Source organism: Mchenga conophoros, linkage group LG1 (assembly GCF_057382185.1).
Source record: "Mchenga conophoros isolate Kocher_MC1m ecotype Shallow Benthic linkage group LG1, M_conophoros_male_GT1.1, whole genome shotgun sequence".
Classification (NCBI taxonomy): domain Eukaryota; kingdom Metazoa; phylum Chordata; class Actinopteri; order Cichliformes; family Cichlidae; genus Mchenga; species Mchenga conophoros.
The window spans coordinates 23694938-23983295 of NC_140526.1; the positions used below are offsets into that span (position 1 = coordinate 23694938).

Here is a 288358-nt window from a genome sequence, read left to right on the forward strand (position 1 = left end):
GGATTCTGAGACTGTCTTAGCCTTCAACACTGTGAAACACATACATTCTTCAGTCTGCTACACATGGAGCCACAGACCAACTTATCTCTCTCCTCACACTGAAAGGTAATGGTCACAGGGCCAAGATTACATCTCTCTGCCAGAGAAGGTCAAAAAACAAAAGCTACAATTAAAAAAAAAGCTATTCTTTCAGTCTTCATATATTTAGCCTTGTCTCTTTTGATTATGCCCCTCACAACGGTGGCAGCTGTGGAAAGAAAGCTTTCAAGTCGTTTTATCCGTGTCTCTTGAAAGTTGTGGAAGCATGAATGTTCACTTTGACTGAGGACACTCTTGCATTACAGGTGGCGCTAATGCAGTTTTTGGAAGTGATGTCTGTGTTGCCACAATACTGTTAGTGACAGATCCTGGACACAAAATTTTAATATCTGACTTATCTCTTTAAAAATATCTTTTCAGCATCAGAATGTTTGATATGTGACTTAAGGAAAATGTGTGCATTATATATGGCAGGACACCAAGGACCTGCTGTTAGTATGCTACAGCTATCTACTTGACAGTCAATGTATAGAGTCCAAGTCTTTAATAACATCATCACCTTACCATATATTTACTGTTATCTGAAGATACCGTTTCCATGGTAATGGAGAGTTTGCAGTAATAGATAACAGTAATTTTTAATTAGTGCTCCTGTCTATCAGTCTCTCCTGCACTCGGTAATAAACACCAAGTGATGAACTTCAACGAGTATTTTGTGCATTTACCTGCAATCACCCATCATGAAACTGCTCACACTCAGTCTCAAAAATAAACCGTCCATGAAAGTCCATGAAAACAGCAGATCTGAAATGATGAAAACTCACACTGTCTGAAGCATAAATTATAGGTTTATGAATGACTGCAAAATAACAAAGCAGAATATCGTTTTCTCTTATGTGAAACAACAAATACACAACAGCTGGTTACCATCAGATCAGGGGATTTTGTTCCAATCTTCTTTTGTCCCATTTTGGTGAGCCCTTTTGAAACTGTATCTTCAGTTTCCTGTTCTTATATAAAAGTGGCACATGATGTGGCCTTGTGCTCCTGTAGCCCTTCTGCTTCAAGGTTTGAGAGGTTCTGCATACCTCGGTTGTTACAAGTGCTTATTTGTGCTAATGTTGCATTCCTTTCAGCTCGAAGCAGCCTGGCTATTCTCCTCTGACCTCTGGGATCAACAATACTCAGACCAACCATTTGGGCACCAACAACTATGACACATTCAAACTCACTTAAATCACCTATCTTCTCCATTCTGATGCTCGGCTTGAACTTCAGCAGGTTGCTATTCCATGTGATTGGCTGGTTGGATATTTGCATTAATGAACATTTACATATATTTGCATGCTGCTAACGACCCCGCAAACTGCTAGTGAGTCCAGATCTTTCATGCTCCACACTTAAATGATGTGTTTTCCCTTTTTTTCAAAACTGCAGCTTTAAAGTCAGTGTTAAATGTTGAGCTACTTATCAGATGAATTAGAAAATATTTCAAGTTCATCTTAATTTTAGTCATGCATCTATTTTCATGACTGCTGTAGCTAGACTACTTGTGGTGAATATGATCCTCCTGTGATCTGCAGATGCAGAGGTAAGGTTACAATATGCTGAAAATAAGAACGCACACAATAACATGGCTTCGTACTGGGTACAGTGATAACAGAAGAAATGACTGCTTTAACCCTTGTATGGTGTTCGGGTCTGTGAGACCCGTGTTCAGTTTTTTTCAAAAGAAAAATTAAACAATTAATTATTTTTTCACGTGTAAATGTGTTGTGTCTTTCCACTCACTCCACTTGATTATAACTGATTTATTTATAACATTTTATATAAAAGAAAAACGAGAAGCACATTAATTCATAAATGTGATCTAACAAAGGTAAAGGGAAAAAATTAACCATGTTTGCTGTTCATATGTCTTGTAATTGGGATGAAGTAAACATCTGTTGAGTAATTTAACATAAAATTGTTTGATAGTGTTAATTTGGAAAGCCAAAACTCTAGCGGGTCCACCAGACCCATGAACACTGGCTGAGTAACAAAAATACGAACACCACACAAGGGTTAAAAGGGCAAGAAAACGTCAGAAAAAGACTACTATTATTACTGTTCAAGGAAAATGTTTACTCAGAAAAAAGTGCATCTCATCTCCCCTATCTGCTGCTTTCTTCATACTTTTGCATTTATATGAACGCTGTCACGTGTCAGTGCGAAATGAAGTCGTGAGTCTAAGTTTCCTACCCGTGTTCACCTCCCGACACACGATCAACAGTTTGATTCAGTAAAGAGTTTTTGGCCATAAAATAGAAACAAAGTATTCACAAGCTCAAATGTTAGGACATGTTCAGTCAGCAGGGATGGTGTTTTGACATCCACTGATGTCAAAAGGGAGGGACAATCAAACTCACGATGCAGCATCATTTCATATTAGATTAAAACAGCATATAATTTTAGACACAGCTGAGTGTTACTTGCGCCATTTAGTTTCCAAGGTAACGAGAAGGGTATATTTAGAGAGCACTAAACTGAGACAGAAGAGGAAAAAAAAGGTGCTAATAATCTTGACGGAGCAATTACAATTAGTCAAAGTCAAATAGTAAAGATCAAAACACCTCATCTGCTTACAGTTGAAGGTGAGAGAATGCTCAAGAACAACCACCCAGCTCATTCAGCACCACTTCTGACACTTGCGTCATTCAGTATTTTGTGGCGTTACTGATTCATGTGGTACAGTAGAGGTCTCACTCAGCCAGGGAGGTTCAGGGAAAATACAGACGTCAATGAGAGAAGGTGGGGTTTTTCTTTTTGTTTGTTTGTTTGTTTTATATGTTGAGCTACTTAGCTACGGTGACTGTTTAACATGCTGTCAAACATGAGCAGTGTAAGAAAGTATATGCTGGATTAAAAAAATTGCCAAAACATAAGACCTTCCTTCACTTCAAACACAGCATGGGATCATTGCAGCACTGGTGGAATGAAAGGAATTGATCAATAAGGACAACAAATACAAAAACAGACAATAACTTTATTTGGGAATAAAACTTCAAAAATGGCCAGCTTCATACAAGTCTGTGCTGACTGTTTCATCTTCTATGTTAAGCACATTGAGTTTGTGTGTAATTAAACATGTTGTTTATGTGCCATTGCTACTGTTGTAGCTTCTGTTTGATCTTGGTAACATGCCTGCACCAAGAAGTATCATTTAATCTTATCCAGGTATAACTTCAAGGTGAACCCCGGGGTTTTTGTATCACTTCTTACAGAGGTATACCAGTGGTAACTTATGCTACAGACCTAACCTGCACAGAGCAGGTTCAGGTATGAAATCATCACCTACTCACCAATAACATCTCTAGAATATGGCGTCACCATTCATGGAAGATTTTGCAGCATTGTTGCTGCAGAACTTATGCATAGGTTTTCAAAATTTACAATTTACATTTGTATTTGAAGTTATGAAAATTATTCATTAAACATGTTTGTGGTTGTTACAGTAAAAAATATAGCTTTCTCTACTAGGATGTTATGTTTTTTGTCTGATTTTAGATCAAATGTGTTAATACAGTATGCATTAAAATGAAAAAATAAAGAAAAATTCAGACATGTGAGGTTGTGCTGAAAAGAATGATATAATATTGTAACTCAGTTACTAACTTAGTTACTTTTTTGAAGCGGTAACTAGTAACTATAACTAATTACTTTTTCAAAGTAACTTTCCCAAAACTGCTGGAACTGTTGTCCATTTTTGTTAACTTCCCTTGCCATCCATCCCCAAAAGTACTCAATTGGATTTATATCAGGGGAACACGCAGGATGGTCCAAAAGAGGGCATTGTGTACTGCAGCATTGTCCTGTTGAAAAACCCAATTGTTACCTTACAGACGAGGGCCTTCAGTCATGATGAGGGATGCTCTCTGCAACATCTGGACATAGCCAGCAGTCGTTTGACGCTCCTGCACCTCCTGAAGCTCCATTGTTCCACTGAAGGAAAAAGCACCCCAGACCATTATGGCGTCCCCTCAGGTGGGATCTGCTTGTCATGCCAGTAACATTGGAAATCAGCACCTTGAGGCAACTGTCGTTGTGATTTGGTGCTGTATCAATAAAATTGAATTGAATTGAGTTCTTTTAACTCTAAGTATCAGTAATGTGGTAACATCTGGACTGAAATGTTTACAGACAGCGTTTTAATCACGAGTTTAAATGCTGTAGGTTGCAGCCATTGCTCTAACACTGTAAAAATGTAACAGGGCTCAGTTGCTGGTTATAATACTCTGAGCTGCTTCAAGCTTTATTTGTGAAGAGCACATAGGCTTACAAAAAAACCTAGCTAGCTTGTACTGTAACGAGGTAACATTTTCATAAGCTAAGATTGTCTTAAAATAACGGGCTACAAGCGGTGATTCTAGCGTTAGCCATGCTAGCACGTTAACTTGAACAGGTGGTCAGGCTGAGTCCCCAGGCCCACACTCGGAGCTTCAGCACTCCGTTTCACTGCAGAGCCCCTTCATTCTTCACATATCCATGTCGGGCAGAGTATAAATCTCGAGGCTGAATGGCCATTGTGCAAGCACCCACACTACTTAGTGGTGCAAAGCTATGAGCACAAACAGCAGTATATAAAATTCCAGGCAGCCAGCCTGTGTCTGTCCAACCAATCAGGGAGCTCCTTACATTGCGCTGTGTGGCTAATTTGCATTGCTTCAGGATTTTGGAAATGAGATAGCTAATCCAATAGCTAATCTGACAGCTAATCCAGTAGTTAATCTCAAAGCTAATTCAACAGTAGAGTTAGGTGGATCAATCCAAATATCGATGCACTGATACCAGCACTAGTATTGGTATCAGATAGATACTAGCACAATTGAATCGATACTTTGTTTTTATCCTGCAAGTTCAGTATGTAGCCCACTGTACTGTGTTAATTATATATTTGGAAAAAACAAACCTCAAACACGCACAATGAAAAATGTTTGAATTTTTTACATTCCTGGACTCCAAAAATCCAGTTTGAAACACATGAAAAGCTGAAAGATGTGTTTTGTTGTGTTAAATAATTATTGTGGAAAGTAACAATCACAGTGATATAGTGGTGTTTAAAATGTGTTCAGGATTTGCAAATTGAATGGATGAATGTTGAAAGTTTTTGTTGAAATGTCCAGGCAAGTATATACATGTTAAATGACAACATATATGTGTTCAAATAGCGTCAATTAACATACAACTTCAGGTTTTTATTCCTATATAACAATTCTTCATAATTAAACAATAAGAATACCCATATGGAAAAGAAATAGAAAAGACTTATAAAAGACTTGCATAAGATTTGGCTTGCTTCATATAGTGAATCATATAAGGCTTATATCACCGGTCCCCAACCCCCGGGCCTCGGACCGGTACTGGTCCGTGAGTCGTTTGGTACCGGGCCGCGAGAGTTGAGGCTCAGGCGTGAAATGTATGGATTTCAGGGTTTTTATCGGTTTTCAGCGTTATTTTGTTATCGTTTTTATCGTTAACTCGGTTTTCCTGGGTCTTTTCACGTGTTATGAATAAATCTTTTTTTTTTCTTGGTACCGGTACTAGTTTTATTTTGTTGTATTTATCTGCGACACGTTAAAGGCCAGTCTGTGAAAATATTGTCGGACATAAACCGAAAACATAAACCAAGCATAAAATGCTGGTATTAGCCTATTCATGGTAGCAAGCTAGCCTGAAGCTAATATTTGCTAAATTTAGGGACACCTGTGTCCCTAAATTTAGTTGGAGGCCGGTGTTTTAGGAGCGGCAGAAGATCTCATCAACAGGCAGTGTTGGGGAGTAATGTAATACGTATTTAAAATACAAAATATGAGTAAATGTATTTGTTACAGTTACCGTTTAATAGGTGATATTTAGAATACAGTTACTTTGCTGAAATAAATCGATTATATGGCGGTATTTTCCTGTTTCATATGTTAGGCTATGGTCTCTCTATTTTTGGTAATTCCACGCCGGTGGAAACCCAAACAAAACACACAATAATGCCTGTATCTTGCAGTGACATGGGCCGCGAGATATAATAATGATAATAATTTTTTAAAAATTATTATACAAAAATTATTTAATATGAAGGCAATAGGCAGAGTGTTACAGGCATAGCCCTAATGCATGTAGCCTTATGGGCAGTGTAGTCCGTGCTGCAGGAAGAATGGACTGCCATACCCGTTATGTGTCTGTGAGCGAGGGAGGGAGAAAAAGGAGAGTGGAAAACTACAAGCTGTCACCGAGCAGAAACGGGAGCTGGAAGCATGTAAATATAATAATAACCACTGCAGCCAAGAAGAGTGCCTGACGAGCCCAGTTGTAAGTAAGCTATTAAGACTCGACTGTACACCGTGTTCGTGTTTTCCTCCGAAACAATAAGTTCCGTTGGAGCAGCCTTTCAACGCCTCTCTCTGTATGTCGCTAGCAAACTTGACCCAGACAACAAAGTAAAGCTAGTTTTCAGCTACGAGCCCGACACGAACCCGACATATTAGCCAGAGGTCCCTTTACTACGGTTTGGAGCTGCGGACCTGTTTTATATACGCGTGGAATAGTTTTCTATACAAGATCGCTGCAAAAAGTGCAGCCTAATGTCCACCCTACTGTTACTCATTTATATTAAGATTTAAACATCTAGTTGGTATTGGTATGGCGAGTAGCCTTCAGTAATAGTAATAGATCACACAGCAATAGTACATTCATGTAGTTGTAAACTATTCAGAATATGTTACTTCTGTAATCTTTAAAAGTAACCTTCCCAACACTGTCAACAGGTTAGCACCTCATACCACAGTGCAGCAAAGCAGTCTCATGAGCGCTAGGAAGGACAAGCCCAGAGCCCAAAACAGACAGTGCAGGAGATGACAAGGTTAGTAATTGTATGGTGAAAATTATACTTTTAGTTATCTTGATTGGCAAAAGAAAATTAAATACAAAATCTGCTTCTCACATATAGGGCATTTCCAAGATTTTTTTCAGACCTTCTTCCCTTTATTTCATTACAACAGTCCTGTGCCAGATGTTCTGTTGACCCACAGTGAGAGACATCATTTCAGAAACACCAGGAAGACTGAAACTCATCGCAGGGATCAAGCAGGGCTTGTGATCTTCACCAGCAGCTCCCTCACAAGAGGGATAAACCCAGCATTTCATGAACACTGATGGAGACCTTTGCTTTGTGTAATGTTAGAAGTACTCAGACAATCCTCAGAGGGTCTGGATTTTTACATAATATAATATCTTTAAGTCCTGTAGAAAGTTAAATATATGTTGTGCTCTCTGGTTACTCTGGTATGAATGACTCTGAATTACTTTATGATAAATAACACACTTTTGACAAAAAACAATGAAAGAATTCCAGATCCAGATTCCAGAAGTTTTTAGTTCAAAATACAAGTAACAACCTTTGACTTTAATCAGGTTTTATTTAATTGTGCTCTTCATGTAGCTGAGTACATTCAGTGGATTATAGATAATCTATATGGATATAATCTATATGGATTATAGACCCAGTTTTGAGATCCCTTCCCAGACGCCTTAACGCCCACTAACATCCTGGGCCATCTGACCTCAGGAAATCACATGACAGGGTGGGGCCAGGTTTCACAATGAGCTCACCCGAAACCCTGGCTGATTGGGACCGACACCCGCTTTCACACCTTGGCTCATGTGATCAGGGGGTCCTTTTTCCCTGTTTGGGGGGAAACTCCCACTGGGTTTAAATCTGGGACTCTCCACCATTTGACCCTTAGAACTGAAGAAGCTTCTCGGATGAGAGGTGAAACGTCTTCAAGCAACTCAAAGAAGTCCAGACGCTTTTCCTTCCAAGCTCCTTAGACTACGATGACCTGGATGACTGAGAACCTTGACACATGAAACTATGAACAACTATGAAACGCAGTGTGAAACTACGACAAAGACTATGAAGACTGTGGTGGCTGTGGTAAGTATAACAGACGACCTGACAATGAAACACAGAAAACAGAGGACTTAAATACACAGCAGGTGATCAGGAGAATTGAGAACACATGGGGAAACAGCTGACTGAAATTAAACAATAACATCACAAGTGAAACTAAACACAGTGACAAAAGAACACATGACTCTTTTAAAATAAAACCGGATAACATGGAAACGTAGACATGATAAACCTATTTTCTGCATATTCCAGGACAAAAAATTGTGTTTACACTCACTCTTTCAAATAGATGCAAATAAAACACAGCAAAAATAAAATAAAATCAAAGATTCAGCAGCACCAAGTCCTGTCGCTCTTAAGTCTATTTTCACCTGTTTGGCAGGAACTTTGCCCGGTGCCACAGCGGTCAGGTTTCTCTTTTAATTTCACATTCCCAAGGCAGCGTGCCAGGCGCTTGCTCAGATGTGAAGTTTAATTTATATGCTGGAATATGCAGAAAACAAATTTCTTCTAGAGAATGTTGCATAAAGTTAAAAGACTAAAACTAATAAAAACAATTTTTAAAAAGAGACTTTTTCATTTGACTCAATTTTATATGATGGATTACGCAGAAAAAAAATAGAATTGGGCTGAAAGGTCTATTTCTTTATAATGCATTCAGGTTGTGCATCATGGTTTAAAAAAAAAAAAACACTAAGTAACTAATTACTTTTGAAAATAAGTAATCAGTAAGTAATGGGATTACTATATTGGAGAAGTAATCAGTAATTAGTAACTAATTTCTATTTCCAAGTAACTTGACCAACACTGTTTAAGCACAGAATTCTTTATAGCTTACTTACAACTGGACTACACTGCCCATGAGGCTACATTCTTTAGGGCTATGCCTGTAACACTCTGCCTATTGCCTTCATATTAAATAATTTTTTGAACAATAATTTTAAAAAATATTTCGTCACGTCCTTATGCGGGCCGCAAGTAGAGGTGACATAGGCCGCAAGATTGAGACACAGACATTAGAGCCTCTTAATGCGTGTTTTGTTTGAGTTTCCACCAGTGTGGAATTACCAAAAAAAGGACGGGACAGCCTAGCATATGAAACAGGGAAAGACCGCCGTGTAATCCCTTTATTTCAACAAAGTAACTGTATTCTGAATACCACCTTTTTAAACGGTAACTGTAACGGAATACAGTTACTCATATTTTGTATTTTAAATACGTAACGGTGGTACATGTATTACGTTACTCCCCAACACTGCCTGTTGATGAGATCTTCTGCCGCTCCTAAAACACCGGCCTCCAACATGTATTCCGTTACTCCCCAACATTGTGGGTAGTACATGACTCCGGTAAGGCAGACCGAGGTAACAACAGTTGACTAAAATATAAAGGCTAAGCACTTATCAAGTTCCCTCCACACGGTTTAAAAAGCGTCTTATTTTCTGTGACATCAAATGCGAAGATTACAAGATTACTTTTGATTGGATCACTTCCCCTAACTCCTCCCACCTTCCTAACAAGTTAATTAATTCTGATTGGACCTCGTCTCTCCAGAATATTTTCATCCATTTTTATTCATTTACCAAAGTGTTAATTAGGGATGGGTATCGTTTAGGTTTTATCCGATACCGGTGCCAAACCGGTACTTTTGAAATGGTGCCGGTGCTTAAACGGTGCTCAAACCGGTGCCTAAAGAATGAAGAACACACACTTTGTCCAAAAACCTCTCATGTTTAGCTGTTTTCCACTTTTTTTTGGTCATTTTAGCCTTTTTGCCAGGGTGAAGGGAGTATCTGCCATCAAACAGGAAGACAGCCGCATGCAACTACAACGGTGTTTGCTAATTCACCTTACGTTCATTAATTTAATAACATGGTTAGCCTACTCAGCGGAAATTACACACGAACAACATTAAGCTACTGACCCAGAGAAGAACGGCTGCTGCTGCCATCATCATCGGTCATCATTTCTGCTACACTGGCAGGGCTAGGGGCCAGGACTCTCCTCGTTGGGTTTTTGGGGGATGTCGCTAACTCCGGGTCCGATAACAGGCAACCCACCCGCAGTAAATGTGCTCGATGTGAGGTCTCGCAGCAAGCTATCAAATACGGTGCATTTCTCAGCTTTTAAAAAACGCTATGCGTCGCCAGGTGTTTCATCGGATTCGAGGTGTTACCTCCTTTGCACAGTATCACCTTAAAGCACTTGTTGCAGGCTGCTGAGTTTGCATCTTTTGCTGTGAAGTACAGCCAGACTTTTGACCGCTTCGCCTTGGGCATTTTTAATCTGTAGCACTGCTCTAAAAGAACGTACGTACCTGGGCCCGCCTACTACGCTAAGGTAAAATGATTGGTAAAATGATTGGCTGGAATCCAAAGTGTATGACATCTCAGGGAAAAAAAAGCACCGAAATAAAGCACCGAAATGTGCGCTGCTTTTTGGTCTGGTTACTACCGTTTATGTCAGAACCGGTGCCATCATGGCACCGGATACCGGTACCCATCCCTAGTGTCAATACATTTCATCACAGTTTTTGTCCTCGTGCATTAGTTTTTCTTTACTTGTTTTTGTCAGAAAAAAAACAGGTTGTTCACAACAACTAGGAATATGAAAACAACACTGGTAAACATTTCTTCCATTTAATTCAGAATTTTAACTGTAAATTAATTTTTTATGTTCCTTACAAAGCAAATAGGAAACAATACAATCACCTCATGTCTAAAGTCCACTTAGTAGCTTACAGTAACACACTGATCTCCAGAGGTGGGACCAAGTCATTGTTTTGCAAGTCTCAAGTAAGTCTCAAGTCTTTATCCTCAAGTCTCAAGTCAAGTCTCAAGTAATGTCAGGCAAGTCAGAGTCGAGTCTCAAGTCACTGGTGTAAAAGTCCGAGTAAAGTCACAAGTCTGAAATTTTGAATTTCAAGTCCTTTCGAGTCTAAAAAAAAAAAAAAAAAAAAAACGAAAAAATAATGTTGCAGTTATATGCTAAATGTAAATATTAGACCATGTAATTTTTTAAATCTGTGTTTTTCTCAACACATGACAAAATAGTGAACTTAGAAAATATACACAAATTGTGAAATTGCACCTCTTTAAAATGCAGCTCAATTAAACCTAGCTCCAAGAATAATTTTCACCGACAGTTCTGAGATAAGCTGCATGTTATTCTTGGATGCGGTTGTAGGACCGGCTTTAAAATCGCATGACAAAAATATCATACATATTAAAAAAAAACTGCATCACCAACGTAGCCTGGACAACATTTGCTAGTTAGATGAAGTCAGCTATCTCATTGTAGCATATTTATATGCATATTTATAATTATACGGTTCTTGGAGTGAGTGCATACACTCATGAAGTTTAGTAACTTCAGGTCACTGCAACAAGCCCAGGTACAGTTTACCGACGGATGGGTGCAGGACCTTGAAATGCACCGTGTAGAACGAAAGACCATCGTACGAACAAAGGTTAAGTTTACCAGTCTCACAAATCGTCGTCATAAATACACATTCGTTAACCGTTTATTAATAGGACCTTTGAGCTCAACGATAATTAATTAGTAGTGGAAATAATTTCTGGTACGCGTTACAGAAATGTAGCAGTGACAATAATACTGTATGCTGTAATCGTACTGGGCAATTAGTGATACAAAAAACCTGTTTTATCCTGTGAATAAAAGTATATGTTTTTGTCAATGTACCATAATAACAGAGGCGAAACGCAATATTGTGTCAGGATAATTTACTATTTATGCACAATAAACAAAGAAGCATAGCGCGACAATTTCTGTTCAGCGCCAGACTTGCTTGTAACCTATATCACCAATTATGTTATGAAAATGACGTATTAACTACTAAAAAACACTGACCTTCGTGTAAATGCTTGGAGCAGACTAACCTGTGAGCTGGAGTGTTCTGGGACGTTATATTTGATCTTTGAATGGCTGCAATCCAGTCGCGTCTTTGTTACTTCGGAAACATGGCTTGAACAATTTCTCTTCAACGACGTAATCCGATAACAACCGATCTCTTTACCCGTCGGCTTCCCGTGGCTGTCATGCGACCGGCTATTGCAGTTAATAACACAACAGCTTCTTGACATTTTTGTGTTTCTTTTTATCGCTGTGTGACTGATTTCAATTGAAAGCCTGCGTGCGCTAGTACCTCTTGCCACGAGTTCCCAGAATCCTTTGCGGTTTTACCCCTGAATGACGTCACATTTTCAATCTCTATATAATATGCATGTTAAATTTTATATTTGGGGTGAAATATCAAGTCTTTTCAAGTAAACCGGTTCAAGTCCAATTCAAGTCCCAAGTCATTGGTGTAAAAGTCCAAGTCAAGTCACAAGTCTTAGAACATTTTTCAAGTCAAGTCTAAAGTCATAAAATTAATGACTCGAGTCTGACTCGAGTCCAAGTCATGTGACTCGAGTCCACACCTCTGCTGATCTCTGCTGAGCTCCTTTGTTACAAAGTGATACCAAGTCTACTGAGATTTAACCCTGAGTCTTTGTAGAAGTTTAATGTTCAATGTAAAAAGCTCCAACTTTTTTTCTACAACTTCTATTGTCTTATATTTAATGTTCAATAGTTATCGTCTGAGTGCTGCCCTGAGTTTGGAGGAGCGTCCTCGAGGATTCTCCTTAACGTCGTCTTTTTCTGGAGTGATCACTTTTCTTCGCAGAGGAAGCCAATAGACACTTCTGTCACTTTTTTCATGCGATAGGTTTTCCTTCTTGGTACCTTGCTTCCTCTGGCTGAAGTGATCCAGATTAGACAAGTCATCTCCCCGGAGGAAACGTTTGACCAGTCTATCTTCTAGTGAATGAAAGGTGATAACACAGAGACGTCCGCTGGGTTTTAGCAACGTCTGGGCAGCACGCAGGCCAGCGTGAAGTTCATTCAGCTCATCATTCACAAAGATACGCAAGGCCTGGAAAGTCTTAGTGGCCACGTGTGCAGGTCTGTTGAGCCGGTCTTTACGTGCATAGAGAACTGCAGGAGGAAACGATCCTGGAAACAAGAATTGGTCAGAGTTAATCTTACAATTTTAATGGTCCAATAATGATTTATTATAGCATTATTGCATTTTAATTCCAAATAAAAACAGAACAAATTAAACTAATAGTCTTACTAATTTGGTGATAACTTAAAGGTAGAGTTACACTTCTATCCAGTAGAGGTGAGAATCACTATACATCCCACGATACGATATTATCACAATACTTAACGCACGATACGATATTATTGCAATTTTTTTTTTAAATATTTTGCGATATTCAGATTCTGTACATAAAGGTAAACTTTATCAATATTCATTTTATCTAATATCAAAGTCTCACACTCAGTCTTTCTCTCATTTTAGTCAGTTTTATTGTTGACAAACTGAACAGCTTGTATTACAGTTTAGTCCAACTTAACTGAATGCAACCATCTGGTACAATTATAGCTATTCTGAACTATGCAATTTATGAAAACTATGCAGCCCATTTAGCAACTGAAGAACTTGAAAGTAAATTAAAACAAAATATAATTTTACATTAAATAAAAAAGTTTTAAACTTAATTAACATAAAACATGTCTTAAAGTAAAATAAGTAAACTGTCATGTTTATTACTGCCAAAAAAAAGTTAAACACATTTGGACAGTGAAGGAATGTCAGGATTCTTGCTCAGAAAAAGGATCAACATGCTCTGAGCACAAAAACCTTTTTTGTAACAAAATATCGATTTCTGCTGTCCCTGTATCGATACATTATTAGCAAACAAAATATCACGATACTACACAGAATCGATTTTTTCCCCCACCCCTACTATCCAGTCACAAAATTCACACATTTTTATGCAGTTGAGTCAACTCTTTTAGGAAATATTCCTGAAAGGTTATAACAATAAATGTTAAAAAATTTTTTTTTTTTATAATGACCAGTGGCAACCTTCAGAGCCATGCAGAAGTGGAAAACAATGCAGTTCCTCTAGGCCCCAATTGAGGCTACTTAGAGACTTACATGTCAAAATGCCTAATTTTACTGCATAAAGAAAAATCATATTGGTACAGATATAAAGAAAAATCTATATTTTAAAACAAAGGCACCTGCGGTTGCCTTTGACGGTGCAAAACATTTCGTAGACATTGGGGTGTGTGTGGGGGAGAAAACTTACATACAGTACAGCACTTTAGAGTTACACTGCTAGCGATCGAAGATTTATGTAAATTTGACAAGCTGAATGCACTCTGTAGCGTACAGGAGACACTGCACGAGACTGATTGACAATGGTCTTAAGCCAATCAGGAGAAAGGACAGAATGCGCTGTAAGAAAAATAAAAAGCATGCAAAATTGCACCAAAAAAATCTGTGAAACAGCGAGGCGGTGAAACGTGAACGAGGGACCACTGTATAGCGAGGGACCACTGTATTTTATTAGTACACCACTAAGCACCAAAAAAACATGTCTCTATGTGGCACCCATATAGTATATGAATGCAGCTGCTGACCAAGCTAGCTAACATTAGCTGATAATTTGGCAGTACAGGTCAACCGTCTGGACTGACCAGACTGGAGGACATGGTTTTGAAAATTTGTGAATGGTGTTAAACAGACGAGCAAAAAAATGCACATGGCAGCCAGTGCAACCCCACAGCCTCCTGGTTTGAAAATTATAGGCGCTTTGTATTAGTTCTGGTGGATTATGCAACGTAATACATAATCCACCAGAACTGACCATTTATCAGTACATATCCATACAGCGCTGTACACAACGGTAGACTAGTGCGTAATAATCAAGCGAATAACGCAGAAAACAGAGATTTGAGATGGGAAACTGTTCCTTAGTACACTGAGAGAGAGAAAAACGTGTGCAGGAAGTGTGATTGTATTGTGGTGGAAGCAAAACAGTAAAGTAAGCAAGAATTCATGACGATGTTTTTCAAACGTGGAGCATAGTCTTTATGTTCTTTTGCTGCTGTTTCAGTGAATTATGTTCGGAGAGTGACAAAAGCTGCAAAAGTTTAGAATCTGTGAGATGTCGGCTTTCAGCACCGACGGGTGAACGACACTCGCTTTGTGTTTGCATCTTTGTGTGGAATCCGTTTACTTGCTCTCATTTGCTGTTTTAGCTGTTTGGTGGTTGCTGAAATAGTTTTGTGAACTCTAACCTGAGATTCTGGCATTTCTGCCTAAATACATTTATATTTAAAAATAGATTCAGGATTTAATGAGTCGATATTGCGCTATTCAAGCTAAAATCAGTTTGATTTGATATTTTAAACCCACCCTTATTAGTGACCAGTGGTTCTCAGTGGTCTTTAGGCCTGTGTGACTGGGAAGTTGAACAGACAAGAGAAATACTGACAAGTAAAGCAGATCAAGCATAGCATCTTAAAAACAGAGTGGGTTCATGCCATACTACTTATCTGCTAACACATTACCAATCTACACACTGATCGTTGTGACTTCAACAGTCCTAAGGTGTTATCCTTATGAGAATAACACTGGAAATGTTAAAATAACTCCCGGTATCCTCTCTCTTCAGGAAAATAAAAGAAACCCGTTGAATGAAAACATTTCCTAGAATAAAATAAATCAAGCTGCCGTAACATTTCTGCACTCCTGAATAATTTGCACCTGACATTCAGAGGAAGAAATCTTTTTCTTACAAAACTTCTTGTACCCCTTTAATTTATTTGAGCCTGTGGTCAAAATGCATGTGCCATACAGAGCATTGTAAACGGCAGACACTCACCAAATATTTAAAGTTTCCAGAGCAACTGCACTTACCAAACTGTGCACGAGTAACATATACAGGGTGCAGAATGCACAGAGCTAATGTGCAAATCAGTCATGTCAAATCAATCAAATCATGTGGGTATTAAAGCAAAAACTAAAAACTGATTATTTGCTGCATATTAAAGTTTCAAAATCTTTCTTTTTGCATTAAAACAAGTGAAGAGCTTTTAGTGCCTCTAACCAACCAAAACACAGAAGAGACAAGAACAATTAGACACTTACATAGACCAAAAAAGAAACCGCAATAAATAGAGAAGTGAGTGATGTGGCATTTCTCTCCTCCTGCACTGAACAGCCCAAGGTGTGACTCACACTGCAATCAATACAATGCCTGCACAGCAAGGACCAGCCCAGGGCTAGCCTCACCAAGCCATGTGCACCCTCTCTAATTCATCTTTCAAAAGGTCCTGAAGACAGATCCATTGAGAACAGAAGAGATTATGATGTGTACATGAAGGAGAATCAGGTAGTTAAGAGTGAACCAAAGCAATGTTAATGTTTTGGCAGATTTTAAATCAAACAATCAAAATGTGATTTAACTACAAATTATCGATTTTGATTTAAGAGGTTTATTAAAAGTATTGCATTAGGTTAAGAAATTATCATAGCCATTCTTATACACACTTTTATACACAGTGTTTTTTACAGTAAGCTGTTTATACAGTTTTGCAGCATTTGACTGAATCTGACCAGAGAGTGTAGCCCTCTACACACAGTTCATCCTGCCTCCTCTATCAGCAGTCACATTATCACTCGGTTTCATCGGCAGCCACACATGCCCGTGCTATAACATTGACTCCACCACGTTTGACAGATGATGTGATATGTTTCAGATCATGAGCTGCTCCTGTGGGAAACAAAGAGCGGGAGCGATTACGCCCTGTAGCCATGTCGCAGCTCCAATACGACGCAGCCACGCCCCGTTCATTCCCGGGCTTTAAATGTCACTTAATGTTTCTTCTATCAGCTTGTGCTGCTTAATGGCCAATTTATGCTCACCACATTGGTCGCTTTGTGCACTGACGTGATGTCATCACACAACCATATTTATACCTGTCATTACAGGAGCTTTGTCCATTTGCAATATTTTCTGTGAATCCCTGTGCTCTTACATATGTGTGTCATATCAATTCAATTCCATTCAACACAAATTAAATTTTAGATATACAGCACCAAATCACGATAACAGTTTTAGAAAGCATTTTTAAACCTCTGTCGTAAATACAACAACCAATCAACTCTCAATCTAAAATCTAAAAAACAAAAAGCTTGTTGGAAAAATAAGGTTTGTAAATCAATTTATTAGTTAAAATAAATACATTTCTAATTCAAAATTTATAAAGCTGAAAAGATCTTATGGTTCTGTTTGAAAAAGGAGGCACCTTTGTTTTTGATTCTTTGATTCTTTTTGATTCTTTGTTTACCTATTGCTATAAAATTAAAGTAAATTAATGACTGAAAACAAATGAAAGTTAAAAACATTCTGCAGAACTTATTTGTTGTGTCCATGTAAAAAAACAAAAAACAAAAAAAACTTTAAATATATTTGTGTATTGCTGAGTAATGTCCCACATTATCCCTAAAAAAGAAAAGCATAAGCCCCTCGTCATTTATTCTGAAAATGATGCCGAGTATCACTGCCACAACTGGTCAGAGAGCTCCCCCTGGAACTTTCTTAAAAAAACCAGACCTCTTAGATTGTTCCCAATAAACACTGGTGGTAGCTCGCTTTGCTCTTCAAAAAGCATCAAACAGCTGCTCTTACTCACACCTGTTCTCCCAGGGTGACACTGACGCACATACTGCTCTGTGCAATAACTGTTGCAACGACATCTCTCCCATTCAGCATCTCAAATGTGGAGTCATAAGGCTTAAGAGGAAAAAAAAGGAAAAAAAACAATCATCGAAGACAAATAATCCAACCCCGGTTGTATGCAACTCGTGTGTCGTTTGTGAGTGCATGTGGGTGTTTGCATTTGTGTCAGGTGTATGTCTGTATTTGTGAGCAAAGAAAAGACTGGGAAAAAAGAGGGGGAAAGAAAACAAAAAAGGTAGGCAGTGTGGAAGGAGAGAGATGGGCTCCTGCATGTGAGTTAGGCATACATTTTATTCCAGCCATCTACAACTCAGTTTCTGCCTCATCTTTATCTCTCCAAGGATGGTGGAATAAAAACACCCAAAACAGAGGCAGAAGAGAGGATGATGACTGAGATCACAGTTCACATAATTTTCTGAGACACACACATCCCACTGGGAGACAGCCTTAATAACTCCACTCCTTTTTTATTTTCCCTTATAGCCTCCTGAATGCTGCAGGGAATTAATCAGGGTGGTGTCTATTTACCTGCAACCACACTGGCCAACTGCTGTGTCCGGGTGATGGGGCTGACACGGCGTGCCTCCACAATGGCTGAAGCTATTTTCCTGGCGTGTCTTTCTTCCCCATATGCAGTGAGGATGGATGCAAGAGCCTGTTGATCTAAGGTATTCACAACGTCAGCGGCGCAGGGCATGTCGGGGTACCTACGCACAAAAAGAAGCCCAATTAAGTCGCTTGACGTCATGTCCTTGCTGACAGTGGTGAATCCTGACAACTCTGAGCTACAGCTGAAAACCTTTATGACAGTCATGAATAGAATGATTGTGAGGGAAGGAAAAGAGAAAAGCAGCTTTTGCATCAGCTTGTAAAGGAGTTTCTTTGTGGATTATGCTGACATTTTAAAGTGATGCAGAAATGTTTCTGAAAATATTCGGGAAGGAATATGGATATTTCTATAAAATAATATATAAAAACTGACACATTTTAGATCGATAAATGTTAAACATACTTTGTCTGCAATTAGGTTTCAAATCACAATGTAGTACATTTTACTACTTGGGAAATACATACTTTATTGGATAAGACCAAAAGGGAGAAATTGATCTTTTGGTTTGGAAAATACAGTTGTGGTCAAACATTTACATACACTTGTAAAGAATATAATATAATGGCTCTACTGAGTGTCCTGTTATTTCTAAAACTCTGATTTTTCTCAGATAGAGTGATTGGAACAGATACTTCTTTGTCAGAAAAAACATTCATGAAGTTTTGGTTGTTCAATGACTTTATTATGGGTTAACAGAAAAAAGTGATGACATTTGCTGGGTCAAAAATATACATACAGCAACATGAATTAGCAATTTTGGTGACTTAGAAAGTTGTCAGCGAACTGAGCTTCATAGCATAGCCTCTTAACTTCTTGTGAGTGATTATGAGTGACTACAGCTGGTGACTTCTCTTAGACCAGTTAAATAGGGCTCATTGGATACAAACGCCCACAAACGCTACAATGGGAAAGTCAAAGGAGCTCAGCATGGATCTGAAAAAGCGAATTATTGACTTGACAGGTCGTATGGACGTAACAGGTCCTGGAGACAACAATTCACTGAGGAAAAATGGAAACATAAAATAACAGAGCTTTTCACCACTGTAGCCAACACATTTTAACACGTTTTTGTGTGCCTCTGTTCAGTTTCACTACAACTCAGAACGTAGCTACAGTAGTTTGTAAACAAAGTTTCCCATGGATACTAGAGCCAACCATGGTAATCAGTGCATAACCACAGCAATTGCACCATACATCTCATTGGGACAAATTTACCTTGTGACTGCCATCAACCACTCACCAATCAGTCAGGGAACTCAAATGTAGCTAGCCCAGTCGCTAAGTGTGACTGAGGTATTAGTACACTGATGCTGACATCTGTGGAAGAATTGAATGTACTGTGGTTTTTTTTTATGTTAGCCCAATCACAATCTCAGTGAATGAGTTCCTTGCTGAGATTGTGTAACATGGGTATGTTAACGTCTACTAATTACAGTAAATTATCTAAAGGGTATAACTACAAAATTACCAAATTAAATCGCAATGCTAGCTCCCTTCTTACATATACCATCAGTTTACTTTTTGCCCTGTTACTGTGTACAAGTCCCGAGCACATCTAAGATAAACAATATAAAAAGAATAGAACTTTTGTAATGCAAAGTGCTTTCATGCCTGGCACAGCCAGTTTCATTGATCAGATTGGAGGGTTAGTTTTGCTTCACAAACACTCTGCAAATGTTCAATGTAGGAACAGGACAAAAGTTTTTTTGGTGAACGCTTTCTTTAACATAACCACTAGAGGTTGACTGAAAATGGGTTTGTTTTCATTGTTTAAAAAAAACAAACAAACATTTTTTCACGCCTTCAGGTCATCACTTATAGGAGAAACAAATAACATTAATTGGACCCATGCTGTTGGTAACCCATTTTAGGTACGCCTTTTTGTACTATCTGCACTTTCACATTATTACACTGATTAATACCGCACAAGCGCTTCTGATTATCCAGCATATCACAATAAGCCAACCAATGTATGTATCAAATCTTTTACCTGTCTCCATCCATTCTCATATCCAATGGTCCATCTTTGCTCAGGGAGAAGCCTCTTTCTGCCTCATCCATCTGCATGGAGGAACAGCCAGCATCCAACAGGACAGCATCAATGCTGCCTGGCTTAACGTTCATGTTTGACAGCAGGTCTTCAAGCTCACTGAACCGGCCAAGCATTGGTTTCACACAACCACTGAGAAAGAATTAGGGAACGAAATAGTGTATTTAGAGACAAAGACAACTGAAGACATGATGGCTATTAAAAGACTGGAGAATATGTTTCGGTTACATATAAAACATATGTAGTCGAAATCTAGAAAAAAATATTTTATAATGTAATACAAAGAGATTATATTTGTAACCAAAGAAAAAAATCCATAGTAAATTGAAGAAGACCTACCTTCACAAATGCTTATAATGTGGAGACAAATGAGTATTTCTAATACTATTGTGAAATGTGTTCCATATTTTACAAAAAGAAGTTGTATTACATCATTTTATATTCTAAAATGTGTCTATTAACTAGGGCTGCCACGATTAGTCGACTAGTCACGATTACATCGACTATCAAAATCGTCGACGACTGATTTAATAGTCGACGCGTCGTTTGAAGCTTTGTAAGCTCACAAAAGACGCAGGAATAAATAGTAGGATTTAAGAGTGCAATAACGGACTGAAACAGAAGATAGCAGCACTGCATGTACAAGGATGCCAGCTGCCGTTAAACCCCGAAGAAGAAGAAGCTGTGTCCCAGAATTCATAGCGCAGCCCAGCTCAGTTTACAACAATGGCGGCAGCTAGTTAGTTTTAATATTACTCTTATTATTCTTTCTGGGTCACAAAATAAACATTTAACATGTGTTCAGGCGAGAATGTAGCTGTGTAAACCTCAAATATCTGCTCAGTTTATCAAGACACCACATATTTTCAAAAATTTTCGGAGACGTCTGTTACCCACTAGCTCGATAGCTAGCCGGGAGCAAGGCTCACTAGAGCCCGTGAGAACACCGGACTCCCGGCAGATCATTTTCAAACCAACTGCAGTCTTTCGCTACTCAGGTTAAATATATATGTCACTTAGATAACTTCAAAATGTTATTGTTTGGCTTTTTTAGTATTTTATTTGTTCCTGAGTAAATCGGTTTGGCTGAGATTAAAGTTATAGTTTTTACACAGCTGAATAAACATCAAGCAGACAGCTGATTATCAGAAGTGTGAGATGCTCGAGAATATACTCCGGTGTCCTGTTATATTTTAGATAGCAAGGAGTTTATTAAACTTCACCGAAACAATCTGCAAATTTCATTAAAATTTAATAAACTATCATCTTGTCTTTATTTTTAGTTAGCACATACCTTAAACACTTAAAACTGTAAGCTAATGATAGTTATATAAGAGCAGACACATGCTGGTGCAATAAGCTGTACGTTTTACGTCCAATGGATGCATGATCTGATTAGTCGACTAATCGCAAAAATATAGTACAAGTATACTACAAGTATACAGCAACTGTAACCCAAACCCTAAATTTAAACTATCAGCATTTAAAATTTTTGTTTTAATTCAACTGTTTTCCTAAATCTCAGCAAGCAGCGAACAACTAAATTCTTCATTCTGACTCCCATCAAAAACCATTGAAATCTTTTCCCCAAAAGTTCATTACTGCCTTCCAAAACTTAGGATTAAATTAGGTTTAGCACTAGGGTTGTAAATGTTATTTTTCCTTTCTTTTCTGATTTTGTTCGTTTTTGGGAGGTTTTGTCACACCGGTCAGAGGCTAGAGGTTGTACTTACCCTTAGTCTGGGCTACGACCAAAGTAACTGGCACAAACAAACACTGCTCTCTTTTTCTCACTTTATCAGACCTTAATGGCACAACTTCATCTGGTAAGAATGATTAACAAACGAATCTTGCAAATCTTTGGGGCATAAACATGAATACATAAAATCTTAAAACAACCCGCACACACAACATCTGGAGAGTGGTTGTTTTAAGCTGCCGAGTTCAAGAGGAGTATGACATACCAGCGAGTGACTGGCAACACATAAAAGCTTGAGTAGTTTTTTCGTGAACCTTTTAAAAAATGAATCAGTTATTTTTACCCCCTTGGAGGCCGACCGTCTTAGCTAGCCTACTGAGATCCTTCCCCTTGTCTGACAGAGGAGACTCTGTGTACCGACTTCCTCATGCACGAGTGGTAAGATGCTTAAGCCATCTTCATGCATTTTTCATGTGACCTTTTAACATTGTGTGAACAAAGATGATGGCAGAAAAGAGCAACAGGAGTTAGCGTCTATACATTAGGGGCAAAAGGTCGTATGCAGCCTTCGTCAGCTCCCAGATATATGAAAATACATTTCTAGTGAAGTCATTACTCATCAAAAAAGCAACCAAAATGTCAGATTGTCCTTTCCAAATGACAAAAAAACAATTTTGTAGGTTGCAGAGTAACAGCAAAAAGCTAAGCAGCTCAAAATCTGAATTCATATGTTTCATACCACAAAAATGGAACGGCTGCTCCACTTCTCTAAATCTCAACCAATAGTTTAGAATCAACATACTGCAATTGTTGCAACTGCATCTCTCCTTCTTGATTTAATTCCTTTAATGGTTTACACTTCCTCAGTTTTATTTATTTATTACACTTGCCGCAGTTACATAAGCTACCAATGTCCATTTATTAATGTTTGGTTCAGACTACATACTGGAGGGCATCACTTGTAAAACAAATGAAATTATCTGGAAAACTTTGTAGTTACTGAACTTGGTCTGTTTGCCTTTCTCTATTCCTTAAAAGGTATTGAGTATGAGCATCTACTGGAAAAAAAACAAACATTTTGACAACTCAGAAGAGAGAATGTTGGAATTATTGGCCCTTAGCAATCACACTGCAATAATATTTCAGTGTTTCGATGGTTGGGATAGCGTCAATAAGCTACGCTGCCCAGATTCTTTTTTTTTTTTGACAAGCCTTAATGTTAGCTAGTGAAGCAAGCCTCTGCTCTTAAATGCATGCAAAGCACTTTCAAATGCCTTGTTAAATCTGATGTCTCACCCATCTTTGAAAAAAATCAGCAACCTGTGCACAAAGACTGAGTCACTGCTCTCAACACACGAACCTCCATCTGGAGAAGGATGGTTAATTTCAGTCTATGCCTGCCATGTGTAAGCTATACATCACAATAAGTGCTCACAGCTAATCAAAAACAACACGCTATTAATTTTTCCCGTCCCTCCATTTGTAAAGGACACATTTTCAACACGCATTGGTGCACTTAGGTATACATTTTAATCCACATAATAAAAATGCATGCTGATCAAAGCCTTGCAAGAGTGTTTTTTTGTCATTAGCTTCCCAACTGATGCTGCTGCTCTTTGGTTCCCTATAATTTTTATTCCATCCATCCATCCATTCGCTTCCGCTTATCCTTTTCAGGGTCGCGGGGGGCGCTGGAGCCTATCCCAGCTGTCATAGGGCGAAAGGCGAGGTACACCCTGGACAGGTCGCCAGTCTGTCGCAGGGCTAACACATAGGGACAGACAACCATTCACACTCACATTCACTCGCACATTCACACCTAGTGGCAATTTGGATTATCCAATTAACCTATCCCCACAAGCTGCATGTCTTTGGACGGTGGGAGGAAGCCGGAGTACCCGGAGAGAACCCACGCAAACACGGGGAGAACATGCAAACTCCACACAGAAAGACCCTGGCCTGATGGTGGAATTGAACTCAGGACCTTCTTGCTGTGAGGCAACAGTGCTAACCACCGTGCCACCGTGCTGCCCACCGTGCTATAATTTTTATTCATTTTAGTTAATTTGCTTGATGTTTCCGAGACAGTACTCTTACAACACCCATTCATTACCGTTTATAAAAACCAGTTTATTTTTAATGACGATGATTATTATCAAATTGTTAAACAATCAAATCGTTGGACTATTTTCTATACAGGATAATCCGAGAGTGTTGTAAAAGTATGTATCAATAACATTATTCAAAATCTACATTGATGCAGTCGTGGTATTAATGACAATAACAGAAAGTCTATATAAACAAAATGTAATTTGTTTTTGTCGCCAGCTCTGGGTGTGAGATTGTGAGGAGTGTCAATAATAAATCGGATACTGCCGTAATCTGTGTAGTAACTGTTTATGTTTGCATGTATAGTATTGATTGATTGATTGATTGCAGTATTTTCACTACTACTGATTGCTGCCTGTAAGCTAAATTGGCCCTGAGGGGGCAATAAACTCTAGTAAGATAGTTTACTCAATTAGAAACTTGCTCTTTTTAGGTACATTACAGACTCCACCTTCCTCAAGATTAACTAGGGGCATTAAAAGAAGGAACACAAATTGACAGGTCCTCTATTTCAAAACCCACTGAAGACAAAATGGCAAGGGAGCATCTCACCCACACAGTCAGGGCCTTTCTTTGCTTTGCTGTTGTTATTCACTATCCCGCACAGTGATTAATTTGTTGGAAAATCTATAGTAAAGGCTTTGTTGTTTTCCCCCATCACCTGCACAATCCCTTTTTTGTTCTGCCTCTTCAGTAGCACTCTACCCACCATCTCCAATTTCTACTTTTTTTTTTCATTATTTAAAGTTGCAGTGTAAATGATTTGGCAAGAGTTTCAAAACTCTTACAGTTAAGTTCAGTGGAGAACAATGTGGCACTGTTTCAAAGCTATTTGCTAAATTTATCTGCAAAGGCAGCATATTAGGTGGCTATTTTCTCCATATGTTTCTCCATATCTTTGAGTAACTACATTACAAAGTTACTTATCCATCCATCCATCTTTATTATTATTATTGTTACATATTATGTATGAGCAGTGACAAAGAAAGTAGTGGCTTAAAAATATTAATATAAGATCGCAACATTTACCCATGACAACTATATTTGACCTCGAGGTCAACATAAAAAAATAATTTAGGCACATTTTATGTGACTATGTGACATGATTATGTAATTTGCTAATGACATGCAATTGTTTAATTGATCATCAGCAAGTGTGCACAGCTCTATAACAACAGAAGTTTTGGTAGTTTGCAGGTCTGGGGCATTCAGGTGTGTGTCAACACTAGAGCAGGGCGATATGACCAAAAATATTTATCACGATATGCATTTGAAAATTTGCGATAACGATATAACTGACGATATAATTGACACTAGACAAAATACTTTACAACTCCACAACTTTATTAGTGCAAAAAAAAAACCATCAATGTATTTTTACTTAAACAAGCAGCTGTTTTTTATGTGCATTAAAGTTATATAAAAATGTAACAGTGCAAATGCAAATGCCTTGCTGACAGTTTAACCAAAAGGCATTTCCAGTGGAAATTGGCCGACATATCCTCAGCATAACCATGTTTAATATCCACAAAACTTAAAAAGAGGTTATACACACACACAATACGGTAATATTATGTTGAAGCACAGTACGTATCACTCCGCGAGGCTCCTGCCTATGATAGCTGTAATGCTCTGACAATCCATCGAGCGGTGCGGCGTCGTAGGTTAGCAAAGTCGTACTAAAATATTTGACAGATTTTCGAGCGCCGTGTACCAAATAAAATTGTTTCAAGGTCAGTAAACACAACCAGAATTCATACATAAGGCACACGGGATTATAAGGGGCACTGTCGATTTTCAGAAAAATCAAAGGATTGATTTTAAGTGTGCGAATTTTTCCAAAAAAACACGGTAATAACGACGGCCCGCTAGCATGCGCTACCAAAAATAGTGCTTTGTTGTGTATCTGACGGATGAAAGCTAAACCAGTGCCACACCACTGAAATTGCAACATTTTTACAAACCAATTCTGGTTCATCCGTTTCATTCAACAATCCGCTTTCGCCCTTCTCATTCTCCGTCGCCACCGCCATGCTTTTTCTGCCATGTGCGTATGAAAACAAAGGCACTGCGGATGCGCGTTTTACCCATATTCTATTGCGATATTTCATTTTCTTATCGTTGCCCAACATTATACCGGTATTACCGTGAACGGTATGATATGACCCAGCCCTAGTCAACACAATGCCAAAATCTTGCCCAGAGTGGACATCCCAGCAAATTCACACCAAGGCCAGTCAGTGCAGTGTTCAGAGAAAGTGCAAAAATCCAACAGCTACATCTAAGACTCTACAAGCCTTAGTTAGCATGTTAAAGTTCATGTCAGTAGAATTTGAACAACACTGAATAAGTATGGCTAGTTTGCTAGGGCTGCTAGTTTTTACAAAACTTTGACCTGAACAAACCACAAGGCATCTGGAACAATATCCTCACAGATGAGACATATGTAGACATAATGTACAGTGGCACATTTGCTGAAAACCAATCATGGCATATCAGCACCAACCACCATGCAGTCACTGAGTAGACCATGAAACCTTCTATACACCAAACTACATTCTAGACTCAAAATATGAGGCCATTTGAGAGCTTAACAGCGTCAACGCGTTTGCACAGTTAGCTCGTTAATGCGTTAGTGCCGTGCAGGATTTGCACGGGCCAATCCACGTTAACTCGCTAACGGGCATTTGCCGTGTTAATGCGGTTATGGCGTTAACATCGTATTAACGAGATTAATGCTGACAGAAAAAGAAAAGGTTAGGTTTTTTGACTTAAAACCCAAAAGTTAACATAACATAGCATAACCCTAAAAACATTTTTTACCTCTAGGTTTTACCTCCGCATCACATGCTACTCAAGCCATGGCAATACAGAATTTACAACTCACTCTTGGGTGACTACACAATCAAGATTTCTGGCCTATCCCACCAGAGCATTTGAACAAATGTCATGCTAATTCACATTATGGTTACAGTAAGCCAATAAAAACAGTATACTTGCCTACATCTTTACTATAACAGTAGATGTGCCTGTCATCTGTGGTGGTAGACTTCCGCAGGCACAAGCATTCTCCACTGCAACCACTGAACATCCAAGGTATGGACATTGAGGCTGTGGACAGCTACAGGTACCTTGGTGTTCATCTGAACAACAGACTGGACTGGACTCATAACTCAGACGCCCTCTACAGGAAAGGGCAGAGCAGGCTGTACCTGCTGCGGAGACTCAGGTCGTTTGGAGTGGAGGGCCCACTCCTGAAGACCTTCTATGACTCTGTGGTGGCTTCTGCTATCTTTTATGGTGTGGTCTGCTGGGGCGGCAGCATCTCTGCCGGGGACAGGAAGAGACTGAACAGGCTGATCCGAAGGGCCAGCTCTGTTCTAGGATGCCCTCTGGACCCAGTGGAGGTGGTAAGTGACAGGAGAATGGCGGCTAAGCTGTCATCACTGTTGGACAACATCTCCCACCCCATGCAGCAGACTGTGACAGCACTGAGCAGCTCCTTCAGTGGGAGACTGCGGCACCCACGGTGTGGGAGACTGCGGCACCCACGGTGTGGGACGGAGAGATTTCGCAGGTCTTTCCTCCCCACTGCTGTCAGACTCCACAATAAAGACTTTAACTGATCAAACACACACATCCACACATGTGCAATAACACTAAGTGCAATAATCTTTTCTGGCATCGTTGTATTTTTACTCAGTTGTATATAGCATTTGTATTCTATTTTTATCTTATTGTATATTTTATTCTATTCTATTCTACTGTATATAGTATTTTATTTTATTCTATTCTGTACAGTTGTGTACTGTATTTATTCTTATTGTATTATAATTTTTGCTTCATGACTTTTGCACTGTCCACTTCCTGCTGTGACAAAACAAATTTCCCACGTGTGGGACTAATAAAGGTTATCTTATCTTATCTTATCTTATCACACAGTTGAAATTATAGTGAACTTTAACTGTGTAATTCCATCAGTGCAACAACAAAGTTGACTCATATGTTTCCCGGGCTGGCTATTGATTGGCTCTTTAGCTTTCTCTGGGTTTTATTATGTTATAATGTTTTGCACAAAGTATTGAGAGCTGCTGAAAACTGTCTGATGTAAGTGCAGTTATATGTCTCTACCTCCTGCAGCTTCTGCATCCTTTCCAGGTGAGTGGCACTTCATCTTAAGTGACCCATTTACCTTTGTAACAGCTACCATGATTTCAGGTAGAATTCTCTGAAAGATTGTCTTATTTTTGCCTTGCATTTTTTGAGAAGAAGAAGAAGAAGAAGAAGAAGAAGAAGAAGAAGAAGAAGAAGAAGGAGAAGGAGAAGGAGAAGAAGAAGAAGAAAAAATAAATAAATACTGGACTGCTTAATGACTGCATGCCTGTTTGGAAAATTTTCACTTTATTAATTTCACTTTGCAGCTTATGTAACTGCATTAAATTCAGTTATACTGTGAAATAACTTGCATCATCTTGTGCAGCAGCAGTGCTTCCTCTAATCCCTGAGGGGGAAAAGGCATGAACTAGATTAGAAATGTTGCAACTATTACCTAAGATGCATTTAAACCTAAGGTTTAACCTAAGTATGTATTCCCTGCCTCTCTCTATCTGTAAAGCAAAGTTGTGAAGAAGCAAAGCGTAAAGTAAAAGGATGACAGCAATGCTAACCTGCACAGTGATGTGCAACAACGTTCTGCATGATTTGATTAATGAAAAATGTGATTAATGGTTTCATAGAAAATAAAATAAACATGAAGTATTTATTTGGCCAGTAATTAACTCTTCCCACAAGAGTAAACTCAGTTTTTAATTGTTTTCTGTCTTTTATTAGGTTAAACGACTTGGTTATCAAACATAATTTGGTTAGTTAACAAAAATGAGCTATGGCTATATCCAGTGTTGGGGAGTAACGGAATACATGTACCGCCATTACGTATTTAAAATACAAAATATGAGTAACTGTATTCCGTTACAGTTACCATTTAAAAAGGTGGTATTTAGAATACAGTTACTTTGTTGAAATAAATGGAATACACTGCGGTACTTCCCTGTTTCATATTGTCGCGGGTCAGGACTGTTTGGGTTTTGTTTGACAGCTATGTTCTGTTGTTCCAGGCGGCAGCGTTGCGGTTGCCATGGTTACAGGGTGACGCTCTCTCTCTGCGTGTTTCCTGGGTGAGAGAGCGCCTTTTTGTTGTTGTTGTGCTAAGCTAATAGGCAGAATGCAGAATGTAGCATCATGGGCAGTGTAGTCCGTGCTGCAGGGAGAATGGACTGCCATACTCGTTATGTGTCTGTGAGCGCGAAAAGGGAGAAAAAGGGAAAGCACGAGCTGTCATCGAGCAAAAACGGGAGCTGGAAGCATGTAAATATAATAATAACCACTGCAGCCAAGAAGAGTGCCTGACGAGCCCAGTTGTAAGTAAGCTATTAAGACTCGACTGTACACTGTGTTCGTGTTTTCCTCCGAAACAATAAGTTCCGTTGGAGCAGCCTTTCAACGCCTCTCTCTGTCTCTCGTTAGCAAACTTGACCCAGACAACAAAGTAAAGCTATTTTTCGGCTACGAGCCCGACACGGAACCCGTATTAGTCAGAGTTCCCTTTACTACAGTTCGGAGCCGCGGACCTTCAGTAATAGTAATAAATCACACAGCAACAGTACATTCACGTTGTTGTAAAATGCATGATAATATGTTAAGTAATCCAAAGTATTCAGAATACGTTACTCTCATTGAGTAACGTAACGGAATACATTACAAAATACATTTTGGGGCATGTAATCTGTAATCTGTAGTGGAATACATTTTAAAAGTAACCTTCCCAACACTGGCTATATCCTATTCCATTGTATGTGTGTCAAGACAGCAAACTAACTGGAAAACTATGCTTTCTTTAACCCATTTCAATTTTCTGTGTGAGATTAAAAAAAAAAAAAACTACAAAGAAAACTTGACCTATTTAGTCTTGCTCCTTAAATTAGGGCAGAAAGCACAAAAGGTTGCAAATTGACAATAGGTCAAAAAGAGTGACATTCTCTCCCCCGAATGCAAATTCTACAAACGTTGTTCTCTTTTTAGTCCAGCCCCTAACTTTTTTAGACCGCTGCCCCTGCAACCAGGTCCAGGATAAGCAGCATGACATGGATGGATGGCTGGATTTTAAGGTGTCATTTTTTTAAAACTCTGTGTTTTATAATCAGTATACTCTAGGCCCACTAGGAGTGGATCTTTTTCTTTTTTCAAAAGAAGTATTTCAATGCCAGTGTTTCCTTTTAAGTTCAAGGTTTGTTTTCAATGCCAATTTTTAGTTTCTGCACCAAAATTGACCATCACTGTACTGTTGTTCTTTAACGTGTTTTTATAAGCCAATGAAGGATTTAAAAATATGCAAAACAGTTACATAAGATTTCTAAATTATTAACTTCTTTATGTGGCTTAGACAGAGTTGGAGATATAAATGCCTTATGTAAGGTCTTATATTATTAAAGAGGACAAGTTTCAGTGGTGTATGTGCTGAGGTTCAAGTGGGCTCATAATTGCTTAAGAGATCTGAACTATTTATAGCTGTAGCATCGTACAATATTGACATGCCTTTGTTTTTTGTTATTCTGGCATCTCAGTGGATCAAGCTGAACCCATTATGCATCATTTTCAGTTCTATAGTAGTTTTGCATTATTGACAGTTCTAAAATTCTTTATTTATCTTATACATGGTTGTAGTTCATATCTTCTGGTAATTCTTTGCTTGAAACAAGCAGTTTAAGCGCCTCTCCTTTTAATAAGGGAACCATCCCTTTTACATTCTTATGAGTGGCTGCTGATTGTAAGCGAAAGGTTTGAAAAGTAAGTGGATGGGGTTGCTTTGTTCACTGCTAAACGCCTTGTGAAGATACATCCACTCACCGGCCACCTTATAAGCCCCACCTGTTCCAACTCATCGTTTATGTAAATATCTAGTCAGCAGTGTTGGGTAAGTTACTTTAAATTAGTAACTTAGTTACATTACTAGTTACTTCTATCAAAAGTAACTCAGTTGCTTCAAGTTACTCGTTACTTTCATTTATTTTCATTTATTTTTCATTTATTTATTTATTTCACACTTGGTACAACAATTCAAACAAACCAACCACACTTTCTATCAAAAAGCACTACAACCATGTGTGAAAAGGAGCAGGAAGAAGAAAATATTCTTATTAAACCCTGCCCCCTATCTACAATCCAATTTATATTACAAGTGGGCACCAAAAATCAGGGAACAAACTAACATTAACATTTATCTCTGGTCCTAACCCAAACCAAACAACAAATTTACAATCAGAATATACCACTCCACATAGTAACAAGGAGAAAAATAAAATTAAAATAAATAAAACAAAAAATTATAATGGATCCTTTTTCAATGAACTCCAATTTCATTCACATTCTTCATATTGAGTTATCGTTTTAAGCATGTACCACTTTTTAAAACAATGTAAATTTATACAATTCTTTCTTTTCAAAGTAACTAGTTACTAAGGAAAGTAACTTTGGTTTTTCTCAGAATTCTCTTGTTAATGTGTTGCTTCCGTAGCTGGATACCCAGCAAGAGTGCCAGTCTTCTAGCTTGCTTACTTGCCACAAGTGCACTGTGCCACCTACCAGTAGAAAAAAAAAAATAATGTGCACATTTCCACGAGAGAAATCCCACGCCTGGACCGTTGTTGACCGCCGCCATGATTCTAGCCTACGTCACAGCGTCAGGTGCGCTTTTTACATCCAACACAAAAACTGCAGTCGTGGTGCTTTCGATTGTACTCAGAACTCGGAAATTCTGCCTTCCGAATAGGAAGATGTAGGTAACACCAGACTGCAGATGAGCTGCATACAGGGCTGGACTGGGACAAAAAAATCGGCCCAGGCATTTTGACTAGAGACCGGCCCGCCATTATAGGAAAAGTCATAAAGCCTTTGAATGAAAACAAACGCTGTTGTGACAGTGATGTACACTGTTTTGATGGTATATATGTATCAATCTATCAATCGTTTGTTGTAAGATTCAGATAATTATTTTTTAAAAGCTAGATATTTTAAATGAGAATAAGAAAGAAAAGTATTTCCTTGTGCCCCCCTCTGATGCCCTACCTGGCCCCCCTGGCAAAACTTTGCTAGATCCGCCCCTGCACAGTTACCAGCTGTCAGCTACGTAGAAAAAGGATCCTGGTGTTATTTGTCTCTCAGAAACAGTTCATAACTTCCCTTCAACTCATTCATGTGACCTAAAAGATAAACCTGATTCTCCATCACCTGTTCAGCTCTCATGATTCAGTAAGGACATCTCCTGGTTTCATCTTCATGTTTCCCTCTTACCAGATAACCAAACCGACATCATGACCAGAAACTTTTACGGCTGTGGCTCCAGCAAACATCAGCTGATACTAAAAATTTATATTAAATAAATTCTAACAACAGCTGATAAAGCTTAAATGCACTGCTGTTGTTTAGCACGACATCCGCTAGCTTCCTCTTTCTGGCGCAAAGTGGGCGATAAACAAACAAGAGAGAAAAGCTGATCATTGATCAGTTTCAACAGGAGAGGGAGGGGGAAAGAACGAGAGAAGAAGAAGCAGCTGTGCAGCTCCAATTTTGTGTCTTTTTCCATTCTAGCTGAAGTACGGGACAAACTGCGTTCCTTTTCACCTCAATACGAAACGCGTAATATTTTCTCTGAATACGAGATTCTGTTTTTTACGGGACGGTTGGCAACTCTACTAACTAACCTTATGAACAAAATAAAGTTCAACATCAACATTATAGCACCCATCCAGCTGTATAGAAACTCTGTCATGCTAGCTAGTACGCAGTACGGAAAAAGTCAGCATAACGAAAATAAACTCCACCGAAACTTGGCATATATCTGACCCAGATAGACTGCAGGTCATAACTTCTTACCTGAAGTTCAGTTCACCTGACACTCAGACCAGCGGCCGCCTCGGGTCTCTCCTCCTCCTGCCTCCCCTTTCCCTCATCCACCTGCTGGCCTCCACCACTTGCTAATGTTACTGAATCTGTGGAAGCTCCGCGATAGCCACCACACGAAGAAACGAGTAACAGAATGAAGAAGAAAGGTGACTGAAGTGACTCTGAAAATGGCATGGTTGCAAAACAGAGCTTGACAACAGATAACAGATAAACAGATAGTTCATGCCAGATGGCTGGTCTGAGTATTTTAGAAACTGCTGATCTACTGGAATGTTTTTTGCACATTCTACCACACAAACATCTCTAGAGTTCACACAAAATAGTCTGAAAAAAGGAAGGCAGCAGTAACTCAAATAACCACTTGTTACAAGGTATCCAGAAAAGCATCTCTGAATGTGCAAGACTGTGAACTTTGAGGCGGATGGGCTACAGCAGCAGAAGACCGTACTAAGGTTCACTCCAGTCAGTCTAAGCTTTCTGTTCTTAGCTAAGAGTCACTAAGACTCAGCAAAATTTGACAAGAGAAGATTGGAAAATTATTGCATAAACAACATAAAAGCATGGCTCCATCCTCGCTTGTGACAATGGCCGAGGCTGGTGCTGGTTATGTAATGGTGTGGAGGATATTTTCTTGGCACATTTTGAACCAACTAAGCATTGTTTCAACGCCTACCTGAGTATTGTTGCTGACCATGTCCATCTCTTTAGAATCATCCTGCATTAACCAGGACAATGCGTCACTTCCCAAAGCTCAAATCAACTCAAACTGGTAACCAAAACCTAAATGTTGTCCAAAAAATAGTGGCTGGTGATTGCATTTCACCTCCAGTCATACAGTAATAATATAACAAGTCAACTTTAATTAGAGTACAAAGAGTACAAACAAAATATGAATTGTCACTTTGTGTGTGTGTGTGTGTGTGGGGGGGGGGGGCGCGTTTGTTTTTTTGTTTTGTTTTGTTTTGTTTTTTTTGGGGGGGGGGGGGGGGGGGCATTAGAGATGAACGAAGTTCGGCTTGTGCACTATTCCCCTCCAGTATCTCAGCTTTTTTCTTATCTCTCTCATTCTAATGACCGCAATATGAACCATATGGGGTTTTTGTTGAAGCTGAAACCTCATCTTCTATATTTTATCCTGCCAGGTCGCACTGCCCTGAGTGAATTTGCATCTGATCGCGCCTTTTCATTTCACCTTGTATCCATTCACACCATCTCCACGTCTTCCTTGTGTTCTGCCTGAACACAAATGGGTCTAGATTAAATCCCCTTTAAGATCTTTTCATGTTGTGTTTGACAAATATGCACATTTCAGTGAAGAAAACAAAAAAAGTCACGCTATGGTGAAGCTGAATTTGAATTACTTTTAGTTATCCACTTACTACTTTTATAAGCTCTAAAATGTTAGGGGTGATATTAAGAGCACCTTATGAGTGAGTCATTTCCTTTAATTAATTGAAAAAAAATAGGTATACTTTTCTAATATTATATTTAAGTTCTTTCATAAAATACTTTCTCAAAACGCTTTATACTGTATCCATCAAACTGTCAAAATAGGTGGCAATGATATTTTTCTTTCTGCCTTTTCTGAGGTCAGTACTGAATCTTTTTTTTTCAGAAATCATTCCTTCACTAAATATTTAAGGCTACCATTGGTGAGGACATCAGCAGCCTTCACAGTAGCCTCAGTCTGAGCGCATGCTCATTCAGCATCATGCTGCTTCTTCACAAATCAAGCCTGAAATATTCCCTTGTGTTGACCTGCTCAGTTCCTTTACCTGCGTCACTGAAGCCTAAGACAAGATGGTGATTGATTGCTTTCAGCAGGGGACCGGTGATGGAAATATCTACAGTCCAGTGGAGGAAAAAACCGAAGAGGGATACAAACACAGAGAGGCTAGCCTTTAGAAATGACTCTTTTATTTTTAACTAAATTACCCCAGATGACCCAGAGATGGATATAAAAGACTTCTCTCTGACTTATTTATGTACTGTTAAAGCCATGGGAAAATATTGAATCGTGAAGTTTGTCCTGCCCCCCTGTTTCCCCACTTTAATTTCATCATCTTTACTTCCTGGCTGACAAGCTCATTTCTCCATAGTTAGGAAATGCGAACACGACATGAGTTTCTAAACATGGAAATCAGCACTTCCCTCCATGTTGTCTATGATGTACGACTGATTGATTGATTGAGGTTATCGCTCGGTTACAAAGAGAACTGCCGACGTGTGGGCTATACTGAGCAATGCAAACACTATTACACTTAGCTGGGAAGAGCAAAACAAGAGATGACATGGAAGAATGAAGAGAGAAATTAAAAAAGATTTTTTTGGAGCCAATTAACAGCCATTATTATTATTATCATTATTATTATTAGCAGTGATACCAAACATCTTCTTTGGCATGGTTTGCTGATGGAGGTAAAAGTAGGTCTTTGTGGCAGTCACTCCTTGTATATTATAATCTAACTAACATTTCTTATTATAAGTAGCCTGAGAACATTTACATCATTTACATTTTACAAACACTTGACCAAACCGACAGCTTGGGTAGCTTAGAAGGACGTAAATTCAAGTTTGTGCATTTTATGAATTGTGAAGTGTTTTGGTGAGTTGTATGCATTAAATGCATAGCACTGGTCCTTGCACTGTTGTAATGCAGGACTATTCTCCCAGTAAGCTCTGGTTGACTTCACCCATGAAAAAAAGCAACAAAAATGGCAAAATGCCTAGATGAAATCAATGTAGGTCTCCAAGGTGTTGCTATTTTTTTCAGTAATAAAATAAACCAAACAAAAGTCAGCATGTTTTATATTGGTTAAAAATTACACCTACGTGATGCTGTTGTGGGGAGTGGTCTGTGGCGCCGCTGCGGGGAAGCTGACAAAACAGAGCGGCATCAGCAATTACGCCTCACCTGCATTGAGGAATGAACTGGGTTCTATTGTTGTGTACCTGTGGCTGGCAGCTGCAAAGCTTCAGCTGGGTGTTAATCTCGAAATTTCTACTTTATTCCCAAAATGACAGTTAATATTCAAACTCAAACACCGAGCTGACAGCACAACTGAAGCGGCCTCTGCCAAATACAAAATGCTGTGTCTGTTTTTTGGACACTTTTTGTAGTTTTAACGACCAAAAGTAATACTGCCAATCTGTTACAACACTAACAAACAAAAATATCCTGTCTGTGTGTGGGTTTGTTTGTTCATATTCATTAATCCTAATTGAGGCAAAATGTTTCATGAATTGTCATTTTTTTTAACTTAAAGTCATATCACCCAGCCTTAGCTGTAGCTGAAAACATCTGCACCAACCAGTACTGTTGTAACTATTGTTAAAAATGGACGCCTCTTAAATGATTGATTTTAATTTTTCCCCCATTGCATTGAAAATTGTAAGTATTTTCCAGGGTATCTCTACCGTTTGAAATTCTAGTATTGTAAAAACCCTAAAGGAAAGTGCCAAATAATTCATCAACATGTTATTATAGGCTCACCTTTAATTGCAGATCTGACAAATCTCCAATGTAAAATCTTTAAATATAATTTCATTTCATGCAGTGGTCTTCAAACAAACAACAAGAGTAAGAAAGAGTGGAATAAGAGTGGAAAGGAAAAAATAAAAGAAGGATCGACTGAATAACAAAAGCAGAAAAGCGCTACAGCCTTAGAGGAGGGAAACTGTTCTTATGAAAACATTTTAAATAAGCCAAATAAAGACAGAGAGCCAATATGTGCAGGCAAACTCTAAGAAAATGGGCTTCATGTGTCAAAGCATTCAGAGCCTACTACCCATGATGTGACAGGCAACATGGCATTCGGTGTAAATCAACAAAGAGCACAGAGTATGCAAACAGTTCAGATCTCACTTCATATCAGTCAGTTTCACCATATATGTACATGTAAATCCAATGTTTGACTTTTCAATGACGTGCTGTGCCTTTTCAGATTTATAACATGTACTGTGGGCACAACTACTGCAGAGCTTCGAGCGGAGGGAAGTCATAGCAACAAGAAGAATGATGCAGAGAATAGCAAGGCTCAACATGCAGGAGACAAATCCCATTAAGTACACGGGTGAATATTATTCAGGGAAAAGAGATTTACCTTCATAAGCTGACGATTTTGAAATGTTTGGACTTGAAATTGTTCTCTTTGTGCTGTAAAACTGGGTTCAGACTGACACCGAAACTCAACAGTTTGCACTGAGGTTAGACTTTCCTCAAGAAACAGGAGTGCAGAGGAGAGAGAAAATCCTCTAACCCTGTTGTGTGGATGCACTGCGTGGGCTGCCAGGGTCTTTTACTCAGGCATCCAATAATATTGGTTAATTGCTAGATTTCTCTAGCCTCTCTCAACTTGCATCACGAGTAGGCGTGGAAGAGTTTACAGCAGGGGTATATTGCTGCTGACAGAATACAGTGTTCTCATTCACTCTCTCTCTCTCTTAATTGTCATTCCCCGCTCACAGGCACATTTCTCTGGCAGATTCCCTTGAGAGAGGTTTCCCCAGAATCTACGTAAAAGGATTCCTTCCCACGCCATGGTCTTAGGAACATCTTATTTTCATCCACCCGCGCTTTGCTCATGCACACACACACACTCCCTCTCACCCTGGCATTGTGTCCTTGTGTCTCCCTGCTCTCTCTTATATTTTCATTTTCTCTCTCTCTCTCTTGTTTTTTTTGCCTCTCTCTCTCTCTCTCTCTCTCTCTCTCTCTCTCCATTTTTAACCCCCACACCCCCCACCAGTAACTTATAGATCCTCTGTGGGAGGTAGCATCTCCCTCACACAGCAGGCGTGGGCCCTTACTCTGACAAATTACATGCTGGGCCCACCAGCTTTGCGTGGGGGGAGAAAAGCTTTAAGTTAAGAAGGACGAATGGCTCTGATTGGACAGTGGAACTCAGGGGCTGTATCTTGGCAAGCAGTATTTGATCGGGCTCAGGGAAGAAGTGAGAAAGTACAGGGAGAGCTGCAACACCGTATATCAAACCCACAGTATCCTTTAAGAAATGACCACAAACCACACACACTGCTTAAAACTGTCAAGCTGTCAGCTATAACAACAAAAACTGATGGCCAAACATTAGCCATGATAAGGTATAAACATTTGTCTCAACAGTGTGTAGCTTGAAGCTTCAACTTTGGTCTAGTTGATCTTTCTCAATAAATCACTTACAAGTGTTCCTTGGCTAACTGCTGGGCCAGAGAAATTGCTGTGGGATCTCGATCTAAGGCCAGGACCGTGACTTCGGGAACTGTGCTCAGAATTGCTTTGGTATGACCACCACCTCCAAATGTCATGTCCAGCACCACCTACATGTGAGAAAGCACAAGAACAGTTCTCACAACATGACTCCATATACGTGAATCATCTTTTATCATCACAATGTTAGTTCATCATTTAAGTGTTTAACTCACGGTGGTGCACTGACATGTGTCATGCATAGGCACCCACATTTTCACACATTGTCACCTTCCATTTTAGTCTGTGACACCATCTAGATCTGTATGGTAAAAAGTTCTGATTGGGGGAACTCCCCAGCCTCTTTATCAAGTTTAAAGTCTATACCTCAAGAACTATGGTACCAACAACAATAGGTGAAAGAGTGTGTTTATCCACATAACTTTTGAAGCACTTACCTGATTTTTAAAAATGAGGTCCAGGTTTTATATCATCAAACACATTTTAATACTACACAAAGATTACCATGGTAAATACAAAATGCAGTTTTTTTACATGATGATTTTATTAATTAATGGGGAAAAAGGTTAACCCAACCCACCTGGCTCTGTGTGAAAAAAGTAATTGTCCCCAAAACCTAATAATGGGTTGTGCTAACCTCAGAGGCAAGAACTGCAATCAAGGAGTTGTTCATAATGTGCAATGAGTCATTGAGTTTGGCCCCATTATCCTTGCAGAATTGTTTGAATTCTGGGTAGGGGGAGGGTTTTCGATTAGGAATGGGCTGTTTAAATCATGTCAAAACATCACAACTTGATATAAGTCTGGACTTTGACAAGGCCACTCCAAAAGACTTTATTTTGTGTTATTTTTCCATTGAGAGATGACTTGGTGGTATGTTTCCCTTCATTGTTCAGTTGCATAACCCAAGTGTGCTTGAGTTCAGGAAACAAACTGATAGCTGGATATTCAGGATTTTCTGGTAGAAAGCAAAATTCATGGTTCCATTAATTACAATAAATCGTCCAGGTCCTGAAGCAGTAAAGCAGTCCCAGACCACACTACCATGTTTGACTGTTCAAGTTTTGCCTCATTGTTCCCAAGAGTATTTTCCCAAAAGTTTTGGCGATTAACATTTGGTCAGAAGTGGATTTCTACTTGAAATGGTCTCATGAATGCCATTTTTACCCAGTCTCTTTCTTATTGCAGTATTATGAACACTACCTTAACTGAGGCCTTCAGTTTTTGTTGTTCTGGGCTCTTTTATGACCTCCTGAGTCATTGATGCACTCTTGGAGTAATTTGGTTGGCTCCTGGGAAAGTTCACCAGTCAAGTTTTCTCCATTTGTGAATGACTTTGTAACTCTTTCCAGACTGATAGATGTCAGTGACTTTGGTCCTTTTTTAACATCTTTTACCCTTCACTTTGTCAGACAGGTTCTATTTAAGTGATTTCTTGATCCAACAGATCTGGCAGTAAGCAGGCATGGATGTGGCAAGAGAGATTGAACTCCATTTTACAAAAATGTGATTAGTCACAGTTAATTCATAACTACAGGGGTCAATTACGTTTCACATAGGACTAGTTTGGATAATCGTTTTACCTTAATAAATGAAATTATCATTTTAAAAGACTTAACAAAAAACAAGAAAACAGGAAGGGGGAAAATACCTTTTAACAGCACTGTATGAATGCATTATAGCTCAGACCAAGCCTTCAAAAGAATTCATTTGAATTTTTCACATTCAGTTCGGGGCAATCAAATTTAGCAATAAAGACGTTAAAAAGGAAGTGATTTCACGATCATTACAACACACTGAGGGGTGTTGTAATTAATAAAAAGTATTTTTATTTCATGGATTAACAACATTAAAGCTAAAATTTACATAAGCCGTAAGTTCAAGGTAAACATGCTCAGTATATACATATAAAGCTAACATTTATCCAAGGTATCCTGTACCTGGACTTGTTTCAAAGTAAGGTTTGGCGATATGTAAAAGTTTTCCAACCGACAATCGTCAGTCCAATAAATGACGATAAAGGCATGTGCAGGCGCACATGGGTGGAGCAATGTAATCATGCGTGGATTTGCGCATTTAGAATTTATACATTTTGTTTGGAGGGAATATTTTACCTTCTTTTCTTGTTTGTTTCAGTATTAATATAGCTACTTTTCGGATTCTTCATTTATTTATTTATTTAAGAAGGCAGTTGCTGTTTGTTTCCCTCCCCACCATTGTGTTGTTGTTTTTTTATTTAAATAAAATGTTGTTGTTTTTTAACATAGGCTACTGCCTTTCTTTCTTTCTGTTATGAATTTGAGTAAATGAATCGCTGCATTTGGGCGCACTCTGAGGAGGGTGCATTTGTTTGCAGATGGAAGAGGGTGCCATTAAAGAGCCCTATTATTTTTTCCATTGACTGCTTCTCTTAGCTTCAACCAACATTATTAGCAAACATACTCATGGGCAAATAAATAAATCGCTCTTCTAAAAACAATCGGTGAAAGGCTCAGCCTATCGTAGATAGTCGATATATTCGTCCAGTCGCCCAACCCTTATTTTAAAGCCACAATTATAAAGGCCTATAAGTACCAAAGTACCTCCTGATCATAATGAAATAAATGTAATTTCAAAATGTCTCAAACTAAAGGGCAAAAGCTGGCCAAAAACCGAGACAGACTGCCCAATATTTTACCATATCTTAACCTTAATGTCGGCAAATATCTCTCCAAACTATGTCTGAAAAATGTAGCTTATTGAACAGTTCGTCATGTATACATTACAAATAAACAATACAATATTTCCCCCCAAACCTTATTCTGCAACTTTCTTGGCTGTGACAGGGAACCCACACTCAGTGCACCAACAAGCCTGGGAGCGCAACCTAGCCATTCAGCAGGCAAAATTTTTCTTTAGCACAGTCTTTAGCCTGTGGCAATAACGCTGTGTAAACTGGGATTGATTGACAATTTCTGGTAAACTTAGTGGAGCTTTTATTAGAAGTTTAATCATTATGAACGTGGCGGTTAGCACTGTCACCTCACATTAAGAAACTCCTGGGTTTGAATCAAGGCTGGGACCTTTCTGTGTGAAGTCTAGGGGTGGGGGAAAAAATCGATACTATGTAGTATCGTGATATTTTGTTTGCTAATAATGTATCAATACAGGGACAGCAGAAATCGATATTTTGTTACAAAAGAGGTTTTTGTGCTCAGAGCATGTTGATCCTTTTTCTGAACAAGAATCCTGACATTCCTTCACTGTCCAAATGTGTTTAACTTTTTTTTGGCAGCAATAAACATGACAGTTTACTTATTTTAATTTAAGACATGTTTTATTTTAATTAAGTTTAAAACTTTTTTATTTAATGTAAAATTATATTTTGTTTTAATTTACTTTCAAGTTCTTCAGTTGCTGAATGGGCTGCATAGTTTTCATAAATTGCATAGTTCAGAATAGCTATAATTGTACCAGATGGTTGCATTCAGTTAAGTTGGGACTAAACTGTAATACAAACGTTCAGTTTGTCAACAATAAAACTGACTGAAATGAGAGAAAGACTGAGTGTGAGACTTTGATATTAGATAAAATGAATATTCATAAAGTTTACCTTTATGTACAGAATCTGAATATCGCAAAATATTTTAAAATATTGCAATAATATCGTATCGTGCGTTAAGTATTGTGATAATATCGTATCGTGGGATGTATGGTGATTCACACCTCTAGTGAAGTCTGCATGCTCTCACTCCGTCTGCGTGTGTTCACTTTGGGCTCTTGATGTGAATGTGAGCGTGGATGGTTGTCTGTCCTGTGCCAGACTGGTGACCAGTCCAGGGTGTACCCCGCCTCTCACACCATGGCAGCTGACCCAGAAATGGATGGATGGATGGATGCTAATCCAGAAATTCCAGATGAAGATCTGGACTGCATAATGCATACATTTTATATAAATATATAAATATAATATATATGTTAATAAATAAATATAAATGTTACTTAAGTCATATAAGGTGTCTGTTTCACTGAAACCAATAGCTATTCTTTTGCTTTTAGTCCCAAATTCACACAGAATTATCACCTGACTTTGTAGTTTCAATCGGTTTTACAGAGGGCTTTTAGTCCACAGCATCTTTAGTCCACTGTTTTGCTTTGACGGCTCAAAACTTCCCTGAACTTTAGTTCACTCCCCCTGCAGGAAATCAGAGTCATTTTAAACAGCAGGAGGCAGTTGTTTTCAGCAACAAAGCTCTAATAAACTGGATGTGACGATGTGCTAATGCAAATGTATTCATGTTAGCCTTAGAGCCTAAATTATACTGTAAGAACTTTTTTGAGAAGCTTTTTGATACCTGCAGTGACAGAAATGCCTGAAAACAAATATAAACACTTCACCAAATCCCGTAATTCAAGGTAACTGAACCAAAATTAATGGAAGTGCTGTTATTATGTTAATGCACATGACCTTAATCCTCACACAACAGACTCTTTCATCATATAACCGCCTTGATGAAGAGAACACTCCCAAGTCGCTCCCATAGGAATCTTTCTCATCTCTACCAACCTTCTTATCAATCCAATTCAAGAGATTACCTGATTAAATAAAGACCATATATGTACTGTTTATCAGTGGTGAAGCAAACTTGACATGCATGCATCATCATTTCAGAAGCTATAGACACATTCATTCCCCAGTTTCCAGTTAAAAGGGTTACTCACTGTTTTGTCTGTCCTAAAGAGATCTTTACCTCAGCCTTTTTTTTTACTTATAAACCTCTTTGCTTTCTTTTCCCTTGATATTGCAGTGTTCTGCTGATAGACAATAATTGTGTCATACACACGCACACGCACACTAGTGCTCAGCATGCATGTACAAGACACCATCAGACAGGCCCTAATGGATCGTGTCTCATCATCAATTTAGTTGTGAAGTCATGGCCTTAACAGTCAGCTCAATCGCTGTTAGTGTGCTCTTTGTTTCAAGTGCAGCAGGGAAGCACTATAGTAATAAGGCTGCAGGAATCCCTGTAAACCAGAAGAGTCAAACTCAGTTCACGGGCTGCACGCAGGCCGATTCGATCTCCACCACTCCTTTACAGTATGCGCTGTTTTAACAAAATTAGGTGCAGTTTCAACAATATGTGCTATAATGCATCAGCAGGACACAGTGGTTTAACCACCTTTCTTTGGTGTGGTATGAAAAACTTCTTTGTCAGTAGGAAGACTGTAAAAGTGAGGATGATTCAGACCTCTGACTCGGATTAAATTAACAGTTCAGACAACCAATCTCATAATGTCATCCATTCTTAACAACGTATACCCTCCTTTCTGCAATTTTCACACTTTTCAGAGCCAGCCTGGGGACCAGATTGGACCTTTTGGCAGGGCAGAGCTGCTGTGAAGTCAGCATACACTACCTGCAAACTGTTTCATCGACGAACAGTGTCTTTCAGTTCTTGATGTAAAGAAAGACCAAGTCAGAAAGATGAGAAAGTGAAAAAAACTATTGCCTTGATTTCATTGTGATGTTTCTCAGTTTTTTAGCACACAAGTTTCTGTTTGCTCCATAAACCAACTCTTATTCTATTTTACTTTTTTTAAAGCACTGTAAGAGAAGACAAACGAAGGGAAAATGTGTTTGAACGTTTGTTAAAAATATTAATCATCGACTTCAAAATAATCTCATATGTGGATGTCAGTGTTTTTTTTATTTTATTAATCAAGTATTGAGAGCGGGGCAGTCAGGAAATGTTTTACGCAGGATATATGTAACGCTTATCGACCATTCTGCGGGGTCTTTGCTGTTACCAGCTGTAACAACTGAATACCATATGCAAAAAAAAAAGAAAAGTTTTCCTATCCAGACATTTTTCCTTATATATTCTTGACTGAGCCTGCTACAAAAAAAGGAAAAAAAGAAATCACAGCATGTTCAATCAGTCTGAATGGTCTGACACTGTCTGAATAATTCGCTAGATTATCTTTTACTTTTCATCTTCTACATGTCTGCTCCGTGATTTATTATAATGTCAGCAAATGGTCGGGAACAGATGTAAAAGGACACAAAAAGGAAATGCCAGCTATTTCCCACAAAAACATTAAACATGTCGATCGATAGTGACGTTGAAGGTGGGGTGTGTGCGTGCATGTGTGAGGGAAGAAGTGATCAATGGCGGTTCCCTCTCCTTTCCAGCGCACAGCAGCAGATGGGGAGGGGGTGTGGGCTAGTGGGATGAGTCACACGCATAATGAACTTGCCTGTTGTGCTATTCAATACAAAAAAGGAAAACGAAAACAGAAACACAAACAGCAAAAGTAGGCTGGCTTTTATCAAACAGTCGACACAAGCAAACGGGAGACAAACTGGTCCTCTGCTGGAGGGTGAGGCACTTGTCACAACAATCTTTTGTCACATCTTGAGGGAGCTGTGGCCGAAAGAACAAAGGTAACGCTGATCTATTTCACCAGTTCAAATGAGAGACAGACAGCTGATGCTCAATATTCTTAGAGGCAGTTAGCTGGAAATGCAAATGCTGAGTATTAATTCTTGTTTGAATAACTACTGCACCAAGCACAGACACTCCATCTGTACAAGGTTCAGCGAAAGTTTCGCCTCCTTCACACACACGCACAAACACACGCATGCACAAACCAAATAAAGTAACCTAAAAATTGAGTGCATGTCCAAAGGGGAAAAAAAGGAAGCCTTATGTTTACAAGGTCATTTACAAGGTAAACTAAAAATCTGGTTCCTATGCTGGAGGATAACAAGCTTTTTCAAACGACCTGAATGCTGCTGCAAAAAAGAAAGAAGGGAAAAAAAACCTCCTCCCTCCCTTTAAAAAAGAAAAAGAAAAGCAAACCTGCTACTTCTGCCACCAGATGGACACAAGAACTTCTTGAAAAGATTTGGTGATAATAGGTTTGGCGTTTGAAATGATGATTAACACCAAACTTGGGAATGACTCATTCACAATATTTTATACCGAGGGGTTTTCAGCAAGGCTTTCACCTAGGCCATGCCTTTTGCAGAGAATGCGGCAGACTGGAATCAAACCAGAGCAAGACGCAGGTGATTCTCGGTAATGCAATGCAAAGAATGATCTTTAAAACAAAATTACTTACTCCAAGTCTGCGTTTTGTACTTCGTCTGGAGTGTGCAATATCTGCCTTTCCCAGCAGAGGGAACAGGAGAGTTAGGAGTGGCCGAGTGGTGCAGTCCAACAGTGAAGCAGCAAGGTGCTATAATGCAGGACACCTCAGCAGTCATCCCACAGCATTTTTAATGAGCACTTTTTTTCTCAAAGTAAAATGACAAATGCTTCATCAGTTCATATGTCAAATCAAAGAGAGATATTTTACATACATATCTAAAAAATAAAGCTTTTGCATCAAGCAAACAAAAAACAGCTCGTGCACCAGTATATGATATCCTGGCCATGTGGAAAAAATGGGCCTTATCTGGAGCTTTCTTATGGCTGAATTCATTAGGAAAAGACAAACAGGAACCTGAGAGAAGCCTGAGTACTCACCTAAATCCTACTTGTGACTCCCCAGCCCAGGTCAGTTACAGTGGGGGATCTAAAATGTCATTGAGGGGAGTTTTTTCAGATCTTGTTACACTAACACACAGACCATTTGGGAGACAGATACACAGGTACAGGATCGCTTTTCTTGTCGCGTCCGTTGCCATGGCAAGAGTGGAGGTAACCGGTTTGCATTTCTTTCTCTGTCACACAAAGTTCATGGCGAGACACAAGTGTGCCCAGTTTTAGCAGGTTTGCAGGATGAGAGCACAGAATGATTCGTGTGGAAACCCTGATATAATCAGTGGTAATAATGCGGGATTTGGTGGCTGTAGAGAATAGTCCGATAGCTACACATCTGGCCAATGTGAACTTGACTGGACATAAAATCTCACTGCTATGTTCCAACTGTATCTCACGCCCGAACCTCCGCAGCACGGCCTCAAACTGTCTGTTTCATTACTGCTTCCACACACGTTTTGACTTTAACTTCACCAGGTAGGAGGCAAATGTGTCCAACACAGATGGCCAGTGAAAGCAGACATGATATTATCTTGATGGTGATCACTCATGTCTGACACACATACATGACTCACCTACCTAAACTTAAAGTGGACTTAACATATGACAAGTGGACTGAGAGTGAGTAAAAAAAAATATATATATATATTTTTTAAAGTGTGGGTGAATGAGTGAGCGAGTGAGAATGAACAAGTGATAGGGAAGCACAAAACTGTTGACAAAACTCTTTGCCAGAAGTCTCCTGCCTCTGCGTATGTTGAACTAATCTCTCTTTTGTTAAAGGAATGCTGCAAAGTTACAACAAATACTTTAATTCCTCATCTATTCAGCACCGCTTGCCCTCTTTTGGCACAAGTTTAAATAAATGTGCTCGAGGAGGTATTTGAGCTAGTTAAGACAAGACACGTCTATGCACGCAAAAACAGCAGTAGTTCATCTGCCAACAATAACACCCGTCTCAAGTTTGTAGGTCATTTATAGCCTGAGAATGAGCAAATCATGTTAGAGGCACTTAGAAGACATCAAGAAGGCCGGACTTTTTCAGAAGTGCCTATGCAAGGTTAAGTATCCTTTTCAGAAACACAAATTAATGATGGGAATTTTGTAAAGAAAGGAGAAAAAAAAAGTGGCACAGCAGGGGACAAACTTTGTCAAAACTCAGGCAAGGAAATTAACTCATGACGCTATTCCAGTGGCATGAGGTTTCGGTTTTGCTCTTACTTTTAAAGGATTAAAAGCTAAAATATAAACTATTACAGTTCTGTTTGCTCCATTCCCTTGCTTACATCTAGCATCTAAAAATGTGAGAGAAATTGGATCCTTAATGGATGACCTTTATGCACAGCTGTTCAAACCTGGTCTGGTCTAATCTATTGGCCAAACCCTCGGTCTTCCTGTGGTCCACTTCTGCCCAAAGTTAAACGTCAAAATTAATAAACAGATTATCTCCATTAAATCTTGCTGATAGTCCTGAAACAATGAATTCTACTTATCTAAATGTCATCATTTGTAAATGTCTAGATAGTATACAAATAATAGAAAATGACTAACAAGGTGAAGCGCATGTAGAAGTACTAAAGTACTTCTCATTTACATTTAAGAGACATTTAAGAGACATATCTTATTGTGACCATTATGACTATTCTAAATTCCAAAATGACTACATGGTGTGTTTTTAAATACACTGATTTGCTATTTGATTAGATACACCTCTATCTAGGAGAATGGTCAGCCTGCTTTGAGCTGATAGAAAGGCAACGGTAAAGAACTACTTATTACAAACTAGGTATGCAGAAGAACATCTCTGAGTACACAAACATCAAACCCATGGCTACAACAGCAGAAGACCACATCAGGTCCTGCAAGCTAACAACAGAAAATCGATGCTACTGATTTGTCCTGGCTCATCAAAACTGGACAATAGAAGATTGGAAAAAACATTACCTGGTCTGATGAGTCAATTTCTGCAGCCAGATTAAGATGGTAGAATTTAGTGTAAACAACATGACAAGGAAGGTCATTAATATATCCACCTTTGTATCAGTGATTCAGGCTGGTGGTGTAATGGTGTGGGACATATTTTCATGGCACACTTTGGTCCTGTTAATACCGACTGAACATAAAAAATACATCACAGTCCAACTGAGTATTGCTGCTGACTATGTCCATTCCATTAGGACCATAGTGTCTGATTGCTGCTTCTAGCAGGATAGCGCAAAGCTCAAATCATCTCAAGCTGGTTTCCTGTACTCAAATGGCCTCCACAGACATTAGATCTAAGTCCAACAGAGCACCTGTGGGATGTGGTTGAGCAGGAGATTTGCATCAAATCTGTAGCAACTGTGTGATGCTGTCATGTCAATGTGAAGTAAAGTCTCTGAGCAAAGTTTCCCTGTTCAATCTATGCACAAAGAATTAAGGCAGTTCTACAAGAAAAAGAGGGCGCAACCCAGTACTAGTACAGTGTACTTATTGAAGTGGTTGGTGAGCATATTATCTGAATATACTCAATCAATATTATTATTATTGACTCAAATTATAAAACAAACCCATAAATGGGAAAAAAAAGCACTAATAACAAGAATGTTTATTACATTTTCATAACTGTCACCATTCTACTTTTGTTTCCTCAGCACCAATCTGGATCCAATCAATAACAAAATACCGCTGAAAAGATTTGTGCAGAAGTTGCAACATCAACTCAAAGATATTCCCCTGGGACAAATGTTACTGGGAAAAAGAAGAGATGAAGAGTCACACAGTATCAGAGATTAGCATTACCCTGCACTGCACAGACACAGTGCATGTGCTGTAGCATTCAGTGTCAGCCATGTATACTCAAAGTGAAGATAACTGAGTCAAAACCCACTATCAGAGTCTGAAAAAATAGCTTCACATGATAAATGTTGGACTTTTGTCAAATTCTTTCTTTCTTGGGAAAGTTGCCAACTAAGACATTAATAAAACAACATTCTTGGGTTGTTTTTTAAGCCAATTTTTTTTATTTTTTTTTATAGACATCCCTTTTTTGGAATAGCTGCTACAGGGCATGGCTATTGGTCTACAAATGTGTGTAGTTGTTAGTGCTGCACAAGGCAGAGGACATACTGGAAAACTATCTAAACAATTTCAGGAAGCTGGCTAGTCTGTTTGTCATAGTGTCTCCCCTCACCATATATAGCAAATTTTAGGCACAATCTGTCCCTGGATGGTTAAGTGGCTTTATGTTCTTCCTTATGTCACCTTGCTGTAAGGCTGGAAAACTGCCATTAATGTTCATAAAGCCATGACCACACAGCAGCTTATTTACGGAATCTGTAGAGAAAAATGAAATCCATGATACATTGACTCTGGAAAGTATTCACAGCGCTTCACTTATTCCACACTTTGTCATGTTACATTCTTATTCTAAAATGGATTCAATTCATTTTTCACCTCAAGATTATACACCCAATACCACACAGTGGCAAAGTTAATAAGGTTTGCTTGAGATTCTTGCAAATTTATTAAAAATTTAAAAATTAAAAATATAACCTGTACATAAGTGTTTGTACATACATACAGTCTTTGCTCAGTACTGTGTTTGGCTGCAATTACAGCCTCAAGTATTTTTTAAGTATGATGCTACAAGCTTGGCACACCTATTTTTGGGCAGTTTCTCCCATTCTTTTTTGCAGAACCTCTAAAGCTCCATCACATTGGATGGGGAGTGTCAAGCCATTTTCAGATCTCTAGAGATGTTCAATCGGGTTCAAGTCTGGGATCCGGCTGAGCCACTCAAGGATATTCATAGAGTGGTCCCTTTGTTATCTTGCCTGTGTGCTGTTGGAAGATGAACCTTTGCCTCAGTCAGAGGTCCAGAGAACTCTGGAGGAGGTTATCGTGGAGGATGTCTCTTTATGTTGCTGCATCTTTTCTTCAATCCTGACTCCCAGTTTCTGTTGCCAAAAAACCCACAGCACGATGCTGTCACCACCATGCTACACAGGTGATGAGTGGTGCCTGGTTTCCTCAAGACATGACACTTGACATTCAGGCCAAAGAGTTCTGTGTTTCATCAGACCAGAGAGTTTTGGTAACCAAGCCGTCATGTGCTGTTTTCTCATTTTAATGCGTTTGTCTCCTTTCGCTTCTAAAGTACTTCGAATAGCTTGCCTTGCCTTTTACTGAGCACTGGCATCTATCTGGCCACTCTACCATACAGGCCTGATTGCTGGAGTAGTACAGTATTGTTGTTCTTTTGGAAGGTTCTCCTCTCTGCAATGACCAACACCGGAGCTCTGTCAGACTCCCTGACTAAGACCCTTCTATCACAATGGCTCAGATTGGCCAGGCAACCACATCTAGGACGATAACCGGTGGATCCAAACTTTCCAAACTCCCATCTACAAAAGTATGTCTCTACTCTTCTCCATATCCGTACCTCGATACAATCCTGTCATGCACCTGAGCACAATTCTTATGGCAAAGGCCGTGAATTTAATTAACTTTGCAACATGACAAAATGTGGAACAACTGAAGCACTGTGAATACTTTCCAAATGCACTATATTTATCAATATAAAATATTTTGATAAACACAGAATACAATATATTTATTAAGTTTAACATTATTCTTGCAGTTTTTACACTCACATCTTTGAGTTGGACACATAGAGCAACACACTGCACACTGTAATATACAATAAAATGCAGTCAAATACAAAGACGAAGCTGATGTAAACAATAGACCAGTTGCCTCCTAATAGTAATGTATGCTTACTTAAAATGGGATAATCATTCCGAGGAGGAGAGTGAAGCTGGTGGGCTGATAAAGTCAAGAAGAATAACACTGATCTGTACTTCTAGAAAAGTGCCCTCGCAAAAAATCTCTAGACCAATAATACTCTCAAATTTCAAAGTTTACAAACCAACAGAAGCAGCAGTTCTTTAGACATGTAAAGAGAAAAATCACACAATAATCTCAAATTTTCCATCAACTACAGCACAACTGCCAGGAACAGAAAATTCCCATCCAATATAAGACTTCAAAAAATTGAAAGTCTATATGTAATAAAAATTAAATAAAAGTGAATATTTCATTTAATTAACAATTTAATTAGTTCATGGCAGCAGTGTACTCAAAAATTATGGGTGTCCCTGCAGCTTTCCTTCACCAAATAAACCATCTCTACATTTACTGTAACAGATCAATCATCATTAAAGTCAAAGCTAAACACACCAAATGATTATGTGGCTAATTTGCCAGTCAAAAAACAAGTTTGCAGGACAAAATTGAAAAGGAGATAAAATTGTCACAAATCAAATTAGAATTGACAAACTGTCAGAACCTTCTTGGAAAAAAACAGAAAGGGGCAACTCCTGGAAACATCCTGCAAACATCCTGCAAATGTATAACAAAAAAAAAAAAATCAAAAACAAAACAAAAGAATAATTTGTTAGATTTTATAAGACACAAGCAAAACCATGTTTTTTTTTTTGGAAGAAACCACTACATAACGTATGTCTCAGTCACAAAGCCCTAGACCCCCAGCAAATGTGTGCTTCCCAGCCAGTTGGTGAGTGGTTGACATAAGTTACTTGATGTCACCAGGGGAAACAGGTCACAAAGAGGATACCTTCACTGAAAACCTTGCGATGTTTCTGTGGTCACCAGTTATTGGCAAGGAAGACGCTGACTTTCGGCAAATACTTGGCATTTACTCTCCAAGCTGTAGTGAAACTTGAAAAAGTGCAACAGAAACTAACAACACAAATATTTCTGCCTTTGGAAAGGCAGAAATGGAAAGCATTCACCTTCAAAGTAAAATTTGCACTTTCTGAAAAGTGTTGGTAGCAGTGGTAAGGCACACCTTCTGGTTTGTATCACACTCAAGTTTCAGTACCACTTGGCAAGCAGTTGGCAAGTGTTTGCAGACAAGTTCATGTCTTCTATAATGACTCTAATGACTGTGGAAACCTGATAGCGAACAAAGCCATTACAAGGTTTTTGGTGCATTTATCTCTTTGTCACCAAGTTCATTCTAGTGACCACCTCTAGCAACCACTCGCCAGCAGTTCATGGAATACAAACCTTCCTCTAGTGCCTGGTAGTTACCAGGAGGGGTCACTGACTGGTCTCTAGATGTTCACTGTGACATCAAGCTACCATCAACAACCACTCACAACCGGTCAGAGAATGCACACTTTTCCCTGGCAACTGGTGGTTGTCAGATGGTCAACGACAGGTCTGTGTCACTTAAGTATTTGAGAAATTTATTGTCATATTACTGAATAACATTAACTTAATAACATTTATTTTTTAATTCATATGACTTTTAATTTTTTTCCCGTTACGATTCCAATAATGGGACCAGGGTTCATATGATTTTATGTGTCTTGAGTTCCATGATGATAATAAAATAATATTCTGATCAGTTGTGGTAAAGGTTCAGGAGTATTAATTGATCTTTGTGCTTCCTAACCATGTGGATATAATTTTTTTTAAATTTTATTTTACATTGTCTTCATAACTTTGTCATGATCGCTGTCCAAGGTGCTGATCCTGGGACCACCAGGAACGTCCCCTAGTTCAGGTAAACTAAACAGGTGGCAAAAATTGCTGTCAAGAAAGCATAATTTAGTACATTTATAGAAGGCAGGGCTCCGAGAGGCTGAGGATGTATTTGGAAACAGTGTGCAGAATCCTAATTACCCGATGGTGTTATCACCCAAAACTGCACTGCAGCAGGCCATGAGCGCAGAGCTGGGATTAAGCGCGACTATTTAGGGTCACAGTCACTTTGACATCACGTTGCTTCTTTTTTGGATCTCATCTTTTGGGATTAATGGTTTTAACTAGAGTAGTTTTAAAGCTTCGTGTACAGCTGCCGATTTATGGAGGTTCTTGTAGTACTCTACCCACCTCGTCAAACACCATAACATTCCCAAAACCTGTCACAATCTCTTAATCTTCCCACTTTATTTGGTCTTCTTTCCCCCTCACTATTACTTTCACATAATTCATGCAGAGTCTGCCTTTGTTCTGTATGTAAATTTCTTAAAATGTTCAATAAAAACTTGACTGCAAAGAGGAAAACCCCCAGTCCCTGTCCTCCTCTACATAAAGCTCATAAAGCCCATGTCAAGCATCCGCTCACTTCAAGGAGTCCCGAGACTGGCTCTTACACTACAGTTGTGCTGGGTAGCTCTCTGGAGAAATGGGGATAGCAGACACTTGTATCTTCTCTCAAACTATGAGACAATAACTCAATATTTACTGTACGTGGGCAACCCGGTGCAGCGATTAGTCTCTCTGTTGGGTTATATGCTGCTTATGTTTTGAAGAAGTAATCTGAAAGCAATTAAATTTTAAAAATGGCAAATTAATATAGCTTTTTTCCCAGTGTTTTTCAAATCAAAACATAGTTTTATATAAACATGTCTATGTTTATGAAGTAGCAATTTAAACTTTCATCCTGAAGCACAAGGAAATTTATTTATGGATTTTTGAGTCAAATTTTGTTGGCACAACATAAACAACATGTCCAGGATTCACAGGACTATTACGTGTATTTCAGAACAATCATATTATCATGCTACAATCTGTGTAATAAAATGATGTGAGCTGCATTGTTTCTTACCTCAAATGTTCTAGACCTTGCAAATAAAGTACATAAGGCATTGTGAGGATTTGATTTGGAGGCAGTGAGTGACAGCTGTGAAAAAAATGATTGGACACTGAAAAAAGTGGAAAGGGAGGGACCTCTACTGCGTGCATGAGTCATCACTCTCCACCCCCCACCTCACCCCCAGCCAAACTGTCTGTTTTTTGTTTTTTTTTTTCCCTGCAGGTTGGAGATTTACTGAGCAACATTTTCTCAGCTGGTAAGATTCATTTTTACATTAAATTTATGGCAGGTCTTATGCAAATTAGTGAGAACAACATTGTGGGTCAAAACTGAACATAACAAGCTCAAGCTAGTGTTTAAAAAATTACTTCAGTAAAACAGTGCAAAATCATACATAAGGAGATGTGTTTCTATTAGTTAAGTTAACAGAAACTGTTAATTCTCTAGCCAACTACTTATTCTTCTACACACTTAGCAGAGAGGCTCCATACAAAACAGGCTTACAGTCTACACAGACTATGGCCTTACTTCGGTGCCATGTAGCTATGGGAGAGAGTGTTCATAATAATTAAATTAAAGCTTCTCACAGTCTGGCAGGTCAGTTTTGGGTTGAAAAAAAGAGGGGCAAGAGGGTTGTAATGTGTAAAACACATTGTCACAACTCAGCTGTTATCTAAATATCCAAGAGGGCTATATCTCTATATAATTACACAGTTTTATCAACAAATTTTGTTGCTATTCATTTATTTTATGAGTGTGCAAAACTCTTGAGCCACCTCTCACTTCTTTATATTTCGCTAGGAAAATATAATGTTTGTTTGAAAGTTTGAGATCTTTGGATGTCGGCTGCCTTTTGTTCAATTCTCTCTCAATTTGATCCCAAAAAGCTTCAGTAATGAGGTCCAGGCTCTGGGGAGGCTTTAGGAATGACTTACAGCTACTCTTTTACTTTTACAGATGGATCACTTGAAGGTCCAGCTAGGTCTTTTCCAGATTTTTTCCTGCTTCTTAAGATCATGAGTTTCAGATACTCTTCATCTGCTGTAGGTAGTTTTTTAGGTCTACCACTTCTTTGTTTGTCCTCTACTTGTCCACTTTTTTCATTTTTTAAAGGACACACTGCACAACACGCTGAGATATGGCAGGTTTTCAGCTAATAGCTCTTTGGGAATCATCATGTAGGTGTAAAAATACTACATTTTAAGCCTTTCAAACTGATGTATTTGGCATTTTTCCTTGATTCAAATAAGGAAATGGGAACAAATTGGGTTTTTTCCATTTGGTTTTGTTGTTCTTTGTTTTGTTTTTTGAGACAGGTCACCAGCAAGAAAGTGCCTAAAGACACAAATTAAAACTGTTTTGCTAAGTTGTCTGTTATGCGTAGACACAACATTGATTCATCACTTGAGTTAGGCACGTTTTCTATGCTTGAATGATTCACAGGTTAGTGTTAAGTGGCTTAACAAAAAACAACAACAACAACAACAACAACAACAACAAAAACACTCCTCTGAAAATGATAAAACAGAAAGAGTGAAAAGGTAGCCAACGAAAAACTCTGAAAGACCTTCAGAAATCCTGGAGATAAGTTATACCCATATCTATCTGCTGATGACGAACATTTCCCTGTGCTCATAAAAATCAGAATTTAGCATGTGTATTCACTAGGGATGCAACGATACTCATATCGATATTGAACCGTTCGATACAGTGCTTTCGGTTCAGTACGCATATGTATCGAACAATACAAAATTTGTAATTTATTTTATCAACTTTCCTTCTGACGATGCTGTCTGTGTTGAGCGCTCAGTGGATCTCCGCTCGACAGTGCAGCCTAGGCGGAGTAGTCAAACGCAGATTCACTGAGCGCAGGGCAAGCTAGCGAGACAGAAGTTAAGCTCTCCTTGCAACATGGCAAATTGAACCTCCCCCACCCTCAATCAGATGTGGCGTTTGGAATTATTTTGGTTTTCATGTGACGTATGACCCTGAAGGTAAGCGCGTCATGGACTAAAGTAAAACAGTATGTTGGATGTGCCACGCAATGCTCAATTACATTGGTGGGAACTAGTGTGTTAGTGCAGTTAGCTCGTTAACGTGTTGGCCGTCCAGCCCCACGCACGGGGTGATCCGCGATAGCTTGTTAACGGCGATTTGCCGTGTTGTGGCGTTAACGTCATTTCAACGAGATTAACGCTGACAGCACTAGTGGGAACAAAACGAATATGACTGCACATTTACACCGACATCATCCTAGTGCAAAGACAAGTGGAAGCAGACAAAAACAACAAGCACGCATGCTACAAACTTTACCCGAGTCATTTAGACAGCCGTTAGCACATGAGTCTCCTTATGGGGACCTGATATGTTTAATATGCTGCTGAGAATAAAGCCCAGAAGAAGCGTATAGTATAGCTTTTATTTTGGAAAGAGACATTTCTCTGTAATAAACTCTCTTTTCCAAAGATGAGTGATTCCTCAATCATATATATATATATATTTTTTATTACTTTGTTGTTTCAGCAACATTAAATTTAAAAACTGTACTTTTGAGTAAAAATATATATTTATAATTTTAATAAATGACAAATTAAAAAGGCATGAACATTTTTTTTGTATCGAAAAAATATCGAACCGTGACACCAAAGTATCGAACCGAACCGAACCGTGAATTTTGTGTATTGTTGCACCCCTAGTATTTACACATAGGTGTCATCACAACAGATTGAAAATTGAGCCTTGATCCAATACACAGCTTAAACAAAATGTGATTCAAAAACACAAATGCATTGAGAATTCACTCTCAGTGATGCAGGAGACATTTAGGCTACGTCCACATGTACCCGGGTATTTTTGAAAACGCAGATTTTTCTATGCGTTTGCACCTTTCGTCCACACGTAAACGGCGTTTTTGGTCACTGAAAACTGAGATTTTTAAAAACTCCGTCCAGGGTGGATATTTTTGAAAACGGCGTTTTTGCATTTACGTGTGGACGAGAAAAACGGAGAAAACGCAGCGTCAAAGGTGTGCGCATTTTTTGACGTCACACTGCGCCACATTATTGTTTCGGTGAAATGAATTTCTACAATACTGTTACTGTTAATTGTACTCTCTGCAGTGTTTAAATGCTTACATATACACACACAGTTACTGTCCCTCCACACATACGACTCAGTTCTGCTTCTATGCCCCATCCTTGTTTACTATTTCCCACCGAGACTTCTAGACTTCTGATTGGCCAACATTTCTACACGGTTAGGAATATATCGCCACCTGCTGCTTTGGCATGTTACTAGCATCGTTTTCCTTCATTTCTGCGTTTACGTGTGGACGGGATTATTTTTTAAAACGAAAACGGAAAATCTCCGTTTTCAAAATCAGGATCGCCAAATAGTAACTGTAATGGTTTTGTGCACAAAATGGAATAAATAAACCTAATCATGGTATTCATATAGAGATGGGTGAGGGCTACATCCATTTTGTGAACATTGCAATCAGACCAATCCTCTTGCAATAGCAGTTCTTGTGAATTGAGAACAGACATCCTATCATTGCATGAGCTTATAGATCCTTACCTGCATATACTAAAAATATGTAAACCAATTTCATAAAAATCAGACCAGTTTGGACTTCTCCAGTACTAAGAATCTGTGAATGAGATATACCAGCTATACCAAGTCTATATGTAAGATACTGCCATTGTGCTGCACTTTAGACAAGAAATCACAAAGCAGAGTATTGTGTACCTTTAGTATCAGCAGCAAATCTGTTATTGATACTGGAGTAAGCAAAAAATTATCGGCTATTATTAACTAAAAAGCCATGGCAATAGACAGTGCCAATGTTATGGCTAAATTTAGGTACCTACAACATCTATAAATAGGTTGTGGAAAGATAACCATGACAAGTAATATAAATCATCACTGAGTGTGGGCTGAAGAGGAGGGGCAAACCCTGGTCTAAAGTATCGACAGAAACACGCCTCCCTTTGAGTGTGCTCGCCTTGTGTGTCAGTCTATCTGTACATGTGTCACTGAGACTAAACACTGGCAGTCTGAGCTGAAAAAAAAGATGTCTTCTTTTTCTTGTCAGAATCAACTCAACTGAAAATGGAAACAGTTTTCAATCCTACTCTGACAAGCTTCTTTAGAGGTCATTCTCCTAGATTCTGGGGAATGTTGCCCATAAACACTGATTGTTAAGCAGTAAAATGTCTTCTAAGATATACAAACACACATGCACAAACATTCCGGTCAGAGGGCCCGGTGGCGCCTGTATCCGGCAGCCTCGCCTCTGTCAGTGCGCCCCAGGGCAGCTGTGGCTACAATGTAGCTTGCCATCGCCAGTGTGTGAATGTGTGTGCGAATGGGTGAATGACTGAATGTAGTGTAAAGCGCTTTGGGGTCCTATGGACTAGAAAAGCGCTATACAAATGCAGGCCATTTACCATTTACCATTCCAAACATCTTTTTCTGATTAAATTTTAATAATAGCAACGAAGCTATCTGCTAAAGCTGATATATTTACAGTATATGTGATAGGCCAGTATTGGCCCTTAATATTTGTAGACTATATATCAGTCTGATTTAAAATACAAAGAACAGACTGCTAACTTCTGCTGGATGGTAAATACAAAAAACCCTATAAAAAACAGAAACTGTAAATCTGTGTTTTGAAAGGAAATGCGAAATAAGGTCAAATCTGATGCCCTGGATCTATTCAAAATGATTATGTGCTTCATTGGTGCCTGCTCTGAAAGATTTTTCTTAAGTGTGACACCACCGTCAATGCAGTGTGCTAAGGAAACAATGCAAACTGCATAAAGCCCAAGAGTAAACACGAGTGGAACTGAAAAGAGGGGGTGAAATCATCTTAACTATATTCACAAAATGTAAAGAAGCATCAGGAAAGATGGCTATCTCTCCTGAAGGTGAATTTCCTAGCACTAAAGGAAGACAAAAGAAGAACAGGGCCAAGTCCATTAGGGAGTGCAAGGAAGAATTGAGCTAAATGAAGGCTACATGGTGGCAGGCTTGGTAATAGGGAAAAGACATCTAGAGGCGTTTATGAAGATGCTTACTGTAGTTTCAAGACTGGGTTGACAATGTATGAAATAAAAGGAACTAGGTAATAGGGTGGAGGAGGGCAGTGGAGGTAGCTTGATGGAAAGCTTTAGAAGGAAGCTTCATAGTGCAACACACAGATTTTTGATAAAGTTGCCCTGGGCTGTTCCACGACTGCTACTATAATCTGTCCACCAATGTTTGGTACCTTCCGTGCTTATTAAAAAGTGACAACACATTTCAATGCATTACCCTGAAAAAGTGACAACACATTTCAATGCATTACCCTGAAAAAGTGACAACACATGTGACTGGACAATCTGTATTAATTCATTATCAATTCACCATTATTCTGTTTGGGATGGTGCATTAAGCCTAAACGAATAAGTAGCAACAACACGCTCAACAACATGCCGGCTCATTCCGACCTTAGTCTTGTGAACTGGATGAATATGCTCAATAACATGTTGCTGTATTGATCTCATCTCCATTTCTGGTTGTTCTGTGGCGATTTTTAGTGACTGTTTTACAGATTCATCCAAATCAGATATCTGAAACCACTCTATCATGGTAATAACACTTCACGCCTGACAAATTTTAATTATTTTGCTGTCTATACGGTCAAACTGTCTAAGCATATGGATATAAATGGCCAAAGTTCTGGGTGAGCTTTTGCCCTTCTGCCCCATGGGAGGTTACTGTCCTCCCTGAGCTTGCCTTATAATGCATGCATTACAGTTTGACAGGTGTACTGCTGCAGTCAAACTCCCCACCTTTCCGCAGAGCGTGATGTGCCCAGTGGGTGACACCAAAAGCTAGAAGCAGACTGGGGTTCCTGTCCCCACCTCATTGGGTTAGTGAAGAAATAACAAGGTAAAAAGAAAAGAAAGAGAAGGTAGAACAGTGGCGCAGTGGTTAGCACAGTAAGAAAGTCCTGAGTTCAAATCCACTGGCTGACTGGGGCGTGTATGGAGTTTCTTCTCCCAAAGTTAGTCCAGGGTGTATCCCACCTTTGGTTCTGTGACAGCTGGGATACGATCCAGCACCCCCGCAACCCTGAACTGGACAAGCAGTTAAGAAAATGGATGGATGCTTTAAATCTGAGGCATGTAAGTCTTTTGGGGGGTAGTGGTCAGCATCACAAACCATAAGCTGCCCAGAGGGTACGTGTATGCTGCTGCTGATATAGGGTAGAGATGTCACGATACCACTTTTTTATGTCCGATACCAATATCATAAATTTGGATATCTGCCGATACCGATATTAATCCGATATAGTGTGTTTTTTTAATCAATAAAACTAACTAAGTTCACACTCAAGTTTAAAAAAAAATCAAAAAACACTAAAGCTATTCTGTTATACCTGTATGCAAAAAATACACTGCACCCAAAATATTTCATAGTTCAGCAAAACTGATCAATCTAATAAACTTAAACCTACTCCATCCTCCCTATTCTGGTATTTTAAAGAGTAAGCACCCTAACTAATAGGGTTCTAAAACTCCCAGCAAAAAAAATTAATTAAAAAAAATAGGGAACCACCCCCCACCTCATGATGCTTAATTGACGTAATCAACTTTAATTTGATGCAGTGTGAAAAAAATGCACAGAAATCAATTTATTTTGAATAATAATTAAATAGATTCAACATCTTTCTTGTCTGCAATTCAACAGAATTGCAGACTGCACAGATGGTATCTTCCCAAAGGAAAAAGTGCAATAGCTTACTAGGGTATATTAGACTTAACAGTTACTATATACAGTAATGGACTAATATACATGTTACATCAGATTAAAACTTTGGGTGTAAGATTCGGATAATTATTTATTAAAAGCTCGACATTTTAAATGAGAATAAGAAAGAAAAGTATGTCTTTGTGCCCCCTTTTCCCTGTTCATGCCCTATCGGCCCCCCTGGCTAAACTTTGCTAGATCCACCCCTGCACAGTTACCAGCATCAGCTGCGTAGAAAAGGATCCTGGTGTAGAAAGTAATATTAAATAAATTCTAACAACAGATTATCAAGGTTAAACTTGCTGCTGTTGTTCAGCCGCTGGTTTCCTCTTTCCGGCGCAAATAGGGCAATAAACAAACAAGAGAGATGGACTCGCGACAGAAAAGTCGATCAGCTGATCATTAAGCAGTTTCACGATTGAAGTAGCAGCAGGAGAGGGAGGGAGAGAGAAGAGGCAGTCACTCCATATATCGGTTGTTAAGCTTAACGCGGGAATGCTTTACAAACATTCAGAGATGAACTTACACACTTGCTTTACTTCTCTCTGGGATAACTTCATCGGAGCTGAAATGCCGGTTTGCTAGCGAGGCTACAAATACACACAGCCGCTCTATCACGTGACGCATACTGCTGCGACGTGCTACGGTTATGAGCAGAGTTACGCCATGTCGCAAGTTTTGTGAGGTGCTTTTTTGATATTTAATGGATCGGATTACATTTTTTATTTCTCTCCGATATCCGATCCAGTAATTTACGTCAGTATCGGACCGATACCGATACGTAATATCGGATCGGTCCATCTCTAATATAGGGATGCTGCGATTCACTACAACTGGGTGTGGTGCCAGTGTAAATACATTTCCTTCGGGTACACATCAGCAAAAGGTGAGGGGAAAGCATAACTGGCCTCTAAAGCATTAAATTTAGAAGTTGCCCAATGTCAAGAGGACAGGGCGAGACTTGTGGGACTTGATGTTCGAACTGATGCAGTAGTCCTCAGAAATGCCTTCCTACAAATATTTGAAATGTGCTCGCTGTTGTGTTCATTAAGTAGGTATTTTTAAAACTGTGGAGGTAGATGTGGCGGGGAAGTTGTGTGAGCATAAGTGGGAAACCTCTGCTACTGGTTTAGGTCTGTAGTGTCATGTAGTGTCGAGCGGACATGGTCTTCCCTGCCAAATTAGTCAGGGAACAGGGTTTGCGAGGAGTAGGAGCACTCCAGCTGAGAACAACAGCACTTCATCTGGATGCTGTGGGAATATAGATAATGTTAGTTACACAGATAAGGTCACTGCAACTGACTTTTATCAGAAAAGGCACAACAGTAGTTTAATAAAGCTCATTTAAATGCAGGAACACATGCAGAGGAAGATCAGTAAAGGAGTACACAAAGAAAGCTGATTTAAATCATCCTCAGTTTGAATAGGCCACATGACCTAGGCTAATAATACTAACAGAGGGGATTCTACAACTACTGTCTTAACTAGCAGCTTTCAGGTGAAGAGTAGAATTACCCCATTTAGGGTTCAAAATAGTTTGTCCAAATTACAGGAATTATGTCTGCACATTTTGAAGCCCTTACAAAATAAAAACGACGGGAACAACTTCATTTAAGACAGATTCAAAAAAAAAAAATCACAGTCAACAAAGAAAAGATAAATGAGCTAACCAAAGGCAAGCTATAATAATAGATTATAGATTCATGCTGAACATATTTAAAAGAAAGACCATTCAGATAATGTACTTGGACCTCACACAAACACCATATGAAGATGTGTTGCAGGAATGAGTCATCTCAATCCAGCTGTCCACAGGGCATGTATCTGATTTGCATACCCACACTCACACACCAGGAACAAATGTAAATATTGCAATAAAACCTGCTATAATAGCTTCAATTCGACATGAAGGAGAGTTTCCAGTGTATTTTTGCCAAGTTTAACAACATTTGATTCGTGTGAGTTATACAGTGTCAATAATTGTTATTAAAACTATATGCAAATACAACTCAGGAATTGATGTTGTAGCAGAGCACTCCCCTCCGATTTATGCTGCTGTTCTGCGATGTTACATGTGCGTGAGTTGTTGGAAGATTTCTCTCACACACCTTCTGCCTCTCCCCTTTCCCTTCACCCACTTGTATCCACACATACATGCACACGCGCAGTTTAAATTGTCTTACCGTGGTAAAGCCAGTCAAATAATAATAAGGTCCAACAACTAGGAAAATTTTCACTTCGAAGGGAGTGTTCAGATTCAGGAGCATAGTGTGCCAAAAACTGTAAGATAGTTTTGTAAGCGATGCAGCAAAACTGGAAAAAAAAGAGCACTTAGATTTTGGAAGTTGGGAGGGGGAAGGTTTCATTAGTTAAGCTGTAACAGCGAGGCACACTAAAGAGTCTTCTTTATTTGTTTGTTTATTGTTGTTAAAGTGAACTGGCGGCTGAAGAATGTGTAAGATGAAAGGACGAAAACATGTCTACAGGACAGTGCGGTGCGGCACCCACAAAGGGGTTGTCTGCTCAGCAAGGCTGAACGATTTGGCGCTCTGTAGACTGAGGCACCCCATTTGGCTAATGAAGTCCCAGACTGTCTTCACACCACACCCCCACCCACCACTCCACTATGAAATGTTCTACTCATGAAAGTAATGAGGCAGGGAGGGAGAAAGACTCTTCTGGCCACTGATAACCTCAGACTAAACTTGCAACCTTACGAGACAAGGGCCTAATATCTGGCCGTCAATCAGCCCCAGCATCCCTGGCTGGAGTGTTTAATTACGAGGATCAATTATTTACCAGCCTCGTCTTTCACTACTCAGTGCTTCCAAAAAAGGAGTGTAAAGGAGAAAAAAAAGAAAAAAGAACACCAGCATGACCCAGAAGACACTGTGGCAGCAAATTAAGTACAGATAAAATGGTAAGCTGACTTTGTTGATGTTGTTTTTAAATGAATGACTAAATGGGCACAAGTGCTCGCAGATTAATACACACCCAACTATAGAAAGTGATAAGCTAAAAAAAAAAAAAAAAAAAGACAAAACTGCAGGGATACTGATAAAATGAACTTCTGACTAAAGTCAAGCAATGTCTTGAGCTAACTACTAGTCAAAGTCTTTTATAAAATTAATGAACCTTTAATAATATGTTTTGCATGTCCCAACTGTGTTCTAAGGCTAGTTACAAAAACAAAACAAAATTTAAAAAAAAAACCAACATTTTCACCGTCTAACTTGTCTGACTTGGTGTACTTCATATTTATGTTGACTGCAACAGCAACTTCAATGGTTTTAACAAGATCATATTACCCCTTGCTTGTATGCTTGTGTTGACAACAGCAGTTCACCTTGACAATGGACTGGATATACTGGATATATTTAAAAAAGAAATCGAAAGAGAGATTTCATATTAGTTTTAAAGTAAACTGTACTCTCTGTACTGTGGATTTGTCCACATGGGGATTTCTCTTTTTCCCTAAGGAGGTCCAGAATTCATCTGCAAGACTTTAAACTAATTTAGCGAGACAAGATCATATTAGCCTCAACTATGCCCTTCTTTCTAAGTTGGTACACTCAGTACCTAGTAAAAAAAAAAAGGATTGTGATCTATCATTACCTTAAACTACAATAAAGTATATACAGATCAGCCACAGATAATTAAAAAACTACTAACAGGTGAGGTGTATTAATAGTGTTTATCATTATAAGAGTCCTTGCATTTTTGCAGATGTTTGTTTGGGCACATACAATCATGCCACTCCCTGATGGGAACGCCCCCTCCCCCAAGCATACCGCAAAAACTGCACAGGACTTGATTTAAAGAACTCGACAAAGAGCCCAGGATCCAAATTCAGATTGCGATCTGACTTAGCATCCAAGGGATGCTCTAAAACACATTCACTTAATGTGTTTTAGAGCATTCACTGCCAATGTCCCACTGCCAGACACCGCAAGATACCCCAGAGGTGCTGTGTCCATGCCCCAACAGATTGGAGGTGTTTTTGGCAGCAAGACTTGGGACATACACAGTATTAAGCAGGTAGTTATTATTCTTAAGGCTGCTCAGTGCAAATTCTAAATGCCATCTGGTTTAAAAATTATAAATTAAATTAAGTTAAATTAATGCTGTTAAATGTCATTTAACAGCTTGTTTTTAATCACACAGGGGCACGCTATATTTTTTTCTGTGTTCTGTTGTTCTTCAGGGGCGATCGTGGCCCAAGAGTTGGGAGTTTGCCTTGTAATCGGAAGGTTGCCGGTTCGAGCCCCGGCTTGGACAGTCTCAGTCGTTGTGTCCTTGGGCAAGACACTTCACCTGTTGCCTACTGGTGGTGGTCAGAGGGCCCGGTGGCACCAGTGTCCGGCAGCCTCGCCTCTGTCAGGGTGGCTGTGGATACAATGTAGCTGCCATCACCAGTGTGTGAATGTGTGTGTGAATGGGTGGATGACTGGATGTGTAAAGCGCTTTGGGGTCCTTAGGGACTAGTAAAAGCACTATACAAATAAAGGCCATTTACCATTTTACCATTCATAAGAAACAGCTGGCAGTGTTTTGTGGTCACCTTTCCCAGAAAGGATTGCCTCTTCATGTGTCCGAATTCTAGCAAGCTCAATAACCCAAATAACAAAGTGAAAAACGCAGCACTCAACAAAGTCTGCAACGATTCAGCAACTTAACAGCCACAACACCTGTGGTTTGCCTGTTTTGTTGTATTTTTGTGCTACATTTCTATTGTCGTCATGAGTCTAGCCTAATCTGCGCTATTTATGGATCGCAAGCACCACATCGGTGGCCACCTGCTCTCTGCTCTTCTTTACAGTTACCCAGAATGGCTTAATGCACTTCTTTGGGACACTTAATCAAAGTTTTTATATTGATTATTTTTACTTATTGCTGCTGCCTTGGATTTGTAAAGTTGTAGGAGTATTAGTACTACAGCCATGTTACAGCTGAACAGAAACTGTCAATAGGATGATAATTGTGTTAACCTAAACCCACCACCACCTAAATCCCAACACGTTTGATACAGTTTGATATTTGACCCTTGCTATAGATGACAAAAGAATAATGTTATGCGATTTAGAGTTATTTTGTTGTGAAATGGTGCTCAATATTTAATTGATTGCTGAAGGACTGATATTGAGGCAAGGTTAACATGGCCTCGTTAATTCCACAAGGGGGAGTGTGTTGAGGCTGACATCTAAGAGTAGGCAGCTCGTTTCTCCTCCTACAGCAGCTCAGGGTTTTTCTCCTGGACTCTCAGCTGATGGCTCATTAATCTATTCTAGAGGAGGGCCCCTACGCAAACAGATAGCCTGCGCAAGTGTACAACTCCATCCTTTTAAACTTTTTTTTAACCACGTGAAAGCACTGTAACAAAGAAAAGTTTAAAAATGAGTACATTTGTTTTAATTAAATAAAATACAACTCCATCTCTGTCTGCACACAGTGGAGTTGAGTCACTCCAGCTCTCATCGGCGTCTCATGAAAAATCTGAGCAGTCATTCCCAACTCTTAGCTGCCAGAATCTCTATGATTGCAAATTGCCATGATAAACTCACTCAGCGCCGTCTCAGGAACAATACCGCAATCGCAGTTAGGGGTGTTCTTAGTGCCGAATTGTCGAGTCAGTTACACATTTAAAAAAAATAAACAAATCTGTGACTCTAAAGTAGGAAACACTAAGAAAACTGTACAAAAATGAAGTAAATAATTTAGCCTGTGACACCGCTACCTCTCTCTGTCTCTGTAGTCAGAAGATAACAGACTATGCCCCGCCCACTGCATCGGCAACATCAGATTGGTATACGTCCCGCGCAATAGCTTATCAGCAGAAAACAAAGCAACAGAAAAGAAACATATGCAGTAAGCTAACAGAAAAGCGTTTTGAAGGTAAAGATGCACATGGCAAATATAATCCTCCATGCCGAAAGTTGCAATACTGCATTCTTATAACTTTCAGATCTTAGTAAGTACTCCGGAGGGTGCAGTAGGAGGAACAAGAGGAAGCTGAAGGCTAAACTTGAGCAGAAAAGCACGAGGGATGTTTCGAGTGGAAGGAAGAAAATCACTGGCCTCCACATCCCCCCCACCACTGTCAGTGATTTTGCCTTTCTTCTGGGCAGGTTAGGCATCAGCTGCAGAAAGTACATAATGGAAAAGGAGCGAAACCCGATAGTAACAGCACCTAGGTTCAGTTGACCTGTGCAGTTGTCTGTGATCCTGAGTCACATTTACAACCTGAGTCTGAAGTAGAGGAAAGTACAAGTGTTGTAAAATATTTCCTGTCTGGTTCCTGTAGTCCAAACCATCAGAACTTAATGAGCACCAATGATGATCAAGGTGCTGGAGAGACTAGTCTTAGCCCACCTGAGACCACAGGGAGACCCTCTGCAGTTAACAAATCAACATAATCTGGGAGTGGATGATGTAATCATCTACATTCTAGAGAGACTGCACTTCCGTAGATATTAACAGCTGCACTGTGAGAATCATTGTCTTTGAATTTTCACATCCATTTAACATGATCCAGCTGCTGCTTCTCAGGGAGGAAATGGAAAAAGTCAGCAAGCAAGTGAACTTGTCCACCATCTCATGGATTACTGCCTGACAGACAGGTAGGTATGTGACACTGGACAGTGCTCTGTCTGATTTGGTGCTGTGCAGGAGCTCCATAAGGGACTGTGTTGTCTCCTACTAGAGCTGGGCGATATGAGATTTTTTCATATCACGATATGTTTTTTTCATTTCAGGCGATAACGATATCTATCACGATATAAGCCAAATAACTATATTTGTAAGATTTAAATGTGCCGTTGCTCACAAGTAAAATGTGAAATAATCAGCAGCTTGTTTTTAAATATTTATTTCCCATAATAAGTTCAGCAGGGTAGATGTACTTAAGGAACATGAGACTTTTTCAGATAAATAAAGGCAAATATTGCAAACTACACAAAAGGCAGCCGCTAAAGCGTTTAAGTTTCAAAATAGAACAAATGAAACAGACTAAATTGTCAATTCCACTTAGAAACAAAATATTAATTCTAAAAATAAATCTTAGTTTGTTTTACAGAAGAACAGACAAAACTGACTAACTTTTGTCAATATCAAATAAACTGAGAACTAAAAGGAAATTCTCAATCTCTCCTTGTTGTATAGCTTAGCTTTTCAAACAGTTTTAACAGTTACTTTAGTCTGACAAAAGCCGAATGACGAATTAGCGCTTCCAGTCAGAGACTGAGGCTACGTCTACACGTACACGGGTATTTTTTAAAACGGAGATTTTCCGTTTTAAAAAATAATCCCGTCCACACATAAAGGCAGAAATGAAGGAAAACGCTGTTATGAACATGCCAAAGCAGCAGGTGGCGCTAGATTCCTAACCGTGCAGAAATGTTGGCCAATCAGAAGTCTAGAAGCCTCGGTGGGAAAAAGTAAACAAAGCTGCGGCATAGAAGCAGAACCGAGTCGTATGTGTGGAGGGACAGTAACTGTGTGTATATGTAAGCATTTAAACACTGCAGAGAGTAGAATTAACAGTAACAGTATTGTAGAAATTCATTTCACCGAAACAATAACGCGGCGCACAGTGTGACGCATGCACCAGTTTATTGTATTTCCAGACTTGCTTTCGGCACAATTTACAGTGCACGCTACTCTGTTTTTTGTCAGACTTGAAATAGCCGAAATACCTTCACACTACGGAACTTCTATGGCTCTTCCGTTCGACAATCTCTCCGGCATTGGAACCATCGTCTGTTTTCTCTTCGGTCACGCTCGGTCGATTTTTCTAGTCGGCACACTCATTTCCTCCATTACGCGCTGGCTCCATTACCTGCTGGCTGCTTCCCAAACAAACACACGTGCGGCTTGGCACTTGTGCTGTACGTAACAAGTCACGCGACGTGATGCTGCGGCTGTGATTGGTTCAGCTCTGCGCTACTGAATTTGGATCGGCTGACCTTTTTTTTTTTTTTTTTTTTTTTTTAAGAGGACAAGAGCGGCGAGGTCTATCGCGATAGCTTAATTTCTCTATCGAGTAAAAGTTATATCGCGATACATATCGTTATCGTTCTATCGCCCAGCTCTATCTCCTACACCTCAGACTTTCAGTACAACTCCAGGTCATGTCACCTACAGAAACACTCTGATGATTCTGCAGTGGTTGGATGTATTAGTGAAGGGCAGGAGGAGTACAGAGCACTAGTGGGTGAATTTGACAGGATGTTGATGTGGTGGAGGAGTACAAGTACCTGGGCGTCCATGACAACAGGCTAAACTAGAAAACACAAATACAAATTCTGTATACAACAAGGGAATGAGCAGGCTCCAATTCAAATCAACTCAAATATGGGATAAATAAAGTACTTCACATCAGCTGACCATCGTGTCTAATTACGTCAGAAACATTATATGGGAGAAACAAAAACACTCAAAGAATATTGAACACATATATCCCAGCCCTGCACCCCAAAGAGCCAGTTAACAGCCAAATCGGGAAACATACAGTCCCATTTTTTTGTTGCACACACGGTGCATGGTTCAGTGCAAAGGTTTTTCTTAGCTTGCTGCATTCATAATGCAAATTAACATGGCATGGCATTGTTCAAATGTTTTGCTGGGTTGAGCCAATGATGTTGATTGGCGCCACTGGAAGTGATAAATAAAGTCAAGGAACTTGTGCGAATATAAAAACTTTTAAAAGTCAACTTTGGATAAAGTCATTAAACCTTTTAACCAGCTGTTATTAAATCTGACTGGTAGCTCCATATATGTAGTTAAAGTCATGGTCTCTATCTATTCAACTAGGTAGGGCCTTTAAAACATTGACCAAATAACTGACCAAAGCTAATACGAGCTAATAGCTAAGGCTAAGGCTATCGCTATAGCTTGCTGTCAGGCCATCTAGAGTGCCCTACCTAACTTTAAATAAATACATAAAAAAAATACAACTGAAATCTTTAACCTAACAGTTAAAATGTTAACTTACGTTAACCGTTGGCTACATAGCCACAGCTTAACAATCTTGTTTTCCCTGGCCATCACATCCCTCAGATACATCACATACCATATTTCAGATTTCTCTGGTGAAAAAAAAAAAAATCAAATAACAGAATTAACATTTGTTAAAGGCCATTTTAATTTATCCTTAGTGTACACAAATAATCTATCTACTGAGATATTTCAGTCTATATCAAAGTGGAGGCCTGACACACCAATTTAAATATCCCTATAACAAAATAGTTAAAAAGGCAGAGAAAAGAAAATATCACCTTAGGTTTAGTCCTGTCCCAGCAAGCTGTTTCACACAGACCTGCATTAAACCAAGGAAGAAAAGCCATCATATGGGGCTTTGAAGGCAATTCATGGTGAGATAGAGTGTTCTTCATTAAGCAAGGATACAATTTCAGACAAGAAATATGACAAACTATCAATCAAGACCCAACAAGCATGATGGCCATTTGTAAAACTGAGAAAATAGAGCGCAGGCTACCACTGCAAATTAGATACCTGCATACAGATTTACAGCCAGACGTCCTGTGTGGGAGGCAGCAGGGCACTGAAAGCCTCCATTTACACACTTCAGTTTAACTGCAGTATTTGCTCTGACACCCATCATCGTGTAAGTCCTCCATTCATACAAACTCTTCTTCAGCCAACAAGAGCAATTACATATTAGTGATTATTTTTATAAAGCCCATTTAATCTTTAATCGTTTGGACATTTGTCTGCAATTAAGGGCAGGTTTTCCTCCTCAAAGCAACTGATCTGTTACTGACAACACCACACGCCCACTACAAATTTAAGCACTTAAATGGCAGCTCTGTCAGAGCCATGTCAGAATTCACATTTGATTCCCTGACAAGTTATAGTTATATTTTTGTAGTTATGCAGTTATATTTAGCCCTGTAGATATATGAATACGAATGACTATGAGTCAGCACTACGATAAGGTTGTAACATTGCTGTAGATAAAGACCAAGTTCATTTGTAACACTATGTTCTCACATGAAAGAACAAACATCTGCAGTGAAGGAACACTAAAGAAAGACTTCTGAAGGTAATCACACATCATTTCCACAGAACGTCACACCAAGTGAGGTCTACAGCACATACTGTACAAAAAAAAAATAAAATCTATCAAACTGTTTTTAATAGCATCTGATTGGCAAGCTGTCTTGGGACAGTTGGCACATGGGCGGGTAGCGGAGGAGTTTAGAGGTGCTAAAGTTCAGGCAGGAGCGATGCAGCACCCTGTGTCCTGCCAACAGACTTACAGTGGCGCAATTCCTGACTAAGTTGTTGACCCATGGCCCCCACCTGCCTTGACCATCCATTATCTGAGGGGTGGAGGGGGCCATTACTTTTCCCTCCTTTCCTGCCTGCCACGCCAGAAGGCTTTTGACTCATGCCCATCTGTCCTGGTAGTACATACATTAAGTGAAAGCCAAGATACTGCCACCCTGTCCAACTCATGAATGCCTTTATAACAACAAGTTGTTATGTAGTGTGTGAACAGAATTTTACCTTAGCAACAAACACCTTTGTGAAGAGGATGGTTAATCAGGAAACAGGTCATTTCAATCCTCAAATCACAATGAGAAGAGACCTTTTTGTAAACCTCAGTAGCCGACACAATGCACGCAACAGCCTGCCAATAACTTGCTTTCAAAAGCTCTGACACACATAAGAAAATCAAAATTTGGGGACATGAGAAACACCTCTCAGTATGAGTTTGCATGCCTATGCTATTACCACAGCAACCGAGGCAGACCGGATAACAATCCCTGAAAACACAAATATGATCTAATCACTTGCAAATATTGTCGGCAGTCAGTCTGGAGATTCAATTTAGTCCTGCGTCAGATTTGCCTACAGTCTGAGCACATTCCAGGGCCTTTTTAATATGGAAATACACCAGGTAAAAAGGTTCAATTGGAAATAATGTTAATAAACACAAGTAAAAAGTCAACCCACTGCTACCTGAATGCCCGCCTAAAGCCCTCATTTTGTCCGAATGAATATTTGACATATTTCTAAAAGAATGGTTAAACAAACAGACATGAACTTTATTAAGGACACCAAAAATTGTACCTGAGCTGGTTGAATGTCTAAGTATTGAAGTACCTCTTTCAACATGACAGGCATGTGAGGAGGCTTTTCAGCTGAAACAGCAGACGGGTCTTCGGATCTGTCCTCATGACCTGGACCAGAAGATGCACCAACGAAACAGGAGTTCAATCTCGGCCTTAGCCTTCTCCATGCTCTCCGCGCAGCCAGATGTGTTTTTCGCATCATTGGGTAAGAGCGGACAGTCATGTGGAAAATCATGATCGTTATAATGATCTGTGGAGAAGTAAATTAGCAAAGTTACATGATGAGAAGAAAGATGGAAGGTTAAGCTAATCAAGAGGAACTTGGTGTGTAGTACTATTTTAAAGTTGACACTCCATCATCATGAAGCTGTGCTCTGGAGAAGCTTATAGTATACTCCGGGGTTTATCCAGTTTAACAGCTGCACTGAGACCAAACAGGTGGGAACAGGAACAATACAAAACTATGAATTAAAAGCTATCTTACGTTACTTGGAAGAGGAAAACATTACGGTTCTAAATTCAAGGCAGATGCAAAAACTGTTGACTGACTAAACCTTTCCAATAACACACTTCATTTTGAATATATTTAAAGATGTGGCCATGATTCTCAGTTCATGATTGCAGTAATATTGTGAAGCATTCTATACACGTCTATACATACTTTACAGCAGTGGTTCAGACACATGTGAATTCATGTGTGTGAAAAACCTGTATTCCATCTCACAGCAATATTTCTTTTTATTGTCAATTGACGGCGCTTTTTTATCTTGTGGACCTAGGAAAACACCTATTATTGTTATTATTATTATTCTTATTATTATTATTATTATTGCAATGAGCTTCATTAGCAGGTATCTAAACTACATGACACCATGTTAGCACGAGTAAACTCCTCCAGGCAAATGACGTCCCCATTTCAGCTTCAGCCATAAGACATGAAGTTATCTCAATAGTTTCTATTTACAGTTTTTTCCCTTTTTATGTAGGTGGTAGGCCATTTGCTCTGCTGACACTTGCCTGCCGGGACTCTATTCTTCACCTCTCTTGTGCACTTTCTATTGCCTTGATTTGCTGACCCAGGTATTGAAACTCATCTATCTTCACTAACTCTGTCCTTTGCTGCTTCACTGTTACACCTGTTTCCCTCTCATTCACACACGTAATCTGTCTTGCTTCACCTGACTTTCATTCCTCTTTTCTCTAGACCATACCTCCACCTCTCCAGGCTCTCTTCCACCTGTTCCCTACTCTTACCATAGATCACAGCGTCATCTGCAAACATCATAGGCCATGGAGACTACTGCCTGACCTCATCTGTCAATCTGTCCATCACCACTGCAAACAAAAAGGGGCTTAGAGTTGATCCCTGATGTAATCCCACCCCTACCTTGAACCCATCTGTCATTCCTATCACACACCTCACTATTGTCTGTCTGTCCTCAGATGCCTGTGATTATTTTGTATTTTATAGCCTACAACTACAATAAGAGTTGTATTGTAGGGAAAGACTGATGCGGATATTATTGTGTAGTTTAATAAGTAGGTCCTTTTTTCTCATGAACCCCCCCCCCCCCACACACACACACACACACACACACACACACCTACCTCTTCTTGCTGTTTACTAAACGTTAGCTGCTATCCTTCAAGCTAGGAGTAGGAAGGTCGTACTAACTTATCTGTAGGTTGTTAGAGGTTAGCAGTTCCCTTAAACAAACATGTGCCATCATTTATGGTGATATTTAGTAGCAACTCCCCACACAAAAACAGTATTTTGGTGTAAAGGTTAGCTATCTACCTAGCTAAAAACGCCTGAACATGGAGCAGATACAAAAAGGCATGCACGTGTTTGACGTGGCCATGACTGTAAAGCTATTATCTATTAAATTTTGAATGTTTAGCCCACCCTAATGCTCTGTAATACGTGTATACAGGCTATGATATCAGCAGAGGCTGGACATGTTACATCTAAATAAAGCGATGCAGAGGATACCGTTGCTATGCCACCATGTTGGATGACCGCGCTTCATACCTACAGAGACTGTCAATAAAATATACTGAAAAGGACCCGACGGTGTAGTCAGGTCCATTTAATCAAGTTTCACAAATGTTGAGCCAGACAACCGTGCTTATGCACAGAAAGCGGCAGTAGCTTACCGTAGCACACCACGGAGTAGCTCCACCTTCCGCAGCGTGCACTGTGCGTCACCACGGCCCGCCTAGTGACGCGCCCCTCTCGACCTATCAGATGCCACAGAGGAAGACGACAGCTTTTTTGAAAATATTGGCGGCGGTTGTGCTAGCGACAAGGTTAGCGAGTTTATTCACTTAATTCGAGCTACTTTTAAACCGAGCGTTTGATCTGAAAGTGTCGCCTTAGTAGGGATATGGACGATAGTCGTTACTAACAAAAGGTAAGACCGAAGATTGCATCGGAGACGAAGTAATCAATGCCATCTTACTGTTAGTGACTGTACTACAGCTAGCTAGATGGCAGGGGCTGGCCAGTCCTGCTGTATTTACGTTGGCAGGATTGTCATCACATTGTAACGTGTGCTCGACTTCGACTGTTTATTCCATTTAATAGTACTGAGCTAGCTGTACCTGAAAATTGCGTGTTAATACATGTTAGACAGCATTTGATTATATTATGCTGTTATTAAAGTGAATCCCCGGTCCATATATATATATATATATATATATATATATATATATATATATATATATATATATATATATATATATATATATATATATATATAAATAAATAACACCCAGCACGCCCCTGCGGGCGGTTTATCCTTCAAGCTCGGGGTCCTGCGCAGTATCTTAGCTGTTCCCAGGACAGAGACCTCCGATGTTATTCCCGGGATCTGCTGGAGCCACTCGCCTAGCTTGGCAGTCACCGCACCTAGTGCTCCGATTACCACGATATATATGTATGTGTGTGTGTGTATATATAGATATATATCTTTATTTTATTTTAATGTCACTGAAAAATGTCCATGAGTATCAGTCCCTGACCCAAAACGTTTAAAACACAAGTGTAGGTTTTTGTTGTATTATTTTTTTTTATTTAAAGATTATTGTTATTAGTTTTGTGAAAGTTTCAGTATCCTTATGTACAGTTGTGGTCAGAGGTTTAGATAGACTCATCATGTGCATGAATGCCATGGTAATTTCATGTCATGGTAATAAATCCTAAAAACACTGTACCAACCGTCAAGCATGGTAATGGTAGCAACATGCTCTGGGGCTTTTTTCACTCATAGTGATACTGGTACATTACACAAAGTGGAGAGAATAATGAAGAACAAGGACAACCTCCAAACAAATTCTTTAACTTTATCTCAAATAAACAGTTAGATGGTTGAAATATGGTCACAGTTGGGTGTTCCAGCAGGACATTGAGCCCAAGCACACATAAAAACTGCTTTTGGAATGGATAAAGCACTAAACAGTAAGCTTGTGGAATTGCCTACCCAAAGCCATTTCTGCCTAGAAGATTGATCAAATATTGAGCCAAAATTATGCCAGAGGCTTGTTGATGGCTACCAAAATCATCTAAGGTGCAACTTACTAAGGGACATTTTACCAAATATTAGTGTGGGGGTGTATTTATATATTTGAACCTGTTTGTATATGTTTGACCCTGTTTGGATTCAAATAAATCCCAAATAAATTCAAACATGTGCACCCAATTCTTGTTTTTTTTTAAGTAGGTAAAGATGTGTCCTGTACAATCATTTCACTCTAGAAAAAGAACAGTCATGATGAGTGTATGTAGACCTCTGACCACAAGCTTTGCACAGCTTTGACTTGCTCTGATTTCAAATGTTGAAACCTTGCTCTACACAGAGTGCATATTGCTTGTCTGGTAGTTAACAGACAAGAAATATTATAAATTACAGTGAGACCTGACCTTAGTCTGCACTTTGAGACGATGGAACTGGAAGTTCAAAAAAGCTAAAGTGTTTCCAGTTTTTAGGACTCATTCCTGTGGCATTCTGTATGAAAACACTTTTAGGCTGTTCGCTTACCATAAAACAAGTTCAACTCTGCCTTCAAAGTCCTCAGACCATGTTTGAATTTTATCAGCATATTTTCAAGATTGTGAAATCCAGTTAACATTTTATTTGTTTGTTGTCTTGTTTTGTAATGCTTCATTCCTTGCAGGGAAACCAAGATGGCGAGTGATGTGTGCAGCCATGTAAAGGTTGTTGTTCGAGTGAGGCCGGCCAATGACAGTGAAAAGCGTGAAAACTGTCGAAATGTGGTCCAGGTCGTCGATAACCACATGCTCATATTTGACCCCAAAGAAGAGGACTTGTCGTGCTTTGGGTCACAAAGAGTACGAAACAGAAACATCAATAAGAAGGCTAACAAAGACCTGAAGTTTGTTTTTGACCTAGTCTTCGACGAGAATGCTACACAAGTCGACATTTTTGAGAACACCACTAAAGGAGTGCTGGATGGGGTGATGAATGGATTCAACTGTACAGGTGACAAATTAATGAGTACAAGCTGCAGCTACAGTCTGTCTGAATTAGTCATGATGTCTGCCAATTATAAAAAGATGTGGAGCTGATTAACTCGTTCTGTAGTGTGCTAGTTATTTATCTGTCTGCAGCGACAAATTACCCTCACTGCTGTGAAGGGGATAGACCTTCAAAGATACGATTTTATTCCAGGGCTGGATAAATGGAGTGCAGAGTGTTATTCTTTACCATATATTTTGGTGCAATTGACTAAGCCAAAAAAAAAAAAAGAAAGAATTGTATTTATTTCTCTAATGTGAATTTAAAGCTTGAGAAAGTATTACTTTGTATAGTTCTGTACTGTGCATAAGTCTTAAACCACCTCTCATTCCCTTATGCTTTGCTAATATAATGGGAAATATTTGCAGTGATTTATCAAAGCATCTGTAAATATTTATAAAAAAAAACAGTATACCAAGTAAAAGTGGTCTTCAGGAATAGTTCTCCAGGCTTCTCAAAACACATTCTTTAGATGTTGGTAGATCAATCCCCGTCAAGGGGATCCTACACTGCTTTAATAATGTTGAGGTCCAGACTCTGGGGAGGCCAATCCATGACTGATCGTGTTCCATTGTGTGTTCTTAGATCCAGGTATACTTTTACTGAATTGACTGTAGGCTTGAGATTATTGTCATGCTGAAAAATGAAGCTGTTGCCAATGGAATGCTTTCCAGGTGGTTTTGCATAGTAGGTTGAAATTTGATGGTACTTTTCTGCGTTCATAATTCCATCACTTTTAACAAGATCCCCGGCACCACTGGCTGAAATGCAGCCCCAAACCATGAGACAGCCTCCAATGTGTTTTACAGATGGTTGTACATGCTCAGTGTTGTCAAAATGACAAAGTGCCTAAAGATGCCATCTATAACTGTGCAAAGTTCTCTCTTATGTGTTGAGAAAACACTGTTTCATCCCTTGGGTTAGGTGCTCTTTTTATGAATGAGTCATATAATCGGTGTTAAGTGGGTTAACAACAACAACAACAACAAAAAAAACATTCCTTGGAAAATTGTCAGCTGGAAGAACTGGACCAAAAATAAACGAAAAAGCAGTGAATGTCCAGAGAAAAACTGTGTTTGCTCAAGAACATATAAAAAAAACAATTACAAAATTTCTTCCTTGGAAGAAAAATTTTAAACATTGGAGGCTGGCTTGAGACTTTTAAATAGTGTAAGTTCAGTTCTCCTTTTGGATATACTTGATACTTCCATTGCTCACATTCCAAGTTTTTCACATTACATGTTTGGTTATGCTCTTTTCTAAGCAAGCTTTATGTTGAAACTGTTTTTGTAGAGTTTTCTGTAACTCTTAATTACTTTTTCACTTGCAGTGTTTGCCTATGGTGCTACCGGAGCAGGCAAGACACATACCATGTTAGGTTCACAAAATGACCCTGGGGTCATGTACCGCACAATGAAAGAGCTCTTCAAACGCATGGATGACGCCAAGGAGGAGAAGGAGTTTGCAGTTGCATTTTCATATCTTGAAGTGAGTATTGGATTCTTTATTTTTACCTTTATTTTTACTTTGCTTTGTTCTCCTTGTTGTTTATGGAATGTTGTTTCTTACGTTGTTTGTTTGTGCAACATCACTGTGTCAAGTCTGGATAGTCAGACTTGTACAGAAGACTTTAAGTTGTAAAATGTGTTCTCAACCTACACTGCTTGTATGTAAAGGTATCGCAGCAGGTACGCATTCATGATTTCTACACCTTGCAGTATCATTGTGTCTGCAAGCTTTTACCTGACCATACATTTTTGTCTTTGTGTGGTTTCATAGTGTTTTGTTGTATTTGCACGTGTTCACAGGTTTACAATGAACAGATCAGAGATTTGTTGGCTAATGCAGGACCTCTTGCAGTCAGGGAGGACAGTTCTAAAGGAGTGGTTGTACAAGGCCTCACACTGCATAAGGTCAGTACTACCATCTATTATTAAAATAAACACACACAAAAACACTTCCATGCATGCACTTCTGTTGAAAAATGCCCGTCCTTTTAAAAACATTAAAAAACTGCATGAAAGTGAGCAATATTTGGGTAAAAGCAGGTGGTGCTAGCTCATTGTATAATAAGCATGAAACCTGTGTAGCTCATCTTGGGCCAGGACACAGGAGCAGGTTGGAAAAAATAATTGTGTGGATGCTTTAAGCATCCACACTATTGAGTTCCTTCTTGGTGTTTCCGTACACTTTTTGCCGTGGATCTACTTCCACAATTTTTGTGCTATTTTCACCGTTCAAATTTTAAACTATTCTGTTATTTCTGCTAATGATGGCTATATCTTTTGGTATTTTTCACTATTATACTTTTTAAAATATTAAGCTTTTTTCCTTTAATTTGAAATGAATGGGAAACTTCTGCAATTCTGCTAAATTTTCTTGTTTTTGAAACTTAACTACTTCCTCATATTTTCACGTAGAACAACCATTCAAACTTTAAAATGTTCTCAAATTATTGGGCTATTCAGGTATAAATCAGCTTTTTCAAATCTTTTACCGCTTTACTTTTATCCCTCTTAAAGTTTTGAGTTGCAAAATTGTGATTTTTCACAAAATACATGCGTTGTTATGGTTGCTATGCTCTTGGCTTCCAGTGTGCCACTGAAGGTTTTGCAGTCTTCTCTTCATGTCTGAACAACTTCTTGCTACTTGCTCAATTTTCACTCAACTTCCAAAAATTATACATCAAAATGTAGGTATTTGTGCTGGCTTTCAGGAAATGTCACTATCATTGTTGTGGGACTTATAGAATTTTTGCAAATCTCCTCAGACCAACACAAAGTTAGAAAACTCTCCATAGAAAGTCAATGGAGAGTTTGTTCAAAATCACCGCTTGATTTCTGTAATGAGCGGCATATTCGAATCGTCATATCTCTTTAACGAAACAAAGTTAAGACATGAGGCTTGTCCCAGTATATCTTCAGACACTCCTGACGCTCACAATTCAAGAATTTCTTTCTCACCTATTACCGTTCTGAAATGAGTTAGACTTGTTTGAGGGTAGGAAATTCGTCCTTCGCTCAGATTTCTTCAGATTTCAAACTCTGGAAATGAACCACTTTTTTCTCTCGTCATAACTTTTTGTTGGATTTCCACAGAGACCTGAAAATTTCCATGACTGTTCACCAAAGCCTGCTGTCTCTTACGGTGAAAGAATGATATTGATACTCCAAATAGATTTAGAGTTAGAAAGCGTTGTTTGAGGGCAAGTCAAGGCAGTTTTTGCTTCGCCTCTACTCAGTTATGGTGCATTACAAGTCAAATATCTTTAATAATTCATATTTTAATGATAAATTGTCAACACTTGAAGATTACCCCATCTCTTCTGAACAAAACCGTGTAAGAATGACCGTTCTAGCCCCTACGGTTAGGAAATTATGGCCATTTGTTTGAGGGGAGTCCTCACTATGAGAAATAGACTGCAAAAATCCTGTGTCTCTCTGTGCTGCCTGCACCTGTTTTGGCGGGAAAAAGTACACAGCCTCTCTGATTGGTGGATTCAAATTCAGCAGGTCCCAGTCTGCTTGACTGAGCTGGAAACTTACACACACACAGGGAGAGAGATGTGTGTGTGTGTGTGTGTGTGTGTGTGTGAGACAGAGAGAGAGAGAGAGAGAGAGAGAGAGAGAGAGAGCCTTTTAATGGGATGATCTCATTGTGATATTTAGGCTGGTTGACTGAATTGAATTTTGTGTGTGTGTGTGTGTCTCTGTGCATGTGTGTTTCCTTATGTGTACATATTTGTGATTGTGTGGCTGTTATATATATTTTTTGCTGATTTTTTTCATTTAACAAGTATATTTGAGGGACCCTCAGCATGTTCAGCATTTTTTCAGCTGTCCATTTTGCTTTTCCAATTTTTCTGTTTAAGTTATTACTATTGTGCTAAATCATACTATTTCTGCTATTTTATAAGATTTGTGCTAAATATAGTATTTCTGCCAAATATAGTATTTCTGATTAATTATAGTTTTTCTACCAAATCATAGTACAGTATTTCTGCTTTTTATAGGATTTGTGCTTAATATAGTATTTCTGCTAAATTATAGTATTTCTGCTTTTTATAGTATTTGTGCTAAAACATAGTATTTCTACCAAATCATAGTACAGTATTTCTGCTTTTTATAGTATTTGTGCTAAAACATAGTATTTCTACTAAATGTAGTATTTATTCTTAATCATACTATTTCTATATTAGTGATGTGCGGATCGATCCTGAAATATCGATTCCTCCGATACCAGTCATTTATGTTCTAGAATCGATTCTCACATTAAAATATCGATATTTTAGTAATTTAGGGTAAATATCTAGTTTATCATCAACAGGAACACAGTGGAAAGAAACTATAACATTCGGATTATCTACATTTGAAGGAACTACTTCCTCTTCCGCCTTTCATAGTCATGTGCGAAATACGGCTGTATAAATGTCTCGCAGCCCCTTGGCATGCGCACTTGCGCACTCAAAACAATGGCCAAACGCAAGCGAAGTCATGTGTGGACATATTTTACCTCCACAAACAGCCAAGACGCAGTTTGTGATGTATGTGGCAAGACAGTGAGGTGTTGTGGCAACACCTCAGAATTAATCATAACACAGAATATGATGAGGTCATGTCGAGGCGAACCGAGGAGAGGAGAGGGACAGGTGCTGCTAGGGCGAGACAGATGTCTCTCGCGGAGTCCTTTAGTGCTGCAGGCAGGCACTATCCAGGTACAGAGGAGGAAAATGCTGGGTACATAGGCTAGGTCGCATTAAAATATACAGAGTACTTGCAGTAAAACAGGCATTGTAGTCTTTAAAACATAAAAATTCAGTTGAAGATTATTTCATAGATAAGAGAAACGTTTTATAGATACTATTATTATCTATTAGCTTTATTATTATTTTCACTCAGTTTAATTTTTTTGGCTGAGTTATTTGAATATTTTAAAATGCAGGTATTGACAAACTTATTTATTCCTTTAATTATGTATTATACTGACAATTTCATTCACACAGCATTCTATGTAAAACAGCAAGTATATGTAAACTATCAATTCCTTTCCCCTTAGGCTATTTTAACAGACTGCATACATGACTCTAAAAAGATTAAACATTCAGTGCAGTATACCCCATCTTTTGTTTTGCCCTTTGTATTTTATTTTCTTTGTAGATGATTCCCCAAGAGCAGCAACACTCGCAAGATGCCTTGTAGAGATGATTGTGAAGGACCTCCAGCCTCTGTCCATAGTGGAGGACCAGGGTTTCCAGGGATTTGTGAGCGCTCTTGACTCAAAATATAAACTCCCAGGAAGAAAATCACTGACTGAGACTCATCTTGTAAATTTGTTTGATGAATGTAAAGGCAAAGTAAGAGCATCTTTGCGAAATGCTTCCAGTGTTGTTCTCACCACTGATATGTGGACCTCAGTGTCCACAGAGGCATATTTGACTGTAACATGCCATCTCATTGAAAACTGGCAAATGAGAGAATTTGTCCTGGAAACCCACTCTTTCCATGGGCAGCATACAGCAGATAATATCAGCTCAGCACTTAAGCAAATCACAGAAGAATGGGGCATAACTGAGAAGGTGGTTGCAGTTGTCACAGACAATGGTGCAAATATGGTTGCTGCAGTGCACAAAGCTGGATGGAGGCATTTTCCATGTTTTGCACACACACTGAATTTAGTTGTAAAGGACAGTGTAAAAGCTGTCCCAGAAGTGGTGCAGGTGCTGGAAAAATGCCGTGCGATTGTGTCCTTTTTTCACCACAGCACAAAGGCTACTGAGAAGCTTAAGGATATTCAGCAACAATTGAAAGTGGCAGAGCACAAGCTAATTCAGTCAGTAGATACCCACTGGAACTCTGTCTTTTACATGTTGGAGCAGCTCTGTGAGCAAAATGAAGCCGTGACCACAGCCCTCTGCCTTTTAGGGAAGAATCAACTATGCTTAAATGCGGGAGAATTATCCCTGATCAAGGAAACAGTTGTTGCACTACGGCCGTTTGAAGAAGTAACACAGGAAGTTTCATCTGAAAAACATGTTTCAGTCTCCAAAGTTATTCCACTTGTGTCACTCATTCACAGGGCTGTAGCAGCCTGTGAATATCAGGACAGCTCCCTTGCCACACAGCTGGCACAGCAATGCCAGCGCAGATTCAGGGGTATTCAGAGCATTCACTGTCTAGCTGCAAGTACATTTCTGGATGTTAGGTTTAAACACCTTGGGTTTTGTGACAAAGACAATGTTGAAGTATTAAAGAAACATCTCCACACTGAAATGCAAGAAGTCTATCAGACAGGACAGTCTGCTCCCACTCTAACTGTAAGCTCAATGCCTGCTGTTAGCTCTGCCTCAGGGCCTTCTACTTCAGGGTCTATCCCAAGTCCTCCACCCGCAGGTCCAGCTGCAACAAAAGGAGGGATATGGACAGATTTTGACATGCAGGTTGTGTCAAGCCAACATCACCGGTCAGCTTCCAGTGATGTACTCATTGAAATACGCCGGTACTCAGAGGAAAAACTGATTCCCCGAGATAAGGATCCATTGGTTTGGTGGCAAGAGCATGAACAAACCTTCCCATCCCTAAGCAGACTTGCAGTGAGATACCTAGGAATCGTTGCTTCTTCTGTACCTGCAGAGAGAATCTTTTCAAAAGCAGGAGAGGTTGTGAGCAAAAAACGGAGCAGACTTAGAGGGAAAACTGTAAATATGCTGTTGTTCCTAAACAAAAACCTGTGAATAAGGGAAAGTGTTACTGTCAAATGTTTTTGTTGACATGTCCAGACAAGATAAACGTTAAATGACATGTTAAATTGTGTTGAATATTTTTGTTGACATGTCCAGACAAGATAAACGTTAAATGACATGTTAAATTGTGTTGAATATTTTTGTTGACATGTCCAGACAAGATAAACGTTAAATGACATGTTAAATTGTGTTGAATATTTTTGTTGACATGTCCAGACAAGATGAACGTTAAATGACATGTTAAATTGTGTTGAATATTTTTGTTGACATGTCCAGACAAGATAAACGTTAAATGACATGTTAAATTGTGTTGAATATTTTTGTTGACATGTCCAGACAAGATAAACGTTAAATGACATGTTAAATGGCGTGTGTGTGTGTGTATGTGTGTGGGTGACAGAGAGAGAGAAAGACTTTTAATGTGATGATCTCATTTTAAGATTCAAATTCAATATATTTAGGCTGGTTGACTGAATTGGATCTTGTGTGTGTCTCTCTCTGTGCATGTGTGTTTCCATATGTGTCCATATTTCTGATTGTGTGGCTGTTATATATATTTTTTTGCCAATTTTTTTCATTTAACAAGTATATTTGAGGGACCCTCAGCATGTTCAGCATTTTTTCAGCTGTCCATTTTGCTTTTCCAATTTTTCTGTTTAAGTTATTACCGTACTATTTCTGCTATTTTATAAGATTTGTGCTAAATATAGTATTTCTGCCAAATATAGTATTTCTCATTAATTATAGTTTTTCTACCAAATCATAGTACAGTATTTTTGCTTTTTAAAGGATTTTTATAGGATATTTATATTGCTTAATATAGTATTTCTGCTTTTTATAAGATTTGTGCTTAATATAGGATTTGTGCTTTTTATAGGATTTGTGCTTAATATAGTATTTCTGCTTTTTATAGTATTTGTGCTAAAACATAGTATTTCTATTAAATGTAGTATTTATGCATAATCATACTATTTGTGCTTTTTATAGGATTTGTGCTTAATATACTATTTCTGCTTTTTATAGTATTTGTGCTAAAACATAGTATTTCTACTAAATGTAGTATTTATGCTTAATCATACTATTTCTATATATTACTGCCAGGTCCCCAGGCAGCCAATCCTCTGTGAGGCCTGAGACATTCAAATTTACATATCAGGGCCTGCACGGCTTCCCAGCCAGCCAATCATATCTTAGGGATGAGACATTCAAATTTACAAATCAGGGCCTGGACTGCTTCCCAGCCAGCCAATCATATATGTGGGTTGAGGCCTTCAAATTTGCATATTGGGGCCTTCGTGGCTTCTAAGCCAACAAGTCATCCATGTCATATATCTCTAAAAATCCATATTTTAATGATAAATTGTCAACACTTGAAGATTCCCCCATCTCTTCTGAACAAAACCGTGTAAGAATGACCGTTCTAGCCCCTACGGTTAGGAAATTATGGTCATTTGTTTGAGGGGAGTCCTCACTATGAGAAATAGACTACAAAAATCCTGTCTGTGTGCCGCGTGTGTGCACCTGTTTTGGCGGGAAAAAGTACACAGCCTCTCTGATTGGTGGATTCAAATTTAGCTGCTCCCAGTCTGCTTGACTGACCTAGAAACTTGCTTCTCTCGCCGTGTGTGTTTGTGTGTGTGTGAGACACAGAGAGAGAGAGAGAGAAAGCCTTTTACAGTATTCTGCAAACTTTTATGATTTTACCAGCTTTTCTAATATGGACCTCACATTCTTGTTAACACTCCATGGCACAAATACTGTTCCCTTTAGGCTCTGTGTATGTGTGTGTGTGTGTGTGTGTATCAATATTTCTCCCACTTTAAAGTATTACTCCTCCATAATTGTATTTCTGTTAAATCAAAGTACTTGTACTACATCTTAGTACTTCTGCTCAATCATAGTATTTCTGCTAAATCATAGTATTTTTGCCAAATCATGGTTTTTGTGCCAAATCATAACATTTGTGTTATGTTATAGTATTACTACTAAGTGGAGGAATTTCTGTCATGTTACAGTATATGTGCTGATTACAGTATTTCTGATAAATCATACTATTTCTACTATATTATATTTTTCTTTCTAAATATAGCATTTCTGCTATATAATTGTATTTCTGCTATGTTATAATATTTTTGCTAAACCAGAGTATTTGTGCTGAAACATAGTATTTCTGTCAAATTATAGTATTTGTGCTAAAACATAGTATTAATTTAAAATTACAATATTCATACTTCATCACAGTGTCTCTGGTAAATCACAGTATTTCTGCTATGTTGTACTATTTTTCTAAATCATAGTGTTTCTGTAATGTTCAAGTATTTTTGGCTAAATATATTCTTTCTGTTATCTTATACTATTTACCTAAATTCTTGTATTTTTGAGAAGTTATCATGTTTCTGGTAAGTTACAATATTTCTGCTAAGTTCTGCTATGCTATTGCATTTCTGCCAAGTATTATGTTTCCTCTAAGATATTGCAGTTCTGCTAAGTTATTACATTTTAGCAAAGTTCCTTTGCTTCTGCAAAGTTTTTACAATTTCTGCAACTTTTCAGCTTTTTCAACTAGTTTTTGCATACAGCTTCAGCTTTAAAGCATCCACGCTGCATTTTCGCAGGAAATGCAAATTTTTATAGTAATAATTGTCTTTTTTTTTTTTTTTTTTTAAATGAAATAAATATGGGAGAAAACAAATTTAAATTTGCACTTTGTGATGTCAGCAGTTGTAAAGATTAACTTCTGTTTGTTCAACTATCTTTCCATTTAACCAGAAACTTGCAAATCAGTAAAACTACTGCTTTCATTAAAATTGTTCTCCAGAATTGCTCAGTGGCGGTTCCATATAGGGAAATATATCATAGCACTTGTTCTTGTAATGTATAATTATTACATTGTGTTACACATAATATTATATACCATAATATATTTTATATATTTTTATTTGAGCAGGCTGGTTCTTTAAATAGATTCCTCTGCCAATGTGACTAACCAGAATCACTACTTCATGACTACTTGAGATGGTGCTTATCAAATGAATGAGGAATTTAACTCATGTTGCAGAAGAAGGAACTCACAGGGGATAAAGGCAGGGGAAAGCAAATCACGAAGCTAATTAAATGAATTGCCTCATTATTAAGACTGAGAAATAATGATATTGCACAGAAACACGTGGGAAAAAATGTAAATGTCTGAATAAAAGCATGTTTAGGTGTATGTTTTATTTTGTCAGGGGCAGATATGATGTATCACAGATTATCTTGCAGTATTAGACTGCGTTTCACTTAATTATCGTATCATGATTGCTGCTGTGCGAAATGTATTTTGATGGCAGTGCACTGCAAGTTATTTTTCCCTGTGTGGCGTCCTGTGTATGTTCACGTCTTTGTTTTTGTTTTTACTGACAGCCCAAATCTGCAGAGCAGATTCTCGAGGCTTTGGATTCTGGCAATCGAAACAGGACACAGCACCCGACTGATATGAACGCCACCTCTTCTCGTTCCCATGCTGTATTTCAGGTAAGCTAAATGACCAGAAATCATCAATAAATTAAGATATAAATACTAATGTTAAATATAAATAGAAAAGTTACGTTTTTTTAAAGACTCCTTATCGCTCCAATCATGTAACAGTGTATCAGACTTTAGTTTTTGATAACCTTGAATGAACTTTGTTCTATTGTTTTCCTCCAGATATATTTGAGACAGCAGGACAAAACTGCCAGCCTCAATCATAATGTATGTGTTGCCAAAATGAGCCTGATTGACTTGGCAGGCTCAGAGAGAGCCAGTGCCACCAACGCTAAAGGGGCACGCTTACGAGAAGGCGCTAACATCAACCGTTCACTCCTCGCCCTGGGAAATGTCATCAATGCTCTTGCTGACCCAAAGGTGAGTGAAAGTGAATGTACAAGGGACTACTTTACAATCACAGCTGTTTCTGAGAGCCATTTAAAACCTTTTAAAAAGCTTAAAAAAACTTAGTAACATTAAAAAAAACAATGAGTTGATAATATTGTTTCCTAACTGGCAAATAAAAGGTTTGGATGGTTACTATAAGGCAGCACCTGATGTTTTAAAACTGTAATATTGCAGTAAACAGAACCCTTAACTATAAGTATGCTCAACTCATTGTACACGTCTCGGCTTAAGCGGCTGCCATATTGCAGAGTACAAGGGTTGAATATGTTTGTTATAAAAGGAGACATTTTTTACCTCAATTCTCAAACCCAAAAATCTATACAGGCCATAAAACAGCCTTTTAATGCCAATTATATTAGATATTAGATTTAGGATTGTTTAATTTTTATTTTTTTTAAAGAAAATAATTTCCAAATTTTAAGATAAAGTATACATTTCTTATCTTACCTTACTAGCCTTTTAGGTTATATATATAGGCTCTATATATATGTTTATTAACATTACTAATAGGGCTGGGCGATATATCGAGTTTTTTAAAAATATCGATATATTTTCATACGAGATATAAGATGTGACAATATTGTTTATATCGATATAGTATATGTTACGTTATAATTATACTTGTGGAGCCGCAAGTTTGCCTCTCTTTCGTCCACTTTTGTCTCTACGCAACGTTACTCGGCCTCGCCTCTAGTGATGGGATTTTTTTTTTAGAGAACCGGCTCTTCAGGTTGTTTTGTTGCTTTAATTAATTTATTATTAACAACAATATAAAATTATGCACAAAAGGAATTACTAATGTAAAAAAAGAGTGGATTTATTTAGATATGTTTATATATAAATATATGCGGTGGCCCCAAGAGACAAAGCACGTACAAACTCCAAAACACATTTATTGCGTTAACTGAACTTCCAAAACAGAGCTACCTAGATCACTTATATTACACAATTGAAAGCATATGTATATTGTTTTCACGTTCTTCTGAGTTTTTACGTGTTTTGGAGTTTTTATGTGTTTTGTCTCTAGGGGCCAAAAGTAATTATACTTTTATTTATTCACTCCACATAAAATGTAATATTACAAAAAACAACTATTCACATTTCTATTACTATTTAAATTTTCAGCTTTTTCCTTTTAAACAAATTTAAAGTGAAATAACACAAAACACTGCAAACCACAACACAATTAAATATCATCCGCAACTGAAAATAGTTGTGGATCATCACTATACCTTTCTAATGCTGGGCAGACACTGTGCGATTTTTTTTTTTTTTTTTTCCCAGTCGCGTGATTCAGCTCCACGACGCACAATGAAGGCTAAAATCGGGCCGATCGCCAAAACGGTCGCACGACTCAAAAATCGGCTCAAAATGGGCCAAAAATCGCACAGTGTAAGCCCAGCATAATGTGACGTTGTTGACCCTGGCTCTCTTTCTCTCGCTTTCCCTCCCGCTCTGTTCCTGTCAGTGTTGGATAAGTTACTTTAAAAAAGTAATTAATTACTTAAGTATGTTAAATACAAAAGTAATTAATTACTTAAGTATGTTAAATACAATATTGATTATCTAATTACTGTGTCTGAAAAGTAACTTAATTACTCAATAAGTAATTTAACTAAATACTTCTTAAAATCCCTATAAACCTTGAGTGGACAAACAATAGAAATTAAACTCTTTAAATAATAAATTTTTTTTTTTTAAAAACATACGAGTCAACATGAAATAGTTTAGCCTTTTAGCTTTCTGAATCATCTTTATTACATTCTATAAAAAAAAAACATTCTTTAATAATTACATTTTTTGGTAAGAAATGTAACTTTCTTTAGCAACATATCTGAATAACAAAAAAGCTTAACCTAACAAATGTTAAACATGACATGTATCACGCTGTAAACATTAAAATGTTTTAATTTTCAAAGCAATGAGTAACATATTCATACATAATGTATGTAATCATGTCATGTGTTTCAACAAAGTGAAGTTAACTCTGACCTTTGGTTAACAAACAGAATTCCTCTGAAACTTCCTCAAACCAATGAGCACCATATTTCCTGCATGCTGTATGCACTCACGTTTTCCAAAAACCTTTTTGTACTACTTAGTTGTCTCGTTTTTGAAAAACTTGTTTTATCTCATTAATGTAAGTCTCTCAAAGCGTTCACTTGACAGTCTGTTCCTTCTGGGTGTAAGCACAAGATTGCTGAGGCTAAAAAGCCTTTCGACTGGTGCGCTTGATGTTGTGGCTGTGTTGTACCTCAGTGAAATGTCCTTAATCCTGGGAAACTGGCTAAGAACACCCAGCTCAGACCCAGCAGATTTCAAATATTCCATCACCTCTGTTTCAGCAGAGTAGATACAGTCGCCCTCCTCAAATGAAAAAAAGTCATCAGTGGAGTCAGCAGGGTTCTTGTGATCTTGAGCAGGTTGTTGTCCTTCAAGAGACAACCCACGGCACTCTGTAGTAAGCATTGCCCTAACCATGTCTTTTTTCTCTTCTTCTCTGATCCAGCGTAACTTAAATTTAGGTAAAGTGACTGCAGCCAGGAGAGCTTCTTTATTGTCCATCATTGAGGAAAAGCGCACCTTGATCACCTATGAGACAAAAATACGTCAGACACTTCACATAAGAGCATGATAAATAAAACAAAAATTTATTTTAGGGTAAGGCCACATATATATAAAAAAAAAAAAACACCCAGCACGCCCCTGCGGGCGGTTTATCCTTCAAGCTCGGGTCCTCTACCAGAGGCCTGGGAGCTTGAGGGTCCTGCGCAGTATCTTAGCTGTTCCCAGGACTGCGCTCTTCTGGACAGAGATCTCCGATGTTGTTCCCGGGATCTGCTGGAGCCACTCGCCTAGCTTGGGAGTCACCGCACCTAGTGCTCCGATTACCACGGGGACCACCGTTACCTTCACCCTCCACATCCTCTCGAGCTCTTCTCTGAGCCCTTGGTATTTCTCCAGCTTCTCATGTTCCTTCTTCCTGATATTGCTGTCATTCGGAACCGCTACATCGATCACTACGGCCGTCTTCTTCTGTTTGTCTACCACCACTATGTCCGGTTGGTTAGCCACCACCATTTTGTCCGTCTGTATCTGGAAGTCCCACAGGATCTTAGCTCGGTCATTCTCCACCACCCTTGGGGGCATCTCCCATTTTGACCTCGGGACTTCCAGGTTATACTCGGCACAGATGTTCCTGTACACTATGCCGGCCACTTGGTTATGGCGTTCCATGTATGCCTTGCCTGCTAGCATCTTGCACCCTGCTGTTATGTGCTGGATTGTCTCTGGGGCATCTTTACACAGCCTGCACCTGGGGTCTTGCCTGGTGTGATAGACCCCAGCCTCTATGGATCTTGTGCTCAGAGCTTGTTCTTGTGCTGCCATGATTAGTGCCTCTGTGCTGTCTTTCAGTCCAGCTTTGTCCAGCCACTGGTAGGATTTCTGGATATCAGCCACCTCCTCTATCTGCCGGTGGTACATACCGTGCAGGGGCCTGTCCTTCCATGATGGTTCCTCGTCTCCCTCCTCTTTCTTGGGTTTCTGCTGCCTGAGGTATTCACTGAGCACTCGGTCAGTTGGGGCCATCTTCCCAATGTATTCTTGGATGTTCGTTGTCTCATCCTGGACTGTGGTGCTGACACTCACCAGTCCCCGGCCCCCTTCCTTCCGCTTAGCGTACAGCCTCAGGGTGCTGGATTTGGGGTGAAACCCTCCATGCATGGTAAGGAGCTTTCTTGTCTTTATGTCAGTGGCTTCTATCTCCTCCTTTGGCCAGCCTATTACCCCAGCAGGGTACCTGATCACGGGCAGGGCGTACGTGTTGATGGCCCGGATCTTGTTCTTACCATTCAGCTGACTCCTCAGGACTTGCCTGACCCTCTGCAGGTACTTGGTGGTTGCAGCTTTTCTAGCGGCCTCTTCATGGTTCCCATTCGCCTGTGGGATCCCCAAGTACTTGTAACTGTCCTCTATGTCTGCAATGTTGCCTTCTGGTAGTTCAATCCCCTCAGTTCTGACTACCTTCCCTCTCTTTGTTACCATCCGGCTACACTTCTCCAGTCCGAACGACATTCCAATGTCATTGCTGTATAGCCTGGTAGTGTGGATCAGTGAATCGATGTCTCGTTCACTCTTGGCATACAGCTTGATGTCATCCATGTACAGGAGGTGGCTGACAACTGCTCCGTTCCGTAGTCGGTATCCGTAGCCAGTCTTGTTAATGATCTCACTGAGGGGGTTCAGGCCTATGCAGAACAGCAGTGGGGACAGAGCATCTCCTTGGTAGATCCCGCACTTGATGGTGACTTGTGCTATGGGCTTGGAGTTGGCCTCTAGTGTTGTACGCCACATCCCCATTGAGTTCCTGATGAAGGCTCTTAGGGTCCCATTGATCTTGTACAATTCTAGGCATTCCAGTATCCAGCTGTGGGGCATTGAGTCATAGGCCTTCTTGTAATCAATCCAGGCAGTGCACAGGTTGGTCAGTCTGGTCTTGCAGTCTCGGCTGATTGTTCTGTCTACCAGTAGCTGGTGTTTTGCGCCTCTGGTATTCTTGCCAATTCCTTTCTGTGTCCCGCTCATGTATTGACCCATGTGCCTGTTCATCTTATATATATATATATATATATATATATATATATATATATATATATATATATATATATATATATATATATATATTGAAACAGTTACTATGAGTTTTTTCTTGAAAAAATTATCTACTAACTCTGAAGCAACAGAAGAACAGTTTGCTTTTGTCCACATTGCAGAACACTTTGAAGTTGCACTTCTGTAGATGAATTTTGCCTCATTTGCTTGAAGCCATTTCTCAACATCATGAAGTTCAGTGTGTATGATGCACACCTTAAGTGTGGAGGGAGAGAAAACTGTCCTTCAGATTCTGTGGAGAGGGTCTGCTCTTCATCTTCTTCGGATTCCTCATCAGAGTCTGATTTTTGGAACATTCTAAAAGCTTTGATAAAATTAGAGTTCAGTCCATAAGCCGAATGTACTTGCTCAATTTCATTGCAGATGACATCATATGTGTGTCTCCCTCAAACTCTTTTACATGCTAGCGCTGCATGTCCTCATACAAAAGTAGAAGGATCAATCCAATGTGCCCTCATTCCGAGAAAACTTTTGTTATGGTTGGTCCAAATGTCAGCAGTTTGGATATATATTCCAAACTCTCGAATGTCCCTTTAAGCTCCATTTCCATGTCAGCATAACACTTATCTAAGTAAGTAGAAAACGTTTTTCGATCGGGCAGTGCTACTTTTTTGCCACACACAGGTATTTTGTTTAATATGCACCTAAAAGACGGAGACTCTACAGTACACAGCGGTAGCATCTCTTCTGCAATCTTTTTTTTTAAGCTCACCTTCAGACACTTTCTGTGCTGCTGAAGTAAAACATTTTGCCTGCTTAGCAGGAGTTGCCGCGGTGTTATCCATGGATGATGAACAAGAATCACTCAGAAGGGTTTGTCTGTGCTGCCGTGTCAGGTGCTTCAGTAGATTACTCGTGCTATTGACAGCGGCCGATAGTTTTTTCTCCCCAGGACATAGTTTACATATTACTGTAATGTTCTTGTCTGCTTGTTTTAGAAAAGTGAAGTGACGTGAATATTTCCATTTCATACAGTGGGGCAAAAAAGTATTTAGTCAGCCACCGATTGTGCAAGTTCCCCCACTTAAAATGATGACAGAGGTCAGTAATTTGCACCAGAGGTACACTTCAACTGTGAGAGACAGAATGTGAAAAAAAAAATCCATGAATCCACATGGTAGGATTTGTAAAGAATTTATTCGTAAATCAGGGTGGAAAATAAGTATTTGGTCACCTCAAACAAGGAAAATCTCTGGCTCTCACAGACCTGTAACGTCTTCTGTAAGAAGCTTTTCTGTCCCCCACTCGTTACCTGTGTGAATGGCACCTGTTTGAACTCATCATCTGTATAAAAGACACCTGTCCACAGCCTCAAACAGTCAGACTCCAAACTCCGCCAAGACCAAAGAGCTTTCGAAGGACACCAGGAAAAGTATTGTAGACCTGCACCAGACTGGGAAGAGTGAATCTACAATAGGCAAGCAGCTTGGTGTGAAAAAATCAACTGTGGGAGCAATCATCAGAAAATGGAAGACATACAAGACCACTGATAATCTCCCTCGATCTGGGGCTCCACGCAAGATCTCATCCCGTGGGGTCAAAATGATCATGAGAACGGTGAGCAAAGATCCCAGAACCACACGGGGGGACCTGGTGAATGACCTGCAGAGAGCTGGGACCAAAGTAACAAAGGTCACCATCAGTAACACACTACAACGGCAGGGAATCAAATCCCGCAGTGCCAGACGTGTTCCGCTGCTGAAGCCAGTGCATGTCCAGGCCCGTCTGAAGTTTGCCAGAGAGCACATGGATGATACAGCAGAGGATTGGGAGAATGTCATGTGGTCAGATGAAACTGAAGTAGAACTTTTTGGTATAAACTCAACTCGTCGTGTTTGGAGGACGAAGAATACTGAGTTGCATCCCAAGAACACCATACCTACTGTGAAGCATGGGGGTGGAAACATCATGCTATGGGGCTGTTTTTCTGCCAAGGGGACAGGACGACTGATCCGTGTTAAGGACAGAATGAATGGGGCCATGTATCGTGAGATTTTGAGCCAGAACCTCCTTCCATCAGTGAGAACTTTGAAGATGAAACGAGGCTGGGTCTTCCAACATGACAATGATCCAAAACACACCGCCTGGGCAACAAAGGAGTGGCTCCGTAAGAAGCATTTGAAAGTCCTGGAGTGGCCTAGCCAGTCTCCAGACCTCAACCCCATAGAAAATCTGTGGCGGGAGTTGAAAGTCCGTGTTGCTCGGCGACAGCCCCAAAACATCACTGCTCTCGAGAAGATCTGCATGGAGGAATGGGCCAAAATACCAGCTACTGTGTGTGCAAACCTGGTAAAGACCTATAGTAAACGTTTGACCTCTGTTATTGCCAACAAAGGTTATGTTACAAAGTATTGAGTTGTATTTTTGTTATTGACCAAATACTTATTTTCCACCCTGATTTACGAATAAATTCTTTACAAATCCTACCATGTGGATTCATGGATTTTTTTTTTTAACATTCTGTCTCTCACAGTTGAAGTGTACCTCTGGTGCAAATTACTGACCTCTGTCATCATTTTAGGTGGGGGAACTTGCACAATCGGTGGCTGACTAAATACTTTTTTGCCCCACTGTAAAACAGCCACTCGCTTCAGCCGAGTCCGACATCTTCTGCTTTAGAATACGACTATGCAGCAAACTGGCGCGAAATGACGTACAGCTGTAATACAGCGATGTTAAAGCGGCAGAGTTTACTTCTACGTTTAGAAGATAAATTATTGAAATTAAATAATGATTTTCAGCGAGTTTAATTATTTTACAATGTAACGCAAGTACATTGTAAGTAACTGTAATTAAAATACCTAAAAATGAACAGTAATCAGTTACTCTACTTTTTCAGTGGAAAATTAATTTAATTACAACGCGTTACACCCAACACTGGTTCCTGTGCTACTGCAAGTGTAACTACCGCCCCTCCCCCCTCTTCCCAGCGCAAAGCACAAGGCTCGCGTGCGGAGTGAAGCGGAAAAAAATTGTGAGAGAGAGGGTGAGAGAAAGAAAAGAAAAGAAAAACCCATGGCTCGCGATAAGGAGCCGGCTCGCATCGTTCACGTCAAAGATCCGGCTCCAAGAGCCATTTCGTTCGCGACCGACACATCACTATTTTCCGATGAGCTGTCATTAATCACAGGCTATAATGCTGCTGCTGGTACCTTTGTTTCAATAAATTCACGCTTCAAAATAAGAAGTCTCGGTAGCACTTGTTATATTCTTATTATGATGTCACACTATTAAGCATTAGAAAGGTATTAGTACGGTATTAACAAGTGCTTAATTCATCATTTATATATCATTACTCCTCCTTAGTATTCCATTTATAAATACAGATATGTTTATCCATCTGATACTGTTGCACCATGTACAGCTATCACTGCTACTATATCACTGCTAGTAATAATCATAAGCATAGTCATAATAATATATCTGTATTCACAAATGGCATACTGAGGAGGAGTAATGCTATTTAAATGATGAATTAACCACTTGCTAATACCTTAATAATGCTTAATAGTGTGGCATAATTTTAAAGTGTAAATTTATTGAAACAAGGTACCAGCAATACTATTACATCCAGTAACACAACATAAGTCAAATATAAGCACAAAAGTATTCTAAGTAGTGTTTTCCCTGCGAATTTGAAGCAAGTATAAAAGGACAACTTAACACTTGAGTTTAACAATAATTAGAGTAACTTAATAACCATGTAACTCTGGAGCTGAAGAATATTGTTGCATAATAAAACAGAAAATAATTTTCTACCTGGGATGTTGTCTCCAGGGTTGAGCTTTTTAACCAGCTGCTTAACGCCCTGCTTTTCCCACCATATAACTGCATTAGTAATTTCCATCCACCGTTTGCTCTTCCCGTTATATGCACTGCAGCTAACGAGCCCTCGGGTGCAGTCATTTGTTTACATCTGGGTAGCACATCCCTACCTCTGAGTATCTCCTCTTTCAGAACCTGGTTGTACTGGACAGCATTTTTGTCTCAAGTGGTGAAACAAGTTTGCTGTTTCCACCTTTAGCAAGTATTGTGCTGCTTTGGAGGCTGTTGTAAAGGCATGGTGTTGCCATAGCAATGATATTGAGATATGGCATTTTTATATCGCATAAAGTTTATACTGGTATTACTGTGGACAATATAATATGCCACAGCCCATGGTGTAAGTATAAAGCTGTATGGGCCACATTGAATCCTAACTTTATTTGTTACAAATCAGTTTAATAGTAGCTTATTCTGACACTAAACAAAGAAATTAATACCGCCTAACAAATGGTGCATGTGGCGCAGGACACAGGATTGAGACCTTTGAGCTTGGGAAAGAGAGGAACTACTGAACAATTTTCAACTTAAGTGAGCTATACCAGCATTAACAATTATGCTTAGGATAGCATGCAAGCTAATGTTTTTTATTTGTTCGTTTTTACAGGCTTTTTTGTTATTTATAGTTTATGGGTGCTAAGTTTCCCTCTTCACTATAACAAAGTTAAGCATTATGTGTTCAGAGGCACAAAAAGTTGAAACGTTCACAAAACGACGTAGTTGGTGCAACAGTCACAGACGAACGTAACTAATGTTAAATGCTGTTTTAACTTACAGATAACACTAACCCATTGAAGTGTGTACAACTAAGTATATAGTGTACAAAATGAAGGTGTGCTAATAGACTTCTCTAAACTAGAACCACTAAGAGTATTTCATTAGTTTTGTAACAAATTAAAAATGTACAATTAATTTGTGAAACTGATATCTGGCAACTTTTTTTTTTTTTTTAAATAGAAATTTTGTGCAAGCATTACATTTAACACTGGATCTACATCTCTTTGGTTTAGCATTTCAGAGGAATATACTGAGAAAACACATACTTTTTTTTATGACTTACCACCTTTAGCGAGTATTGTGCCAGGTATAAAAAAACTGGTATAAAAAAGTTACATTAAGGAGTATTTATAAAAATGTCTTCATTTGGAAACCGTAAATACAAATAAATAATACAATACAATTCAGTATTTTAAACAATACTATAATAACTAGCAAGACTAAAAGAAAATGCAGTTTATGTCATGTATAGTTTACTTCAACAGTTTTACATTCTGAGTTGGCTCTATTGACTTCACTTACGTAATCATCAACAACAGACTCTACAACAGTGTTAACAGGTATATTTATTTATAATGTTTATTTATAAGGTTTATATGTAGATGTCTCCATAAATAGAAACGGATACAGTGAACATAAAATATATTTCAGAAGGTCAAACTTTTAACCTTATTATTCCTTTGCTGTTCTGTATTTATAAGTGAAAAAAATAATGTTAAGATTTTTGTGGTTGTAGGTACATAAAGTTAACCAATAGTCTCTATATGAAACAGAGTGCCTGTGAAGTACAGAGTCAACTGAGTATTTGGGTATTATTTCATTCCAGTTGCATACATTAACCTGTCAAGCAGTGTTCTCGTTTTACACACAGTCTCAAGGGACGAGGCGTAAGCAGGCCACATGCATTTAGGAAGCGCTGTGCAGATCTACCACAGCCATATTGAAATGTGATCCAACTTCAACAGGTTACTTCATACTTGAGTTAAAGCAGTGTCCTTTCATGGGCGCTGTCCAGTTAGAGTCATACCATCCCACCATTTTTGAGTGTTGCAGTCATGCCTACAATGCCCAGCATTCGTTTCACATCCTGTCGCCATGGTTATTGGTGTTTCACTGCCTGCTGGTGGCAGATCAAGAATTCATGTTGTGGCCATTGTTTACAGGAAAGAATGTCCTCACTTGTGTCTGGGATGACATGCCATTTGTTTGAGTGAGAAGAATGTGTGTACTTACATTTGGGCTGCTCAGTGTGTCATCTTCATGCTATGTTGCACAGAGGTTTTTGTTGTAAGTTGTTTGCCCTAGGCAATGTCCGAAGTAATTCAGATACATTTTACGATGCACCCTACTCTCCAGCTTGGCCTTCTATCTACACAAGGCCACTGTTTCGTGGTCATGAAAAGGGGACTTTCTGAAACTGTTGTAGAATATGGATATATTTGAAAGTTCATTTCTCGTAGAAGGGCAAAGCTAGGCTTTATTAAAGTGTTGACATGAGCCAGTTAGGGTATGTTGTAGCGGGGTACCTTACTATCAACCCTAGCTTTTTTTTTTTTTCTTTTTTTTTTCTTTTTTATTACAGAGAAGGTGCATCCTTTGTCAATTTTTAGCTTTTAGATATAAGGATACAATCAAATATGATCTAGTAGGGTTGGGCCATATCTTACCATTCACGGTAATACCCGTATAATGTTAGGCAATGATAAGAAAATGAAATATTGCAATTAGAGCAGGGCGATATGGCCAAAAATATTTATCACGATATACATTTGAAAATTTGCGATAACGATATAACTGACGATATAATTGATGCGAGACAAAATACTCCACAACATTACTAGCGCAAAAAGACAACCTTCCATTAATTTTCACTTAAACAAGAAGCTGGTTTTTATGTACATTAAAGCTTTATAAAAATGTAACAGTGCAAATGCAAATTCCTTGCTGAAAGTTTAACCAAAAGGCATTTCCAGTAGAAATGGGCTGACATATCCTGAGCATAACCATATATAATATCCACTGAAGTTAAAAAGAGGTGCTTTGCAACATTAAACTGTAGTGTGCAGTACGTATTTTTTGGACCATAAGGCACATTGAGCTAAACAAAGCAGTTAGATAAATCAAACTTTATTAAACTCATTCTTCTTGCTTCCTCCACTTCTGTACCATTGATTCATTGATGTTGAATTCTCTGGCAGCTGCTCTATTCTGTCTTGTCTTAATGTTGGTTTAAAATGGAGCACTGTAACAAAAAATAATTTCCCCCAGGGATCAATAAAGTATTCTGATTCTGATTCTGATTATTCCCATGTAGAGCTGGGCGATAGAACGATAACGATATGTATCGCGATATAACTTTTACTCGATAGAGAAATTAAGCTATCGCGATAGACCTCGCCGCTCTTGTCCTCAAAAAAAAAAAAAAAAAAAAAAGGTCAGCCAATCCAAATTAAGTAGCGCAGAGCCGAACCAATCACAGCCGCAGCGTCACGTCGCGTGACTTGTTACGTACAGCACAAGTGCCAAGCCGCACGTGTGTTTGTTTGGGAAGCAGCCAGCGCGTAATGGAGGAAATGAGTGTGCCGACTAGAAAAATCAACCGAGCGTGACCGAAGAGAAAACAGATGATGGTTCCAACGCCGGAGAGATTGTCGAACGGAAGAGCCAGAGAAGTTCCGTAGTGTGAAGGTATTTCGGCTATTTCAAGTTTGACAAAAACAGAGTAGCGTGCACTGTAAATTGTGCCGAAAGCAAGTCTGGAAATACAATAAAGCGGTGCATGCGTCACACTGCGCGCCACGTTATTGTTTCGGTGAAATGAATTTCTACAATACTGTTAATTCTACTCTCTGCAGTGTTTAAATGCTCACATATACACACAGTTACTGTCCCTCCACACACACGACTCGGTTCTGCTTCTATGCCCCAGCTTTGTTTACTTTTTCCCACCGAGGCTTCTAGACTTCTGATTGGCCAACATTTCTGCACGGTTAGGAATCTAGCGCCACCTGCTGCTTTGGCATGTTCATAGCAGCGTTTTCCTTCATTTCTGCCTTTATGTGTGGACGGGATTATTTTTTAAAACGAAAACGGAAAATCTCCGTTTTCAAAAATACCCGTGTACGTGTGGACGTAGCCTCAGTCTCTGACTGGAAGCGCTAATTCGTCATTCGGCTTTTGTCAGACTAAAGTAACTGTTAAAACTGTTTGAAAAGCTCAGCTATACAACAAGGAGAGATTGAGAATTTCCTTTTAGTTCTCAGTTTATTTGATATTGACAAAAGTTAGTCAGTTTTGTCTGTTCTTCTGTAAAACAAACTAAGATTTATTTTTAGAATTAATATTTTGTTTCTAAGTGGAATTGACAATTTAGTCTGTTTCGTTTGTTCTATTTTGAAACTTAAACGCTTTAGCGGCTGCCTTTTGTGTAGTTTGCAATATTTGCCTTTATTTATCTGAAAAAGTCTGATGTTCCTTAAGTACATCTACCCTGTTGAACTTATTATGGGAAATAAATATTTAAATAAAAACAAGCTGCTGATTATTTCACATTTTACTTGTGAGCAACGGCACATTTAAATCTTACAAATATAGTTATTTGGCTGATATCGTGATAGATATCGTTATCGCCTGAAATGAAAAAAACATATCGTGATATGAAAAAATCTCATATCGCCCAGCTCTATTCCCATGTTGTTGCAGTATATTAATGACTAGCCTTGTATTGTGGATGGATTATCTCAGTTGTTCTCCTGACTGACGTTTGGTCCGTTTACAGCATCCTGCCATGCGATTGCATTTGTCTCTAACCATGAGGAACCTTAGTGTTCATCCTCCAGCTTCACTGTTTATGTTATGCTAACATAGCTGTGTCGCTAGCGATCACGTAGCACATCATTATATACCAGCTAGCCCAACTTCAGTAACCCTACAAACGTCACTGCTGTTTAGTTTCCTGCCTTCATTTATGTTGGAAGTGATAGCAGAGCTGTACGTTTGAATTTTTTCAGAAATCTCTCAGTCAGAACATGCTATATCATGCTTAGGTAACTAGCGAAACTAGCGAGCTAACTTCCGCTAGCTTCCTGCTAACTTCTAACTCCGTTAAATGTAATAAATTTTGTTTTCATGGATGCCTGGAAGTTAAACTGAATTGTTACACCTGGTAAAGCAGCAATGCTGATCGTTTTATTAAAGATGAAAGAATTTAGACAGTTAACTCTCAGTGATGCTGCAGTGTTTGTTTGACCTGAAGTGTACTGAGTTTAGGACCCAGATTACTCCCAGATTTAAGAGCATCTTAGTCCGACAAATACGACAATAACGACGGCCGCTTGCATGTTCTGCAAAAAAAATGTGCTTTGTTGTGTATCTGACGGACAAACACCAAACCAGTTCTACATCACTGAAGTTAAACCATTTTTACAAACCAATTCTGGTTCATCTGTTTCACTCAACAATCGGCCATGTGCGTATGAAAACAAAGGCACTGCGCATGCGCGTTTTACTCATATTCTATCGCGATATTTCATTTTCCTATCGTTGCCTAACATTATACCGGTATTACCGTGAACGGTATAATATGGCCCAGCCCTAATTGCAATAGAATATGGGTAAAACGCGGATGCGCAGTGCCTTTGTTTTGATATGCACATGGTGGAAAAAACATGGCGGCGACAGAGAATGAGAAGGGTGAAAGCGGATTGATGAATGAAGCAGATGAACCAGAATTGGTTTGTAAGAATGCTGCAACTTCAGTGGTGTGGAACTGGTTCGGCTTTCGTCCGTCAGATACACAACTGGCCATTAAGGTGTCGCAGTTAAATACAACAAAATAAAACCAGTACTGGTACCATAACAAAGAAGATTTATTCATAACACACGCGAAAAGACCCAGGGAAATCAAGTTAATGATTAAAAAAAAAATAACGCTAAAAACCCTGAAAACCATTAATTTCACACCCGAGCCTCAACTCTCACGGCCCGGTACCAAACAATTCCGGTCCGGGGGTTGGGGGCCGCTGATGTAAAGCACGCCGCCACTGGACTCTATAGTGGTACAAATTTGATCTCTAGACTGATAGATAAGTAAATTACCAAATGTAAAATTGATAAAGTTGACAAGGGATTATGCTGTGGGACAGGAACTGGGCTACGTCATTTCGTTGTAATGAAAGGAACTCGTAATGCTTCAGCACATCAAGACATTTTGGATAATTTCTTGTTCGCAACTTTATGGGAACTTTTCGGGGATGGTCCCTGTCTGTTTCAACATGACTGTGCACCAGTGTACAAAGCAAGGTCAATAAAGACATGGATGACTGACTTTGGTGTCGAAGAACTTGACTGCACAGAGTCCTGACCTCAACCTGCTAGAACACCTTTGAGATTAATAAGAGCGGAGGCATGCAACATCACTATCTCCCCTCACAGACATACTTCTTGAAGAACAGTCCCGTAAATTCCCAATAAAAACATTTCTAAACCTTGTGGAAAACCTTCCCAGAAGAGTTGAAGCTGTAGCTGCAAAGATTAAGCCGACATATCATATTAAACCTTATGGATTAAGAATAGGATGTTACTCAAGTTCATATGCATGTAAAGGCAGACGAGGGAATACTTTTGGCAGTATAGTGTAGTTTAGCTTCTGCGACTCAGAGACACCTGTAGCAGCAATTGCTTGAAGTACTTGTTTTCTATATAAATTTATCGGTCTCACGTTATTTTGGAGGAATTTCGGTCCACTTGGCTTTTACGATGTCGCTTCAGTTTATTGAGGTTTGCAGACATTAATTTGTGCGCAACTCTCATAAGGTCAGTTTGGGCCAAGCTGTAGCTATTGGACAGGTGGCCTCACATTCGATTCAGGAATACTTTAGTTTATAGAAGTGTTCATGTTCGACTCAATGACTACAGAGCGCCCAGGTCTTGTGGCTACAAAACAATGCTGGACAGTTGGTATGAAATATTTGTGCTGATATGCCATGACTCTGTGTATTATGGCCAAACATTTCCACTTTAGTATAGTCTATTCAAAGCACATTGTTGCAGATGTCTTGCGCTGTGATCAGATGGGACTTTGCAAGCCTAATTGTGCTGCCACATTCTTTTTAGAGAGAAGATTCTTTCTCTTGGGAACTTTTCCAAATAAGCATTATTTTATTGTCTTTTTCAAATTGTACTGTCATGAATTTTAACATTTAACATGCATGTCAGGTCTCTGACCAGAGTTAACATGTCAAATGTGTGATTGGGAAATATCTTGAGTGTTTTCAGTGGAATGTTCGGAAATTCCCAGTTTGATTGGCAGCAACAGTTGCTTCTTTAATGTCATTATTGATTTTTTTCCTCCTTGGCATTGTGTTAAGAAACACCTCACCTGCTAAGAAGACGTAAAACGTTTGCTTTTAGAGAGGTGCTCACATTTGCTGATGATCATTTAATCAAATGCATTGACTGGCAGCACCCAGCTGCTACTTACTGTTTTAATTCATACGGAAACTGTAAGGGTGGACTGTTTTTCGCGCACTGCTGCTGCATTTTCGTTTAGTTTTAAGTAAATAATGGTGAAGTGAATAATATGTCATGTGTTCTTGTTCATCTGAGGTTGTTATTAGCTAGTTTTAAGACCTAGCAAGAACCACATGATTTTTATTTAATTATGTGGCTGTACTTTTGTTGAACAATGACTATAATACCATTTTACCATTTTGTAGCACACCCAAGTGTAGTGGATGGGTAGCTCTCTATCAGAAGTGCAAAAAGTAACAGCTGCCCCCAGCTTTCTCTCCCAGCTCATGTCATTATTATGCACACATTACACTTTGCTTTGATACAACCTTTTTAACAGACCTCCACATATGGGATATGGATCGTCTCCACGTATCCCATGTAAGCAAACTTTTTCTTCAACTGTGTTTGTATGTGTTAAAGAAAAGAGATGGATCAATAGAGTGACTGGACCATGACTTTTTCTGAAGGATATTGTATTTTTAACAAGAAGAGCCTCGGCTAACTTTCCTGTTGTTTTGATATGTAAAAGGTGTTGGCTTGTTTCCAATCCTGCGAATGTGAATTTGGTGTTATTTCGTAGCTACTTGCAATGTTTAGATGAGTTCAGATTCTTATATTCACCTATAAGTTGTGGTGATCATTTTGCACAGACTTAATAATAATGAAATAATGAAATTAAAACAAACGGTTGGAGTTTGGCTGACATATTACCTTCTAGATACTGACTTTGGAACAACTTTGAACTCCTGATCTTATTAAAACGGTGATTTTGTTTCCCCCCCAAAAGGCACGGTTATCCTGAAACTCCCAAGACCTGACATGAACAATGGGTGAATCCAGATGTTATCTTTTTTTTTCTTCCCAAAGAGAAGTGGAGGCACAGCTGTGGTCCCTAAAAGAGACCATTTTACACTCCTCTTGCTAACTCGTCTTTAATGTGACTTTCTGCAGTCCCAATGCTCACGAGACTCTGACTCACCTAAGCAGCTGTAGTTTATCTGCTGCCATTATTAAGACTTGAGCTATGTTCACAGACCAGCTGAGAAAGATTTCAAATCTAAAATGAACACTCCGTGCTGAATTTTGTTCCCTTTTAGGTTTATTGGTCCCCACCAGACAGTGAAATGTCAATAAGATTTTCTTGTGGCGGGTGTCCAGATGGAGATGCATCCTAGGGCAATTCCCATGAAGGGTTATTACTCTGCATAAAGTATAAATAAGGTTCAATCAGGTTTATTTTTTGTGTTGTTTTGTCTAATTAGTAAAAATCTCAATTCTGAGTTTGTTCCTTTTCTTTTTTTATTATCATTTTTTTAAGTAAGCACAAGCTTGGAGAGTTTCCTGTGTTTTCTGGATACTTGTCTATCTACATTATAAAGAAACCTAACCCTTTTTGTGCCAAACCTGATTTTTCTCATGTGTTTCAGAGTAAAAAGGCTCATATACCGTACAGAGACAGCAAGCTGACGCGGATACTTAAAGACTCCTTGGGAGGCAACTGCAGGACGGTTATGATTGCCAATGTTAGCCCCTCTTCCAAATCATATGATGACACCCATAATACCCTAAAGTATGCCAACAGGGCTAAGGAGATCAAGTCCTCGGTTAGTGTTCAAGTCATATTGTGTTATGGTCACCAGTTGTAATCCTAGCTGTGATTCTTGGACCATGAATATACAAAATGACATTATATTAGCCATCCGTTTTTCTCTCTACCTTTACCTTGACAGCTGAAGAGTAATGTTGTCAGCTTGGACAGTCACATTGGCCAGTATGCTGTGGTCTGTGAGAAGCAGCGGCAAGAGGTAAGACAAAATAACAAACAGGACAACTAATTACTTTGTATTTGGACAATCGGACATGGTCATGATAAGTCCTGACTGATATCAATGTTCTATTTAATCCCTAAAGATCATGCAGTTGAAGCAGAAACTAAAAGAATATGAGACGAAGAGCACGGGGGCTGGGGCTTTTAGCACAATCTCTTCCCAGAAGCAAGAAGAGTTCAAAAGGTAAGCAAGTCCATGAGCGTGACTCAGAGTGTAACTTGTTACTTTATGTGTCATAACCACTTTTATTGTAAAGCGTGTAACTGGAATGAAGACAATGATTCAGGCAGAGAGCTTGTGGCCTGCATTTGCTAATGTATCGGACAATAATGACGCATTATGTGGTTTTGTAAATGGTTCTGGCAGCTGTAGATCCATTAGATTCTATAAAGAAGTGGAACAGGGAACGTAAGGTGTAATTGGGTGTAGTGGGTCAGGTTGTATAATCAAGAATGATATCCCAATTTACAGCATTTTTAATGTGGCCCTTTGTCTTTGTTCATTGGCATTTGTGGTAGATTAAATATTATGAAATTAGCTTATAGCAATGAGCCTTTTATTAAATCTGCTCAGCAGCTTGAGAATATATTGAGCTGCTTGATTCAAGATTTATACTAAAACCATCACTTGATGGAATAAAATGAGGTCAGTGGCATAAATATGCTGTCTTGAATTGGTATGCATCGTACAAAGCCTTTATATGAGTTGCTAGATCTGCGTTATTTAATGTTTACATTCACTCAACTTTTATTCAGCGTTGGCTCCAAACTTATTGACAGCCTGTCAAAGAAGTCTCCAAGGAGGCATTCTGAAAACTTTGCAGACAGCACCCCACAATTCAAGAACCAACATGGCGTGTTATTTAAAAACAGCATGAGGATGTTCCAGTTTTTGTGTTTAACGAGTCTGGCTTTGAGTGTGGGCATATTTCAGTATCTTTGATCTAATGGCCAAATATAATAGCAGGCATGTTCAGCCATAACCCTGATGCCTTTGGCCTCTTTGAGTAGCTATGAAGTCTCCTCTGTGTTCAAAATGAAACCATTATTATAGACTTGTGAAATTTATTGCTCAGGACATGAGACTCATCACTGTTATTCTCCTATAGGGTGCAGTTCTAGTTTAAGAAGTCTTCTAGAAATGATGGTGCATGCTCGTTGTTATTTTATAATTTAATAAATAATAATAACATATTTTGTTTATTAGGCTATTAGGGTGGGCAGGTGTAGTGTATTCAGGTGGGTTTAGCTAATCTAGAGCTTTAAAAACAAAGCAAACCACCAAAAAACAACTTTAAATAGCACGCAGCATTGTTCAAAGATGAGGTATGAGTTAAGGTGACTACATCCCTACTAAATAGGCTATTAAATGACATGTAACGAGGATGGTCATTTCCACCTCCATGTGGGTTTTCTTTCCCTTGGACTCTACTAGAGTAGTTTTGCATCACCTACAGGCCTCCCTTTAAGCTCACTGTCTTCTGATTGGCTACTCCTGTCAAACAGAAGATTTTAACAATAGATAGGGATTCAGGTGCTCATAGTCAGGTAGGTGGGATGACCGTATGAAGGAAGCTCTTTTTGATGTCAGAAATATCCAGGAGTAGAAAAAATGTGAAACAAGTATTAGTCTGAAGCCTGAGCTTTTTATTAACGCAGGGATTGCTTGCACATGCACTGACTTTGGCCATCCACCATTAGCTCCACTTTAAAGACAGCCACTTTACAAAAGGTACCTTTGAACACCAGACCTCGGAATCACAGTTCTGCATGAACAGTCGAGCAGTTTTTATGTAGCTGTTGTCTTGCGGCCTGTTTTGCTCTGTGTATTTTCTGATAATTAATCTGGGGTTTTGTAGCCGATTAAGAAAAGTGGTGTTTAGTTGCAAGACATCACTGTCACCTTTCTCCAGTACTTCCGGAGGGTTTCTCAAGGCATTCCCAGTCCAAACAAGATTATCTAGAATTCCTAAAGCTTTGTTTGGGTTTGCCTTTGGATTTAATCGGAGACCCTAACAACCTCCACAGGCCCCTTTTTTAAGGAAAAGTGGCTGGTATTTAACTGCAGATGCATTCTGAATGTCTCCACCCCTCATCTCGTTCTTAAAGGAAGAACCATGTGACGAAAACTCCTTCTGGCACTTTGCATCTGTAATATCATTCATAGTGTCAGCACGTGGAGCTCCTGACAGTCAATTGCAAGACTCGTGTTACTTTATCTAACATACCAGTCTACCTGCCAGTCTCCCAAGCAAAATTCACCTCAGTGATAAACAAGAAGTAAAGATATTTGATTTCCTTCTTTTGGAGAGAAGCAAGTAGTTCCTAAATAAATTTGTGCTGTCTATCTTTTCCTAGCAGAGTGTAGAGGAACACACCCGAACTACTGTGAATGAAGCTAGTAAAATCCACATTTTAATTGTCTTTCAACAGTCACCAGTGACAATTTGTGAAATGATACAGGATGGATTTGTGACGGCAGAAAGTCTATGAAGAGCTTGTCCTCAAGTTTTTCCTAAACATTATCCCAAAGCTTAAATGCACTCTTAAACCAGGAGTGGCACTTTTCATGTATCGCACATGAAAACTGTTGCTAAAATAGGAGCAAAGTGACTTTGTTTGGCCCAAGGCAATCCTACATGCTTTGTATGCCGACATAATGTTGGTGTGCAGTGGCAAACACCAGCTGCTGTTTATTTATTTGTATGTGCCTCCATGCGTATATAATCACACTTAGGCCTTTAACAGAGTTTTTGAAAGCTGACCTGTCCACAATGTACTGAAAACAAAGTGTGTGAGCCAATGATAGCAGTCCTGCTAAATTCCTAATGAAATGAGTCCAGCCCACCTTGTTTCCCTGATCATTTTTACTTTTAAGCAGCTTGTTTTTGTTACTCCCATGAAATGCTGTCCCTTGAAATCTGCGCTTAGGCCTCCTGGAAAACTGTTACTTCCTGGAAAACAGCGCGTCTTCAGTGATGACCTCATGCTGCACTAGTGGGTATAACAAGTCCCATTAAAAAAACATTCCACCCAAATAGCCTTTTTTCCCTCCTCTTTACTGATATACCACTGGTTTAATTGTTGGGATTAAATGTGTAATGTATAGTGTAGGAAATGCATCAGAAAAAGACACAAATACACTTTCTCACAGCATTTAGAGAGAGTTCTTTATTTATTTTTATGGGCTTTTCCCCCCTTTGGATTAAATCTGCAATATTGTACTAGCAGATACAAGCAAATTTAACATCTGCAACATTTCCTCGTGATTATTTACCTTTACTCATCCCTGAACTCAGTGCAAAGGATATGCATTTTAATAATAATAATAATAATAATAATAATAGTGATCGACAGTGTGACAGCAATTAACTGAACTTTCAAAAGAAAGCAGAATAAGTAAAGGGCCCACTTGGCTCTACATTTAAAGTAACTAACTAAATATTTGTTATTATGTGAATTATGATTATTTCTATGCAGACATTTTATCTGTCGGGATTTGAAACTTTTGGCACTGGACAGTTTTGTGTTCTGAAACATGGATAAAATTACACAAATATGCAGTTAGTTGGTGTCTCCTGGGACCAAGTTATGCTAGCGCTGATTAAAATTGCTATAATCCACATTAGATAGATTTCTTCTTTAATCTTGAGTCTCGAATGACAGCCGTGCCTCCAAAGCCTTTTTTTTTTTTTTAAATGAAATTATATATGCACATTTATTTATTTTAATTTGGAAAAAAAATTTCACATCATCACCATCATTACATCTAGTAATCTTTCAGGCATTAAGCGGCATCTGTTGGGGTACTTGAGTTAGGGGTAGGGAGGGGGGCAAGGAAAAGCTGAATGAGTCTCCCTCCCACACATTTCATTCACTGGCATCAGAATTCACAACTCGCACAGTGAGAGGCTCTGAATAGAGGCTGCACGCTTCTCACACTATTAAAAATTCAGCAGTCTAGCAAGGCCACGACGTCTCCTACGTCACTGGAGTTGCATTGAAGAGTGCAGTCACATTTCAGCGACAGCTCTCCAGCCTTATTTACCTGCATACCTCTGCTATCTCTCCTCCTGAACTAGACAGCCCTTTGAATCCAACCTGGACATCACCTCAGCTCTAGTCCAGGAAGAAGCTAAGAAGATCTTACGGTCGCAGTGCAAACAGAAGTGGCATGTTGTGAAAGTTAATGATTCGTGTTAACATTATAAGAGATGGCTGTCATCAGATCATATACTTTCATTTATTAGCTGTATTATTGCATTTGCTAATGTATCGGACAATAATGACGCAGATTAGATGTGTTGTGAAAATATTACATATCTCGTGGCCTTTTAAGGAGCTATTAGAAACTTTTAAGATCTTTTGGCACTGCAATGTATTGATAGATTGATAGATTTGCCCCTTTACATGTTGCACACACAGCAGCTATTAATCACATTTGGCTCCAAACCCTCTGGTGGTGTTGTTTTATTGCACTAGATTATACTAAGAAGTGTTTCTAATATTTTGCCCCCATTCATCTATGTGAATCGGAGGGAACCAAAGCAACTTGCAGTGTAATATTTTCCCAAAGCTGCAGCGCCACGGCCTCAAAAATCACGAGCGTCTCTTTGACATTACCAGCAAAACTGAAACCTTTTAGCTTCACACTTGCATTGCAAGCTGTTATCACTCCTGTTATTGATTTTTTTTTTTTTTTTTTTTAAGGGCAAATCCACATTTGCCCATTAAAAGTATACATTACAAAGTATACACCTGCTCTGACTTTATGTAATTACACACCAAGTGGGTCAATTCATATTGCTTTTTTAAAAAAAAAAGTTTGGCATTTTAAGCTGAAGCTTCTAATGAAAAAGTCTCTGTCTCCAGGGTGTCAGAAACGCTGCGGCGAATCTTCTCGAGCCGAGCCCAAATCAGGCAAGAACAGCTGGATTTGGAGAGACAGCTGAAGGAGAATGAGCTGCGCCAGCGCTACAGTGAGGAGGACAACCTGCAGGTCCAATACCTCTGTGCCAAGGAAAAGACTGAGAAGGTAGCTGATGCTTACTCTGCTATCCACAGTTTTCATCATCCCTGCAGAAAAACAGCTGCTGACTCATCGTTTTACTTCTCCGCTCCCTGTAGTTGTCTCAGTCTCTCATTTACGCCACTACGGGAAAGGGTCACTGCTCATCAGTGCCTGGCTCTTTTCTGTCATGTGTGTGTGTACCAGTGTTATTCTCAGCTGTGATAGCATTTTAAATAGAAAAGAGAATTCTTAAGAAGTGTTTAGTACCACACCTGTGTACTTGACTATGTGCGTATGTTTTTAGTCTTTTATTTTATTCAAATTGTTGACCCAACTTGTTTCCGACATTGGCTCAAAACCAGAAAACCCCAAAAAAACAGCTTGTTCGCAGCTATAATTATTCAGACCACGAACACAGTTAATGGTGTGTAATTCTAATACGAGCACAACACAATCCATGTTACCGTTTGATGTGTTTTTCAACAGGCCACTTGTAAGCACGAGCGGAAGATTGCCAGCTTACGGACTCAGCAGCAACACATTTGCAAGCGTTTGAAGGAGGCAGAAACGCGTTTCCTGGAAAACGACGGCTGGCTTCACCGCGTCGAGAACGAGATTAGGTTGTTGAAGTCGAACGATCAAACCACAGAGGTGAGTTGAACTCGTTGGCCCGTTGTTTGTTTGTTTTTTTTGGGGGGGGGGTGTTTTTTAACTGGCGGTACGAAAAGAGCAATTCACTGGCAAACATGAATCAACTTCTATCTTCCTTTAATTTGTTTATTTATTAAGTATTTCTGATCATTTTACGCAATCAAGATTGTTAATACTTGTCAGTCTTTGATCAGTAGAGCCAAATAGTAAGTAACACTACCTAATTACATAACTTGGAAGACAAGTGAGCACGATTATATGAAGAGAAAAACTTTACAATGTGGGTTACATCCGTCAAAACTCACTGCTTGGTGTTTTTTTGTTTGTTTATTTTGGAAGGTGGGCTGTGTCTCTACTGGTGTCGTGACTGTCTTTGTTTTCTTCCCATCTGTTCTCCCAGTAATTAGAACCGTGCTCATTTTATTTCTCTAGCTCACTCGTGGATCACTGAAGAGAATAAATCAATACCCTTTACTCATCCCTCACACAGCAGCCAGTTACCTAAAACCATGTCCATGTTATTTTTTTCTGCTTTATCCTTTCTTCCAGGAACTGACCCAGAACTATGACGCATCCACCCGGTCAAATGTTCTCTCTGCTGTTGTTTCGTAGTTTCTTTACGTCAGAGTTCCCTTTTTTTTCTTTTTCTTTTTTTATTCCCCATCTTTTTCCCCTCCCTTTCCTTACCCCGAGTTGACAGCTTTTCTGGTGAAACATGGATGAACTTTGTGTCTTTTCCCTAGTATCCTAACCCCTCTGCCATCTTTTTTTTTTCTTGGTTCTTCTTCTTTTTTCTTCTTCTAATTCTGCCCTCCAGAGTACTTATGTTAGAATGGCTTTTGACTTGTCACTTCTGCTGTCTGACCTCAATTCTCCCCTTGGTTTAGGTGTTAGAGAAGAAGCTACACTGCCACAGATTTGAGCTGCAGGTAAATGATCTCAAACAACACATCAAGCAGATGGTCAAGCTCACCAACCTGCAGGATCAGGAAAACAAGCGCATGCAAAAGTAGGTTGGGCCAGAGTGAATTCACTCTGAATTAAGTGAACTCTTACTGCGGCACACCCGGAGAAGTTTGAAAGATCGTTTTCCCGCTTCTTTTCAGAATGGTGAATATCTTGCTGCCAGCTTATAGTCGGCATTATTCTGCGCTGCGTGGAGCCGGGCTGACCACAGAAGCTGACGAGACGGACAACCAAGAACTCGAACACCTTGTGCTGAGGGAGAGGGGCGTGGTCTGGGCTGACCAGGAAGGGGCGGGGCCGCAGCAGAAAGGTGGAGGGATTTGTGTGGAGTCACAGGAGACAAATGAGGCAGGAAAAATTGGACTCCGCAGCGAGCTGGCACCTGTCCTCTCTTTCACACATCTGCAATACCACCAGAATAGCCCCTGCAGTAAGTCATCACACTTTTACCACCCTATTCACTCTTTGGCTACTAGGTTGCATACGTGAAGAGGAGGGCAAGTAATGCTAATGAACGTTAAATATGTTTGTTTTTAGTTCACCGGGGAATACAGAAATTATGAACAGCACAAAATCCAGTTGGAGAAATAAGGGGAGATACATTTACCCAGTTCTTCAGGTGTATTTGACAATCTCACTTCTACCAGAAGCAATCAAAGAGAGCAAGAGAGAAATAAAGAGAAGGGTTTTGATGCTAAATGAGCCTGTGTCAGTCATTTATGGGAGGAAAAGTTTTGTGTTATGAAAAGGAAGCTTCTAGGTTTTTTCATCCACATCTTGTTTGTAATTACCACAGCACCCCTTCAGTAAATCCATACAGGAGTTTTTTTTTTATGCCAGAAGAGTGTTGGGGTGTCTCAAGCTGGATTTACACTAATCAATCAAATAGCTAGTATCAGTTTATTGACTTAAGATACTAAGGTAAGTGCGGACATGTAACATCTGTGTGAAAGGTTTCCAGTTCAGTGCGTATCATTATATGAATACTAACCTTTAAAGAATTCAGTATATTGTGATTTTTAACGTAACATTGTCATTATTTAGTGTAACACATTTTGAAAAGGGGATGTAAGGTTCACATATGTTAATGCTTATCCCGTACCTCCCCAGTTTGTCTTACAATTGAGCGTATCCAGTGTTCGGATCACAAGTTCTTCTGACACCAAGTCTACATGTGTGACACCTAGAAGCAAGTTTTTATTACAGCATCAAATATAAAAATTCAGTTGTGCTATAAGGTAGTTTGGTAAGGGGGAGTGTTTATGGCATTAGTCCAGGTCTATTGTGTGTGTGGCGGGACCCACGAGACGGCACAGTTCATTTTTAACTGTCATCTCTGCATGACCTAGCAGCACTGGGCCCTCGTGACATATAAGCCATGACAGACAGTGGAGCATGAACTGAAGCCGGCCAACAATATTCACTTACTTTGATGGTTGTCTGTTGTTTGTCATGCAGTAAATTTTGACTTGGCTGTCTGCGCCGCTGCTTGCATGTTCAGTATCGTATTACTTTTCGTTTTTGGTGACTTTTAATGAAATACGTCGACAGTAAAAGGAGGAATCCGATCACTCGTGAATAGCGGCGTTGCAGCCTCTCTTGGGTTATAGTTTCGGTTGTAAATGATTATTAGGTGTTTTTGTACACACGCCAAAACACTTGAAGTTGTTCTTTGGGGAATTCATTATGAATAAAAGTTGGAGGTTTATGCCGCTATTGTTTTCCTGACTTCACATCTCTGCCACATTCGTGCATCATGCATTGGCTTTGACAAAGTTGTTTTTTAAAATGTTGTTTGTCCTGCACATTTTACGTTAGCCAGATTGCCTTTTTTTTTTTTCTTCCATGATAGAATCACGATTTGTTACTGACTGAACATCTGCGCTGCCTTCACAGAGAAAATTGGATAAGAAGCGCTCACAAATGTTTCACCTTCGTATTCTTCTTTGTCACGAATGCATTCAGTGAATCATCTCACTCAATTTTAAAATATATATCCATGTGATTTTACCAAAAAAACTTGTGAAAATGTTACATTGTATGAAAGAAAATCTAAGAAAATTGATCCTGTAGTGTTTTAATGACACTTGAAAGTTTTATTCACAGGTTCAGAGAGGCACGCGAAAAGATTGTGCAATCCTTCTCCATCACCAAAAGGTAAGTCAGCTCTGCTCTCTGGTTAGTAATTACTCTAAAGTCCCTGCGTACTTGTTAATCCTACTCACTTTTAGTCATTCACCTATTTGTGCTCCCCCTCATCACCTTTTTACCATCAATTACTCAAACACAAATTAACAGACAGTTTTATGTATAACGGAAGCAGAAACCAGTTGGTAAAGTGTTTGTTTTTTTTAGTTTTTTTTGTTGTTTTTTTTTTATTAATTACCATGTAAACTGGAAATTGATGTGTTCGCCTTCATTTCTACCTTGCTGTGTTTAGCTGTGAAGAACTTGTTCAGAGCCATAAAATACACAATAAAAATCAGACACGTAATATAATGTGATTTATAGTTGCGCCGCTGACCCTCTGTCCCGGCCAAAAGTTGAATAATGAAATGAGCTGAATGCTCGCAAGCTGTTTTCTAGAGGGAACTCTGTACATGCAGAGCCTTTAGGGGAAAGTCACACAAAAATCTTTGTGAAATATGGCTGTTCAAATTGCCTGTAATGATATTTACTGCAGGTGGTCTACATTTCATTGAAACTTATTGTGGGAAATGTTACGTCTGAAGAAAATACTTCTGCCAGATGACCAGAGTTTCTTGAATGGAAATGAAATATGGAGGCATCAGGGAGTTTGTCACCACCTCTATTAAATTTCCCTGCAATATATTGTAATAAGCGAGCTCTGATAGTGCACCGACTTGTTTTTCTGATATAAAAGGCTCCACTCTCTGCTTGGTCTGTCTGACCATGACTAGTCTTTATACTTTGCTGGTCAAACAAGGTTTTATTGTTCTTTTTTCCATTTGCTCTTATTAGTTCCACATAGCAGCACCTTTTCCTGTCTGCACACATGCTGCATTTGTTTGACTTAAATGGACAACCTTTGCCTTTTAATGCTTTGTTAGACACAACCAGAAAACTGTGGGTACATCTAATGGAAAAACTCCAATGGATACAGTTATCTTTCTTAATTGAGTATATAACGATGCACATAGCAATGAACAAAAAACAGGAATTTTAGGTACATTAAAGTATCTCGAACCACTAAAGTCACTAATCCGTCAGTGCATACTCGCCAGATCCTTTGGGGCGTGGCTTGTTCTGGTGCATTACACAAACGGCCGATGGGATCAGGGTTTCGGGAGTCCCAGAGAATACTTGGACACTGTGTTGCATGTCTTCGGCTTTTCCTGATGTGGCAGGCTGTATTATTTTCCAGTACGCAGCGGTCATCTGGGAGCGTCGCTGCAAAGGGAGGGGATTGAGCTGGGCCTGCGGCAGTGTTTGGTTTGGTCCACTAAGTAGTAACCTCTGAGGCAGAAAATGTGAACAAGAACACAATCATAGTAACAGATACAGGAAGTTTTTAGACTTAACCTCGAGTACTGCAAGTTAGTAAAGTGGACGTCACTGCTGTGTTTGTGTCTTTCTGAAGAATTTTAGTAGTATCCAAGTAATGTTATGGCTTACATCCATCCACTAAAAGCAGCATCAACCCCAAAACCCAGGTTTCTCAGCAGGACATTGCTTTGCGAAGAGATGATCATTGGGCTCCACGTCACCTGCCAGTGGATTTAATGTTCTGACTGACAAGTAGAGGTGTGCATGCAAGCCTTTTTGAGACTAACCAACAGCTTGATTGGCACCACTCACATGACACATCATATGAGTGGTGTAATTTGGGTGCTTAGTAACTGCATCACTATTTTTCTTTCATTTGTATCATGTACAGTTTGCAATTTCATCTCAGTTCACTTGCACTTACTGACGCACACTTGCATCCTTCAAAAACAACTCTGCCCATCTTGGATTCAGTCCAGAGGCAATAGTCGTACATGCATGTCATATATGCACGCAGCACTCGTGTTATATACACACGAGTGCTGCGCAAAAAGCATTTTTCCAGTTTACAGACATAATGATACAGAGATGAAATGGCACAGGTTTTTAAGTTAAGGTGGCTTATTTTTAGCATTCAGACAAAGTGCTCTGATCTTCTCATGGTGCTGTTTGTCAGTCCCTCACTGCTTCCTCGGCTCTTAATGGAAGTCACTGCAGCATGTTAAGAAAAATAGCTCCACCCTGCAGCTCGCAAAGCCAATCAAATTTCATCGGTTTTAGAGAGGGTTGTGGTTTCAAAGGAGCGTTAACTCTTTGTGGAGTGCTTTATAGCAGCAATTTACACAAACGTGATCACAGTAAAAGAGACTTTCAGCCTTTTACTGTTAATAATTATAAGACCACAGATGCATTTATTAATAGTTCTGTGATTTTTCATTCAGCTATCTCCCACTGCCTCCCACAGGCTGTTCTTTTTATATCTTTCTGTTCGATCTTGTTTCTAAATTCTCCCATCTACTCTTTTTTTTTTTTTTTACCCCACCCGTTAGATCCTTTTTTCTTCAAACATCTTTCAGTGTGCCCCCTCCCTCCATTCTACCTTTCTTTCCCTCCTACCCTCAAATGTTTTTCTGTGTCTGTCTAGCATCTAACCCTCCCAATCCCTCTTGAGCTTCATTCATGAAAATGCAGATCCACAGCAGGGCAGGAAAAAACGTCAACAGACGTAAACTCCCCTGCTCCACCAACCAGAAAAGGCGCACTATAAAAAACAGGCAGCAGCAACCAGGCGACCCTAATTCAGTGCAGCCTCCACCAGAAATAGCAACTCATGCATGTATTAATCCCCTACAAGCCAAAAATATGTGATTGAAGGAACTCTGCTGCCATTTATTGCTGGGGACAACTTCAGCCACAGGAAAGGTCTATTTATCACCGTTTCCTCACTCTGTGTGGTGTCTGAAGTCTGACTCACATTTGCTAAATATTGCATTTGATATTTAGGGGAATGTATAAATCAGTCATTCACCTTTGCATTTAGTGTTCTCGTTTCCTTTATGTGCTGGCTTCTTTCCCTTTTAGCCTCCTCCCTCACCCCTACCACACTGCTACAGGAAATGCCATGAGTGTAACTACTGCTAATGGGATGCAGACACCTTGATTTAACCTCATTCTGCGATGGAGCCTGTAAAAGTTTTTGTTCTTGCTGCTGTGTTTAAATGCACCACTGCGACATGGATATACATCAATGTGACAAAAACGTGCTTCAGAAAATATCATCTGTATAAACATACTTGATATAAAATAATATACAACGGGGGGGGTGACCATATTTGGATAAAAAGGTGGACATATGTTAATATTTAGTCGAATTCACATCAGCATTCATTTCAAGGTTGATTTTCACAGTGAATGAAATACTACACAATAATAGTTATTATAACAGCAAGTAACCCCCTGCAACAACTCACTAACTGGTCAGGGAATGCACTTTTTTCTCCCCAAACAGTCTCTAGGCCCGTATTGACTAAGGTTTTCGGAGTCACTCTTCCAGCGAACACCATCAGCCATCCTGGGAGGGCTAATTTCTGGTTGACATCTGGTCTCTAAACCCAATTGACCAGAATCTGACACATTTAACCCTTCGTATTAACTAAGCATCATACAGGCCGCTTCAACTGTTCACCCAAATTGTGTTTCAGTTGAGGTCATTGTCATACTTTCTGACAAGAATCGGTACTCCTCTTAGAGCATTGGTCAGGTTCTCTCACAAAATACTACACGTTTTCTCAGAATGTAACTTTAAATCAATTTGTTAAAAACAAAGCAGAACAACACCAGCAGTTGTAGCTACTGTTATGTGTTTAAGCTCCACGTTTTTAATAACAATGCACGCCTCAGTTTTGACTTTGTAGAGTTAATGTTTACAGGTTGGGAACTGTGCATAATGGCTCCAACACCAGTGATCACATTTTTAGTGTAACTTAAGGGAACGGTCTAATTTCTCTGTGACATTATTTAAATTGCACTCTTTAGCTCAGGGCTTACTCTTAAGCGCGTATAACTGATAGAGTATTGGGGACTGCATCATTTGGGAAGAAATGTGTTTACCGTTAAAGTGGTTTAATTTGCTTTCACTTCCAAGGCCCGCAGTTGTGAGGAACACGTTGATAAGAAAGGTCGAAATAATGTCAGCTTATTAGTTGTTGCCAATCATTTCTCAAGGACCAAATGTGGGGCAGGCCACAGGCTTGAATTATTGTCTAAGAAGTGATACAAAGGTCTATTGACAAAATAGTCAACAAACACAGTAATCGTCAAAGGTACACTCAGTTGCTAAGTGTCGATCAAGTCCATACGGGGGGAATAACCTTTCCGTGCGCTTCCACGTGTGGAAAATGGTCGAATGACGCTGCAAAATGTTCAGTTCTAAAATATAAATAACCTATTGCAGAGGTGGTTTTAATACTGTTAGCAAACATTGTAGTCACGGAATAAAATGGGGACATTGCTGACATACATCCTCTTCCATCATGTGACCGGCTGAAAACACATACGGCATCTGGAGCAATAAACTCTGGATACACAGTGTGTGCATAGGAAATGAATTCAGGAAACAGGAAGCAGTATACAGGGGCATTCCACTTTAATTTTTTCCACTTTCTCAGTCCAGGTTTGACCATCTGTGACTGTTCAAATATTAGTTTTTTTGATAAGAATCCGTATATGAAATGGGTTGGTCCTAACAGTCATTGAAATCTGTTGGTCTCAACAATTTTGAGAAATGCTTTGTACAAAATTTGACCAAATAAGCAACAAAGTTAAAGTTTATTTTAATTATATTCATTAAGAGTTCCAACAGTTTAAGAAAAAAAAAAATCAATCTGCTTTCAAAGGGCTGTGTGGGTGTGTTTTGATTAGCACTGACAGTGCCATGCATAAGCAACCAACCCGCAGTTTTCATCAGAATCTGATCAGATATTTGCTGAGTTGATAGATTGATGCAACACGCCTTTTTGTTTTCTTTACTGAGTCTGGGCGCTTTTAAAGATATCAAAAAAGATATCAGTAAAACAGAAAAAACAAATATATAAATAATTAGATTTGTTTTAAGAAAATGTTAGGCCCCTGATAAAAATAAGAGCAGCCATTATCTTTCCTGTTGGTGGGAATAATGTTGTTTATTATTGTGTCTTCTGATTTGGACTGATTTTACTGCTGCTGTTTGGTTTTCCAGGCAAAGGAAATCAAACAGATGTGGCACAGGAATCACTTCCCAGAATGCCCATCAGGAGAAATTTATCTGCGTTACTTCCACCGCAAAGCCCCCGCACAGTTGCTGCTAGCCAAGAATTTGAGGAGGACATGTTTCCTCTCCAGTGCACGCCAGAACCGTGTCAAAAAAACACCCAGGCCCAGCTGCCAGGCTCCTCCAGTGCCATGGATCCAAACATGACCTTTGAAGTTATAGACAATGAAGACCAAGCTGCAAGTAACGCAACCATCATAATAAGCAGCAGTAGTCCGTGTCAAGCATCAACGTCCACAGACGTCTCGGGTCAACCTAACAAAGACATGGAGGGGAATCAGATGACCACCAAACGGTAAAATAAAAAAACAAAAAAAATTAATTTTAACGGCAAATGTTTGTTTCAGCTGTTATCTATGCTTTCAGTGAGTGTATCTTACAGTAGAGCTTAATTTTTTATTGTATAAGACAGCAAAACAACTTCAGCATTCGTGCTACGGCAACTCCCTGGTGCAACATTCAGGCACATTTCCACATTAGGTTTTTGCACAGTTTGCACACGATTTCTCTTGCTAGTCTTGAGTGAGAGCTGAAAAAATACTTGATCTATAACCCCTTTATTCATCCACCAAACAGGTTTTCTCAACACAAGCTGGTAATGTTACAAAAACAGAAGCAGAAGCACAGTGGGTTAAACTGTATGAGTCAGACTCTTAACAGAATTAGTTAAACAAATTACATTTTTAAAAGCTGGTTTACAAGTACTAATGCAGCCTTTTAATTCTTTCCACAAGATCTTTAAAATCATCCCCTAAATGTTTCAAAGCACACGGTAACTAAACCACCCACAACTGGTAAATCCTTCAGACTTTAATCAAAACAAGATAGAGAGTAGAGTTATTCTCACCAGCACCAAGTCTTCAGAGTGGAACATTGGGCAAAGAGGCTTAAGTCAACTGAGCTGAGCAGTGACCTTGTGTCTTCGGCTGGAAGTGCCAAACAAAATGAGAATCGTTCTTACTTGTTGGATAAATTTGTTCCTGACCAACCTCAAAAGCAAAACGCATCACCTCAAACAATGAAATGGCTCCACAAACAATCTGCCTGGTTTCAAAACATCTTCACTACAGCACAAATACACTGCATCATGACAAGCTGTTTTTTCCTCAAATAATAAATATCATATTGTGGGTGGCTGTAGCTCAGGTGGCAGAGCAGGTCAGCCACTAATCAGAAGGTCGGTGGTTCGATCCCAGGCTGCATCCTGGCTGCATGCCAAATATCCTTGGGCAAGATACTAACCCCGTGTTTGCCTACTGGTGGTGGTCAGAGGGCCCGGTGGCGCCTGTGTCCGGCAGCCTCGCCTCTGTCAGTGCGCCCCAGGGCAGCTGTGGCTACAATGTAGCTTGCTATCGCCAGTGTGTGAATGTGTGTGTGAATGGGTGAATGACTGAATGTAGTGTAAAGCGCTTTGGGGTCCTATGGACTAGAAAAGCGCTATACAAATGCAGGCCATTTACCATCATTGCTAATCCAGCCTTTAAGAGAGCACTTGCCCTCCAGCTGCTGCTAGATGGAGGAAAAAAGACCAGAGCTTTACGTATGGTTAATGCAACATCCACAATTAATTTGCCATATATGAACACCTTAATAAAAGCAGCGCATTCTGGTATGCATTAACACAACATCACAATCTTCCCCGCTGCAGACCTCGTCGTAAATTCACCCCAACGTCAGACTGTGCAGTCTTTAGTAAAATTGCTACATGTCAGACTCCACAGGCCTCAGTTAGCATGTTAGATGTTAAAGATCATAACAGTACAATTAGAAAAAGACTGAACAAATATTACTTGTTTGACCAGAACAAACCACAAGGCTTGTGGAACAATGTCCTTAGAACAGCTGAGACCAAAGTGGCGAACTTTGACCATTATGCAGAAAGCTATATTTGGTGAAAAACAAACACAGCATATTGGCACAGACACCTCGTACCAGCTGGCAAGCACGGAGGGGCGATGATTTGGGTTTGTTTTAAAGCCACACGACCTGTTCACCTTGCAGTCACTGAGTCAACCATGAACTTCGAAGTATTCTTGAGTCAAATGTAAGGACATCTATCTGTCAGCTAAAGCTTGGCCTAAACTGGGTTAAGCAACAGGACAATGATCCCAAGCACAACAGCAAATCTCCAGCAGAATGACTGAAAAGGAAAAATCACGGTGTCGCAATGGCCCAGTCAAAGTCCAGACCTCAACCTGAAATGATGCAGAAAGACCTTAAGAGAGCTGTGCATAAATGAAAATCTGCAAACCTCAATGAAATGAAGTGATGTCGTAAAGAAAAAGAAAGATCAGTTTGCCACAAGATTACAGAGTCCTGTTTAAAAAAAAAAAAAAAGAGCCACACCCAACCAAAAATCATTGATTTACTGTTGAAAATGAGGTAGGATGCTCATTTTGCATAAGCCAACTTTTTGACAGCAAAGTTGGTATATCCAAATTCTGATTGCATGCACACCAGATATCAAGCTGAGAAATACACAACAAAAATTAAGATAGGTGAGGTGGATTTGAAGGGAAATGTGCCAAACAGCAGACTTGTCATGTAACATGAACCTTTGCTCTACAGACAACAGATCGCACCGCTCCAAGAAGCGAGACGCACCAACCCGACCTACATGAGTATGACGTCTGCTGCACAAGGGAAGCGAAAGTTTAACTGGTAATATACCTCTCTGTGTTTTTGGCCAATTAAGCTCTTAAAGCTGTTTAAAATGGCCACAAAAGTGACAACAGACATTTCTGACAGGACAGTGCTGAGTTTCTGGCCCTGATTACGTTTTCTGTTTTTCTTTTGTTTTTTTGTTTTTTTTGTGCTGTAGCAGCTTCAGAGAAGAGTTAACACATGCAGCAAAGCGCGTAAAGAAAGACTCCTTGGTGGCCCAGAGGCCACTCAGAGTGCATCGTTTTGTTGGTAAGTGTCAAAACAGGACATCCACAAACACACACTGTAAAGCCAGAACATTGAATGCCTGACCCAGCAAACGGTCACAGTGTATATTGACACCAGATATTGCTTTGAAAGACCAAACGCATTTATTGACTTGTGCATCTCTCTCATAACTCCAGAATTAATTCTGCTCTACATGTGAACCAGAAGGATGCTTTGATTTCATCACATTACATATGAATTTAGCGATCAGTAACCGAATGCTACTGAGATCCATCGGGAATAGAGGAGTACAGTTTTATTTATTCTTGACCATATCCTCTGTTTGGTGTTTCTTCCTCAGGTTCAGAGAACAAGCCTCGGAGAGTTGTGAGGAGCGCTTCTGAAGGATATCTTAACCTCATTGAACCGCAGAAACCCAAGTCCATTTTCTATAAAACATCTCAGCAGCTGAAACGAGTGGCTAAACGCATGTGAGGCAGCACTGAGCTCAAGTCATATCGCCTTTAAAAACACTTTCGACCCTGAACCTTTTCCATCCTCATTGGTGTTTTTAGAAGATCTTTTTTTTCTCCAAAGCTTAGAAGAAAGTGCTCAATCATGCAGAAATGCTAAATGTAATTGGATAAAAGTTCTACTGAGTCGCGTTTTATTTCCTTTCAGCCTTGCACTGAAGTGAACTTTCACTTGTACATAAGCATTGTATGGGCAGTTGTAGAACATTCAGATTATTCTTGATTTGTATTAGTTTGGAGCCTTTCTTTGTATTTTAACCTGTATTATTAAAGTTATGTTCACACTAACAGCAAAAAGAAAAAAAATGGATAAATCACTGTGTGTCCTGCAGATATTTTTGTACATTATGTACTTTGATCTATTTTCAAATGGTGATCAGCTTTTAGGTGACCACATTAACCAGGGCAGCTAATAACATCGAAACTGCTCGACTCTGAGCTGTTTGTGTTTCTTATTTTTATCCTGTACAGGTAATAACATGGGTTTATAGATATTTCATAATAAAAGTGCTTGTAAGAGAATCTGTGGTTTTTCAATAAAAAGATCCTTTTCATCAAAAAAAAGTAAAAAAGAAAGTAATATCTGCTTTTTGTGCCATTGATGCTGCGCGTGAATGTGGTTCTCAATGACGTTTCAGTTACAAGATGTTCCAACACTAAGTAAGTGACATCAGACGGCCTCAGAGAAGGTGAAAAATACAATGGCAGGCGAAATTGAACTGAGCTAGGAGTGAGTCACACATAACTCTTATTGTCTTCCTATAACATTCATATGCTTTTAGGAAAGAGATCGTGATTCCAGCGATGCTATCTTTACAGATGAAAGTACTTTGGTGTTGTGTTTGGGTGTTTTTTGCTCTGGTTTTTTGTTTTTGTTTTTTGTTCAATTGCCAAAAATATGTTTAAAAAGAACACATGGAAAAGGTGGAGACTGCCAGACCATTTACAATTGTCCTTCAAAGCGTAACACAATTGTCACATTGTTACTGTTTGGAAGTATTGGCTGTAAGGAGGAACAATGCACAAAGTTAGGCTGCACTCCAACACCAATGTAGGCAACTTAATTCAGGCTTCATACAAGTAAGGCAAATATGTCAAAGTGGCTCTCATATGGGGTTTAAGCACCACTCGCAGCAAGATAAGGCATTCAACCATATGCACAGAGAGCACAGAACGGCCCTAGCATGGATTTGAACAAGGGACCTTTGTGCTGTTAGGGTTAAATCACAGGATCAGAGAATTAAGTTTCCTTACCAAAGAGGTCTCTCTGGAGCATTTATAAATAAATAAATCTAACAGCTGCAAATAGGCATGTAAAGCAAAGCTGTCTGTAAATGTTGATATATGACTACTTTTTTCTTTCATATTTGGGCCATCAAGTTTTCTGCTTATGTCAATATAGCTGCTGATTTCCTTTATACTGAGCAAAAGATCCCCAGGTGGAGATACAAATCACTTTGGTGTTGCCTCATATATAAAAAAATAAAAGTCTTTTTCTTATACAGAAGGTATGTTAGAGTGATAGTGGTCAATAAAGGAATCGTGGTGGACTGCATTGAAAAGAAAACTACTTATCAGTTTACTGTCATGCACTAATTCATTGTAGGCCTCTCTTGTGAAACCAGCTCCCAGTTTGAATTCAGCACAGACACCCTCTCTACTTTTAGGATAAGACTTAAAACTACTTTTTTGATAATGCTAATAGATAAGGTGACCCTGAATTCTCCCTTAGTTACACTGTAATTGAAAATGCAATAGGTTTCTTCTTGACTCACTATGTTAGTGCTATCAGCATTAATCTCGTTAAAATGACGTTAACGCCATAACCGCATTAACATGGCAGATTTCCGTTAGCGAGTTCACGCGGATTGCCTCGTGTGTGGGGCTGCACGGCGTCAATGCGTTAGCGCTGTGCAGCGCCAATGCACTGTAGGCAATTTTCAACTTGGTTCTGTACTTGGTTATTTTCTCACTTTTTAAAATGATGCACATGTTTTGTGAAACCTGTGAAATCGTTTCCTAAATTGCTTGTGTTTTCTTTATTTGTGTCGAGCTCTTTTAAACAGCTACAACTAATGAATAAATTGTTTAGCTAAGAATAACAGATAAATGAGCTTAAATTCATTTAAAAAAAAAAAAAACAAATGGCTGAAATAGATATGTAACAGAGAGACTCAGGATTAAAGTAAAAACGAAATAAGTATCCAACGTTTGCCACACCAGTTTTTTTAAGCTAAATACAGCATAGATATATATAGATATATATCTATATATATCTATTTTTTTTTTTAATTAAGAGACATACATTATAATATACTTGAGCATGGTCTTATAAGAAGCTACTTTTTTTTCTTTTTTTTTCTTTTTGGAAAGTACTGCTAAACGCCACTTTAAAGTTGTGCCTTGAAGATATTTTGGGCTTCCCTGTGTTACATTTTTAGACTGATGAAATGTGGTGAATCACTGGGAACAGGCTTCTGTTTGAAATCTATACTAAAAACCAAAGACAAAAAAAACTGCTGGATCTATTATGAGGGTGGGACCTCATTGCTCTGTCTGGAGAGAACTAGACTTGTCACTTTGAATTCAGTCTTGCAACTTCCAGTGGCACAGCATTCGGTGTGATCTTTATTTTTAGCTCAGGAGCTCAATGCATATATCAGCACTGTACTGCGCAAGCACTGACACCCTCTCATGCTCTCATTCACAAGAATCTCTTCATTGTGTGTGTGTGTGTGTGTGTGTGTGTGTGTGTGTGAGAGAGAGAGAGAGAGAGTGTGTGTGTGTGCGCACACAGGGAGGCAGGTTCTGGCTAAAGTTTATTAACTTTCTCTTAGCCAATGGGACGCCTTGTGCGTTTTTCCTGCTGACCAATGGGACAGATTGAGAGGTTGGAGGTGGGTGTTGCTTAGCAACTGCAGGTAGAATCTCAGATCATGTCGGACCCATTGTTTTATCTCGCCTCCCCGAGAGACATTACATGCTATGTGTTGTCATTTGTTAGTAAAAGACACCCCTGTGCAAATGCGTCACAAAGTTGTTAACTCTATTTTTGTTACTGTTAAACGAAGATGGCAGGGACTTTAATAGCATTTTGCCCTCAAGAAGGAGTGCTTTCGTTTCTTTTCTTTTCTTTCTTTCTTTCTTTCTTTCTTTCTTTCTTTCTTTCTTTCTTTCTTTCTTTCTTTTTTTTTTTGATTGATTGCCATCATGTTATCACCAGTACCTGTCTTAGTCTCATCACCAGACTGACTGGAGCACATACAGAGGAATTTAGATTTTACTCCTTTATTCATTGCTCCTCATTACAGGCATAATAACCTTCAGTGAACCTCATGCAGAGTCAGAGGTGAGTGATTAAAAGCAGACAACAGACAGGGCTGCTCAAAGCAAAGATGCTGGCTGTCCATGAAACATTTGCCTGTGAAGCATTTGCCACATTTAACCTGCTAACCCCCCCCCCCCCCACACACACACACACACACCATCTCACACACACAAATCACAATTGCATTTAATATGATCCTTAATACATTTTTGATTGGAAACCTTCTGTTTTGTGTGGCTGCCATTATATGAGCAGACCGCTCAGTATAAAAGCAAACCGTATGATCTCTCCTGCAATGTTCCTGACTCCCACAAGGCCGCACGTCACAGCTGTGAACTTTTCGCCCCCTGTCTAATTAGATGACCTGATATCTTAAAGCAATATGTCAGAGTGGAGCGCTGACCACCAGTGTCTGTCCTTTTTTGTTTTGTTTTTGTTTTTTTGGTTTTTTTTTTACCACTAATCTTTTTTTTGGCTTTTGTTTTTCCTCTGTTGGCCTTGAATCACATGGCTGTGACACCTGGGGGGGGCACAAGAAAAATCTGTGACCTCTTAGTCATATATAGCATAAAAGAAACTTTCATTCATTCAATTTTTTTCATTTCTTTTTTTGAGACAAAAACATAGCATAAGAAAAGCACCAAAGGTTTGCGTTTGCTCGTTGGCCCGTCCCGTGATGCCTAATGCAAATATTTAAATGGGGTTTATGGAAATTCCTGGTATGCACCCAGGTTTGGCATGTAAAACAGGGATGTGAACATGGTTGTTTACACCGTGCACATTTGTGTCCAGTAAATCCCACTGTGGGAAGCAAAGGAACAGAGATTTAACAACACAATAAACTCGCCTGTATTGTTTGTTGAAGTGTAGCACATTTGGAGACGTGCTTCGGTTTAAAAGGTGGTTTGGTGTAGTACTCTAGACAAGGTAAGAGTTTATAAATGTATTCATCAGGTGCTCTGAAAATTGTGAGTTTGATCATTTGTTTAGGTTGTTTATCCAAGACTGCACTCTGGCTACTCCAGTGTGAGCATTTAGTGCTCTTCTCTCTTTCATTTGAATGGGTCCTCTTGGTTTAATTGTAGGCACTATTGCACTATTTTAAAACATTTAAGGGACTAAGCAAGTTCATAAACGGAACATTGCGCTGGACACATTACAAAGTGCTGGGGTTTGAGAGCTGCTGATTTTGTTGACTTTGTAAAGCCTGTCGATTGATCATGTTGGAGCACAGAGAGGATGATGGTGATGGTGATAAGTGCAGCAGAGATTTATCTGATTTTATTTATATATGGTTATGTGTTTGTCATCCTCGCTGATCACCCAGCAGTTGCAGAACCGTTTCATTTCTGACTGCAGTTGATTCAGCCAGCATATTTTGCGAGGAAAAGAGAGAGAAAAAAGATGTGACAGCAAATATCTGGCTCTCTTTATCAATACACATCTGACTGTTGACAGGACCTTGTGCGGTGGTAATCGTGAGGGAAGGGGAGGGGAAGGATGGGTGAGATTTACAGTTTCCTTTACCAGGTAATGTCTCCTGTTGTGAAACAATGTGACAGAAAATCAGTACATCTGTGATGGCTCAGCAGTGTTCTTTGCCCCTCTACATTCTCCTCCAGGAGCTTATCCAAAGCTCACCTCAAATGTACTGTATGTAGCCTGTGGATGACTCATCCTCGGGAGAATGAGCTGCAAGGTGCAGGTAGCCTTGCAAATAAACATTTCACGATTTGCAGCGTCTTCTGAAGTACTTTGCTGACTTAAAGTCTGATCCTGCAGACTGCAAATACAAACTCTGACAAACCAATTCTGCTTCATTCTGTCTGTGAGGCACACCGTGTAAAATGTCCTGTGGTGTTGATGTGCCCCTTCAGTGTAACACATGTGACGTGTGCATCAGTGAAATCCTGACACACACACGCACAGAGTTGTGGATTTTTTTTTCTTTTTTTGCCATTTTGTTTATTGAAACAGAAAATTTGTCATCATTGCAGCAATTGCCATGGAGACAGGGTTTAAATCCCAAACCTAGTGGTTTTATACACTGCATGAGTGTATGCTCGTTACCGTTTACCGCAACTTCCAGGAAGACTGCACGCTGGGTGGATGGGTGACTCCGCCTCTTGTGGATGGTTGTGATGGTCCATTCAAATCATCTTCGATTCCCGGCAGCCTTTCACACACGCACTGTTCCCCTAAAACATGTAAAATTCTCCCTTGTTTATCGTTTACTTTGCAGCATCCTGTTTTTCTGGCATATTAGCGGATACGGTTCGTACCATAAAGTTTATCACTGATGACCAAGCAACGGGAGCCACTTTGCTGTGATTTAATTGTACTTTATACTTCACCTATGGTGAAATTGGATTGAAGTGGTTAGGGGGAAAGTTCTGGGTTCACCTGGAGTCTTTCTGTGTGCTTCTGTGGGTTTTTCCACCTCCCTGCTACAGGTCAACCATTCAGGTTAGATTAATTGGTGATGCTAAACTGGCTGTAGTTTTGCTTGTGTGTGTGTATTTTTTCCTGTGATAAGCTGGCACGCTATCCAAAGAGTATGCTGCTTTTCCCCCAGTGTTAGCTGGGATAGCTCCCAGTCAAGAAAATGGATGGCATGTGGCCTCTTCTTGGGGGTAAAATGAGAAGAACTGTGTTTTCTAACATTCTTGTTCAACTAAATTGACACTATATCCACTTTAAGATGTTTGTCACCAAATGAGTACTGTTATGGTGCGGCCAGACCACAACATAAAGGGTGATCCATCCCCGTCCAACCCCAAGCAGCACGTCACACACTTAATATTTCGTGACAGTGATTTATTTACAACGAGTGCAGTTAAAAAAAGGAAGGGAGCATACCATAACTTCAGGGTGAACCCAAGGCCAAAACAACAAACAAAATGTAGCCTATCTCAGGAAAAAACACAACTTACCTACTCAAAAGAACTAAACCAAACGACAATCACTTTCCTCCCTGCCTAACAAAAACAGGAGAAAACTGATCAAACAAAAAGGCGGTCCACCCCTACATGGTCTTACATTAACCAACATAGTACCATAGTGACACGGTGAACGGTCTGCCGTTTGGGTTGGGTCGAGGATGAATGACATGGCAGTCCCTGGCGGTCTCTTCTTATTCGCTGCCTCCCGGTCCTCAGCCAATCGGTGCGAGCCATCCACCCTGGATGCACCAACCACGGAGGAGCACCTGCGCACTCAAATTTACATATGATTGCGATCACAGTCGTAACAAGTACGTAAAGGGGTTATAACCTGGGCAAAGGGCATTAAAACATCGTTGACTGCTTTAGGCTTCATCCAGATTAGGTACAATTAATATTAGGCTGCGCCGTCAAAGAGTAAGAATGTGCCACCCAACAGCTAGACAGCATTCACTTTTAATGTTTTGGACCTGTCATGTTTATGAGCATGTTTGAAATGTTGATTCTAAAGCCAAGACCAGGTTTGCCATGTCTGATGGCAATAAAACAGAACAATAAGATGGAGTTAGTCTGCTATCAGTTTCCAGTTGACTGGGATCAAATTGTCTGTTTGTGATAATATTAGCTGTAAGAAATCAGTGAAAAGGTGTTGCCATCTGTTGTCATCTACATACGTATATAGAGTCTAGCCAGGACTTTATATTCCTCCAGAAATACTGATGTAGTTGCTGCAGGACAGCAATTTAACCGCAAATTGTCATAGAAACTGCTCAGAAACCTGGTTTATATAGGAATATAACCAGGACAAAACCGGTTTGCAACCGAATTGACTTCCCTGCTGCAAAGAGACGCATTGCAGACAATTTGTGCTCATTCGCGGAGACTGACTGTAACGTGTTGACAATCTGTTTGTATTTTTAAATCTGACTGCAATTATTTCCAAAAATTCACCCATCTGTCATGATTGTGTGACTAGGAATGACCCACGCAATCAAAATGGGATCAAAAGTGCTCACCAAATGTGAAAAAATTGAAAGCAATCACAGGACAGCCACCAATTTTTCTAAGCAGGCTGCCATCTTATTTTCACTCTAGTGTGACTGAGCTAATATTTACTGCATCTAGTACACACAATGTGGGCCTGACACTTTTATATTCTCATAAATTATCCTGTAAATTACAATGTAAAGTAAATATTTGAAGAAAAAGTCCTGCTAGCCATTTTTAATGCACTCCCAACCTGGAGCTGGGAAAGCCTGTATAGACCAGACAACTTTAATCTTAACCGAGAATCCCCCGTCTGAGTATCACCAGTAAACACTCAACAGCCACACTGCCCATTTAGTAAAAAATGTATGTGCTCACACAGGCTGGTTAAAACAAGCTTGTGTTAAGATTACACTGGCCTTCCCCCTGCAGGTAGTTCTTGCAGGGGGAAAGCCAGTAGCCTATAGTCTCAACACAACACCACGGGCCATTTACACTTCCTGACATCCTTTTTATCGAACAACGGAGCAACTTTTTATTTGGGTTTAATTGGTTTTGTTTCAAATAAAGTTAGAGCCACATCCATGTTACACCCACACAGGTGTTTTCACTTTCTTTGCCTGATTAGAACTCCTCTCAGGACTGTGTGGGTGTGTACAAACTGCTCGATTCACATTCGTATCACTCTACTGTTGGTTTCTTTGCACTTGTTATGTTAGTACAACTTAAAGCCTTTAACATCCTTATTACTCTCACACTTGTTTCTCCTTCAGTATTAGGGTGCACATGATTGTTGCAATGTTTTAATTATATTTCATCTGCAGTTCCTAGAAATACGGGACACATTATTGTTGGGAACATAATATCTCACCAGTCCAATCCCAAACGACAATCTGATTGTTATTTGGAGTAAACTGATGAAGGTTTTGTCAGGTTTATCTTTGGCTGGAGGGCTGCAACAAAATCATAGGCGCTTCCTTATTGAAATTTAAAGTTGTTATGTAAACAGCTAATAACAAATCTATAAATATATGTTTTAAAACAGTACCTCCTGCTGATGATTCCTATCTTCCTGAGGTCTTCATGCGAGAAACAAGATCAATATTGGTTTTGAAGCTTCAGTGCAAGCTTTTTCATGTTTTGTGTATTTTCTAAAGCCATAAGTTACCATGTTTGGATGAGAAGGTGGATTGCTAAGTGATCAGCTAACTAGCTGGCTTGGTTGGCAGCTGCTTGCATACACTGCATAGATGTGATCCACCTGCTAATTGGTGCTCGGGTAACAGGTTTGTAAAATAGAGGAACTTTGACTCACCACAAATGAAGCACAGATTTCTTGGATGTCTGTACCACATAGAAAGCGATAATATAAGTTAGGCAAATCTTTAAAGTGAACCAAAAGCACATTCACATACATGAGGTATAAAATAATTTAATCCACTCTGAGTTTTTATGAGATAGGGGCTGCCATTTTTATTGATTGTTTTTTTGTTTTTTTTGTGCAAAATGTAAAATTTCTGTAAAATGTGCTTTTTAATCCCGTTAGGTTGGTTCTAAGAGGACACGTTAGTCCTCTTAGAACCAGCCTAGTGGGAGGTAGAGGAACAGCGGTTTTGGGGACTTTTGGTTTCATTTTTGAGGTCTGAAGGTAACTTCTTGATCAATCTTTGTCAGTCCCCATAGACTGTTATGTTACAGAGTTAAATGTTAAATTAATTCAGAGACCTGTTTGTCTGTGTACACCTGTCCAGGCTGCACTCACTCTCATATCTTAAGGTTCAGAGAGTAGAATGATATGTAGTCATTTATACCAATGCTAGCTAATATTTTTAATATTACAGTGTGATGTGGTGTTGGTGTTGCATTGTGGAGATTTTGTGTTGTCAGAGGCTCCAAAATTTTCAAATTGTTTCTCCCTTTGTTTGTTTACATAGCATTACTTTAACACAAAGTCTGGGAACTGATCCAGAATATTGCCACACAATACACATGTAACCCAAAACCTATTGAACCTGTTAAGCAAATTATATTAATCCAAGCAAATGTGCACTTACCGAGTGGCTTTTACTAACCTGTTCTCACTACTAAACCTTGATCATGCTTTGGCAAGAACCATCACATTTTAACCCCATTTGGGTAAATGGAAGACTGTTGTGGTTAACAATAAAAAAAATGTTCAATTTAACCAATATCATGACCTCTTCGTAAACCTAACCAAAATGTTTTATTGCATAAACTTAACCAAGCAAGCATAAATGACAACAATGACAGACCAGCATTCTGGAAATCAGTGAAAGCTTATAAGACCATGCTGTTTATACTTTTATTTATTTGGAAGCATGAGTTTATTGTGATGAAAAGTAAAAATTTAACAATCAGATTTTTCTTTACAGTTGCCTGCAGATCACATAAACCTTAGTCCTCACCTCCTGCATTAAACTTTTCTAACGGCCGTTATGGCAGTGGATGAAAAAAATGAACTGCTCATCAGAAACTACCCTTCTCTTCTAAATGAAAATAATATATAAATGCACCGGTTGTGCATAAGATGGGACTTCAGCAAAAATTTCAGAAATTTATGACAGGAGTTATTGTGTACCATAACTTACCGCCTTTGCATACCTTATTACTGCTATGGTTGCTCCAAGTGGATCAGCTTTACCCTGTTCACCTTAATGGTGGTGTGATGTGGTATTTATGTATATGGAAATGTTGTTGTCCGCTTGCTTTAGTTAGCTATTTTCCAGATATTTGAAGGCTGTGTTGCTTTGGGGTGGTTGTGGTGTTTCTCAAGCTCTGTCTGGATTGTTTTTGTAATTGTTACATGTGGACATGGCCACATGAATGCCAAGACCTGAAGCTTCCCAGAGTAATAGTTAATTGTACTGAATTGATCAGCACTATTTAGTATATCAGACCCTAGATTTAATAGCACAATGGGTGAAGTGTCACTCATGTTTTATAGGCTTCTTCACTGTCAAAAACTGTTCTCCAACTGACCCAAAGTTTTAGAAAAATGTTGTCGTTGGACTTAGCATTTAGCCAATTAAGGCTGCATTTCTGAATTAAATGGCACTAGCAGCAATCATAAAGTTAAATTCATGATCAGGTTTCCATGAAAGTGTAATGCCAGCCTTATCCACACCCTTTCAAATGAAGTGTTACCATGGATATAATTCTAGCTGTATGTGGGCTGGATTTCTGCAGACAGAGGTTAATTAAATTTTCTCCTGTCTACCTTCGCCTTTAATTTAAAAAAAAAAAATTGCATCTGCTTTGTAGAGATGAAAAATTCTTACTTAAAACCACCCCGCCATATCTCCTCCCACTTTCTGCACGTGTGCATGTGAGGTCTGAGAGGCGTACTTCACTACTGACACACACAGGGCTTCTCTGTCAGTTGACAGGAAGCTGCACTTCCAGGCCAAAGCGCCTGTTTGATAAATAACACGCGTGTCTCCGGGCGCACAATGTATCTCAAAGACTCTAAATGTGGCCCTCAGTCTTTGTCTCTCTGACACACATATTGCACAAAGCCACACACACACTCGTGCTTCTGCACTCTTTCATGCATACTGTGCACAAAAACACTAGGTCTCTCTTTCTTACCCTTTCTTTCTCTCTCTTTGCTGATTAGAAAACAATATCCAGCTTATAACTGCAAGTTAGGCAGACACCCACACTCATTTGCAGTGAAAGGCAAATGACCCTGATGATGAGTCATTGCATTCACTCAGATTTTTTTTTTTATTCAACACACTGAAGTGAAATCTCTTAAGGCAGAGTTAAACACTGGTCCTTGCCATTATTTTTCCGAGTGAACTCAGCTGTACTTTTGTGTTTTTCTCAAATATATTTACATGAGTAAAGGTCAACTAGAAATAGTACATAAAATCTTTAAATTTCAGTCCACTTTTTCCACCCATACACACACACACACACACACACGCACACACACATCTTATCTTTGTAAAATCATTAATCAGTGTTCCTCTAAAATGATTTTCCTGTCTTTGTACTGAAAGGAATCAGGAATTAGTTCGTTTCATGCATGTACAATAAAAAGAAAACTGCAAAGGCTTTGCTAGGAACTCTCGATAATTAAAGCAAATGTACTATTAGATTCAATTAAAGATTTAAAAATCTATTTTTTTTTAGTAAATACAGTTTTGTGCAAAGATCTCAAGTCACTCCTCATTTCTTTATGTTTTCCTAGGAAAATTGGAAATAGTTGGAGTGAAAATGTACAAATGCACATGACAATACTGTATAATACGTGTAATTCTAACAAGCTTTAAAGTCAATATTTGGTATGACCACCTTTATTCTTCAACCCAACCTGAATTCTCTCTCTCAAACATTCAAATCTTTTCTTTGGATGTTGGCTGCATTTTGTTCTGTATATCAAGATGATCCCACACAGTTTCAATAATGTTGTAATCTCTGCACTGAGGAGGCCAATCCACGACTGGTAGTGCTCCATTGTGTGCTCTTCAAATCTATCTATCTAGCTTCTACTGCATTGGCAGTCTGTTTGGGATCACTGTCATGCTGAAAAATTCCAGATCTTGTGTGGCCTTTTCTCCCGGTTTCCCTTCCTCAAGAATGGCTTCTTGACAGCCACCCTTCCACTGAGACCATTTCTGATGAGGCTTCAGTAAACAGCATCAGGATCAACTGAAGGGCCTGATGAATCTCTCATGCCATAGATAGATTTTTTTCAGATACTGTTCATCAGCTGTAGATAGTAGTTTTTAGGCTTGCCACCTCTTCTTTAAACCTCCATTTGTCCAGTTTTCTAATGACAAATGGCTCTTTGGGAATCATCTTGTTGGGCAAAAATACTATATTGTGACTGTCAAACTGTGCTATCTTTTGCATTTTTTATGGATTCAGCTGAAGAAAATGGAATAAAATATGTGTTTTGTGATAGACTGAATGTAACAAAGTGCCTAAAGATATCATTTAAAATTGGTTCTTTGCTATGTCTCTTATGTGTATACACAATGCTGGTTCATCCCTTGAGTTAGGTGTCTTTTTATGGTTGAATGATTTATAGGTCAGTGTTAACAAAGCAACAAACAAAAAACACACAAAATAAATTCTTCTGAAAATGGCCAGGTACAAGAACTGGACTGAAAATGAGTGAAAAAGCAACCAGTCCAAAGAAGACCTTGAGAAAGCCTGAAGAACTAGTGCAAAAACATTGGAAAAATGAATTAGTATAAAGAAATAAGGGGTGACTCAAAACTTTTGCACAGTACTGTAAATCTTTGTTGTTAGATCTTAAAATAAAGCAACGTTTTTTAGGTTCAATCAAGATATATCAGTAACATTTCTACCAAAAAGTGATTTTTCCCTTTACTCTTTTTGTTTGTTTGTTTGTTTGTTTGTTTGTTTGTTTGTTTGTTTGTTTGTTTGTTTGTTTGTTTGTTTGTTTGTGTTCTTTTTAAACTATCTTCAAGGCAGGAAGAGGCAACACTCATTTGATCAGTATTTTGAAATACAAAGGTTACATACAAAGGTTTTATAAACATAACTTTAGGTTAACAGTGCAGCTTCTTCTGTCCAGTTAATTATCTGGATTACCTGGATGATACAGGGTGGTGTAAGACGTGGGTTTTAATTGAAGCACTGTAAGGAAAAAATAACATTTAGTTCATGAAAGACTGATGAAAGCAAGAAAGCAAGTTATAAATGATACACACGCACTCATCTCACTTCCTTCTTCTTATTTGTTAATAGCATGGAAATATTTTGTGAGCGATAAGAATTTATTCTGCAGGACTTTAATATCTGGCAGATGTTAGAAGAAATCAAACAAAGATTTGACGTGGCCATGCAGTCTGACCATAGTTTGTAAAAAAAAAAAAAAAAGAAAAAAAAAAAAGCCAGAATGAACCTGAGACTCATTTTTGGACATGAGGCCTGAGGGCTGCAAGTGTTATCTGGCTGCATCAAGTTTACTTTGTTTAAGGAAAGAAAGAATAGTGGAGTGTATGGGGGAGGGAGTGTAACGAGAGTAAAAGGGACTGAAAGGATTTTGATCCAGTGATATTATATATCTGTCCTGGTCAAGGGCACACAAAAGCACACAGCAAACCACCAGAGAGCAAAGCATGTCATCTGAATAGTATGTCTTCTTTGCGGTGTTGTACATCCAAAGGCTTTGTGCGCCTGAATTTGGTTGGTAGAAGACACAAAGGAGGCAGTTTGTTCGCCCCTGACAAGTGTGCTTTTATTTGTGTCGGCCCTTTGATGTATAGAGAAACTTTGGCTGGGATATCCCTCTCAGACAAATGCACAAGAAATCCCACTCCTTTGTATTATCCTTAACAATTCCCTCACCAGTCACTGCAAGGCTTTTATTCCCTTTAAGACCATTATTTTAAACTTTGTGCCTACTGTCTGTCTGTCAACTGTAATGGGGTATCTTGTCTGGCTTTGGGGGATGGATGGTGGGGAGTGGGACTTTGGGCATATATGCTTAGTTGCTGTGCTGTCAGGTCAGGGCGTCAGTTTAGCTTAGTAAAACAAACTGGAGCAGGTTGGTGCTATTTTGTCCGCTTTGTCACCATTTTAAACTTTACAAATATAATATGATGTTGTGCTTATTGCAGACACCGCACGTTAAAAACAAATAAAATCTCTAGATATTCAGTATTCTTCATAAACATAGACAGCCATTTACTCAGTATAAGCCTATTCTGGCAAGTCATCCAAGTACTAAGAAAGCAAACAACAGGCAAGATCTTTAATTGCATGACAAGTAGACAGATCCACTGATGAAGAGATATCACGGAAAGCTCCAGATCAGGTAGTGTATGGGCTTTGTGGAGCAAAAGGTGTTGTGCTCAAGGGTGAGCTATAAATCTCAAATGTTCTGAGGCTCTACCTTTAGAATAACAACCTGTTTAAGTAGCTGCTGCACATGTTGCTTGATGCTTAATCAGCGAGCCATTGGCCTTAATTTGAGCTTGATTCAAATCTGAAAATGAGTCCAGACAAGGTGAAGAGAAAGCTCACGCGCTCACATCTGCAGCCGCAGCTTTTACACTGTTGTTACCAAACAGCTGGGACTTAAGTAACTCCACGCAGCCGCCCTTTGACGAGTCACTTTTGAAGCAGAGTGCAGCGTTGCTTTCCTACACAGCTTTTGTCAGTCAGTCCAGGGATTTGAACTGCCAGCCGTCCAAGTCACGAGCATCCACCTCCTCTGCAGGCTGCTGCTGTCTTTTATAGCAGACGACCAGTAAAAGAGCTAAAAACTCTTGACCCTTCCATTCCTGGGGGCGCCCACAAGTGCTTAAGCAGATAAAGATTATATTCATCGCATAGACATTTTAGTACGGGGGTCAGAAAAGGGCTTTTACATAAAAACAGACTGTTTTACAGAACGAATAATGCCGATGTGAGTTTAGACTGGTGGTACTGCTTATGTTGGCTTACGCTCAACTGTACTGTAAGGAACTGTGGCTATACTGGAAACCTAAACAATGAAAAAAAAAAGGTTTTCTTTTCTTGCAAATAGAAGAGGATGCCTGTGAACTCAAAGTCGGACTCAGAAATCCATTACAAGGTCAACAGCCTGTGCTGCTTCAGTCCACCTCACCGGTGTCCGGTTGAATCACACAAAGTGAATATCTGAGAAGACAATCTACCTCCTACTTCCTGAGTATGTGTGCAATATTACTGTGGAATGACTTCTGTACATCTGTAACCTATAAAAATAACCACACACTTGATATTTTTATTTTATTCTTTTTTTTTTTGTCACTACCATCGTTTCCTTCCTTTTTTGTTACATTCCAGCATGTCTGACTACATATCGGCCATCAGGGTTAAATATTAATGACCGAACCTGCCAAATCCACCTGAACATTCACAATACTTTTAATGCAGCTGCACTTATTTTACTGTGTCTCCTTTTTCTCATAGAGTTCAGAAGAGGAACCGAAGAAGCCAAGGCAGTCATGAAATGTGAACATCTGTGTCGACAAGTGTTACATGTATGCGCTGCATTGAAGGTCAGTGGCTCATACTTCCACTGTGCAATATCTGGCTGATCATAAAGGGGCTACCATTTGCAGGGTTGCCTTGCATGCAAAATTTCAGGTCACGACCACTGGGAGCCAATAATGCCTTTGGCTAAGCAACAAGATGCAAATATATCTATTCAAATTCGCACCACTCCATACACATTCAGGGCTTACACAAACACAGACGCACACACACACAATCTCATCTCAGTGCAACGAGCCCTCGTTTGATCCATGAATAAGTCACAGTCCTGGGGCAATATTTGATCTGAGACGACTTCAGATCCATATTTCTGTGTTCACTGTTCTTGTTGACCAAGAAAGGAGACTGAGCTTACACCTTCTAGATTATTTTAGTCATTTTCATTGTGCTCGCTGTAGTTCAGCAGCCTCTTAGTCCAGTGGCAGGCCCGGATTACACGTCTCACCCAGGGCAGGAATAAAGATAACAGCAGACAGGCAGCACCCTCCACTCCAGGCTGTTGAGCAGACGGAAGTTAGTCAGAGTTAAGACATCAGTGTACTTCTATGTCACACTCGGTGCTCCAGATTCCCCCTCCGCCTCCGCCTCCCCGAAGCCCTAAAGGCAGAGTTTACACAGTCACCTGGTGTTTAACTGGTCACAAGAAGATGGATGACAGTGTAGGCAGCAAAGCTAGATAGAAACCCCCTCAATGTCACAGCAGCTCATTCGGTTCAATTTCGGCCCCTGCTTAGCCACTGGGGCAACCCAGATATCATTCATTCTAACACTGTCCATCACACTATACATAGACCAGCGAAATTAGCACAAACGCAATGCTCGCTATCAGTGTGAAGTATGGTGGCAGTAGGGGCGATTATTTACGGGCTGCATTACTTTCTGAAGACCTGAGCTCTGAGTCATCGACCGAGCCTGATAATTAATTCCACGCGCTACAGAAATATTATGAAGCTGCACTACAGAATGACAGATGTACAGCATGAAGCACATTGTCAACAGGGTGACTGTATTAAGCTATTTTGACTGCTTCGTTATGAGATTGTGCGTTCCTGTAAAACAAATCCGTAGTTTTCATTTTTAATACTTGGCACTTTATTTTCCACAAGTTGTATTTTGTTTTCGGTAAACAGAGGAGACAGGAGATCCGGCGGTTTGATGTACTCATGTGTAATCAGACTATTTGTTGTTTTCTGTCTGCTCTTTGTTTGTCCCAGAGCTCAACTTCCTGTAGATACAAGAGGTAGAGATACACTGGGATCTGACAGTAAGAGATAACCTGCCATCAGCGAGCCGTCTATTTTTAACAGCAGGTACGAGTAACGCATGACGTGGGGCTCTTGTTATCAATATTTATGGGACAAAGATTAAGACAGAGTAATGATACACACAGCCCTGACTGGATCCATCCTCGCTTAATAGTTGTCATTACGGCGAGGGGGAGGAGGAAAGTGCTTATAGACTCAAAATTTTTAGGCTGGCACTCTGCATTTTAGTAATGATTCCAGAGACCACAATGGGCCCCAAATGTGATTAGCAGATGTCAACAGGGGTGTATGATGACTGCAGTGTTAAAATGGCTTTAACAATACTCCCCCCCCCCCCCCTTCTTTTTTTTTGGTGATTAATTTTTCTACAGTTGTCATTTGAGGAGGTGGAGCTGAGAGTCATTTTCAGGCATTCACGGGCAGATTGTTGGAAGCTCCTTGGGAAAAAGGTTGGACAAAATCTTACACACAGTTACATCTTAAAAGCTGCGTGCAGCTCAGGAGGTTAAAAGACAGGTTTACAAAAATACAGAGCAACAACGACAACAACAAGTGGTAATGAGCCAATCACAAAAGAGATACCACGACTGCTTCTGCTATAATTGTGACATCCTACATCTTCTTTGCTGCATTGCCTGTATCCGATTAACACCAACACCTGTACCTCCTAACAGACCTCGAAAAGGCCGGAACAGTGCACATTCTTCCCCCGTGTTTATCCCGAGGTGCAGCCCGTTGGCCACACATTTTAATAACACTCCCTGTGCCAAAATATATTTCACTCAAACTCTTATAAGTTCCAAGAGTAAGCTCAAAAGAGGTGAAGTATCTTGGCAGACCATAGAGCAAAATGCCATGCAGTCATATGCAGCCCAGGGGATGAAGTGATTGATCTATGACCTCGGACTCGGATAAGATATTGTGCTGAAGAGTGCGGGGGAGGACACGGATAGTGGAAAAGGGACGAGCATGAGTCAGTAACAGAGTCTGCGAAAAGCTGTGGGAGCAGAGGAAGTGTTAACAACATCACAAGTAGGAGCAAGTCAAGTTACCACGTCAGGAAGCAAAAAGGCCTGAGAGTAGGATGATGGTAGGAGCCTGCGAGGTGATGGGGACACATACATCCTAATCATTTAATCATGTAAGGTGAAAAAGAAAAGAGGGGGAATTGTTCGTGCTGTCTTCACCCGGGCTGATATGTGTTACCTCTCTCTTCATGTCACTGCCTTTTATTAGTCGCCTGTAATGAGTAGCCCCCTGTGTGAAAAGCCTGCGAGGACCGAGTTCAAGGATAATAAGCTATGTGTGGCTCTTAAGTCCAGCACTGCTTGCCTGTTTGGTACACGGAGAACCACATCTTTCTTGCCCAGTAATAATTATGATTAAACACACATATATGTTTTTTATTTTTATCTAATTATGCCATCTTGTGTCTTTGAGGCAGAAATGTATTGACACAAACCACAAAAAAACTTCTCTTTTTTGTTTTGTTTTGTTTGTTTGTTTTTGGCCACTGCCTCTACAAGCAGGCTGACACAGTAGCTACATGCGTAGTCAGACCAGATTAGAATCAGCTGCGCTCGCCAAGAAAAGACTTTTTGAATGTGTCAGAAGTTTTGGTACAATATTGACAAGTGCCACTGACAACAGAGAAATGTGACTTCAGGTTCAATATTAAAATCAGTGCGTATTTTGGCACATGTACTCCCCTACGTGAAGGCGAACAGCAGTATCAGAGCAGCAGGTGTGGGTGGGATGGCATCCAGGTACCTGAAACACTTTGATGAGCAGCTTTTGTTTTTGTTTTTGTTTTTTTTTTTTGGGGGGGGGGGAATTTAATGCTTTTGTTGTTTGTTTCCAGAGAAAAGTCCAAAGATTTGTTAGATTGGTGCTATTGTCTCTTTTTTTCTTTTTTTTCTTTTGAAGAAGCACGCCTACAGGTTCCAATAGCGCGCCACCCATGCAGCGTTATTTCCATAAGCTATGACCAAAAAAAAAAAAAAAAAAAGACGAAAAAAAAGATCATAGCACAGAATGACACTTTTCTTACACACGCACTCAAAAAGTTTGGGATGTTGGCAAAGAGTCAGGCATCACCTATTACTCATGTTACTTAGTACATTTGGGGCTTCACTTGCAAGTACGGCGCTTCGTCACTGCATAACAATCAGATGGCTGAGTGTTGGCAGTGTAACTGATGGAATTTTACTGAAAACAGATTTCGCCTTTGAACTTCCAGATATTCCTGATCGAAAAGTATCATCCGTGACTTCACGCACTGTGGTCGCTTCTCTCGGTGTAATAACGCTTCCGGAGGACGTGGATTAACTTTTTTCACATTTATTTCTGTCCTGAAGGGGGGAAACGCAGCACTTCAGCAGAGTTTGACAGTGTAAGTATATATGTGTATATATATGTAAATATATATATGAGAGAGACGGAGTGTGGTCCAGCAGAAAAGGGGGAAGAAAGAAGGAAAGGGAGGAAGAAAAGGGCGGAGGGGGGTTTCGTTTTGAGCAGCAACAAGTTCCTCTAGAACTTGACAAGCAGACACCGGGGCGCTGTAAATGTCTATTTGTTTTGTGAGGGGGGGGGGGAAGAAAGAAAGACAAAAAGCCCGCTGCGCATCGCCCGTAAGAACAATCTAAATGACCAGTTGTGCGTATGCGTAATAGGCCCATGGCCCTTCGCCAAAGAGGGAGTTAACAGTCTATTACACAAACACGTGAATCGAGAAATGTCTCAGAAGTTTTTATGTCTCTTTCGTTGTTCCTCGATGCGGATTTAAAGATTTGAGGCGGTGAACGAGGCGATCAGTCAGGAGCGAGTGCCCCCCATAAACTTGTATTGCCGTCGCTTATTTCAATCACGTAAGACCCCCTAATGGCGTTGTCCTGGCGAGGGTGTTACGTATATCTGTACAAGCTTTTCTGACAAGCCAGCCTTGTTGATATTTGTCTTTACTGTAGAGCCACCAAGGTGTTGCCTAACAGAGTTTAAGCACGCCGATATTGCAAAGGGTTATTAGATTCATAAGTCAGCGAAGTGGTGGGCGATCTACTGAGCACAGCAGAAGTTCTCATATGATGACTTCAAACAAGACACATTACCTACCAGCATCTGTTGGAGTGAGTGGATATTAAGACACTTCTATCTCCAGGACAGCGTAGGGGAAAATGGTAAGTAGCAATGGAAACACACAGCATATAAGGGATGATTACCAGCAAATAGTCGTGCTTGCTGTTTAGTCTGGCAACGCATTGCTGGAAGGGTTGGACTCTACTTGAGAAACTCAGTATCGAGACCCATGTCTGATGAGGCTGATGTTGACAAAGCCTGTGTGAGAAAGGATTGTGTGGCATTTCTCTGCTCAGGATATGCCGGTACAGTGAGAGGGGTAAGGAAATATTACATTGTGTCTGCGCGCTGTGTGTGGATGTGATGTGGGCTGTACAGGCTGCCTTGGAGGGCTGAGTGCTGGCAGAGAAGGGTTTATATTTTATGCATGCATTTATGTTGCCTTTTGCGAGCGGTGGCCATGCTTGTTTAAATAACATAAGCAACATGTGCCACTTGGCTGTCACACTTGTCATAAGCATGACATTAAGAACAATGGGGCACAGTATCAGCGCTGCCGGTTACAATTTGGCGTAAGAGTGTAGCCTTTCTGTGGCAAGCGAACTGAGCCGGCGTTTGTGGTGTATAGGTGCTGTTTATCTGGGAGGAAATGTCCGACCAAAATGTGATCAAATATTAAGAGGACTGGTTTGGCAAGGGGTGGGAAAATACACGTGACAAGACGCGAGGAAGCAAGCTGAGTAGGGGGGTGAAAAAGAGCTGTTTAAAGTGGGCACTCAAAAAAAAAAGTATATAGCTATTTTCTTGGCCCCTCATAGTTACCCTGGCTGTGTTATGCTTTCAGCACGTTGGACAGAGGCACCGGAGTCGTGCATGGACTAAAACGCCGAGTGGACGCCAACTCTCTTTCTCTCTTTTCCCAGCCCCCCTTTGCCAAACCTGGGATTGTTTTTTCAACTTTTGGTAAGCTTATTCTGAAGGAGCCTGTGATCTGTAAACGGAAAATAAACCGGATTCTAAAAAGAAAGAGAGGGAGAGAGCAAGAGAGAGAGAGAAAACATTTTAAAAAAGGGGGTAAAAGAAAAGCGCTTGCCATTAAAAGAGCTCGTGCTTCAGATGTGTTTTTTTTTTTCTTTTTTTCCCCTTTTTTTTGTAGAGCACTGTGAAAGTTGAAATGTTAGGGCGTCTGGTCTTTTGCACATCACATTCTCGGTACCTATAAGCCCCCCCACACTGCGTTAAACTTTGGGACATGCAAGTCTTGGTCGCGGAGATCTAACCACGCACATAGTGGTTGTCAGCCCTTATAAAGGTAAGAGCACAATCCATTGTTTTTTGTGTGAATCCTTTCTTCCTGTCGGCTTTTTTCACGAGGCTTCGGCTGGCTTTTTTCCGAAATGAACTTAAAACTACAGCATGCAGCCCTTCGTCTTTTGCAGTGTGTTCATTGTGGACATGAATAACCGAAATAAGTCCGAAATGAAGCACGATCCAGGTGACCAAGACCCGGCGGAGCATATCCTTCTTTCTTTCTTTCTTTCTTTCTTAAAAAACAATCCTGAACTTATTGTTATTTTTAAGCTTTTTTTCTTTTTTTAAATAAAATATAGGTGCGTGCACGTTCATGCGGGGAGCTTTGCGAAGCGTTTTTGGAGTTTCCGAACACTGCTGCAACACAATTTGCGTAATCGTTGCGTTGTGCCTAATCATGCTCCCAATATGGGACTTAAGACGCTGCAGTGATACTTTCAGCACGAACTGGAATACTGATGCTCGTGCACATCATAAAATATCTACCTATCTGTCTATCTGTGCTTATTTTTCTTGTTTGGTCTGCTGCATTCATGTTTTGTCTTGATGTCAAACCCTCCGGATTTTGTTATCGACCAAAAATAGCCCTACTCCCCCCCCCCCCTCCCGCGCCAGCACCCCCCCTTTTCCCTCCATAGCCCCCCCTCCCGTCATCGCCATCAAATCACTTGTGTTTTTACTACGACCGCTCCACGGTTTCATTCATAAGGTGCTTTTCACTTCACCTGCTACCCTACCCCCCTCCTCCTCCCCTCCTCCTCCTCTTTGTCCGTACACGGCTCTGTGTCGACCTGTCAGACTGCAGGCTACGAATGAATAAAAATATTAGTGATAATAAAAGATAAATAAAGCCTTAAATGTAAGAAAAAAAGCGAAGGGCGGTGGGGGTAGAATAAATAATTCCTCGCCCCTTTTAGACTCGTGTGATTTGCTGCCAAAGCGAGGCTCATTTACTGTGTACAAATTGTTCGCTTTATTCTTGTGTGAAATTACAATAAAGATGGGCGTGGTCAAAGTCCATCCTCTGACAGATGTTATGGCTGAACGTTATGGTGAGAGATAAGATGGCTTGAGAGGAAATTGCTCGGGAAGCATCGCTTCTTTCTTTCGTTCTTTCTTTCTTTCTCGCTTGCTTTCTTTTCTTCTTCTTCTTCTTTTTGTGTAATTTAAAATTAAAGCAATCAGCATCACTCATCTCGCCTATTTGATTTACATGATCATCACCCAAAACTGCCCCGAGATTTTATTTCTGTGCCCTCCTGAAGGACTTGTAGCCTTAAAAAATTCGTCTCGCACCAATGCAGAAGCAGTGGATATTGTCTACCCCCCCCCCCCCCCCCCCCCGGCTCTCTCACTCACACCCCCTTTGGTCAAAGATTTAAGATTTCTGATCCAAGTCGAAGCAATTGCATGGCAAAACAACAGCATGGGAAGAGAAAAGCCCCAACGCCCACTGGCAGTCCTGTTTTAATCAAGACTTCTCGTGCAGGGGGCTGCGATTTCAAATAAATACTTCCAATATGAAAGTATCCAGTAAATCCCTAATTACATTTGAATTATGGGACACCCCCCTCCTTTTTTTCTTCTTCTTCTTCTGCTGGCGTTTTCCGTAATTTTAACCCAGCAATGTAATGCGCCCAGATCGGTTTCCGCATATTATGACCTATTACTCCTCATTTTATGAGACGCTGAAACCCAAATAGATCACATTACTTATTAGGCTAACCCGACATTCATAAAAATGCTCCTTTAATAAAGGCAGCGACGCGACTTTAATAGCCACATTCCAGGCATCAGTGCCACAAAACCCGCTGATTGCACAAATTACGACCAATCATTAATTTGCCGAACGAAACGAAAGGAAGGGTTCATTGGATGACAGATCGGGGGAATTGTGACAGTTTAAAGAAATTTTTGGCCTTATGTTTTTTTTAATTCACAGATGCTATCATTGTCTCACCTTTTTTCTTTTCTTTTCTTTTCTACTGCACCATCTTTTTTCCCCTCCGACTGCACTGTTTATAAACGTAAGCATTTTTTTCTATTTCTATTTTCTGGCCGTGGCTTTATTTTTATTTTCTAATTTATTTATGTTTTGTTTTTTTTTTCCATCGAGACGTGGGATTAGATGGTGTGGGCGTGGGCGTGTTGGGTGGAGGAGGAGGGATGAGCGGAGGCGGGTTAGGAGGGGTCTGTGGGGTGGCACGACACACTTTGTATGTATGAAGGTTTTTTTATAGCACTTTTCTGCAATGTACGTCAGCGGATCAGTCCATAAATGGGGCTGCGCGTGTTTGTGTGCGGGCGTGCGCCTGCGTGCGCTCGCGCCTGTGTGCGTGCGTCTCCGCGTGTGTTATCTTTACCGAGAATCTCCCCTCTCTCTCTGCACTCTCAGCTCTGCAGAGTTGGGGTGGGCGTCAAAAACAAACCTGATGGTAGGTTTCTTTGCAAAAAAAAATCCGATGAAATTCTTTCGGATGGGCCTTTTTTAAATTAAACGGGGAAAAAAGAAAAAGAAACGCCCTGGGTGGAAATAAAGATAGCATTATTAACGTGTTAGATTGTCTCGTGCAGATACTATTTTTTTCTCCATCATGTAATTGTTGGTCTTTGTGTGTCGGTTTTTATATCCTTTTTTTTCTTTTTCTTTCTTGTTTTACCCCGACGCCATTAATTCTGCACTTTGTGGAAAAATCCGGATTTAAATGCCATTTTCCCTATATAGACATGGGCGACGTTTGTCCCCCAGTAAAACTCGGATTTCGGATTTTTTTTCCACCCCCCGCTTTCATTCATGAAATGCAATCGCTTGATGTCTGATATAAATTATAAATAGGCTATTGATTATTATTTTTCTTTTATTGGGGGCAGGGGGTGTATAGATCTCGAAAATCTGGGTTCCGCAGAGAGGCGGACGTCACGATATATTTAGATTGAAAATTAATCATCTTAATCATTATGAAAATGTAGGCTACATCGCCCGCCGCCACCGTCGCTGTCCCCGCTGCTGCTCCTGCTTTAGTCACCACATCATCGTCATCTTCATCACTGGCACCTTCATCCAATTAAGAGGCTTGTTTAAACAAGTTCTGGCAGGAGGCGAAGCCTTGAACCTTTATTCCGAACATTTAATTACCAGTTATTCGTCATTCAGCAGCGTGACTGTGGTTTCGCAGCGATGAAGCCCACGATGAGTTATTAATACATAGTTGGAATATTCTTACTGTAAAGACATCTTATATGACGGACCACTGCGGGACAACAAGGATGCATGACGCGGCGTGACAGGAAATGCTCGACGATTCCGGCAAACCATTCACGTGTGTCTCCCAGCAGTATGTGAACATGCAGCACATCAGTGATTTCAGACAGCTTCCAGAAGCCATCAAAACAGCTTTTTTTAATGCTGTTTCCTGAGTGCCAGTTAGACGGAAAGTGAGCCGGCTTTGGCCCGTAAGGTTGATTTAAAGTATCTAATTTCAGGCCTTTATTCTGAAAATTGCGTTTTTGCTTCCATATGGTGGCAGGAAATCGCTCTATAGCAAATCAAGGCAGGGTTTTAATTTTGTGCATCCTCTCTTGCTTAGCATTTTTTTAAATTCTGCTTTCTTTTTTAAAATAGAAAATATTTTTATTATAAGCAGTGAAGCAAACATTAGTGATGGGGGAGTGTGGTGTTGGGGGGGCAGAAGGCAAGAAAACAGACAGAGGCTTCACAGGCTATGGAGTGACTTGCAGTCTGCCACTATAGAAATAATGTATCAGCTGAATGAGGGTGTGGGAAGGAGGAGTCTATAGGCCATATATGATCCTTAGAAACCCAGTCTGCTGTCTGCTTCATGATCACATTAAAGGTTATTGTCATCACAGGAGGGATGACATTAACTCCTCACACCAGCATCTGATTATTTCTTTTTCAAAAAAGGCCCTGCACTGACTTTATCAATTTAGAGTTTTCACTCAGCTCACTCCTCGTCTCCTTTGACGTCACACAACCTCCATCCAAAGAAATGTTTTCTCAGTTGCCTCCTTGAGGAGCAATGCAATTTCCCTTTGATCAAAATACCCTCATCGCCTTGCTTTATCCCCGGTGAAAATGACATTTCGCAAAAGTCATTTCGCCTGTGTTACATGGTCCCCTTCTCTCATGCAAGGAGGCATAATTCTACTTGTTAAGTGAAGCTTTCGGCAGTGTGGACCTGTCAGCATTCGTGTTGCATTTGGCGAGAGAAGCTTTGAAAGGTTATACAAGTGGGTCGTGTTGTCAGGTCTTGTGGTTGTTTCTTCTTCTTCTTCTTCTTCTTCTTCTTCTTCCTGCAGCCCAAACAGCAAAAAGGGTCGTGAGCTGGGAAGATATAAGGAGAGAACTACCCAACTGCTACTTCAAATTACATGTGTTCGCCTGTCATTCTGATCACTAAAGCATATGAAAAGTTGCCATACGACATCAAAAGAAGATTTCATCTTCAGAGATCTCAAACCTCAACAAGATCCAATGATGGTTTAGTGGTTTTCAAATCGACCTCATGGGTGACTTGTATTAGGTCAACAATGTCATGCTTCAGTCTGGTCCTCAACTGGAGGAGTCAAAGGGCTTCTAATACTCCCCACTACCCCTTATTTCCTTGCAGATATTAGGCATTGTGTGGATTTCATTCAGAAATCCAGCCTCAAACACGTGCAAGCCATACAACTTCTCTTGATAAACCACCTTCAGTTGTGCTGTATTTGCAGAAATGAGAGAGACCATGTTGTTGTTTTTTGCTCCTCGAATGAGATGCCAGGTGATGTATTTATGAATTACTTGTTTGGAACAGCCCCCTTGTGCAGTGTGCATTTTTTTTATCCTCTTTGGAGTCATGTCGCTCAGTGATTGCTGATGCAACTCTTTGTCATCTAGAGTTTGCCCTCACCTCCTGTGAGCCTTCGGGGAGGGCTATATCTATCTTGGCATTTCCCTGGGTGTTGGAGGTGGGAGTGACTCATTAAGCAGGTGTGAGCATCCACTCCCATACAGCTACATGCCAAACATGAGCTCTCCAGTTCATAAGCTTGTGCAGGGAAGAATCATTATGGCAATATAGCCAACACATCACAATAAATCTTTGCACTGGACCGAGGCCAAGTCACAAGGATAATGAGCTTCTGTTTCTCCATTATGCTCGCTCTCGTATTCATCAGAGGTGGAATTTCCAAACGTTCATCACCCATTGAAAGGTTGTGCCTCGGCTGACATCTTCACTTGAATTCTGCCTCATTAAAGAAAGTGAACCAAGGGGAGAAACAATATCAAAATCAGCCTCGCAGTCCAAGATTTCCCTGTAAATATGATGTGGTTTGCTTAGGTTAACATTTTGGGAATAATAACCCATGAAAGCTGGTTACTACACTGCAGAGCACCTTGCAGGGGAGCCATCCATCTGTTGTAGAGATGGCTCACTTTAAAAGCAAGGAGGAGAACTGCTTTCAATAAGTTCTCATCTTTACCTCCCTCCTGTGCCTGTTAGCATCCAACACTGCCATTTTACAGCAGCTAAATTATAAGATGATAATCCTATACTGGATTTGGGTTTATTCTGTGTATATAGCATCAGAATTACAATCAAAATCTAGTTTATATAAGAAAATGAGAGGGTTCTTCATATGTTATATCAGGGATACTAACACAAGATGGATTAAATGATGTGAAAGGGGCACGCAAATGGCTCCTTCACACAAATACTTAAGCTTTCTTTGATATAACTTACCCAGTCTCGACACTATTTCGAGACCCGTAACAGAAAATGCTTATTTTTAATTTTTCCGATGTCTAATTTTACACAAATAGGCCATCTGTAAATGGCACGCAGTGTATCACGACTTGGTGGAGACGCGCTGTTACGCAAAACCTTCTAAAAAAAATGCCACCTCTTTTAGGCTGAGTACAAAAAAAATACGGAAGAAGGAGGCTTCCTTTGCAGGCTACGGCTTATGCAGATAAACAATAATAATACATAATGCACACTGAACGCGCATTAATAGTTCCGCCTCGGGGCTTTTTAAACAGGAGTTTGGATGCGACCAGGCAGTCAGCCAGCGGCAGGTCACATGTTGCAGCGTCATTCTGTAGTAAAGTTACTGTAGTTGCAAAGAGGCTCCTCATTTCAGCTCCAGAGGTCTCTCATCTCCGTGGTGGTGCTGCGGCGGCGGCGTCTCGGCATGCGACAACTTCAGTTTCAGGCGATCTCCAAAGGAGCCGTGCAGCCATGGGAGTGCATTACCTCAGCCATGCAATTTCCACTATCAATAATTTAATCTATTTGCTCCAAAGCTGAAGAGATATCCTGAAGCTTGTCGGGAGAGAGGAGTGTTTTTTTGGGGGGGAAGGGGGGTCAGAAATACCGCTTAAGTAAATTACTCGGGGAGTTGTCCAAAACATCCCAGATGACACTACCGTCCTGTTGAATGGTCTGTTTTACGACTGGGCACTAAAAGGTATGTGTCTGCTTCTTTCTGATAACTTGTTTTAAGCACTTTCGCCGTGTTTGATGCTGCTAGTGGAAAAGACAGCTGGTGTGTGTGTGTGTGTGTGTGTGTGTGTGTGTGTGTGTGTGTGTGTGTGTGTGTGTGTGTGGTGTTTAGGGGGGGGGGGGGTGGACTGGGTAGGGCGGGGGAGGGGGGGGGGTCTAAAAGTAGCTCGATCAAGCCCGGTTATCCTGCGAACAGACAGCGCAGCAGCCCGAGAGGGGATATGTGTAACCTTATCCTCGTGTTCATTAATAAAAAACGGAGTTATTATGTTGATTGGGTTTCCAGTGGGGAGCACGAGCTCAGCAGATGTAATCTCGAGAAGAAGAAGAAGAAGAAGAAGAAGAAGAAGAAGGGGGGGGGAAAGGTCTGTGGTTACATTATTGGAGCAGCCAGTGGTACATATAGGTAGGCATTTCTCCATAGCTAGCAAAGTGGAAGCCGTCCAGTGTGCATCTGTGTGGCTGTTTTTAAGGAAACTTTACGCACATAAATTGCTCAATAAACTCTCTCCTCCGGCTGTTTGTCTGCATTTGTTCGTCCAAGCTTGGACCCTCCTCCTTCTCCACCTCCTCCTCTGTGAGAAAAGAGACAGAAACACTCCAGACAGTTTTTGTTGTATTGTTGTTTTGTTGGAGGGAAAAAACTTTGATGAACTCATTAAGACTTTATAGGAAACCCGAGACCTAAACGCCTAGCTCGGTCGGCCAACACACACTGTTGGGTTTTTTGTTTTGTTTTTTGGCGGTGTGTGCTCGTGTTGAAAAAACCCAAAACCTCACAATAATTATGGATTCAAACAAAGTGGGAGGAAACTGGCTCATTTGCGATGTGAAAATATGTGGTTCAAGAAGTAATCTCAGATTAATAGATGGTTTAATGACGAATTTTTTTTTTTGATGAACCATTCTTGTAACTAAACAACATCCAACTTAACTTTATAGATGTCTTGTATGACTATGCCCTGGAAAAGACAATGTCTGTCCTATCTATCTATCTATCTATCTATCTATCTATCTATCTATCTATCTATCTATCTATCTATCTATCTATCTATCTATCTATCTATCATGGGGAGGAAGGAAAAACAGGAGAGAAAGGTGGAGAAAGGGTGGAAGAAAACGAGCTCAGACTATTTGACGGTCTCATATGCCATCTAGTGTACAAAGCTGGGCACAGCAGCGCTGTCAGTGTGCAGCCGCAGGTCTGTTGGTCATTCATGGGTTAAAATGAGGATTTCTTCGCTAAGCTTACAAGAACCTAAGCACATCAGTAAGGATTTCACCATGCTGTATGTTGCTGTTGTATCCTCTAAAGTGCCCACTGCTGCACGCAGTGTGGGAGGGAGTTAACAGCTCTTTTGGGTAGCATAAATCACTCAGCAGGTATTTGAATGCTGGGCTTTCTGTGGCAGTGGCTGGGGTTGGCCTGGCGGCCAGGTATAATCCTCAGTGATGCTCATGTATTAGTAAAACGTGCTCTGATGCTGCATCAGATTGAAAACAGATCTCAGTTAGCAAGCTTCCACATGTGTCAGCCATTACTGCAGACAACACAATTAAATCTAAATGCCTGTTTGTTTTTTTTCTTTAAGTGCTGCATTGTAGTGCACAAGGGGTCCTATGGTAGCCATTTTGATAATATTTGCTGTACTTTTCCTGCTCTCAAACGGAACATTTGGCTTTGTGTGTTATACTTATTGAGCGTGATAAAACATGTTGCCAGGTAAACCGTATTCTTGAGGAATTTAACAAAGATGGGTGCCTACGAGGGAGCAGAGACAGAGGCAGAGAACAAATGTTGCCATGGGGTCGCACATTTCTATTCAAATGTGGTAACCACACTTCAGATCTCCTCTCTTGATGTGTTTTTTTTTTTCCCCATGCAGTGGTTTATAAGATATCACGCCTGCCGTTAGTAAAGATGAACCCATAAAGTGTGCAGACATGTGCGTGGAGGCTGGGAACGTTACTGTAGTGTGTAATAACACTAGCCACGCTAGTCCTTTCATGCTTTAGGGAAACTTTTCAGCGTCTGTCAGAGGAGGCATTTATCACTTTAATCCCCACCTGGCACAAAGAATAACTGCAAGGGTAAGTTACATATCCCTGCCATACAGCCGTGCTCTCAAAGCAGATGAACAGGTGGTCATCTGGAGCTAAACAGAAGACAGAGTCCATACACTCACCTGCTGCTATTGTTCGGGGTGTTTCACGCTCTAGGCGTGCTGTCATGAATAAAGGCATGTTTGAGCAGCAGTTATTGTGGGCTTTATTTTCCCTCGTTCATGTTATTAGCTCAGTTCTCAGCATGTCATGTTTAGATGGCTGTGCATTCTTTAAACAGTCAGCTCAGAGGAAACTGCACCTTTCTCAAGCACAAGTTGCCACAAAGCTGAGAACTAGAAGCTCCAAAGGAGTGTGTGTGTGTGTGTGTGTGTGTGTGGGGGGGGGGGTCTTATTCTTCCATATGTAATCCATCCCTCGCTTTATTATTCATTGCTCATCCTGTTAATGCTCGGGCTGCTTTTTTATTAACTGTGAAATCCACATAAAATCTTCAGACACTGGATGTTGTCACATTTAGCCTCTCACAGATATAAGCCAGAGATCCTCCGCCGGTCCCACAGCAATTAAATGATTCATTGGCTTTATCGCATTTTAACAGGATGTTGATTGAGAGCATAAGCCATATTGATTGTACTGATGGAAACAGGAAATCAGCGAGATAGAAATAAAATCATCTGTTGTTCCCGGTGTGACGATACACGGGGGAATGGCTCTGCAATTGCACACTGTTGAGTGGCATTACCCCCAGCAACCTCTCCCCCCCTCTCCTCCACCCCACCCCTTCTCTCCATTCTCTCCCCTATGGAGACCTGGAAGAGACGTCATCTGTGGTTGTTATGCTGCGAAATGACGCTGGCACTCTCTCCACCCCCTGCTACTGCAATATTACCCCTGTGGTCTGTTACGGAAGATGCAGCACTCTTCGTCTGCACCATTTCCAGCATGAAGTTTGACGCCTAACAGTAATCAGCCCTCTGCCTTCATTTCCCTCTTGTGGAAGTGGAACCATTTGAGCGCGATGCTGATAATAATATCAGCCTAAATGCATCCTACACATAAAGCTCGTGACTGGCCTCGATCCCGTAAAAACCTACACGATTCTCAGTGCTGGGAAGCCTCGCAGATATCATTTCAGATATCATTTCAGATATCATTAACCACAACCTTCACAAAACTGAAGGGTTAATGAGCCATAAATGGAATTTTGTTAACAATATCCGAGTTGACAATTAGCTCTTTATTCTTGGCTTTGTCCCCATTGTAGTTGGTAAGAGGAAAAATACCCACCCCACCACCAGCACCACCATCACCACCTCACTGCAAAACACATACAAGCCAGCCCCTCCCCATGCCCTCCCTCTAACACGCACACTCACACACTCCGGAGGAGCACGTCACTGAGCTCAGGGAATGAGTGGCTCATTAAGAAGAAGGATGTGATATTCTGAATAGAGACTGTGAGACTCCCAGCACGTCTATTTTTAGACGAGATATCTCTATGGCAGTCACCGTGGTGTCGGTTAATTGCAGCCACAGCCCCAGATACCAATTAAGAATGAAACGAATGCTTTTAAGGTGGGGTTTTGCTCCTCCTTATACTGTAAAGGTCCTTGTGTCCATTCTGTGAGTGGAGGCTGGAGCAGGGGCTCGCTCTCGCCGTGTTTTCCTGTGTCAGGCTTGGACATGCAGAGTGCAGTCAAAGCCTCGGCCGGGCTATTTTTAAATTAGCCCCTGTGGTAAGCAAGATCTGATTTTTTTTTTTTAATTATGGGTGTTTTAAGATCTATGTCCTTTGGATTCATTGATTTGCTGTGAATCTTAGAGCTTCTCAGAGGTAAGGGACGCACACATGCTCAGGTAATTTTACAATATATATGTACAGTGTTTCAGTTTGGTTTTGCGTGTGCTTTGAGTTGTTCTCCAGAGCCTCGATAGCAGTGCTTTGCACGGCAGGATGTCAAATCATTCTGTCATTCAATTTCCTGTTAATTCATCCCGCAGTGCTCTCGCCTTCCACCTGCCGAAAACAAACAGTGTCCCTCAACAAACCCATAGTTCCCATTCATGACTACAAGGTGTAGTACTGACCAGTTTTTTTTTGTTTTCTCTTTTTAATAAAGTAATACTGGAGCATCAGTGTTTGCCAGCGCTGACACAAACACACTGACTCTGTTAGGTAGTGCTGTCCACACCGGAGGTTCCCGAAGTGTTAATACCGGTGATTTGTTTGTACGGTAACGTCACGGTCGCGTATTCGTAACGCGGGTTGGGGGGGCGGGCATAAATCCATCCACAAGAATTCAACAACTACAGGATGAAGTGCAAGAATGAAAATCCTCAATTTCCTTACCCAAAAGCAGGGGGCACCTGTGAGCTTTTAGTACAGCCAAATAAAAAGAAAGAAAGAAAAAGAGCCAATTATTCCAACAGAAAGCCATGATTGGACTTTTAACAGACCAGTCAAAAAGCTGTTAGGATGTTTCCACATCTATTTGTGTAATCTTATCTTTTGTAATAAGCAGCCGCTTTGATGCTCAGCACAGCTTTTGTGCATTGCTGCCAACAAATAGAGATCTAAGCCAGACCTCACATAGGAACAGAATGATTACAGTTTGCAAACAATTTGAAAACACCGATGACACAGTGCCAATATCAGTTTAATAAAAACATGTTATGATTATTCCGAAGCTACTGGCTCCAGTTTTTTGGCTTGCAAAACAAAGAGTGGAGGGTGGAAATAGGAGGAGAGGCTTACATGGTGCATTATGGATCAAAAATAAGCTAACTTTGTTGAAGATGCTCTTTGACTGACCATCTCGTTCTCTCGCCCTCCCCCAACCCTCCTCTCTCCTCTTGTTTTCTTTCTGTGTCTCTCTCCCGTCCCTCCAGTTCCACCAGGTTAGAAGAGTGATGACCATCCTGTTCCTTACTATGGTTATTTCATACTTCAGTTGCATGAGAGCTGCGCCCCTGAGAGATGCCCCGGGCATGCGGGGCCATCGGACGGAAGGCTACTTGGGCGCTGCTGCAACGGCCGAAAGAGGCCACGGGACTCCCCAGAGCGGTGGAGGCCCAGGCCAGCGTGGGGAACTGCCCTCGCTCACAGACACGTTTGAGCAAGTGATAGAGGAGTTGCTGGAGGTGGAGGGCGAGGCGGCGCAGCTGGGACAGGGGGCCGATAAGAGCCAGGGAGGTGGTGGCCCATCCTCTGTGGTCACCACGGAGGCCAAGGATGTCGATCTGTACAACTCACGGGTGATGATCAGCAACCAAGTGCCTTTGGAGCCGCCGTTGCTCTTTCTCCTGGAGGAATACAAAAACTATCTGGATGCCGCTAATATGTCCATGAGGGTGCGGCGACACTCCGATCCCTCACGACGTGGAGAGCTCAGTGTGTGTGACAGTATTAGCCAGTGGGTGACAGCTGTGGATAAAAAGACTGCAATAGACATGTCCGGGCAGCAAGTTACCGTCATGGAAAAGGTCCCTGTCCCCAATGGCCAACTGAAGCAATACTTTTATGAGACCAAATGCAACCCCATGGGGTACACAAAGGAGGGCTGCAGAGGAATAGACAAGCGGCATTATAATTCCCAATGCAGGACAACCCAGTCCTACGTGCGAGCGCTTACCATGGATAGCAAAAAGAAGATTGGCTGGCGGTTTATAAGGATAGACACTTCATGTGTATGCACATTGACCATTAAAAGAGGGAGATAGTGTATAAAATGTATAGATTTTATTGAAGAGTTTAAAAAAGAGAATAAAGAGAAAATATCTATTTGTATATATACATAACAGGGTAAATTATTCCGTCAAATGAAAATTTTATGGACTGCATGTAAAAAAAGATGAAGTTTATACAGTAAAAGTGATACTACAGTCTATTTATTGAACATATTCATGACCTTGTAAACAATTAAAAAAAATCTGATCAGTCATTTGCGCCCAGTTTAAATTACTATATCACATTCCTCAAGACATTGTGATTTGTTTACGTTGCCAAGAATTAGAAAAGGAAGGAAAAAAAATTAACAGGCAAGAAATGAGCGACAAAGAGGGAGACAAAGAGGGAGACAGAGAGGGAGACAAAGAGGGAGACAGAGAGAGCGCGAGGACAGTTCCATCTTCAAAAGCTTGCATGCTGCTTCAATTGTAAATCGATAAATTCTCCACTTACAGAAAAAAAAGGATATGATGCTGACCAAAAAAAATTATTAAAAAAAACATTCCGTTTACATATTCAGCAGAAAACAATTTCCTCTCAAGTAATTTATCTGTTTACTGTTCTAAACTTCTCAAGGTAATGTTGGAATTACATACTATGTCAAGGTGCTGTTGTCAAAGCTTTGCTGTTTATTTTTTTATCCCCACCAGAGGACAAGATATATATATAAAAAATTATATAAATATATATATATATATAAAATTTATTCATTGACATGTTTCTGGGTTAATATTATTCATTTTGTATGTTGTGAAGTTGTTTGCAATATTAAACTGAAATATTTGAAGAAATAAAAATGACTATAGGCAACTGAAAAACAAAATCAATGTCGATAAAGTTTCAACGGTGCATTTTTAGGCAGAGTAAACTTTATTATACGGACAGTCTGCAGGCAAGGAGGGAGGAGGCACATATGCACACATGCATGCGCACAAACCGCCACACGTCCGAAGCATGAAAGAGCAGAAATTCAAATCCTGAGCAACAAGAAGTGATGTTTTAAGAGAAGAAAACGAGACCTTGCTTTGGGTCACTGAAAGATAACGAGTGTTAGAGTACAGAAAGCAGCTCCTGGTGTCATTCAGCTACTTCAGGAAGGAAAAGAAACTGGAGAAGGAGAGAGGAGGTGCCCCTAAACCGCTTCCTGCTCTCCACCAGCACATTTTTTCAAAACACATTTATGTGCTTTGGATCTTTAGTGTTCATACACAGGTGTTCAGAGCTTTTGCTCCAGCGGCATGTGTGATGTCGCACAATTACGAGACCCTATTAACACAAGAAAAGCGCCTACACGTTCAAGTGCAGACTAGTACAAGTGGGTACACTGCCTGAGCTTGACAGTGATGGATTCAACCACCCATACATTTGTGTACATTAAAAACGTACACCCAGTGTTTTGTTATTAGTGTGCTGTAATCCCAGCTTTAACTCCTCCACAATAGGACAATCACCACTGATTTTTTCTAGCTCTAAAGTCACTGCGATCAGAAGGAGAAGCCGATCTCCATAACTGGTTTGGCACCTGGGTTAAAAGAATCAACTTTCTCCCTCAGGCAGCTAATAACTCATTGCAATGCATGCCTGCCAAGTCTGGATTCCATAGCTTAAGGTTTTAGTGGGAATACAATAAAATATGTTCAGCGTCTCATCTTCGTTACATGAAACATTTCTAGAACATACTGCAAAAAGATTAAAAACAACAACAAGAAAATGAATATACAAAATTTCTTCAAAACACCAGCGATCCCTTATGAATGAACACAATCACCTCATTTTACCACGCCTCCATCAGCCTGAAGGTAAGTGCGAAGACAGCCAGATCTGAAGATGTTGAAGGAAGGATGGGCCAGCTTCTTCACTGCCCTGCTTGGACCCTTCACAGAAGGCTGATGATGATGCTGTGAGTTAATATCATAAATTTAAAAAAAGATACAGAGGCTTCTGCAACACAAACAGTGGGAAGACGAACAATATCATAAATGATCTGGTCTTCCAGAAAAATCCACCTGAATTACACTATCCCGTCCTCAGCACATAGGACAATGAATCAGCCATTCAACATTTTAGATAAGATGATAAGGATGTGTTTTGTTTATCATGAGCATGAGCCTTAGGCTATTATTTTTTACAAAGATCAAAAAAGTAATCTGCCAATTCAACATTTAATAAAAGAGTGCATAAAGGGAGGCAGGGTGAAGCCCATGGTGTTTTTCGGTGTGACCATAAATCAGGCATATGAGTGAATCCTACAGTATAATGTGGTATTACTTTGCTGTTGCTGAGGAAATAAAAACAAGAAGAAAAAATATTTTAGGAAAACGATGGGTCTACTGTGTTAAGAAAAGAACAAAAGCTGCTGCTCACCAAGTCTTTCCGTGTGTCTGCTTTATGCCACGCCCACATTTGTGATGTCACGTTAGGTATTTTTCATCACCTGTCAAAAGATTTGCGTTCATCGCCCACTGGGGTGTGGTCAGGAGTGAATCATGCTCGAAACTTTCAGGATACAGAGAAGCAGTGCAGCTGCAGTTTTCTGCATTTATGGAGGCTCAAAATGTGATGCAGCTCACCAGTAGGGGGTGGCAGAGAGAGCGCTCATATCAGACGTCAACAAAAAGCCAAATAAAGTTTCCTCTGGCTGGCCCTTGTTATGACAGTACATATTAATGTAATCGTCCTTTGAGCTATGTCTGTGGAGGCTGAGAGAAGCTGTTAAATGGAGAGTTCTCCGCCCCTCAGGTTGGTAAATGGTGATATGGAATCTAGGTTTGGATTCTAGCCAACGAGACCTTCAGTGGGCTATATGCATGGCACAAAATATCCCTACTCTCATTGTCAGCATCAGCAGTAAACATAATAAAATCAAACCTCTGTGCTTAAAACTAAATATGGCATTACTAATATACAACATTTGAAGCTGCTATCTAAGGTGTACGTTTGGACGAATTAAAGACAGGACATTTGTACACTAAAGCGAGGTGGAATATTGGTAAAGCTATGTGTCTTATGTATGTATGATATATCATAGTTTTACACGAGTAGTCGTCTAGTAAAAGGATAGGGTAACAAATACACACGCAGTGACTTTAGAATGTGACTGAACATTCCGAGTTCACAGTTTTACGAGGTTTCCCTGAATGCATCACGACACTGGCAGCTAGCCTAGCCGGCTAACTTGGCTAATCTGATTTATCGTCTCAGTTAAGCGCACATAACGCCAGCCAGGATTACCAAATTTAGTTTTCAGTATTTTTCCTTTTAGCTAACTATCTCCCTAACGCCAAACATCCTCCTAGTTCAATAATGGCATCGCTTGGGGAGCCCGTGCGATTGGAAAGAGGTGAAGTTAATTAGCTAGCTAGCTTTAGCTTAAAAATATTTGTTGTGATATGCGGGCGACATAAACCTAGCCTAGCTAGCATTAGCTCATTAAAGCAAGCGGTTTATTTTTTTGTCTGTGTACTCTGTTTTATGGTGGGATAACGATAGAATAGACATCTTGCGGTTAATTCTTGTATGATTATGTATATATAGTCACCCAGCTAAAGCAGCCACAGCTATTACGGCTACATTTTTGTACTTAGTACATTAGCCACCTAGCTAATATTAATGACAACAGACAGTGATTAGTCAATCTGGCTGGTTTGTTCACTGTATCTTACCATAAAAGAAAGAAGATTTTACAGTTACGCTGGTTGTATCATTATATTCATTTTTGTGACCTGTCTGTAAATAACAAGTTCTGGGTGTGTGTTGCTGAAATGTGCAGAGGAAGCCCAGATTTGTGTGATAGTTTAAACTTACGGGTTACACAAATACACACGTAAACCTTCACGATTAGAAATATTTAATAAAATTACAAATGCTTATGAATTCATTGCTATTAACGTAAGCTGTACATTCACAAAAACAAAATAAACAAAACAAAAACGTGATGCCTGGTGCCTTGAATTTACTTCATGTTACTCTGAGAGTTGCTTTATTATTGCATTATAGCGATTTGTACTAATTGTAGTATGTTCTGGTGACCGTGGGAGTCAAGCTTGTCCGGAGCATATCTATAATCAGAACAAATGTAGTGCAAGTAAATGTGCTCTGACACTGATGTGGGAAACTCTCACTGCCAATGCTAAAATCTACATTTGCAGGCCTCAGTAATGGTTATGTACATGTTCTTGTTGACAGATATCAACCGTGCTATTGAATTGCTTGATAAACTCCAGAGGACAGGGGAAGTGCCTCCCCAGAAGCTGCAGGCACTGCAGAGGGTCCTACAGAGTGAATTCTGTAATGCTGTCAGAGAAGTGAGTCTCTTTCGTCTTGTATCATTCACTTATCAAACACTTAATTAAGAGACATTAGTTCACAGTTTGGAGCTTAACCCTCTGCATCCCAATAGGATTCCCAATAGAATACTCCAGAATTAAGAAAAAGAGTGGAAGTCTGGTAAAAAAGTTAGTTTAAATTTAATGTCCAGCTATATATGACCATTTAAGATTTGTACATTTATGTTTTCAACATCTCTTTATCATTACTTCTTTGTCCTCCTCTTCTTCATCTGGCACATCCACCCCTCCTCTCTGCTCCCTAACCTCCAACTCATTCTCGTTTTCCTCACCTCACGCCTCATCCCCGCAACTGAAATTGAGACTCTAACATAATAAAACATGCATAAACATACTTATTCGTTCCCGATAATATAACTAACTAAATAACTAAAAGTGTACTGCCACTTTGGGACAGCTGATAGCCAGACGGCTATAAGAACAAAAGCTAGTGTATACCAGATAACATTAAGCTAGAGAGTCTGAACAATCACATTTCCCTTTGATAAACATTTTCACATCATATAAGTCCCCTTTTACAAAGTTTTGCAGCCTCCTCGAAATTGATGTGATCGAATGCTGTAAATAGTGGACTGACAACCGACACTGTTTACAGATGTACGTCAGCCATAGTGTGAAATAAAATGTAAAATATTGCAAAATACTTAAATTGCACAGCCATTTCTTTTTTCCCCCAGATTTATTCAAATTTTTAAAGTATACTGTGTCCAAAAGTGTTTGTGACAGTAGTAGAAATATGCTGGCTGCCCACAGCTTTTATGGGTTATAGAAGATTAACCCTTTGGTTTGGTTTGAATTCTTTGTGTTCGCCGGTTGAAATACTGTCCACTAATATCTCCTCAGGTCTATGAGCATGTGTATGAAACGGTGGACATCAACAGCAGCCCCGAGGTCAGGGCCAATGCCACAGCAAAGGTAGACAGTTGTCAGTTACTGTCTGAATACAAGATTTGGTCTTTTTGTAATCTTAATTTCAGACATTTAATTTCTTAAAATGGGTAATTTTGTGCTTTGACTGCAGTACATACAGACGAGATATCTAAACACCACTTTCCTATTTGTAGGCTACAGTGGCAGCTTTTGCAGCAAGTGAGGGACACTCACATCCACGAGTTGTGGAACTGCCCAAGACAGAAGAAGGGTTGGGTTTCAATATAATGGGCGGAAAGGAGCAAAACTCACCAATTTACATCTCACGGATCATCCCAGGAGGCATCGCTGACCGACATGGAGGCCTGAAAAGAGGGGACCAGCTTCTCTCAGTGAATGGAGTGGTGTGTGTGTAATTCACAGCATGGTTTACATTTTAGACTGAGCCTGAGCAAATTCTCTATTTCAGATTTTTTTTTTTTTTTTTAAACAGACAGATATTAGAAATAATACATTCTTCAAAAAAAACGAATGCACAGCTAGATTTTGTTTCAGGATTTTAAAAAAAAGGAACTGCAATCACCGTGCAAAAATCTGGGTCCCATCTACTTGTAAAATCGTTGTTTATTAACTTGTTACACCATAATTTATTAATGAGAACTTGTAAGGCAGGTCAACAACTCTCCCGCTCGTTAAACTCTTCTAGTAGTGCCTTAAAATTAAGCTTATTAAAGCCTAATAAACAGGGGAGTGCTATAAGAAGATATCAGCTTGTAGCTTGGAGTTGTTGGCAACAGTTTGTCCATCATAGGGACTGACAGGATTCAATCAGTGGAATTTGGATCAACAAAGAAAACCAAAAAAATCAATAAAATCCCCTTTGCTCACCTGTGCTTTTTTATTTTCAGACTATCATCATCATGTTGGTTCATTGTTAGCCATAGAGTCTGACAATGATGGCCATTTACCAGCTAAACCTTCTTCAGTAATCCATATTACCAGTGAGCTGTCAGAAAAAAACCTCAGAAACCCTGTGGAGTCTTTGGTGTCTTCTTGCCGCAATGGAAAAGCATTTCCTTATGTCAGTGACAGGAAGCTGTCAATTGTGTACGTTTAGAAATAATACTAATAATAATAATAATAATGATGGTAGTAATAGTACATTGATGTAAATAATGAAGGTGTCAGGTTCCTCTTGTAAAGCTCTGGAAATCTTAATGTGTTCAACATGTTTATTATGGCTTAAAGATGGACACAGTGAGTACTGATGGAACACTGAATGTAAACGTGCCATGCTATTGTCTGGAAGTGTAAATCTCAAAGTTCAGCCAATAGCAATCATCCAGTTGACTTTGTTTATTGCTCAGCTTGTTCCCTCATTAAAATTTCCAAATTGCAGGCTGTTTTATGTGAACAGCTGCTAGAGCTTATGTTGGAACTACATTCACTCCAGTACATATAAAACTCTTGTTTACTCCAAAAGTGGCCACATACCTCGTTGCTCTTGTGTTTAATAATTGGACCCAGTAGGTTAATCTGTAGAGATCATGGACTTTTATCTGTTCCTGGTGAAATCGTAAACTCAATTTCTGTTTCTTTTGCCTTCAGAGTGTGGAAGGAGAGCACCATGAGAAAGCTGTGGAACTCCTCAAAGCAGCTCAGGGCACAGTGAAGCTGGTAGTAAGGTACACCCCCAAAGTCCTAGAGGAAATGGAGTCACGCTTTGAGAAAATGAGGTCGGCGAAGCGCCGGCAACAGAACAACTTTCCCAAGTAGGATTTTCCCATGTTGATGCCCAGCTCCCGTGTCTCTCCTTCTTTAGCCTTCTGGCCATCTGTTCTGATCCCTTTCTCATCTCCCCGCCCCTGAAAAAAGAACAAAAAAAGAACACGCTCATGTTTAGTTTTAGCTCATACATACTGTATATTGCGCTTCTGCCCTTTTCTTTAGCATTTTGATATTCAGCATCGTGTATTGTACTAGACACTACAACTCTAGACGAACACTAGGAAGATCACGATTGTCAGTGTGTGTCACACCATGTGCATTATTTTTGAATTGACAATTTGAATGCAACTTCTGAGACAAACTATACAACTGCTTTGACTGAAAAGGTAGTGTTTTTCAGTGATTTATCAGAGCCACTACCAAGTGCCTCAGGGCAAACACATTTATCTTATGTACTGTTTTTTCGTTTCTCTTCTTTCTTTAGCCGTTTAAATTTCTGGAAATTAAACTATTGTGGCAGGAATTAATTCATGCTTTTCACCTGTTTTCTCAGAGACCGTAGCTTTAGAGGTGCTGACGACAGTCTAAATTAGTTAAAAAGTGATAAGTTGTTAGATTGGTATTATGGCTACCCTACAAAAAGTAGCAAAAGTGCTGGATTATGTTTGAGCGTTCTCTAGGCTTACCCTGCAAGACTTTAACATCATGCCACGCTATAAAAAGCTCCAGTAAGTGATGTAATGGGGTCTCAGCAACTTGTGAACTAAATAGCTGACACCACAAAGAATCGCACATTTATCAAAAAAAAATAAACCCTCGAAACTCTGGAGTCAGTATGACATGAGATGAAAGTCAGTTATTTTGTTTTGACATAAATGAGGAATGTACTGTGTCACATTTTTACTCTGCCAGTGACAGAACTTGATAAGAAGTCAGTTATCCAGTGACCATCAGAATAAGATAAAATTAGGCATTTGTAAAATTCAGCTAGTCAGATGCCTACAGTCTCTGTAAGGCCCTGGTCATGCAAGCCTAGAAACCAAGCTGTGACCCCCTGGCAACCACCGATCATTAGGGAAAAATGTATATTATCCAGCCGATTGGAGATTGTTTGCTGGAGATTGCTGGCTATCTGTGAAATCGACTGCTACAGCCTCAGTCACAAAGGCTCAGAGGCTTGTTAGCAAATCCCTGGAAACCTCTGGTTGCCAGGGAAAATAAGTGTGCTCCCCAACCAGCTGGCAAGTAGTTGCTGCCAGCGACTACGTGAAATGATTAACAAAGAGGTTTGGTTGCTAGCTTATTGCTGTGGTTACTTACAGTTTGCATGGATAATACCAACTTAGCTCCAAATACTCGCCAACTGTTCACTGAGTGAAATTTCAAAAACTGTGACACAAACCAGAAGCTGATCCATTTGCGCCTTTTAAAACATGTTGACAGCAATAGTAAGACACAACTTTTACTTTGAAGGTGAAAGTTCTCCAAACTTGCACTCCCTCAAGTTTCACTATCGCTCAGCGAGTAATTGGCAAGTGTCTGAGATTTTTGGTGCAGCGCCCTCTTCGGAGCTCATTTCCCCCTGCTTGCAAGCAATCACCAACTAGTCAAGGAATACACGTTTTCCCCCTAGCAACCAGAGGACACCAAGGGGTTGCCAACCAGCCTCTAAGCCCGTGTGACCAAAACTTCAGTCACATTAATGCAGCATGTGAGTTTTGATCACTTGTTCAATGAATGAAATGTTAGTACACATACTGTATATAACCTCTACAGTGTTTGGTGTATTATGCTGTAAATGTGCTGCAGTGACATATATCTATTTGTAATCTTTCATCAGTTTTTTTTATTACATTTTGTAACTTAACATCTAGCAAGGGAGTCGTAAATCAAACATTCGCTTAACCTGACGTTTTTTTATTCACATATCGCATTCATGTTAAAGAACAAAAGACGATACAGGTGCTTGGGTAAGATCTATCGACAGCTACTTTTAAAAAAAACATTTTTTGATGCTTGTAAAATGTTAATAAAATGTTAGTAAAGCCCATATTTCAATAATTTACAGCAATAATTTCAAACTTGGTCTTGCCTGCATGTTATTACCAATTCATTTTCCATTCATCTTTGCGCAAATAAGTTTTTTTCTTTTTTCTTTTTTAGGTGGGTTGGGCACAAATGTACTCATATATAATATACAAAATGCATATCATAAAAATGAGAAACACTTTATTACCAAATACTGCCAAACAATCAAGTTTGTTCTGATGTGAATTGTTAAGCAGGCAAATCACAAAACAGTCTTAATTGTCTACTGTATATTTTAATGTGTAGGCTGCCACAGTTACACTTATTCATGTTCCACATTTTATAGTTATGAAGTGGCTGCATGTTTAGCTACTGTGTTGATAGTCATCATAGGGAAATCTTCATTCAGCATCTCAGTCAAACAAGTCCACAAGTCTTGGTTTTCTCTTAAAAATAAAATGTATTGTTTAAATTAAAAAAATCAACTCACTAGATGTCTAATCATCCACCTTTTTTGGAAAAATGTCTACAGGACAGATTTAACTTCAAAGATTTATTCCTAGAGGTTTTTTGTTTGCAGGGTAGTTCTAATAATATGTGTACAGAATTATGGAAACCAGGCTTTTGCTGACTAAGCCATACTATTGTCCAGTCTCAGGATCAACACCTGGCATTATTGAGACAGGAAGGTAGTAACGTAACGGTAGTGATTCCTATCGGTGTAGATTAGCCATCCGATGCCAAACTGTTCTTCAGAAGCGAACCGTTTTATCGAGAGGGAGTCTTATGAGCATGCCGCTGATTGGCGTGTGCGGGCACGATAGATGTGTGCTGTCTGGTTCTTGTGACCATGTCATCTGAAATGAGGTCACTTTGAGTTTCCGTTTGCCTGGTTAGCTGCTCCACAGCTGTTTGTATTTCCATCTGTTTCTTTTATTACTTTATCCACCGTCTCCTGGCGTACTCTGATGTTCCCCAAGTTACTAACAAATCATAAATGGGATGTTCAGAGGTCCATCGGTACTGTTTTTGGGAGGATAAAATCTAAAATCCGGCTTCTGAGCTTTTGGTAATCGATCCTTTAAGTTTTAAAAGACTCGTAAAAAGATTACTGTAGATTAAATCCGTTGAAATGAATCACTGGTTAAAAAGCAGTACCTTTTATTAGTTGAAAGTGGCGTGCTAGTGTTGATGATTTGAATGTCTCTGCACGTTTCCCTCACATCAACTTGCTCAGCTGTTGCTTTGATTAGCAGGTTTTTGTAAGTCAGTGAAAGGGGTCATCGACTCTCATCTGATCGTATGGTACTTAAATAATGCTTTAAATATCACAAGAAATGACGACACATGACGAGTACAGGTAAAATTTGGTGGGTGAATCTCCTGTAATCCATTTATCTTTATGAAGACAGCTGAGTTGAAGGTCAAAGTCTCAAGTAAAACGCGCTGCAAATATGGAATGCACATCAATCATCTATGCAAGGTCTTTAAAAAAAAACCTTTATTGGTGCAAAATAGTTGTCATTTTCCTCCAGAATGTTATTAAACTTACAACAATAAGGCTGTGTAGACGAATGTCTAATGAAATATGACATTCAGCAGGATTTTGAGAAGAGTTGCATGTAGTTGGATGATCCTATGAGATGTTTACAAATTTTGGGAGGTTTTTTGTTTGTTTTTTTGATGTAACATACTGATTACCATGAAGGAGTCAAAGAAGGCAATTGGCAAAACTTTGGGAGATGGCTCTCTATTAAACATTCATAAGCAGTAGTTAACAGGCTATAATGTAGTTGTAAACTAAAAGTTGTCATCAATGTGATGTATTCTCAAATTGTGACAGGCAATAGAATAAAAATATTTAAAAACATTAGAAATGTTCTTACGTGTCCTTACAACTACAGTATAGTGTGGTTTTGTTGGTTACTTGTACACTGCTGTACACACTAAAATGCTAAATAGTGGGATTTAAATAAGCGTTCCTGAATAGTTTCACGTAACAGTTTATTTAAACTACATTGATTATGCTTTTGTTTGGAGGCAGAACATTTAGCACAGCAGTCGGGGTGTACATAAAAGACTTAATATGATGTATAGTTTGTCCCTTGATTGTGTTTTAACTAACATTAGCTAGCTAGATTCACTTCTCACGCACATACAAACATGTATAGTAAATCAGGAAAAAAATGTAATGAGACTTGGTATTGATATTGCACACTCTCCACTGAATGTCACTGACTATAGTCTGATTTTAGTTACAAACCTTTGGTGAGGTAAACCTTCAACTTTCTACCCGTTTTCATTGTGTATTGGTCAATAGAGTATTTTTTTATAATGGTTTTCTTTTTTTGATATTTTTCTCAATTTTTATAAGTGATTTTCCTAAAAAAAAAATCAGATACCAGGAATGATTGGTACTTCCATTTTGACTGTGTACCAGGGCCATATCAGCGCAGCGTCTCTGAAAAGCGGGGCAGATGTGGGACAGATTAACTGTCACAGATCAGCTCCTCTTTTCTGAGCTCTGCACTGATCTCTCCTTTCTTTCTAGGACCGAGACCAAACTTAAAATGTTGATACTGTTTTAGTCGTTGCTTATTTATGATTGCCTGTAGATAGTGTTGTGTTATTTTATGTTCTCTAGTCTGTTTATCTAATTTACTGTGTTACATTGATGTGGAATGTAAAATGTTGTGATGTAGAACATAATAGTTGGACAGGAGGCTCAATAAACCGTGCTTAAGTTTATGACTTTTAAACGTGTTTTTCCACTATCTGTTACACGTTACATTCATTTTTAGAAAGAAAGACACATCTCTGTCACTCTTGTGGTACAAGGTAGGTGTCAAAAAGGTAAATCTATAAAGAAAAGAGTAGTATGGCAGCAGCGCAGCATGAAAAAGGTGGGTCATGTGATCAGAAATGGTAACATGGACCCTTCAGGGAATTCACAAGGCAAATTTGAAAGTGCTGTTGAGGGTGCTGGAGCCAGTTGCTAGTCTATTGCAGGCCTAGCAGAGAGAGAAAGACAGCCATTCACACTCCCATTTAAACTTTGGGCCAATTTAGTCATCAGTTAACCTAACATGCATGTCTTTGGAGCTGGAAGGCACAAAGAGAATGTGCAAGCTCCACGTAGAAATCTGTTCATCTCATCTGCAAATGATTTCTGCAATGCGGATACTTTCTAAGAGCAAAGACACAGGGAATAAGGAAAACTCTGGAAGATGAACTGATGGTTCCTGCTGTCAGAAGAGGTGCAGTCTCAGCAGGTTTTAGCTGCTTGTGTTCTGCTAACCCTGCATGCAAAATAGTACAAAAATAATGAAGCAAAAATAACATCATCTTCTTTCCGTTGCTCTCTTCAGGGGTCCGCCTCCATCTCACCCTATCAAACATCCTCCAGTCCACTGTGTGTCCTTCTTCACTGCATCCATGAACAATCCTCCTTTCCTGGTAGCTCCATCTTAAACATCCTCTGTCATTTCTTATCCTTTCCATTATGGTCACTCCCGTCTTTTTAACTCTGCCACCTCCAGCTTACCCTGCTGTTTTATTGTCAGTGCCACCATCTCCAAACCAAACCATACATCACAGCAGGTCTCATCTTATAAACTTTCACTTTTTCTGCTGTCCTTCTCTCACACTCACCCCTTTTCTACACCCTGCCTGCACTCTCCTCTTCACATCTCTTGTGCGATTAAAATCAATTTAATTAAATTTTATTTATATAGCACCAAATCCCAACAACAGTTGCCTTGAGGCGCTGTAAAGTAAAGATTCTACAATGATAGCTAGAGAGAAAACCACAGTAATCATAACCCCCCCTATGAGCAGGCACTTTGGTGACAGTGGAAAGGAAAAACTCCCTTTTAACAATAAGAAACCTCCGGCAGAACCAGGCTAACATAAGGACGGCCATCTACAGTCTCCAGTGGAGGGTGAGGGGAGGAAGACAGGACAAAAAACACACTGTGGAAAAGAGGCCCTGTCCGTTGCTTCGGATGGCCCCTAGGTTTTCAAACTCAACTGAACTAATGCAGTTACACTGGTCTCATTAAGCATTTTTAGTTGATAAAACTAAGTATTTGAGGTATTTTTAATTTGGAAATTAAACCTCGTCTGCTTACTTGTTCACTAGATGGAAAAATGTCCATTGCATAAGCAAAAAAACTGTAAATAGAAAAGCACTGGCCTTTCTATCAGCTAAAAAGAAGAGACACTAATCAACCAGCATGAGTCAGTGTGGAGAACTGAACTATCAGTGGAGGAAGCAGCTGTGATTTCCCAGCTCAATAAAACAAATATAGGCCTGGTGATCTTTATGGACCCTGGCAATATTTATGTTTTTTTTATTGCATAGTTGTTGTTATTTCTCTCTTTTCTTTCACTCCAGGATGTTTAATTATTTTTTGAAACATGTAGCACTACTTGTTATGGCATAGAGGAAATGGTCAAATATTTGCTTTCACATACTTCCAGATCATCACCAAAACTAAAAGGTAAGGAAACGTGGTCGGAGCATTATGGAAATACCCAAATGGATGTGAAAGTAGAACATAAAAATAAAATCACAACCATGACAATCATGAGTAAGTTCAGAATTCCATTTAAAACTGTATTAATCATTAGATGCATATAGAAAAATCAAGTAGCATAGAAACTGGAAATTCGTTGTCTGAATAAACGGCTTTCGTGTGAATGTGATTCATAAGCCTTTTTCACAGCAGCTATTTTGACTTCTCTAATATAACCAACTATGGCTCTATGCCACAAACATATAGACATACTATGTGGCAGGTTGAAATTAATTTCTGACGTCACACAATCACACAAAGAGAGACACGGCCATCAGGGGTAGAGCGAAATGCATAGGATAACAGAGGGGAACAAAGTAAAGGAACGAATGACATGACTGCGTGAAGGTCAGCAGTTCTTTTGTGTCCATCGTTTTCCTTTATATTCGAAACATATTCAATATGAGTCATCTCTGTGGGCTGATTGCTCCAGAGGGCGGAGGAGCTGACACTCATTGATATCCAGAGATATTTTCTGTTGGCTCCTTCCACAAAAAAGGAAAGATAAAGTACAAATCCATAAAACAAGTATTTCCTAAGGTTTTTTCAATGCAAAGATAAATTGTTAACATTCACAAATATCAAGGCTAATAATACACTATACAGACAAAGGTATTGGGCCACACTTCTTAATCTTTGAAATTTTAAAAGTAAACATTAAAAGGTTCTATTGGGGCTTGTAGTAAAAAGCACCTAAGCCACCAACACTCTGCAGACTCAGAAACTGCAGCGCTCCAAACCTCTGGCATTAACATCAACATGAAGACTGTGCACAGGTAGCTTTGAGGTACAAATCGCCATGAATGATGAAATCCAGAAATAAATGCTTACTCACTAAATGTTATACATCCAAGATCGTTTAAGACAACAGTCTGCCTATCTGACAAGTATCCCTCTCAGGTAACTCCTGCAAGTTTGCTGCTCTTGTCAGTATTAAGTAGTCTTTGCACCCCATCCAGACTGTATATGTCTGAGAGGAAGGAGGTCTGTAACAAGAGCTCGGGCCTGTTCTCCTGGAACCAAGCAGCGCACGTGACAGCGATTCATTAGAGCTGGTTGTTCACACTACAGCTTGAGAGCACAGCACAGCTGCTGCCTTCTCATGGCATTGACGCCATCCGTCGCAGGCTCTCATGTGTGGATGGTTCACTTCGTCTCTTCTGGCAACTGAAATCAATCACACCCAGGACCAAACGCAGCAGCAGCGGGGACAGAAGAAGAGGCAGGAAGCCAAACCGGACCAGGAGCCAAGTGAGCAGTAGCAGCAGACAAGGAGGAAGAAGCTGATTCATGTTCATATACAGTGTAACACACACTGAAATGGTTAGAGGAGAGCTGCTGCAGAGTCATGAAAGCACAAAGCTTCGTGTGCAAAAAGATGCAGATGATTTATAGATATTATCTGATTATTATCTTATCTTATACATGAGTATTGACCCAAATAATGAGGTGGGGATGGACTTCTGCAAACAGCACCAGAAGAAGGCTGATAAAAGTCTCCTGGATGAGATACAAATATGGATTCCCAGTAACCTTTGTGGATCATTTAAGATTTTATTTACTTTTCCTGTTTAACTGGACAGAGTGCAAATTAAAAAACAAGCGAACTATAATTTAATGTTGCACTATGCTGAAATAAATCTCAGAGGTTCGTTCCCACCCATCTTGAAAAATCACAAGATTAAAATAATACATCTACATAAATGTCTTTACTGCTTTTCTTCTTGTTTAGTTCCTCACTATCTAACAGGGTTATGATTAGGCTTTACAAACGTCTCTAATACTGTATTATTAGTTAATTAGCAATTGATTACTATTATGCATTATATTAGGCACTATGTTAACAAAAAACAGCTGTGTTTTGCGACATTGATTTGTCCATATTGTAACCCTGGCTCACTGGAAGTTAGTTCCAAAGAAACTCGGCCCACAACTTGTAAACTTTTACATTTATTCACAGTTGGTCAAGTTTCATATATAATAATTTATAATCAAAGAAAAATGTCCACAGGATGTCCACTCTAGGCCTCCAAGTGTCCACAGCCAAACCACTCACATACTCAGTACAGGAGCCTCTCAAGGTTGCGGCTGGAGCCCTTCTCTTTACTCTACATACTCTGTATGCATATGACTGCACACCGCGTTGTAACACAAAACCCAACACTGAGTCCACAGACAATGCCATGGCGGGGCTGATCAGTGGAGGAGATGACTCTGCCTGCAGAGGTTCAGAAGATGACAGGCTGATGTGCTAAAAACAAGTTGGTTCTAAATACCAACAGGACCAGAGAGCTGATAATTGATTTCAGGAGAAGTCAGAATGGCCACTTACCACTGAACATACAGTGCTGTTCTCAGGAAACAGTCTGTGTTATGCTTATTTAATGAGGCGGTGCGTGTTGTGTGTCCATGTGAGGTCCCTGAAACCGGAGACTCTCTAGACGCCCTTATGTATACAGTGCTGTGAAAAAGTATTTGCCCTCTTCCTGATTTCTGTCTTTTTTTCATATTTGTTCACAACACATATATGGAAAAGGGTTGGAGAGAGTGTCAAGTTTCAGGGGCCTCACACAGACACACAACACACACTGCCTCATCACAAAAAGTACAACATAGACTGTTTCCTGAGAACTCCTGAGAAATTAATTTTCAAGGAAGTGTAGTGTCACTTTTTTTTTTTTACACAGCGACATTAAAGTAACCTTGATTCTTGTAAAAGTGACATTTCATCCAGCGCTTCATATCAATAAAGCATGTAGTTACAAGCTCCAAATCTTTTATACAGGATATGAGTACATCAGAGGGACAGCTTAGTTTGAACGGTTTGAAAGCAAAGTTAGAGAGACAAAGGATGTTGAATATGGAGATGCCAGTTAGGAGCAAAAGAGTAAGACCACAAAACTGATTCATAGAGTGAGAGATGGAGGACATGGAGAGGATTGGTATACCAGAGGAGGATGCAAGACATAAAGTGAAATTAAGGCAGATATTCAATCCACGGTGAATCCAAGATCAAATCCAATCCAAGAAGAAGAAGAAGAATGTATTTTTTGTGTAATATTTCGCGTTAGGTAAAGTTTTTACACCGAGGTTGCAAACACACTCCTGAGCAGCAGGCCTCGCCTCGGTTCCTGCTTACTTTTAATGCTTTTACGAAGAAGAAAGGCTACTTTGCTTTTTTCCGGTGACGTAACTTCCTTTCTGTCCCTGCTAACCTCAGAGTGAACACGCGCTCTCCTATCTAGCTCAAGTAAGTTTGGTTTTAAAACGTAAATAACGTATTAAACACTGAGAAAATAACTGAGCCACCCAGATAAGCATGTACACTTTCAGCCCAGGCATTTTAAGAATATTAAAGAGCGTTTAGCCAACATTAATTCCTTTCTTTGGCTCCCGGAGCTTACGCTAGGTTGGCTAATGGTAGCGGAGAGCCGCATGGGTGTTAAAATTATGCCGTGTTTTCCCACATTGTCGCATTTTTGAGGATTTATAGAGGTAGAGAAAACAGTATTTTAGTAGAAGCATATTCAATATTCGAAAATATGTAGTTTTTAGATGAGTGGACGATGGGTATCGGCTGTAAAGTAAAGCAGCGAACTTCTGTTTTACTGAAAATCGCCGTAATAACTCAGAAATGCGTTGGGATCACAGTCCTGTAGCTGTCTAAACCCAGGAAAAAACGGACCCCTAAAGGGGTCGACCCTACGTCTTTTGATGTTTTTTGTTTGTTTGGGGTTTTTTTGTTAAATGATGCACTAACAAGGACAGCATTTAATATTCCCCTGCTGTGGTGAAGCCATATATTTCTTATAAACTGTAACATTTTCACATAAAAATCAGAGATTGAGCTTTTGAGGCATACCATAACTTTCTCCAGGCTTTGATTTTTATATAAAAATTTAGCATATGCTGATAATGAAGAAAAATTAACATGTTGTATGAGTTGTTGTGTTTCCACTTTTGTTAATGCAAAAACAGATTGTCTGAACTTTAGACATAACTCATTTTCCTGTGTCCATAAAAACATCCCGCATGGTTACTAATGTTTCCAGTAAACTTGGTGTTTCAGGATGCGTTACGTTGCTGCTTACCTGCTGGCTGCCCTCGGTGGCAATGAAAACCCTGATGCCAAGGACATCAAGAAGATCCTGGAGAGCGTTGGCATTGAAACCGATGACACACGCCTCGACAAGGTACACAGCCACCTGCTCCTGTTTGTGTTTTATTACTGTTGTGGCTTCAGTTTTTCCCGGCAGCTGGTTCCTACCTTTAGGTTATGTTTATAATTGCGTCTATCTTTCTCTCTCAACAGGTTATCAGTGAGCTGAAGGGCAAGAACGTGAATGACGTTATTACCACAGGTGAGTTTCCCACAGTTTCATTTATGTGTGTGTGAGACCATGATTAATTTTGGTTTACAATTTTGTTTGGCTGAAATGTTGTTAGGTCTGAAAGTTTAGAATTAAATGGCTTCAGGCAGTATTTTAATACTGACATGGACTCCCTGCAGGGGTCTGAACTAGTTTATGATGTTGGATACTGTGACTAGTGATAAACTCATTTGACGCACAGGGAAAACAGATTTAAGGGTAAAAAAAAAAAAAGAGTTATTAAAAATATGAGTGAACTAAGCTCTCAATGCTGGATTCCTCCGTAATGGAGGATGGCACACTGTGTATGGACCACAGTTATACTGGAGAATTTGTTCATTGAAAATGGTTCATAAGGGTATTGTGTATAGACAAATTACTTATTGTATGCACAAATTATACTTCTTAATTAATTTTTATTAGTCATCTTACACACTCAGTGCAATAGGAGTAAAAAACAGAAACCCAGTAGCAAGTTTAAAAGACTAAAAAAAGAACTCATTACTAAACTACTACTAAAAAAGATACAGCGAAGAACAACAGAATGAAATATAAACGTCATAATGTAGAGTACTGCAGATGGGCAGAAAAGTGGCACAGTGTTAAAGGGTTAATATCAGTGCTACTGGTGCATGCAGCAAGTGATACTTGTAATGCAAAAACAATCCTAAAATACAGTTGGGATGGTGTGAGTGCAAGTTGCAAAACATCAATATTTGATTTTCTTATTTGGGTCTTCGTGATAGCTGATCTTGCACCCTATTTGTGGGCTGAAATAAAATATTTCCTGAGTGTGTCATGGTGCATTTGCTGTGATAATGAGTTTTCTTGCCATAGTTTCTATAAACCCGCAGGGCATGATATCTCACTGGACAAAGTGAATCGATTTGAATATAAGATAAGAAAAAAGTTGTATTTAATCAGATGTGTAAAGTCAGACCACATGTAATGATAACGGACCGTTTCTGACCTCTGTCTTGTTTCTGACTGCTGAGTGTCGATGTTATCACTTGTGCTTCATGTCTGCCAACTCGTGTCTCCTCAGGTTACGGTAAGCTGGCCAGCATGCCAGCAGGTGGTGCCGTAGCCGTTGCCAGCTCTGCAGCTGCTGGCTCGGGCGGAGCCGCAGCTCCTGCTGCAGGTGAGCATTGCAGCTTAGCACCTTGTTTGGCACCATCAATCATATTTGCCACTTTGTGATTTTGCCTTCACCTTGTATGCTTGTACGACTACATGGAGCCAAATAATGATCTGTTGACATGAAAGATGCATCTACACAAGTTAATCTACACAAAATCCGCACTATACTGGGTAAATACAGTGCAGGCATTTAAATTTATTCTACGGTTTTAAGTTGAATGGTTTTAGAAAAGAGGCTTTTTTTGTTTTTATATTAATACAGCAGCGTGTAAGAAACGCTCAACAAAAACTGGGAAATTCCAAAATAAAAATCAGTTGCATTTAAATATATTTTAAAACAACCGTTATATTAGGCAACCACGTGAGCAGGTTGCTGTGTCATGGTGATGACAGCAGGACGTGATGTCAAGTGCTTTTTGTTTTTCAGCTGAGGAGAAGAAAGAGGAGAAGAAGGAAGAGTCTGAGGAGTCCGATGACGACATGGGATTCGGCCTTTTCGATTAAACTCCTTGAACTGATCAATAAAGTTTTTACAAAATCCCTCTTATGCAGCTTTTCTCTTTACTTTAAAACTTGTGTGTGGGGGGGGTTGTGTAATTTGACCTGATCGGGCCTATTCTTTGTTCGGGTATGTGATCTTATTCAGTTTAATGGAGAAAAAAAAACTGAAAAGGCTCTGGCTGATGAGATTGAGCCCAGTGTTCAGTAGATGGCGCTGTGGAGCCTTTGAGCGCTAAAGCAGACGACACCAAATCCTTCATTTTTGGGCTTTTGTTCAGCGGGTTTGAATTATCCACGAGCTTAGACGCAGATATCCACACTTGACACCTGTGAGGCTAACACTTAAATTATTAACAGCTAGGGACAAAGTGTCACGTGACGGCGAACTGCTGCCGGCACGGCTGAAGCTGCACGTAGTCCTCTGCGTCAGCAGCAGTGAGCCTCAGAGGGGGAAAAGCAAAGTTGCAAAAAAAGAAGTATTAGTTTTGAGGAAAAGAAAGGATGCTGCTGCTTCAATTGCATAGCGTAAAGGTAAATAAGACAGTTGTGTAAACGATAAACGCTTCGCCGATTGAGTGTCGGCAGCCTGTCGCTATGACAACTTTACACATTAGTAAATATCTATTCGCATACATCTTAATGTTTTATAAAATACATATTTAACAAGTAAGAAGACTGTTTTGCAGTGCTTGATGTGAGTAAAACGTAAAACTACATGTATGTAAAATTCGAACGTTGGTCTAGAAATGATACTTTTATGGTTAATTCATTAGATTTTAGCAGGGAACAAACGGTTTTACAAAACAGCTCAGGTGTAATAAGCAATAATAAAATTAAAACAAACACTCTCCTGAAAGCATATATTATCAGCGTGTAAAGGTCAACACCCAGAATGTAAATTATTCACCACAGTATAAACCGCGCAGGCGTCCAGTATCAAGAGCGATTTTCTCTCATTATATGGGACCAAACATCACATGTTGTTTTTATTGACTGGGAGTTCTACTGAATGCCTCTTCCAAGTATCTAGGGTGACAAGGTGTCCTGCTTCACGTGGAGCTTAACAGCATTTTTATACCTTGAACCCTTGTCCCACATATTAGGACATTGCTCTATATTTGGCTCTTGTTTAAAAGAGACAGATAGCTCCCTAGAAAGATTTGGCTCAAATATGGATTCGTTCCTACTGAAAACTAAAGATCAAATGCTGAAATATTTGCTTCCTTGTAAAAAGCTTTAACATTTTAATTTAAAAACAATTACAGCACATTTGTTCTTTTTTATGATCTGTGCCAAAATTTTAACCGAAACACCTTGTCCGTGTTTACTTTTCAAGTTAGATACATTAAAAAAAAATTCAAACAACCTCCAAACTTTAGAAATGGGTTCCAAGCAAACATACACTCAGTGGACAATTTGTTGGGTGCACCTGTTCAACAGCTTGATAATGTAAATACCTAAAATCAGCCAATCACACCGCAGCGGCTCAGTGCAAGTAGGTTTTTAAGGATGGTCACAATGACTTGCTAGTTCAAACCAGTTCAAACCAAGCTATCATCACAATGGGGGAAGAAAGACGATTCAAGTGACTCTGAACGTGGTTGCTGGTGTCAGATAGGCTGGTCTGAGTGTTTCAGAAACTGCTGATCTATTGGGATTTTCCCACACAAACATTTCTAGGGTTTACGGAGTATGAAAAAGAGAAATTATGCAGTTTCTCTGGATGAAAAGCCTTGTTGATGTCAGAGGAGAATTGCCAGACTTGCTTCAAACTCTGGAAAACAACAGTTACCGAAATAACCACTCATTACAACAAAGGTGTGCAGAAGAGCATAACACTGGATACACAAAACCTGAAGCAGTTACACAGCGGACGACCACACTGTGTGCTACTCTTGTCTGCAAAGAATGGGAAACGGAGGCTACAATTCACACAAACTCACCAAAATTGTACAACAAAAGACTGGATAAATGTTGATCTCATGAGTCTAAATTTCTGCTCCCACATTCAGAATCCTGATCAGAATTTGGTGTAAACAAGATGAAAATACTGATCCATACTGTCTTGGATCAGTGGTTCAGACTAGCGGTAGTGGTGAAAAGATGTGGGGATATTTTTCACCATGCTTTGAGCCCCTTAATATCAACTGGGCATTATTTAAACACCACAGCCCACCTGAGTACTGTTATTGACCATGTCCATCCATTTGTGACTACAATGCACTTATTTGTGGATAGCTACTTCCAGCAGAATAATGTGCCATATCACAAAGCTTGAATCATCCCAAACTGTTTTTTTGAAGATGACAATAAGTTCACTACACAAATGATCTCCATGGACACTAGATCTCAATCCAGTAGAGCACCTTTGGGGTGTGGTGGGTCAGGAAATGTACATCATGGAGCGAGTGTGTGATGCTGTCACATCAATATGAACCAAAATCTCTGAGGAGTGTTTATAGCACCTTGTTAAATCTAGGCGATGAAGAGTTTAGCTGGTCCAAACTTGTACTAGAAATTGTGAGTGTACTCTAGATCCCAGTTTGTTGGCATCTAAGTGAGGAAAACTACACACAATGCTCCAACAAATACAATACTTAGTATGTGCAAGTAGTGTTTATTTTTTTCTCTCATTAAAAACAAAAAGTGAAGAAACAAACAAAAACAACCCTAGGGAGAGCTGGTTGCCCCTTTGGGAAACCTTGCCTTGGTAATGACACAACAAGCCTACGCTATGGATTTTTACCAAGGCAACTCCTGTGCAGGGTGTCATAATGAACTTGTTAGTCATGTTCTGGTAAGTGATCATGAGACTGTTTCTTAACCTCCAATTTTCTGGAATGTTTTAATGACATAGTAAAAAAAAAAAAAAAAAAAATAGATGAATCATTCCACGTGATCAAAGGTGAGTCAGCAGATCTTGTTACAAACCACAAACAGGACCAAAGACGTATGAACTAGTTAGTATTATCACTTCTAAGTTGACTTTGTTCACATGTGAATGAAAATGATGAAAAGGATGTTTTGAAATTAAACAAAATAAAGTCAAATAGGCTCACTAACACTGGGGTACGTGCTCTGATGTTCTGCCTCTTGGCCCCTCCCACACCCCCGCCAGGTGACGTCACTAAGTGCTAATCTACAGGCGCCTGAGTCGAAACATTCAGTCGTGTCTCTCGTTATCGGACAGTGAAGGTTACCTGCTTCAACAGTGCTTGAACGGCAACCTTTCAACTGTCTTTATACAGCACAGCACGGGACCAGTCGCTCCGATACATCGAGTGAATTTAAACTTGAAACATTAGCTAGCTTAGTCAGCCTTGAAAACCACCTAGCTCGGAAGCTAACTCTTTGTTTTGCTAACAACGCACTGCTTCGACCTCCTCTCAGCAAGACCTGCCACTGAAATTTGGTAAGGAAACGTTCCCTATGTTTTCTTTTCTTATCGTTATGTTTGATTATAGATTCCAGGCTGCCATTGGCTTTGTAGTTTGATAATACTGGTTCGATTTATCCGCTTCAGGTCGCAGTCAGTGTGGGCCTGTACGCATTTGGCTGCCCAAGCTTTGCGCAGTGTTTTCAGCGCCATGTGTGGCTTCCTTCAAACACATCGTACTAAATAAATATTTACTTTATTTAAACAAGTCGAGCTTTAACCAGATTCATACTTTACGTTGTGACTTATGTAATTGTTAAGGCCTGTTTTAATGGTAAAGAGTGCAAAGTTTAGCAAATGTTTTCATGAAACTCTTTTTCCCCTGATTTTTGCCTTACGTAACGTACATGGCTTAGCCCAGTGATACTGTTTGATGAAAGAATAACGTTCGTCAAACATCAAAAATACTGAGCAACGCAATCAGTATTACGCAGCTGTTATGAGGTGTGACACTTATAAGTCGAGCTATTGTCTGAGGTTCGTGGGCCAAACCCCAGAAATGTATTTAAACACAGTAAAAGGAGCCTATTTAAAAAAAAAAAAAATATTAATCAGAACCTTTTCACTGCTCTTGAACTCGTCCTACTCTAATCACCTTTGCAATTAGTTACTGATATAATTGTGATTTTTATGTTTCAGAACCATGAGTTCCCAGGTCAGACAGAACTTCCACCAGGACTGCGAGGCTGCAGTCAACAGGCAGATCAACCTAGAGCTGTATGCCTCCTACGTCTACTTGTCTATGGTAAGAGCAATCCATGGTGCACGGTCAGATTAAAAAGGGTTATTGAAGGACAGCTCAGTGGAAAGTACCAGTCTGTAACATCTGGTGACATTTGGGTAATCGTGCTCAGAGAAAAGGGAAGTGTGAGTAGATTTTATTTATAATCAAGAAGTGATTTTAATTCCTTTTAACTAGGCTGCTATGTGGTATAAGTGCTGTGCTTGGTTTCAGTCCAGGTACAGCCATTGAGCTGAGAAAAAGGCAGGGGAAGTGGTTTCGGAGGTGTTGAAGCAGCCTACTGCCATTTAAAATGGATAAATAAATAACCCACTATCAGAGCAAGCTGCTTTTTAAACAGGATTAGTCAAATATAAGGGAGGTTTTTAAACTGAGGGGATATTAATGTTTAGGTATTGAATTAAAAAAAGTTGAAGTTCCTTTGAGTATGTATAAAGAACAGGCAGGCAACTATGGTTTCTGTCCTCTGTATGACAAGTCCTTTTTGTTTGTAATGGTTTTGGCAGGTAGATTTTAAAAACCTTACCTAAAGTTTACAAACTTTCTTCCTTACAGTCCTACTACTTTGATCGTGATGACCAGGCATTGCACAACTTTGCCAAGTTTTTCCATCATCAGTCGCATGAGGAGCGTGAGCACGCTGAGAAGCTAATGAAACTGCAGAACCAGAGGGGTGGAAGGATCTTCCTCCAAGACGTCAAGGTATGAGATTTGTGAAAACAAATGGACTGTAACTTATGTTAACTTCTGGCTGAGTGTGAGATTGTTCTGGGCTATCTTAAGCTTCACATAGGGACAGAGAGATACCAAGGGCGTGGGCGTGCAGAGTCTCTTATCGCTTTCGGGCGTGCAAACATGACCGCCAGAACTCGAGTGAAACGTTAAACCGCAAATCTGCTTTACATATTCAGGAAGCTTGTTTTTTAGGTCAGGTTGGTGAACGTTTATCTTTCATTAATAAATGTCTCACTTGTTTTTGGGTTTTGTTTTTTTATGATGCTTTAATTGCAGAAGCCAGACAGGGATGAGTGGGGCAGCGGTGTCGAGGCTCTTGAATGTGCCCTGCAGCTCGAGAAGAGCGTGAACCAGTCACTGCTGGATTTGCACAAACTCTGCTCTGAACACAATGACCCACATGTGAGTACTAAAATATGATGTGTATGTTACACAGCAAAGTGCAGTGAGAAGGAACACCAAAATTAAATTGTGAACACACGTAAGGCATGCTGATTGGTTGTACACCTGCAAATCTGGAAATCCATTTTATTTTTTGTGTAATATAAAAACATAGGTGACTCTGATGTGGCCTGTATGACATTTATTTTTAAAGTGTACGTATAATGCAGGAGATGTCTCTCCTTTCTTGGTTTTTTTGTTTGGTTTTTTTTGTTTTGGTGTCGTCTTATTAAACCAAACTGTCTCTTTCAGATGTGCGACTTCATTGAGAATCACTACCTGGATGAGCAGGTGAAGTCCATCAAAGAGCTGGCTGACTGGGTGACTAATCTGCGCCGCATGGGCGCTCCCCAGAATGGCATGGCGGAGTACCTGTTTGACAAACACACTCTTGGCAAAGAGAGCAGCTAAATCTCTCACACCACATTTACTACAGCTTATGTGTATTTGTATCTTGCTTCAAAATGAAAAGCCATCTGCATGTTGCTGGTTAGACCTTTAAAGTTATTACTCATGTTATTATTAGAAGCCCCTGTGAGTTTGTTCAAACCCTCCCTATATCTTGCATGTCTCTCTACAATTAGAAATGCTCGTCATTGCTACATATTTGCTGTATTTTAAAGCCTGGAGGTGTTACTCAGACCAAATAAACCAACCCTCTGGATTCTGAACAGTTTTTTGTCTTTCATGTTTCTGTGATGGTAAAAGTGCAAAAAAACCTGCCTACACCAAACATCAATCTGTTTCAGTTCCTTCTCCAGAGAAAATAAACTGCAGCTGATTGCCTTCAGATAAAAAATTCACACACGTTGGAGCTAAATGGCACAAATGTCAGGTCCGTTTAAATTTTTCAGCAACTGGTAGTTTAAAGTCTGGCAGCAATTCTTGTTTTAGCATAAACAAGCAAAATAGTCAGTTTAGCTGAACGTAAACAGTTTTCAGAGAGCCTCAATTCTCCTGAAACGTACCCACCAGAAATCCCAAATAAGCACCTTGATGTTATACTAATTGGCAGTTTGTTGTCCAAGTTTTTCAAATTTACGTTCTCAAGCTCCCTCAGTATTTTATTTTATTTTTTCCCTCAAAGTTTACGAAACTAATCTGGGGATTTCCAGCTTGAGCAAAGCTTGTACAGGAAATCAAGATGAAATGTCCGAGAGTCTATCTGCGTCATCAGCAGTTCCCTCTGTTTTGCAGTCGCATACATGTTTTCTTCCAAGGATACAGACTGTGCGCTCTGGTATTAATTGTGACTCCCTCCAGTGGTGAGTTACAGCCAGCAAGACTAACAACAGCGTTGGTGGCAAGAGTAAAGGTGTCAGCAAGGCGGAAGAATGCCTTACAAGCCGCCATAATGGAAAAAAACTGCAAGTTACTAAATGCAGGATAATGTATGCCAGGGAAATGTGTTAATTAGCCTAAATGAAATGAACGTATTTGGGCTTCACCTAAAACAAACTTAAGATTTATTTTTTTATGGCTTGATTTGAATCCATCCATTCGCTTCCACTTATCCTTTTCAGGGTCGCGGGGGGCGCTGGAGCCTATCCCAGCTGTCATAGGGCGAGAGGCAGGGTACACCCTGGACAGGTCGCCAGTCTGTCGCAGGGCTAACACAGAGACAGACAACCATTCACACTCACATTCACTCACACATTCACACCTAGTGACAATTTGGATTATCCAATTAACCTATCCCCACAAGCTGCATGTCTTTGGACGGTGGGAGGAAGCCGGAGTACCCGGAGAGAACCCACGCAAACACGGGGAGAACATGCAAACTCCACACAGAAAGACCCCGGCCTGATGGTGGAATTGAACTCAGGACCTTCTTGCTGTGCGGCAACAGTGCTAACCACCGTGCCACCGTGCTGCCTGGCTTGATTTGCATTTAAAAATATATTATCAACATATTTTATTCAGAACTAGTTCAAAATTTAAAGGGATTAAACAGTAATCAATGCATCAGAGTAGTCCAATTTAAACCATGTCAGTCAAAATGCAAAAGTGAATTCATGTTAGTGAGAAAATCAAACTTACTCCCACCTGAAGCTATCCTACTTTATATGCACCCATTGTGCAATTTATCAGGAAAACCTGTTCAGCTGCTTCCTACTGTAAATCTTACCAGCCAATCACGTGGCAGCAACTTATGTAGACATCGTCAAAATGACCTGAGGTTCAAACTGAGCGTCAGTGACTTTAAACATAATATGGTTGTTGGTGTTAGATGTGGTGGTCTGAGATTTTCAGGAGTTGATCTACTCAATTTTCTCTCAAGCTCTCTTTTCTTTAAAAGCATAATTGTCTTCATAGACGTTGATATTGATAGTCTGTGTTCTCTATTTATTTAGGTGCTAATTTTATCTTAGCGTTTTCCTCTTACATACTTTGTAAATGCACTTCTGTCTACTAGTGAAGTTAAGTAAAGTCTGGATATTTACATTACAACAAATCCTTTAACTATGAATGCTTTAAGAATTTTCTGTGGGTGAAAAAAGTCCTAATGCAAGAGTTCAAAGAAGAATGACCAGAGTGCTAAGGCTGCAATTCACAGGCTCACCAAAACTGGAAAAACATTGCCTTTCAATTTCTGCTTCAGTATTTAGATGGTAGGGTCAGTATTAGTTGTTCAGACTGCTGGTTTTGTAACAGTGATGGAGAGATTTTATTGGGACTCTTTTTACCAATTGAGCATCTTTTAAACACCAGTGTGCCATCGTCTGATGGCTGCTTACAGCAGGATATCTTACATGTCGTGAAGCTCAAATTATCGCAAATTGTTTTCTTGAACATGACAGTGAGCTGACTGTACTCAAATGGCCTCCAGAGTCACCATCCAGATCTCAGTCCAACAGAGCACCTTTTGGATGTGGTGGAATGAGAGATTGACGTTGTGGATGAGCTGACAAAAAATGCTATCGTGTCAATATGGACCAAAATCTGTGACGAATGATTCCAGCACCTTGTTGAATTCATGCTCTGAACCCAAGAGGAAGTCCAACCCAGTGCTGTATCTAAGAAAGCCACCATTTACTGTATGTCACAAATTAGCAGATATGGGAAATATCAAATTTCTATCACAAACACTTTAGGGGAAGCTGTTAGAACAACACACCGCATACTAATACATCACATGTTAATGTACCACATAAAACTTTATTCCATACAAAGAAGAACTGTTTTTCCAAAAGCAGAAGTGCTATAAGGAACAATCCCCGCTATCACTCTGATCATCAAACTGCCTGGAAAACTCTCAGTCAACAGCAGGATGTGATGTTTCACGCTTCTTCAAGCTCCACCAGCACACCGTCACAGTCTTTAGGATGGAGAAACATGACCGGTTTGCCGTGAGCACCTATCCGCGGCTCCGCCGAAAGCATTCTGATGTTCTTGGTTTTTAGGTCGGCTATCACAGCGCTAATGTCGTCTACCTGCAGTCATAGGGGGAACAAAACATTATTGTTCAATTCACTTGTTATCATTAGGGTTAAAAATGATCACAACTGAGTGTCAACTCTCATAACACTGCAAACTAACGCACAGGCCCCCCGTGCTGAGTCACATAATTTGGGACAAGCTGTTACTGGATTTATAGGACCAACAACAACACTGACATTTGTTGTCTGACATGAACACATAACACTAACAACAAACTCTACTACACTCACACAGGCCCTAGATAATTATTCCTAAATACTTTTTAAGCTTCGATACACGTAGTAATTATGATTTCTGCAAAAGCTGAACTGCTTTTTTTTAAAAAAAAGTTATTTTACTTTATGTAATTTAGTAAATTCATAATATTACATTAGGCCATTCTCATGGTCAGTGATGACAATTATTTTTCAGTTTTTAGTGTTTGAAGATGTTCATTTTTAGATTAATTTGTTAGTTTCCGTCTTTAGGGGCAGGGATAGCTCAGTAGGTAAAGTGGTCGCCCCATGATCGGAAGGTCGGCGGTTCGAATCCACTTAACGGCTACCCTGAGGTACCCCTGAGCAAGGTACCGTCCCTACACACTGCTCCCCGGGCGCCTGCTTAGTGGGCTGCCCACTGCTTCACTGAGTGAATGGGTCAAATGCAGAGAAAAACAAGTAATTTCCCCATGGGGATCAATAAAGTATCCATTATTATTATTAAATTATTACCTTATGATGGGTATTTGTAAATTCAGAGTAGATCTTAAAATAAAAACACAAGCAAAGATAATCGTGTGGTCATCCCAGGTCATATCATATGTATTTATATGTACCAAATAGCCATACTACTACACCGGTTCACAACACAACAAATGCAACACAACAGTTTCTTATAAATACCATGTCACAGTCTGAAGGAAAGCATGTTTTCTTTGGGCCATTCTGACTCACAATCCTCATAAAACACGAGAGAAAGATTTTGCTGCAGCACATCCTCAGAGCAAAAGGAAAATGAATATGAACCAGAAGGCAAGGATTGTCTCATAAAACACTAGTGCAACTAATGCTTTAAACCAGTACACTCATTCATTATATACACGTCACAGTAGACGTAGACAAGAGGAAGTACGAAAATGAACAAATTCTGAATTCAGTCTCGTGAATTTGGGGTCACGTGAACAGATAAATGAAGCAGAGCCATGCAAAAATGTAATAAAAGCTCTCCCCTGTCATCGCCGTCTCACCTCGATACAAATGTGATGCATTCCTCCTGACTTGTTTTTCAACAAGAAGCCCGAGATGGGGCTCTTCTCTCCGAGAGGATGGAGCAGCTCCAGCTTGGTGTTGCCGAGCTCCACGAACACAGTGTAGACACCATGATCGGGCAGGGGCACCTTCTCACTCACCGTGGCCCCCAGCACGTCCCGATACAGCGCCGTGGCCTTCTCCATGTCGGGGACAGCGATGGCGATGTGGTTAAGCCTGCCCAGCTTCCACAGAGACGCGGGAACACCCTGATGGAGGGGCACCGTTGTTGAATGTGCCCTCCGGAGCGCGACGCGAGAGCATCTGGAAACACCCGCCGCTAAATATGAAATTAAAATACAAAGAGATCAGCTGTGTTTGTTGTTTCTACTCGAGTAGCTTTGATGTATGCTGTATATTCTGGACCAAGTCCCGAGTTACATTAATGATATTTAAATCCTATGCTTCCTGCACTCCCAAATCTGTTCTCCTTTGTGTGACTGACTGTTGGTTTTAGAGCATATAAATAATAAATAGACCAATCTTTACCGTTTGGTGTTCTGTTTGATGCTTGCTGACTTAATGTAAACATGAATAACACTAATTTGTGAAAGAAAGACTTTTCAAATTAAAATGATTAGGCTTCCCTTCCTCCTACGACCAATCGACAGGGCAATTCCTTAAAGACGACTTTTTAAAGTAAAGTGCTCATACTGAGCATAAAATAATACCCTCATTTTGGCTTTTCTGCACCTTACCATTCATTCAACTCAATAAAGTGTTTCATACTTTCAAATGACTTTATTGAGTTATGTTGTAAAATAAACCTACCGTCTCCTTATGAAGACATAGTTTTTTACTGATGATACTTAGTTTTTTATTTTAAAGCTGAAGTATCAGGAGAACATATCAATAATCTTTGTTTTATTACTATAAGAGCAATCTTTTGTTTCCCAGGCCATAATCTTGTTTTTGCCTTCATTGGAGGTCATCTTTGAATTCTTCTCCTAGTCTCAGACAAGGCTTAATCCCTGTCTGGGAAACCTGCTGTTTATGTACTGAACATATACATATAATTAGGTTATTAGGTCAACCCTGTGTTTCAGAGAGTAAATAACAGTACCCATATAATTTTACACACATCTCCTTGCCATACAAAAATCTTGGAATAAAATGCTCCAGTGTGAAGTTACTTCATGGTATGGCTTTGGCTTAAGTTAGTAGTTAGGAAGTTAATAGGTACCTTGGCCAAGCATCTCTGTCTGTAAACGCAACAGCTTGAAGTGAATGATAAAACTTTGTAGGGGTGTAGCGTGGGGTCATGTTAACTTGGCTTACATCCACCAAGGTCAGCGTAATGATTTATTGGTCACAAATTCACAAAAAGCTTTGTAACTTAGAAACTATAATTCTTATGATTGTCCTGTGTATTGTAAACATGGAGAAAGCAGATTGTAAAGGTTTCAAATGTGTCACCTTCAAGGTCAATTGATTGATCAATTGATAGCCTGATAGACTGAATTGATTGAGAGGTGATAACAACGCTATGTGGAGCTATTTTATTGGAAAACAAAAGTAAAAACTAGTTTGATCAAAGACTTTTTTCACCTGACATGTATTGCTAAACATTTTAGGAACCACTGAAATAAATGCTACACATGTACTATATCCACATAAAAAATGATACTCAAAATTATGCCAACTATATTCAAATGGGTTTCAAGGCGGCAAATAACAAAAGCCTTTTTGCTGCACTACAAACTTCCTAAAGTATATTTGAAAAGAACAAAGAAAATAACTGAATATAGAGAAAATACAATACTACTCCCTTAAAAGTAAATACTGTATACAGAGTGAGCTGCCTTGGCGGAGGTTTGCGCTTTTTGAGTGCTTCTGGTTCATGATGTAACGTAAACATTGTTTATGTTCGTCAACTTTGCGGGCTCGTTTGAGCTTCCGAAAAAAATTACAGCTCACTATAACGAAGCTTAGTATCATCGTTTATCGTTTGCAGAACAGTGAACTTAATAGCGAAAATTTCGAAGCTGAATAATTGTTGACACAGACCTGCAACCTTCAGCACGGCGGACGCCATGTTCGTTCCCCGGAACCAAGTGGCAGGTACAGAGCGGTTTCTCGGTGAGCCTGTTTACGTGCGACACAGACAGCCACACATGTGGGGACAATCATGGCTAGTGGAGATGTGCTCGGTGTTCTGGAAGAGTGTGTAAAGAAAATAAATGCCAACACAGCACAGCCAGAAAACTTCCTCGGGTAAGTGTTTGTTGTTTGCGTTGAGTAATTTTTTTTAAATCTTTTGAAGAAGCTGTTAAATATTTTTATAAATTCGCTCCAGCTAGCTGAAGCTAACTGTAGCGTTAGCACAGCATTAACACATTTACCTGACAACACGTTTATACGTCGAGGTTTTGGTAAGATATAAATGATTAGGCGAGTTTCTCCTTTTTGCTTCATGTAGAAACATTTAGTCGCTTTATGTTCCTAAAATCAGCTGGCTCACGCATTTGGGGATTGCTACACCTTTAAACAGATCTTCATGGTATGAGCGTATCCAACTGCAGTAACATTTATGCTCATAAAATAAAAGTTAGGTCATTACTGTAAGCTGTCTGTAGAGCTACGTAAAAAAAAATAAAGAAAAGAAAACAAAGATGATGTGCTTGTAATAACTGACGTGTGTTAGACTACCAACTGCTGTGACACACCAGATGTTTATTCATTGCATATCATGTTTGTCAATCCTGATTTAGACTCAGAAAGTCCACACCTGTTAGAAAATGTAAAACTTCAAATGTCTTGAATGAAGTAAATATCTAGTACGGTATATGCATTTGTGCACACAAGTCTGTGTTACCGTATTTCAAATGGGGGTTAAGACCCCTCACCAAACGGGAGACAACTTGTATGAATAAAATGGTGGAGAAGCCCTACTGAATTTCCACAATCAGACAGGGAAGTTTTTCCCAACAGAACAGGACTGATTCCACAGGTTTGCCATAGACGGCACATCTCAAAGCCCAGTAGTCAAAAAAGGCCTGAGCTCTTGGTGCTGGAGCTGCTTAAGCAGTTTAACAAATAAGCACAATGCTGTTTTGGTGTGGGAGGCCTGGATCTCTCTCACACACACACACACACACACACACACACACACACAGAGCACAGCTTTTTCTTGAGGAGCCCAAAAGTCGGCGTAATACAGGAAAATTGTTAATCAATCCCAAATTGTGGCATTTCATTGCTTTTTGGAGTGGCAACTGTAGTAATTTATGTCGAATGCTACTGCTGCAGTCATAAAAATATGATTTTCTGTATCAAATTTTCACTTCATTCTGAGCTACTGAAACAAGAGAAGAAAATTGCTGAAAAGTGGCAAAACGTGCACTTCTAGACTGTATGTGGTATAGTAGTGATCTTAGAGCCAGCCCAAAACCACAGGCCACATCATCCCATGGCAACTAAATCAATAATTTGAAGGATGAAACAGTCCCATGGGGCAAGTTGCTGCCCCAAGTGGAAGAGTTTAAGCATGAATGAGGGGAGGAGGAGACTGGCAGATGGATTGAAGCGGCATCAGCAGTGATGTGGATAGTCTGTCGGTTTGTTGTGGTGAAGAGAGAGCTGAGCCTAAAAATGAAGTTTGGATTACCGATCGATTTACATTCCTGCCCTCACTTATGGTCACGAGCTCTGGGCAGTGACCGAAAGAACGAGGTCACGGATGTGATTGCACCCATCTGGATAAGCTGCAAGAGGTGGTGAGGGAAGTCTTCTCTGATTAGACTGCTGCCCCTGCGACCTGAACCCAGATAAGCGGTAGAAGATGTATGGATGAAATGTAGTGGTTTTGTTTTTGTACCAACACATTAACAAATAAACCACAGACTTTCATCCAATTCAGTTATTTAATAAAAACAACAACAACAAATTTCCCCCCCAATATCGCATCATAAGACATACCCGACTAATTCTGTGTCTTTTCATCTTTGCAGCCTTCAAGATGAAGTGGCAACAGACTTTACCTCCATCACTAAGACTCTGTATGACCTCCACAAAGCTCAGGAACCTGGACATTATACAGGAAGCCCGCTAGCTCAGCTGGTTGTGGAAAATTTTGATGAAGAACAGATTTGGCAGGAGCTAGAGCTGCAGAACAAAGCCGTACTGAAACACTTTAAAAACACCATAGACGAAGCTTTAGCAGATGAGACGTTAACTGTGCTGGAGGAAGAGGAGCAGGAAGAGAGTGGTCAAGAAGAAGAAGGAGCATCAGCAGATAATGATGACGATGAAGAAGAAGAGGAGGAGGAACAAGAATTGGAACCACCGAGACGGACAAAGAAAATGGCTGTGGAGGAAGACGATAACACAGAGGATGACTCTGATTTGGATTTTGATGTGGATGCTCTGGAGAAAAAAGAGAAACAGAAGAAGGATACAGGAAGGAAGGCATCCAAAGCAAAAGTGGTGCCCTCTGAGGTTGATGATAAGTTCTTTAAACTGTCAGAGATGGAGGCATTTTTGGATGATATGGACAAGCGCGAGGGAAAGGAGGATGAAGATGACGTAGACTATTTTCAGGATCTGCCCTCAGATGAGGATGATGATCTTGACCTAGAGCAAATCATTTCCACCAAAAAGCAAAAGAAAAATACTGTATGTAACTTATCACACATTTTCCACTCATTTTTTTTTGCCTCCCAATAGTTCAAACTACAGCAAATATGTTGATTGTTCTTTATACCGACAGGTGAAGAGCTCCAGGAATCTCAAGTACAAGGACTTCTTTGACGCCGTGGACAGCGAACCCGCTAAAACAGACGACCCGTCAGATGGAGAGGATGACAGCGTGGATGAAAGCCAGGAGGAAGGTGAAGAAGTAATAGATGACGACTATGATGGCGAAGAGGAGGGTGATGATGAGTAAGTGCAATCAAAAATTATAAAACGTGCAGTTATGTGTGGGAGAAGTCAATTTCACCATGTTCGTGTCTGCACTTTGGCAGGGAAGAGGAGAGGGGTCAGTCTAGGTCGTCTCATAAGAAAGTGACCTTTAATCTCTCGGATGATGAAGACAGCGAGGGAGAGGATGTGGAGGACATTTTGGGAGGAAAAGCCAAAGGCTCAGCCAAGTCTGAAGCAAAATCATCGTTTGAGAAACGGCAAGAAAAGGTAAATGAAATGCAACTGAAACGAGGTTTTAGATGTCTCTGGTTTGATTAACATATCCAACACAGCAAGTTGGAGCAAGTTTTTTAATTTGATTCCAATTTATCCCTGTTTGACTTAAGAGGATGCAGCTGTAAGCCCTCCAGAATAATAAAAAGCAAAATAAAGTGTTAAATCACAAGAGGACTGAGGGTGTGCTCACACTAAGTGTGGTTGTCTTGTATCGTGCTTGCTCTTTCATGCACGTAAAACTCTTAAAAGTGCTCTTGTAGAGCACAGTTCATAATTCTAGGATGCATGTGTCCTCTCACATGTGTTATAGATGTATTTAAAAGGCCCCATTAAACTTGCATTCTTTTGAATGGCCCCCAGGTGGCATAGTTGTGGTTGCAGAAAGACTTAAAATCCTATTCAAGTCTACAAGTAAATGAACCTCTGTAAACACTTTGCTGATTAATTTTGGTCATTGTGTTTGTCAGAAAGGAGAATTATCCAGGTTATGCTCATTGGCTTGTGATTGACAGCTTATTAGGCGATTTACTTGTGGTTTCACAGTCAGATCCACCCCTCATCTCATCTGGTTTTAAAACACCGAGATGGCAAGGGTGAAAACTCTCATTTCGAGGTATCAGGAGTTCAGAAACCAGTGAATGATGATGTAGTAGTTGCATCCATCTGTATCAGGCCTGAGTTGAACTAAACAGTGGGGAGCAGCGATCACACTTGACGAATGAACTAGAATTTGGGGGTTTAGGCACGATACTGATTGCTTTGTGTGAGTACACTCTTTAAATCTGCCGGAGTGCTAATACCACTTTTTGTTTGTTTGTTTATTTGTTTTGAAATCATAAATTTCAGATTCTTGCACTATAGGTGATCCTATAGTGTAAATTTCCCAACGTATCACATTAGTGAACGGCGTCCTTCACTCTTGTTGGTAGTTGCTTCAGAGTGGAGATTAGTTTAACTCCTTACCTGCCTCCTTCGATTGAATGTCTCACCTGTACCTGAAGGAGCACAGATCATGGGTACCCAACATTGACCCAACAGGGCTGATTTTTAGTTCACTGTTGGTGACTGTGCAATCCTGCATTTGCTGTAACCTGCAGATGTCCCAGAAGATTGAAGAGCTAGAGAAAGCAGCTTTAGCAGAGAAACCCTGGCAGCTGTCCGGAGAAGTAACTGCACAGACCCGTCCTGAAAACAGCATGCTGGAGGAAGACGTGGCGTTTGAGCAGACGTCCAGGACGGGTTAGTGACCACCCAGCACCTCCCAAACTCCCACTCTGTTTGTGCATGCTTTAGTTTGAATAATTAATAGCAGCCTTATTATGTCAAATCATAGAGTAAAATTTCTCATTTGTTTTTTCAGCCCCTGCAATCACAGAAGAAACTACACTACAGCTGGAAGACATCATCAAACAGAGAATTAAAGACCAAGTTAGTAACAGTAACCAGTATTTTTTTATTATTATTATTCATTTTTTATATTATTATAATGAATAACCTAGTTACTTATACTTGTGTTTCTGGAAGGCTTTCGATGACGTGGTTCGCAAAGAGAAGCCTAAGGAGGAGGTGTTTGAGTACAAGAAGAGGCTCACGTTGGACCATGAGAAGAGCAAGCAGAGTTTAGCAGAAATCTATGAGCAAGAATATCTCAAGCAGAATCAGGTTTGACTTTTTTTCTTGTTTTCATTAGAACTTTGACACATATGAAGCATTTCCTCAAATATTCATTGTATTATTATTATCATCTTTTGTAATTTCAGCAAAAAACGGAGGAGGAGGAGAACCCAGCCCATGTAGAAATTCAGAAGCTTATGGACACACTCTTCCTAAAGTTAGATGCTCTTTCCAACTTCCACTTCACACCTAAGCCGGTGAGTTTTTCCTGCTAGCAGTGACTAAAACTAGATACTCTGCAGTTTCTCAGGTGCATGGTTCTTTAAAAACCTGTCCCAACGTGATTGTAGTCTTTAATTTAAGCTGTAATTATCGTTGGATAAACTGAATGTATATTTACACAGTGCTGTACTGTGAAAGGTAAAAGGTTTCTGATTCATTTTGTATTCATGTTTGCTTTTGTCCATAGCCCGTTCCTGAGGTCAAAGTGGTGTCTAATTTGCCATCCATTACAATGGAGGAGGTGGCTCCTGTCAGCACTAGTGATGCTACGCTACTCGCACCAGAAGAAATCAAGGTTAGTCTTCAATCCATGTACAGAAGTCCATTATTTTCATATGAGGATTTTGTCTAACAATCCTCTCCTCCAACCAAAGGAGAAGAACAAAGCGGGAGATTTGCTGGGAGCGACAGAGAAGACATCAACAGACAAGAAACGTGAGAGGCGCAACAAAAAGAAGGTTAAGCGATTGAAGATCAAAGAGAAGGAAAAGAAACAGAAACTTAAAGAGGCCAATAAAACAGAGGAGAACAAAAAGCCATCGAAGGCTCAAGTGACAGAAACCCTCAAGAAAGTCACAAAAGGAGGCAAAGCGACGATACTCAAGGTGAGTGCCTGATCTCGCTTCACTCTGCTGCTCTCGGTAGGAAGTCGTCATCAACCTGCTCAGAGTTCTGTCAGATCAACGTTATAAATGTTTGGAAGTGCTTTAAAGATGCACACAGGAGAAAGTAATCATTATTCATATGATACAACTAAGTCTAAATATCACTAAACACCAATGTGATGCTTTTTTTTTTTTTTTTTTTTAAACAAAGGAAATTAAAGGATTTTAAGTGTGCCTTCTAGTCAGAAAAATACGGTACTGAAAAAGTTATTGTGCTTAAGGTGCTTCGCTGACATCATCTGAGAGGTTCTACCCTTGACTACCTCAGATTGGTTTAGACCATGATTTGGGCTCAATGTTGTCTGCTGTTGGCCACACAGAGACTTTCAGAGATGTGGAGACTTTTTTTTTTTTTTTTTTTTTTAGTAACTCGAACGCCTGGTCGCACCGGTGCGACCTAGGATGTTTTTTTTAGTCACACCATTGAGAAATTAGGTCACATTTGCGACCAAATTGGTCACACTCTACAGCCCTGTTTCATGTTGTTTATAACCAGCCACGCAACCATCTGTGTGATGCAGCAGAAATCAAGACTCATCAGACGAGACAACATTTTTACAATGTTCTGTGGTTCAATTTTCTTGAGCCTCTGAAAACTGCAGCCTCAGTTTCATGTCCGTACCGGAGCAGCACCCAGTGTGATCTTCTGCTGCTTCAAAGTTCAACGAGTTGTGCGTTCAGAGATGCTCTTCTGCATACCTTAAGCCCCTTTTTCCATTAGTATCTACATGGATCGACTTGCCACTGTTCGCCACGACTTGATTGGGATCGACTGGTTTTCCAATACAATAGAGTACCACCTAATGTGTGTGGTCATTGTCATAGCAACATGGCCAAGCATCCCGTGATTAGTTTGAGACGTGAACCCTACAACAAAGGTGGATGTCGAGGCAAGAATATACCTGCTACTCGGTCTATGGCTTTCCGTCAGACTCGGGAGGCACCGGCATTATTTGTAGCCATTTCCCTCCTAGCTGGGTTTAAAAAATGGCAGTTTTGATTTTCATGAATGAGATAATCTAATGACTCATGGAGTGACCCCCTGACAGGCCAATCGGTGGCATGTAGTCTGACGACGTCACACTTAAACTGTGGCGAACTGTTGCGAGTCGATCTGAGTAGCTACCAGTGGAAACGGGGCTTTAGTGGTAGCGAGCAGTTCTGTGAGTTACTGTTGCCTTCCTACCAGTTCGTTATCCTCTTACATCAACATGCCATTTTCACACATGGAACTACTGCTGACTGGATATTTTGATCTTATTCGGACCATTCTCTGTAATACTAGACATTGTTTGGGGAAAATCCCAGTAGATCAGCAGCTTCAGAATATTCTCAGAGTCAACGACTGTGTCACGTTCAAAGTCACCGGTGTTCCTCATTCTGATGCACAGTTTGAACTTCAGCAGGTTGTGCTCTATGAATTAACTCATGTTTTAACTATGTAGTGCCATCACAGACTGGGTAATCTATTTTTAGCAAACAATTAGTCAGCCTTTTCCACTTCTCAGACACACCACACCTTTAAGGAAGGCTTTTGTTGTAAACATTACACAAATTCCTACTTTATGCTGCAGATGTTCCTGAGGTGACTTTACTAACCAAGTGTTCCTGTTTCAGGACGAGGGGAAGGACAAGGCTCTGCGGTCCTCTCAAGCGTTCTTCTCTCAGCTGCAGGACCAGGTCAAAAGTCAGATCAAAAGCGCAAAGGACCAGCCTTCAAAGAAGAAGAAGAAAAACAAAGAGGTTTCTGTTAGCAAACTCAAGTTATAATAGCTGTGATGGTTTGTTAGGGATTAGCAATGATTTATTGTATATATTTTTATGAAAATGCAAAATAAATGTTATGTCTGAAATTCTTGTAACATTTTGATTAAAAATAATCAGGATTACAGATGTGCTGGTGCTCTGTTTGGTTTTTGCTCATTTCCCATATCCCTCTGTATGAATAGAGACTCCACCACATGGCTTTAGACGGTCCTCTGAATATTAAGCCATTTTCTAAGGGAGTCTTATCTCTTTACACTCTTATAAAATGTAAGCTAGTGATCCTCTGAATCATTCTGGGCAGACAACAACTGGGTATTGTACTCACTCTGTAGTGTGGGAACTATGCAAATAATATAAAATAGCCTCTAAACCTTGAATAAAGTAGGTACTTCTCTCACTAATGCATATTAATTGATATCTTTTTGTAAAGACTGTATTTATAGATCAAAGACATGTAATTTCCCAGACTGGAAACGATCAATTTCACAGTGAAAAGCAGCTCTTCATTTTATTTTATTTCAAAAGTGGAATTCAAGTACAGGGAGTGCAGAATTATTAGGCAAGTTGTATTTTTGAGGAATAATTTTATTATTGAACAACAACCATGTTCTCAATGAACCCAAAAAACTCATTAATATCAAAGCTGAATGTTTGTGGAAGTAGTTTTTAGTTTGTTTTTAGTTTTAGCTATTTTAGGGGGATATCTGTGTGTGCAGGTGACTATTACTGTGCATAATTATTAGGCAACTTAACAAAAAACAAATATATACCCATTTCAATTATTTATTTTTACCAGTGACACCAATATAACATCTCCACATTCACAAATATACATTTCTGACATTCAAAAACAAAACAAAAACAAATCAGCGACCAATATAGCCACCTTTCTTTGCAAGGACACTCAAAAGCCTGCCATCCATGGATTCTGTCAGTGTTTTGATCTGTTCACCATCAACATTGCGTGCAGCAGCAACCACAGCCTCCCAGACACTGTTCAGAGAGGTGTACTGTTTTCCCTCCTTGTAAATCTCACATTTGATGATGGACCACAGGTTCTCAATGGGGCTCAGATCAGGTGAACAAGGTGGCCATGTCATTAGTTTCTCTTCTTTTATACCCTTTCTTGCCAGCCACGCTGTGGAGTACTTGGACGCGTGTGATGGAGCATTGTCCTGCATGAAAATCATGTTTTTCTTGAAGGATGCAGACTTCTTCCTGTACCACTGCTTGAAGAAGGTGTCTTCCAGAAACTGGCAGTAGGACTGGGAGTTGAGCTTGACTCCATCCTCAACCCGAAAAGGCCCCACAAGCTCATCTTTGATGATACCAGCCCAAACCAGTACTCCACCTCCACCTTGCTGGCATCTGAGTCGGACTGGAGCTCTCTGCCCTTTACCAATCCAGCCACGGGCCCATCCATCTGGCCCATCAAGACTCACTCTCATTTCATCAGTCCATAAAACTTTAGAAAAACCAGTCTGAGATATTTCTTGGCCCAGTCTTGACGTTTCAGCTTGTGTGTCTTGTTCAGTGGTGGTCGTCTTTCAGCCTTTCTTACCTTGGCCATGTCTCTGAGTATTGCACACCTTGTGCTTTTGGGCACTCCAGTGATGTTGCAGCTCTGAAATATGGCCAAACTGGTGGCAAGTGGCATCTTGGCAGCTGCACGCTTGACTTTTCTCGGTTCATGGGCAGTTATTTGGCGCCTTGGTTTTTCCACACGCTTCTTGCGACCCTGTTGACTATTTTGAATGAAACACTTGATTGTTCGATGATCACGCTTCAGAATCTTTGCAATTTTGAGACTGCTGCATCCCTCTGCAAGATATCTCACTATTTTTGACTTTTCTGAGCCTGTCAAGTCCTTCTTTTGACCCATTTTGCCAAAGGAAAGGACGTTACCTAATAATTATGCAAACCTGATATAGGGTGTTGATGTCATTAGACCACACCCCTTCTCATTACAGAGATGCACATCCCCTAATATGCTTAATTGGTAGTAGGCTTTCGAGTCTATACAGCTTGGGGTAAGACAACATGCATGAAGAGGATGATGTGGACAAAATACTCATCCATCCATCCATCCTCATCCGCTTTGTCCGGGGCCGGGTCGCGAGGGCAGCAGCCTAAGCAAAGAGGCCCAGACCTCCCTCTCCCCAGCCACCTCCTCCAGCTTATCCGGGGGAATACCAAGGCGTTCCCAGGCCAGCCGAGAGATATAATCTCTCCAGCGTGTCCTGGGTCTGCCCCGGGGCCTCCTCCCGGTGGGACATGCCTGGAACACCTCACCCAGGAGGCGCCCAGGGGGCATCCTTGTCAGATGCCCGAACCACCTCAGCTGGCTCCTTTCGATGTGGAGCAGCAGCTGCTCTACTCTGAGCCCCTCCCGGATGGCCGAACTTCTCACCCTATCTCTAAGGGAGAGGCCAGCCACCCTTCGGAGGAAGCTCATTTCTGCCGCTTGTATCCGCGATCTCGTTCTTTCGGTCACTACCCACAGCTCGTGGCCATAGGTGAGGGTAGGGACGTAGATCGACCGGTAAATTGAGAGCTTCGCTTTTACACTCAGCTCCCTCTTCACCACGACGGACCGGTGCAGCGTCCGCATTACTGCAGCTGCAGCCCCAATCCGTCTGTCGATCTCCGGCTCCCTTCTCCCATCACTCGCGAACAAGACCCCGAGATACTTGAACTCCTCCACTTGGGGCAGGAACTCATCCCCGACCCGGAGTGGGCACTCCACCCTTTTCCGGCTGAGAACCATGGCCTCAGATTTGGAGGTGCTGATCCTCATTCCCGCTGCTTCACACTCGGCTGCGAACCGTTCCAGTGCGAGCTGGAGGCCCTCACCCGATGAAGCCAACAGAACCACATCGTCTGCAAAAATCAGAGATGAGATTCTGAGGCCACCAAAGCGAAAGCCCTCCGCCACTTGGCTGCGCCTAGAAATCCTGTCCATAAAAATTATGAACAGAACCGGAGACAAAGGGCAGCCCTGGCGGAGCCCATCACCCACCGGGAACGAGTCCGACTTATTGCCGGCAATGCGAACCAAGCTCTTGCAACGGTTGTATAGGGATCGAATGGCCCGTAGCAATGGGCCAGACACCCCATATTCCCGCAACACCTCCCACAGGACACCCCGAGGGACACGGTCGAATGCCTTCTCCAAGTCCACAAAACACATGTAGACTGGTTGGGCAAACTCCCATGCACCCTCAAGTATCCTGGAGAGGATAAAGAGCTGGTCCAGTGTTCCGCGACCAGGACGAAAACCGCATTGTTCCTCCTGTATCCGAGGTTCGACTAACGGACGAACTCTCCTTTCCAGCACAAAATACTCATTTGCCTAATAATTCTGCACTCCCTGTATATTGATCATTTTAATTATTAACCAATCATGTCTGTAGATTAGTCTGTGTATTTTTAACATGTTTGTAGTTGTTTCGGCTTCCCAGTTATTTATTTCATTTAAATCTATGGTACAATGTTTACTTGGATACTTAATTTTGAGGTTTATTTCATTTAATTTATGCTGTGATAAACCACCTTTGTCCCCCCTAATTTTATCAACTGGGTTATCCCACAATTAAATTATTTCAAGCAAAGGAAAAAAACAAACAAACATTGTAATTAGCCTCCACCTAACTTAACCTCTGTTAACTATTAACTTTTGGAGTTTTCTGTGTTAGGTAGCATTTAAACTGATTGGTTTACCCTGTACTGTGGACAGCTGCGGTATTTCTAAAATAGCATACAAACTGTTTTATTTATCTATAAGAAGAAGTATTAGGGCCATATTTAAAAAAAAAAAAAAAAAAAAAAAAAAAAAGAAAAGGAAAAAGTAACGTCATCGGCTGACAACTGGGTCACACCTGCACCTGTGATTGACGCTCCTTTGATTCGGACAGCAACCCCGCCCCTGGGTTATTCCCCATGACGTCACTGGAGATAATCACGGAAGTGAAGTGAGCGACGAAACAAGACTCAAATAAGTTGGTGTGTGCGCTCGACTCGTATTTACAGGTAAGCTTCTAGCTTTTTTTTTAACCTGTTAAACTATTTCGAATCTATCTGAATTCTTAAAGTCTTTCAGTGTATTTGACTTGGTTTTGTTGACGTTAAACGACGGAGCTAGGTCGGTAGCTAGCACAAACGATAACAGAAGACTGCTAACAAAGCAAAGGCTGTAGCTAGCAGATTTGTTCACACAAGCACCGGCTCGGGTTTTTAAAAATGAATGATTGTAATGTTAATGGATAAAACGGTACTGGACACGATAAGACGGTATCGTTTAAAGTAGCATGGTTGGCCTTCTTGTTACCTGTTCTCGGCGTCAAGCTAAAGCTAATGTTTTGAGTCGTTGGTAGTTTAATACTTTGTGTTGGTAACTAACTTATGTTTATTCCTGACCTTGTTTACGTGTGTGTTTGTGTTGTGTTTCGCGTGAATGTGCGGAGTCATTGTGTTACGATGGGTTGGTCATGCTCACATGATTGAGTGACTCACTGGATCAGAGATGGTAAGTTAGATGGGCTCCATAGGTCGTCTTCACTTATTTCCCCTCTCCTCTCTCCTGTCCAAAGGCTGTCCGTCATCATGCTGGGAGGAGGTTTCAAATCAGAGAGGCTGAGAGTCAATCTCCGACTGGTCATCAACCGACTCAAACTCCTTGAGAAAAAGAAAAGTGAGTCACTGTGCTGCTCTCCAATAGCTGAAGTGGCTCTTTATTTGTAAAGTAGTTCTAATGTTTTTTTTCCTTTTCCCATATTGCCAAATTTAATATAAAGCTGAGCTTGCTCAGAAGGCCAGGAAAGAGATTGCAGATTACCTGTCATCAGGTAAGGATGAGCGGGCACGGATCCGTGTGGAGCACATCATCAGAGAGGACTATCTGGTTGAAGCCATGGAGATCTTAGAGCTTTACTGTGACCTGCTGTTGACTCGCTTTGGCCTCATTCAGTCCATGAAGTGAGTACTGAGCATTGTAAATTCCTTACCTTCAGTGTCCGTCCTCGTTAACACGGTTGCTGTTTATCCATTATTAGAGAACTAGATCCAGGCTTACAGGAAGCAGTGTCCACTCTCATCTGGGCAGCTCCTCGTCTGCAGTCAGAGGTGTCTGAGCTAAAAATTGTAAGTTCTATCTAAAAATTTGTCTCCAGTGATAATAAACACTTGGTATTTACATCTATTCCTTTCAAGTCAGTATTGACAATCTTGTTTCTAAAATCTTCTTTCAGGTGTCTGAACAGCTGTGTGCAAAATATAGCAAGGAGTACGGCAAGCTATGCAGGACAAACCAGATTGGCACAGTCAACGACAGGGTAATTTTTTTTCCCCAGTGACTGTCCACAAGCTTGTATAGGAATGTATGAACCTTTTGTCTAGTGTGCTCTTAGCGACATCTAATCAAATATCTGATTTCAGCTGATGCACAAACTGAGTGTTGAGGCTCCTCCCAAGATCTTGGTCGAGCGCTACTTGATAGAGATCGCAAAGAACTACAATGTCCCCTATGAACCTGACGCCATGGTCCGGGTAAGCAGCAAAGAATCTGTTGTTACTCAATGTGAAAGTTGGAAATTTTGCCCTCTGTTTGTTTATTTACCATCCGCTACTTCTCCGGATAGCCCGAGGTGTGTACTGGGGAGGAGGCAGACCTGATTGATGTCGACAATGACAGGAAGTTTGGAGGAGGAGGTGGTGGAGGATTCACAGCTCCTCTAGCTCCTGGAATCCATATGCCTATGCCTATGCCCATGCCTATGGCTATGCCAATGCCAACAGCTTTCAACTATCCACCTCCCAATGGAGCTGTAAGAGTTTCCTTTTAAAGACGATGATTTAGTTGAATAATATTGTGTTGCTTTTTACTTTCTGTTACAGATTTAACGTGAACATTTCACTGATATTAAAACAAAAACACTTTTTTTAACTTTGCCTTGTAATGACATGCAGATAATGTTATGCTCATTTTCAGGATATTGCTACATGTGTATCTGGATGGAATTTTGTTTTTGGTTCTCAGAACATCTAAAGAAATTAGCAAATTGTTACTACTGGCAGTGACCCCTCAGCTTTTCATCCATTTCTGAAAGGCATAGATGGCATGGAGCATTTACAGCACTTGTTCTAAAAAAAAGTATATTTTGTTACATTTTAACAGTATGAAAAGTCCTTCACAGCTGCTTCTGACTTTTGAAGCATGTTGTTTTGAGGACAATTTAATGGCAGTAAGATCACCAGGATGAAATAGATTCTAGTTTGTTGTATTTACTCTGTATGAGAACTATACACTATATTGATAAAAGTACTGGGCTACCTACACCTATTGGAATCAATCAAGACCCATATCATGAAGCTCCTGGCACGCAGTTTTTGGGCTGATGTTAATGCCAGATGTTAGAACTCTATAGTTATTGAGTCAGCAGTCTTAGTGACTCATTTAACAGCCTGACTTGTTAACCTGGTAACATTGTATTACAGTACCTGTTCAGTGACAGTGAATGACCCATTCATTCATAAATGTTCACAAAAGGGGTATGGCCCAATACTTTTGACCTTGTAGTGTAATATGTACTACCTTCCTCAAACTTGTTTGACTTTTTTCTTTTTTTTTTTCTTTTTTTTTTTTTTTTTGCTTACCCCCAGGAACCGTTTCATGCACCCGTTGGAACCTACAACAGCTTCCAGCCCCCCATGGGAGGAGGGCAGCCACCTCAGTTGCCCACTTCTCCCCCTACATACGAGTCTGTAAGTCTGTACGACTGAACCCTTCCCCTCCATCCATGCCCCCTTCATGTTTCCAAAGATGGACAGACGGACAGGGCAGGGAACCACTCAGGGAAGAACTGTTTATTCGGCTTGCTTACAGTTCTGCCTGTCCTCCATACTTTAACATTATTTCTCAGAGTAGGCCCAGATTCAGGTTCATCTGCACGGATGTAGGTAGCTTGAAATTGGCCAACTTTAACCTACTAACTATGACCTGATCAGCTTTTCTTAGCGGGACTGAAAGAAGCGATAACTGAGGCCCTTTACCAAAAATCATGTTTAGTGTTGCACACTAAAGGTGATGGTTTCCATTTTTCTTTTCTTTTTTGTTTTTTGGTTTGTTTTTGCATCTGCCTTTTATAAATGAAGTATTAATCAAAATCTTATTAATACTAACAAATATATGTATATATTTGTTTTTGTTTTTAAATATGGGGATGAGTTCATCACGAACACATTTGTTTGTTTCAGATTGACGACCTAACTGAAAAACCTTCTGTTCCTTCCCAGGGCGTAGGTGAGTTCTGTCAACAATCAGCAGCACTTAAATGATGAGAGGGGAATAGTTTGTTTTCTTATTGTCAGCGAATCAACTGAAATAACTATAACCCACATTGTGCCAGTTAGTCTTGAATAGCATTTAAATCTTTTAACTCTACCCACATGAAATAATTTTTTAAAACATTTCATATATATACGTAACTCTTTGACAAAATTATCTTGTAATTTATTGTGCAAATTGAGCATTATTAGCATGCCAGTGTGCTTGTTGGAAGCAGATTTGCTGCTTTGATGTGTATTTGCTGCAGAAGGATGGTGAGGCTCATACTAATGAAAGCAAAGGTTACAGAGTGCAGCTCACAGGTGGGGGAGGTCTGTGGAACAGACCTCGTTTGTTTATTTATTTTAATCTGTCTTGTTTGCAGTAGATTTTAACAAGGTGGGAAAATAAAGTAGGGTAGGACTTAAGTTATCCTTAAAATGCTCACCTGCCAAACATTTTCCTAAATAATTAATGCCTGTTACTCTCCAGGTCCCGCTCCTTCGGCTCAGATTTATGACAACAACGCTCTTCCAGAACTCCCATCTGTTCCTGACACACTCCCAACATCCTCCTTGGGCAGAAGCAACACCACCTCGGATGACATTGACTTTGATGATTTGACGCGGCGCTTTGAGGAGCTGAAGAAGAAGACCTAAATGCTTTAACCTGATATACATAAACAGGCCTGTGTCACCTACACAGCTCAGAACAGGAAATAGGAATTGTTCAAGGCTCTGAATCAGATTTGGGTAGCTCTCCTCCCTCTTTCTCGGTGAAGTAATTTTACACAAATATTAAACATACATGTAATCTATTACCTCATTTATATAGCTGTGACCAGCTAATGAGAGAGAGTACTTTTTAGCGCCACATGTTTTCATTTCTTCTATTTGGCACGTTGGATAAAATCTTAAACAATCATGCGGGTATTCACCCCTTCTCGCTCCTTATTTAAAATCGCACTGAAGTTTAACCTTTTCCATTTGTCTGTGTGGTAATTAATATGTTCACATTTAGATCTTAAGTGTTGATTTTTCTGAAGGTTTTGGGTTTGATTGATATTTATAGTACATGCCTTTATTCTACTTTGGACACACTGTCGCTGTGATCTTTGCCACTGTGTCGCTCAGTCCCGTCTCAGACCAGTTTGACAGGTATAGCGGGCTGCGCCACCTCTGTGGCGAACAAGCTTTTACGCATTAAAATCACCATTTAGTTTCCAAAGTGAGGCTCCAACAGTAGTGAGGTTTTTCTCAGCTGTACCGGGACACATAGAAGCCATATTTTCAGTGTGTTACGCAGTTTTTCTCACTGTGGGATTGTTAAATACTCATTATTACCGAGGTTCTCAAACTTCAAGGTGTATTTGTATCAGAAAAATAGTATGGTTTCAAACCTTTTCCGTTTGAGGGCGATGGGACACAGATGTAAAATGACAACATGTATGGAAATCTGTAATTTAATACACTTACAGCAATATAGGTAGACTTATGTACATGAATGATTTAACTGTATAGGAAAAGGAGTTTGGCAACCGGGAGTTGTTCAATATTTGACAAATCTGTTTTATATACACTATCTCCAAATAAAGTTTTCTTTTTGCCCTTTTGAATTTCAGTTTTACAAAATACCTGCACTTTTTTTATGACTGAACAAACAAATTTGCAATTAAAATCCTGGCAGGCGAAAGCAGCCAGCCAGCAAACTGATTTGATTAGATGTAAAGTTTGAGAGCAGAGGAAAAAGTTCGTGCCATTGTGATCTTGTGCATGGGTCTTGTACTGTATGTTCACCACTCCATTTGCCTTACCTTTCACCTCTCATCTGAGGCCTTGCCAGTCTGTTTTAGGATTAAGCATCTGTTATCCACCAAGACTGGACACATAATGCGTTTTTCAGTTTCTAATTGACCTTATTTGCGTTACACTCCACAGATTCTGAGTTTTAATTTGCTTGATAGATTAAAAAAAATCTGTACAGGCATTAGAGGTAGATGTTTCTAATTATTGTAATAAGTGTAGTGAGAGGTTTTTGTTATTGTTCCTGTAACCTGACTACACCGGGCTCTGCTTGCATGTCAAATAGACGGTGGCCTTGAATAATATGACTCAGCGCTTTGAAAAGCTTCCCCACTGGGTTATACGTGCAGTTAATTAATAGTTTTACATGAGCTGGGAAAAAACAGAGAGATAATTAACCCTACAGAACTGTGATCTGCTCACTGTCTTTTCTATGTTCGATTGTTCTTTCATGTTAAACTTTAAGACACAAAATAGTGTCTTGTTGCAAAAAATAGTTCCCCTCCCCCCAAACAATGTATACTACAATAACAATTTAATAAAAGACTATTTGGAACTGGAAAGCTTGTAAGGTCTGCACATAATTTTCCATCAGTTTTTCTTTTTAAAAACAACCTGTAATGCTCAATGGTAACCAGCAGAGGTCGCTAATATTAAGGGAAAGCTCTGAAAGGGAAATAATTTTTTCAATTATGTAAAACATACTGTGATTTAAGTTAATGTGAAACTAACCTCTTTACATAATGGATCCTTTCAGTTATCGCAACATAGTCTTGCATCAAGTCATAGTTGACTCATTTTCTGTTTGACACTTGTGATCAATACAGGTGTGAGTTAAGAGCGGCTCAATCATGTGAAAACTCATCCTGTTAAGTTTTAGTGATCATTTGGCTTTGGACAGTCTCCTCTTTGTTCTTTCTTTGAGTTTCTAAAAGTAGGATGAGAGGCAGAGCCTTCAGGTATCAGGCCTCACTCCAGCTCTCAGTTTGGATTTGGGAGAGAGATTAGGCTTAAAATTTTACTTTTTCCTAAAGCTCATGTTTTCTCTTTCATAGTTTGTTTTATCTGTGTCTCCCTATCATCTCCTTTTTTCCTTTTCTCTTTTCCCTCCCTGAGCCTGGTTATCCTGGATGTTTCTTCCTGTTGAAAGGGAGTTCTTCCTCCCCACTGTTGCCTAGTCCTAATTATAGGCTTGTTGTTGGTTTTCTATCTAATATTGTAGGATCTTTACTTTACAATATAAAATGCCTTGAGGTTGCTGTAGTTTTGAATTGGTATGAGATGAATTTCTTGAGTCTTGTAGTCTGTGGTCACACCGTTTTACACACTTGTGATAATATTTGTGTTTTTCTGTGTGATTGAGCCGACTGTTTTTTAAACTGGTGTCCAAAAAAGACTCGAGAGTTCTGTTTCCAAGGGTTGGGATGCTGTTGAGATGAGTAGATCCCAACAAACTAAATGCGGGAGTGTGTTTGTAAATAGTAAGTGGACTGCTTCTTATATAGCACTTCACAATTCACACTCTGACGAACGCATCAGAAGCAACCTGGGGGTCAATGTTTTGGCCCACGATACTTTGGCATGTAGACTGGAGCAGCCAGCCACTGAACTCCCAACCTTTAGTGGACAATCTGCTCCACCTCCTGAGCCTCAGCCAGGGAAAATGTGGATGAACGTGTGTGGGAAGTACTAAAGCTGGGAGGTAGTTAATTTCTTTTTTTTATATTGAACTTATAAAATCATACATACAAAATTTGCAAGAGGTTTAGCAGTAATCATGCAAAGGTCTCAAATACCACCTTTTGGTTCCGCTTTCCAGGGTAATCTGGTGTGATAGTCTTTGTGCACTGATTATTTTACTAATGCAATGACTGTTAATTGTTATGTAAGCTGCTGGTCATCTCTGGGATTCACTAGGGATGCATACACAGATCAGCACATCTCTTTTTGACCTGAGTTCAATTTTATAAATCATTTAAACATTAAACATCAACTAAGCAACTGCAGATTTTACCAGAGAGCTGTTTATTGAAATTCACACATATAATACTACTGTATGACACCAGTGAATAAATAGTTTAAATCATTTGTGATTAAGCACAGAAGATCTAAGACAGGACAATCAGCTGTCTGAAGAACAGCTTGTATTCCCAAACCAAAAGCACAAACTTGAATGAGATCTGTTACATAAGCCTTTTAAACTGAGGACTGAATGAATCTCAAAGATGCAGCCAAGAGTGATAAAGAGGCATGAAACGCACTTTCAGAATCAATTACAGTGACAGGAGTAAAATGAAAAATGTAATCAATTAATCATTAGCTCCCAGATGGGCAGCAACATAAAAGCACCTTCGCACTATTTCACACAACTTCATTTACAGCTATTAACCGTTAGAATCATAGGGAAGCATTTAAACAGAAAGCTGTGTTAAAGTTACTGAAAAATAATTCTTTGCAGGTTTTTTTCTGTTGAAATTTCTCTTCTATTTCTCCTGGATCACTACTTTATTGGATAAAAGACAGCTTTTTTCACACTCGATGATAATAGTTCTTAACGTGTTTACATATGTCTGAATCTGTATATGTGTTTTGCACTAGCATTAAATGAATGTATCAACAGTTTTTTTAAAAAGGAAAAAAAATCTCTTTTTCTCATACGTAATCCTGGTGAATTTCACATACAAGAACAGTTATTTAATTGCCCATTATTATGACTCACAACTTCAAAAAGATTCTCATAGGCACTGGAACCTCTGTACACATACAAAACACCATGACGTGTAATGCAACTCTATATCTAGAAAGTAAAACTTACAATAAGTGCAAAAGATTTCCTAAGAAGCGGGGGGGGGGGGGCATGTGTCGCAGCTGTGCATGTCAGAGGAGTCAGCTCATGTCGTCAAATGCAGTAACCTCACATTGTGTCCCTGCCGCTGTACTGTCTGCACTTTTCCTGTTGCTCTGTTAAATGGAGAAGACACAACTGTAAGACTCAAAGCACTTATCTTAAGCTCCGCAAAGGGTACATGGATACACAGATGCACGAGAGAAAGGTAACAGGAAAAGAAAAGGGTCAGTCCTTTATCGCAGTCAACAAAATTTTGGGTGTGTGATCTGCATGATTACATCAGAGCTCTCGGCAGCCAAGCTGAAAAAAGGGGAAAAGGCTTCCTTGGTCTGCTTCGTGAAATATGAATGAGACGGTTGCAGTAAATCTTTCCTGTGTGTTGAATAATATTTAGACACTATCTCAGGTTAATATGAATCCATATAATCTTTGCATGTTGGTAAATAAATTCTTCTAATTTGAAATATGAATGATTATTTTTACATGTACACGCAAAATAGGTTCATCCAACCTGTTTCATTTTCTGTGAATTAATGAAAACTTCATATTTTTTGATTTTAGGACAGCCTGGTGACCACCTATCTGACCCATTGTCCTCTGACAGGAGCTACAGGCCACAGGAATCATAATGCCAAGGCCATTTGGACTCTAAGTCAGTGCAAACATGTAAAATGAAATCAGTCCACCACAATTTTGCTTTTTGCAACAAATGCATCCTTGTTGCATCTACTAATTTTTATATATATTCATGAATCTAATTGTTTACATTCAGTTGTATAAGACTGATACATACACAGATGCATAGTGTTACAGTGGACAATATGTTAAGAACTTTAATGCACTAAACAATAGCAGCTCTCCTAACATCATTATATTTTAGTACGGTGACAATAAGGCTTTCTAATTTTTTTTATTTTAAAAAAAGTACTCCAAAAAGAAAAGATACTGATTATACGCTGCTGAGAAAAACGTCACAAGTAGCACAAAGAGGTCATTAAAGAGAGTAACAAAAGTGACTTGTTATTACTAATACTACTAATGATTATTATCAAAGAAAAAAATGTTTATTTAATTTTAATATCTATAGTAAATATCTATAAAATATTATAAAAATATTTATAAAAGAGAAAAAATGGGTACTTTTTTGTAAATATAAAAAAATTATTCAACAAAAACATCACATCACAGTATATACTTAAAGCTTTGCACTGACCTGTTCTGGCTGCACAGAGACTACAGAACAAGTTTTCTTACCTAACAGGACTTGCTCAACTTCTTCACTCTCGTCTACAGCTACAGGTTTGAGCAGCAGGGCGAAAATCACAGCAACGCCTATCACCTGTGAGAAAAAGCAGACCGCACAAGAAACGAATAGTGTTGCATACACGTTTGCAGAAATTTCAAAAACAGAAACAAACTATAACATTCTGTAGAAACCCAAGTATCTTCAAATACATACATCATCTCAGAGTGTGACATGCAGGAAACACTTCAGATTATCAGCCAAGCGAATTGACTTTAAAAAAAAAAGGATTTATTTTACCCACCTTTAGAGGCTGCAGAATAAAGATGCTTTCGAAAAGGGAGAGGCCCAGAGACATGACCCACTTGATGGACTTCTCCTTGCCGTACTGAAAGCCATACAACAAGGTGAAGAAAGTTGAAATGCCGCTGATGGACAGCAACAGGAACCAGCCTACAAACACAAACCACCATGGCAGCCAACAGCCCAGGATGGTCGTTGCCTTCTTCTTTGGCTTCTTCGCAGGAGGTGGGCTGGGTTGGGACGAGATGGACAGAAAAAACACACGCATGACGTACCAGTTCAGTATAATAGCACAAATAGCTCTGCAAATATTTTTGTCTCACTGGCAGTTGGAGTACTGACCAGTAGGCCAAGTGGCTGCTGAAGACCATCTCAGTCTTGTGAACCAGTGCGTTGGTGTAGTTGAGGGCCTGCTGGTACTGGTCTAGAGTCGCAAAGTATCTGAAATCCAGTTTCTCCAGGCACATCAGGAGATGACAGAGACTAGCTAGGAGAAACTTGCTGCAGTACACCAAGTGATGGTCGCTCTCACTCTCTCCTGAGAAAGATTTATATTCAAACATATACATAAGAAGGTAGTTACATTTCTCTTGAAGTTACCTCTTTCTGAGAAGAAAGGTAACACTACTGTCACACTACACAAGGCAGAAAAGTGCTGCTGCTTGGCCTGATCAGACAGAGGAGAAGTTATTTGCCTAAAACTCAATTTGAATAGAAAGAAATAGGTCCTAGCAGTGTGCTACATGGAAATCTTTAAAAGACACGTCTGATGGTATTGATGTTTTTTTCCTGACAACATAAAAAAAAAAAAGAAAATAAGCCTTAAATACAAGCGTCATGTTTCTCAGCACTGTTGTTTCTTTGAGATAGGTCTTTGAGATAGTTTTTAGATTGTTTGAAATAACTGTTGATGGGGTGAGAGCAAGGAAATAAGCGTTCACTAGCCGTCTTATTGGTTCTTCTCAGTTAGAGTAGCAACAAACTGCTGTATTCATAAGCTTATGCATCTTATGTACTCTTTTATTAGTTTAAGATCACTAATAGTATGTTGCTTATGTGTATTCATGTTAATTTGAGTATATTATAAACATTTTATCTGTCTCTTTTTTCTTTCTTTTGCTGAGATTAAAGTGAATGAAATAAAACTACCTTGCATGTGCTGAATTAATTCATTCAACCTGTCCAAGGCCGAGAAGAGATCAACAACGGACTCCAGTCTGTGCATCTCTAACATCTTGTTTCTTGGGCTCTTGCTCGCCAAAGAAATGATCTGCTCTACATCCTGTTGCAGGGAAGAACAACAAGTACTAAATTATACATGAGCGGTGCACTGTTTCACTGCATAGATAAGTATGTAATAGTAAAGGAGAAACCAGAGCTACACGGACTATGACATGGACTATATTCAAAAAACATCTCAGGCTTGCAGGTTCTGTGATGAGTACGGGTCATCTGACAAATATAAACATGTAACGCACCCTCAGCACAGTCGGTATGTTGAGTATGGGGGGTTTCACGTTCTCCTCAGGGTCAGCTTTTTTAGATTTTGGAACTATGCGAGGTTTGATGCTTCGAAAGATTGTGATGATGAGGATGTTGATTGGGAACATGAGGAGACCGCACTGCACGCCCACCATGAGGTCCTGCCAGGTCATCTTTATTGAACCTGGACAGACACAACAAAGGACACGGTGATGATGATGTGAAGCAACTAATACAGCTCCAGCTAATAACACCCAAATAAACAGCTGCAAACAGTAATGCAATGTTTTACTGCAGGGTTCTTTCTCAGTTGATTTTAACAGAAAGCTGTGTGCGACTGTTTGCTCTCTGACCTCGTGGAATCAACTTTACATTATTTCAGTTTGAATATTGAATATCTATCCATACAATAGAAAGGTGTGACTAAAGGTCACATCAACAGAAGATCCAAGTGCAGAATGTAAAAACTCAATAACACGTAGATCTGCTAAGAAAGCACCAGTTTTAACAGTGTTTGGCCAGGTGGAGTTAGTAAGGTTCTGAGTTTGGTGCACATCTGGATGCAAATGTGTTGTAGGTAATTATTAAGAACCAGTCATGTTCACCTTCGGCATGCAGCCTTGCTCCTAGATACAATCGCTTGTGAGCAGTAATCCTTATCCAAACACTGCTAATATTAGCACAAAGAGCAGGTTCCCCTCCTGAATTAAACTTTGTTGTTTGATGCTAAGAAACAGATGTAATCATTAATCAAACAATAATCTAAGACTTTGTAATCACCAATTGAAAAGAGTACTGTTGAGTTTGGATCCAGAGGGATGTTCCAGAAGGCGATGTTGATGGCCATGGTACAGAGCAGAAGGCACATGCAGCAAGAAACCCTCTGGGCACGTGTGAACGGGCTGCGTGAGGGAGGATCCACGATGGACACCCAGATGTGTTCGTCTCTAAAACCAGTCGATGTCCTGGTCTGGAAAATGTTCCTGAGAGAGGACGGAGAATAAATAATCACTTAATTTAAGCGATGTGATGAGCAATTTATTTTCAGCAGTGTAAAGGGACTCTAACCTGAAGCTGGCAACCTCGTTGACTTTTGCAGCATTGAAGGTTTTTTTGGTCATGCCGTCTCCGCGCTCAGAACTCAGCCAGCATTCACAAAAGAAGTGCCACATGTGTCGCGTTTGGAGGTCCTGTACAGTCATTTTGTTTATGTACCTTTAAAGAAAAAATATACAGAAATGAAAGATGACACATTTAACATTTACCTAAGGAATTAAAATCATGGAAATAAAAAGCAACATTGCAAACTAGGAGCACCAAAACAGAAAAAAAAGAATTCAGTTATTTAACTCGCCATACCATGTGAAAGAAACACTCACCAGACGTCATTAGTAGAACCCAAATCTATATATTCATAGCCACACTGTAAATCATACCTTGCTTTATCATCTATTTTACTCTAAATAGAGTCACAGTTAACAAAATGAGCATTATATTGCATTAAAGGAGACTTGAAACGAATAAATAAACCCATCAGGAAGGTATTTAAAGGCATTTTTAAGCACCTTAATGCACTAGTCCCTTTTGACTAGTCCCTTACCTGTATAATACCAAATCAATCCAAGTATAAAAAAAACACACAGCTGTCTGTGTAGTATAGTAGTCTTTAAATAGTTGCCAACTTTTCAACACGTATGAGAGAAAACATTCTCATTTCTGATGAAAAGCACTTCATCCTGATCTGACGTAACGCCAAACGATCTACTTTTTGCTGCTCATGTCCTTACCACGATGGATGACCTCCAGAGTTGTCGTGCTGCAGCCTGATGGTCTGCACTTCACCCAGTGGGAAGGGTGTGGTCAGCACGAAATAATCAACAGATCCTCTCTCAAACACTGGCTTCTCTGGGTCTGTGAGAGTGTGTACGTTACTCTCTGCTTCTGAGCCAATCAGCTTCACTGTGACCTGCGGGAGAGCACAGCGTACCGGTGAAGTGACCCAGACTGTATATACAGGGAGTGCAGAATTATTAGGCAAATGAGTATTTTGTCCACATCATCCTCTTCATGCATGTTGTCTTACTGCAAGCTGTATAGGCTCGAAAGCCTACTACCAATTAAGCATATTAGGTGATGTGCGTCTCTGTAATGAGAAGGGGTGTGGTCTAATGACATCAACACCCTATATCAGGTGTGCATAATTATTAGGCAACGTCCTCGAACAATCAAGCGTTTCATTCAAAATAGTTAACAGGGTCGCAAGAAGCGTGTGGAAAAACCAAGGCGCAAAATAACTGCCCATGAACTGAGAAAAGTCAAGCGTGCAGCTGCCAAGATGCCACTTGCCACCAGTTTGGCCATATTTCAGAGCTGCAACATCACTGGAGTGCCCAAAAGCACAAGGTGTGCAATACTCAGAGACATGGCCAAGGTAAGAAAGGCTGAAAGACGACCACCACTGAACAAGACACACAAGCTGAAACGTCAAGACTGGGCCAAGAAATATCTCAAGACTGGTTTTTCTAAGGTTTTATGGACTGATGAAATGAGAGTGAGTCTTGATGGGCCAGATGGATGGGCCCGTGGCTGGATTGGTAAAGGGCAGAGAGCTCCAGTCCGACTCAGACGCCAGCAAGGTGGATGTGGAGTACTGGTTTGGGCTGGTATCATCAAAGATGAGCTTGTGGGGCCTTTTCGGGTTGAGGATGGAGCCAAGCTCAACTCCCAGTCCTACTGCCAGTTTCTGGAAGACACCTTCTTCAAGCAGTGGTACAGGAAGAAGTCTGCATCCTTCAAGAAAAACATGATTTTCATGCAGGACAATGCTCCATCACACGCGTCCAAGTACTCCACAGCGTGGCTGGCAAGAAAGGGTATAAAAGAAGAAAAACTAATGACATGGCCACCTTGTTCACCTGATCTGAGCCCCATTGAGAACCTGTGGTCCATCATCAAATGTGAGATTTACAAGGAGGGAAAACAGTACACCTCTCTGAACAGTGTCTGGGAGGCTGTGGTTGCTGCTGCACGCAATGTTGATGGTGAACAGATCAAAACACTGACAGAATCCATGGATGGCAGGCTCTTGAGTGTCCTTGCAAAGAAAGGTGGCTATATTGGTCGCTGATTTGTTTTTGTTTTGTTTTTGAATGTCAGAAATGTATATTTGTGAATGTGGAGATGTTATATTGGTTTCACTGGTAAAAATAAATAATTGAAATGGGTATATATTTGTTTTTTGTTAAGTTGCCTAATAATTATGCACAGTAATAGTCACCTGCACACACAGATATCCCCCTAAAATAGCTAAAACTAAAAACAAACTAAAAACTACTTCCAAAAACATTCAGCTTTGATATTAATGAGTTTTTTGGGTTCATTGAGAACATGGTTGTTGTTCAATAATAAAATTATTCCTCAAAAATACAACTTGCCTAATAATTCTGCACTCCCTGTACTTGAAGGACCGCACTATTTTTGGCCTTGTGCAACAAACTGTGAAGACTTGACATAACCGGTGACCGAGGTTTCTAGAGGGATTTCATATGTAATTTCAAACCGGCTTCCATTAATTTAAGTACCTTCCCTCTTCTTGTAGATATAATATTAGTGCTTGACAAAATAATGTTAGGAAAACACAAGTTAACAATATTCTTTGACATGTAGTCCTTAGGAATTTCTTTCATACTTCTTCATTTATAGTTATCATAGTATTGTTGTTATAGTGAGTGACTCTGTCAACCTATCCAGTAATCCAGTGTCAGTGGGAAGTTGTGAGTTGGCTGTAAAATAGTCTTATTCATTAAAGACAGGTATGTCATCCTGTCTGAAAACAACACTAAGATGCCTGTCTGAGCGTTGAATCGGGTTTGTTTTCTGTAATCATCTCTTATCCGCAGTGATTGTGGTTTATAGTCTTCTACATGTAGTAAAATTTAAATGAGCCTATCCTTTAGGGAGGCGCCCATATTTACATAGTCCTTTTTCCGATGGCCGTGTTTGCTTCTTGTTTGCCTAAATGGAGCTTTTTTTTTCTTTTTAACAAATATATTGACTTGTTTTAAATGTAAATGTTCTTTATCAACTAAATTCCCACTATAAACTGAACTGAATCCACTGCCTGTCTGTAAGGTAGTGATTGTCAGTGCTGCATGATACTGCAAATTTTGGTATCAATCTGAAACCGTGTAAATACAGGGCCAGTATTGTGAAGATCGACACTTTGCAGGGGAAAGCAATGGGTCATGATGTATCAGATGAGTCATCATCAATTTGCAAATTCTAAACACATTTTAATGACCACTAAAAACTGTGATTTGTACTTTTCACAAAACTTAGTTAATGCAACAAAGCAATGCTTCTCAGCTTTTTGTGTATTTTGAAACTGCGACCTGGAATGTTGATGTGTCTCTAAAGCTATATTGTGCCATCAGCTACAAATAAAGACGTGACCATCAACACGAAAGGCTTCAGAGATTTTTAATAGAGCATGTTTGAGGTATATTTTTCATTAAAAGAATATTTAACACAGTTCAGTGGACTACATACTGAACTTAGAGGATACAAGCAAAGTATCAATCCTATTGTGATAGTATCAATAATACTAATACCAGCACTTGTATTAGTATTATTGATACTAAGCGCCTTGAGATGACTGTTGTTGTGATTTGGCACTATATAAATAAAACTGAGTTGAAATGATATTTTGATTGATCTGCCCATCTCTGCTGTCAGTGGAAAAAAGACTTACATTGGCACTGGTCCCAGCATTTCTGCGGCGTCCAGTTTGGATGCCGATCAGGTAGCTGTACTGTGCAGCTGGGTGATTGTCCTCCAAGAGTGTCATCTTTCTCTGATGGTTCAAAAACGTACAACATTGTGATGTTAAATAACATGAAAATATACATGCAAAAAAAGGCTGGATTTATGAAAACTGGCGGGAGACAGGCTGACCCTTGTGCGTGCCCTCCGGTCAGCATAGCAGGCCCACAGCAGTGTCATCAGGTAGAGTCCGAAAAATGCACACAGCAGGGCCAGCACCACATAGTTCTGATTCACAGTGGCAAACAGCTCTGCAGTGCGGGATATGTCGACGTAGTTTGGCATCACAAAGAAGGAGCTCCCAAAGATAGTGAGGTGATTACAGAGACACTGCGTTCGGTGTGGAGTGCTTTCTTTCCCCACCTGAGGAAAAACACAACACATGACTGACTGGTACTCACCTATGCTAGAATATTATAGTGCATGCAGAGCCAAATGATCAGATTTTATCCAGGGGAAAACATACCATACAGCCTTCAGTGCGCCATTCCTTTGCGTCTGTGTTCCAGTACAGGCACTTGCTCATAAAAGTGGTGATCTTCAGGTTCATGTCTGGCTGCCATTCAGAATCAGAAACTCTTGTATCAATATACCAAATCCCAGGAGTCTTTTGTAACATCTCTGGTGTTATCATCCAGCGAAATCCCTCTAAAGCAAAAAAGCAAAACCCCCCGAAAACAAAACTTAAATATACTGCATAAATAAGTGTTTTTGCTATGATCAGTACATATAAATAATACCAGAGCGAGGTGTGGCCATTCTAGTGACCTAATTTGACTTTGCTGACAGCTACCTGTGCGGTTCAGTACAGTTCTGTTGCTGTAGTTTGTGTTATTAGGAGGCAACCCATGAGACAAGAGGAGAACCAGTGACACATTCACATTGGGCTCCACGCCGAAGAAGATCGTCACATTAGGGTCTGAGACATTGAGTGTAGTCACCGATTTTGAGTTTTTCTCTAACACGACAGTAGTGTTGATCAGAGCTGCAGCATTTGGACGAGCCAAAAAGATCTGGTGAAAGGAAGGAAAGAATTTGTGGCATGAAGAAAAACATCTTATTTCAGTCTGGGTTTTAAAATTAAATATTCAGATGTTTTTGTTTTAAAGCAAGCTTCCTAGTATTAACCGACCCATCTTGATTCATATTTAATCGGTTATTTACTAGTTACATATTAGAAACGATTAAAACTATAAACCAGGCATCACTGAAAGCTTTACTGTACTTACACCTCCATTCTTCTAACTGTAGCTACACTAAGAATGTAAAAGTCACCTCCTGTGACAACTGACATTTGAAACAATTAGCAAATGAAGGAACTGCTGGTATTCCTTATTCAAAAATTAAATAAAACAAAAAAGTAAAACTATGACCTTAAATCATGTTATTTTAGTAAAGATAATTGACACTAATCACGATGTTTAAACAGTTAATTATTAACGTCATGTTATTGATGCATACGCATATAATTGATCTCATCTAAGTAATTGTGCCTTTGTGCTTCCAGTAGGTTATTGTGCACTTTCATACCTCCCGGTACTGATATTTTCAAAACTGACAATAAAACAAGATTTGCGATTAGATTTTTTTTCTTAATTTTTCTATAGCTGTGATGTCACTTTTGTAATTGCGTTGGGTGTGTTGACTGTGCGGAGAAATTTGATATTGGCAGGTGTGTTGGCAAAGAGGAGTTCAGGAAGACAGCATGTTTGGAGTACACTGAGGATGAAGGCTTGAAAAACAGTATGTAAGTTAAATGACTAAACATTATGAATTTTTGGACTTTGTATGTGATTATTTTGAACCGTTTTTATGTTGTTTGTTTTGTTTTGTGGCTTCATTGTCTGCGTAAGCATCTCAGCATGTTTATTATGTTTTGTCTAATTGTGTATTTATTTTTGTTTTTCTGTCTTTTTCTACTACAACTGCAAGACACTGCAATGTCAAAATGTCCACTGTATAATGAATAATGTCGACTGAGCTGTTCTCATACAGTAAGCAGTAAGTTGGCTGTACCTCCACCATCTCTGTCAGGTTTGCCACCTTAATGTCCTGCTTTCCATCACTAAGTGAAAGGCTGCACACACTCCCTGTTATGTTGTCTTCAGATGGATAGGGATTTTCATTGAACGTAGTCATCTAATAGTGACAAATGCTCAGTTAAACAGGCTGTGGATGTCAGCAAAGATAAAAACACTAATGATGATAACACACACACATACTCAGACCTGAGAGATGATGTTGTTGTACTTATTAAGCACTGGTCCAAGCACTGAATTTGAAGGGAGCTTAGCGGAACTGCCAACTTTTTCTGAACCCAGCACTGAATTGCCAATGTCAGCAGGTTTTTGTCTGATGGAGGGGAAAATTAATTTTATATGTAAAAGTTTTTAAAGCAGAGGCAAGTGACATTTTAAAGCAAAATACCCACGTTTTCTGATAAATGGTGCCCATTGGGTATTGCATGACAAATTCGTTCTCTCCTGATAGCAGGTTAGCAACTTTCGCAAAAATCTTAAAGACATCTCCAAACAAATCCTGGAGAAGAAAAAACATCATTCCAGTGTGAGAGCTGTAACAATAACAGAGACATTTATGTTGCTGGTGATGTAGTTACGTGAACTTACTTTAGGGTTTGGGTTGTTTTTAAGATCGCAGTTTTTCAGTGACAGACTCAGGATGGCACTGCTGCAGTTGAGGATGTGATTGAGTGTCTCGGTGTTGTTCAAAGCAAATGAGACGTTCAGTAACTCAACACTTTTCAACAAATTACTCACGAATGCTTCCTTTTGGAAGAAAAAGGAGGGAGAATTTAGCACAGCATGAATATAAAAACATGAGAATAAAACAGTAATGATGACAATATGGGCATATCAATGGAAATGTAGCAGCTCACAGAGCTGGAGGGAATTTGGGTGGAAAACCTGATAAGATATTTTATTACACCTCACCAAAAATCTCACTATGAAGGTAACCCTCTCACTTGCTGGAGAAATTGTGGAAATACAAATGCAAATCACTATCATATTTTCTGGGACTGTCATGTTATTAAAACTTATTGGAAGGGAATACATGCAGAAATACAAGAGACATTTGGAAGATATTTACCTTTGAAGACTAGAGGAAATATAAGTTATATTAATGGAAACAGAAACACACTCCCTACATGCCTTTTTTTTCCTTTGTATTTTTTATTTATTTTTCTGTTTTGCTTCTTTTTCTTTTTTCTTTCTTTTCTTTCTTCTTCTTTCATTCTTTTTGTATCGATATTTTAGTTGTTTAAATACAGAAAAAGGGAGGAGGATGTAGTAACAAATTGCTAAAGTTGATGGTATGGTACAGTGATTCCTAAATGTCAATTAAAAAAAATAACAGTACAAAACTAAAAACAGTAATGATGAAAGTGTTCTTGCTTTCGTAAATAAAGGTACCCACCCTGTTGCTATTTGTCGGTTCCCTTGGTGTCACGTCCATCGTATTTAGTACTCTGTCTGCATCCTGTCTCAGAAACAAGGGACAGCTTTTAACTCTGGGGTGCTTTTTTATAAAAAAAAAAAAATTGTAATTCAAAGCTCCTCATAATTTATAAAAAAAAATGTTGATATGTAAAATGATTTGTCTCACCTTGAGAAATACGTTAATGTTTAAGGTACGCAAAGCTGTTTCAAGGATTGTTTGGATCGTTGAACCGTCAAGGTTTGGAAGTAGACCCCTTTTGTGCCCTGGAATCAAAGAGTATGTGATGTTTAACAAGGTCCAGTAAAAAAAAGAAAAGAAAAGGGAAAAAATAAGCGATACAACACTAGATTTATGTCATTTAGGGTGTTGAATAAGAAGACACAAATAAAGTGCATTCTAACTTACGAAGTTTGGTTGCATGGCTGGAAATTTCGGTACACTACAAAGAAAACATGAACAAGGTGGACAATATGAAAGCTGAGTCTTGGAGGCTTGCATGGCTTATTACTGCCTGTGAAATTTATTTGTCTTACCTTTGTGTTTGAGGGAGACTGTAAACCTTTAAAACACAAAGTTATGTTATGAATGAAAGAGCACAAATGAAGAATGAAAACAAATCTGGTTAGGTTAAAGCTCGGATCAGAAAGCTTCACGTACTGTGGGTGCAGAGGAAGCCTCTTTTCTTTTTACAGTCAGACGTTACGAGCTGGAGAGGATTCTGCTTCATGTATGTGCATGAGGTGTTTTCTGTTGAAAAGAAATGGCATTAGGAAAGGTTAGTTTTTGAGACAAAGGTTTAACAACGAGACAACAACTAACAGGGCTGCAACTGTCAATACACGGTTAATTATTTACAAATCAATAATCTATAGGTAAAATGTAAACAGATGATCCCAGAAGCCACATAAAGCCATGTGTAAAGTCTTCTCATTTCTTGCTTTATGTAATTAAAAACACACATTTGAATGATCATAACACAGGTGGATGGAGCAGATTTTCCTTTTTGATCCTGGTAGTGTTGTGGGAATCTTATGAGGCAAACATCTCATCGTAGAGATAATCCTTCAGGTACGGAAACTTATTTCTGCCACCATAAGTTAAAATTTTGTATTATTATCTAAACATTTTGACCTAATAACTTGAAATTTCAAGCTGTTTTCTCAACGCTTGAGAAACACAAAAAGTTTTCTTTGTTACAGATGTGGAAACAAATTTCCATATTCTGGAGACATGGGTGTAAAGCATAAAATATATAATCAAGGAGAAGAGTTATCAGCACAGGTGTTCATTTAGTTTTGAAGGATTTCATTTCACAGAGATTTCCTTATACCTTCATTCCTTGTCTACATCTACTTTCACTTCTAGACAAGAGAATATGCGCTCTCCCACAGCTGGACAATATGCAACCAGGCTATCCTCGAACCCTCTGCAGAAGACCTGCGGTTAGCTCATCGAGCTTTATTCAGGCTCTACCAAGCCTGACTCGTCTCACCCTCCAAAGCAGGCCTCGCATAAAGACGCAAAGTAAAAAAAACCTTAACCTAATCCCTCACAGGAAGCAAATAGTGTTGGAAATCTTATTGGGTAATTTATTTATTGTGATCTGCAAGTTTGTCTTATTTTATGACATGAATCTTCTTTAAAAAGCAAAACAAAACAAAAACAAAACAAAGCATTTACACACCCAAGGGAACATATTCAAAAATATTTAAATTCAATTGGTGCTGGTGACATGACAAAAATTCAAATGAAACCCAGCCTTTTCTCAGCACACAAACGTCATCAACCTCTCTTACATTTATGTCAATTTATTGTAATGTATAATTATTTCTTCTTAACGATATAGTGACCTGAACTTACTTTCAGGTCCTGGTTGATTTGAAAATGGCAGTATTTCAGTGAGAGACTCATGATGACACTGCCACAGTTAGTGAAGAGATTTGAGGGTTGTTTAAAGCAAACAAGACATTCAGTCTCTTTTTTAAGATTATTTTTATGGCATTTTGATTTTTTAGATAGTGGAGCAGTGAAGACAGACAGGGAAGTTGAGTGAGAGAGAGAAGGACTTACTTGCTCACAGAGTGGGCTAAACTGACAATCGACATTCAGTATCTTATTGCTTGCCAACAAAACTATTGTGATTAAACCATTAGCAACCCCCCCCCCCCCCTCCAAAAAACCCCCCCAAAAACCAAAAAAACCCAAAGCACTGGTGATTGATCAATTCAAACAGACAAGTATTACTTTTTTCTTTTCTTCTTTCCCAACGTCTGTCAGACATGCCTTCACTTGAAAACTCACAGGCCACAAAAGCACAATAACCTGTGCAACAGAAAATAAAATTACGGCACCAAAATGCATGTTGTGTTTGTGTATTTTACTTACTATCGGTGGATTTCCAGTTATCCTCTCCAACTGTCTTTTCAAGCCACCATGTGTGATTGAAGTTGGTGTTCCAGTCTTGAGTTATGTTGTCCAAGAAGATTTTGGTTGGGTTGTTCATCACCTTCAGGAGCTCTCCTCCTTGCTTTTCACAGCTGCTCCTAGCCTGGGAATAGGTTTTCGGTTCTCCAACAAACTCGAAACATACATTTCTGAAAACAAATTCACAGTTTGCCGTGAAGTTGTTTCCTGGACAGTTCTCGGTTCTTTCAGCTACACACAGAAATCCAGCTGAAATCCACACAAAGACAGCTGTCCGGAGTACCGTATCCATTGTTATTGTTCTGTGGAGAGCACGAGCGCTTAGTGCTGCTCGAACTGTGGCTGGAACAGATACTGAGCAAGGTCACTTCAATCCATCACATGAAAATCAGAGAGCTTTCTCCGGAGAAACCCTGCATATGTTCTTAATACATTAGGAAAATCACCCGAGACACTCAAACAAGATGCAAACTGAAGGAATCACTCGGTGTCATTAAAGGCCAGTCAGGCTGACCTTCTAAGAGTAAGGACAATTCCATTGTTTGATTTGCAGTTAACAGTAAAAACACTTTATTCCATTACAATGACATTTTTCCCCCAAAATAATTCTTGAATCAACGCTTGCCTGTCTTCGTGTTGACTTTTTGTGAGAAGCATCTTCTTATTAGTCGTTTGCATTTTCTTTTCTTTCTTTGTCTTCTTTTTGCTTTAGCTGTCCATTGTTATGATCCCTGTAGTCTACTGTTGTTCAGTATTACCCTGTTGTTACCAGAAGTTATGAAGTTTCATTCTCATATGCACAGTGGAGATAAACACAATGGTTTACAATGTACAGTGAAATTCTTATTTTGTCAGTCTCCCTTCACACAAAACAATTATAGCATTCTAATAAAATAACAATAAAGATCCAAGAAATTTACAAAGGAAAATGATTTATTACTTATGATAATGATTAATTAATTAATGATTTATTATTATTTATTACTATTAAATAATTTATTACTTATGCTTATAAGTAATAAATATGCAAAAAAATTTAAATGAGTTTAAAGAAATGCCTTGAGCTAGTCTGGAAATATATCTGTCCCAGCAACAGCAGAATATCAGAATCAGAATCAGAATCAGAATACTTTATTGATCCCTGGGGGAAATTATTTTTTGTTACAGTGCTCCATTTTAAACCAACATTAAGACAAGACAGACAATACGCTAACTAAGAATAGTACAATATATACATATATATACATACATACATACATACATAAGTCACTTATAAATAAATATTTGGAAAAGAAACATGTGTAGTTGTAGCAGCAAACAGTGTGTTAAGTGGATGCGTTGTACAGGGAGATGGCCACAGGCAGGAATGATTTCCTGTGTCGTTCAGTGGTATATAATATAATAATTACAGTAGCAGTGAACAGTAGTGATGGGGTGGGAGAGGGTTGTGCTGACATATTCAGGAGTCTGATGGCCTGTGGATAGAAGTGAGAGTCTTTTAATCATTCATTTCAGCCTTCTGTACAGTTTACCTGAGGGCAAATGTGTGAACAGGCTGTGTTGTGGGTGAGTATTGTCTTAACAACCCTGCTACTGTAAAGTGATGTACTGTGCAGTTTTTTTACCACATGCTTTCCTGAACAGTGTACATCTGTAGAAGTTCCTGAGGACTTTGTGCAATTTTTTGTGTTTTTTTCAGTGGAAAAAAAATCACACTGATGGTGTAGAAGTCTGACAAAAACTGTATGTATCAAATATGATACACTAGGGGTTAAGAGGTTAATACTTAATCAGGTCTCTCTTCTTAAATTCCCTGCCTATTCCCTGTCTAAGGCATTATAGTTAACTAATACTAAACTAAAAAAATTACTTAATTAAATAAAAATAAAAATTTGACTTTTGAAAAAAATATATAAAATCAAAAGAGTTTGATGAATTTGGAAAACTAAAATTCAATTCAATTAAATTAAAATGAGGAAATATCCTGAGTTTTATTTCATGTTAGTCTGGTATTAATTTTATTACAGTACACCTAATGAGGCTTAGATGAACATGTTTATTAAGACTTTGTGTACAACAGACTTGAACTACTTTCAAGAAATTCTGTGTTTTTATTGTACTGCTTTTCCTAAGTCTTGTCCCCAACATATGCTCTCCATACAATAATAAAGCATAAAAATTAAATAAGATTAAAAAAATAATACTAAACTTTTTCACAACAATAAAAACTAAACTGAAATGAGAAAATCCACTCTGGAAACCAACTGACACTAGACTGAATAAAAAATAGAGGCTATTAAAAAAATAATTACCAAAAAAAACCTGTATTAAATCTAATACACACGTAATGTAGTGTAATGCACGTCAACTTTAATCACCCGTGGTATCTGAGAATGTCACTGTCCGCCCGCCCATGATTGAAATATCGCGAGATGATGTGCCGGAAGTTAACACCGCGTGGGTTTGTGTAACATGTTAGGAAATACATTCAATGCCCTTTATTGCGAAGGCAAAACTGCGTCTATGGCGGGATTGAAGGTAACGTCAGAGACCGTGGACAACAGAGTTTGTCTGGCAGGGTTTCAGCGTCGCAGCGATACTTGTGCTCCTGTTTGCTAGCTCGTTTTCTCTGCCTGAAAGTAATATTACTGTAAAACACTCCAGGTCGTCTCTTCTCGTTTTACTGCGTAAACACAGGCATGCAATGAATGAGTTGTTATTGGGTTTATTTGCATTTACTCTAAGAAAGCTGAACAAAGTCTGCTGTTTAAGTTTTTTAATGCGTATCTTGCATCTACTACTGACAGGGACCAAACCTGACCTCAAAAAGTAAAACTTTTATTTTATTTTATTTTTTTACTAATAATACTTTATTTTTTGTCCATTTGAAATGCATTTTCGTATTAAAACACACATGAGTGAGGTATGTGTTTGATACCACACATACTTTTATTTGTATTGTGTCTGTTTATTCAACCCCAGATTGTGTCATTGTAAACAGAGTGAGTAGTCGTATTGAACTCTTAGCAGTCTGGTCACATGATGTTTATCACCGTTCAACAGAAAAAGTTAAAAGAAGCCGTGAAGGTCATCAGCTCAGGTAGCCTCCTGTTCGCTTCCTACCTCACTGTGACTGGAGATGAGCGTTTCTATGCCAACCAGCTAATGCCCCTGCTGCAGAGGATTGTGGGGCCTGAGACAGCCCATGTGCTGGCAGTGAAGATGATAGGTTTGGGTCTGGTACCTCTGAACCGTTACCAGGACCCTGCGTCATTGGTAAGCATGTCACAGGGCTGTCTCCTCAGTGGGTTGCATGCGCTTCTGGACTTCTCTAAGGGTTTGTTCTGTTTGTCTGCAGGAAGTCAACGTCCTTGGGTTAAAGTTCAAAAACCCGATTGGGATTGCGGCCGGCTTCGACAAGCACGGAGAAGCCGTTGATGGCTTGTACAAACTGGGCTTTGGCTTTGTTGAGGTGGGGACAGTTACTCCCAAACCTCAGGAGGGGAACCCGAAGCCACGCGTGTTTCGCCTCACTGCAGATAATGCAATAATCAACAGGTGAGGTTGGAAGTGCTGCACCACAGTTGGTGCTTTAAAAGGCCTGTTTTATGTCTTTAGGTTGACATACTTAGCTGAAAGTAAAAAGTGATGGCTCATGGTTCTGTGTGTGTTTTATGTCTAATAACCTTATCTTTAGTTGTAAATAGTCTGTAATCGACAGGATTTATGAAGGAGTTTTACAATTTTTTGGATGAACATCTTTGTAGAACTGTTAAGTTTGTTAAGTTCTATTTGTTGTCATTCCTGATGCCCTTTTGGCTGGATTGCTCTTGAAAAAGAGATTTTAAATCTCAGTGAGACTTAATAAATAAAGAATATATTAAATCTCTTTGCCGAGCACTGATTGCAGCTTTTATCTTGTGACAGAAATGTCCTTTGTTGTTCAAAATGACAACATGTCGTTCATGAGCGATATGAGAGATCATTTGCAACTGTTTAAACACAGACAACACTGCCACTGAGGTTGTGGGCAGTATTCTCCTGAATGGTAGGTGTCGTAAATTGTCCAAAACCGCAGCATCAGTGTTGGTGTGTGACGTCACTTTTGGCGTGCGCTTACGACAATGATGACGACAACAGGTGTTGTGTTTTTGATGCTGTTTTTGGCCAGTCGTGTACCTCACCACAGCCATGTCGAAGACACGAGTGTATGTTCATGTTGGTTTTTACCGTCATGTCAGTGAGTTTCCCAAATTATTCAGAGGGCAATGATGCAACAGCTAGGAAAGAGAAAATCTTTTCTCTGCTTTTTTGACTTACATTAGTGCTGATGCTGAGGTTTTGTCTGTGTAGTGACACCTGTCATTCAGGACGATACAGCAGCAAGTATAGGACACTCAGCGCCAATATAAATAATATCACTGGCTTGTAAGTAACCTGTCGAACTCTTATGTAAATGCACATCACACTGACATCAGAGGTGGGAAGTAACAAAGTGCAAATACTTAAGTAGAATTTTCAGGTACCTGTACTGTACTTGAGTATTTATTTTTCAGACAACTTACAGCTTATGTGTAATTTGAATCACATATTGGATCTGTATTTGATGTGTTTTGCAGTAATTTGGTGAATTAAAGGTCTGTGTTGGACTGGGCCACAGTGGTGCTCATGCTCACATTTAGGTTACATAGCAGAGATTAAATTGCATTTACAATGAGGATACTTACATTAATTCACTGAATGAATTAAGCGAAGAAAGTCTGTACTTTTGCCACATCTGCTGTTCATATCCTTTAGTGCAGCGGTCCCCAACCTTTTTTGCGCCACAGACCAGTTTATGCCCGACAATATTTTCACGGACCGGCCTTTAAGGTGTCTCGGATAAATACAACAAAATAAAACTAGTACCAGTACCGAAAAAAAGAAGATTTATTCATAACACATGTGAAAAGACCCAGGAAAACCGAGTTAACAATAAAAACGATAACAAAATAATGCTGAAAACCGATAAAAACCCTGAAAACCATGCATTTCACACCTGAGCCTCAACTCTCGCGGCCCGGTGCCAAACGACTCACTGACCGGTACCGGTCCGAGGCCCAGGGGTTGAGGACCGCTGCTTTAGTGCATTTGCCAGCCTAATCCGGAAGCAGAGGATGTTTGCTTGTAGAAAATACTAGAAAGGTAGAATGATGTCAAAAAGTAAGCCAGATATTAGTTATACTGATACTTGCACTGGATGTTTGCAGGTCTGAGCATATACAACAAACAAGCATTAGTAATTCATCACTGGATTTTTTTGCATTAAATTACATGTTTCTGAGATGATTATAGGTTTTTCTTACATAGGTAGAGATTTCATGCACTCATGATTTCAAAGATGTTTAATATGATGTCGAAATGTCAAAGGTCAGCTTGACTGTCACATTATCATGTCTTGTACAAAATTACGTGCCATAACAAACCTATAGTTTTTTGACTGTATGTGACATTTGGTCAGTTAATTACATTCTTTACTAAACAGGGTGTGTGTGTGTGTGTGTGTGTGTGTGTGTGTGTGTGTGTGTGTGTGTGTGTGTGTGTGGACAGACATGATTTTAACCCTCTCCAGGCAGACGTTGCAGATTTGCAACAGTTAAGAACTGACAACCTGATTACCCCACATACATATTTTATGAGTTTCTTTTACTCAGAAGTACCACTGCAGGACTTGGTTGTGCATTAGCAACAAAAAACTTAATTTGGGCCTGAGAGGGTTAAGCTTCAGTTTGTCTGTTGGTACGTGCATAGAGTTTAAGCCAATGTTTTAACAGGGTTTTTTTACCCCCTCTGTGTGTAGATATGGATTCAACAGCTGTGGTCTGGCAGAAGTACACACGAGGCTGAAGGCCAGAGAAGAAACGCAGCAAGGGCGAAGTAAAGGTTAGCAGATTCTCTTTGTATTCTCTGAAGTACTGTAAATGTGGCACCAGAGATTACATAGTTCACTTTCATTTAGATCTTACATACTTTTGTTTTTTTGGTGGCTTGAGATGTGGGATGTCAGCATTAAATTATGTATAAGGTTAAATATGTTTTTAATGATCTTGACCTTTCCTCATCTTGTATTTTAATCACGCCTGCATACTTACTTAAATCTCATTTAGCACGTCAGCAGCTTGTGCCCCAGTTGAGTCATGTGCCTGATGATGCAACCTGTGTCTGTGTTTTCTGAACTTTCCTGTTTGTGTGTGTGTGCATGTTTGTTTATAGCTGGCCTTCCCCTCGGCATCAACCTGGGGAAGAACAAGCTGTCACAGGATGCGGGGACAGATTATCTGGAGGGCGTGAAAGTGCTGGGCCCGCTGGCCGACTACCTGGTGGTCAACGTTAGCAGCCCTAATACACCAGGTCTCCGGGATCTACAGGGCAAGGCTGAGCTTCGCCAGCTTCTGCACACAGTAGGACTACAGAAGTGATAATTGAATTGCAAACACTGAGAAGCACAAACAAATCCTCACCGGCATATTGGTGCAGTGATTAATGGACGCATGCCATGTAATACAGTTTATAAGACAATAACATTTGTAAGAAGCAGTTCTAACAAGCCTGAAGTTGATAATTTGGTATGATCACCTCTATTCTTCAACATAACCTGTCTATCTTTACTAACCTGTAGACTACACTCTTGAAAAGTGACGATGAGGATGCTATTCAAGGCTGAAGTTATAATCCACAACCTCACTGCTAGATGCCACTAGGTCATATGTGCTGCTCTTTTGACGTAACAGTTTGTAGTTTTTTGTAACTTGAACACAATGCTTTGAATCTGACCTGTAGCCATGTGCTAATTTTGCCTTTGTGTACTGAAAAATGGTTTCAACAGTGATTTGTTCAGCTGATATTTGTATAATCGATAGTATTTCTCCCGTGTTGGTTTTGCTTTAACTTCTACAGCTTCCCCAGCTGTAGTATTTCCCCCCCACACCCACCACCACCCTCCTCCACCCACACCCCTCCAGTGAGAAGCAAATGTTGTTTTCCCTTGCAGCAAAAGGGGAAAATAAGTCAAGGACAGGGTTAATGAATGTCACAGAACTGCGACATCTGTGATAAAAGCTTCATGCCCCATCAGCACCAATTTGAGTACTCATTGGCTTCACTGGTTCAGATTGGGTAGTGATGGGTAATAATGGAATTTAAAAAAAGGCATTTTTATAAACTCCCCGTTAGGTTGACTGAAAATAATTAGAAAGGCATTCAAGTGGATTTGATGGGTATATGTTAGGTATTCAATGTAATAAAATCTGTAGCTCCAAAGTCTCTTTTCTGTACATCAGTTCTTGAACCATAGGCTGTATTTTTAGCCCTTCCTATTTCCAAGGCTTTAGATCTTATGCCACAGTAAACCATCTTTCTAACTAGTCTCTCTACCTCATCACTTGCACTATCTGCTCAGGTGCAGAAAGAACGTGATGCCCTGCAGGAACAGCGTAAACCTCCCGTCCTGGTGAAGATTGCTCCTGACCTAACTGCCCAAGACAAACAAGACATTGCTGATGTCGTCACTGAGGTGGGAATCATTGTTATGTCTAAAGTAAAACATGCTTTATCTAAAAACTAAAAAAAAAAAACAGCCTTAACTCTGCGTAAAGCTTCACATGGCTCCCTTCCTCCTCTGTGCTCGGGTAACCTTGTCACTACTTCAGTAGGTTTTTGTGCTCATTGGAGCGGTGAGGAGTTGCACTTTAGTAGATGTGACATTGAGGACGGAACAGAAAGCGAATCACACTTTGTCTCTTTCTTTGTCACTGAGTATTTCACATCAGAGGTCACTCGCATACATACATCAGTTCTGCTGCTGTAGGTGCCGCCACCTGTGACACCTACTTTCTATCTCCGCTTATGCTCTGTGTTTCCAGCTGGGAGTGGATGGTTTAATGGTGTCTAACACCACTGTGTCAAGGCCAGAGACACTTCAGGACCCAAATAAGTCTGAGGTTGGAGGGCTGAGTGGAGAACCTCTCAGAGACCTCTCTACTACAACTGTCAGAGAGATGTACAACCTCACCAAAGGTACGGAGTTATGTCCATCTCCCTCAGTATCGACTGTGCATATAAAGTAAATTTCCTGTATGTTGTTATTATTGTAGGTAAAATACCAATTATTGGGATTGGCGGTGTTGCTAGTGGGCAGGATGCAATGGATAAGATCCGTGCTGGTGCATCATTGGTTCAGCTCTACACTGCTTTGACCTATCAGGGTCCACCTGTAGTGATAAAGATAAAGCGAGAACTGGAACAGCTTCTTAAGTGAGTATGAAAATAACCATTAAGGCCGAGTTCTCAAGTGAAAGGTTTAAGAATTTTTCTGGTGTTTTTAATAGTTTATTTTAAGAGTTGTTCTTGTTTAGGACACATTTTTCTTAGAACTATTGGATGTTGTTCCTACTGTTTATAAATTTTAATTTTAGTGTAGGGACACAAGAATTGTGACTGTCTGGGCTGATATGCAAGCTTGTAGAAACAGAATAGAGGCTTCAAGTACAACTTCACTTAGTTTGAAGGTGAACATAGAAGGAAAAATAAAAAATCTGAAGATGTTAAAGCTCCAGGAATGGTTGTAGTATGAAGAAACACAAACTTGTGTGTTCTGTATTAACACCAATGAAGATTGTATTCATACTATAAGTTTTGCTAAAGGTTTAAACTCTTTAGCCAATATCCATGTTGAAATAAGAGTTTGGCGATACTTTATCGTTCACTCCTCCCTGTGTGTTTTAAAACCTCTTCATCCCCCCCCTTTTTTAAAGCCAGTGTAAAGGTGTGTTAACATGATAACAGACATACAGCAGCCAGTAGATGACATCTTTTTTTGCCCACTAACTACTCTACTATGTAGCCAGGCTGATGTGATATACCGATATTTAGCTGCTAGGTCGGAGGATCCTTATTTATATATGATTGTTTAAAGTCTGAGACAGCAGCAATCACCAGCCCCCAAAAACTTCCCTTTCATTGCATTTTCAGAAGAACTTTTGTACATGCATACAGCAACCATTTAACCAGACTGTATCACTCCTCAGTTTTATCAGTACCTTTGTTGGCACACCTCAGCAAGGCATGAAACAGCTGTGCCTAAAATCTTATGTTATTACGGGATACAAATTTGGAGCACAGGCTTCCATCAGTTTATTCCGGTCCTTTTGCTTCTCAGGACAAATACTTATAACCTACGCTGCTGTGTCTGCTTCCACAGAGATCAGGGTTTCAGCAGTGTGTCCGAGGCAGTTGGAGCTGATCACAGGCAGAGCAGATGAGTCGACTCCTAAGCAGAGCCCACATCGGGAGATGGGGGATTGCTAACGTAGCCAGCCGTGGCTCCTGAACTGGGGTGAATCCGGAGTATTTATTATCCGTCCATCTTAATTTCCAGGGTGGAGTACACATTATGGTCTGAAATCACAGTAAAAACCAGTAAGTGAGTAATGATCAGTGTTTTATGTTGTCGTAAGTATTAAGAACCTGAGATCTGTACCTTGATTTCAGACATTCAGACTTTGTTACAGTGTAACAGCAGTTGGTGTTTCTCACATGCAGGCCTAAACCTTTCAAGCCCCACAACTGATTTTTAATGATGCAAACTTTTCTTCAGTGTGAAGAAAATCATTGTTTGTGATGCAGAGTATATGACCTTGAAACATATTTGTAATGGTATTGTGTGAAAATAAAATCAAAGACTTTAAAGGCTCAGATACCATCAAGTCATTTATTTTGCTCTGAAACATCACAGGAGCATCCTTGAAGGACTTGAACTGTTTCATGGTGGAGCTTCAAGTTACAAAGAAGAATGCCCTGAACCTGACAACATGCACCAAGTAAAACGGATAGTTTTGTTATTCATTTCCCTGCTCAGAGAATGTCGTGATTTTACTTCTAAGTGCAAAACTAAAATATTCAGTAACCAATGAGCCACAAAGGCCAGTATTCAGGAATTGCTGGGCTGATAAATTTTCAGAGCGCTTGTTTTGTTCTGGTGTATTCTGAATATGTGCTTTGAAACGTTTGCAGGTGACGCATTAGAAAGATTCTAGACTTATTTCTGATTCAGTGTGTAAAACGTACCTTTTTCACTTCAAAGATCAAAACCCAACTTGTGTTCTGAAAGGTAACCACTACTGAAAGCCCATGTTTATCACTATCCAGAGGATTCAATAAGCTGAATGTGTTGACTTCTCATGCTAACAAAAATGAAGTTTTACGTCATCTTAGAATCTGTTTTCAGTGCTGTGATGCTCCTCAAAGAATAAACATCTTTCAGTTTCCTTTAACAGCCTGCCTTTAGCCTTCAAGTAGATTAAATACATCACTACATTTTGCTGTGTGTGTGTGTGTGTGTGTGTGTGTGTGTGTGTGTGTGTGTGTGTGTGTGTGTGTGTGTGTGTGTGTGTGTGTGTGTGTGTGTGTGTGTGTGTGTGTGTGTGTGTGAGAGTGATGGGGATTGGAACTGACTTAATAAATTGTTTTGGCATGTTTTATATAAATGTGGAGATATAAAGGTCTTAATAATGGAATAATTCATGTGGAGTAGAAAAAAATGAAGGTGCAGCAACAACATAAAAGGTTCACTCTAGGAGGAACTGTGCATATATGTTCTATTATAGATCCATACATGAAGTGTTTCTTGTGATTGAAGTAGTTTCAGACATGAAAGGACTCTGAGTTTTCTGTGTTCTTGACAGCAACGCATGAAGCCCTTAAGTCATGCTCCTCTCAGCTGGACTCCCACTCCTCTCTGTTCTATTAGCGGTGTTGCATCATGGCCTCCCATTGGTGTCGGCTGCTGCTTTTATAGTTATTATTGGATTTCTCACTTATTGACACTTTGAGACGCCTTTCTATCCCGTCACAGTACTGCCTGTTAATCCCAGAATAGACGGCGGTCATTAGGTACAACCAGTGAAGCCAGAGAATCTGTGAGGATCAGCTGTGAGCTGCCAAGCGCCGCCTCCTTCCTTTCCTGAGGCTACTCTAGGTCCAGACTGGGTTTTATCCCATGTGTGGTGTTAGAGGGGCAGGAGAGGCGAATCCTAGCCTCCAGACAAGCAAAACTAAAACTGAGGGCCACTTACATGTACTCTTATAACTTTGATTGTAGCCAGGAGGCAGCACTTATCTGTCCCTGAGATGGTGTTTGTGCTGCGTTTTTTAAAATCTGAACACTAATAGGAAAGGCCAGGTACATCATCTTCAGCAAGGATTAACCAAATATTGTCTTTTGTAGATAGTGTTGTACACAAGGCCAATATGTGGATGTAGAGCGGAAGCATTTTTTTCTTCTACTCAATACTGCATGGATCGTACTATTCTCCGTGGAGGGCATGTCCTTGTAATAGGACAGCGAGGGAAAAAAGAAAATTGCTGAATGAAAAAACAGTCAATTAGCACAAAGCGCTCATTCAGTCTTAAAATCTGTCTGCAAAAACGTTTAAAGCTCTGCTAATGCGGTAGGAAGCGTGGAAGAAGAGTTCCAAGGTTTATAATTTTGTGAAATTTCAGGGTTGCAGCTTTTTTTCACTGGTGTAGAAAGCAAATCATTGTTTTTGAATGAAGTGCCTAAATGTCAGATAATTATGAAAAATGCTCCAGAGCACAAAGTAGTTTTCACAAATTGGCTGTTTTACATGATTTGATCAAACCCAAAAGCAGCTAGCTGTGTGTAAAATGGCTAAATGTCACACGAGAAAAAAATGTCATTACAAAAAATGTTTTATGAACTGTTAAACGAGTTGCTTGAAACTTTTGTACAGGTTGGAATGGTCCCCAAAGATGATGGTGCCGGCTTTTATCACTATTTCTCCAGCATCATTGTGACGTTTTGGTAAATGTCTCAAGTGTAGTAAACATTCAACTTCTACACATCGGGCTGATTGTCATTAACATCTGTGTGCTCAGAGTTGCTCAGATCTGCTGTAATGCTTCGTTACATAGATTCAACAAGCTCCCTCAGAGATTTTGTTCCACACTGGTGTGACTGGATCACACAGTTGCTGCAGATCTGTTAGCGGCATATCAGTGATACAAGTCTGCCATGGCATAACATCCCAAATTTGCTTTATTGGACTGAGATCTGGTGACTTTGGAGGTCATTTGAGTGAAGTGAACTCATAGTCATGTTAAAGAAACCAGTTTGAAGTGATTTGAACTTGGTGACATGGTGTTTTATCCTTCTGGAAGTGGCCATCTAATGTTGAATACACATAAAGGAATAAACATGGTCAACAACAATACTCAGGTGGGCTGTGGCATTTGAAGAATGTGAAATTCAAGGTTTCAAAGTTTGCCAAGAAAATATCCTCCACATCATTACACCGCTACTGGCCTGAACTGCTTAATATGGGTGGATGGATCCATACTTTTGGGATGTTTACACCAAATTCTCATACTGCTATTCTGTGTGAACTGTAGCCTCATTTTCCTGTTCTTAGCTGACAGACGTGACACTTGGTGTGGTCACGTCCGCTCCTTTAGCCGGTCTGCTTTAAATGTGTATAGTACAAAGATCCACTGTGGGGTGTTGCAGTGTGATGTTATGTCCAGTAAATGCCAGGCCAAGTCACCAGAACACATTTTATTATTATTAATATTAATATTCATTTATTTATTTGTACATTTAGAATGATGCAATCATAAAGATAACATTCTGTAAATGGGGAGGTGAGGCATTTCATTGTTATGTGGCAAAGCAGAAGAAACGCTGTTTAAATTAGAGGGACTCAGAGAGGGGAAATATAAGGACTGAAGGATTCAGTGTCTTCTGGGTCACTGGCCATCCACAAATGTTACAAAGATGATGTGATCACTCTGAAATCCACTGAGGTTGCTTGAAAACAGCTTTTTCACAGATGATTTTCAGGCATCCTGATTTAGCCAAGCCACATCTGCGAGGACCCCCCCCCCCCCCCCCCCCCTCCAAGTCTACATGTTGATGTATGCATTTTAAGTCCAAATAGGATTTGCACCCGAAGGCGCTTCTTATGTAGCTACACGGTACCATAATGTTTGTGTTCTCATTGACCATATACAGTTCAGTGTGTGTGTGTAATCCGTATGTTAACATCATGTGAAGGTGTGCAACATCTCAATGATACACAGAACTGAAAGCAAGAGCAAGAGAGCACTTCTAGCATCAAGAATAACTCATTACACTTGACTGCGATTTTCATTTAGTTGTTTAACGGCATGTAGGAAAAAATACCATTATTTGTTACAACATGTTCCCCAAATCTTCGGGAGCACTTTCTAATAACTAAGTAAACCTGCTAACCTAACAGATGCAAACTTGTTGCAGCTAGCATGCACCTACTAATATTAAATAGCTGTCTGTCTGTCTGTCTTTCCGTCCGTCCGTCCGTCCGTCCGTCTGTCTGTCTAGTGAAGCTATCCATAGAAAGTAAGGTGGATGTAAAGCAGCCTGCAGCCGTGCTGTCTGAGGTGTTTGTTTTCCTTAACAAGCAGGACGAATGACAGGTGAGAGCGTGTCAGGTCAAACAAATAAGGAACATGTTCTTCTCAAATCCTGCTGGTGATGTAATCTCAGTTGGATATTTGTATTGACATATTTTTAAGCTGAGCGTGACTTATCAAAGTTACATTTGCTGAAAGATTCACTGAAGGTTTACACATTTTATAGATATTAGTTGTTTATTATCTTTTGGCTAGTTTATTACCTTGTTAAATCATGCGCGTGTTGTTACATTGGTAGTCAACCCAGTCACAAGAGTATTTTCTAGAATATATATCTTTCAAATGAACAGAGACCAAATTAGCACTTATAGTACCAGTCATTTATGTTTTAGAGAAAAAGTAGAGTTAAAATCATTGCTGATTTTATCCACATCCACCGACTGAATTGAAATGAGTGCCTTTAATCTTAATATAAATATTAAAAATGAGTATTAGTATGTTGTAGGATGGTGTCTGATTCAGGAAAAGTCTCTGACCTATGTTATCCGCAGTATTTATTCATTACGCAGTTCTCGGTATAGGAAACATCTTTTTTGATGTCCACAGTGGGCACCAGCATTACCACACCCTCCTCGTCTTTCATACATCATTGCATTTCATGCAAACAAGAGCTTTGTAGAAAGATTGTTTCCAGGATTTTTACTTTTTTTGTTTTTATGGTGTGCCACAGGAGAAAATGCATATAAATACCAAATAAATGAACAATCAGACACTGCTGAGGAACATCTGCAAGGTGATGGAGATAAGAATTCCAATATAGTGTAATTGGATACAAAACACATGTATTAAAAGAAGGGTGGAAAAGGAAGATGGTGGCGTGAGCACTTTAAGAACTTTGTTCATTTTGAACTTAAATGCTCCATGTTCGCACTGCAGCGTGACTGAAGAATAAAGACAAGTGTCCTTCTGCAGATGGCTGTTATGAAAGCTGGTGAAGCCTCTGGCTACAGGAAGTCACAGGTGTGGTGGAGGCAGAGAGAGCTATAAATCACACACCACCCTGCCCAAACCGATTACAGCTGATGGGAGGGTGTCTATACATACAAAAAAAAAAAAAAAGACCCCTAGAGAGGCAGGAGGGAGATACAGCCCTGTTAGATGATCTAATTTGCATGAAATGTATGTTATATGGGTGCTCTTTGCTTTGTACTACCAAAGTTATTTTGACACAGGTTTAGTATTTTTATATAAATATTATAGCCTGGAAAATGCCTTACAATAGCTTGCAATCAGCAGCAGTTTGACTTGAAAGTGTTATCATGCCAATATATGCATATATATATATATATATATATATATATATATATATATATATATATATATATATATATATATATATATGTGTGTGTGTATATATATATATATATACATATATATATATATATATATATATATATATACAAAATCCCCACTCGCCCCTGCGGGCGGTCTCTCCTTTAAGCTTGGGTCCTTTACCAGAGGCCTGGGAGCTTCAGGGTGCTGCACAGTATCTTAGCTGTTCCTAGAACTGCACTCTTCTGGACAGAGATCTCAGATGTTGTTCCTGGAATCTGCTGGAGCCACTCGCCTAGCTTGGGAGTCACTGCACCTAGTGCTCTGATTACCACTGGGACCACCGTTACCTTCACCCTCCACATCCTCTCGAGCTCTTCTCTGAGCCCTTGGTATTTCTCCAGCTTCTCGTGTTCCTTCTTTCTGATGATGCTGTCATTGGGAACCGCTACATCGATCACTACGGCGGTCTTCTTCTGTTTGTCTACCACCACTATGTCCGGTTGGTTAGCCACCACCATTTTGTCCGTCTGTATGTGGAAGTCTCACAGGATCTTAGCTCGGTCATTCTCCATCACCCTTTGGGGCGTCTCCCATTTTGACCTCGGGACTTCCAGGCCATATTTAGTACAGATGTTTCTCTATACTATGCCGGCCACTTGTTTATGGCGTTCCATGTATGCCCTGCCTGCTAGCATCTTGCACCCTGCTGTTATGTGCTGGATTGTTTCAGGGGCATCTTTACACAGCCTGCACCTGGGGTCTTGCCTGGTGTGATAGACCCCAGCCTCTATGGATCTTGTACTCAGAGCTTGTTCTTGTGCTGCCATGATTAGTGCCTCTGTGCTGTCTTTCAGTCCAGCTTTGTCCAGCCACTGGTAGGATTTCTGGATATCAGCCACCCCCTCTGTATATATATGTGTGTGTGTGTGTGTGTATATATATATATATATATATATATATATAATCTGTGCCACAACTTTAATAGCACCAACCATTCCCATGTTATTACGGTGTTTCCATATAAATGGCCCACCCTGTATATTGTAATGATTCTGGGACTTTTGACCCAGTGTTTTGTGTTTTCTATTATTGTGATGTATTTTGGTTATGGTTTTCTATTTCTTTGGGTTTTGGTTCTGTTCTTCGTCAGTTTAGTGTTTAGTCTTTTCTGCCTGTGTATTCCTGTGCCATGTCCGCATTTCTTAGTCTGTCTTTGCATGTGTGAGTTCCTGTTTTATTTTGTAAGTCTGTGTCTCTCATCAGTGTTTCTAGTTTCACTTCCCTTCTCTCATTATGTCCAATTATTCCCAGCCGTGCCTCCCTCCTGTTTCCCATTCCCTGATTGCCCTGTGTGTATTTAAGCCCTGTGTTTTCTTGTGTGGGTTGCTGGTTCATCTGCGTATCTTCTTCCGTTGTCTCTCCCTGCATCTCCCTGCATCTCCCTGCATCTACGTGTATCTACGTGTATCTACGTGTATCTACGTGTGTGTCTCTAGGTTTCTGGTTTGTTTTCCATGCTTAGTTTTTCCCAGTTTAGGTTTTACTGAGTTCTGTTTATGCCACCCTCGCCTTTTTGTATATTCACCCTCCATTAATAAAGCTCCCTCACTTCAATAATGTCTGCATCCTGGGTGCTTTAATAATTTACACACAGCTTGCCCCGCAATCCGGCAACAGTGGTCCCTGTGGTAATTGGAGCACTAGGTGCAGTGACTCCCAAGCTAGGCAAATGGCTTCAGCAGATCCCATGAACAACATCGGAGATCTCTGTCCAGAAGAGCACAGTCCTAGGAACAGCTAAGATACTGTGCAGCACCCTCAAGCTCCCAGGGCTTGGTAGATGCCAGGAGAACTTGTCTGACTGTGTTTGGTGGAGGGGAGATTATGGTGTTGGGGTGTTTTCCAGGAGCTGGGCTCGGCCTCTTAGTTACACTGAAACTCTTAATGCTTCAGCATACCAAAACATTTTGGAAAATGTTTTGGTATGCTGTTTGGTTGAGTTGGGGATCCCCAACTCAACCAAACAGAACACCTTTGGGAGGAATTAGAGCAGAAATTGTGAGCCAGACCTTCTCTTTCAACATAAATTACTGACCTCATGAATGTGCTTCTGGAAGAATGGTCAGAAATTCCCAGAAACACACTCCTAAACCTTGATATGGTTATAGCTGCAAAAGGTGAATTCAGATAATCCTGCTGCAATACAGTACATATATTGCTGCAATCTAAATAGAGTTAATTTGTTTACATTTCCTATTAATGACTGGTTCAATACACACAGAATATTGAAAGTATTAGGCAAAAGAGCAAATGACCCTGTTCCAATTTTTCCTAGCTTGTGTGACTTTTCTGCTTCTATTTTTAATCTTGTCCTACAGTTGGTTTACATAACTCCCACTTCCAAAACAGTAAGTAAACAGCCACTCTCTCTCAGCCATGCTGTATAGCCATATGGGACTTCAGTTCTCATTAGCCCAGGACAGCATAAAACAAGCTGGCTGAAAGGCATCAGAGATAACTGCCATTCAGTAAATACGCACACTAGGTGCACTGGAATCAATCAAAGTGAGAGATAGAGAAACTAACGGCAGTGTTTTATTGCAGTGTAACTAATAAAATTTCTATTTTTAAGCAGATGCGAACAATGATTAATATTTAAAAGGCATGAAACTTTTGAAGTTCATAGTGTACTTTTCACTTGAAAACTGATCACGTCATGAGCAGCAGATGTTGTCTTTTCATCGCACCTTTTTCAAACAGGGTAAAATCTCTGTGTTAAATATTACAGGGCACCCTCTCTGCACGAGGACAGGCTGCAGTGACAGGAACACTCAAGTTAAGTGCACTAGTGAGCTCACTGAGGAGACTGGATGAACTGTGCAGGTTTGTGTATTTATAGCTGACAACATAAGCGGGGAGTCCAGGAAGACTAAAGGTCTGTGCATACGTGCGCTGGCAGGTCAGCTCACCGGGGCCACGCTGTGATTATGGATGAATAATCTAGCTGACATATCAGCATGATGTGTGACTGAGCAGCATGGATGGGTGGTGATGGTGCTGGGGTTTTGTTTGGGCTCTTAAAGGATATTTTGCTCTTTTTGACCCTGCATGAATGATTACTTTAATAATGCCAACCTTACACTTTTCCAATTCTCCCTTCAAGCTGTATGCAGCACTTCACAAACATCACCAATAAACCAGTAAACAGGGAAGCTGTTCATTTTCCAGAGTATGTAAATTACATATGAGAGATGATCGGGATAAGGACCAATTATCTCTCTGCAGCTGAGTGAATAGTTGAACTCCCAAACGTCACTATAGCAGTCTCCATGATAAGTGTACAGCCAGGTCTTCAGAATATTAACAGACCAGGTCAGGGACACGCTGACAGACAGTGGTGCATTGAACACCTTGCTGCAGGAAACTTTCTCACATGACTTTAACTGCTGCAAAGCATAGAGGGATACAGAGATGAGGGCAGTCCCAGTTGTTTTGTATCATCTTACAGATTAGTTTAATTCATGTGAACCCAGAGTGGACAGTGGCTTGCTGTTGCCCCTGCTGGATTAAGCACCGCTCCCACGCCCCCCTTCCATGTCACCCCTCTCAGCCATCTCTGCCTTTGCCCTTTCCTCTGTTGAGCCAAAAACAGACACCAGCCACAGGTGGTCTCTGTGCTTTATTGGTTCTGACACACATCTCTTGCCTTAAGAGCTTAGAGAGACAATTAAAAATTCATTAGGACACTGAAACGAGAGAGGGGGCAAAAATAAATAAATAAAAGAAACGGGACAAACAAAAATATATAACCTTGCTGTGGCTCTAAAGATCTCTGACCTACCATTTACAATATGTCTCGCTGGCGGTATTATTGTGCACGTCTGTGTGTGGTTTCGTTGTAGTGTAACTATAGAGATACAGCGCTTGTCTAAAACAAAAAAGAAGGTTGCCCTGGTGCTGCCCTTAGAGTCATGGGGGAAACGGACATTTTCTTTAATCTCTACTTTGTTGTTTCAAGCCGTTGATTAAAGTCTCTTCTGTGTTTAAGCAGTTCGTTTCTCACTTCTTCAGTCCATCAAAACAAAGGTGGGGATTATGTCTCAAGTACACTATCGTCAGACATTTGAACACATTTAAATGATTCTGAATAACAAATATTTCCCTCATGTTTTTTTCTTTTACTTGCAAATTAGCCTTTACTGTCACTCTATAGCTTTTTTTTTAATAAGGAACTGAATTTGTTTTTCTCCTTGACATATCCTTGTTATAACACACAACACCTTTCAGAATCAGAATCAGAATACTTTATTGATCCCTGGGGGAAATTATTTAAACCTATTCCTCCTGTTCCCGTGTAATCATTAAGTGTGCATATCCATGAGTGGTGATTATCAAGCTAGTGAGTCTTGAAGGGCTTCCATAGTCTTTTGTAAGTAATCAAGTAGAAATAAGACCAATGTACTTTTATTTGTTTTTTAAGAAGCATAATTACTGTGTACAGTGTGTTAAAGACATCATGTGGACTTTTAAGCCTACTAGCATGATGTTTTGAAAGATCTAGTTTCCTTTTTATTTGCATGAACACACAAACACTCAGGACTGTGAAGGTCCAGCAAAGACAGTGGAAAAAGAACAAGTAAGCAGCAGACGTTATAGCATAAAATCTTTTGTCAGGGACGATTTTACTATATGAAGAAAAGAAATAGAAAACATATTCAGGTAACAAGTCTTTTCATTGCTGTTGAAAATTAAAATGATATAAACTTATGGTACTGTAAAAAAAAGTATTTACCCCTCTTCTCCAGTTCTTATGGTTTTGTTTTTTTTTTTCATATTTGTCACACTTACACATTTCACATCATTAAACAAATTTTAATTATCCAAACCTACCGAGCCCTGTTTGAAAAATAACCGTCCCTCAGCCTCCCGCTCCTTGTTGACTTATAAATAACAGTAATGTACTAAATTCAGATCCAGATAAATTCACACTGCAGTTCTATCATGTGATTACTTGTCTTACAAAGATTCTGAACGACAGGTGAATAGAAAGAAAAACAAAACAAAACATGAAACGTGACTTTTTCCTCCTGCACACTTCTGCTTCACACATGTCACAATCTGAAGAAACAGGTGACAAATGAAGTCACTGACATCTATCAATCTGGACAGGGTTACAGACTGGCTTTTGGACTACACAAAGCTTGTGTCCACAAAAGGTGAAAACTTGGAACTGTGGGGAACCTGCCCAGGAGTGGCCAGCCCACTGAAATTTTATGAGTTTTGGGAAGCAATGTAAACAATTTAGAAGGTTTGAGTCCCATTAAATCAGACATGTAATTAAAAACAGCATTTCATAAAAATAACATCACACAAACAGTCATGTGTCAATCATAGTGGTGGTAGTATGATGGTCTGCAGCTGCTTTGCCGCTTCAAGATGTGGACTTGCCGTAACTGATGGGATCATGAATTCTGCTGTCTACCAGAAACTCTGTCTGGGAATGAGTTAAACGTGAAAAAATCCTCGAGTGTGGCTGAATTAAAACAGTGCTGCACAGAAGAATGTGTGTGAATGTGTGGATGACTGGATATGTAAAGTGCTTTGGGGTCCTTAGGGACTAGTAAAGCGCTATATAAATACAGGCCATTTACCATTTACCATCAAGAATGGGGCAAAATTCCTCCACAGCGATGTGAAAGGCTCATTGCTGCCAAGGTTGGGAGAGCAGTTACTTTGGATAGCTTTTTCATCTCACTAAATGAAATCATCATTTAAAAAGGGAATTTTGTTTTTACTCAAGTAATCTTTGTCTAATATTAACATTTGTTTCATGAGCTGAAGTATGCAAAAAAAAAAAAAAAAAATCATGAAGGCAAATACTCCACGGCACTGATTTATGTCTGTAAGATTGACTTGACAAGCTGCAATAGTTCAAATATGTCTCAAAATGCCAGATGCAGCTTTAAACATGCCTCGTGCTTTGCAAAAGTGTGACTCACAAAATATAAAAAACAACAACGACAACTATAACAAACCCACCATTAATCCACCTGCAGCAAGTATGAAAGCATGCATGAATGATGCAGTGAGTCAGTGCTCTGCACAATGAACATGATTCACAGGACTGTTGTGAGGGTACAATGTACTGATTAATGAGTCCACAGCAGAAATACAGATCAGATTCATTTATTGTACTGATTATAAATGACATATGAGGCTACTGGCTGCTAGATGCCATTCCAGAGTACATGATTTGTTCTCTCTCTTTATTGTTTCTACCCATTCTCCCGATATCTGTCGGACAGCTTTGCGTTTTTCATCGTTGAACTCAATTACATGAGCAACCAAATGTCAGCTCATTTATCTTGTGGTGGGACTGGTGGTGGAGTAGACTTCTATCATGTCACTACTGATAGAAGTCTACTGCTCTACACTTCCGTCTCCACCCAAATGTCTTCCCACATTACAAGATTGCGCTTTAACCGTGTAAATGTAAAATATAAACTCTGTCCCCATCTACCCAAATGCACACACACGCAAAATACAATTTAGGTCACTCGGTTTTAGGATCCTCTTCTCTAGATGTAAAGATGCGAACTCGGTCTACCTAATTCTGCTTTCTCTCCTGTACACAGTCAAAGAGTCCTCCATGCTAAGTATCCAGGTGTCCCATAGCGTCACTGCCACTCCTTCTTCTTCACATTACATAATGTGACAGCCCTTCAATACTCAAGAGTAACTGTGGAGGTTGTGAATATCATCGCAGTAAACTGAGTGCATTACTGTCACACTGAAACCTATTAAAGTCACAAATGATGTGTTCACAAACACATTTATTGTTACCAAATCTGACGCAGTCACCACTGAGGAATTATGCACTACTCATACAAGTTTATAGTCTCAGTAGTGCAGTAGTAGTAGACAATTTGACCTTTACACTGAGCCCAAGATGATTGAAATGCTTTTGATTTGAAACCTTGCTGTGACAAATTTTTAAACTAGAAGATAATGATAGTTTTTCCTGGAAAATGTTTTTCATTCATTCATCCATTCTGTGAGATCTATGATTTAAATGAGTAGTTTGACAGTTTGCATCCATCCATCCATTCCGCTTATCCTTTTCAGGGTTGCGGGGGGTGCTGGAGCCTATCCCAGCTGTCTTAGGGCGAGAGGGATGGATGGATGGCTGGATGGATGGTTAGTTTGACAGTTTGGTAAGTACATTATTAATCTTCTTACTGAGAACTGAGAAAGGTAAAAATCCCGCAATTTGGTTTAACACAAACACTGGACGGCGGGGCAAACTGCTAAACTGGTCTGTCCAAAGGTAACACAATCCTTCCAGCCCCAATAAAGCTCATCCTAAAAATTATGTACAAATTTTGGGCAAGTTTTTAAAATTTGTGCGACTGTAAATGTTTTATAATATATACAATTGCATGTCTATGGTGTTTAATGGTGTTTGGTGTAAATAAATAAAAATAAAGTGTCTTTGATTTCATTTTTTATGGTTTAACCCTGTCATGCATGAATTATGACAACCTCAATCAGGACTTTTTTTTAAGTGTTTTTATTCATCTTTAGGCATGAAAAGATGAATAAAAATACGTAAGAAAAAATCCTGATTGAGGTTGTCATAATTCATCCATGACAGGGTTAAATAACAATATTTACAATGAAACACGGCATACATCTATAGTAACATTAAACGACCAGAGGGTGGCAGGGTATGGAGTGACACATCAGTGTCCAACGTAGTGGTCTATGTGCAAGTATACCATCAACACTGACACAAATACAAGAAAACAGTCTTTGAATAGCTGCTCACTGTAGCGACCACTATGCGTGAAAGGGTTAAATAAATAAAACATATTAATTGTGAGCTTTATATTTGCTGGCAGGTAAATTCTTATTTTATCTTACGTCGTCGTTTTCTAATATTTTCCCAGCTACATGATTGGCTTATCCTTTTGTCTTTTTTGCAGTTTTAAATCTTTTATCCAAATATGCAATCACAAGCTCCACAGATTCCTCCAGTTCCCTGATTTGGGAGGCTGATTTATTATGTAGTGTATTTTAGAACTTGTTTTCAGACTTACCTCTAAAATCTAACTTGCCTATCAGCCATTGCAATGCGAGTGTCCATTTAAAACACATTAGCATCAATCAAATGTTTCTTAATATTGCCAAAAACAAACTTCCATGTACCATATGTCAGCATATTTGACATTAAAAACCAAGGTACTTGTGTGTGGAATACCAATTTCTTTTAAATTTCGTTGCTGTGGTAAAGGTGACCAGTGAGCTAATAAATGTACTTTCCAAATGTCAAACAATCACTTCATGGTAAGTTACAAAAAATGTTTTCACTCTTATGTCAATCGAACTGTTGGGTTGCTGTTTATGGATTCACAGAATAATCTGTAAACTGCTTACAGCAGCAATGGCAAGAATAACCTCCTCCCTGCATTCAAAGGGATCTCAGTTGTGACAGAATAGCTCAAATTAAGCTATTCTGTCAAGAAATAAATTAATGACATTTTATACTTCAAAATTCTCATTATTTATAAATATAATTAATTCTTAAGTACACAAGAAACACATTATTTCATGTTATACATTGTATGTTATACCCTGAAAAGATAGACCGAGGGTCCGCTATATATCATAATGTTTTTATTCTACATCTCAAGTGGCTGGAGTCCCATTCATTTAGTCAGTACTGATTTAACCCTTGTATGGTGTTCGGGTCTGTGAGACCCGTGTTCAGTTTTTTTCAAAAGAAAAATTAAACAATTAATTATTTTTTCACGTGTAAATGTGTTGTGTCTTTCCACTCACTCCACTTGATTATAACTGATTTATTTATAACATTTTATATAAAAGAAAAACGAGAAGCACATTAATTCATAAATGTGATCTAACAAAGGTAAAGGGAAAAAATTAACCATGTTTGCTGTTCATATGTCTTGTAATTGGGATGAAGTAAACATCTGTTGAGTAATTTAACATAAAATTGTTTGATAGTGTTAATTTGGAAAGCCAAAACTCTAGCGGGTCCACCAGACCCATGAACACTGGCTGAGTAACAAAAATACGAACACCACACAAGGGTTAATAAATACACAGATCATTCTTTAATATGCAGACAAAATACAAAGCTAAAAATAAAAATCTGTCCAAAATAATATTTGTGTCCGACACCTGGCACAATGGAAATGGCTCATATAGCAACTGATAAAGTGCATTTCTGATACTTGAGGCAGACTGTTATCAAAATAAACTGAATTAATGGATTTTAAAAGTAACCTTAACTGTTTCCTATGAGGAGGCTGTAACATGATTTCTAATTACAAACAAACCCCATTATAAATTAACAGGTGACAAAAACACTGCTGTCATTAAAAAACAACACAAAAACAAACAAAAGATTAAAAAAAAGTTACAAATAAACTACTCATTATGCAGTTGTGGCTGTTGTGGCTCCTTGACATACTTTTTTCTCTGAAATTTGTGAAAGGCTCATTAAAGCCCTTTGAAAGCAAGGTTTAGATTTGGAGAGAGGAAACAAGGACACCCGGGGAGAGGATATGGATTTGTTGTGGCAGTAGACTCACTGCAAGGACTTGCTGTTGTGCAGTTAATGACCTTTTCAGTCACGATCCATAATATGTGGACAAACCTGAAAGCGTTTTTTAACTTTTTCAGAACTTTTTCATTTAAAGTTTTATGTGTTTCCATTTGAATGGCATTTACATTTGACTTATGGGAACTCTTGAGCCTCGGCTTTTTTGGAAACGTGTTAGGTGATGAAAACACCTCAAATTAGCTTAAACCAGGAAATGGCTTGGTCTAAAAACTGGATACAAAAACAAAACTCTCCGCCTACCAGCACCTCTAAACCTCACAAAGGTGTTACTAAATTGTTTCTTTGTTGACACCAATAATCGTCTAGAGTGGTTACTTGGCAACTGTTTATTTGTTGATTTATTTTTTTCCCTGGACATGAACCACAGAAACTCACATTAAAAAAAAAAAGAAAGGTAAGGAAACTTTCTATGTGTTTATAGGCAGATTTGATCATGTTTGTATAAACCCAGTCCAAGAGACAACATATGGGGCTTAATAATGAAGGTAATGCTTAATGCCAAAAACTGCAGTTCTTCAAATGACCACTTGAGGCTGATTTAAAAAGCAAGTCAGTGGTAAAATGGTCAACATCTTAGCAGAAATAAATATGTTTACTACCTGTAAAAAAAAAGCGACTACAAAGACATGACTTATTATGCCCACAACACCACAACAACTTAAACATGATGTAATGTAGATATTTAGTTTTTTTTTAATAAAAAAAAAAAATAGGCCACCATTGTTATTTATGGTGCAGGTAGGCTAGATCAGCGGTCCCCAACCCTTTTTGCGCCACGGACCGGTTTATGCCCGACAATATTTTCATGGACCGGCCTTTAAGGTGTCGCAGATAAATACAACAAAATAAAACTAGTACCGGTAGCGAAAAAAAGAAGATTTATTCATAACACACGTGAAAAGACCCAGGAAAACCGAGTAAACGATAAAAACGATAACAAAATAACGCTGAAAACCGATAAAAACCCTGAAAACTATACATTTCACACCTGAGCCTCAACTCTCGCGGCCCGGTACCAAACGAGGTCCGAGGCCCAGGGGTTGGGAACCGCTGGGCTAGATAGCACATCCCATTCAACTAAAATCTGAGAATGACATAACTGAACATGAAAAGACTGTTGGCATAACTCAGAATTAAAAAACAAAAAACGAGGATGACCTTCTCCCAGGTTGAGCAGGCAACCATGTGCTGAAAGGCTAAATGCATTTAACCAGATTTGACTTTGAACCGTGGCCCTTTGTGGAGTGTCTTCCACCACTCTCTCTTCCTGCTTTCTGTTTCCTCTTCACTAAAAAACCCCAACAATGAAGACGATCACAGAGCTGAAGAAGCAAGCATGGGACAAAATCCTTTTCTGTGCAGCCACTTGAGAGGTGTGAAAGGGGAGTGTATCAGGTTATGATAAAATGTCTTTCCTAACCTGAAAATTCAGCCTACCATCCACCTTTTCAATGTAGTCAATCTCTCCTCAAGACACTTTATGTTTATAGACTCTTAAACACACTTTGGTGCACTTTCAAAGGCAGCACCTGCCATAAGTTATATTTTGCTGCCTGCAGAGCATCTTTACATTTAATACTTTCTGTTCCCAGGCTATCTTAAAGTTATTTTCACTTTCACTTGCTGTCTGCATTTTTGGGGAGACAAATTATAGGTGCAGCTTTTGGTCTTAGCTTCTGCTTCTCACCAACAACAACAAAAAGTGTTTGTGAGCTCTAAATTAATCAAATGTGTTAGTACAGAAGTGTCAAGAACACAGCTCGGGGTCTTTTGGAAGTTGTCTTCATCCGCATGTGCCCGATCATTTCCCTTTCTCTTGCTATGGATGAGAAAACTGTGTAGATTAATATCTCTTTTCTTGTTTCCTTTAGACATTTCGTAGCGTTCATACATTATGTACTTGGTTGTGAGACTGATGTAATGAGTCGAACTCGTTTCCATCATCAATCCAGAGTGCATTGCACATGTAAAATAATCACAGCCTTTATAGGTCATAATATGGAATAACGTTGCTGCTTTTTTAATGGATGAAATTCATATGTTTTTAACATAATGCTTTAGCAAGAGAGATTATTGATGGCATATTAAGGACCACAAGTTGAAATAGGCAGGGTTCCTTTTTTCCTCTCTTTGAAAACAGGAAAGGGATGACAATCTTTTCACAGAGTAAGCGAATAAACCCATTCTTCACCTTTCTCTACTTTTTAAACTATTCCAAGTCATACTTTGGGTCACAGCCACAACACAGATTTACGCGTCTCTTAGTTCTTCTCGCCATGCGGGGGGGATTGATCTCGTTGAAACAGCAGGGTCACACCCTTCCTGAAGCGGTGGTCCCTGACGCTGTAAATAATAACATTACAGCAACTGTTTCCTGTCAGAATCCAGAAGGCAAAAAAGGAGAAATTACACCAGGTGTATCCCACCACGTTCCCGAGCACAAACACTGCAATGGGCGTGAAGGATGCTGTAAAGGCAAATGTTAATATGCCAATTGTTTTGGCTGCTTTGATGTCTGAAAAAGAGGGCCTGTGAGGGCATCCTCCACCTCCTCCTCCTCCATCGCTCAGACTCCCCTCTGAGAGTAGTTTGCGTTTTTGGGAGTACCGCCGAATGCTAGTGAAAGACACGATATTAACAGCCAATGTGCCACCGAGCAGTGTGAAATCGAACGCTGGGAATAACAACAAGATGTTGGCATCAGGCGGGAGATGGCCTCCAAGCATGAGTGGGGTGTAGTTACACATGCGACTGCACTCATTGTACTCCAAAGTGAAGTTTCTGCTGAAGATGAGAGGCGCTAAAGCCAGCAGAAAGCTGGAAGCCCAGGAGAACAGGATGAGGAACAGAGTTCGTCTTCGGGTCACCAAGGCGTCCTTTTGGAGTGGCCACAGGATGGCCACACTGCGCTCCAAAGTCATTAGGAAAATGGTGCTGATGGAAACAAATGTGCATCCAGCAAACACTGGACCAATCAGCATGCAGGGCTGCCATGGGCTTACTAGTCCACCACGAGAAGAGGAGTTGGCAGGGGAAGTAGAAGTACCCTGATACCAAACAGGGGGCGTGGTGGTTACCATCAGAGAGATTTCAGTGTAGATGGAAAAAGGAACCACGAGGACACCGACCATCATATCTGCTATGGCCAGAGACACTGTCACAGAGAAGAAAGAAGAGGAAGATGTCATGTTGGATAGCTGTATTTAGTTTTCCTTATTATCATTTACTTAGCATTTTACCATTAATCACAAGAACTGCTTTATTTGCAGAATTTAAAAAACAACCTTTCTGATTTAGGTTTTCCATAAATTTAAATGAATCGGTTGTGCTGAATGAAACTATTTAATATAAGACATAATGTGGATTGCACAACACTGGTCACTATATTCTTCATTTCCAGTTAATACTTGTACAGCTGCTGTTATTGTGTATATATTTATTTATTTATTTATTTATATTTCTTCATACATTCTTATATAGTTCTATACTGTGTATTGTGTATTTTGTTGTACAGTTATTTTATTTTCAACTTTAATTTATATATTTTATCTTATTCTTTCCCAGTTAAATTTACCCTTCATTCTAAATTGTGTTGTACAGTTATTTCATTTTTAACCTTAATTTATATTTTATTCCTTCCTAGTTAAATTTACCCTTTTTAATTTTTCATATTTATTTCCTATCTTATTCATAGCCTTTTTTTTTTTTTTTTTTTTTTTAGGTCACGAGCAGTTGTCTAAGCATTTCACTACATATCGTACTGTGTATGACTGTGTACGACTGTGTACGTGACAAATAAAATTTGAATTTGAATTTGAAGTTGATTTATAATACTTTATAATCCCTTCTGGTCACTGCCACCTTGTGAAAGGAATGCAATACTTATACATTATACATATAATACAATTTACAATATATTTATTGCTTAAAATTAAAGATTCTCTTATATCTCTCTAGACTGAAAAAAAGTCTTCTTTAATATTACTGCATTTTACAAACAGGAAATTAAATTTTACTAAGGAATTGTTTTTTGCGTTTCTTGAAATTAGAGCCCTACCAATATAATGTTGAGGGACGATATATTGCCCAGTAATATCTATGTGATATACCAGAGGATAAATTAAAATACAAAAGGAAAGAAGAGGTGGAACAAACTCTTATAATCTTGTTGTTAGTATTAAGGTTGCATAGTTTGTCCACCAGAGGGCACTCTACAACGTTCCTGCATGTGTTTGGAACCACACAAACACAACAGCCAGCAGATACAAGAAATGTAAACCAGTGATCTATGACTTAATGTAGCAATATGAACAGAATCGTTATATTATATTAGTAAGGAGTTATAAATAACTGCACATGACCAATGTCAGGTAAATCTGTTTATGTTTCCTGTGCCTGAAAGAAAAAAATATATCAGCTGATATCAGATTTCATATCAAATATCGGTAAATATCTGATGTTGGTCGGGCTCTACTGGAATCAATCCATGAAACTTGATTTACACTCTAGATGTACATGTTAAGATGTGGTGATAAAGCAGTTCAATTATTATTTTTTAATTCAATTCAATAAATGTTATTTATATAGCACAAAATTACAACAAAAGTTGTCTCAACACACAGTTCACAACATTTACCTTTCAGGTATCCCTGTGGTGTTCTCGACTGTCTGGTCTGCACAAACACTGTAAGTGTGACCACGTTCCCAACCACGATGGCAAATGCTAGGCTGACCATGAATGCCACTGCCAAGGTGCGATTGAGAACCCCACAGCAACACACGGTACATAGTGGGGCCAGTGAATGGCCTGACCCCAGTCCTGCCTGAGCAGCTGCAGTCAGGTTAAACGGACAGTCAGTGGTCACCAGCAAAGCTGCCGTACTCCCAGGAACACTGACGTTGGGAAGCAGAGCAGTCATGTCCCAGGTTAGACTGGTTTTAAGGCTTGTGATGCAGTGGTGGCGGGACCACTCAGGAGACCATGTCCTGGACTGGGAAACTCTCCTAATGGGAAAAAAATAGGTAAGCATTGAAAACCTTATATCACATAATAAGCACATTATGTCCAACAGTTAACAGTCATGGTATTTCTCTTTTTGATGGCCGAATTGAACCAATGTTTTTTTTTCTAATTCTCTATTTCTAAAAAGATTTTCTAAATGCAGTTGTTAAAAATCGCATTAAATTTGTTATTTCTCATGATTTCAATAGAAATTTTATTTTTTAACAAATGTCAGATAATTTTAGGTCGTTCATACCAGACACAATAGCACTTTTGCAGCACTCAAAATCACATCATTTAAAGCTTTGAATCGGTTACTGCAGTCAGTAGCAAACCTTTTAATATATATGTATCATCTGCAAATTTAGGGATGTTTGATTTTAACCTCTGAAAGCCACCATAAGACATAAGTGTGTATACTCTATATCTTTGCTGCCATTCAAACAGTGGCATTAAAACAGTTCTTACAAACATAGCTTTTAATATAAATTGAAGCATGTAATCCAATAATATGCTTGACTCAAAGGGTTTGAAGTGCTAAAAGTCTGTAGTATATGACATGTGTAGGGTAGAGAGGTTGTGCTTATGTTGCAGTACAGATATGTTACACTAAAGGCTGAATAAAAAATAGCCTTACAAATCATAGGTAGTCTTCTTTTTCTCCAGCTGGAGAGTATTGGCACTGAATTTATTACTTGTGTGTACCAGCTACGTGCTGTTTCTGTGCCCTAACACTGTTGGAAGCACCTCGATGCTGTCAGTTCCCATGCTGAAACTCTGAGTTCAGTACCAAATGTCTGTCTCAGCTGACAACTAAATACACGAGTCCTTCAATCATTTATGCTGTTCACTGGGCCAGAGAGCAGGAAGGTACGCACAGAGGACGAAACAAAAGGTAACAGGAGTGGACATATTCAGACCAGAGCAAAACCAAATCAAAGCCTGCATTTGCTGTGCAGCTTTGTGTGCAGAAACATGGTCAACAAAACATCACAGCTGTGGCTGAAGTCCTTTCACTAATATCAGCAGGGAATTAGAGGTTCTTGAGAAGCAAGGGAAACACTTGTGTATTTTTTCTGTGACTGGCTCATGGTTCAGGGTTGAATTAATATCAGATATGAAAGACCCTCAAAGCTTGTCTGGAAACAAGGGCCAGATATAAAACAACCTGACGTTTTACTTGTTATTAGCAATTTAGTGAAGTGGGTTTGATCCTGGGTGGAGACAAAAAAAATTATATGATATCACGGAAACGATATCACGCTAAATATCTGCTAAACGAAACACGTGGTGACCCTTCGTGAATAAGGGATCAGCTGAACGTAGCTTTATGAACAGAAAAATAAATTTATATTTATAAAGCTGATAAGAAATTTCATCATTTTGAAATTTTGGTCACTTTGTTATTTGTTTTAATTAAGTGACTCTTACTGAGATGTAAGATTTTACAAACAATAAATTAGATTACACAGATGCACCTTTGGTACAAGTGACTTTGGTACAAGTGGTTGAACGTCTGGTGTCCTGGTGCAGCCACAACAACCTGGTGCTGAATGCCCAGAAGACAGTGGAGATTATTGTGGACTTCAGGAAGCACACAGCCCCACTCCCCCCCATCATCCTGACTGACACCCCCATCACCTCTGTGGACTCATTCCGCTTCCTGGGTACCACCATCACCCAGGACCTGAAGTGGGAGCCCACCATCACCTCCGTCATCAAGAAAGCCCAGCAGAGGATGTACTTCCTGAGGCAGCTGAAGAAATTCAACCTGCCAACACGGACGATGATGCAGTTCTACACTGCAATCATCGAGTCCATCCTCACCTCCTCCATCACCGTGTGGTACGCTGGAGCTACTATCAGGGACAAACAGAGACTGCAGCGTGTTGTGCGCTCTGCTGAGAAGGTGATTGGCTGCAGACTCCCATCTTTGCAGGACCTGTACACCTCCAGGACATTGCGGCGTGCAGCTCGGATCTCAGCTGACCCTTCTCACCCTGGACACAGTCTGTTTGACCTGCTCCCCTCAGGCAGGAGGCTCCGGTCCATTCGCACCAGAACCTCTCGCCATAAGAACAGTTTCTTCCCCTCTGCTGTTGGACACATGAACAATAACCATATGACTGTTCCCACCACTAACACATGACCCTACGCTGTGTTCACTGCATCATTCCATGTTTGGCACTGATCACCACCTGCACTCATGTATATATCTTTCAACGTAGCACTCTTAATTCTTATTCTCATGTATATATCTCAGCTGTGGCTCTCTGTGGAGTTCTGTTAAAATGAATTTTACATCCTCGCCGTCTCACAAGCCCCACTGTGGTGCATCTGAAAGCTAACAATGGAAAGTTGTCGTCAGTGAAACCCAAACTGTCATTTAGTTGGAGTCAAGTCTCTTTCAGCTGCGGTTCACAGCAAAAACCAAGGGGCAACTTCCAGGGTTTTAAAATTAGGACAATGGAGAAGTGTCATTAACTGCAGCTCCTTAAAGGAAGTCAGTCCTCCCAGACCTGCCATGATAAGATTACACTTTAGAGCAGAAATAAGCAGTCGATGGATGATTTTATCATTTTTCTGCTTTTTGTTGTTGTTGTTTTGCACACTTAACACTGAGCTACAGTATCGATCATTCAAATAAAAAAGGCACCTTACTCAAGTGATGAACCAGTGTTGTGTTTACACAAAACAGACAACTGAACCTATTTTAAATTGTGTCTTTATGCACTTTGTTAATTTTAAACTTTTGTTCACAGTGTCATTAATATATGCAGAGGAGCTCAGAGAGGTAAAACTGTGAGTGTTACAGTGAGCCATCTGTAAACACAGTGGAGGCTCTGTCACGGTTTGAGGCTGCACTTCAGGCAGTGGTGTTGGAGATCTTGTCAAAATTGATGGAACGTATTGTTGGATTTGTATCCAACATGCAATACTATCTGGAAAGCATCTGATTGACTACGATCAAAAACACACTGCTAGTGCAGGAAAAATATGCTTGGGCAGAAAAACACATCATTTAGGATGATCAGATTGGCCTCCTAAGAGCCTGGACCTCAGTATTATTGAACCAAAACAGAACAAGGCAGCCAACATCCAAGGAAGGGCTTTGAATGTTCTTCAAGAAGCCTGGAGAACTATTCCTGAAGACTACTTCAAGAAATTACAAGAACACTTACCCAGGGAAGTGTTGTAGAATAAATACTGATTTTCAAGCTTGTTAAAAATGTGCTAACTCATTTTCCAAGCCACGTATAAAGAAACTTGAGACGTTTTCACAGTGCTCTGTAGTCTATGCTGTATCGTGCCAAAAGAAAGATCTCATTTCATTGCTTCCACCCTTGTAAATTAGTTTTATTTAACACAAAATATGACATTTAAAGCTATAAACAATTATTTTTCTGTATTTTTATGACTTTATCAGCGGCCAGAATATTTCTATGTTTTGTTCTTTTCTTAAACAGATTTTTCCTCTTTTACAGATTATACTAGATTATAGTTTATAAGTCTCAGACCAAAAACTTAATATCCCTGTCATTTCAGTGCTGCAGTGGCCAAAGGCATTCATTTTATTAGCCAGATATGTTGAAAATCAATTCTGAGCTTCGAAGAATCGTTATCTGTTATTCAGTTCAGCAAAATTCAGATTGTGAGAAAATCCATCTGCCCTTTTGATTTTCTCTAAAGCTTGATATTTGCTCCCCCTCTGTGTCGGTAACACTGAGCTGCAGGCACAATGATAACTCAGCCTGAACAAGGCCAAGAGAGTGTTTAAAGAAGACTGTTTTCATTTTACAATTTATGAAAGCAGCTCTTGAAAATCTAAAATTCTTAAAATGGGTAGCAGCGAATGGTGAGGAATTATGACGTCAAGCATAGTTCAGCCTTTGACTGTGTTTCGTCTTTTTATGAGTGCATTCTTTTGTCTGTGAAAGATACAGTGTCATAGGGGTGTTTAAAAAAACTGATTCTAGTCTAAATTATATGCTCTTAAAATCAACAGGATTAGACAACTGCTTTCAAGTCAGAGTAATTATTTTACTTTAAATTTCCTGATGGTGCTGGTGGTAAAACAAAAGGAAAATTATTTAAGGGAGGATGGGAGATGAACCTCATTAAGGGGCTTTTTGCCCTTACCTTGAGTGAAGATGACAAGTGGAAGCCTTCCCTGTGGCAAGACCTCAGGCACAGTGAGACAAGCAGCTGACAGCAAAGACCGCACACACACACACACACACACACACACACACACACACACGCACGCACGCATGCACGCATGCACACACACACACACACACACACACAACAAAATAGGCTGCATGATGATTTACATACGAGCTTTTTCACAACTTGAAATTTCAAGTCCTCAAGACAAAGGTCATTTATTTTTTATGTCTCAGTAGAAATCAGTTCTGGACCAAAGATCCAACATCTAAACTGCTTAACTATCAACAGTTACCCTGCGCATTTGTTTGTGGGCGTTACGACTGCTGTTTTTGTCGTCTTGTGCGACTGATGTGCTTTTCTTACCTTTTATAAAAAGCCCTCCATTGCTGTGTCTTAAATCTGAGTAAGAGTGTAATAATTAGAGTGTGCAGATTCCTGCATGGGATTGGTGTGGATGTTTACAGCTCAAAGATGGCCGCCATCGAGAGAGGCTTTGTACACCTTTTCAGTTACCCACCACAGATTTACTGGATACTTTATTAGGTGCACTTTGCTGCTATTTCCCCACATTTTCTCCAACATAGTTCTATATTAGGTTCTTTATAGTTTGAGGAGATAACAAGAGGTGTACTGAAAAGTCTGATTTTAAATTTCCAATCAAATTCTCTCTACAATTGACTTCTTATTCCCTCTTGACAGGTTTTGCACAACTCTTCTCATATATTATCTGTGATTATAACATTTAATTCTAGTTCCCATCTCTCCTTAATATAGCCTGTGTTTTGGCATGACTCCTTTATAATCCTTTTGTAAATATGAGAAACATGTTTCTTAGCTGGGAGATGTTTTTCCATAATATTAATAAAGTATTCTTCTATGCTGTTAGGAGTTTTATTAATCTTTTTCTTTATGATTCAGGTATCTATAGCAGTCTTTAGGGGGGAGTTAGAATCGTTCCTGAAGTTCCTCTGTTCCCTGTCTTGTCATGGCACAGATTCAACAAGGTGCTGGAAACCTTGCTCAGTGATTTTGGTTCATATTGACAAGATAGCATCACACAGTTGCTCAATATACAATAATGCTTAGTTGTTACCAAGGGGCCCAAAGAGTGGCAAGAGAATATCCCCACACCATTACAATACCAGCCTGTCACTTCTCACCCTACTACCTGGTTTGCAGCAGAAGTTGAGACTTCTCAGACAACATTTTTCTATCTTCTGTTGTCCAATTTTGGTTGACCCATGGAAACTTTACTCTTAGTTTACTGTTTTCAGCAGACAGGAAAGGCAGCCGGTGTGCTGCTGAAGGTCATCTGCTTCAATATTTGACCTATCAAGCATTCAGAGATGCCTTTCTGCATACCTTGGTTGCAACAAGTGGTTATTTGAGTTACTGATGCCTTCCTATCATTTTGGAGCAGTCTGGTCATTCTCCTCTAACCTCTGGCATCTACAAGCCATTTTCACTCAAAGAACTCGATATTTTCTTTTTCAGACCATTCTCTGTTAGAGATAAGTGTGCAGAGAAAATCCCAGGAGATCAGTCGTTTCTGAAATACACAAACCAGCCCGTCTGAGACAATCAACCATTTGAGTTATTCTTGCCTTCCTATAAACTCAAAGTAGTCTAGCCATTCTCCTCTGACCTCAACCTGATTCAGACGATTCCCCATAAACCCTGGAGATGGTTGTGTATTTCAGTACATCAACAATGTCGGAAATACTCAGAACAGCCCATTTAACACGAACAACCATGCCACATTCGGCCATGTTTCATCTATTCTGATGCTCGGTTTAAACTTTAGCAGGCTGTCTTGTTCATGTCTACATACGTAAATGCATGGAGCTGCTGCTGATGTGAAAAGCTGATTAGATATTTGGATTACTTTATTGAGCAGTGGAGCAGGCATACTTAATAAAGTGGTTGCTGAGTGTATGTAGTGTGACTCTACTTCATAGAGTAGTTGGTGCTTTGTTCTCAGATCTATTTTCTTTGTCTGTTTTCTGATGCACACAATTTCACGAGTATGTTTTTACTTTTCTCCATTTTATATAAAAAAATCCTTCACATTTCATTTTTGCTTCTGAACATTTCTTACTCTACATTGTTTGCAGAACTCTTTAGTCAGGAAGGTTTTGATGACTCAGACTTTAAAGAGTGGTGAACTATTCAAGTTTTGAAAAATGTGAATGGGGTTTTGATTGTTGCAGCTGACTCAGGTACTATGTAAAATTCAGTAACTGCCAAATCGACTGAGAAAAACTGTAATGATCAGTTGAGCAGGTGACTGTATTTTGAACAGTTTTCTCAGGTTTTTGTGAATGAGAACGGCGTCACTGTCTTTTGGTTTGTTTCTTTTGCTAATACTATGTTGGTTGTGATTCGTTACATAGATATATGTTTATTTCATCTCCAGTTTTAATTAATCTTATCATTAATTACATCATATTAACTGCAAAAGTAGTTGCAGTGGCTGATAGGCACTCTGCCATGTCCACATTTTAGCACATAGCAAATAACAAATAAGTCTTCACATAATGACGATTAGTCATGCTCAGTCTCTGTCAACACTTCTTTAATTGATATAGACTTTGCAGGGCTGTCTACTGTGTAGTATGTTTTAAAAAAATATTTTCAAAAAATTCAATGTGCGTCATGTTTCTGAGGTATGAAAGTAGTAAATATATAAGCTACAGTATCAGTTCTTTGTGTGTATTCGAGTGAAATTCTCCTGTTTCTCACCTCTTTTGGTCTTCAGATCTTCCCCGATTTTATTTATTTATTTTTTTACTCAAGAAATAAATTGTTGAGTTAACAGTCATTTACAAGACTTGTTATCAGGTCTTTTTCTACAGGAATGTAGTGTTGACAACAGTGCAAACCGATATGAGGAATAACAGTGAAGATGATGGCCATTAGAATAAATAACTTTGGAAATAAAGATGCCTCTGAACCCTGTAAAGCCTGAACCATGAAATAATTGCCAGACACTCTAATTTTTTAATTTATTGACATTTCCGACAGATTTAAAAAAAGTTTGCGTTTGCATGTGTGAGTATTAATTGGATAGTTTTTGCTACATCTAACGTCTTTAGTTTTTTCTGGAAAAACTTTTTTCTGACTAAATAACTCTGACTTAATAAGTCATTTCTAATTATTTATTCGATTAAGTGTTCATTATTGGTTTCTAAACACATGCACAGATAAAACTACCCGAAAGAAGCTCCAGTAACAATGCTGTGCTGTATGGAGTCCTTTGTGGTGGAATAGCTGCATTTAGGTTGTTGTTCTTGCATGCAGTGAACCTTCTTTGACAGGGCTGTGTCTCTGAGTGACAGATAATGTAGGAAGACCGTGGGGGCCCGGTCAGGGCTCTCGAGCCAGGTCGCCTAACGCACACAGGGGTCATCTGCAGTAATAAGTGGGTCAGAGTCGCCTGAGGCCGACTGCCACAGCACATGAGCAGAAATACAATTTTGTCTTCACATCTTGGCCTGTCATTCTGTCTGTGTTTGTTTCACTGTGTACAGCAAACACATCCAGGCACACATTTAAAAAGGGTTGTTTTATAACCCTGTTCACAAAAACAGGGTTATAAAAAAAGAAGTGGGGACACTATAAAATGTGAGAACCTTATTAAAGGTTTTACTTTATTTAAAATAGTACAAGACTAACATTTCTAATGTTTGAACGCAGAAGTTTTGTTGAATATGATGCCAGCAACGTCCAAAAATTGGATGGACAGGAACATCACAGGGTTAGGGTTCAAAGGATTTAAAGAGCATTTAAAGAACACCAGGTGAAGGCACTGCTGTGGCTCACCTGTTTGAGCTGACCACCCTCCTGACCATTCTAGGAAACCAGTGCCAGTCTCTCCAGTCAAAATATGAAAAAAAAAAGTGATTCATTTATAAAATTGACAAAGATCCATCTCATATCCTTTTGCCAGAGTATGAGCTGCTGTCCTCAGACTAATCTATTTAAGCTGTAAGCATCTAATTTCCCATCCACACCTGGGATGGTCTGAGCTTCTGCAGTGCATGGGCTCATCTGTGTAGGCACCATTATTGCTAAATGATGTTGCAGACTTTGGAGTAATGCATGATGCCATTTTACAAAATCTTTCAGGGAAGGACTCCTAATTTCACACACACAATGCCAAATCGCCTTCTGCATGTATTACAGCACCATGGCTCATCACAAAGAGTCTGCCTTCAGTCCAGAGTCGTCCCCAACTTAAAATTGCACATTATGAAATGATGAAAAAATGTGAGAAAGGAAGCCCTGGATTGCTTAGTAACTAAAATATCAACTAATAAAAGGAAAGGTGTTTATCTCTAGAGTTACAGCAGTCAGTATCCTCAGTTCCCAAATTGAAAAACAAGGAGGTGATGAAACGTGTGGTAAACATGGTCGTGTCCCAACATTTTTAAACATGTTGCTTTCATAATAAATGAAAGCAAGTGTTCAAAAAACAAAATAAAACAATTATCCTTGTACTATTTTCATTTAACTTTAGAGTCTGAATGATCAAATCACTGCAGTTCAGTTATATAGTTGTATGCAGTTTATAAAGCATTGAAATTTTTTTTAAATGAGTTCACATTTTTGCCTTTGTTCGTGTGTTTTTGACATCATTGGGAATATTTTTGCTCTTGTTCTGTCTGAAAAAACAAATCTCTGGCAGTGTTTGTTGTCACTTCAGTAGTTTCTCATTCTAGCTTTTCTTCTTTTTATTCCATTGCTTAAAATTTCTTAACATTACACTTAAAATGATGATCTGAACACTGAAAAAGCCCCTTTTTAACATATAAAGATACCCTATATGGAGAGATCATATAAGACATTCAGGGTGTACCCCCCTTTTTTATGGACTGCAACATCTGGAAATACTCTGGAAGTCCCTCAACCCTTTTTAAACCACTTAAATTAGGTTTTTCTTTTTCTGTGTGTGGTCTTTGCTGTGCATTTAGGGTAACAAATGAATACTTAGAGAGTACAAGAACAACAAGAAGAACAAAAATAGTTTAATAGGATTTTTAAATGATCCCAAACAAACTGAATAAAAGAAACTGTGCATCACAGACTTGACATTCTGGTATTTAACTGTAAAAACATATCAAACATTTGACAAATGTCCAGTTTACGCTTTTACATTTACACCCTTCTTCTCAGGTTTGTTTCCCGGGAGAAAAAAATAGAAATCAATAATTTATAAATTAAAACCTATGTTTCTTTAAAATTACACTACAATTTCTAAAAGCTGTTTCTGTCAGTGATATCATGGTTCTCAAGGATTGCTATTGCCTTGTTTCCCAGTAATGGTATTTAATAATGAACTAAATACATTTGAAAAGTCCCATTCACCCACAAGATGATGAACTTTTTACATCAGAGCATGTGTTTCTGGACTTGTCCTTATATGTCTTTACATCCTGTCTGTCCCTATCGAAATTATGCACAGCTAACAGACATCACACCCACCTCTGGACTCAGCCAACAGCTGCTGCATGCCTGAATGGTCAGACACCAAGCATGATACACCTGACAGATTAGCAGGTTAGTATGAAGCGTTTTCCCCAATACAAAGCACTGAAGGTTTGAGTAGGCTGACACTGCTAGCTTACACTGATTAAGATTTCTTAAAAAGCTTCCAACTGAAGAAATTTTCTTGTTTAATAAAACAGAAGAAAATAAAAACACTAAAAACAACTGTTGTGAAAAATATCATTGAAATTGAACGAGACACGTATCTGTGTGGCCGCAGAGACTACTCAATGTTTGTGTCCAATAACAACCAGCAAAGAAAAATGCAATGGGACTATTTAAAATATAAATATTTTGGTAAACTTAAAGTGAAAATATAAGTCTTATGCTTCAAATAATTATAGTATTTTTCTGAATGTTACACATTACAATTTAATTCTGTTAAGTGAGTAATTATGAGTTAATATTCAGAGCTAAATGCATACAGCGTGGGGATTTAGCCTTATATTATCAAGAAATTGTGTCAAAATAAAAGAGCTGCTGTCATTTAATCAAAACACAATTTACAAGAAATCTAATGAGACAATCTTACCGGCATTTCCTCAGAGCACTTGGCAAGACAGAGGTTGAAAGCAGGAACAAAATCCAGTATTTAGATGCTGACTTAGTGGAAATAAATTCCTGTTAAACACCGTCCAGTGGAGAAGAAAGTGGAGCTGTAGTCCTCATCATTCATTCTCCCGAGAAGCACACATTAAGCACAAAGCCTCTCACACACTCCGGCTCTCTGTCCATGTGATTCAGCCTCTCCCCTCTCCTTCCTCCCACTCTCTCTCCTTGCATTGAGCGCTTAATCTCCAGTCCCCACTACTTCACTGTTTCCCCTCTCTACAGCTTATCACATGCACACGGTCTTTCCCAGAGCTTCAAGGTAAAGTCCACAGCAGCACTTTGCTCCCTTTCTCTTTTTGTTTCCCTCCCATGTTTGGCCTCTCATGTGTCTCCCCCCACCCTCTCTCATCTTCTCTCTTTGGTCCTCGGTGCTCTGAACATCTGTCATGCTGTTGTGTCTCAGAGCTTCTGTTGCTGTTGAATTCTCACTTTCAGTCCACGCCTCATTATCTGCATAGACTCTTTGTCCTCAAGCTTATTGTAGCTTTCTTACATGCTTTCACTTTTGAACTTTTCACGTGCCTGTGCTGCTGAAAATCATCTCTAGCTCCATTTCAATGGCACCCATCGTTTGCCCCTAGTGGTCTGGGCCCATGTGCAAAGCTTGTCTAGCTTGAGGGTCACATCCATCCTCTGTTGTTTTCCTCAGGGAGAAAAGACTACAGCTTTCAAGTGAGACCTCCTACCTTCAAATATGATTGGAAACACTGAACATCAGGTTTAAGTACACAGCACTGATTTGTTCTTGCCTTAACAAAATCTCCACGAGACGGGCTGAAGTCATTCAACAGCAAATGCACTGAGATTGAAATGGAAATTGAAGCATTCGGCTGAAGAAATGTTGATGAGGCCTGAGGAATAAACAACAGTGTACGTGCTGAGCAGCTTTATGTAACTTAATCCTCAAGGGGTTTGTAAATCTGCCAAATAAATAGGACATATCCCATGTTATAGTCAGGGAGCTATAGCCTGGTTTCTGTTCTGGTTGATTACATTTGGAGGCCTACCAACCTGAGTGACAGGTCTTTTGATGGTACAGCACTGTCAGCTATACATACTGTATCTATTGCTGTGTGAAGCCTGCAGACAAACTGAATGGCTCAAGCTCTGGTGGGAGTCACACTGTGAATAATCCAACATAAAACATGCAGTATTAACCTGAATGAAGTTCCTATAAGATCAGGGACAACACATGTGTTAGTGATTTGTCAACCCTTCCTTTCCTTCTTTTTTACTTTGTTTCCACAATCAGAGGAGTCGCCCTCTGTTGGTCATCATAAAGAATGCAGGTTTAACTTCTGTCTGTGTACATTTTTCCTGCCATTCCCACATACTGGATTGATTCATAGCAACTTTACTCAACCTTGCCTTCCAGAGCAATGCTGCTAACAAAGCTGGGTAAAGAACAAACATTTGTGACATTTTCTGTCCCAGAAAAATATTTGCATGATCTGAGTAGTTTGCACCCACTGACACGGTGATGAGGTTGAAATGTGGACTTTCAGAGAACAGAAGGGCTTCCTAAATGAACAGCTCTGTGTCTGACCCAATTAAAAGTGCACTCGCCTGAGTGTCATCTCCTTAGCACCGCTGCCATAAAGTGACTTACCCTGACATTAGTGTTAGAGTTTTAGGGTTTTGCTACCAAGTTATGTTCTTAAACTGATTACCCTTAGGAAATGTTTCTCAGGGCTCCCTAGAAGTCAAATCTTCACACCCAATTAGACTATATTTTAAGTACAGAGCATGAATATTAAATCTATCTAGTCAGTTACTGATAGTTTTTAATGCATGACTGAGAATGAGAGCATAATGGCCTCCACACATTTTCTGTCAGTACTCATAAAAAAATGAACACAAAATAAAATGTGTCAGGCCAGCACAAGCTGCCAAAACAGCTTCCCTTCAGTTTGGCATTGATTCTGCAAGTCTGAACTTTACTGGAGGGAAGAATACGATTTGTCCATAAGCAGTTCCCTCAGTTGGTCTTTTGATGATCTATCGCAGTGGTCCAAAAATCCTCAATACGTGTTGCAAACACTATAACATACAAGACTAATTCTGTGTGGCATGTAAATAAAAGCGGAATCCAATGCAAATATCATATTTTATTTACATATCAAACATTTTTTTTTTAAAAAGTGTCATTTTAAGGAAAATATTGAGTCTAATTTGAATTTGATGTCATTGACATGTCTCAAAAAACTTGGGACCGGGCCTGTTTACCACTGTGCAGCATTCCCTCTTCTTTTAACAGCAGCCCATAAATGTCAGGAAATTGAGGACAGCCTCGTCTGATATAGGATTCTAGTCCTGGGCCTTCTTTGCCATATTTTTGTTTGATGATGCTCCAAAATGTTTTCAGCTGGTGAAAGGTCTGGACTGCACGCAGGTCATGCTGTTGTAATAGATGCAGTATGTGGTTTACCATTGTCTTGCTGAAATATGCAACGCTTTCCCTTAAAAATAAATAGTGAGAGCATATGTTGCTGTAAAACCTGTATATACATTTCAATACTGATGGTGCCTTTTTCACATGTGCCAATACTGCCAATTCCAAACTAATACAGCCCCATACCATCAGTGATGCAGGCTTTTGAACCTAGCACTGTTAGTCCCTTTAGAGGGTCACATCTTCCATGTTTTCCAAAAATAAATACGAATTTTGTTTTATCTGACCACTGAACACTTTTCCACTTCAATTCAGTCCATTTTAGATGCGCTTTGGCCCAGTGAAGATCGTGGCAATTAAAACATATGTTCACATATGTCTTATTCCTTGTGTCATAGAGCTTTAACCTGCGTCTGTGGCTAGCATAGTTAACTGTGTTCCTGAGCACATGCAATGATTTCCATGACAGAACCATGACTATTTATAATGCCGTGCTGCCTGAGGGCCCAGAGATCATAGGCGTTCAGTATCGATTTTCGGCCTTGTCTCTTGTGCAGAGAGATTTCTCTCAGAGTCTTTTTATCTTATTGGGCCCTTTGCCCATCTTTACTTCTGAAAAACTCTGATTTCATTTTACACCGCATCGCAACATTTTAGGCATTAAGGCTGTATGATTCTTCCTCTTGATAGTTTCAACCTTGGTTAGACCACTCCCAATGCGAAATAAAGTTATAATCACTAATAAGAACATTGTAGTGAACACAGACGTGTTTTAATCGCACGTCTGAGTAACCTCTACACAGCCTCTGTTAAATAAATGCCCAAAGCCTCAATTCTGGACTTCCCACCATGAAACACATCTAAATTATTCCAGCACAAGGTAACTATTTACTTCCATGAATCTGATGAAATGCTGCGTTTTTGTTCCCTACAGACAAACCCATTCATCTGAACCTCGTTTTGTGTAATAACAAAATAAACAGAACACAGTGTTGCAAAATACTTCTCATCCACAAGTGATAGCAGTGTGTCAGAATCCGTCAGCACTGTTTATCTTTAGTAAACTATGAAGTAAATCTATGACCAAAGTACAAACTGTTATACTTTGCAAAATTAAAAAACACAGAATTACAAAACCTGCAGTTCGTTAGATCCACTGCTGAGCTAAAGTGTTAAAATACAAAAAATAAAAAAATAGACTAAACCAGCAGAAATTAACACGTTTTACCACTGTGCTATGGTATTTTGCCATTGTGCATTTTTATACTTAATTTAATTCAGTTTATTATACAACAAAATATATCATATATATTAACAAAAGATGGATATGCCCCAGATTGTATGCACCCTGACTCTAGTCTTTAGAGAGCGTCTGAATAGAGGAATAAAAGTCAGATTGCACAATTATTTATTTTAGATTTCAGGAATCGATGTTTTTGTTCTAAACAGAAATTTCCAGAGCAGAGGTGTTGCCTCTGAGCAGATATAAATACTCCCAGCAGAAAAATGCACAACACACTCGACAGAAGAGACTTAGCATTGTTGAAGAAGATGAATATGATCCACAGAATGGCGTAAGTTGGATTATTTTTTGGTTTTCATCAAATCTCTTAATAATTACAATCCATAAATCAAAGCATTGTTTTACCATGAAAGGTTTTCCATTCGTCATCTATCATTTCCTACATGCTGTAAATCCAATGCTGATATATCGATCTCAGTAATTAAATAACTGACTCCTTACAGTTTCTCATTCTATTTTTTTATCTGCTCCCAGCTCCACCGACCCACAGAAGCAGAGGCATTTAATTTTTATTCATCATTTCTCTCTCTTGTTGTCGTGTGAAGGTTTTCTCTGACTGTGGTCGTCCTGGCTGCGTGGGCCTGCCTGGCAGATGTGGCTCATGCTGAAGAAAGGATGAAAGCCTCTGTGTTAGGTAACACATACTCTTAATTCGAAATAAGCTTTTTACTTCAATATTTCATGTAACAAAAAGGTTTCTGCATGGTATAGTATTTGACCAGCCAAGCATTTAAAAAACAGCCTTAAAAAGCAATGCTGCTTTGAGTCAAACTGAGACGTCAGCACGCTAACTGGCTCACCGTGACAGCTGATATTTAACAGATATGTTTATCATGTCATATCTTGCTTTATAAGTAAGCCAGTGATGTAAATATCCATGTAAGCATTCTAACAATTGACATTAATTAGCACTTACTACAAAAAGAAGTCATTCATTTTGCAGATTGTAGTAACTTGTTTTGAATGTCAGCAGAATAATCAGAGGTTATCACAGCTAAAGATCAGTCAGCCAGTATAGTAGGCTCAGTTGGCCTCGAAATAAGAAATGACAGCATAAAGTCAAATAATTCAAACAAGGATAGTTAAAAGTATTCAAGCATCATCAAGTTACCCTGAAAGCTGATTCTCTTATCTCAATGTTGCGTTTTCAGTTGGAGAAGCATTTCATCGCTTCTAAAAACCACAAGTTAAAAAAATCAAAATCAAAACGCTTGCAGTTTAAATATGGGTCTCAGTAAAGTTCAGTAAAGTTTAACCAAAACTAAACTAAAAACTAAAAACTATATGTCAAAAGACATTTTTGTTAATTACATATAAACATGACTTTTAAAAATAATTAACTGTAACTAACTGAACTGATTTTGTAAATTCGGAAACGTAACTAAAACAAAATGACAATATACAGGGAATACCCCTGTGATATTGTTGTGTACATGAAATTTTATGGTAATCCATTCCAGCTTTGTTCCGATAAATGAGTGTGGAACAAACCGTATTTTGACTTACTGCCATACTCTCAGATTACTGTGACATTTACCACTGCACTTCCTTCAGTATCAGCAGCAGCAGCCGCTTTTTCACTTCAACCACCCACAAAGTTCAAAGCTGTGAAAAAAACAGTCTTCACCAGCTGTGTCAAACGTAGAAGTGGGCTGTGAAAGGGCTCCAAATTATGCCAGTTGGGGGGGCTTGCAAATTACAGTAACAGCTGCAAAAAATTGTTTGTTGTTTTTAGACTTTTTTCCTATATTGTTGGTCTATTTTTGCAACCTAACACATTTGCATACCACAGTGTGGTGTGAGAGCTGCCAAAGTTGCTTTTTTTAAATGCAGGCTGTTCATCAATTCTGTAAATGGGTATACCATTCAATTTGATTACTGCAATAAAGCTCTTATACTTCTTTAAACTAAAAGGGAAGAATTTATAAATATCAGGTTATTAAATATGAGTTTAGTGGTCAAACCCACTTGAGATGAAATTGGGCTTCATGTATTCCTTGAACTAAAATGACTTTGACACCCTTGGGTTATAACGAAACCTCCTCTGCAGCTGCTGTTCAGACAGATAACTCCTGCATTAAATGACACGTGCTTTCCTGAGGGATCTGAGGACTGGTGACTTTTTTTCCCTTCATTTGGCTCTGAGGCTACTGCCTTTGAAAGGGAAATCTTCTGCTTCCCTGCTTCTCCCCAAACAGCTGATAAAAACTTTACAATAATCCAAACAATCAGTTTTTAGTGAAAGATAACTGAACCCACTGGAGACGTGATGAAAGACATTTTTAATAAGACAAAGGATGCTATTGTTTACTAAAAATATTAACATAATGAGACAAAGAAAACAAGAAATGTAGCACAGATACTAAATCCATTCATTGTTGCTGTGATGTGTTAAAATAATAAGTTGTTCATTTCTTGTAATACATTATGTGCTGTACTTAATACAATAAATGAACAAAATATTGGAACTCATTCTTGGTATATTAATTCTGCCAGAAGGATGTAAAATTAGAAGAAAATTGATGATAGTCTTTCAGTGCTGTACGGAGCTATCAATACATTAGTCAAAGCGGTCTTCATGATTATCTCAGCCACACAAAAGACTAGTGGATGAAAAGCACAGAGAACAGATTCCATATTTTGCTCCATGATACATTATTTAAAGTCTGTTGTTTTTGAAAAGGCTTTTTAGAGCAAGAAAGTGTCGTATTCAGATGGAAAAGCTCTGCTGAAAAAGCAGGAAGAGATAACAATATTCTTTAATGACTGAAGGGCACAAAGTAAAACGTGACAAGCCTGACATCAAGCAGGTCATGTTTTATTAATTAGGTTTAAGTTCTACTTGAGGGAAAATGGGAAAGAGCAAAAGTGCTGTTAACAAAGCAGAAATGCTCAAACTGACAAAGTGTCCTTAAGGTCTACGCCTAAAACAAACATGTTCTAAATATCCGTTTATGCAGGAGGTCTCATTAAGACAGAGAGAGAACAAATTAGAAAGCAGCAAAACAAGATGAGCGAGTCAAACATAACATTTGTGACAGTTTCAGGCAATGAAAAAATTGCAAGCTGTTTTTTAAAACAACAACAACAACAACAACAAATGAATTAGAATTTATGGGAATACCAAAAAATTTGTGCTTCATTAAAAAAGATAATAATTAAGATGACAATAAAAGTCATCTCAAAGCACTTTATACTATAAAATGAATGAAAACAAAGATACTACAGGACAACAAATCTATACTCTGTACTTGCATTTGACCAGATGCCATTGAATTGAATGGTTTACATTGTGTTTATGTGACAAAATTACATGGAAAATGTACATGTGATCACATTACTTAAAGTCAGCATTATGGGCATAAATGTTGTTTTTTGTGCAAATTATGTAGGGCTAAGAGTTGCAGCAAAGCACAGTAGTTTACTTTAAATGTTTAATTTCAACCAATTTGAATGGATGGATATATTTGAAAATTTGCGATGACGATATAACTGACGATGTAACTGATGCGAGACAAAATAGTTTACAGTGCAAAAACCCTCCATCAATGTATTTTCACTTAAACAAGCAGCAGTTTTTTATGTGCATTAAAGCTATATAAAAATGTAACAGTGCAAATGCCTTGCTGACAGTTTAACCAAAAGGCATTTGCAGTGGAATATATGGACATATCCTGAGCATAACCATGTATAATATCCACAAAAGTTAAAAAGAGGTGCTTTGCAACATGAAACTGCAGTGTGCCAAATAAATAAGTCAAATACGTATTTTTCAGATCATAAGGTGCACGGGATTATAAGGCGCATTAAGCAAAAATAAAGCAGTCAGATAAGTCTAACTTTATTCAACTCATTCTTCTTGCTTCCTCCACTTCTGCACCATTGACTCATTAATGCTGAATTTTCTCGCAGCTGCTCTGTTCCCAAGTTGTACTGCGTGACGCCTTGAGTTTAAAATCCGCTTAATACGCATGTCTCTTAACAGGTGCCATTTTGGGGTCCTTATACACACACAATACAGTAATATTATGTTGAAGCACAGTACGTATCACTCCGGGAGGCTCCTGACTACGGTAGCCGTAATGCTCCAACAGTCCATCAAGCATTGCGGGTTCGTAGCTTAGCAAAGTCGTACTAAAACATTTGACAGATTGCTGAGCGCCGTGTACCACATAAAATCGGTTTGAGGTCAGTAAGCACAACCAGAATTCATACATAAGGCACACGGGATTATAAGGTGCACTGTCGATTTTTGAGAGTGCCTTATAGTCGGACATCACAGGTAAAAAATGTATCCTTTTTTAACACAAAGTATTTTAAAGAGGTTGATAATGAGTTTAAACACTTTACTGAGCAGAATTAAAGTATGAGGTGCCGGTCGAGTATAACGTCTAATGTCCCAGTATGTGGATAAATGGTCTCCAGAGGTCAATAGTTTTTGTAAAATGTGGATGGCGAAGCTTTTTTGTGATGAACTAAATTGTGTAAACTTGAACTGTAGGCCAAGACAATATTTGACAGGATCGACAGGATTATAAATAAGAATGTCTGCGTTAACTTCCCAGCCTCCAGGACAGCATCTGTCCGCTCCAGGCGAATGGTTGGTGGGAAACTGGCTCCTCATGTGCCCTGGCAGGCCATGGTCTACATTGCTGAGAGCATGCTGGATGGAGGTTATGCAGGCGGTGCTCTCATCTCTGACCGCTGGGTGTTGACGGCTGGAAGAAACCTTTTTGTTAGGAAGAGTCGGGAGGACATTCAGGGACAGGAGCCTGTCATCCCTAAAGTGTACCTGGGAATTAGAAAAAAGGATGATGCTAAATCTTCCAATGAGGTTGCTGTTGAGAAGGTGAGGAAAGGAAACTGTTGTAGAGTCAAGAATTATATTATTTTACTATATGTTTGTTTTTCTTTTGTTTTCTTGTTCTGTCATTTCTATACACACCATGTTTTTAAGGTTCCACAAGTTTATAAAATAATCAAGTATGTGGATATCTTTTTCATTAAAGTCAAAGTTAAGTCATGAAAGGATTGCTTTTTAACACCACATAGTTGCTAGCATTTCTGAGCTTAAAGAAATTTGTTCAAACCTTCAGGGTGAGTGATGTGAATTCTACTGAATGAGACCAAATGATTCATGTGAAAATATATCACTTTTTATGAACTTCTTTGAAATCTGGCATACTTACGTGTCTTTAGACCTTAAAATTTATTATCAACGGGAAATTTGTCATCATTTTAATGGCTCTTACTTCATACTTCATTACACGTTTATTCTGTGTTAGGAAGCACTGCTTGAAAGTGAAAAAAAAATACAAAGCTAAATGCAACATCAAACTTAAGAACAAACTTTTGCATTTCCCTCCTGCAGGTTGTTCTCCATCCAGGCTTTCAGAATCAGTCTGACTGGAACAACGACCTGGCTCTGATCCAGCTGAAGCAGCCTGTCGTTATAAATGATAAAGTGACCCCCATCCCATTACCAGAGAGAGGCCAGGACCTGGCCAAGGCCGTGCGTGGGTCAGGAATTATCACTGGATGGGGCTGGGGACCCCTTCTCACCCCTTCTCCCTTTCTCAAACACATCGTAGTCCCACTGGCCAATCACTCTGAGTGTAGGGCTGAATATGAAAGTCTTGCACTCACGCCAACTGTAGATGATGACATGATCTGCACTGCTGCCACAGAATATCAGGAGAATGTCTGTTTTGGGGATGCAGGTGGCGCTCTGGCTGTCACAGATCCTGAAACTGGGGACATATATGCTGCAGGGATCCTTTCCTATGATAAATCCTGCACTAGGTACAAGCATGCAGTGTATATGAAGCTTTCCTCGTATTTGCCCTGGATCCACAGCATTATGAGAGGAGATACAGACACATCAACTGCTGTGCGCTTTGAAGCGATGTCTGCGATGTACAAAAGGCAGTAGTAATTCGGCTGTCCTTTAAGTGTTGAGGAGGTGTTTAATCTGTGATTTGTTTTTTTTTTTAAAGTGCTTGTGAAGTAACACCTGTTGTTTTGTATCATTTAAATCTGTGAAGAGAGGGAAAAATACACTGAATATTTTTTTTTAAAAGAAGAAGAAGGAACAGACATTAAAATGTACCACAGTAAAAGCAATCTCTCTCCTTTCATCTTGGACAGTGATGTCATAAAGCTCCTCAAATAAAGGCTATCTCATCATCATCATCATCTCAACTGTCAATTAATATGTGTATCCATCATTTACATACTGCCTTCTTGCAACTCGCTGAAAGTTGCGCTTGTTTCATGCTCATAGGAAACTGCACCTTTCTCTGTCAAACCAGTGTGTTTATCTCCCGTTAAGACTCGAGCTAAAGCTAAAATGCTAGCAGATTTTTTTTCTGGTGGTTTGCACATGTTCCTTGTGGATAAAGCACTAGTATTTCACCGTTAACTAAGGAAAGACCAGTATACAAAGCAAGCTGCCAGTGTCTCAGCTTTTACTGCTCTGGGATCAGTTATGATTGCTGCTTCATATGGAAACACAATGACCATTAGCAAGTAAACAAGCTTCAGTGATATAGCATCGTAAACAAAGGAGTTTCATCTTGCTAACCACTTTGTCCAACATGTGCGATGTAAAATTTGAAAAAATTGTTAATAATTCATTTAATACATTAACAAAGAAAGCTCTGATGATGTGAGGTCTAATAAAATACAACAGCTCAGTTATCAAATTATGGAAGTGTTCACGTTATGTTGTGCCAAGGTTATAACAGAAATCCATCAGCTGCTATGGAGCTCTACTCAAAGACGGTATAATAAAGATGTGACATTAATATTACCCACTGCTATCTGACTCTTTATTTTGGGACCATATTTGGATGAGTGTTGTGCTCAGTTATTGGCTAGTTAGTGTTAAGAAAGAGACTCTAGACCTTCACTCATCAAAATGTAAGCATAAACTTATTCTTAAATGGGATTTCTTGTATTTGGCAATAACCAATACTACTAGAAGGCTAATCATATTAAGTCCTCCAAAAGCACAAGTTACTCAGTAACTCTAATTAATGGCCATACATCCACTGATACACATGCATATTGTAGCTGGCTGTGGGTAGTTTAAAGAAGGCTGACCTACTTTTGGAGCTGCAAGTGGCCATTTGAGAAACATTGGCATTGGCATAATTTTTTAGCCTTGGAGGTTCCCATTTGGCTCAATTTTACATTTTGAACTAACACTTGCAAGCGAAACACAACTCCACAACACTGGTGAGGAGTTCTGTCAAGGAAGAGAATGCTGCTGCTATTACAGCTCTAAAATGGTAAAACTGCTTCCTTTTAGCTAAGCTGTCAGTCTGAGACTTTTGGCTGGTTATGTGGTGAATAGATGTTGCCAATATCAACTAGTTATGAAATGATGTAAAAGGACAAATGGGTGCACAACCTTTGGACCAGTGACTATGCAAATATGGATGTAGCCACCAAGTCCTGCTGATCCATCTCAGCTTCTTAAAAAAAGAAATTATGAGCATGGGTCAGATTTGTTTGTGAAACCAATAACCTTTTATTCTCCTCCTTGATGTTTCTAAAAGGGCCATAATTTATGAAAGAAAAATTATGTTGTATTCAGAATGCTCCGTATCATCTTTTACTGACTTTCAAAAACTGAATTTTATTTTGTCTACTTTCCTTAAACACAATGATGTGAGACATCATTGCTGATACAGGTGTCAGATTAATAATGTGTCCTCATGAGGAACTGCTCTGCGCAGACGTGAAGTTTCCCTGTTGCCCATTCTGAAAAGAGACTTAAGAGCTTCAAAGGTTGAGACTACATTTCATCATGTGCAGTCATCAGCGTGAAAGCAAAAGTTAACAATAAATCAAAAGAAAATAACCCAATTCAGAATTTGAGGACTTTAAGTGTTGCCTCCACATTTTTTTTCTTTCACCTAGAGCAGCAAGACTTCAAAGATATTTTTGTCTGGCAGGTGTGTTCACTCTGCCACAAATCACGAACTGTCTCAACAACAAATGCCCTGAACAGTGATATGACGACAGCCGCCTGTCTAGTTGATTCAATGTGATAGCAAAGATAAAACAGAAGGAAAAATCAAAGTGTGGAGGAGAGATGATTGATTTTATACCTTGGAATCTTTTTCATTGTATTGTAAAGACAAACAAGTTTAGGTCAAGGAGACAGGCATAATGAGACTGATGGTCTTTATTACTATCTCAAATATATGAGTCATTTCATCTGCTTGCCATAGTCCCCAGCCTCCACGATGGAAACTGCTGCTGGCTTTTATAAAATTGCTCAAGAAATGAAATACTGTGATTCTCTTCCTTCTTCTCATTTCTTCCTCCATGCATTTCTAATTATGGTGATTTTCTTTAGTTACTTTATCTTAAAAAAGGAGGAGAGCAGGATTTTACCAGGAAAAAAAAGAAAAGAAAAACTTATAAATCAACCCAAGACAGTCAAAAATCATATTCTCTCCAACATTTCCAATAGAGGCATCCAGGAAGCGTGAAGTGATGCAAAAGTCAGTCTAATCTCCATGTTTTTTTTACCTTGTTTGTTACTTCCTGTTTTATTTTGATAGCCTGTCATCTAATATACCAATACATACATGTGTTGCCACACTGCCCTTATATCCTCCCATGTTTTTAAGCCCTTCTGTTTTTTGTTGAGTTCCCCATCAAGCTATGCGTTTTCATTTAACAAATCCATTTGGGGCCTTTTCTGCTGAACACTTTGATGTCTAAACAGTTTGAAATCAAAGCAACAACTAAACTAACTCTTATGTTTTGGGTGCACAGATGTGACAGTGATTGCTCAGCACTGCTCTTCCTCTCTGGAATATCTTTTTATCCACTGCAAACCGTTTTATTCTCCGCAGGAGTTTGCTTCATTCATCCTGGCCGCTGTTTACATCCCGCCAGACGCAGATGCGCAGGCAGCTCAGTGCGCACTCGCGGAGCAGATTCTCCACACGGAGCGGACATTCCCGGACTCTCTCATCATTGCTCTTGGGGACTTTAACAAAGCCAATCTGAGCCATGAGCTTCCAAAATATAAGCAGTATATTAAATGCCCGACCAGAGAGGAGAGGACATTAGACCACTGTTACAGCACGATCAGCGGGGCCTATCGCGCGGTGCCCCGAGCTTGACTTTCTGACCACGTCATGATCCACCTAATCCCCGCGTACAGACAGAGGCTGAAGCTCTCCAAACCTGTCGTGAGGACTAAAAAACTGTGGAGCAACGAGGCTGTGGAGGAGCTTCGCACGTGTTTGGAGACCACAGACTGGGACACATTGAAGGCTGCTTCTAACAGCTTGGACGAGTTTACGGACACTGTCACCTCCTATATCCACTTCTGTGAGGACAGCATTGTGCCATCACGCACCAGGGTGAGTTATAACAATGACAAACCCTGGTTTACTCCTAAACTCAAAAAGCTGTGGCTGGAAAAGAGAAAGGCGTTCAGAAGCGGAGACAGGGACTGCTACAGAGAGGCCAAGTACAGGTTCACTAAAGAAGTGGACATTGCCAAACATCAGCACTCTGAGAAGATGCAGCAGCAGATCTCAGAGAATGACTCGGCCTCTGTGTGGAAAGGTTTTAGGAATATCACCAACTACAAGCCTAAAACCCCCCACTCCACTGATGACTTGCTCTTAGCCAACACCCTTAACGACTTCTACTGCCGTTTTGACGAGCCATCAGGCAGCCTTCACACCTCCAACGGCCCCAACAATAGAGACACTTTGGACACTAATTCCCCCACCTCTCCCCCCTCCATAGAGCCATCACCACCTTCAAACCGTTCACCTACAACACCCCCCTCCTCACCCCACACAAAAGAGGATTTCACACCACCTCCTCCCACCACAACTCTTCATATTCATGAAGCAGATGTGAGGAAGCAGTTTAAGAACCTGAATGCTCGGAAAGCTCCCGGCCCAGACGGCGTGTCTCCTGCCACCCTCAGACACTGTGCAAACGAGCTGGCCCCAGTGTTTTCTGGCATTTTCAACTCCTCACTGCAGGCATGTCATGTGCCTGCCTGCTTCAAGTCCTCCACCATAATCCCTGTCCCCAAGAAACCTAGGATCACTGGACTAAATGACTACAGACCCGTGGCTCTGACATCTGTGGTCATGAAGTCTTTTGAGCGCCTAGTTCTCTCCCATCTCAGGACCCTCACGGCCCCCCTCCTGGACCCCCTGCAGTTTGCATATAGAGCCAACAGGTCTGTAGACGACGCCATCAACATGGCCCTACACTTCATCCTGCAGCATCTGGACTCCCCAGGAACCTACGCCAGGATCCTGTTTGTGGACTTCAGCTCTGCCTTCAACACCATCCTTCCAGACCATCTCCGAGACAAGCTTTCCCAGATGAATGTGCCTGATCCCATCTGCCGGTGGATCACTGACTTCCTGATGGACAGGAAGCAGCATGTGAGGCTGGGAAAGAATGTCTCGGACTCCCGGACCATCAGCACCGGCTCCCCTCAGGGCTGTGTTCTTTCTCCTCTGCTCTTCTCCCTGTACACCAACTGCTGCACCTCCACCCACCAGTCTGTCAAGCTAATCAAGTTTGCAGATGACACCACCGTTATTGGACTCATCTCGGACGGGGACGAGTCTGCCTACAGGAGGAAGGTTGAACGTCTGGTGTCCTGGTGCAGCCACAACAACCTGGTGCTGAATGCCCAGAAGACAGTGGAGATTATTGTGGACTTCAGGAAGCACACAGCCCCACTCCCCCCCAATCATCCTGACTGACACCCCCATCACCTCTGTGGACTCATTCCGCTTCCTGGGTACCACCATCACCCAGGACCTGAAGTGGGAGCCCACCATCACCTCCGTCATCAAGAAAGCCCAGCAGAGGATGTACTTCCTGAGGCAGCTGAAGAAATTCAACCTGCCAACACGGACGATGATGCAGTTCTACACTGCAATCATCGAGTCCATCCTCACCTCCTCCATCACCGTGTGGTATGCTGGAGCCACTATCAGGGACAAACAGAGACTGCAGCGTGTTGTGCGCTCTGCTGAGAAGGTGATTGGCTGCAGACTCCCATCTTTGCAGGACCTGTACACCTCCAGGACATTGCGGCGTGCAGCTCGGATCTCAGCTGACCCTTCTCACCCTGGACACAGTCTGTTTGACCTGCTCCCCTCAGGCAGGAGGCTCCGGTCCATTCGCACCAGAACCTCTCGCCATAAGAACAGTTTCTTCCCCTCTGCAGTTGGACACATGAACAATAACCATATGACTGTACCCGCCACTAACACATGACCCTACGCTGTGTCACTGCATCATTCCATGTTTGGCACTGATCACCACCTGCACTCGTGTATATATCTTTCTACGTAGCACTCTTAATTCTTATTCTCATGTATATATCTCATGTATAGCTCATGCACATATCTTTCTACGTAGCACTTTTAATTCTTATCCCTACTTTTATTTTTTTCCATGTCTATTTAAGTGCTATTTATGACACTATGTTTGCACTGAAGCACCGCAGCAATTTCCTAATGTTGTAAACCTGCTCAACATTTGGCAATAAACCCCTTTCTGATTCTGATTCTGATTCTGTAGGAGGTGAAGACGTGGTACCAGGAGAGAACTCAAACTCTTTGGTACCTCTGCTCTAAAAGACTGCAGGTGATAGGAGGTTTAAACCAAACTGCCTCACTGTACCAACATACTGCCCCTGAAACGAGACATCAAAGATATTTATCCTTATTACTGACACCTACCATTCATCGTACCACAAATGTAAGGAGCTTCCCATGGCCAGGACTTTCCCTTGAAAGCTCACGATTAAGAGAAGAAAACATGAATTTACAGTCCTTTCTTTGGTGGTCTGACTGTTTTTATACTAATTCCATGTCTGTAAATCACTTCACGATCTTATAACAGCTCACTTGTCTGGCATGCTGACAGTCCTGGGCAGGAACAATAGAAAACGAAGTTCTACCCCTTAAGCTGCTCGCTGAAGTGTGCGCAAAATCATTTAATGCTTTGACCTTTTTTTAGCTGAAATAAAAATCCAGAGAGTTAAAAAGTACTTCTTTTTTTTTATCTGATCTGCAGCAGAGTGCAAGGAGTTCTTCTCCATGGCTGTTAAAATATTAATATCCCTGTCAAACACCATTACTCTCTACCAGTGTCAGGGAGTGCTCTGTCTGACTCCATCACCCCTGAAAGCACCAGCATAGGTCACAGCTGTAGAATTAACATGGACATTTTTTTTAAATGCATACTTACATTTTTGTTTAGTTTATACAATCATATGCATTAGTTCTTAAACTGAATTCAGTTTTTTTTAACTGCATCTACAGCAGAAGTAGACTATCATTCATGTTAAAATATTCACTGCTCTCAACTGCCACTTTACTGAATATTTGTTACCCAAGTTCTGTAAAAACACCAAACTTTTAAAGATGAGACAAGATTTTGGAGGTTTATATGTCACATCTGATGAACTGTGGGGCATGAGGCCAAACGAAAAGAGGTGTCACACGTAAAATTCAGTTCAAAGTTTTAGCAGGTCCTGAACTCATATGGGTTCATCTTGACAGGAAGTCATTATTGTTGTCGTCTAGTCATTTTTATTCAAGCTCTTTATTCAGACTTCCCAACACAGCCCTGTTCCTGTAGTTCCCGTCCTGCTTATTTGTCACAACAAACAGGAACTCAGTTTCAAGGCAAATTTACTCTGTAAATTTAATCTTCATGGGAACGAATGGGTCTTTGTGACACCAGTTCTGCAAAATAAAGCTATTTTCTAAGTCAGTCAGTCAGTTAGAAGTGCGTTGTGTACTCAGCTGCTGGTTTGTGTACTCTGTTGTCGTGGGTAACTGGGAAACAGAATCCTTTTAGGCTTCACTGACCATTGCCATATTCACTGCACTGCACGTTTTTCGATAAGGCAATAATAGAGCAGGATTTTTTTTCCTGTCATTTGTTAATCATAGATAGCCTTATTCGTGGTAGACGTGCTTGCTTGGACACTTCCCTTCAGATTTTATCAGGAAATAATAGAGTCAGCCATCAAAACAACTGTAAGATTAAAATATAAACCAGTCTTTGTGCTGAAATGCCAGTATCTATCCTCCTGATTTCTCTTTTTTTCAGAATCATTAAAATCCATTAAAGAGTATCCATGTCTGTATTCAGTTTTTACATATATTCTTATACGTGATAATTATCATGCTTTACTGACACCTCGACTGAATTCATCAAATAGATATTTTAGTGCTGGAGTGATGTCATCTAGCCTGAATCTCTTAATAGAGCTGAGGTCTCAAATTAAGCGCGGAGGGGATCCGGCTTTTGCAGTTACAGCCACGAGACTGTGGAACAACCTTCCGCTCAATATTCATACTGAAAAGTCTCTACAGTCTTTTAAACTCTGTCTTAAAACTCTATTGCTTTGTAGTCAACCTTGTTGCTTTTAATTGTGCTATAGAGATCAAATTACCATGGGTAGCCCCTTTTTTAATGCGTTGATGATGCCTCTATTGAGTGGAGGAAAGTAACTACATATTTTCACTCAGGTACTGTAGTCAAATATTGTGACATTTATTCATGCTTGTATGTATTTATGTTTAAACATATGCCATTTTGAATGTAATAATCCAGATAACAATGTACCATAGGTTAAAGGTCATACAGCTAACATTTTTAAATCATAAAATAAACAAATTATTAAATAATATCAACAGTCCTGGCATTATGTCACTGGTGACATATGGATTGCTCTCATGTAAAAGCATTTAGGAAACAGGCTAAAAAATACAGTTATCTTTGAAAAACTGCTACTAATGATAGTAAAATAAAGAAAAACACTCTAAAGTAATGTTATGTAAGGGTAAAGTGATTTGTTCACTGTTTGCAGGGTTGGCAGTTTGATTTCTGGCCCTTGCACATGATAAAGCATCTTTGCGCAAGACTGTGGCCCAATATTAAAGACGCAACATCAACTATCAGTGGAAGGGGCGAAAAAGAAGAAATCATTGGGCAACTGCTGTAACCACAGGCCTGCTTGAGCTCAAGTTAGAGAGATAGGTTAGGCCAGACAAAAGTATTTAAGGCTCCATGCAAATCACTGGTGCCTAAAGTCTTTCACATCACACCGTTATTTTTGTTTTTACTTACACTCTACTTCTTGACGGGAACCAGTATGTTCTTCTTTAAAATACTGTGTGGTTTAGAGAGGAACTGAAATACTCTGAGTCCTCTGCAGCTGTGCCTTCTCAGGTTCTGACACAATGGGGAGGGATGATGGACCTAATGGGTATTAAATGCCATGCAAATGCCAGGACTGTCACGCCTTCCTGCCCAGAATACAACCAGTTGTCATGACTCAGCTGTGTATTGCCTTTGAAGTTTGGATAATAAGTTGATACTAAGTCATTGTAGACCGAAAATCATATATAAAGCTTAGACATGTGTTTAGAGAACACTTTTTTTCCTGAGGGAGGGTTTTAGCAGAGGCTTGCAGAGCGAGGATAATAGTAACAGGGAGAAGTTTACTCTGCGCAGAATCTTAAGCAACTTCTCGTTGTTTTTTGAAAAACAACAGCATGCCACAAAAAGACAACATGCATTTAAGTGCAAAACTTCAAAGATGTACACTTCCTTCTGCAACCAATTACAACAAAGTGACTATTGTAGCTGTACGCCACTGCCGCTGTCATAAAACTGTGCCACTGTGCTTTTTCCTCCTCAGTTTCACAAGTCGTTGTGCAGTGAAATATAAATCTACAGTCTGTGACACCCTAAAACGCTAAATATGATTTGACTGTGCCTTTCAAACTGTATATGTGCACAGTATAACAGGTACATTTTGGAGCCATTGTTGTTTAATTGTCTTAAGGTCATATTTCAGTGATTAAATATTATATTAACAGAATTGATTTAAAAATCAAAGATCTCCAAACCCATAATACAAACAAATGGTTTGTTTCCCAGAATTAAAGTTCTCTTCAGAAACACAGTCTGCTTCTTCACCTGCACCACATGTTTCAGACCATCAAAGAATTGTTAATATTAGATAACAATAACCCAAGTGAATGCAAACTCCAGTCTTTAAAAGATTATTTAATTTAATAAGAGAAAAACCTACCTGACCCTGTGTGAAAAAGTAAGTTTGCATCTTCTACCAGAAAATCCTGAAGGAGAATGTGCAGCCATTAGTTTATACCCTGAAGCTCAAACACACTTGACTTATGCAGGACAACAACAAGTGGTCTCTTCAAGATCCTTTGGGGTGACCTTAAGCAAGTTAATGCACAAAAACCCTCCAGTGTGGCTGAACTGAAACAATTCTACAAAGAAGAGTGGGCCAAAATTCCACCATGATGAAAGATTAATTGCCAATTATAACAAATGTCTTTTTGTAGTTTTTGCTGCATGTGGCACAACCAGTTATTCAAGTTTTAGGGAGATATTCACATAGGACCAAGAAGGAGAATATTTCTTTTATCAGACTGGAGGATGCACATGTTGTTTGTATCAGTGTGATGTAATATGTGTTTCCTTTAATAGCCACCAAATCTATAGGATACTGTAGCTAAACAGCGAAATATAGAGAATCAATATGAGATGATGCTTAACAACAAGAACCTGTTTAGTCTAATAATGAATTTTTAAATATCAGGATCATCAATCCATTCATTACCACATAGAGTACGACCTCTTCCTGACTTATTCTTCCTATTACCAGTTTTAGTGTAGACTAAATTACTACATTGTTGTCATACTATGACAACAATGTAGTAATTTAGAATAAGTCAGGAAGAGGTCAGGAAGTCGTTTATTTACCAAACACAAAGTAACTCACCTGCACATCTGAGACTTGGTTCAGTTTACCACATCAACATGTGAGGCAGAATCCCCACTTCCACACTGCCAGAGTAGTACAGACCTTTCTGGATCAGGAGCACATCCAAATACTTCCTTGGCCAGGATTTACTCTCAGTAAGCCTCCTACTGAACATGCCTGGGAGATGCAGCGTCAACATGTTTAAAGAAAGCCACAACCAACCAGCATTGCACAGCCGCATGCTGCACTCCTCCAGGAATGGAGGCAAACTACTCAAAAACAGATGGTCCATCTCATAACATCCAGAGCAGGCCATAACTCATGTTAAACATCTTGTATATAAGTAGATTGTCTATAAATGTGTCCATAAAATCTTTGATCTAAGAACAAAATATAAATCTCAGAATGTGTGGGCTAATTACAGCTTACAGCAACCTTTGTATCAGCCAAACATCTTGTCCTTGCCAAAACACTCTGCCATCATCATTGATAATGATTAATATGAGGCTAAATGAAGAAAAATCCAATTTTTTAAAAGTCCTGCTGTGTTTAAACCGTTTAACACTGGCAGCAGCTTTACCCTTCAACCTCCTTGCCCTCAGCAGAGTCAGAGAGGGGTACGAGAGGTGTGAAGTGAATTCTCACATGACCAAAATGTGTGAGCCTGTGTGCACAACAACAGCTCGAGAGCTTCAATCACCGGTGTTTGCATGTGGGGCTGTGTATGGGGCTTTATCAGCAGCTGATATAGCAGCACATGTGTGCCCTTGTCAATTTGAATATTCAGGACGTTGTGACAAAAATCGAAATAATCAGTGACAGAAGGTGAAAGACGAAGAAGAGGCCAGCGTCTTTTATAAACAGAGGGAAATGTGTATCCCTAATAAATGGTAAAGATAAATCAATCCAAAATTTATTGAATGTTCTGCAAGACATATTTATCTCACAATCAAAGGCAGAAGGCCTAAGCATAGTTTTCTTTCTCTCATTTGGCTCACTTTCCAATAAACCTCCAACAAACCTTAACTGCATTCAGAAGTGATGATTCTTTCATTAGGGGGCTTTCACAGCTTCAAGGTTTTTCAAGCTTGAGTTTGAATGGTTTCTTTCAAATCAGGCCAGATGACGTCTCGATTTAAAGGTGCACGCACTCAATGAAGTAGCCAAAACGCAGATTCTTGCACACTAACTGTCATGATTCGGCTGTGTGGCAGGCAGGAGAGGACCCAAACGCACACTCACGGGGACACGAGGAATAAACTCAGAGAACACAGCTTTATTGCTGGAAAGGCAGATCACAGGTAATACGAAACTAAACTGGGAAAAACTAAATATAAAGCGCCCCAAGAAACACAGGGAGAATCACACACAGCATGAGGGAGAACGCGACACCGAACTGAGGGAGATGCAGACATAAATACACAGAGGGTTAACGAGGGAAGTGGGAACACACGGGGAACACAGCTGACACAGATAACCATAACGAGACAGGGCAGGAGTGAACACAACATGACGCGTACTGACGAGAGACTGTCAAAGTAAAACAGGAAGTACACGGAGGTTCAGACAGGAGGAGAGAGAGCACGGGGAGAACACAGACATAACGGGCTGGGGAAAACATGGAATAAAACACAAGGAGAGACGAGGGCTCACAGATACACAGGGGCACACAGGAGGTAACCAAATAAGGAACATCTTAACTAAATAACCTAGGAACCAAGGCATAAATAGGGAACAAAACACAAAACACACAACAACTAAGAATACTGGGCCAACATGGCCCAGGACCATGACATCAACATGAACTGCACAGACAATCACCTGTGAAATAAAAAGCACGCTCAGTGGCTGCTCATGTTAAGTGCTGTGAGTTTCAACATCACACACTTGTTACACAGACATAAATACATACAGACTAAAGAGACTGCTTAAAAAGTCTAAAGCGTGGTTGTGCTTCAAAAATTCAAATCCAAATCAAACAGATACCTGATGTTTGAATAAAATTACTTTTTTATGCATATAAATCTGCTTAAACAGAGGTGAGGTGTTTGAAGTAAAAGGACACACAAGGACGACTCAGGCATGGGGACAAAGAGCTTTATGTTAAACCCTGTCACCTGGACTTCTCCCTCTGCTCTTTGTTGTCATGGTTACGTAACTGTCAACTTCTTAGCCTGAAGTGTAAAGTGCCACTTGTTTTGAACCAAGGAAACAAAAATGACATGACACATTCAAGCATATAAGCTTTATTAATCTATTTATAACTTAAAAAGGAGAAAAAGAAGAAGAAGACAACCTCAAAAGCATCACTGTAGGTTTCACATGAACAACATAATTAAAGAATTCAAAACATAATTATCACAAAACAAGTGAAGGGTTAACATATACTGTAATCCACACATAAATGATTAACTAGTTTGAAAGGGAGCAGTTGATGTGATCTATACTCTCGTGGTCTGTAGGACCACTACTCCCACACAAACTCTAAAGTGCTGTTCTCCATCATCTTTGAGGTGAAGACGGTTTCAAATTTTCTACTGTCCTCCTCTGTGAACATGTTTTTCCAGTCTCCCACTTTACCTGCATTGCAAAAAGGAAAGACAGAGAGAAAAGTCAAAATGATCTTTTTTTTTTGTCCTGTTTGGTTCCTTAGCCATCAAAACTGTTGTCTGAAGGCCAACAAAGACGTGATTTTCAAATATAAATCAGAAATGTATTTTAAAAAGGGATTTGGTTATAGTTTACTGGGTAGTACTGTGTTTTATATTAAAGAGTTATCATTCAGTTGAACCTTTATGTATGACAAGACTGAATAGGACTATTGAAGACTGAATAATTACCTCGTCATTTTATGCTACTAAAAAAGGGACAATTTCAAAAATTCAAATGTCTATAATTGAGTCATTAAATATTAATTGAATAGTTTCACAGCCAGAAGACCAAAGGTGATATTTCTGTATATCTCCTTCTAGATGGCGGTATTGTGAACAGGTTGCGGTTAGGCTGGGTGAAGTTGTTATTCAGTTGAAAGGAAATTAAAAACACTTAGACCGTTTAGTGTGAACAGGAACGGTGAACTGTGCAGCTAAACCAAACAGACAGTTTTTCTCTCATTACTTATTTTGAAGATAATTATCATGAAGATGAAATGATGCAAAAAGCAAAGCTACTGAGAACATAAATTTTCCTCCATTTCCTTTTATTTTCTTGAGACCTCTAAGATTCGTCTATCATGCCCTATGACACACTGATGAGAGCTCTCAATGTGTCATAGGTTACCAAAAGTCTGTCAGTAGATTATCAGCAAGTTGCATTTTTGCAGCTACTATTTTGGTCACATTAAGACACTCTCAGACATCTAATCTGCTTACAGTTCAGCAGAACTTGCCTTTTCTCATGAAGGAGCCCTTGCTGTGGTCCATTATTTCCTGAGGGACGAGAGTGTAGTTGATCATCTTGTTTTCCTTCATGCTGCTGAAGCTGCAGTGTTTCACGCAGTTGTTGACCTCGTCCTCCACCAGGGGACACTGAAGGAACGAGCTTATTTTCTTTATGGTGCCGTGCAGATCCTGGCAGCAGGAAGAAGAGTGCAATTTAAATTTCCTCACTTCACTGACATGAGAGACCTCCTTGAAATGCTAAATAATTATGTAATGAGCCATAGGGTTCAGTTTGAAGAAGTGTACTTCCACTTTTCAGACCTGCGTCTGACTTTGTGACCAGGGAACAAAGCAAATGAATATTTTACAGGGGATAGTGTGCTTAGCTGTGATGCAATAGTTTACCAGCGACATTTCTTCATAGGTGATGTGAAGCAGATTGCTATTAATCTGACTGGTCCAGCCTTTAATGTGGTCAAACCAGGAACCGAAAGAAACTGAAACAAACAAGCGTGTGAAGAAATACTGCACATCTGATCAGATTGAAACTTGTAGCTGCACAATGATACAACAAGCAAAACAGTCACCCTCACCTGTTTCATCCAGGAATCGGTCCAAAAAATCTGGAAATGAATGAGGCTCAGGGAGGAAGTTGGCCATTTTGTGGAAGTGGTAAAAGGACACGACCACATCTTTAGGATTTCTGCTCACATAGATGACCTGTGACATGACATGTGTTGTTAAGTTTACTCACAGTTATGTCCATAAATATTTAGTTGATCCTTTTTGTGGTAATCTTTCCCTCTGTGCACAACCACAGAGGATTTTAAATCAGACTATGTGCTTTTACTCCAGGAGTTTCACAAAAGTTTTGCAATAACTGTAGAAATTTCAGAGACCTTTAAACATAGTCCCCCATTTTCAGAGATTTTAATTTAACTGGACAACTGACCCACAGTGTCATAGCTGGGTGTGGTCTCTTTACTTAATAAGAAATTATGCTTTGTCCTTTACGCTCAAGAAATCATCCCTAGACTTCTATCAGCAGTCAAGATTGTTAAGTAGAATTAGACGCTTTCCCACAATGGAAACAAAAACAGAAAACACAAATATTTATCAGTTAAATTCATGGCACCTAAAAGTCTGTCAAGTCTGGATGACAGTGCTTTCTCAGAAAAAGCTGTCAATCTTGAAATGTTTCTCTGTGATTTGTGTTTTTGCTTTAAAAGAAAAAATACACAATTACTGAGATACAGCTTAATAATGAGATTTACAGCAGAAAAATCAACTAGTTGTGTTATCTGACAGACAAAGTGTAAATAATACCATAACTAGTAAAAACAACAACAACAACAACAAATAAAAGTCAAAACTCAGCTTACTGTGTACATCAGTATAGGGTATCTGTCAAATCAGTATATAAACCAGCCAAACCAGTGGAGTTAAGTTAAGCTTCCACACTACAGTCAACTGGACACTCTGCCTGATCAGATAAAGAAGTGTTGTTTGTTGTTCGGATCTACCACAAAATAATTAATAATGTCCTGTAGGAATTATTTTTAAATGAATGCATGACATTACAAATTGGACATTATTTGGCTTGTTAAATGTATTAACTTGTCTCATTGTGTTAAAAATACACATGCACATTTTAAAGATCTGATGCCGGCACGTTATGCTTTCAGTATTAGGTCTTAAATAGTCAGTAGAGTCAGTAGTTTTATAAATCCCCTTATTAGACTAGTTTGGTGCGGCAAACTGCTAACGTCAGCCAGGCTGCAGAGAGCAGGCATGGGCTCAGTGGGTAACAGCCTCCAACATTGGCGAATGTTTAGAATAAATCTATCAATTAAATGTGCACTTTAATGACCTTGGTTTTGGAGTGCTGGAGGGCAGGGCCCAGCAGGTGATGAGGCAAGTGTGTAGTGATGACTCGAGCTGTAGTAGGTAAGGCCTCCAGCAGAGCAGAGCTATAATAGTGCTCCAACCAAGGAGCTCTTTTCCAGTTTTCAACAGTCTGGGACAACCCTGGGTTCCCTCTGGTGCGTATGAGAGTCACAACTTCCTGTAGCCATGTGGTACCTGTTAAGAGGAATGAGTGAGAGGCATTGATGAGCCCACATTGATGAAATTCAGTCATATAAACCATAGAAAGTTACTCAAACTCAGCGAAATGCTTAAAATGAAAAGTAAGAAGTTATTATGTAAATTGCTAAACTCACCACAATCTATGTCACCATGTTTTCACTGAGTTGCTTAACATGCTCATCTGGTTAGACTGGAGTGTGTGTGTGTGTGTGTGTGTGTGTGTGTGTGTGTGTGTGTGTGTGTGTGTATCTTTGGAAGTTTGTTCTCTCTTACCTGACTTTGGATAAGACACTATGAGAATATCCGTATCCAGAAATGGAAAGCTGACAGCATATTTCAAGGAATCCTGAGTGTGCAGGTGTCCAGGAAACGAAATGCCATGAAACATCTCTGTGACATCTAACCTGGCCATATCCACCTTCAACAAACTATTTACTGCTTTTGATATCCTTTCAGCTGCCTCTGCTCTAATCTCCTTTTTGTGATCTGCTCTGTAGCTCTGTCTGTCTGTAGCTCCGCCTGCCTCTCTGCCTCTATGCTCTCCTGTTGTGTGTCTTTCTTGTTGAGAACACACAGACAATGACCACACAGACTGAAGCAGAAAGAGGAAACGCTAATTAACGTGTCACACAGACAGTGGGGGTTACTTGCAGTAATTTCCAAATATCGTATGCAGGTATTCACACTGAAAGAGGAAATAACAGCTAAGTCAGCAACGTGGGAAAATCTGTACATGTTAAAAAACAGAGACTGACGGGACAAAAGAAGAAAAGTAGTACAAGTGGTACATTTTCTCAATGACTGCTTTCAAAATGTACAATGGGTTTCTTTTATAGCTTTAAATGTATGAACTACTTGGACACAAAAGACTATATAGTATTACTCACCACTGAAAAACACTCCATAAGCTGCTATCAATGGCCTCCAGTCTTTCAGTCTCTCTCTCTCTCTGTCCCTCTCTGTTCCTCTCTCTCCCTCTCTGTTCCTCTCTCTCTCTCTCTCTCTCTCCCTCTTTGTGCTGACAATCAAGCCAAACACCAACATCATAAAATATACAGTTGAAACTAGATATTAAGCATTCGCAGATTCTCATTTTCACCAAACGATCGTCCCTTTCCGCCTGGTCTTGTGTCTCTTTGCTTCTGTAACATAAAGAATGAGCCGCCATTTTTCTCAGGACACCAGCGATCAGCTCAACAGGCCCTGAAGCTGTGTCCCAATTCAGGGTCTGCACGCTTGAAGTACGCGCACTACGCATACTACGTACGGTGCGTACTATAAGTATGAGAAGTGCGGAAGTGAGAGGCTTGTGAAATGGGACGGTATACGCTTTGTCGCGCTGTTCAGGTTGCCTAGCAACCATGATACTAACCGCGAGACACGGTACATACAGCTTTGTTTGACAGAAATGAAGGAGAAAAATGTTTTGTTAGTCATTCATTTTTGTCATGACATCACTTTGATTAGTTGAGTATCTGAGGCTGAGACCACGGGACTGTAAAACATGATTGTTGGGCTTCATTTCTGTGCTGAACAGTTAAGATTAGTTAGTAAATAACAATTAGTTAATGTTGTTCATGAGACTATAGTCATCTCACTGTGGTAATGTAAATATAATATGGCCAATATAGAGCTGGGCGATATGAGATTTTTTCATATCACGATGTTTTTTTCATTTCAGGCGATAACGATATCTATCACGATATAAGCCAAATAACTATATTTGTAAGATTTAAATGTGCCGTTGCTCACAAGTAAAATGTGAAATAATCAGCAGCTTGTTTTTATTTAAATATTTATTTCCCATAATAAGTTCAACAGGGTAGATGTACTTAAGGAACATGAGACTTTTTCAGATAAATAAAGGCAAATATTGCAAACTACACAAAAGGCAGCCGCTAAAGCGTTTAAGTTTCAAAACAGAACAAACGAAACAGACTAAATTGTCAATTCCACTTAGAAACAAAATATTAATTCTAAAAATAAATCTTAGTTTGTTTTACAGAAGAACAGACAAAACTGACTAACTTTTGTCAATATCAAATAAACTGAGAACTAAAAGGAAATTCTCAATCTCTCCTTGTTGTATAGCTTAGCTTTTCAAACAGTTTTAACAGTTACTTTAGTCTGACAAAAGCCGAATGACGAATTAGCGCTTCCAGTCAGAGACTGAGGCTACGTTCACACGTACACGGGTATTTTTTAAAACGGAGATTTTCCGTTTTCGTTTTAAAAAAGAATCCCGTCCACACATAAAGGCAGAAATGAAGGAAAACGCTGCTATGAACATGCCAAAGCAGCAGGTGGCGCTAGATTCCTAACCGTGCAGAAATGTTGGCCAATCAGAAGTCTAGAAGCCTCAGTGGGAAAAAGTAAACAAAGCTGGGGCATAGAATCTAGTGATGGGATTTCCGGCTCTTTTTAGAGATCCGGCTCTTTCGGCTCCGAACCGGCTCTTCAGGTTGTTTTGTTGCTTTAATTAATTTATTATTAACAATAATATAAAATTATGCACAAAAGGAATTACTAACATAAAAACAAGTGGTTTTATTTATATATGTTTATATATAAATATATGCGGTGGCCCCTAGAGACAAAACACGTACAAACTCCAAAACACATTTCTAGCATGAACTGAACTTCCAAAGCAGAGCTACTAGATCACTTAAATTACACAATTGAAAGCATGTGTGTATTGTTTGTGTATTTATACACAGGCACTCATATATATATTCAAATAATTTTAAAAAAAAGTTCATTCACCTGTTATTACCACACACCAAATCCGGTCGTTGGTACTTGCTGGCTTGTGTAGCCACAAGATAACAAAGGCTCAACACTGCGCCCAGCATCCTGGAGCACTTCTGTTGTCTTTTGTACGTGTTTTGAGTTTTTATGTGCTTCTGAGTTTTTATATGCTTCTGAGTTTTTACGTGCTTCGGAGTTTGTACGTGTTTTTTACGAGTTTTTACGTGTTTTGGAGTTTGTACGTGTTTTTACGTGTTTTGGAGTTTGTACATGCTTCAGAGTTCGTACGTGATTTGAAGTTTGTATGTGCTTTGTCTCTAGGGGCCACCGTAAATATACTTTTATTTATTCACTCCACTTAAAATGTAATAAATAAATCATATAATACAAAAATCAACTATTCACATTTCAAGTTTTAACTATTTAAGTTTTCAGCTTTTTCCTTTCACAAATTTAAAATGAAAAGAACACAAAACACTGCAAACCACAACACAATTAAATATAAATTATAATATGAAAACTAAAAGAACATGCATATTCTCTGTCATATGGACCTGCATGAATAAACTTTCTCAATCCTTTATCATCTGCAACCGAAAATAGTTGTGGATGATTACTATACCTTTCTAATGTTGTTGTCCCTGCCTCTCTTTCTCTCTCTCTGGCTCTGTTCCTGTGCTACTGAGTGTAACTACCGCCCCTCCCCCCTCTGCCCAGCGTAAAGCACAAGGCTCGCGTGCAGAGTGAAGCGGAAAAAAAGTGCGAGAGAGAGGCTGAGAGAAAGAAAAATAAAAAACCCCACGTGACGGCTCGCGATAAGGAGCCGGCTCGCGTCGTTCACGTCAAAGAGCCGGATCTAAGAGCCATTTCGTTCGCGAACGACCCATCACTAATAGAAGCAGAACCGAGTCGTATGTGTGGAGGGACAGTAACTGTGTGTATATATGTAAGCATTTAAACACTGCAGAGAGTACAATTAACAGAAACAGTATTGTAGAAATTCATTTCACCGAAACAATAACGTGGCGCACAGTGTGACGCATGCACCAGTTTATTGTATTTCCAGACTTGCTTTCGGCACAATTTACAGTGCACGCTACTCTGTTTTTTGTCAGACTTGAAATAGCCGAAATACCTTCACACTACGGAACTTCTATGGCTCTTCCGTTCAACAATCTCTCCGGCATTGGAACCATCATCTGTTTTCTCTTCGGTCACGCTCGGTTGATTTTTCTAGTCGGCACACTCATTTCCTCCATTACGTGCTGGCTCCATTACCCGCTGGCTGCTTCCCAAACAAACACGTGCGGCTTGGCACTTGTGCTGTACGTAACAAGTCACGCGACGTGACGCTGCGGCTGTGATTGGTTCGGCTCTGCGCTACTTAATTTAGATTGGCTGACCTTT

The 288358-nt window shown here is 39.7% G+C and overlaps 14 protein-coding genes across 33 annotated transcripts in view; 9 read left to right on the forward strand and 5 right to left on the reverse strand.

The window, feature by feature from the left end:
- Window positions 1-10610: 10610 nt before the first annotated feature.
- On the reverse strand, window positions 10611-73509 carry mettl15 (methyltransferase 15, mitochondrial 12S rRNA N4-cytidine). Of its 5 annotated transcripts, none has more exons than XM_085270825.1 (7): window positions 73408-73476; window positions 72505-72585; window positions 71282-71500; window positions 38192-38328; window positions 20187-20378; window positions 18115-18293; window positions 10611-12997 (listed from the first exon to the last, which is right to left on the reverse strand). In XM_085270825.1, exons 2-7 carry the CDS (start codon window positions 72505-72507, stop codon window positions 12576-12578), a joined length of 1152 nt encoding a protein of 383 aa, XP_085126951.1. In that variant the 5' UTR covers window positions 72508-72585; window positions 73408-73476; the 3' UTR covers window positions 10611-12575. The 5 variants fall into 5 exon arrangements, with proteins under 5 accessions (XP_085126951.1, XP_085126915.1, XP_085126924.1 ...); XM_085270789.1 differs by having other exon boundaries at window positions 71249-71500; window positions 73408-73474; XM_085270798.1 differs by lacking the exon at window positions 72505-72585 and having other exon boundaries at window positions 71249-71500; window positions 73408-73509.
- On the forward strand, window positions 73484-121979 carry kif18a (kinesin family member 18A). 3 transcript variants are annotated; one of them, XM_085270762.1, is made up of 18 exons: window positions 73484-73560; window positions 75427-75752; window positions 77119-77276; window positions 77597-77701; window positions 85930-86040; window positions 86215-86412; window positions 103656-103832; window positions 103959-104033; window positions 104140-104240; window positions 108929-109091; window positions 109554-109718; window positions 110606-110727; window positions 110825-111114; window positions 112791-112841; window positions 117928-118294; window positions 120568-120660; window positions 120821-120912; window positions 121232-121979. In XM_085270762.1, the coding sequence occupies exons 1-18, from the start codon at window positions 73499-73501 to the stop codon at window positions 121363-121365; spliced, it is 2790 nt and encodes a 929-aa protein (XP_085126888.1). In that variant the 5' UTR covers window positions 73484-73498; the 3' UTR covers window positions 121366-121979. The 3 variants fall into 3 exon arrangements, with proteins under 3 accessions (XP_085126888.1, XP_085126896.1, XP_085126904.1); XM_085270770.1 differs by having other exon boundaries at window positions 120824-120912; XM_085270778.1 differs by having other exon boundaries at window positions 73505-73664.
- Window positions 121980-137929: 15950 nt separating this feature from the next.
- On the forward strand, window positions 137930-155436 carry bdnf (brain-derived neurotrophic factor). 11 transcript variants are annotated; one of them, XM_085270883.1, is made up of 3 exons: window positions 137930-137992; window positions 138319-138396; window positions 153802-155436. In XM_085270883.1, exon 3 carries the CDS (start codon window positions 153823-153825, stop codon window positions 154630-154632), a length of 810 nt encoding a protein of 269 aa, XP_085127009.1. In that variant the 5' UTR covers window positions 137930-137992; window positions 138319-138396; window positions 153802-153822; the 3' UTR covers window positions 154633-155436. The 11 variants fall into 11 exon arrangements, with proteins under 11 accessions (XP_085127009.1, XP_085126984.1, XP_085127027.1 ...); XM_085270858.1 differs by lacking the exons at window positions 137930-137992; window positions 138319-138396 and adding exons at window positions 140248-140339; window positions 141870-141988; XM_085270866.1 differs by lacking the exons at window positions 137930-137992; window positions 138319-138396 and adding exons at window positions 140806-141126; window positions 141870-141988.
- Window positions 155437-157774: 2338 nt separating this feature from the next.
- lin7c (lin-7 homolog C (C. elegans)) lies at window positions 157775-166370 on the forward strand. The gene is made up of 5 exons (XM_085270922.1): window positions 157775-157979; window positions 158825-158943; window positions 159829-159900; window positions 160050-160259; window positions 161464-166370. Exons 1-5 carry the CDS (start codon window positions 157943-157945, stop codon window positions 161629-161631), a joined length of 606 nt encoding a protein of 201 aa, XP_085127048.1. The 5' UTR covers window positions 157775-157942; the 3' UTR covers window positions 161632-166370.
- A 4999-nt stretch (window positions 166371-171369) lies between these two features.
- Window positions 171370-174238, forward strand: rplp2b (ribosomal protein, large P2b). The gene is made up of 5 exons (XM_085270936.1): window positions 171370-171438; window positions 172258-172381; window positions 172501-172549; window positions 173604-173699; window positions 174126-174238. Exons 2-5 carry the CDS (start codon window positions 172259-172261, stop codon window positions 174200-174202), a joined length of 345 nt encoding a protein of 114 aa, XP_085127062.1. The 5' UTR covers window positions 171370-171438; window position 172258; the 3' UTR covers window positions 174203-174238.
- Window positions 174239-177336: 3098 nt separating this feature from the next.
- Window positions 177337-180224, forward strand: fth1a (ferritin, heavy polypeptide 1a). The gene is made up of 5 exons (XM_085270948.1): window positions 177337-177611; window positions 178275-178380; window positions 178933-179079; window positions 179389-179514; window positions 179806-180224. Exons 2-5 carry the CDS (start codon window positions 178279-178281, stop codon window positions 179962-179964), a joined length of 534 nt encoding a protein of 177 aa, XP_085127074.1. The 5' UTR covers window positions 177337-177611; window positions 178275-178278; the 3' UTR covers window positions 179965-180224.
- Window positions 180225-182194: 1970 nt separating this feature from the next.
- Window positions 182195-186377, reverse strand: mcee (methylmalonyl CoA epimerase). Its single transcript, XM_085270973.1, has 3 exons — window positions 186288-186377; window positions 184220-184560; window positions 182195-182987 (listed from the first exon to the last, which is right to left on the reverse strand). Exons 1-3 carry the CDS (start codon window positions 186313-186315, stop codon window positions 182835-182837), a joined length of 522 nt encoding a protein of 173 aa, XP_085127099.1. The 5' UTR covers window positions 186316-186377; the 3' UTR covers window positions 182195-182834.
- Window positions 186336-193871, forward strand: mphosph10 (M-phase phosphoprotein 10 (U3 small nucleolar ribonucleoprotein)). Its single transcript, XM_085270961.1, has 11 exons — window positions 186336-186494; window positions 188231-188894; window positions 188989-189161; window positions 189245-189410; window positions 190517-190658; window positions 190780-190847; window positions 190944-191081; window positions 191180-191290; window positions 191503-191610; window positions 191690-191920; window positions 193598-193871. Exons 1-11 carry the CDS (start codon window positions 186409-186411, stop codon window positions 193748-193750), a joined length of 2040 nt encoding a protein of 679 aa, XP_085127087.1. The 5' UTR covers window positions 186336-186408; the 3' UTR covers window positions 193751-193871.
- A 3767-nt stretch (window positions 193872-197638) lies between these two features.
- Window positions 197639-203433, forward strand: ist1 (IST1 factor associated with ESCRT-III). Its single transcript, XM_085270987.1, has 10 exons — window positions 197639-197776; window positions 198337-198437; window positions 198541-198721; window positions 198799-198886; window positions 198994-199077; window positions 199181-199291; window positions 199384-199569; window positions 200405-200506; window positions 200999-201044; window positions 201561-203433. Exons 2-10 carry the CDS (start codon window positions 198350-198352, stop codon window positions 201725-201727), a joined length of 1053 nt encoding a protein of 350 aa, XP_085127113.1. The 5' UTR covers window positions 197639-197776; window positions 198337-198349; the 3' UTR covers window positions 201728-203433.
- A 1461-nt stretch (window positions 203434-204894) lies between these two features.
- Window positions 204895-219781, reverse strand: pkd1l3 (polycystic kidney disease 1-like 3). Of its 2 annotated transcripts, XM_085271008.1 has the most exons (23): window positions 219412-219781; window positions 217684-217773; window positions 217560-217585; window positions 217432-217465; window positions 217192-217289; window positions 217003-217065; window positions 216195-216353; window positions 215999-216105; window positions 215796-215919; window positions 215584-215706; window positions 214361-214580; window positions 214034-214215; window positions 213700-213930; window positions 213497-213598; window positions 210534-210712; window positions 209815-209961; window positions 209527-209729; window positions 208743-208930; window positions 208414-208546; window positions 207607-207802; window positions 207266-207494; window positions 206973-207057; window positions 204895-205831 (listed from the first exon to the last, which is right to left on the reverse strand). In XM_085271008.1, exons 1-23 carry the CDS (start codon window positions 219740-219742, stop codon window positions 205785-205787), a joined length of 3297 nt encoding a protein of 1098 aa, XP_085127134.1. In that variant the 5' UTR covers window positions 219743-219781; the 3' UTR covers window positions 204895-205784. The 2 variants fall into 2 exon arrangements, with proteins under 2 accessions (XP_085127134.1, XP_085127125.1); XM_085270999.1 differs by lacking the exon at window positions 204895-205831 and having other exon boundaries at window positions 206607-207057.
- A 2105-nt stretch (window positions 219782-221886) lies between these two features.
- dhodh (dihydroorotate dehydrogenase) lies at window positions 221887-229176 on the forward strand. Its single transcript, XM_085271023.1, has 9 exons — window positions 221887-221988; window positions 222514-222726; window positions 222809-223008; window positions 225290-225372; window positions 225703-225890; window positions 226889-227002; window positions 227352-227505; window positions 227583-227742; window positions 228689-229176. The coding sequence occupies exons 1-9, from the start codon at window positions 221923-221925 to the stop codon at window positions 228747-228749; spliced, it is 1239 nt and encodes a 412-aa protein (XP_085127149.1). The 5' UTR covers window positions 221887-221922; the 3' UTR covers window positions 228750-229176.
- A 14087-nt stretch (window positions 229177-243263) lies between these two features.
- LOC146583396 (trace amine-associated receptor 13c) lies at window positions 243264-259337 on the reverse strand. The gene is made up of 3 exons (XM_085280678.1): window positions 259132-259337; window positions 248517-248884; window positions 243264-247034 (listed from the first exon to the last, which is right to left on the reverse strand). Exons 2-3 carry the CDS (start codon window positions 248797-248799, stop codon window positions 246142-246144), a joined length of 1176 nt encoding a protein of 391 aa, XP_085136804.1. The 5' UTR covers window positions 248800-248884; window positions 259132-259337; the 3' UTR covers window positions 243264-246141.
- A 3728-nt stretch (window positions 259338-263065) lies between these two features.
- hp (haptoglobin) lies at window positions 263066-269095 on the forward strand. Its single transcript, XM_085271036.1, has 4 exons — window positions 263066-263177; window positions 263452-263540; window positions 267472-267755; window positions 268278-269095. Exons 1-4 carry the CDS (start codon window positions 263110-263112, stop codon window positions 268836-268838), a joined length of 1002 nt encoding a protein of 333 aa, XP_085127162.1. The 5' UTR covers window positions 263066-263109; the 3' UTR covers window positions 268839-269095.
- Window positions 269096-280971: 11876 nt separating this feature from the next.
- The window catches only part of sult5a1 (sulfotransferase family 5A, member 1), a 7829-nt gene continuing 442 nt past the window's right edge, over window positions 280972-288358 (reverse strand). The window contains exons 1-8 of one of the 3 annotated variants that reach the window (XM_085271057.1): window positions 288087-288358; window positions 285091-285221; window positions 284477-284795; window positions 283986-284197; window positions 282709-282835; window positions 282521-282612; window positions 282124-282304; window positions 280972-281315 (exon numbers count right to left, since the gene is read on the reverse strand). The exon at window positions 288087-288358 is cut by the window's right edge and continues 442 nt beyond it. In XM_085271057.1, coding sequence (XP_085127183.1) covers window positions 281203-281315; window positions 282124-282304; window positions 282521-282612; window positions 282709-282835; window positions 283986-284197; window positions 284477-284795; window positions 285091-285108 — 1062 coding nt within the window. In that variant the 5' untranslated portion in view covers window positions 285109-285221; window positions 288087-288358 and the 3' untranslated portion in view covers window positions 280972-281202. Of the gene's footprint in view, window positions 281316-282123; window positions 282305-282520; window positions 282613-282708; window positions 282836-283985; window positions 284198-284476; window positions 284889-285090; window positions 285222-287573 lie in introns of all 3 variants that reach the window. The other 2 variants (XM_085271049.1, XM_085271065.1) reach the window with 2 other exon arrangements.

Excerpts from the sequence above, each read along its gene's own strand:
- mettl15 (XM_085270789.1), bottom strand. Across the intron at positions 38,329-71,248 it reads TAGACATTCAACCAGCTCAG|GTGGTGCTGGACATGACATT; the intron begins GTACAATTTTTG and ends TCTCACATGTAG. Across the intron at positions 12,998-18,114 it reads GTTGGCCAGTGTGGTTGCAG|GATCGTTTCCTCCTGCAGTT; the intron begins GTAAATAGACAC and ends TCTTGTTTCCAG.
- kif18a (XM_085270762.1), top strand. The coding sequence starts at position 73,499 with ATGCCACAGAGGAAGACGACAGCTTTTTTGAAAATATTGGCGGCGGTT. Across the intron at positions 77,277-77,596 it reads TTGCATTTTCATATCTTGAA|GTTTACAATGAACAGATCAG; the intron begins GTGAGTATTGGA and ends ACGTGTTCACAG. Across the intron at positions 103,833-103,958 it reads CTAAGGAGATCAAGTCCTCG|CTGAAGAGTAATGTTGTCAG; the intron begins GTTAGTGTTCAA and ends TTACCTTGACAG.
- bdnf (XM_085270915.1), top strand. The coding sequence starts at position 144,589 with ATGTACGTCAGCGGATCAGTCCATAAATGGGGCTGCGCGTGTTTGTGT. Across the intron at positions 144,772-153,801 it reads CGTCAAAAACAAACCTGATG|TTCCACCAGGTTAGAAGAGT; the intron begins GTAGGTTTCTTT and ends CCGTCCCTCCAG.
- lin7c (XM_085270922.1), top strand. The coding sequence starts at position 157,943 with ATGGCATCGCTTGGGGAGCCCGTGCGATTGGAAAGAG. Across the intron at positions 158,944-159,828 it reads TCTGTAATGCTGTCAGAGAA|GTCTATGAGCATGTGTATGA; the intron begins GTGAGTCTCTTT and ends ATATCTCCTCAG. Across the intron at positions 159,901-160,049 it reads GGGCCAATGCCACAGCAAAG|GCTACAGTGGCAGCTTTTGC; the intron begins GTAGACAGTTGT and ends TCCTATTTGTAG.
- rplp2b (XM_085270936.1), top strand. The coding sequence starts at position 172,259 with ATGCGTTACGTTGCTGCTTACCTGCTGGCTGCCCTCGGTGGCAATGAA. Across the intron at positions 172,550-173,603 it reads GAATGACGTTATTACCACAG|GTTACGGTAAGCTGGCCAGC; the intron begins GTGAGTTTCCCA and ends GTGTCTCCTCAG. Across the intron at positions 173,700-174,125 it reads AGCCGCAGCTCCTGCTGCAG|CTGAGGAGAAGAAAGAGGAG; the intron begins GTGAGCATTGCA and ends TTTGTTTTTCAG.
- fth1a (XM_085270948.1), top strand. The coding sequence starts at position 178,279 with ATGAGTTCCCAGGTCAGACAGAACTTCCACCAGGACTGCGAGGCTGCA. Across the intron at positions 179,080-179,388 it reads TCTTCCTCCAAGACGTCAAG|AAGCCAGACAGGGATGAGTG; the intron begins GTATGAGATTTG and ends CTTTAATTGCAG. Across the intron at positions 179,515-179,805 it reads CTGAACACAATGACCCACAT|ATGTGCGACTTCATTGAGAA; the intron begins GTGAGTACTAAA and ends TGTCTCTTTCAG.
- mcee (XM_085270973.1), bottom strand. The coding sequence starts at position 186,315 with ATGGCGTCCGCCGTGCTGAAGGTTGCAG. Across the intron at positions 184,561-186,287 it reads CGCCGTGCTGAAGGTTGCAG|CGGCGGGTGTTTCCAGATGC; the intron begins GTCTGTGTCAAC and ends TTTCATATTTAG. Across the intron at positions 182,988-184,219 it reads TGCATCACATTTGTATCGAG|GTAGACGACATTAGCGCTGT; the intron begins GTGAGACGGCGA and ends CTATGACTGCAG.
- mphosph10 (XM_085270961.1), top strand. The coding sequence starts at position 186,409 with ATGGCTAGTGGAGATGTGCTCGGTGTTCTGGAAGAGTGTGTAAAGAAA. Across the intron at positions 190,848-190,943 it reads AACAGAGAATTAAAGACCAA|GCTTTCGATGACGTGGTTCG; the intron begins GTTAGTAACAGT and ends TGTTTCTGGAAG. Across the intron at positions 191,921-193,597 it reads GCAAAGCGACGATACTCAAG|GACGAGGGGAAGGACAAGGC; the intron begins GTGAGTGCCTGA and ends TTCCTGTTTCAG.
- ist1 (XM_085270987.1), top strand. The coding sequence starts at position 198,350 with ATGCTGGGAGGAGGTTTCAAATCAGAGAGGCTGAGAGTCAATCTCCGA. Across the intron at positions 198,438-198,540 it reads ACTCCTTGAGAAAAAGAAAA|CTGAGCTTGCTCAGAAGGCC; the intron begins GTGAGTCACTGT and ends TTTAATATAAAG. Across the intron at positions 199,292-199,383 it reads AACCTGACGCCATGGTCCGG|CCCGAGGTGTGTACTGGGGA; the intron begins GTAAGCAGCAAA and ends TTCTCCGGATAG.
- pkd1l3 (XM_085270999.1), bottom strand. The coding sequence starts at position 219,742 with ATGGATACGGTACTCCGGACAGCTGTCTTTGTGTGGATTTCAGCTGGA. Across the intron at positions 214,216-214,360 it reads AACTGTACTGAACCGCACAG|AGGGATTTCGCTGGATGATA; the intron begins GTAGCTGTCAGC and ends TTTTTGCTTTAG. Across the intron at positions 213,931-214,033 it reads GGCGCACTGAAGGCTGTATG|GTGGGGAAAGAAAGCACTCC; the intron begins GTATGTTTTCCC and ends GTTTTTCCTCAG.
- dhodh (XM_085271023.1), top strand. The coding sequence starts at position 221,923 with ATGTTAGGAAATACATTCAATGCCCTTTATTGCGAAGGCAAAACTGCG. Across the intron at positions 221,989-222,513 it reads CGTCTATGGCGGGATTGAAG|AAAAAGTTAAAAGAAGCCGT; the intron begins GTAACGTCAGAG and ends ACCGTTCAACAG. Across the intron at positions 227,003-227,351 it reads TTGCTGATGTCGTCACTGAG|CTGGGAGTGGATGGTTTAAT; the intron begins GTGGGAATCATT and ends CTGTGTTTCCAG.
- LOC146583396 (XM_085280678.1), bottom strand. The coding sequence starts at position 248,799 with ATGACTGCTCTGCTTCCCAACGTCAGTGTTCCTGGGAGTACGGCAGCT. Across the intron at positions 247,035-248,516 it reads ACCACAGGGATACCTGAAAG|TGTCTCTGGCCATAGCAGAT; the intron begins GTAAATGTTGTG and ends TCTCTGTGACAG.
- hp (XM_085271036.1), top strand. The coding sequence starts at position 263,110 with ATGCACAACACACTCGACAGAAGAGACTTAGCATTGTTGAAGAAGATG. Across the intron at positions 263,178-263,451 it reads AATATGATCCACAGAATGGC|GTTTTCTCTGACTGTGGTCG; the intron begins GTAAGTTGGATT and ends TGTCGTGTGAAG. Across the intron at positions 263,541-267,471 it reads GATGAAAGCCTCTGTGTTAG|CCTCCAGGACAGCATCTGTC; the intron begins GTAACACATACT and ends TTAACTTCCCAG.